Source organism: Vidua macroura, chromosome 7, assembly GCF_024509145.1.
Source record: "Vidua macroura isolate BioBank_ID:100142 chromosome 7, ASM2450914v1, whole genome shotgun sequence".
In the NCBI taxonomy this organism is placed as follows: domain Eukaryota; kingdom Metazoa; phylum Chordata; class Aves; order Passeriformes; family Viduidae; genus Vidua; species Vidua macroura.
Window position 1 is genome coordinate 9,170,346 of NC_071577.1, and position 230,678 is coordinate 9,401,023.

At 38.2% G+C, this 230,678-nt stretch overlaps 2 protein-coding genes and 1 long non-coding RNA gene across 10 annotated transcripts; 1 reads left to right on the forward strand and 2 right to left on the reverse strand.

Moving 5' to 3' along the window:
• Positions 1-530: 530 nt before the first annotated feature.
• Positions 531-63,561, reverse strand: CALCRL (calcitonin receptor like receptor). Of its 4 annotated transcripts, none has more exons than XM_053981848.1 (13): positions 63,484-63,561; positions 30,823-30,908; positions 29,635-29,779; positions 28,054-28,164; positions 27,036-27,142; positions 24,564-24,655; positions 19,315-19,441; positions 17,772-17,925; positions 16,543-16,603; positions 16,362-16,428; positions 10,804-11,022; positions 10,397-10,438; positions 531-4,604 (listed from the first exon to the last, which is right to left on the reverse strand). In XM_053981848.1, the coding sequence occupies exons 2-13, from the start codon at positions 30,871-30,873 to the stop codon at positions 4,383-4,385; spliced, it is 1,398 nt and encodes a 465-aa protein (XP_053837823.1). In that variant the 5' UTR covers positions 30,874-30,908; positions 63,484-63,561; the 3' UTR covers positions 531-4,382. The 4 variants fall into 4 exon arrangements, with proteins under 4 accessions (XP_053837823.1, XP_053837822.1, XP_053837826.1 ...); XM_053981847.1 differs by having other exon boundaries at positions 27,030-27,142; XM_053981849.1 differs by lacking the exon at positions 531-4,604 and adding an exon at positions 7,111-7,169 and having other exon boundaries at positions 27,030-27,142.
• On the forward strand, positions 47,391-48,796 carry LOC128809687 (uncharacterized). Of its 2 annotated transcripts, XR_008437823.1 has the most exons (4): positions 47,391-47,453; positions 47,729-47,776; positions 47,868-47,972; positions 48,726-48,796. It is a non-coding gene; the product is annotated as an uncharacterized LOC128809687 (long non-coding RNA). The 2 variants fall into 2 exon arrangements; XR_008437822.1 differs by lacking the exon at positions 48,726-48,796 and having other exon boundaries at positions 47,868-48,234.
• Positions 63,562-69,123: 5,562 nt separating the features above from the next.
• TFPI (tissue factor pathway inhibitor) lies at positions 69,124-129,534 on the reverse strand. 4 transcript variants are annotated; one of them, XM_053982741.1, is made up of 11 exons: positions 129,425-129,534; positions 102,359-102,429; positions 96,200-96,288; positions 93,635-93,754; positions 86,135-86,335; positions 80,839-80,877; positions 77,336-77,512; positions 76,105-76,269; positions 75,557-75,649; positions 69,784-69,966; positions 69,124-69,420 (listed from the first exon to the last, which is right to left on the reverse strand). In XM_053982741.1, the coding sequence occupies exons 1-11, from the start codon at positions 129,476-129,478 to the stop codon at positions 69,308-69,310; spliced, it is 1,305 nt and encodes a 434-aa protein (XP_053838716.1). In that variant the 5' UTR covers positions 129,479-129,534; the 3' UTR covers positions 69,124-69,307. The 4 variants fall into 4 exon arrangements, with proteins under 4 accessions (XP_053838716.1, XP_053838717.1, XP_053838718.1 ...); XM_053982742.1 differs by lacking the exons at positions 102,359-102,429; positions 129,425-129,534 and adding an exon at positions 100,963-101,185 and having other exon boundaries at positions 96,241-96,288; XM_053982743.1 differs by lacking the exons at positions 96,200-96,288; positions 102,359-102,429 and having other exon boundaries at positions 129,425-129,442.
• Between the last annotated feature and the right edge of the window lie 101,144 nt (positions 129,535-230,678).

The following is a 230,678-nucleotide window of genomic DNA, read 5'->3' on the forward strand; positions in this document are numbered from 1 at the left end:
AATGTTTTAAGGAGCAGCTTTTGGATTTGGGGGATTTGATTTATTTCTTCTCTACAGTTACTTGCATAACAGTATAGAGTAATTGTTAAATGGACCAGTTTAAACTCTGTACATACAGAGAATCAGTAAGTGGGAGTATGGGAAGAGAACTGAAGGAACAGACACAACTTAGAGTCTGTTACAATTTCTACTGCCTGACATTTGGTCCTAGGAACTGAAGAGCAAAAAACCTACCTGCAATTACAAGCTGCTGCTTAGAAGCCATGAAGAGAGGCAGGAGATTGTGCATTTTTTGGATGGCTATTAGCACACTTTAACTACGGGTTAACAGGCAGACTGTAGTATTAACACCGAGTATTTAAGAGCCCCTGGGGGGGGGGTTAAATATTTGTTGGGGTTTTACTTGACCTCAGGTATGCTTATCCACCTCCACTGATGGGATGAAGAAGATGGATACACTCAATTTAGTCTCTTTAGAACTAACTAACTCTGCTGTTAGTTCCTGATGAAACAGACATTTTGGCTTAATGTAAGTAAATATTAACTTTTTATTAAAAGGTGGATTCAGAAGACAAGAAGTAGGAATACCAAACTTTCAGGTAAATAATTTTATGTCCAGTCATCTCATATTATCTGTACAAACTTCCTCCAGAAATTCAGCACTCTAGTATTAAATACAAGTATTGAAAAACACTTAAAACCAGAATAATTGTTAGTAACTCTATGTAATTACTTTCTCCCTGGGTTAATATTTAACTATCACAGAGTTAAGACATCTGTGAAAGCCAATTTAGATCAGCTTTGTTACATTACAGCACAAGAGAGATGAATAAATGGAGTAATATTTTATTGATCAGAAACAATACTTTTCTCGGCAATTAAAATGCATGATTCATATGAACAAGGTGAAAACCAAACGACCAAAAAAATAGCTTCACATTTTTTCCATTTTCTTCTTAGTGTAAGCAATAAATACAATGCCATAACTTCTATTAATCTTATTTACATAGTACAATAAATGAATGTTGCCTGGTTGCCAGCCCAAATGTTTCTTGACATCAAAAGGAATAAGTGTTGCAGCATTTCTACAGCCAAATACTCTTGTAGATCACCACCATGAAAAACTGAATAACAAAAATGCCAACATGAAACAACCAACTGAGGGACCCTGCAATGCAGCCATTTATTAATTGAAGACAGTAGCATTAAAAACAGATATTTTCTCTCATTGAATCATAACATGCTGGTGTTACAGATAACAAATACAACTATTGCTGTAGCCTCTGTAGATTGATACAATAAATCCTCACTACATAATAATAAAAAAAAGGAAACAGCAAATAATAACAGGTAATAAACAAATAATAATCTGCATGTTCAAAGGAATCTCGCAGCCCCACCAAAAGAGAGTTTACTTCCATCCCAGAGAATACAGCTATGGACTACAACAATCTGTAAAGTAGAAGAAAGCCATGAGAAATCAGCATAAGAAATTGATTTTAACTTACGGTGACCGAAAAACATTTTAAGAAGCAGACTCTTAGCTATGTAGAAACTGAAAAAAGGTGAGGTAGGAAGACAAAATAAGGAATTGGTATTTTCCAATGCAAATTAGAAAGCAGATTATCTAACCTCAGCAGGAGAAGGGAAATATAGCTCTGCTATACATGTGACCCTTCACAGCCAGAAATATTTTCTTGCACGTCCAGCTGGCTGTGTTTCTTTTCCAAAGTGAAGATGGGCAGGTGTGTGCCTAGAAGGAAGCTGTGATTGTCCACCTAGAAGTAGGGTAATTTCTGTATAAAAACAATTTTCCCTCCTAAGTTACAATTACATGTTTCTCTAATAGAAATATATATTAAATGACAAAACCTGTAGCCTGTTAAATTTGAACTGCCTCTCTGAGAATGAAGCTTAATTAAAGTCTAATACTGTATCACACTCTAAACCAACATCTATGTGTTAATTACAACAACAATCCACCAGGTACCATGAAATAATTCTCTAATAATATGCCATAAATGGTTTACAGCACACTTAAATGGACAGACACCTGTCTGGGCTTTGAGTCTCAGTGGTACCTGCAGATTGTGCAAAGGGAACTCAAGACAGATTTATACCAGCTGATGATCTGGTCCCACAAATATAAAGCTGCTACACTGGAGCAGGGATTTTCTGCACCACTGATATCTTCAGAACATTGCACAAATGTTAAGTAACACTACAAAGATCAGCCAGCAGAGTTGTAAATAACCTCTAGTCATGTTGTAGCAGACATTGTTACTGTCACTCTTAAAATTTAAGAGACTGTAACATCTTATTGCCAGATCTCACACTACTCTACACAATCCAACTGATTCTTCAAATCATCCCCATCAGCTGACCAGACAGCCCTGCAGAAGAGGAGAAATCTTCATTGTGCATCCTAGCTGAGATTCTCTATTGTGAAACTGTATCATTAATAAAGCACTTCCTATGTTCACTCTCCAGACATGAGAGCTGTAAAGTAACACTAAATAAAGGTGCAAGTGGCAGGACCTTGCTACATCCTCCCAATGTTTTCTTTTTAAGTACAAAGTATGAAACACCTTATGAAGTCACAAAGTAATAAACACTACTGAAGCGTAGAGAAAAGCGACTGACAAAAATGTTTAAATGTCAAAGTCAAGGTGGCTTGTATACAACAATTTTCTAAGCAAAATTATTTCAAACTGGTCTCAGAAAGAACTGTCTTCCAATTTTTTGACTGGACTACATGCATCAGTAATATGTTCATTAGCAAAGCAGTCTGTCACAGTTCCAGCATCTACTTCTTGTTCTGCCTAATTTTGGTTTTTTCCTATTTCAAGTAGACTTATCTGCAAACGAAATGTATACAATTTTTTCTTACATTTTTAATTTTCAGTGAACTCACCTTGTTTCATGCCCTCATTCTTGAGCATTTTTGTCTTTTCACTTAAGAAAACTACTGTTTCTTTAAAGCGTAAAGATTTAAGAAAAATACAAATTTCTGTAAAGACATTTTCTCAAGACCTTCCTGACAACCTCCTAGTTTTCAGTGAGACCTTTATGCACCAGCAGAACCAAAGGAACAACATATAAAGTACTGTTCTTAGCTAATTAACTGAGACAGAGATTCAGAATCAACCAATCCAAAATAATATTGAAATTTGCAATCCATAAAGTTTTGAAACTTTATAATACAAAACTTATACTGGATTTTCCAAATAATGAGAATTACTAATATTAGTTTGCTTGATTGGTCTGAGTCTCATATACTGGCTTTAAAGGTAGTATATCATGTGCACTGTGTTCAGTCTTGCATGCTTACATCAGACAACAAAAACAGCCACAAAACTTTGCCCCAAGAATGAAGGAATAAGTTATCAAGAGTATGGCCAGGGAAATACATAAAAGTAAAATCAGAACGATGCTACCATGAATAAATACATGATCTTCTCCAGGTGAGTGAATTCCTTCAGCACACAGTGAACTTCCACCAGTTGCAGTTACTAGAGCGTCTGGAAGGACTTACAGTGACCCAGGTGACTCCTTTGCTCTCTGGAAATGAGGCCTCATCAGTCTTGTGTTTGTTAAATCCAGAAGAAAACTTCCATACAATTCAGGAGAAGGAGACACTGCTGAATATCCTGAAATAGCTTCAATAGAACTGCTCAAATCTTGGTGCAAGATAGTACACTGCAGTACAGAAGTACATGAAGGCTCACACTGGAAGTGGTGTCTGTGCTTGGTGTAAAACAGTGGGAAGAAAACAAACTGGCCAAACCAAAGCAAAACATCAATCTCTTTAACCAAAAGAGCAGTATCTATCTTTGAATCTGTTACTTCAGCCTACCTGTCAGGCTTTTTTGACAGCCAAATGAATGCTGGACCAAAAAAAGGACCTGGAAAACTTCTGGTTATTGCACCTATTTAAACCATTTTGCTTTGTTCTATTTTAAGTTGAATTAAGACAACAGTGTATGGTATTTACACTCTAAGATTCTATAGGCAAATGAAGTGGCTTCAACACAGCACAGTCTTATACAAACTTCCAAGAAAATAAGAAATCCTTCATTGATTCCCTTTGTACAAAAATTTGCCAACTTTGTCTACACAGTAGAAACTGAAGAGGCAAAGTTTGTATCCTTATATAAATGCACATACATATATAGATATATATGTACAGATGTCCATACTGTATAGATACACAAACACACGACTACATGCATGTGTGTTTACACACGCACACACACGCACGAGAAACACCTTGGTTTAGTTTGCATCATCCAGGAGAATAACATTTCCCAAGGTAGGCAAGATCTTCTGGCCATGAAGTCACTGAATCAGCCGTGGATTGGCACGGGGCAGGGGGCAGCCCCTCAGCCATAGAGTTTCTCAGTCTTGAGTGCCACGCTGTCCATGTCGTGGTAGCCCTTGCCGTTGAGGTGCTCGCCGGCGCAGTCGTGGCCGTAGCCGTAGCCCTGCACGTCGCTGATGGTGGACACGGTGTAGGAGGCCGTGCGCATGGCGTCCGAGTGGCTGAAGCTGTGCTCAAACTGGATCTTGTACTGGTTCCAGTGCCTCCTCAGGACAGCCTGCACCTGTGCCCCCAGACAAAGCAAAGTGCACGTCAACCTCAGCTCAAGGCCTCCGTTCGTTGTTGTTTGTCTCTTCGCTCTTTGTCTCGGCAAATGGGCCAGTAAGCTCAGAAATCCTGGACAAGGATACCCACCTACCTGCCATTTAGCACTTGAATTATTCACCGCTTAGGTAAGCATTATTTTTCAGCAAATGTCGTGTGAAGTAATGGCATTTTACAATTGTAGTGCACTAGCTGCTCAGAAAAAGCACAGGTTACAGGAGGAACAGCAGCCACACAATTTTCTGCTTCCTCCCCTGTGAACTGCAGTCCAGTGCAGGACAGACCAGAAACAGAGGTGGAAAAGGTAATTTCTGTTCGTCCTTATTTTCAAAAGGCCACATCCTCAACAGCTGTAAATCCATTTACTCTCAGCAAACCATAATTTATATTTGCTATGCTTTTGGCACAAGTCAGTCTTTCCCAATTTCTGGCCATACCTTAAGCAAATGACTAGAAGGACAAATTCCCGAACTCATTTCTACCAGAGTTAAAAATAAAGCTGATAAAATAGCTGAACATTGGTTTACATGTCTCCACTGAAAGGATGTGATGTTTGTCATGGCCTTCCTCCCCTCCAATATGGTTAAACACCTGTGCAGAGTGGAGCGAGGAAGTGTCACATTCATGAAATTCACACAGAATTAGTCTTTCAGGGCACATGCCAAGGGGGGAATGCTAACAATGGTAATAGCTCCTGTTGTTGCTTTTTCAGACATTTTTCTATGTTAAAAAAACTGCCTACAGGTCGTGAATATTTAATTTCCTTTTCAGCCAAACTTTGTACAGAAAGCAGTCCTAACTGCTAACCAGTGAACAGGGACTGCCCCAGTTAATTGTTTATATTATGGGTAAATATTTTTAGGATTTTCCATATGTCTTCTGGGTTTATGTTTGCTTTCCATTTCCCTCACACAATGGCTCCTTTTATCTAATTTTACTCTGGCTTTAATAATGAAAAATAAAAATAAATGCAAGAAAAGGGATGTAGCTTTTAGGCTTCCTGCAGTCTAGTATCAGAAATCTCTGCTTAAAGGAGAACTTCATATTTCTCAAATCCTTTACAAGGAAATGTTAGACAGTAAGGAAAAAGGTATCAACCAATTAACATAACAAAATAGCATTTTAGGGCAAAGGAAGTGTTCTCTTACTGTTCACAAAAACTTTCTAATCCACTCTAAACATCTAAACACAAATCTTCAAGCACTGAGAAATCAATTATCTTAATAATTTTGAGTTTCAGATCTTATTGCTTTTCATATAAAAATTCTGTATTTCCTCAGAGTCTAAAGGCTGAGTTCTTGTTTCAACATGGGAAGTTTTTGATTAATTATTATATGCATTGCATAGAACCTTAGAATAGAGCCAATACAGAACTTTAAGTCTCTGCACAATTTGATTCCACCTCCAGTAATCTATCATAAAGCCAAGACAAGGACCATATTCAAAATTCCAGCTTTTCCAAGAGGGAAGCTTGGAATTTAGTTTGGAATCAATCAATCTGTGTTCATCACTAAGCTATGTGCTATTTGTTCTCCTTTCACAGTCAGTTACTTCAGTAAGCTCAGAGTTTGAACATAGACACACATGCAAAAAATTACACATTGAGCAATTTTCACTTTAGACAAGACAGGCTGGAGGTGGGGAAAATGCCAGCAACTGGAACTAAATGGCTTAACAAGGTCAAAGAAGTCTCTTGGCAGAGCTGGGAGATTAACTAGGCTTGCCAAATTACACACTCCACTCCCCTCCCACACTTCTCCTGATTCCTTCAGTAACAATTATTCTTCTTATTTTTGCTTGTTAATAACATTTGTTAACTGATCCTAAAGGATTCCATGGCTCCTGAGAGTCACCAGCATCCCTGCAAGACAAGTGTCTTGGGGCTACTGCCAGGGAAAAGCAGTCCAGCTGCTCCATGCCAGGACAGAGAGCTATAAAAAGGGTTTCCTGTACGGGCAAAGAGCATTTCCTCTCTGCCTGCCCCAGTGCCCATCACGCTCTCTCCATGCATTTCTAACTGAGCCACGTATTCCTGGCATTCTTCCCAAAGCCTCTCGATTACTGCTGAATCAGGACTGCACCCCTGCCCTGCTGTGTGTCTGTTCTTGTAGGGTCTTACATCCTTTCATCTATTGTGAGTGTCTTTCACTCTTCTCTAACCTTCCAATCATTTATAGAAAAAGATGGGAAAATTCAATTACACTCTGTTTAACAATACGTGTGTCTGCCCACAAAGTGAGAACAGAACTTTTACTGCCTTCTCCTCTCACTTTGAACAGTGGCATGGAGCTGTAAATTCAGCTCAGGAGGGGTAGAACTTTGTAACTTTGTTACAAGAAAGGATGTTAAAGAAAGCATTGAATGAAAAATATTGTAATAATATAATTGTGTTTCTCAGTCATTAACAGAGATACTGATTCCAGCTGGAAAAAAATCATTATTTCTCACCTTGTAACTTAATAATGGCTGGATTTGATGAGTTTGCAGGAAGGACTCCTTCCAGTCAGCCCTATAACACTGGTAGCTTGATGTTGGATATTAGACAAATTAAACAGCTCAGTAGCCAACCAGGAGGAAAAAAACAAACAAAAAAAAAAAAAAAAAACAACCAAACCACAACACAGCCTCATCCATCTCAACTATTATACAACAGATTGTATAACCTTGCAAACCTGAGACTATGATCTTCATGGCAACATTTCTGAGGAGCAGTGAAATGAAGGAAAAAAAGCAAAGAAACCCCACAAGGCTTACACAGATCATGTAGGTCATTATAACACCTACTATTAAAATTTCAACAGGAATCTTCCTACTGATTTATCAGAGATCTGGGACAAGCTTCTCCTCTGACCACAGCCTGTATGACCCCAAAAGCCACGCTAGCCCATCTGAAGCTGGCAAACCTGATGTGTTGAGAGCATCTTACTCTGTGGGCTGCTGGCCCAGAGTAAGAGCAGACTGTGAGTGTCCTTGGGGAAGCCCTGGCACAGAGCATCCAAGCTGAAGGGCTTGCACATCCGCCCTGTCTGGAGGAGCTTTGTGACCAGCAGCTGCAGTGCCTGTAAGAACTGGATTTGACAGGCCATCCCTGGCTGCTCTGCTCAGCAAACTGGAGATGTTCCTTGGCTACAGTCAGCAGCACATACCAGCTATTTTTCTTACATTTCTTAATTCATCTTCACTGAAGTTCTATCCTAGCAGATCACTTTTGTTCACTTTTTGGCCAGAAGTATTTTGCTCAAACAGGATTAGGCTCCTGATATTTGGTGCAGAACACACTAAAATGTACAGTAAAAGGCTAAGACTTGGAAAGAAATTAGTGCTTTTAGCATTTTTTAATTGCTAATACCCCTGGCCTGCAGCCCCACTTGCTGGGGCCAGAACCTTTTAGGAGAAAAATGAAAGACATTTTTTCTGTGCTGACATTTTTCCCTACCTACATTCTCCCCTTGCATTTCCTTACTGATACAGTTGTTTATAAAGCACTAAGTCCTTTCTTGAGCAAGGTGTACTGAAAATCATTTTGAAAAAAGTATAGTGGTCACTGAAACACTGAACACAAAAGTGGTCTAAAAAGGATAAATTTCCACTCTCTAGAGAGCAAATACAGACATGTATCTTTAACTAAGTCAAGGTCTGTGGTCTAAAAGTTGAACTCCTAAATTAATAAATGTTAAAATACCTACATTCTCCTTTAAATATTATTCTGCCAGTAGATATTCAAGCAGTGATTCACTTATTAGGATTTGTATGAGTTGGAAGAGCTCATCTTTTACCACTGATGAGCCCATGGTGAATTTAGGGGATGACTCAGGTTTGGTTTTTCTTACACAGCAGAAAAGGATATGTTAAAAAATACGAATTTGTAACAATGAAATATTAACATATACAGGAATAGATTTCAAAATCAATCATAATTTAAAATTAAAAGCAGCCTTGGAAGAGGCACAAGGATGAAGACAGAACTGAGCAGTGGACAATATTGTTTCATAAAAACTGCAGAAATTTTCAGGTTTTCCACCCCTCCTCCTTAATTTTCCACTGGAGCAGAACAAACTGATTTTTTCATAATACCTGTTTTTAGAAGGCATTCTGAACTATACTATGGCATTGTAAAGGCATCCTGAGCTTTCTGCACTGTAGAAGGGAAAGAATGTGTGAAATGTCAATGCAGAGTGAGGGCAAGTGATCAGATCCAATCCAGAGCACTTAATGATCTTCATGCTTTGAACTACATGTATGAGCAGGGACTTGAACCTGCATCTACCCTATGGCAAAATCAGATCAAGGCCCCTGCCCCAGACCCACTGAACCCAGAGAAAGCCTATCTTCATCTTTTCTGGCTCCCTGGCAAAACACCAGTAGAACTGAGACATTTGGGTGGGGGGACACACAACAAGACACAGAAATAAACTTTCAAAGCCCATGGTAGTTTCATTGCAATTCTGTCAGCTTTGGACTTGGGAAGAGAAGGAAGGGCAATTTACACTAATGAATTCTAGCATTAGTGAAATATTTACCTTTGAGTAAAAATTACTGCCCAGTAACACTATAGAAACACACTGGCACAATTTTAGAACATCTAATAAAAAACCCTAAGGGTTCACTCTTAGGAAAACATCTGGTTACTCCCAAATTTCTGCTTACAGCCTAAACTGTAACCACACTAAATGGAGAACAAATGAGCAAACAGATGTGTAGGAATAAGTATAGCATTTTATTTGTTCCTCTGCCAAAAATGTTGGCAAATTACCAGTTAGTTTTTTGGTGGGGGTAGTTTTGTTCATTTGTTTTGGGGTTGCTGGGGTTTTTTTGCAAGCAAGAGGAACATTAACCATTTTAGACATATTTTTTTTGCCTTCCTACTACTCTGATCTCTGGCACTAAGCCTCTGGAAGTGTACTCGCTACAGCCTGAGGCAAGAGTTTCTACATGAAAGTAGAATGTGCACTCTGAAAGTCATCCTGTGCACTCCAGGGATCTTGACCTAGCCAAGATAACAGCGAAGCTTGTTAGCTTCAACAGGATCAATACTATCTATTACTGAAACCTGGTACAATCCTCTCATGTCAGAATAAGGTCTTGTCCTTGGAACTGGCTGATCGTGGTACCTTAAACATGCACTTGTGACCCACACAAATTCCTGCCCCAAGCGCACCAAGCTGTTAAGGTCTGACTGTTGGAATGGTTCTTTTCGCTTCTGCTAAAAAACACTTTTCCAAATCTCAGCCTAAAATTTTCTCAGAGAGCCTCATAAAACAATCCCGGACTCATAGTGACCATCTAATTCCAGCCATACCCCAGCCCAGCAATGTGTGTGCAGTGTGGTCCTGTTCCTGCTACAGAAGGATCAAGCAGTGAGTCTCCAGGATAACATCCTGTACAGCTTCCAACACAGACAAATAAACCTTCTGGATGTTGAATTGCTTTTCAGTGTGATGATATTTATCTAGACTTTATAGCAAAGTGACAACTCTCTTCAATTTCTTAATCAAGACAAACGTGTATAGCTCAGCACCCAAGAATCAGTCCTAACACACTTAATGGTGCCATGAATGATGGCATACTCCTTTCCAAGCTCTGCTCTTGGCATCCTGATACTTTGTTTTCTTCTTTTAATTTAGACAAATTTAGACATAAAATTAAAAAAAAAGAAAAAAATACCACCTCCTTAATTGCTGAAACAAAAACATAAAAAACATATAAAAAAAAGAAAAATTATTATAGATATAGTTAAAGTTGTTACTCTACCTCACCATTGAAGAAGCAGAAAATTGTAGCCACCAGCAGACCCTGTAAAATAAAACCAAAGATTCTGCTTTAATTCATATGCATATAGGCTATTTCAGGTGTGAGATAATTAAAGGTTTCTGATAAAATTCAGATATAGATAGCACAGAGAATGCAGGACAAATCTAAACACGATGAATTATTTCTAAAAACAGATCACTAAAACTATGGGGCCAGCTTTCTGCCACGATGTTTCTTTCCTTTGATAATTGGAAGGTAAGCAAATGAAAATCCAACATACTGAGAAATCAAAGCCTACTGGATGAAGATCTTTAAAAACTGCAATAACAGGACCATTTCTCTTTTATTTGATTGCCATGTCAACTGCTCTGAGCTCAGGTGAGTCAGGGCTGTGTGCTGCTCCCCACCTGGTAGTGCATGAGGATGTGCATCACGTAGTCGTACACCTCCTCGGCGATCTGGCCCTCGGGTCGCCATGGGAACAGCACAAACTCGATGCCAAGGAGAGGGACAAGAATCAGGGTGGCTCTCACTGCTTTCATGTACAGGTTGGACTCAGCCTTGTGGGTGTCTTTCAGCTTGGTTATGAGAACGCGAACGATGTTCAGCAGGAAGAAAAGGTTCACCTGTCGGAAAAGGAAAGGACACTGAGAAGGAGGTCTGAAAAATTAATTCCACATGCTGATTTGTGAGACTGGAAACCAGACAACAAAAACTCACACTGCTTGTGTAATCTACACAAGAGATATCAGATAAACATCTTTGAAAACACCTTTAAGTAACTGAGATGTGGGTCTAACTTCCAGTATCCACACCATTCCTTGAACTCTCTAAGCAAAGTACCTGCCAGTGGTAAACAACCCACACACCTTTCTCTCTGCTGCCAGAAACAGTGCATGGGTGAAGGATTGATTCTTTTCAAGTTGGTCAAGAGAGAGGATGATGCTTTTCCCTCCTTGTATTCAAATACGGTTCCTCAAAAAGTTACTTTTTATTTTTCAAACATGAATTTGGTAAACTTATAGAGAAGATGAAATAAGAATAATTTAAAAAACCCAGCAAAATGCTGCTACAAGGAACTGTATATTCCTCTAGACAAACAGTGGATTTGGCATTCTTACACTAGCCAGTGGTTGGATCTTGTATTCTTTCAGCAGAGCTGCCAATGGGGCAAGCACTGAGATGATGCTCCATGTCATTCCCTTGCACTACTGAACTTGTTTATTTCCATAATTACTAAGGCTTTTTATTGGTTAGAAATGGTCGATTTCTGTTCCTTCAGTTTGACCAGGAAAAAATCCCAAACTGTCATTGTGAGCAAGCACAAAACTGATACACTCACACAGGTATGTGTATGGACACACACACACACCCCCCCAGGGATGAAGAACCAGAGCAACAGCAGCCCTAGGGATGATCCCACCCCACCTTCACGTCCCGTGCAGCCCCTGGTGGAAGCTGCAGGCAGATGAGACCCTGAGAGCTCAGCCAGTCCATGCCCTTATCCCAGGCACAGAGACAGGACAGAGGTGCTCTGGGGAGCTGCCATGGAAGGGACAGACACAGCCTCTGCTCCTGTCTCTGCTTCCAGAGGATTGTCTGCCCTAGCTAACAACCAGAGACAGAAGGAGGGTAGGGGAAGAAGCTGGCAGACAGACAGACAAATCCCTTCTAAAACACCTCAGAATTCCTGGTCTAGGAGGAGGCTCTGTCTTGCTGTAGCACAGGTGCAAGCAGGGGAAGCATTTCAGACCATGGGTGTCATTCTGTCTCCACAGCCCTGGCAGAATTCCTTCTGTCAGTTCAGGCTTTCAGAATAAATAGCTGTGTGCTATTGCAGCAACATGGCCCTTTACAGACATGTGATGTTATTTATATTCTACTTACATGCTATTTAAGTCATGCTAACAGGAAGCTGTTTTACATAGGAAACTACTGCATGAAGTTCTCCTGGAAGCCTCCAGCTACCTTTAAGGTTTGTTTAAACAGCCAAGGTCTTCTGATTCTTTCTCAGGGGATTTATTTAGATTTTATGTAGCCCACGATCCCTATCCAACTTCCTATAGTTTGTGCAGACAATAAGTCCTTCCTCCATTTCTAAATTTAATCCTTCTCAAATCTACTTGTTCAACATTAACATGTCTCAAACACTGAGTTTTCTATCCTCTCATGTTTTAGTAGCATGGCCAATTCCTATAAAACTGTCCTTAAGTGCTAATTGAAGATGAAAGTTGCAGCAGCCAGGCATAAATAGCAGCACCCAATGAGCTGGTTCTTTTACAATATGCATAGAGTTTTTCTATTTTTTTCACCCACGAAAACTAAAATGCACAAAATTAAGCATGCAAAGAGTTTGCAAATAGCAAAAAGGGCAAACAGAAAGCTGGAGGAGGCAAAGCAGAGGGCAGAGCTGAGTAGAACAGGATGAGTGTCAGTACAAATATGTAGCACCAATTTTTGAAGAATATCTCTTCTGTCAGAAAATAAGAGCGAGATCAGGATGAAATGAATTCTTAATTAAAGTGATGAAAACAGGTCCTGGTTTTAAGCAAGGTGCTGAGTAGATTTTTACGTTTAAACAGAAGTAGGGCAGTGAAACTCCTCGCATGCACATTATCATCATATTGACTGCGATGGTTTGGAAAAGCCCAAAGGAGCTCTGTTGTGCTATCTGCACAGTGAACAGAGAGTGAAATAGCAACAGCCCCACAGTGACCTGAAAACTCAACAGGGCAACTGAGCAAAAACAGAAACAAAGGCAGAGAAGGCAATCCTAGACAAAAAAAAAAGCGTTGGTGCCTATACTGGAAACTCAGGAGCATTTAGGTTCTGGCTTGACAGAGGCAGTGAACTGAAGCTGAGTTCCTAAGTCAACAGGGGCTGCAGTTTTTGAAGTAAACTCTCCTCATGTCCCTGATATTTCTACTTTTCTCCATGCTGAGTTTGCACTAAGTAAGTATAGTATTCCTTCTAGGTTTAAATTCTGTTTCAGTTCTTCCTTAGGATGATATAAACAGACCATTGTCACTCGAGGCACTCAGACATTTTTAGATATGAGTTGGTAGCCACTGCCTGGCTTTTAATGCAGTTGTTCAGCTCCATATCTTTGCCTCCTTGGACACTACTGAGCATTCAACTTCTAAACTCCTGGCACTGAGTTCAGCTCAAAGTCATTAAACGCAAGGACATAAAGACAAAGTGGGGAGCAACTGAACTTCTTCTAGCACACCTTCATTTCACTCAGAACTTGCATCTGTAATGGTCTGTCAGACTGCAACACCAATACATAACATTATTACAGGGAGAGGAATATCCCTGTGACAATATTTATATAAAAACTGGCATAGTTAGATAATCCAGAAGCATCCAAAAAAACCACAGGAGCACTGGCACATTGTAGTCTACATGGAAATCACTACTGCTTTCACTGAAGTGCAAACCAATCCCTTTACCCTTCCCCCCTCAATTTTGATCAACATTTGTCTAGCATGCAAACTAACATCACCCTCTACTGTCTCATTCCCCCTCCGTTTCTTTAATTGTGATTGCTTAGGCAGACAGTTGTAATTTAATGGTCAGTTGAAGACAATTCCAATCAAAGTGCAACCTATGTCTGCTCCTGTTTCTTTGGCATAAGAGCTGACCACAGTTACGTAACAACAGGGACCATAAAAGCAGCGTTGTTTTTAACTTTATGTAATTGTAGGATTTTCAGTGGTGTACAAGAGTTAAATTCCCATTGGTTTCTGCCAATTCTCCCTGGCACCCACTTGACAGTCCCCTTCACGTTCTGTTCTTTGAGATCTGTTCCTGCAAATAGAAACAGTGTCTTCCCCCTCGTTATCTAATTTGCAGTTTAATGTTGTTGCTTAAATGTCTACTAAAGCAGGTCATGCTTAGTAAAGTGTGGAAATTGTATCTGGCAAGCAAGCTGCTTAAGCAAATGAAGGTTCTGTTCACAAAGCCCAAACACATGCATTTAATCTAATATCTTTAGCCCTGCCTTGTCTTTTCTGAATTGAAAAAAGTATCTTTTTTTTTTTGTTTGTTTCCAGAAAGGAAAGTAACTCCTTTAAAGTACTTTCACATCACAGGCATGATGTACAGTTTAATCTGTTATTGCTGCATGATTTTCAAATAAAGTCACTTATTGTACTGACTCAAGAAAAATACAAGAGAAACACTTTTAGTTGGGTCATGAAAAATATAGGAATATCAGGTGAACAAAGTTGTGAATTGCAGAGAGGATGGACAAAGACTGCCCAGACCAACCCCACAGAGATGATTATTATGCCTCCAGTAAAATCAAAGAACATTCTCAATGTGGCCTTGAATAGAAACAAGACTTTGTCATTTGGGATGGATCCAGAGCATTTGAATCCCACAGGAGGTCTGGCCACTTGCAGTGTGATTTTGTGGAGGCCACTGCTTAGAAGGATAAAAAATGACCTTACATCCTAAAATGAGGTCATTTCATAGAAGATAGTACAGTCTCATAGCTTTTACACAAATTTTTACATTGCTATTTAAAGCAAATTCTAATAAAAATTATAATTCAGCTTGGAAGAGCTTTACTTAAGTGACATATCTGTGGAGACACCAGAACAATGGAAGCAACAACCCACCAAAAAAAAAAAATCCCTATACTTTTCTGTGAAAACAGGGTTTCATCTGTGTGAAGCAGAGAGAATTAAAACTGAAAGGATTTAGAACTAGGTTGAAGTTTACAGATTAGAGCACAGCAGATCCTCATATGAACAGATACAGCAGACCTGTCTGACAGGACAAGAGATTACCAGCAATAATTCACACCCCAAGGGTCACAGCTCTCCATAACTTCATGGGCATTGCTCTGGCTGCCCACACAGAGGGGCTCAGATGTGTCATGGTATCATTACAGTCTTCAAAATTTATGTTCACTATTTAATTTCACTGTGAATGAAAAAGGGAGTCACAATAATTCCAGGATTTATACAATGGTCTTCTGAGAGAATTCTCTACACACAGGATGCCCTCCACAGGTATTCATTAACAAGTTAACAGAAGAGCAAAGTGTAGATCAGAAGCTGAAATTATTTCCATAAAGTTAGGAAGGAATTTCCATAAAGGTTTTTATTCCTAATCAACTGCCTTTTGTGACCTGAAAAGCAGGGAGAAAAGTCAGCAGCCACAGACCCAGCAGTTTGGCCAGATCAGCTCGAGGTTTCTGCTGCAATAAAACAAATGACTGTCATACACAGTCAGGGCTAATCACATATGCAATGCCTCTATGCTAATTATGTTCATTATGTAGATAGTTGTTTAAGTGCACACCTATTTCTATTTAGCAACAATATACTGCCTGAATTTCATAGGATAAATCCAGTCATAATGCAACTGACATACAAGATTGATTTTTATGCAGCAATGTCCTCAGTTACTCATCACAGGTGCTGGCAGAACCATTTGCACTGGCTCTCTCACAATCACCTGCTGTGATTTCTCTCCATCCCATATTCCCACCCACAGTCAGTCCTGGCATCCAAACCCCCTCTCCCTGAACCTCAGACAGTCTGGTGGCTGCTTGGCCATAGCACAGTGACACAATGAGGCTTCCAGCAGGGTCCACCTGGCAATTAGTCTGGGCATGAGAGGCATTCTCAGCTAAAGGAAGGATTTTCAATTCCCCTCCAGTACTCCAGGTAAGGTTTAGTCCTTCCTTGTTGCTAGGATTTAAGTGGAATGATAGCCAACATTGCAAACCCTGAGTTTCTCAAAGGACCAGAGGCACAGATCCTTAACAAAGCCAAGACTTCTTGCATCTTATGTGTCTGAGGCACCTGCTGGGTTAAGCAGCAGACTCACAAGTGACAGTGACCTCTAAATGTTAGCTTAAGGCTCTTACCTTTGTAAGCTCATCAAGAGCAGCCAGAAAAAAAAAAAAAAAAAAAACAAGAAAATAAAATACTATTTGAAAAATGCTTACCAAGAGAGCAGCACAAATAGGGCCATGGATGATGTAAAGCAGATGAGTATCAGAGCTGATCCAACAACTACAGAAAACAAACAGGAAAAGAAAAAAAAAAGGCATTTATTAGCTTCAGTTATTTTTTTTTTTACCTTAAAGAAAATATAAAAGTTTTGTAAAGCAAGCTGAAGCTCCTTACTTGTCATTATAATATAAGCTTCTTGCAACAGCATGTATGCAGGCAGGGATCAGTGGAAAACCTGTGGAGAAAAAAGCCAGTGTTTTCTTCATTAGTAAAACCTGGTTAATAACTAAGCAAACTTGCATATCTTGCAGGAATCTTCTGTATTTCCACCTCACCCAAACTATATACCTGCAGAGAAAATAAACTAACACGGACCAATTTAAACTTTATTTTCTTAGATTTCTTTCGGAGGGCTGTGTGAAACCTTATCCCCACTGACTTGCCAAGAAGTCCACAGCAACACACAGGAAAGGCAAAGCAACTTTTCACTTTTTAGAATGTAACAAGTGATCTTCATTAACACAGATGCTTTTCAGGCTGCCATCTGCAGTAACAGCAATGAGGAAAGGAATATTAAAATGGTGGTTGCATGTGTGAGCATGTTCTCACTGGTATGAGGAGAAAGTATCTTGCTGTATTTAGAAAACAACTTTGAAATCAGACTCAGGAAATCAAGCCAAATGAAAAAAATTAAAAAGAAAAAGCAAATTAGTCATCTGGGGCCCTTGACACTCTGGTGGTGCCTGACCTTCAGGAGCTGCTGAGCACCTGCGACCTTCCAGCCACGCCTCAGCTGAGCCTGCAGTGGGACAGTGACCCAGGTATGAGTGTGCCAATGCAGGGAGGCTGCCAGAGCCTTCCCTCTCACTTTGTGAATAAGCCCTTGTGCATTATCTGAAGTGAGCAGGCTTGCCTTGTTGTTTTTGATACCGATATTACTTGAGCTCTTCGGTTACAGCTATTCTGTGTTTGCTTAGTGAACAATACAGGTCAAATGGAAGTGCTGGAAAAATAAATCCTCGGCCATCTCTAACTCAGTTCTGACCCTCCACCCTCAGCACAGGCGAGACTTCTCTGAAAACAAACATTCATTCCTGAATAAACATCTTTGAGGTGAGGAACAATGAATAATTACTTCATAAGGTCTTTTTTATAATAGGAGACTATTTTCTCTATACAAAGGAGGAATCACTTCCTGACTCCAGAAATGCATAATCTCTCTGTCGGCAGAGGTGCACACAACTTCCTACGTTAATATTTCTAAGCTTGTTCAAACACTGCAGACAAAGAATTGGGGTGTGCCATGGCCACCCAAAGCTACAGCTCAGAGAGGCAAAGGTATGGATGTTTGAAGGAGGAAGAGGCTGCATTGACCTGAAAATACACAAGGTGAAATCACATACCCCAGCCAAGAAGGTAATACCACATCAAGTGCTGCTTCTCAGCAAAAACAGCCACCACAATCAGTGTGTGCAGGTAAATGCCTTCACACAGCATCCAAAAGTAGTTGCAACCCATCAGGTACAGGTAGATGAACTGTGACACTTTGCAACTAACCTACAGGAAAAAAAAAAAAAAAAAAAAAAGCAGAGTATAACAAATTTTTAATTTGCAGAAATCTCAGAGCTATATTTGCAAAGTGGAAAAAAATACCACTCGAATTAATGGTTATTCTGTTTTCCACTAAAATTACATATTTATTTACTTTGTAAAATAGAATTTTCATGATATTACAATCCCCTACTTTATGGTGACATAAAATTCATAACTGAGTCTGGATTTCTATTATTCAAACACGAGGACCCTGAGATCCTCCAGAGTGACAGAATGCTGTTATGATATTTTGCCTTATTGCAAACCTTGCCACGTTTAACCACTCCAAATCCTTAAATTATCTAATAGTAACCCCACAGGAAATGTACTTTGATGTGAGTAATCCCCTCTCAGTTTTCCCCATCACAACATATAAATACCTCAGAGAACAATTCACGTTTTTAAAATGCTTGTAATACTTCCAGTTTTAACCTACTCAGAACTGCACATAGGGACCAAGAGCTTGCAGTAGGTTCTGGAGGAGCCTGGCATTTATTTGTATTTAGCTTAATTCAAAATATATTCTACAGTTCAAATGCTATAATATAATCTATTGGGAAACCTAAAACTTGGGGTTGTGAACAAGGATCAACAGCTAACTTGCAGATTTGATCACATTAAATCCTTTTTTTCCATCCTTCCAATATTACTGCCTTTTTGATTGTTCTATTTCTGCCACTTGGCTTAAAACAAAACCCAATATTGTTTTACCATTGTCTGCTACCTGACTCACTTGATGATGATTATTAGCAGCTATCTCAGGTATGTTTTCCAGCACATTGATGATTGCTTCTATAGGAGAAAAGGAAATTATCTTTTTACTCGATTCAGCTTCTGGGGTTTTTACCCTAACTTCCACAGAATTAAGATTTATCTTCCATGTCTAAACAATAAAGCCAGAGCTAGGGATTTGTTTATGTACTTCATCTTTAGAATACTAAGTTGCAAAAATAAATTGTTGTTTTAACTGAAGATGGCCAAGTTAAACTAGAAGACAGATCCAAAACACCTTGCAAAACCTTTTTTCCTGCCCTTCCTTGGTGAATTCAGCTGTCAGCCTCCCTGACACCATCTACATTAGGCTTTCCTGCAGTTGTTTTGGGGCAAAAGCCATCCTGTGGAGCTGGGAAAAGGCATTCAGTAAGCTCAGTCTCACTTTTCCTATTTCACAGCCTGCAAAGTGCAGTGTCCCAGGCACTGCGAGACATCTGCTGCGCCCCACGGCCACGGCGCCGGGAACGCTGCGCCCTCGCTGCACGCAGCATTTCATCAGCTCTGCACTCCCACCTCTGCTGCAGCACTCCAGCCATGCACCTACAAACAGACAGGGCTGCCAAACAGACTTTCACTTACTGGGTTAGTTGCAACTAATTCCTGGTTGTTGGCAACGGCCGTCAGTGAAATTATTGTTACAACAGAGTTGCAAACAAAAGAGAAAAACAGATTTTTATGCAGGGTAATCCTTTGGCAACTCAAGCTCCTGGAAAAGAGAAACAAGAACAAATGAGTACATGGGAGGACAACTATGTGTACTTGGGGACAACTCTGACATTTGGAAATGCTAGAGCTCTTGATTTTACTAACAAGTCCTACATCAACCCTTTCTTCGGGTCCAGAGCAAATTTAATACAGCAAAAGGAAGAAAGAAAGTACATTTAGATCCAATATGCTTAATGTGAAGGACCTGCTTTGAAGTGGCCATCTGAAAATTATTTAAATGCTGATAATAATTTTCAGAAGATTTACTGTTTTTTTTTTTTTTTGTTAGTACCTGAAGAATTTCCCAATTACCTGTCACATCTGTGCTTCATGAAGCTGTCTTACCCTGCTACCATTTACCCAAATCTGTTCAGATCTTTTGAGGATAATTTCTGTTACTCATATCCTTGTCATTTTCTTTCCTTCAGCCCAAAGCTAGAGAAATTTCTAAATAAGCAAAATAATGCAAATCTCCCCCTGACTTTTGTGTATAACTAAGTTATAAACAATTTATAGGACATAATTATAAAATCCCTAAAGAACTGTATTTGTGTTAATGTCTATGGTTTGCTTTTAATCTTGCAATAAAATTAAAGAGAGAATATATTTGGAAGGGCTTAAAAAAAAAACCCAGAAATTCAACTATATCACAGAATGTTGAACTTAGGTGCAGCAACTTTCTGGTTTTCTACCTTTCTAGAGGAAACAGGAATAACTTAGTGTAATCAAGGAGGAGGGACTGCTTCTCATTCAAGTTTTTCCAGTGAACTCCTGGGTTCCTCCAGAAGCAGCATTGACTGAAGCCTCTGCTGCAGAGTGCCCACACCTGCCTGTCTCCAAGTTCATGGCCAGAGAGATGCAGTGCAGCTGGTTGACACTTGGGAATGACCAACTGGGGGAGAAAATCTACCACTCACACACATGCCACTGAAAGAAATCAGAAACACATTCAAAAGGGCAGCAGATGACATGTCTAAACTGTCACCCAAGAGAAAAATAAATAAATCAAGTTTTCTGGCCTCTTCAAGTAGCATGCCTGGAAGAAAAGGTAAAGGAGGCACATTGGTGATTCATTTTTAATTTGAGAAGATAGAAGGGAGACCTTTACATTTTTTTCAGAGAAATGCAGATATGGAATCTTCACAAAGGCTGGAGGAATATATTGAAAAGTGCTGTCAGATGAAACAACAATCAAGGTGACTCAAATAAAGGACAGCCCCATAAGCATGGCCATAGGGCAGATGCTGGCTGCATCCTTTGCAGCTCTCACAAGGGCAGTGTGCAAAGCACCCACAGATGCCTGCACTGAGCTCACAGTACTCACTGTGCAAGCCCTGAGACAGTCTGAGCCCATGGCACTAAAAACAGGGGAAGGAAAAGGAACCCCCTCTAGAAACCAGTGCTGCCATTTAACAGGGACCTACAGGAAACTTTGGTTGCCATGTGTCATTTGGCTGAAGAAAACACAAAAGTCTCCAAAATATGGAAAACAGGGTTGCACATGAATTTGAGGAAAAAATATATTCCATAAGGCTCTTTAAGATTTTATTTGAGTCTTGTTTTAATGCCCCAAAAGGATAAAATTCAATTATTGTAATATGCAGGGTCTTACATTCTTGGAAAATCTATTTTTCTATGTTTTTTTTTTTTTTTTTTTCCCTGTATGCTTTATATATGAAAAGAGAGACAATGCTAGATTCCAGCGAAGGGCTTTGTGTAAACAAGTCCTGAAAAACTCTGGAATTCTGTCTGCTTATTGTTAAGACTCAAGGCTCAGGCAAGGAAGAGCACGTACAGCTAATGGGGCCATCTCTCCGGGTCATCCCGCAGCTGTTCCTGTTGAATATTCAAACACACCCATCCCCACCCACCTCCACCCATGCATGAAAGGATTGAAAGGATCACCGGACAAGAAACAGAAAGCAAGACTGATGACATTTAAAAACTAAGACTGTTTTTGGTAATAAAAAGATTTTTCCTAAGCTTCCCCACCCTCTCTCTTCTGTTATCCTTCCTATAGTTCTTTTTTCTGACTGTTTTTCTTAATGACATAATATCCTTTAATCACTTAATTCTCATGTTTATGATCTAAGTACATTTGAATGACCAATCCTTCAATTAAACCATATGTAGTAAAATAAAAACAGACTTCCTACTAAATTACCTATTTCCCTTCTTTTTTTTTTTTTTTTTTTTGACTCCTGTATATCTTGGGAATTAGGAAAAAATTAATTTCTCCAAAAGAAAAAAGGGTGACATTTTCAAAAGCCCCTAAGTGGGTTTGAGATCTCAGTTTTTAAGATATTTCAGTACTGAACAACTCAAGCGGTGAGATCCAGGTAAGCGCCTAGGGGGAATGATCTGTTCAGATGACATTAACTGAGTGATTTAGGTAGCTCTGTCTCCATAACAATCCAATTATCAGTGCTTTGCCCACTCTCTCTTTAACACAGTGCTGCTCTCCTCTGTGAATTCTGTGAATGCTGTCACGGGATTTGATGTGACACTTGATCAACAACTCCTTTGTTTCAGGTGGGTTTAATTGGTTTTTTTTTTTGGCTGCTTTGGTTTTTGTTGGGAGGGGTGGGGGCATCTTTGAAACTGTAGCTGCCCTTTAGTGATCCTAAATCACTGCTTTTTAAAGTATTCTCTTGCCTCATTTTTCATTCTTTATGAAAACCATACAATTATTTTAACACTTGCATCACGTGCATGATCTCGAGCATGTAACAATGAGAAAGCAGAGACACTGCAAGAAGTTACTTTTATGTCTCACAGATGAGTTTTCAGAGACATTCAGAGTTCCAAGTTTACAACCAATTTCTGTTAAACCAAGAACTCCAATGCACTTGGGGAACACAAGTCACAAGCTGGACGAGTATTTCCAAGGAGAAAATTTTCTGAAGAAAAAACAAAATTTAAAATGCAAACACAAAATGCAGAAAAATTTTAGTCTTAAAAATTAATTCAAATCCCAAACAGTTGATATATCCTTTGGGGGAAAGTTCCAAATTTCTAGTCAAATTTAAAGATATCCTAATGATCAGGAATCCAGCAAATGTTGACTGGAAACTGTCAGTTGATTTACAGATTAAATGTTTTGGAAATGACAAATTCAAAGACACCCCCTACAATAGAAAAAAAAAAAAAAATGTCCACCTGTTAAAGCTATGAATAATTATCCAAGCCTTAGCTGATACATAATACATCCTGGTATTAATCTAGGTCCTTAAATACCCTTCTGCTACTAAAAATACTTTAGAGGAACTGTACATCCCAAGAGAACAGCTTGCAGAGGACTTTCTTTAGCTTCCTTTGAATTTTGTAATTTCCTTTTATATCCCAACATACCCACAGTCTAGAAAATGTGGTTTGTGGCTCTGGATTCATTCCATGCGGTTCTCTGAGGAAGGATGATCCTGCTCCCAGAGAAGAAAATCCCTGGATGGTCAGACAAACATGACACAGGATGGCAGCACAGCAGATCACCTGCTTTTGCAGTAAGTGCCACAAGCAAAGATGAAATTACTTTGGCTTTCATATTATGGTATAGAAAAATCATGCTTGACTCTCTGTGAACTTAGAAAATCATATCCTACTCCGAATCTTTTTCTTTTCCCCTGTGTTAAAGCATTTTCCCTGTCACATTAGATAATTAGTCTTCTAAAATTTGTGATGTTTATTGCAACAGTACTGACCATTTTTTATGCAAAATCAAAGTTCTTATAAGGACTCAGAGCCATTTCACACATTGAGTTTGTGGAATGAAAGTGAATTTGGAAAGGAGAAGCACTGTTTTTACAGATCATACAAAAATAAATTGATTAAAAAACAATTATATGTGTTTTCCTCATGAAATGAGATCAGAAAAAGCTGAAATGTCATCTTGGATTTTCAAAGGAAAGGCTATAAAGCTGAAACACTCCTGTTTGTTGGGGATTTGCAGAAATGCTGTGGAAGCCTGGGGCAATAATGCACAGCTAAAGTGGAAGCACTGCTTTCAGAACATGTAACTAAAAATAACTTTTTTTTTTTTTTAATCAGCTATCAGCTGCCTCCACCTAATCAAAGTCCACAGCATGAGAAAAGCAGCATCCACTGGCAGTGTCTCTGCTATTGCTATTTAAATGTCAGGAGGAAATGGAGGCTGGAGTGAGGCAGCAGGGTACAGGAGCAGGAGAGTGTGAGGAGCAGATGTGCAGTGCCAAGGAGAAGGTGTTTATGAAATGATTAAAGCAGGCTGACAAGGGCAGCCCAGTCTGGGCACGGCAGCAGCTGGCACAGGGAACAACTTGTCTTTCTCAGCTCTGCCCATGTGGCCACACTCCTGGGTTCACCTTTCCACCAGGCCTCAGCAGCTTCTTAGAGGAACAAGAAAAGAAAATGGAAGGAGCCTTTCATAGGGAAGCAAAGAAAGTTCACCAAATATGAAGTAATAGGACTAATTTTAAAAGGCCTGTATATTATATTATATTATGAGCTGTTGGGAAAGCGGTCATACACTGCCCAAACTTCCTTTCAAGAAGGTGACATAATTGTTAGTCAGCAGATGACAAGCCTGTCATACACAATACTGTGAATCAAAAAATGGGATTATTTTTACTATTTCCATTTCTACTGTAGCTCTTAGCCTTACTTCCCTTACAGTTGTCATATTTTTTGAGCACCACTTTGGAGTGTTACTGTACCTATCAAATGTCACCACTATTTTGGTTTTCACTTGATCTTTAGCTCAGCTGATGCTTGGCATAACCCAGAATCATAGAACATCCGGACTTGGAAGAGACCCACCAGGATCACTGGGTCCAATTCCAAGTATCCATACTGTAATTTATCACTAAAAAAATCCCCAAAACTCACAAACCCAAAACGAACAAACATTTTCCCATTTCCTACTTTCAATATATTCTACAGGTTTTGGGTTGCAGGCTTTTGATTTTAGATTTCTGAGAAAAGAAACCTCCATTTTTGTTACAATATAAAGTCCAATGGCAAACCTACATACTGGCTTTCTTCACCTTCCTGCTCCATCTAATTTTATTTGGATGGCTAGTATTCCAAAGCACTGAAACCAGGATTGTGGCAACCACTGGGATTTGATGAAGGATTTTAAATGTACTTACTTAAAATAAAAGAATATGCCAAGAGAAATCAGAAGGGATGCAATTGAAAGTCCGTGTCCGATGATGGCCAAGTAATACAAGTTCAGAGCAGTCTGCAACACAAAAACAAAGCCAAGTGATTCAGACAGAGCTACTGCTGATAAATCATGTATTTATACCTCTCTACTTGCAGTTAAAGTGACTATAATACTAATAAGGGAAAAAAAAAAAAAAAAAACAAAACCAAAACCATTTCAGGTAATGATGGAACAAATCCAGAATCCTGCCAAATAACATCCTACTAAAATCTCTCTCCATAGGAAACACAGCAGATTAATTGAACTAATCACTAAAATTCACCTCTTACCAGTTAAAACACCAAGTTTCCAATATACAGTGCTATGTTGTTTTTTTTTTTCTGAGTATTTATCTAAGTCTGCCTGTTTAAGTTCCTGTACTGGGTGCATTGCTGTCTGAGGCTTGATTCCTCTCTTAACACAGCTCCTAAGTAAAGCATGTGCTTCCTGTATGAATTGATGTAATTTTTTCCCCACAGATTTTTTTCTCAGCATTTAAAGATACTTCCTTCAAAGTGAGCTATGATTATGGTACTGGAAATTCAATTTTTATTGAAAATTTCAGGAAGGGCATGAAAAAAAATTGACAATTACTCAAAAATAGTGAAGACTATTACGTTAAATAGTCAAATTATGTTTCAATATTATATTATGTTAAATAAGCCTACTGCCAATTATGTAATTATGAAAATCTGGGTAGATACAAAAGGCAAAAAAAAAAAGGAACTGGTGATTTAGTATTTGGATATGTTCATGTTATCATTAATTCTGGTAGCTAATATATTAATTAACTGATTAGTTTTATCAGAAAGTAACAAATCTTTTCTTTCAGTCATGGAATCTGTCTTGCAAAAAAACCCTTGCTGCATTAAATGTAAGGTTATCATTTGGCACACAAGGAAATGAAGATTTTCAGGTTGAACTTTATACTCTCACAATAAAGCACAACTATTTGGGTTCCATAGGGAGAGTTAGAGCAAACATCCAAATGCTTACATACTGCAAACTCTGTGTATCCCCTGAACTTATAATTCCAAGTTAGGGCAGAGTAATTGCAGCTTGCTATATATGCTGACTTTCGAGATTAAAAAAAAAAAGATTAGAAGATTACAGGTAGAGCTTTAAGTAGGTTGCAAGATGACACAAAGGGAACTCGATGTGTGCTAGAAATTTTCAAATTACAATTATTTTTTAAATGAGATAGCTTCCTTAAAAAAAAAAAAAACAACAAACATCAATGCAATAGGTATAAATGGAACTTATTGTGAAATTTGGAAAACAAAAAATTTGTGAGTGAGAAAAATCAAGCATTACCCGAAAATGCTAAAACCTGAGATGTATAAATGACAACAGGCATTCTATGAGAGGTCCATATCCTGTTATCACCCCCTCACTCAGTGGCCAGCCTAGGCAGAGGTGCATTTTAAGGATTTAGAGATTGCTCCGCAATTTAGAACAGGCACCAAAGCGTGGTACAGCAGGGAGCACTGCTGAGGGCAGCAGCAATGAGAATTACCAATGCACAAGAGCCCCAGTCACTGTGCAGGGTCCCACCCACCTTCCAGGCACAGTGAGGAGACAATGCTGCGGAGCATAACAACACACAAGTGCAGCAAGGCTTTCCTTGGAGCTGTTATTCCGTTCAATGGCTTCAGATTTGTGACAGAGTTGAAATATGCTGGCAAAACAGCCTGAAGGAAACTACCTCATTATTAATAAAGAGGGATTGTCATAGATCTGCTCCTTTCTGAATAATATCCTCCATTCCCAGCCAAATATTCGCAAGAACCAAGGAATTATGGCAATTCTGCTAATAGAATTAAACTGCCATAAGCAAAATCAAAGTCTCATGCTTTGAGAAAAAGCAATAATAAAATGCCTTATCATCTGTAACCATCTTTTGCCCAATATGATTTTTAGGTAAGGCATTCAAAAGTGATGGTTGCAGGCAGTTAGAAACTCTATTACAGGTTAGATTTCTTGACACAGTCTGCTACTACTGAGCCCTTTAACATGAGGTCCAAATTAATTTACATCCTGTCCTGGTCTGTGGTTTGTATTCCTGGTTCTTGGGAATTTACAGTCTCAATTTACTGGTTGTTCCCAGGACTGATTGTTTCATGAACGTAAAGAATATTAGTGGACACAGAGCTGGGGAACAGGGCAAAATATGCAATTTTGCCCATTGTATCCTCACATATCCAAAAGTAACTCTAAGAAGTCATTTAGAGATTTTGTTTTTCTTTTTTTAAATCTTTTAATAGATGGGCATGTTCAAGATAAACTGAAGTCTATAAAAATAGCATCTATACCCACACAAGTACAGAGCCTACTTTTTATATATAGAAACGTGTAAAGATTCTGAGGTCAGTTTCTTGACATGGGTACCATGCACCCTTTCCTCTCCTACCTTCACCTTTTCATGTGTATAGATATTGCACTGGGTATAGTTTGTCCAGGTCCTGTTGCTTTCTGGGTGTCTGAACCAATTCCCATTTGGATCACAGATCTTCGTAACTTTTTCTGAATCAAAGTTGACGGAATGAAAAACAATAGAAGAAAAGTGAAAGAAAAACACAACAGTCAGCACTGAAATTCTCTTTCCTCATGCCAAGTATTTAATAAAGACTGGCAAACAATTGACAGCTTTATTAATATGACTAGAGAGACTTTGCTTGTTACTATGAATTCTGAGAAACTTGAGGCCGTTGCTTTTGCTTGGCAAGGGCAACCGATGATGTGATTTTCCTTAAGAAAACAAATAGATCTTCCCTCTCCAATCCATTAAGTATCAAAATACATTGAACTAACTCTTAGAGAACTACCAGATGAAGTGACAAGAATATTTAAATGTCTTGCTTAACAACCAAGATGGAAACTGAAGCCTAACATCCTACCACTATAAATTAGTATTGGACAGGCAGGAAAACATAAATAGCAAAACTGCTCAAGAACCAAACTGGAAAATTGCTGGAAACACAATGATTTCCATCATCAAATAGAGGCATGAAAGACCCTAGGAAATACAAAGAAATCCATGACATTTTCCACATGCTCAACAAAGCTTAGCCCACAGAAACAGAAAAGTATTAAAAGTGGGAGACACTTTGTCAACTTCAACTGTTAAATTAAGGCAAAGGAGTAAGTCATATTTCTGCTTGTCTGTCAGAAAAGCTGACCACTAAGAGGAAAAAAGTGTGACCTAACTTCAATTCCTGCTCCCTAATCTACAGAATTCCTCAGGGACACATTTCAGAAAAGAAAACAAGTAGCTTGTCAGTTTTCTATGTGATAAAAGGAAAATGCAAATAATGAGTCTTGAGTTTGTGAAATCCTGAAGCACTGATGACTTGAGTGAGGCAAACAAGAGACATCAAGCCCCCAGACTCTCATTTCAGTGAGAAATACATTGATGTAGAAGTCAATGCACTCACCTGATGGGTTGAAATCCTGAAAGTAGTCTGGACAACGCTGCACCGACACGGTTCCGGCAGCAACATCACTCCAGCACAACCAGCCATCCCAGGTCCTGTTGCAGTAAGGACCTGCAAACAGAGAGAGACCTGGGAATAAAATAACTCTTGCTTCACAAGAGTCTTTCAAAGGGAAGATGTGGGACTGGGTAAGGTAGGTTTGCAGCAATGGAGAGAAAAAGAGAAAAGATTTAGCAGTGGTTGATTAAAACTTCACTTAACAGAGATAGTTCCTTATACATACATTTCTTTGAACACATTTCAAAATCTTTTCTCCTTCACCTTGAAATGGCCTACATCTACAACTGGCAAACCTCAGGTGTAGAACATGGTGGGCAAAAACCCCTAAATCAATTCATACTCAATAATGTACCTTAGCAAAGACCCTCACTCTTTCAAAGATGGCTTTACTGAATTTATTTATATTTTGGATGTACACCAAGCCTGTACATGTGTCTGCCTGTTTGTAGAAAACACGGTGGTATCCCAGAAGCCATGAGAAAGCCTGGCTGGGAGGCAGCCACAGCTGCTCTGCCTCAGGCTGGGCTGAGCCTGCAGCAGCCACTGTGTACAAACACTTTCCTAATTGCCCCAGGAACAGGGAATCCAGTGTCCCTCAAGAGCCTGTTCCAATGCCTCATTGCTCACACACATTTCAACATCTAAATAAACCTCCCTTGAGAGTGAGCTGGCATTTTACAAACAGCTTCTTTCCCAAAAGGCACGCAGAATGACTGTGTGCCTCACTACAAATTTGAAGATGTTTTTATTATCTCACTTCAGTTTTCTTTTAAAGGCTGATTAATGTCCCCATTTCAAAGGCTGCAGCTCTCAAACTAATAATTCCTCCTCATCTGAAGATTTACCAATTTGTGCAGATCCTTCTGAAGCTGTGAGGCCCCCTTATGCTGTAGGCATGAGCTTACACTGCCATATTTGTAGCCATTCTTGACCTCCACGCACTCCAAAGAATCATTTCAGAAGATAAAAATGTCTTTGTAGAAGAACACCATCACCTTTCCTTGCCTCAAAAGCCACTCAGCATTTCCAGAAGCTACCAAGTGAATACAGCAACAGGTGGAGTGGCTGAGGTCAGCTCTGAGTGACTTATCAGGAAAAGCAGTAATGACACCAGCACAACCCTCAGAGCAGGGAAACTCTGTGAACTGAGATAATTAAAATGTTTAAAGGCAGATGTGACCAGGCAAACAGAGGTATAAAAAGAGCACGAAATGAAATAAGGTGATAAGATTAATTAGTCATGATTTTTTAATGTAGATATCTACTTCAATTGACATTTTCTTATTTCATCAGAAAGAAAAGCATTGTATTATATCTGAAGTGGTGCTATGGGCAGACAGTATAACATATTACTTCATGCATCCCAAAGTGATGCTTATAAAAATTGGGAAAATAATGTTAAACCTGAAAAATAATTGCTAGCAAGATAAGAAATTAATATAATTAAAGGACCCTGAATTACTGCAATAATATCTGTTGACCACTTGCATTAGTAAAACCTCATGAGAAAGCAACTTCTACCTTCTTTCTTGTGAACAGGGTCTTGCATAATCTTCTGGTAGCATTCATACTGTGCTGTCATGATTTTATTCCGTGTAACACTCAGCTGGGCAAAGTCCATTGTGGAGTTCTGGTGTCCCTCAGCTGGAGAAGCAGTGGCAAAAAACTGAGAGAAAAAACCACTTATTTTAGCAAATCACAAGTACAAGCTCCAACATAAACTTTTTCAACATCAATCTTTTCAAATATTGTACTTTAAATATTATTTTACTGAAAGAGAGTGATCTTTAAATCTTATTACTGGCAATATGAGTATATGTTTTTCTGGCAATTCTTACTACTGAAGATAAGATGTTGACAAACATCTTCAGTAAAGGAGATTTAAACTTCTCCTGAATGAGCATGGGTTAGGAGCAATTGGCAAGATTTGTAAATAAGAATGGCAACATGCACAGAAAGCACTGAGACAGTCAGAACCATATGAACAGCTTTTGTAAAACCCAGTGAAATATAGCAAAGTTTAGTCTAAAAGACATTTCAGTCAGGCCTAAAGTGATCCTTTAAGAAAAAAGACCTTCCGTATATTTTATGCACTGAAGCATTTAGCTTGTCTAGACTTATTTGGTTTCTCTGTAATCTGGTGAACCATAAAGTCAACCCTCAGAAAAGAGAATGTTATTCAAAAGACAAGACATCCACTTTGATAGTTATTAAAATTGAAAATTAAAACATCTTAGGAAAGTTGACCTTGACCAAAACCTGAACCTTTCAAGTGCATTTTTAATAGTAATTAAATATTCTAAGGGAAGCTACTAAGCTTCACAGAAAAACAAAGCTGCAGATTGAAATACTGTACCACTATTGTACAAGGGATGAAATTAAAATTTCTGAGGATGCCTCTGGATCTCAGTTAGTTGTCTCCTCCTCCTCTTCCTGGGGTCTGCAGGGTACTGCCTCTGTGTCACTTGTCCACTGGTACTGTTCTGAGCCAGCAGAGAATATGCTGGATTCAGTAGAGGTAAAAACTATTTCTGTTCCTTTGCCAAAGGAGTTTAACAGATAACAGAATATAGATAAAGATCCTCTTGTGCAGAAGCTACATTTGAACACAAGATGAGCTCTTTCTGTGCTTCCATATTAATAATTTCTGTGGTACTCTCTACAGGGTTGGTAAAACTGGAAGTGATTTTAAAAATTCATAAGACTCACCATAGTAACCAATAAGAAGAGCAGCAAAAATGTGATCCAGATTTTTGTCATTTTTGTATCTTATGTTGTAGCTGAATGAACTCAAACTGCAAGAGAAAAAAAAAAAAAAAGGAAAGAAATTTAGGAATTAATGAAAACCAACACTGATACAAGAGTTCCGTATTTTAGTTCTGAACTAAAATAAACTGATGGAGGTGCTCTTTGTTTCTATTCACACACCGTGATGCCATGTGAAATACACAGGGATGCACCGAAACAAGGCACTCAGTTCCTCAGCACTGAGCTCCAGCAGCAGAGTTTTCCTGCTCTGCTGCCTCCACTGCCTCAACCAACAGCTTCAGAGGGTTTGTACCCTGGTACCAACCCCACAGCAAACAGCCCCAGACACAAATTGCACTCTGGCCATCTCTGCCTTTGGGAGACCACAGCAAACTGCAGGTCAGTTCCTTCAAATACACTCAGACTTTCAAACACACACATTTATTTCCCCTTTTATTCAGATCTCCTGATATTTAATTTTGCCATTTCTGGAATAACTGACCTAGTGAGAAGCCACTTCATCCTGAACTTCCAGCTTTGCAAGGATGATAGCAATGCAAGAATTCATTGTGAGCTGTAAGATAGTTTGTGTATCTGCAGAAGCTGTAGTTTCTTTATCTGTCATTGGAAGAAAACACAAATATCCAAGCCAGCTATGACCATCTTACAGGTGCAGACTCTTCTTGGAATTGATTCTTGAAGTGAAAAATTCACCCAAAGCATAAAATATACACAATTATTTATGAAGCACGTAGACCATTTATCTAGTGTAACCCTGCTGTGACAGCTGCCTCTAAAAGAAGGAAAATGTCAAAGAGTTTTATCTTTTAATATTTCAGTGTCCTGAGGTATCCTCAGAAGATCACAAAGCTGAGAACCTGGAACTGAGGTAAGAGCTTTTCTTCTGATTGCATTGTGGCAAAAGACCTCTGCATACTCAGTTTTGTTATTACAACTAAACCACATTTCAAAAATCCAAAGATCTCACTGCAGCAGCATTAATGAAGCTATTTTCAGCTAAAATAAAAGCAGTAACATGTGCATGAGTTGAGCTCCCGGGTACAGATGAATTCACTCCAGCTCTCACACTGTTATTTAAGACACAATCTTTGCAGACCCAAAATCCTCACCCAGCTCAGAGAGCCCACTGGCAGAGAATCCAGAGGGCTGTGGGTGCTGTGCCACACACAAACCTGCATCCTGACCCAAGCCACCTTCCCCCTCACATCACCCCTGCTCTCGTCTCTGGAAGTTTTCTTTTCCAGCAGTGATGTGCTGTGAGAGAATGGGGGATGACAAACAACTGGCTGTACATTGGCAGGCAGAGATTATGGCACAAAAACCTCCTTTCACCCCTGTCCCAGCCACAAAAAGCAAACATTCAACATCAAACTTTTCTGCTTTTATGCTGAGACTGGGTCCTCCTTATACAGCTATAGTACAATAAACAGCTTCTTGTAGGACATATTAACTACTAAATATGAAATCACTGCTGCAAAGACAAGAAATATATTATAAAATCAGCTGTGCAGGTTTAACCCCGACTCAAGTTGTATCCATAACCTTCCTTCCATTTTTACCAGTGGCATGCAATCCTGTAACAGTGCTGCAAATTGCACAGGTGAGGCTCTGAAATTCAAATCTGAAGGATCTTAAAACACTTACAGGAAGACCAAGTGAAATATATCCTTGGTTTGAGCTACTAATTGCCTGGAAAATCCACATGATAAGAACTAAAGTGAATAGATAACTTTAAAGACCTTGATCTGCTAGCTAAAGAAAAATTTAAATATCTTTGTGCAGTGACTAAAGCTTGACTAAAACCATATATCTAAAATATATCTAAATTAACAGAAGGGCAATATGAGCTCAATTCTGCATGACAACTGGGGGCAAGTGTGATTAATTCAAACTTATCACATGTTTCATTCATTTACAGCTGTGTCTGTTTTCCTAGGGGGAAAAACCCCAACCTTCTAAGGAAATCGGAATTAATAACTTACTGTAAAGTAATTCAATAATATTTTCTCTCCCAAGTATGACAAAGCACATCTGTGCAGGGTTAAAACCCACAAATGATGCACACAGGACAAGCTAAGAGATGAATCAAGTAGTACATAGCAACCACAATTTAGTGTATGTTTTTCTATACATGTATACAAGAGTTCAAAATAATTTTCTCTGCAATAGTTCCAAAAATCCTTATGCTAACACAAACATTGGATGAAAAATTTAAAATGCATGTTTGTATATTGCTCTCACTTAGCCTTGTTTATTTTAATTTATCTAGAAGATACAACATCATATAAACAAAGGCAGAAATTATCTGCTTTGATTCAGAGTCCAAGTTTATTTCTGTTTCACAATATCAAAAGTCATCCCTTAGCTCAGTTCCTGTAATGATCCAACTCTTTTCATGCCTAGTAGTTTTGTAGACATTTCCTATCAACTGCTCCAGTATCTGCTGCTAAATTATTAAGTCTTCCCAGGAGATAAAATGTTAAGTCAAGCCTATAATGCACTCTATACTTTCCACTCCTTTCTCTCAGTTGCTAACATATAGAGAGAAACAAACCCCAACCACTGCCTTTTTCTAAACATCATTATGGACTTAATTACAAAATGCAGGATGAAGGTCATTCAGATACCTCTTTGGACTGCAGGAAAGCATTTCTTGCATCACTACATGAATTCATTCACTCAATATTTATTCCACTTAGTCTGGACAAGACCTTTCCAAGGAAAATTAAGAACTTTCTTAGGGATGGACAGCAATATATTCCACTGACTGAGGCAGCAAGCCAGCACTGCTAAGAAAGTCAGGCTGCTGTTATTAATCATCTGCTCTGATGAGATACAAACCAAAACTAATTCTCTGGAAGTTCTTTCCCTCTCAGAGCTGGGAGGTATTAGGCACACAAGAAATTAATAGTGAAAAGAGACCATTCTTAGGTTTCCTTACATAATGATGCTTCCCAAGTTGTTCTGCTATTGTAAATCTAACAAGTCCATCACGGGGCCGAGAAAAGAACTGTATTGGATTGAGATTGATCTGAGTGTCTTGAATTAATCCCTTGACTCCACTCTGTGACAGTGGAAATCTGCACTAATGCCAGTAGGGCTGGGATTTCCATGGCAGGTATTGACTGAAACAGAGGTGGTACAGACAGCAGTCTTCTGGCTGAAGTATTTTCCCACTAAAAGGGAACATCAGAGAGAAAAGAATGGGGAATTGTAACAGTAGATCAGACCTTCCAGATCTTTGAAATATCATTTTTATTTCTGGTGCATGTTTGTGCATTTAGTGAAGACTGGGATAACAAAACAAAACAACAACAAAAAAAGAGCTGCCAGTAATGATACTCCCAAGACCTACACTGTGTTTGTCACTGATAGCAGTGACACCTACTGAAGAACGAGGAATTAAAAAGGAACTGCAAGCTGGACTTAGCTAAAATAGTCACTGGTATAGCTTTAACAGATGTTCCCATTTCTCTTCCTCCTGCTTTCTCTACAGAGCCATCCTGCCTCATCAGCTGTTTCTACTTTTAACTTTCCCCCATCCTCCCTGGAGTAAGCGGCACCCTTGCTGAGCTCCAGACACTTCCCCTTTCAACCATACAGTAAAAGGGTTAAAAAAAGCAGTCATTAAAAAGGAAAAAAAAAATCATTTTTTGAACTTGAAAACCACATTTTGTAAAAAACAAAAAACACAGGCAGCTTCCACTTCAAGCAGTTCTCAAATCTGACTTCAAGTGAGAATGCAACTCTGTGGGAGTGGGACAGGAGGGAGAGCCTACTTGTGGCACTGCAAGCCCATCCATAAATGCCCAAACATTTTTCACTAGTTGGTAATCTTTAATTTGCCCAGAAGCCAACAAAACAACCATTCCCAATAACAACAAAGAGAAAGCCACAAAACTTGTGCAGTGTAAATTATATACCTGGCAGTGTGCTGTAACCTTGTAACACTGGACTTAAACATGTTTGCATACAGATACATCCCATACAGAACCTTCATCTGAAAATGGGGTCAGAATGGGTATTTTCTTGACACTTTGCTACTTCTAGTTCTTTTTTGAGGGAGGCATACAACTTGAAGTATTTAAAACCTCAGACAGTGTTTGGCTTTTTCAGCCCAACATAAAGGCAAAACCAACAAGTTGGAAAATGCCCAATACTTTTCAAAGTATCCCTAATTTGAATTTCTGTTCAAACTGCACTGGTAATAAAAAACTCCCCCAAACCAGCAAAACTAGTAGCCTCGAATGGAATGACAGACAGAGCCTCCACCTGTATCTTCACTCACATAAACTTTCTGGGAAACACTACTCTGACTAAAAGGGCTTCCACACTTACATTAGAGAACAATGCAAGGCAGTTTGGAAATCTTCCTATTTGGGTAATCTGCCTTTTTTCTGAGGGAATCACTTCTGCCAGGATTTGAACAAACTGCTCAATGGTATCCCATAATTACTCACAGCTCTATGTGTGGGAATTACTCCATTCTCCTGATAATTATGGAGCTTGAAAGTAAAGGTACATAGAATACAGCATTGTCTCTCATAAAACACAAACATTCTCTCTCTACCTTTCCTTCCTGCAGTTTCTCCTAGGAAGAAGTTGTGGCACAATGGCATTTACTGTCTTCTTGAGGATTAAAAGAAATAGAGGCAGACAGTGGCATATCCCAATTTATCCCTGAGTTATTCCACAGCACCTTCCTTGTGCAGGTGGTAGTTCAGCTCAGTAGGAGAAAGTCCTTGCTGTTTAACTCCTGGGCCATGTGCTGTGCTGGTGTCATGGTACAGGACTGTGCAAGTAGGAAATTTGGACTGGCTCACTGGGATGTTTCACATCTTGTATTCTCTTTATTAGCACACTTTTTGCTTTTGTTTTTGCATCGCTCTGGCTGCATGTCAGAGGCCTCGCAGAGACTGCAGAACCATCTGCATATGAGATTACACAGATTAAATTACTCCTGGGTGCTTCTTCCCATGAATAGCTTTTGGCAACCATTCAGATAAGTTTTGTCACCTGCACCCAACAGAAATTACTAGCAGTAATTGGCAACACTTGTGGCCAGTTCCAATAACACCTAAAGTTGCAAGAACCTATGACAGAGTGATAGTGGTGTTAGTTTTCCTCTATTTTCTAACATTCTTTGAGCAGTTCACAGGTGTGGATGATATTGCAAGTTATTCTGAGGAGGCCCAGTTAAAATCCAAACTAATAAAAAGAAAAAAACTGAGCAAAAAGTGCCACCACAACAAAGCTCTCCAAATAAGATTTTGGAGGAGGGAATGTCTACAAAGTTCTTCTCCTGGCATATTCTGCAATTTCTGCCCTTGGTTTTGGATCTTTAAAACAGGATTTCCCATGATAAAAATGGGAAAAGTATTTTCTCCTTGATTTTACATTGAAAGGTCTTCTCTTGGCCCTTTTGCTTTCCATTCTATCCCTACAAATTGTGAAGGCTCTGTCCCTCCTTGTCCAATATGATGAACTTCCTACTGACTTCAGGACACAGGAAGCCAGCAGTACAGATGGTGCAATTCCACGTGGAAGCATGGCAAGGACTCAGTGAGGGTCATAGTTACAAGTCAGCAGGGTATCTAACCCTGCCAAAGAAATGCAGCATAGGAATTTTAAAAATATGGAAGCAAAGTAAAATTATTTGTCTCTCCTGAGGAACTAGTTGTTAAAGGAAGGCAAGAGAGATTCTGGCAAAATGAAATCTTTACCAAGAGACTGCTGAGGCTTTACTGTCAAGAGATGCAACTGTGATTTCCAACAGTTTATAGTTCTTAATGCCTCCAGAGTTTCCAGTGAGTGCTATTTGACTACTATTGTGTAAGCACACTGTTATGCTTATTTTACAAGCTTAACCCTTTTCACCCCATAGCCCAAACCCAGCTGTATCTTGATGCCTAAAATCCAACAGCATAGCTACATATGCTGCCAGGCATAACTCACCGTGTCCACTTCAGAGTTCTGTGAGCCACAGCACCAAAATTCCAGAGCAATCACTCAGGCACAAAGCAACTTTGAAGAGAGGCTGCTCTCCTGAACGAAATTAGCTGTAAAAACCCACTATTAAACATCCAAGAAACAGCTATTAACAGAAAGGAAGATGGTGGCAGACTAGTGAATGATTAAATTCTAATAGCTGATGGATCAAGATGATTTAGTTTTGGTACTTCCCTTTAAAAAAAAAAATTAAAACTGTATTATATTCCTGTTATAGTAATTTTAAAAATGGGTTGAAGGATATCCAAGTAAACTTCCTTGAAATTTTACTTCTTCCAAAACAACTGCTGTGATGTGCCATGGATGTTCCAATTAACATGCTGTTTTAAATAAAAGGGAATAAAAGTTCATTAGTTCTTTTCCATGGATTTCATGCTCTTAACAAGTTGGAGAGCTCCTGCCTTGTTACTAGGTATAGAACTGTAGTTTCCTAGATACATTTATATGTGGATGATACTCTTAGCCACAGGATTTAATTTTAGGTAGTCCTGGCAGGAGCAGAGATGCACTCAGTGAGCCTCATGGTCTCTTTCAAGTTCAGAAATCCTACAATATATGTGAAAAATACAATATAGTCCTCCAAAGAAAATTTCTCCACCTTCCAGCAAAATTACTTCTGTTTTGAATTAAAGCAAAGACAGTATGAATTTATGAATTCATCAAACAGACCTTAGGACTTGTGTAACACCCCTTGTTGAGATGCTGAAGCGGGTTTTTTTCCCAGCCACTGCTGTTTAAAAGCTGCAGAGCGTACTGCTGCTCTGTGTGCCTCTTTCAGGCAGTGCTTTTTTAATTTGAATGACTCCGTTTGATGCTGTTTACCAAGCAATGATCCAAAAGACATCCAAAGGTTTCTTTGTGAAAATGTTTATGACATGAAGTAATTTTCTCAACTGGCTGAGTTTTAGAAGTTTTTTGTTATTTCTTCATTGACACATGCTAATTTTACAAGAACAGTATTTCCACAGTTCAAAGACTTTTCTCAAGGTCAGAACAAGGCAATGGGAAAATGGGTTAAGCAAAATGTACCAGGACTTTTGGTTTTTTTTCAGTTTACCGCTCAGGCTTTTTCTCATTGGCCCCAGCCCAGTTTGGCAGCACAGCATATCCTATGAAACTTACAGGTTTTACACCAGTTTCCTGTAGATTCACATTTAGAATCTAAATTTAGATTTTTAGAATTTAAAAGTGTGACTTTAGAATTTAGAAGTGTGAATATTTATGCACAAATATACTGTTATTCAGTTCTAAATAAAGCGATAAAGTTTCAAAATCTGATTTTTTAATGTAATTGTTAATTTTCAGGTGGATAGTGGCACAGCAGCAGCTCAGAGCAGGATGGGGAGGGAGCAGGTGGCCAGGAAAGGGAACTGCTTTTGCCAGGATAAACAAAGTGCTGGTGCAGCCACTGCATCAGAAGCGGTGTCCCAACTTTGGGTTCACCTTTGGTCAATGACTTGACCAGAACAAAGTGTAGCAATAAACTCTTCATGGAAATGTCAGAAGCACTATGGTCTTCTGATTTTGTGCTTTTCTTTCTTTTACTTAAAAAGAACCCCAAATAACAACAACCAAACAAAACCCCAAAACTCAGGACAGAGAACTAAAATATCCCCAAGGCAGCTTTCACTGGCAATCATTTTAGTCTGGCTAAGGATGTAATTTCAGATGGAAAGTTCATGCCAAATATTTGCATTTTCTTTCATTAGATATTTCTGATGCATTTACAAGTCCAAAAATATTCAGGTAAATTTAAGGCAGCTTTAGAAAAAATCAGTTTGGTGTACTTATTTAAAACAAAATAAACCACCAGCTACTTCAAAGCCTTTACCAGGTCAACCTAAGTCGCCACAGTTCAGAACATTTCCTCTTAAATTTAAAATTTCACATGCCAGAAGTCAAAAGTGCAAGGTCTGGAATATTTCACCCTTTGAATATTAGACAATACATGTTATACTGTGCTAAATTATCAAAACTACTAATCCATCCTGAAGAAAAGCCAAGAACAAGCAGCAGCCAAAACCAACCTTTTGCATTCTAGTGGTCTGCAGCTTGCCTCTTTTGCTTTAATTAGCTACAGATATTCCCCATCTTTCCTATGTTTTTGCATCTGCTGCATTACTAAAATGGCACTTTAAGAGCAAATGGTTTAAGCTGGGCTCACACAGGGCTGTGAAGAAGCCTCTGAGACCCAAGAAAGTTAAACCACAGGTAGTTATCTCAACAGTATGGAAGGAAATGACCTTATGCATTTTTTTCTATACCTGCATATTGGTATATGCACCTGTTGAGGTCCCTACAGACAGAGGGCCTGTGCTCAGAGCAGGGGAGGAGGGCAAAGCCTTGGGAATGACCTCCAATGGAAGCAAATCATGGACGCACACACTCAAAGGCCAGACTAAGAACACAAAAACATCAAAGCTTTTCTCTTTATATTCATAACCAGAGCCTTCCTTTTTATCATATCTACAGGGAGCTGTCTCTCCCTTTCTCTCCACAGACTAGCTGCAGGAATCATCTTAAGGCAGCCATAAAGTAGGCAGTGATAGAAGGTTTTCCCATCCTCTGCCCACATTTCCTTCCGAGATATTGCCAAAGCAAATGGTATTTTGCATTAACATTATTTTCTGTCAATCTGAGTTAACATAAGCTTTGCCAAACTGAGGGAAGTACTACCCATGGTTGTTTCCAAGTCTTCTAAATGGGAATTACCTTCAGCTCCATCCCCACACTGCCACACCCACAGGAATATCGACATAAGCAAAACTCTGACACCAGTGGAAACATCCAGGAGAAGGAAACACTTTGCTAGAGATGTTGTCAGTTTAAAAGTCAATTACAGGATCAGAGCAATTAAATAACCAGCTTAACAAAATGAGATCGTTGGAAAAGATGCAAACTGCTACCCAGTGGCTGCAGTAACCCCTCTCAGTATTCCTCATTCTGCTCTGGACACAAAGGGCAAAAAGTAACTAAAAATAACTGGCACCAGTATAAATAAACTTGAAAGTCTCAGCTTGTTTTGTTACATACAATCCCCCAAAGGACACTTATGACTGTTTGGAGAGGCAATGCCATTTTCAACCACCTAGAACATATTTGAGTGTTGATCTTTATGAACGATCATTGTCAATGTGCACTTACTTTTAAAAGAGTAATTTCTTTTTTACCTGAGCTCAGTCTTTTAGTCTAAGTAGAAATCTTTAGCACTAACTGAAATAATACATTTTCTATATCTTTTCTCAAATACCATTTAGGCAAAATTTCTTACACCTGAAATTGCATATAATCCTTACCTGAAAGTAAGAAGCTAAGCCTTTTCTAATTTTCAAATTAGTCCAGCAATTGCATCTTGAAGCCTTAATAATTTACATTTTGAGATGCTAGAGAGTAACAATGCTGAAAACTGGACAGACACAAGTCTATATACTTCAGCTGACACCCTGCTCCATTTTCACACTGTTAACAGAGTGGTGATCCTGTGCCACTGAAAAAATCCTGCTTGCAGAGCTTCTGCTGCCGTGAAAAGTTCGACCTAGCAGGAGCAGTGGCTGGGGGAGCTGACAAAAGTGGCTGGCACGCAGTCTGAAAGCCACACACACATCTGAGGGGCAGCACAGCCCACGCTGCCGTGCCCAGAGCCACGGGCAGTGCCACATCCCTCACTTGTGCACGCTGGCTCTCCTCGGGCACATCTCTGCTGCACAGAGCAGCAGAGCAGAGCCCAGCATCCCACAGCAGCACACAAACCCCTCTGCTCCCTGCGAGGCAGAGCTGTCACAGGCAGTGCCAGCTGCAATCTGTAGGAAGCAGTGTGAATGTTTCCATGAATTCAGTTGAAGATCATATGCTCAGGGTGTGGCCGTGGGAAAGACCAGTGTATCTTACACACGGTCCCTAAAGTCCAATTAGTGTTCCTTTAATTGCAAACAGACTTTTCCATATCCTTTTGCAGCATTCTGCCCTCTCTTACCTGAATGAAAACCAAAATAAAATACTATGGACGTTAAAAACCTTACATAAATCAGACACAAAAACCTCCGCCTTGATAAACTGGAGTCTCACTTGGACAAGAAGATGAAATACTACATATCAAATGTAATAAAACATTACAAGCACTCTAGCTACAGCAGAGGAATGTGCATCAAGCGCAGCTATTCTGGTCATGAATTGCATACAAATTTTATTTGCACATAAATTTATACATTTAAGCACATTTTCTCCCCTCCAGATGTAATATTAACAATAATATAAAAGACAGGAAATGTGATGGAAAATCTCAGTTTTAAGCTTGTCTAAATTGCAAGCAAATGAAAATTTTCCCTGCAAGCATGGAAAATATTATATGGCTTTAAATAGGTGCCCATATTTTCTGCATACTCACATCCTGCATTTATTTTCCTTGAGAAAAATAAACCTCACAGAATCCTCAGACTGATTTCACACTCCAGAAAAAAAATCCTTGGCAGAAACAAAGTGCATGGAATTTGATGGGAAGCTTTTATAAGGATGTCTACCCAAATTAAGTTAAAAAAGAATCATTTGAGTTTCTACTTGTATAGAGCAGATCCTGCCATTCTTAAGTCAGTGTTTCAGATACCAGTGCAGAACTCACAGGCATTAGTTTGACTTTGATACACAGCTTGGACATCAAACTTGCAGGCACTACTTCCCTCAGACTGAGGTACCAAACTCACTAAGAAATGCACTTGGCATGCATTTTTAATTTTTTCCCCCATACTCTTTAACTTAATAAGACACCTCAAAGGCTCATCCATTTCATGCACCTGCAGAAACTCTGGACTTGCACCCCTCATCTGCGACCCTCTCAAAGCTGCATTTGTGTATCTTGTTCCACAGAGCATGTGAAAATTCAAATTCATCTTGCTGAGAATTTCTGTTCACAGCTGCTTGCTTGGCAAAGATTTGGTTGGGGAGGGAAGGGAGGGAGGGAGGGAGGAGGGAGAGACAATTTTCCAAGCAATGGGGAAAAACAGTACAGAACTTTCATCATCAATGGCCTTGACACTGGTGGTGCCAACGGAAAGAACATCGCCCAAGTGACTCCATGCAAGGGAACCATTCACAAATAAAAAATCTCCTGCATTTATTTCTATCATGGTAGCTTATGCCAAGCTTCCTTTGGTGAAATCCAGATTTCTCCTGCATTGGCTTCCTCCTGCTGTTGATAGAGCAGGATATTTGCTGAAACAAGCAGGTGATGAATGAGATATTCTGAATTAATCAGCATATATGCTGGAGAGAGAATTGTGTTCTCTTATGAAACTCTAAGAACAACTGGCTGTGTTTTTCCAAAGGAGCTAACAGACATAAGATTTCTGTACTAAATTCTAACTGGATGCAAGTCTTGCTGGCAGGTGAATTTCATAACAGATACATCTCTTACTGACCCTGTCAGTGATTTTATGGAAGCAAAAATGCCTGGCAATTGATACAGGCCTACACCACACCAAGAACAGGGAACGTTTCATGAGGAAACTTCTCCTTGCCATAAGTCCTCCAGGATTCCAAAAGACATGCAAATTTGCAGGAATAAAGCCTGGTTGGTTTCCTCCACAACCAGTAAATATATTTCCCTTTCTCAAAAGAGCATTAGAAAACAAGTACTGACCAAGTCTATTTTATAACCGCTCAATGAGGAGCATAGTGTACGGAAATCACAAAAACATTTTTATTCTTGGTGTTCCCTTGTGATATCCCAAGCCTTTACTGACTGTGCAGTGCCAAACACTTCCTGCACATCATTCCAAAGCTAGTGGCATTTTAGTGATGGCATTAGTTATTCCATATATCATATAAATGTTTTATAGATCAGGAAGAAAAGTACTTTTGGCTTTGTCTAAGCCAAGAATAGATTAGATAAAAACCCTGATCAAGAAGGACACTGAAAACTTTATGTGTATTTGGGTTTTCTATCCTAAAAGACATAATTTCCCTAATATTAATTCAGTAAGATATTGAGATTTCAGAAAGCACCATTTGCAACCACCAGAATAAGTAAATCCACTCTCATGTCATTGCCACATGACAACTTCTATCTTTGTATTCATTGTTGATCCTCAGGCTGCTTACAAAGCTTTGAAGAACAGAAAGAGATTTTTGATGAGTGTTTTTAAGGAACAGAGAACTTTAAATCCAGAGTGGCCATCACCCAGGGATCTGAACTCTGAACCCCACTTGGCTGGTGATCTCTGAGGGTCAGACATTACATGAAATATGACATCTGTTGGAAATCAGACTACCAAACTGATGGGAAGTTCAGTCTAATCCAAATGTGGGAGCCAAGTCAGCTACTGAAAATACATAATGCTATCAAATGCAGAATCGTTCCCCTGTGAAGAAAATGGTTTCAGTTCTAGCAAGAAAAAAATAAAAAATAGCCCTTCAATGCAGTTTTTCCTGTAAAGTCATGGAGAAGCACCAAAAAAAGAATACAAAGGAAAGACAAGAGCAAGAGAATTTAAAAAAAACTGATCCTAAATCAAAGAGTTGGCAGTCAGTTGATATATTCAGTAAGGGCTTTGTGAAAGAAGTTTTAAGGCATGTGTGGCTCTTACAGACATATCCATTGTGGGTGGTATTTTAACCAGCTTCATGTCTGACAGACAGTCTGTGGAATATAAATAAATTTCAGCTTCTAATACAGATATAATTCTCCTGCTCTGTAGGAGTGAATACCAGTGAGAAAGTGCAGCCTGTTTAGGATCAATCCACTTGGATTTACAGTTTTTGAGAAGACTACAAAAACTGACAGTTTTGAAGGCCATAAGTAATAAAACCTTTAATGTGCTGAAGAAAAAAAAAGGAAAGAATTTAAGCAATTTGCCCACCACCACTTTGCACATTGTGTCACAACTGAGGTTTAAATATCCATTCAGCAATTAGCAATGGATTTATCATTCATTTCTGTTGGGATTGTCATCAGAAGGACTGCAAATAGAGAGTAAAAATCCTTGGCTTAAGAGAAAACCCAAAGAAATGAATATTCAGGAAAATATAAACCAATGTTTCTGCTAGTAAATTACCAGTAATTTATCATCTACAGCAGTATTTCACCTGGAGTTGGACTTCCCAGCCTCTGAGATGGTCTCAGGACAAAATCCCCTTCTAAGGCTATGGTTTGGATATTAATGCCTCTCACTAGGGACACCTGAGCTTAAAGGAAAATCTCCCACAAGGAACTCCTAGTGCTAAGTGCTACTCAAGTGAGACAATCTACCTGAACATTCTCTTGGCTCCTAAGAAACATGAAGGAGACTCTTCCCATGCTGAGAAGGAGCCAGGAGCTAAGGTGAACTCCTGCCTTCAGCTCTATCCCCTTCAAATCTCTTGCCACCCATTCCAAGCACTCACCCCATCAAATGGAGACTGAATTGCATTTAGCAGCACTGTGGATGTCAGTTTTCTTAGCCACTTCAATAAATGACTTACAGGCTCTGTCCCAATAACCAAACTGATACAGCTTCCCATCACGTTCTGCCTGCAGTTCCCCGCTGGAAGCTGGAGATTACCTGCTTGGTGTAATGAAACTTGAGTGCCACATCCCACTAGGTAACAGTCCCCTGCAATAGACAGGCTTTGATAAAGGTGACCAAAATGTCTCATTCTGGTACTCTGTTAATCAATCACATTTGATTTTCCTGATTCCTTCATTACTCCCATAAAGACCTAAGAGGAACTGGAAATCTCTTTTACACATAATCACAAAGCAATCACAGCTCTTAAGCAGGCCATCCTAACAGAGGACAAGAATGTTAAGGAAGGACAGGAACCATGAGAAAATTACTTGTCAGAGAGTGTACTCCTACACAAAAATGTGAAAAACACTACAATGTAAAATAGACTACAACTTACCTTACAATAGCATGCATAATATGTTAGTGCTAGGTATCCATTTAGCACCACAGCACATTCACAATCCTGATAATTACCAGTAGTGAGGAAAAGTTTAAAAATCTGCAGATGTAAGAGTCAAGCCTTCACTTAGATTTTGAAACATTCAAACTAAAAGTGATTTTGAACAACTCTACGGTCCTTTTAGTTGGGGAAACGTATTCACAGTGGTCAAAGTACACCAAGGAATTCTCAAATCTCTGCACTCCAAACAAAGCAAAGGAAGTGAATGGGTGTTAGCTTCAGAAGCTAACTTGAGCTTTTTAAGTACCAGCACCATCAACTATTTTGCTTTCCAAAAAATACCCCAGAGACACCCAAAACACATGCTGGTGCGCTGGAAATGGACCTGCCCAGCTAATCAGGACCATCCTTTTTATTTTTAATTGACCTTTTACAGTAGCAAAAGGTGAACAACACATACAAATATTGCAGAAAGCACAAACCCATTAGAAATAAACCTCTGTCTCCCATTTTGCTTTCTCCAATCTGCTAGTGGGGCAATCAGTCTCTAGTAGAGTCTCCACTCAGACCATGGTTGCACTCAGCTGTAGCTGCACACATCTTGCCAATGCTGCTCCTCACCTGTGTGGGTCAGGAGATAGATCAAGACCAAAGACTAAATTCCCTGCCTGTCACAGAGCTCCCCGTGCCCTCTGAGATGCCCTGAGGGTGTAGGAGACACTTGCCAAACCTGGCCATGATGGATCTGCTGCATCCTGATGGACTGAGCCAGGCCTAGTGGGCTGCCCAGGAAGCAGCAGGTGCCTGAGTGCTGGGTCATCCCATCCCACCCCAAACATGGAACACTACAAACCCTTCCCCTGTTAGTGGCTTCCCTATAAACAGCTGAGCTGAAGGAACAGGAATAATAAAAAAGAAAGAAAAAAGAAGGAGCCCCTCCTAACCAAACCCACACAAAAAAATAAAAAATCAAAACTAAAATTTGATGAAGAATAAAAAAACACACAGTACATTTGCATTCTGTTCAGTTTCACTGAAGTCACTGAATCATTACATGCCCAGAGCAGAATCAAACAACTCAGAAACAAAGGTCCTGAGAAAAGGGGGTCACACAAACTGGGCCATCTCCAAGGACTGCAAATAAAGGGCACGTTGCTAAGTACAACTTTTAGAGAAACCCCAACCAGAGCCAGGAGAGCAGGACAAACATTTTTGGTGAGCTCCCACCACAGATCTGACAGCTCACCTCAGGAGGGCTGTCAGCATCCAGAACGTGGCAAACACGACTGGAGCAGTTTTGCAGTGACTGCAGTGTCCCAGTCCCCAGGACAGATGAGCACTGGGGCTGCCTTGCCTTTGTCCTGTTTACACAGCCCCTTTTGGCAGGAAACAGCTCCTCCCAGGGCTGAAGGGACCAAAAGAGTCAAGTGATCTTGAAGTACAGAGAGGAGGTGGAGGAAAGGGTGGTATTCTTTCCCATCAAAGATCATTTTTACTTAAATACCATTCTCTGTTGAGCTTAGACTCTTGTTTCTGAGGCTGTAATTGACACTGATGAGCTTTGCCAAGCAGCCCTAAAAACCAGCAGCTCTGAAGGTATAACCTTACAGAGGCAGTACAGGATCACCCTTCTCTGCTTCCCAAGGGAGCTCAAAGCAATGTATCTTTGTAGAGACAATATTTGACAAAGAGATTTGTATACTCAAGAGGAAATGCTATTCTGCACTGAAATAAGACCAGGCTGTGAAGCTAGATAGTCCCTTGAACAATTATTAAGTCCTCTCAAGTATTTTCACCACATCTGGAAGAGCTGAAAAGCCCAAACAGAACAAACACTATAAATAAAAAAATAAATAGATAGATAACTTAAGAAAGAAATAAAGTGCATCCGCATTGCTCTGTGAGGTCCAAGTTTTGCTCAAGGTCTCTTCCATGGGCTTTTTGGTGACTGTTCAGCTGGAAATGAAGGGCCCAAGAGATTTTTGTGAAAGCAGAAAGGGATATCCTGAATCCCAGCCACCAGCCCAACAATGCAGTTTCCAACAGCCAGGACTCATGGAGCCTTCTTGTAATTCCACTAACCTATTAAAAATGTTCTGTTTATGAAACATACTACACTTTCAGCAATAGGTTCCTACTCTATAAAAATCAAACTATGACTTTTAATTACTTCTTATTTCTCAATATATTCAGGTAGTGAACTTTGAAAGGTACACTGTGTAATTCTAATATATTTATTGGGAAAAACAATTTGCACAATTTAGGCTGTGGAAAGTCTATTTCTAACTTCAATTTCATTTTTATTTGACTTCTGACCACTGTAACTTGAAATTTTCTTTATGACAATAAAAGCTAGGCTTCAAGGCAAAAAAAAAAAAAATTCCAAACCCAAAACAAAATTCAAACAAAACAAAAACCCCACCCAGTCTGTATTAAACTCTCATTGAAGACCTGTGCATCTCCTGCTGTTTTCTACCATAAAATAGCTCAAATGCATTTCTCTCAGCAACATCCTCTCTCCTGCAGGACTGTGACATCGGTGGAGATGATCACTGTGGGACTGGATTCCTTTCTTGGCAAAAGTGGTTATGACGTACTTGCTGCTACATCCCAAGGTTTGTCAGCATTCCTTGTCCTAGCTGGATCTAAACCCCAGAGGGACAACTGAGGAATTACTGCAGAAAGTCAGTATCTGAGCTGTGGATTTCAGAATTAGCTGCATTTATGTCCAAAATGCTTCAATAACTTCTGCATTATTACACATTACTTCCTATTTGTACTGAAGCTCATAAAAGTAAGAAAGCAGAACTGCCCAAATTATAAAACTCTAAAATTTCTAAAGGAAAATCTTTATACTCTTAAGACAAATTTATGTCCCATGCAACAGTTAAAGAGCTACAAACTGTTTAAAACTTGAAATTCTCTAAGTTCTCTCATTTTTTGGTTAATTTGAATTAAGGTATTTTAATTTAGCTGCAAAGACAGGCTTGTTGAGACAACTACAAATGTGAGTCTTCACACACTTCTCATTCTCCCTGTGCTACTTCTCACAGCTTGATGGCACACTGGGAACTGACTGCTCCATGTCATTTCTGCAGGGTTACTCCCCTGAAGTGCCTCCTGCCTTGTCAGCCCTCCCTGCCCAGAAGAAACCCAGGTGTGATCCTGGCTCTTCCCTGATAACCTTCTTCATGACAGAAACTGTGATTATATTTCATTTATTCTTTCCATACTTCATTGGCCTTCACACATTACAAAACACAGTCACTGAAGTGTGACTAACTTATTGAGGGCATCAAAAATTATTAAAATGCACAAGGCTTGATGCTGACATTATTAATCCAATTTCTTGTGGATGAAGGAAGAAGCAAAATTTGAGTAAGTGGTGAGCATTCATCCTGCCCTCATAACCCAATGGTCTTTGTGCACAGTTCCTCACCATTCCTGGAGAAGTGAAGTTGTACTCCTAGCAAATGCTTAGGGGGAAAATAATAATTTTGTCACTCTGACAAAATTTTGTCACTTTGACAAAATCTGATTCTGTTTGAGCCACAAGTTTAGTAACCTAAAAAAGAAAGTTAGGGAGTAGTTGTTGATCAAGGCTTCAAACAAAACACAAGCGTGCCTTCCTTTCTGTGCTAATTCTAGGAGGAGAAGGAAGTCAACACAATTAATGGCTGATAATTATAAAAATACTGTGTTACTTTATATAGTGCAGTATATAGCTTTCATAAACACTAAAGATGTTACAATCAACTCCTTTCAGTCAAGTCTGGATAATATTACATACTATCTTTGTTAGCTAAATGTATAGTTAGACTAAAAATATGCAAGTCTCAGAGTACTAAGTAGTTCCCAAGACCATTAAGGAGAAATTACTTTTTCTGTAAACAAGTCATTGAAAAAATAAATTCAGTTTCTTAAGGTGTCATATATATTTTTTTTTTCCATTTCAGGAAGCACCACGCACAGGGTATATACAGAAATTAAAAGGAGGATACTAAAGCTCACTGGTCTATATCTGATTCAAGATGGGAAATCCTATGTCCTGAGTATAAAGGTTCAAATTCAATTACACCTGTGAAACAACATTAAGTAGTCTAAAATAAATGAAAAGCATGAATTGCATTATGAAAATATAATATCCTGACCCCTGAAATATTCTGATCCCTGAAAACAACATGTCACTGCTAACAAATCAAAAACATCTGTTTCCACAACATTAATTGGTCTTAAGAGCAATTTGTTGTGGAGACAAACTTTTAAAAACTTAAGAAAAAAAAAAAATCATCAGGACAGGACAGAAGGTAACAGTGGGGAAAAGAGCTCAATCCCAGTATCTGGAAACAAACTGGCACATCTTCTTCAGCTCACTGGAAACCTGGCACATTTGTCAGTTTACAACATTCTCCAGCTACGGCTGCAAGGTACAAATATGTACAGGACATGGTATGAACATAGGGTATGATGATATACAGACCCCCTCGGAACCGTTCAAGCCTGAAAATTTCTGGTCCTTGTGTTATAAAAGTTACCTAATAACCACTTAAAATTTGTAAAAGCTGAACTACTTAGGTGCAATAGCCAGGAGCCAACTCACAAATTAGGAGCAGAGGAAAACAAAATCATGTTTATCAGCAAATACAACCATCTTTGACTTGAGACCAGATAATTAGTAGCAAGTCCTCTCTGACCTGACTTATTTTGGACACACGTGGTTTCCATATGCTGTTTCTACTGTTGCAGATCTGCACATTAGGACTCAAAAATTCTGTACAAATTTATAGTAGGTGGGGTGAGACAGCCCTGAGGCTGATGCCCAAAGACTGGGAATTGATGAGCAAATTCAGTTCCTCAAATAAGAAACTGCACAGCTGGATAAGCCAAGTAGCCTTTTGTATATTTAATGTTCTTCCAAGCCCCATCATATTATGAACAGAGTACACAGAGGCACAATAATTTATCTAATAAGAGCAATTTGAAACTAAGCTTACTAATGTTTGCTGAATTAAGGCTGATAAGATGCTGCTACTACAGGTCTCAGTGCAAAAACACTTATCAGTTTACCAAAAGCTGGATTTTCCCCCTCAGAAGTGAATATATTTTCCTGTCTCTTACCCAATCCAGGAATCTCATTAACACTTCTTCATGAGCCACTGCAACAGTATACAGCTACTAGAAAAATACTTTTTTTTTTCCCCAGCAAAAGACCTGCAAGTAAATAATGATAAATTCTAAAGAGCACCCTAAACCACTCTGTAGCCACAAGTTATGCTGACCAACGCTTTCCCCCCCTCACATTCATCACATAGATAAAGGCTTTCCTCCTAAAAGGCTAATTAATTTAAACTTATCAGATTATCAAACTTCATTTAAGGAGAATATGGATGCTCATAAATAAATAAAATTTAAACCACATATATCTTATTAGTTTACCTATTACATAGGAACCATAAATAGGAGTCACCACTGGAAAATATCTATTTGTCCACATAGGTAATGTATGGCAAATGTGTTTTTCATTGAATGATTATGTTTACTGATTTATATCAGTGAAACATGACAAACATTTCCAGTGAGCTCAATCCTACTTCCCTGAGAAGAAAACAAAAACAAGGAGCAGCACCAGCTGCTTGGCAGGACTGTGCTGGAATGATAACATGGTCTCAGGGTGCTGCTCTTGCTCAGGCCATGGAATTAATTACTGGTGAGTAATTAACTCAGCCACAGCACTGACAGTTGCTTCACCTTGCCCAGCAAACAGCCTGTTTTGCTCATGGTGCTCGCTGCCTCCACGCAGAGCTTCTCCAGAATTAGTTCTGCATGCACTGCACATCTCGAGCAGTATTAGACCTAAGGAGTGGACCATGTCAAACTATGAAATATGTACCTCTGGAAAAGATTTGTGGACAAGGACAATTTGATATACCACTAGCATAAAGCTCTGTACTATATCTACCTGAAACTAAGTAATAAAACCCATTTTGTTTAATAATATCCACCCACTAATTTCAGTGAATTTTCATTAGAGATCCAGTTCTAATTAGAAAATTAGTATGAACTGGTTCTATAGTTCATTCTGCAAAACTTTCATCACCCTCCAACTTAACTGACTCTTGTTCATAAAAAGATGACACTTATTTCTGAGAGAAGGGAAAATTATCAATCTGAATTAAAAAAAAAAACCCCTAAACATTAACAAGGGAAGGGGACAAAGAAACAAGATAAAATTATACAAAAGTCCTTTTATATAAAGTAACAAAGGAAGAATAGCAACCAAAAAAAAAAAAAATTTCAACTCGAAGGCCAAAAAAGTAAACCAACAAAACCACACACCCAACAAAGCCACACCACATCAAAGAAACTCAACCACAAGCTCTGCTGTAACTGTGTGATTGTGTAGATTTCTACACTTCCTTGGATAATGGTCCAGATTTGTTGGAAATCTGGATAGGACTCTCATGAGAACAGGCTTTCTGATGATATTTTAGATACTCCCAGGTTATAAGTCTGCCAGAAAGAATTGAAGAGCAGCCTTTTTTCCATAGAAGTTTTGTATTTGGATTCCAACTACAGCAAAAGAGGAGCAACTGCAGAGATGTGTAAACTTAGAGAGGGATCAGTCACAAAACTTTCCATTTTCCTGACCAGTGCACAATATGGCACAGCCTGAATTTTGGGAAAGATGCAAGAGAACTCAAATTTCATCCAACTCACTTCAACCTTTTCTAGTTTTGGAAAAAGTATTAATTGGTGCTATTGAAAATAAACGCCTGACAGGAGTCACAGCGCTATTCAGTTTGTTACCAAATGGTTTTCTAATGAAGACCAAGGATTTCTGTCTTGAGCACTGCGTTGTGGGCTGAACAGGAAGGATTCCTGCAGCTTACAGATATGGCTGGTAAGTAAAACAGGATGTTACAAAGATTACCTTCCTCACACAAAACAAGGAAAATATTGAAATCGTTGGAAGACTGTGAAAAGGGATCTTCCATCAGCAGCAACAACAACACGCTCGCTGCATTTTGGAAGGGAAAAAAAGCCAAGGTAACAACTGATTTTCTGTTACTCCTTAATGCTGGCAACAAAACTAGAGGCAATTTCATTCCTGAAAACAATAACATAACCACAATTTCCACATATATATCTTGCACTTCTTTGCAAAAGATGCAACTTGGAAACAGGTGTTCTAAAAACTGCACTCTCGTCCAGTCAAGACAAAATAAGTTAAAAGCTCTTCTGGGAGAGGAGGTTCCTGGCTCAAACACCTTTTGTGTTATTGACATAGGTTTGCTTCTATGTTTTGTTTGATTACAACATATACTCTCTGGTTTTATGGGGAGAGAACAGTAAGTTCCTCCAGAGGGTTGCAGAAAAGTGAAAATCCTTTATCTAGATATTTGTGGATACAGACTGCTTTGGAAATGCAGCTTTGTAAAGTCCAAGACACTTGGAGCATAGGAAAAGGAATCAAGACACATTTGGTTATTACACAGAGATTCTAGCAGATGAAGAGTCAATAGGATCTGAGGAACACAAAGCAGAATGAAAAGAATTACTTCCATCTCTTGGGGTATTTACCTTTTCAGGTGGGGAAAAAGGTCTAGATACTGGCAAATTCCCAGGAGCAGCACTGGTTTGTCTTTGAAAGCTCAGGTTCTGCAAAGTGGGGCAGGAAGGGCAGCTGAATCTCTTCAAACAGAGAAGCTCCTAGATAAGTTGGTGCCCTTCCTGCTAAGCCAAAAGGGCCCCAAACCCACAGAATCCATATGACCCATGACATCATCAAACACTGGAAGTTGTTAACCAAATGCCCAATGTCAGGAAACAACTATCTGTCTGTGACAAACTGAGTTCTTCCCTCCCTATAGGGCTGGAACTAATTTATTTTCTATCAAAGTTTGCTTACAACCTTTCCCTCTTTTCTCTCATCCAAAGAGAAGCATTTTCAGCAATCACTTGCAGGTTATTCCTCTGGAAACCCAAAAGGAATTGGTTTTAATTTGCTTTGTGGTCCCATTACTGGGATGATAGTCACCAATAAAACTAGTGCCCTTCGAAATGGTCACCCTCTAGGAAAACCCAGGTGATGTATAAAATCATCACCTGTAATCCTTTTGCTCAATGCTCTGAGTATTTAAATATTTGCTTTAAAAAGTTACCAATGGATTCTGGAAATCCACGTGTATTTCTTGGAGCTTTTAAAGTTCAATAAAACTGCCTGCATTCATCCACACAGGATCACGTGGTTTTAGGAGGAACACCTTAACTACTGCGCTGCAGTTAATTGAGACAAAAGTACTGTTGATTTGCATTAATTAGTTTCTTTATTTTTACAGTAAGCAGTACACATGGCCCTTCCCATACCAAGTGATACATCAATTCCTTTTTAAACAGATACAAGTAACAAGATGTGGTAAATAACTACTGAACACCCTCTGTAGCTCACCTCTCAAAAGTAGGAGTGCTGTGGGCACAGTGCACAAGAAATTTTCAGCATCACATACTTACTCTTCAGTATTTCCTGCTCATCCCTAGCTTTTTACCCCTCTCATTTTTAACTGCTTTTAAATTGGTGCTGGATTTGCAAACCTTTGACCTTGCTTCGTGCTCTAAGCATCATCCATACAGCCTAAGTGTGCTCCTTGTAACTTGAAGGATTTTGTGGGATGGAAGACTCAAAAGGCATCAGAGAGCTGAGGAAAAACGACTGGCCTCTAATGAGCCATTTGTCAAACTGGACAAAAGCTGTGCAGCTTATAAAAGTTTTCAAGGAGCAATTCAACCTCACCCACTGTCACCTCGTGTCTGTGGATCTGTCCCTTGCTCTGTGACACTCACAGGAACATCCCTGCTGTGGCCAGCTCGCGTGCAAAGGAGGCAGCCACAGCCACGCCGAGGCATCCTCAGCTGCCAGACTTCCCCTCTCAGCCCTGCTAACCTCAGTCCTGACCTACAGTACCCTCAGTTTTCCATTCCTTAGCCGCTCTTACGCAAATATAGCCCAGGATTCCAAATTGGGCTGTGTTTATTCCAGGAACACAAAGACAACCGCTTGCACATCTAAGAAAATGACGTGTCTTGATAAAGAATTGAAACACTTTCATACAATGCCGAAAACAAACACAGTTTTCATCAGCATCCCAAATCCCTGTGAACCAGTTTCTAGTCTATTCTACTAATTCCTGGATCTTTACACCAAATTCATGTCTTCCCAAATTTGACTGAATCCTCCCTTGCTTGAACTCCTTATTTCACCTTAGCTGGAAACCTACTCCAATGTTTGCAACTGCGCCCATTAGCAGGTGTCTTTCAGGCAGAAAGTTAATCCAACTGCACACAGAAACAGCTCACAATTGTTGCTTCAACTGGTTGCTTCATCTTTGCCTTTTAAATAAAACTGAACATTTGGATTCCAACTGTTGCAAACCATGGAAAATATCTTATATGTCAAAAAGCACCACTGCAAATAAGCTGCTTTCTTTTCAAAATTCAAAAGTAACATATTTTTCTTTTAAATGATCTAACTAAATTTTCCAATACAACAGCCCCATCACCAGAATCTGTGATTTCATTTTGCTAAGTACATTAAGGCTAATTTGCAGTTTGACAGTGAAAATCTTCCTGACTTTTTCTTGTGTGTCATTACCAATGATGATAAATAAATATCCAGTACTTAAAAAATCCATACATTCATTATAAATATTGAAAAGCAGCTTTCCACAGGGCTATTAGAAAAAAAACTTCATTTCATCAAATTGACCTTTGCTAGAATATGAGCTGTTCATAGCCTTACAACACCAATTAGTAATAGGGTGCTGACAAATAAAACAAGCTGGTAAGTATGAATCTTGTTCATAACAAGATTGCCCAAGAAAATATACTGTAATGACCCTGTCTGAACATCCTGTAAGAGCCCATTGTTCCTCTCTATTACTGTCATTCAGCAATTTTTTTTTAATAGCGGATGCGTGGCAGCAGAGGAACCAACGCAACGTGGGACTGCACGTGCACAAACCCTGCCCCATCCTGGAGGTGAGCAGACAGCCCTGGCACCCCTGGGCTGCTCACTGGATGTGGAGATCTGCACAACCACCCCACATCTCTGCACAACTCCAGTGAGACAAATAAAAATATTCAGCTGTAAGTGCCTTAATGGTTTGTAAACTGAGAAGAGAGCAGAATCCTTTTACCTGTCAAGGGCAAATTACGGGAACAACAGGAATGAATAGTGGAAAAATCACAGGCTTAAATTCTGAGAGATCGTGAAGCCTTTTAGACTTGGTGGAAGAAATAGGAGGTATCCTTCTGTTCCATAGATGAAGAGAATGAAGATCTTCCATGTGTGACAATTGGGTATTTCACCTGCTCTCTGTATGAGGAAAGATGAGCTAACTTAGCACTGCAGTGACTGACACCTTAACTAGACCACAGACTGGAACCCAGCGTCTGGTTTTGCTATCTAATTAAAATGCTGAATAGACAACTGATTCCATAACCATTCTGTGCATTCATGTCACAGACAAGGAGTGGTTTCTCTCTGTTTATCGAAGTCTGACTGACCACTGGACACCTGATTGAGCCTTGTCCTGCAGTAAGAGTCATGCTAAAGGCAACATCATTCCATTTACTGATTCTTTCAGTTCACTTTCCTACTGGAACAACATTTTAAGGTTCAGACTTTTTTTTTTTTCTTTGTACATTTGTTATTCCTTCCATCACTTTGTCTTCCTTGCTACCAGGCTTCATTGTTTTACTGTTAATTAGTACTCAAGGAAGGAGGAGTTGGACAATGTCTGGCTTAAAATCTGTAAATGTTTAAAAATATAAAAGCTCAGAATTCTGTGAAACACAAGGGATAAAGAAATTGTAAAAATAAAACAAACCAAACCTCTGGCTTAACAATTTCCACATTCCTGTATGGTACAAAGCTATTTTTGAACACTTTGGTTTGGCACACGTGAATTCCCTGAGGAAGCTGAGTTATCACCCATAACTCTGTCGTGCCAGTTTGTCTTCATTGGACAATCTAAACTTCTCTGCCCTTGCCTACGCTGACTTAGAAAGGTTAATGGTTCAAAGGTTATTGGTCCCTAAAATCTGCTTTGAACCAGGGCTCTTTTGGTGCTGTTGTACCCTGGAGGTGGCAGCAGCCACTGCCCTGCTCCGGTGCCCCAGTGCCCCCGCAAAGACAGCACAAGTATTTTGCCAGCCTTCCAACAAACCCTGAATTACTGCCATGTCCTTCACTGGGCTGTAATGTGACTCTAGGAAAAGCTTAGCATGTCAGCAGACTATTTTATCCCTGCAGCCCTAAATAAAAAGTGTCCAGTTAAACTACATTGTCTGAATTCTTCCTCTGGATTGCATGCACAGCTTGCAGAAGAGGGATCCTCTGTAGAGAAAGAGCTCTACCTGTGCAAGTTCTTCTGAAAGAGCTGAGGGAGAAAAAGCAAAAGAAAACCTAGCCCCAGCAGCTATCCCAGTGGATCATGCTGAAAGGTTAGAAACATCTGAGTGATTTTCCTAGGTACTCTCAAAATGCTGGTATAGCATTTTGGCTCTGAAGGACTGAAGCTCTGAAAGGACCACCACTTCTATAATCAACCAATAATGACACTTTAAAGAGTAGAAGATGGATCAAGATCACCTCCTTTAGTCAGAAATTAAGAATTTCCAGAATGAGAAACTAAAAATAATTTCAAATGAATACAACTGTACTCCAGACAATATTGCTTGAGCTTCCAATTGTAACCATTACTCCTGTTGTAGATAAAACCTACACTGTGATAGCAAATAAATATGAAATAAAAATCTGTTTTCCCTGGTGTGTAATCTGTGGTGATGTTAATTGCACTTAGGACATAACGCACAGAAAATTACATCTGATATAATCTTTCACATCTTCCTTAGGGAAAAACAATGGAGGGTGAGATCCTTGGGTTCTGTAGGACAAGGAGAAGACTGCAATAGCAGAGTTTGGGATGGGAATTCTTACTCTTATTTGCATATTGGTTTCTAAAGTTCTTCTTTTCTAGGACTATAATTTCTTGTTTGTTTTCAGCAGAAAAGCTTTCATTTCCTGATGCACATATACAATTAACAGATTAAAACCATTTTTTTAAATCCCTCTTCACCCCCTTCTTCTAAAACTGGAGAGGAAAAATAAAATACACCACCAAAAAACCAAACCAAAACAAAGGAAAAAAAACAAACCCTCCCCCACAAGCCTCACATTACGCTGGCATTAACAAAACCACAAGAAAGGCAGCAGCTCAGTTCAGTGTTTAAGTGCCTACTTAGCATGTGCTTTTTTCCCAGCTGCTGCCAGCCACACACAAACCCAGCGCAGTCCTGGTGGCCCTCCACGCATTTTAATGCAATAAACAACACATTTAATAAAGAATGAAGAATGTGCAGTGGTAGCCATGCAGAGAGTACTTGAATAGCACTCAGGAAAGAGCCTTAATTTGGCTTTCCTGAACTTGTGGAAGCTAACTTTTTGCCCAGTACCCACTAAACCAATGTTAAAGAGGTTCCCCATGCCGATGGTACGGTACACACGCTCTGCAAGGACGATGGCTCTGAAGTTCAACACGGTCATTTATGGAAAGGGTTCCCACCCCCACCTTCCCCTTCCAAGAAACTGGACGTGTGAAGACAGACATTTCTTTGAGAGGAAGGATAAGGCAGAGGTTAATTTCATCTGCATGAGCCAGCATAGGATAAGCTGTTGGAAATATTGTCAAGCCACATTCTTAATGCCTGGCAGAGTGACTCACTCAGAGTCATCACAGGAAAGGAAGTTGAATAGAATCAAAAACGGAACAGGATGAGGCTTAAACAGGAGAAAGAAGTGAGAGAAAGGAAACTGGATTGTTTAAAGTAGGCAGAGGTTACAAGTTCTAGAATGAGATTATTTTTAAAATACACATATAAAATATATATCTGTAAAAATATATATGCAAATGTAAAAATACATTAATGTATGCATGTATTTATGAAAAAAGCTTCTTTCCATTTCAAGAATTTCATTGTATTTGTGGATTGCCTTCCAGAGATGCCTGCTGAGGTATTTGTTTCTGTTTAAGGTGGAATTAACATGGTCTGGGAAATAAACAATTCCCACTAGAAACCCACAAATTTTTAACGATCACATTCCTATTCCAGACAATATGAATCTCTCAGAATATGGAGTGCCACACACATGTAAAAATCCACCACAATACAACATTACTACATCATTCCCTAAAGAAACACTAAGCCATAAACCAGTCACGTTTTTTTCCCCACACCAAAAAATTCATCATTGACTTTTACTTGAAACTCCGTGCCACATGGCAAAGTCTCTCCTCTCCAAACTTTTTTTACTGTGAGAGCTGGGATGATCAGCCACCTCACATATCAATTTCAGATATGTCAAACACAAACAGTATGCAGACTGTCTCAATATGTAAGTCACTTGCAGAAGCACATCCTTGACTTCATCAAAACTGAAAACACATTACTTGTGCAAAAGAATGTTCACCACCAAAAAGAACATTTTTGGTCCTCAAAGAAGATGACAAAAACATTTTCTTTTTTATATCATCAAGACAATATTGAACTGAGTCACAGCTCTCTACGTTTCAGACATGTCACCTGTGGGTACAAGCTCTGACTGCTCTTTTTCATGTTCAAGGGGACACACAGAAAGATGAATACACCAATTAAATCATATAACTAAAAAAATCCCACAAATTTCAGACTTAAGGAGGCATGTCTGGTCAAAAATTATTCTGGAAAAATGTATTAAGATAAATACTTCTAAATTCTCCTAAAAAAGCTTATCTCTGTTTGTGTAATATTTCTTATTTAATCCCCAGAGTGACACCTGCTGGATTCCACTAACTGAAACTAAAGGGCAGATATTGCCATTATACAGAATATCTCGAGATAATAATTGCAAAATCATGCCATTTTAATAATGAAAGGCTGCAGAGTAGAATACTTTCCCTCCATTTAGGGTACTAAATAAACACATAGATGCAACCACAGAAGAAGGAGGTATAATGCCTAAAGGTCTTACTCATTTCTGGAAAGTACATTTTTAAATTTCTATCTAGGAAGGATTCTAGGGCATAACATTTGGTGACAAATTAATATAATTTCTGAAAATATTAATATGGAAAAAAAATACTTTAAAATCCTATAACAAATTAGTTCGGGTATAACAAATATGTTCTCAGTAAAGTTCTCATTGCTTTACTTTAATGAAACTCTAAAACTCTACCAAAATTGGTAGTATTGGGATAACATAAAATTTATGAAAATTGATTGGCAAGAATTTACCAATGTAATGGGGGAGGAAAAAAGTAAGGAGAAAATCTAAATGGTAATTCAAAGAGGGATGCTTTGTGCCCATACAAACACTCAAGACAGTGCAGTTCTCAAGCTGAAAATATCAAAGAATAGGTGGAAAAGATGCTGCAGTTTTTAGGAACATAAGCCTAAACACAGCTGATGGTAAACAACAGTGTATGAGGTAGGTATAGGTGCTTTGAGCATAGTAATCAAAAGAAAAAAAATTACTCATTTCTTTGGTTGGCTCCTTGTTCATGGTATTACGTGGGAAGTCAGAGTAGTATGGGCTTCATTAAACAAAATCATCACTAATTTTTGGGGGATATTTTTTCAAATGTAGCCTCCATGACCCAGACATAAACCCAGAAATATAACATTGTTTTGTTTTCTAAAATCCAGTTAGAATGGTCAGCTACAACTTAAAAATGGCCAAAACTGCCAGAAAAGGCTTGAGTGACACCTAGGATATACTAAAGGTAACAGCCTCAGGCACACAAGAGTCTGATTTCTTTTCTTGAAGGAAGAACATGGCTTCTCTCATAGAAAATCTTTTTTGGTGCATTACAATGAGCTAAGTGAATTTCAAATGCATGTTTCAAAAGAAAAGCAACTCAAAATAGATCACTTTAAGACAGCATATACTGCAGAAATGATTGAAAGTGTTTGCACTGAGCTAGGGCAGAAAAAGGATGACTTTGCTGGGAAAATGTAAACAGTATAAACAAACTTGGGAGACTGAAGCATGAGAGACAACTGTTAAAACAAAACTTCCAAAATGTGAAAGTTTAGCCTTTGAGCTCTGTCCAGATTCTAAAATAGAACAGAAAGTGTTGCTAAAGAGAAATAGTCTAATGGAACCCAATTTCATAAGATCTTTTGTTTTACCACACTGGCTGTGGAATTCTCCATTAAGGTAACAGGTAAAAAAAAGGCTATTTTCTGCTGCTCTTTGTGCAAGTTTTTTATACTGAAAACATCAGAAATGCCAACATGAATACATAAAGTAAAAAAAGGGGTTGTGTCCACATACAGAAATCTTTCTCTGTTTTGTTTCAAACATTAGAAAGATGCGGCATTCAGATATATGCAGTTCAGAATATTAGCACGTCTGATTCCCAGTTTTGCAAACAAAGGATAAGGTTAATTTCCTTTGAAAGTTTCTTTGTAAACTTAGGTTCTCTCTTTAGTTGCTACATTGGCAATAATGGAAATCAGCATGAAATGGACCTGCACACGTTGTATGTAGAAATAATATACTAAATATATTATTATATGTCTAAGACACATAAACACATATAAAACCAAACTTATTTTATTGCCTAAAAGTTATTTGTTCACCAGCTCACATCTGTTTTGATAGTAGCAATATTCATTCCTTCCTCGACACAGCAGTACCAAGGATATAGTTAATTCCAGAGCTCTGACAATTTGCTACACCAATCACTTAAAATACTTCCCAGGGACAGAGCAGTTCCACGAGCAAGTAAAGGCTGTTTTCAATAAGTGCAAAGCCTGGCTGAGGAAACTGCTGCACATGAAACTCAAAGACAGAGCTGCCCAGGCTTGCAGAGCAGAGGTGGCCAGGGCACCGAGGTAAGGCAAATACAGTGTGTGCCACAGGGGTGGCAGCTGGTCAGAAGCACCAAAGGGATTTTGGTACCAAATCAAGAACACCACAAACACATTGGCAACAGATGGGAACAACTTCTTAAGGAGAAATCCTGCTTTGTTTTCCTAACTGTAGACTTGGACTCTCACTGGACAACTTCCCTCAATGGCTTTGATAGCTGATGTTCAACATTTACTCTAGCAGTGACTAGATGCACTTCTTTTAAATATCACTGAATACATGTTATTATTAAAAACATATCAGCATAAAACACACCATTTCTTCCAAATGAGCACAGTCCCACTTTATTTGCATGATTGCATGGTTTCATGGACTTCTGTGGGTCCAATCCTACCCAGCTCCTGCACAAGCCAGGAATGCTACTGGAGACAGATGATTACCTCAAATGCACAGAATATAAAAGCAAGTTAGTAGTTATATGAGTGTCAAAGGAAATTTGTTAGTGTGCTTTCTTCCCTCAGTTTTGTTCTCAATTTTATCCTGGTCTATAATCTGAACTGCAATACCCAGACAGCCCATGGAACAATCCTGTATTCCCAGAGTAAGTCCCTTTACTGACCCAGGTAAGGCATTAGTCACCCAGTGAGACACTTGCAGATCAGTTTTTCAACCGATCACATGCATGATCTGTTTGTCAGATCATGTTTTTCAACTGAAGTGCTCAAAAATTACAGAAATTACCAAAAAAAAAAAAACCCAGCTGACAATAGACAGCAGAATGTAAAGTGCCTGGATGGATGACCATCTATGTATAATTCCTTCAACAGAAAAATACCCATATTTAGGAATGTGTTGCCCTTTGACAGTGAGTGGAAAAGTTCCCACTGGCTCTCAGCAGGTCAGGATTTCAACAGTTGTGTTGTATCAAGAAAAGCCTATTGAAAGGGACAAGTACTACATCTCTTAATGCAGATAAAGACTCCAACTGATCAGAAATTCAGTGTGCAGTAACATTTGAAGTTGAAAGGACACACATAATGCAGTTCTTGAACCTGCAATCTATCTTAGATATCCAGGTACTTTGTTTTGTCCAGTAAAAAGTGCAGTCACACCTTCCTACATCAATGCCCTGACTGTCTTTGCTTAACCTCCAAACAACGTAGATTCTGACATCCAGCCTGCAAACATGCACATGCCTGGCACATCTTCTGTGGGCAGACCCACTTCAACCTACACCAGTTGCTTGTGAAGAACAAAAAATAAGAATCTAAATCATTTAGCTGGTATACTTCTAAAGACAGTTGTTCCCACTGCACTGATCATTTAACATAAACACCTTTTATGTGAAGTGCCATCTCCATTGACTTAGTGTCATCAAGTGCCTTCTGTGCAGAAGATTTCCAAAGCTGGATAAAGACTTTGGGATTGCTCCTATATGCAGTGAAATAATGAGAGTTTAATCAAACTAGAGAAGAAAATACTGTGCTAATACAAATCACTATTTTTAATTAAGAATTTCAGGAAGTACCACAGCATGTGTACTGTAAAAGAAAACACATCTGCTTTCAGATGTAGTCTTACATTAATCTAGAGTGTCTCCTTCCCAGGCACGAGAGGACCTCAGATTCAAAGCACATCCCTGAAGAGGTTTCAGCTGTTAGAAGCATTATTAGTGCAAAGGAATGACAAGATCCCCAGCAGGCACAGTAAGACTGGGAAGACTGCATTGGTGCAATTGTAAGAGCAGCAAAGTCCATCCCCAAGGTACCTGGCGTAAGTTTATTAATGCAAAGAGGAAAAAAAACCCCTCAGTTCTTTTTATAATTATTTAATACTCTTCCCATATAAACTCTATGGATAACCGAAGGATTCATTGTAGATCAAATCCAGGTGTGATCTATAGCCTAACAAGATTTATTTTCCTGGTTCTATGGCTCCCTTGCTTACTCACACGAGCAAATGACTAGAATTCCCAATCTCAGCACTGCAACCGCATTTGTAAAACCAGAGGGTATCACATCAGTTTTGGAAAGCTTAAGGAGCGTCAAGACTTTTAACTGCCTCTCAGCTGGCACTTGAAGGCACGGCATCACACACCTGCCACCGTTCAGTAGTTTCTCGAGGAAAGGAAAAGTGAGCATTTAGCTGTCAATAAATCAGCTCGGTGCTTGCGGTTAAAAACCTCAAACACTAACACGCCGGCACGCGTGCAGCCTTCAAAGCAACCCAACTTTTCCTCAAGCAAACAGAAAGCCCAAACAAAACAGTAGCTTTATCTTTTAAGTTGTGTAATTACAACACAAAACCTAATTATGAAACAACTCAAGTATGACCTCTTTCTGGTAGAATAAGTTTAGAGAAATACTCAGTAAGCACACCTACACCACTTTATCACCTAATTCAGCCTCTATTGAAAGAGCTGCAGTTGTACTGAATTAGTCTTACGGACCCTTTTCAAGCCAATGAGTGTCTAATTCTCTCCAGATGCCAAGACAGAAATTTGGTTAGTTAATATTAGAGGTTTCAGGCAGAATCCTTTAAAGCGCTACTTTGGGAATTTTATCTCTTTATCTATCCTACCAAGCACAGACGATAACAACACCAGTTATAAAATCAGCTCAACACCTCGCTCACTAAAAATAAACGAAGGTTTTCCTCGCAGGCTGTGTCGGCGCAGATCCCGCATCCCACGCCGGGGTTAAAGGCAGAGCAGGCACACCCGCGTTACTACCGCTGCGCTCGGGTGGCACCGAGCCGCTGCCCGCGGCTAAAACAATGAAACCGCCCGCAGCGGCACTCACCACGCCGAGCCCTCGCTTTCAGAGAACGCCTTCAGCTGGAGCTGCGCGGAGCTGCCTCGCCCAGTGCCTCGGTGCCAGCTGCGAGCGGCGGGAGCGCGGTGCCCGGGGGTGTAATCCAGAGCCCGCGGCTGTCCCGGCGGAGCGGCGCTGCTGCGGGAGCGCCGGGAGCGTGTCCGCGGGCAGCGCGGAGCGGCGGCAGCAGCAGCCAAGCATCCGAGCTTCCTGTTACATCACCCGACCCCGCCTGCGGCCGCCCTAAGTTACTTTTCTCTCCCGAACGGCATGTCCCGGGGAAGCCGGGCTCCCGCGGCATTCCAGCCCCGGCGCTGCCATCTGCTCCCGGCCAGCGCAGCCTGTGCCCGCACCTGGCCCCAGCGCGGCTCCGCTCGCCCGCCCGGGCTCACCGCCCGAGCTCTGAACCCGCTCGCGAAACACTCACTCGCTGCTCTGCTGCTGAGGAGGGGACCACGGGACCTGTCCTTTCTGTATTGAGCCGCTGAGATTCGTCCTCCTCCTCCAACTAGACCCATAGAAACAGATTGGTTTGGACCTTTATTCAGAGACAAAGAGCACGCGAGAGCTGCATTCCTCCTCAGTATGCCTGACCTGACCCACCACCTCTGCCAGCGGCTGCGTGACATCCCATACCGTAAGGGCTGAAAAGCTCTGCACAGAAATACCTTTATTTCTCAGATGTAAAGCAGCTGCAAAGGTCAGATTCAAATTTTCAATTACAATCGGGCACATAATTTACGGTGCCACTATTTTTTTCTTGGATACAAAACAAAGTATTAAAGAAATAAGTCTTTGAAGTATCAAGAGTAGAAAAAAAAGCAACAGGAACATTGTTACTGCTGATCTCTGTGCTTTTTCTAAACACTGGTGATTTGAAAGCACAAGTATGAATGGTTTGAAAACTGCCATGACAGAGGACAAAACAAAATGAATAGCAGTCTTCCTACTAGCTTCAAATAATATTGTACCAGAAACTAGAAAATAAATTTATACAATCAATTCCCTGTACTATGGAGAGAATCTGTGCCCTCTAAACCAATAGCCAGTTACTGTATGCACAGGAAAACACTATGCTGAACAAATGGGGAGTTCATGGAGCATCAAACTCACATTATAGGAACACCTGTAACACCAGTACTCCTTAGGGAACACTGCAAGAGCCCCCAAAAGTCACATTCTCACAGGGTTTTATCAAAATTATACCACTGAATTTGCTCATAAAACAACATAAAACATTCTGCTTGTTTCTTGCTACCTGTCACTTGCCCACTTTTTTTTTTTTTCCTTTTTTTTTTCTTTTTTTTTTCTTTTTTCCCAGCAGAATCATTTGTGGAACACACTGTGAACTGAATGAAGGAATTTACCTGGGCACTGAAAACATTTTCCTCAAGAAGGAAAACACCAAGGAACAAAAAGCTAAGGGGAAATCCCCCATAAAACAAGCAAAAAACTTCAAACAAAACCCAGCCCAAATTCAGGGTCAGGAAAAATTGGACGAGGAAAAAGAAGGCCAGGAATACTTTGAATCCAGATGGCTCCTAGACAATATGATTTGTGAAATCCCCCTCCAGGGTTACCAAAAAAGCAGACTTGGATAGTCATTTGGCACACGTGAGAACTGGTACTTCTAGGATCTCTCATCAACAGGAGAATGTTTGAGTTTTCTAATCAGTGAAGAACTAAGGACTGGCACTCTGAACCTCTAGGCAATGTAAACACATATAAACTGGGGATTAGATCTAATTCTGAACAGTGATGGAAATTAACTTCTCTAAAAGAAGTGGTGTCATCTCAGGTACAGGAATTCCATCAGGAGTAAGCCTGGTAGCATTGCTTTAAACCAATTAGGTCTAGGTTGTAGATTGCAACAGCATACATTACACACTCTAGTTTAGAGAATAATCCATGTATTCCAGCCAAGCTCACAGCTCCAAGACAGGCACCTGAATTAGCTAGACATGTATTACACAGGCCATGCTTCATTTGACTTGTCAAAGTCAGTGGAGTTTTGTGTGAGCATTTTTGCTTGTGGGTGTTTTTGTTTTTTTTTTTCCACTTGGTTGCCTGCTCTGGGGAGTTTTGCAGTTTATTTTTACAAAGTTTTATATTCTACTGATTTAGATAACATTAAAACTTACTTACCCGTACCCTACAGATACCCGAGACCCCTCCGCTGGTGCAGTTTGCACTTGTGAGAGCGGTGGCTCCCCTGCATCTCCCCGTCCCCTGGCTGCGAGGAGCGTAAATCACACCCGTACAGGTGCCCTGCTTGCCGACAGCTAAGGAGGGAGCAGTTCAAGAGGACCTAAATCTGCAAACCTACCTGCAGTGGCACCAAAGAAGGCTTAAAGGCGAGGAAAGAAGGTAAATCCAGTGAAATCCACTTTTTCCAGCAGAGCCATCCCGCCCGGTGCTCGCTGCGCCGCCGGCGCCCTCTCGCGGCCGCCCGGGGCATAAACGCAGGCGCGGAAGCTTCGCACAAGGGTTTACCCCCTTAATTAATTCGGGAATTAATTAATTCGGGAATTAATTAATTAGCCTGTGTGAACACCCCCTAACCACACGTGCACAACTCTGCTTTACATGAACCCCGCTTGGAGACACCATTGAAAACAAGTTTCACTAAGTTTCAGAAGGTAGAAGCTGGAAATACGCTAAAAATATTAATAAAAAAACTATCAGCTTTGAGAAACTAAGGGGATTGGAGATGCAGGGAGAAATGCTGGCACAAGTGAACTAGAAATAAAACTGAAGCAGGAGGTAGAAAATAAAAATGAGAAAAAGGAGGGCATACCAGTAAAATGTGAGGGGGAAAAAAAGAATGAACAAAAGGACACTAAATTATTTCTCAAAGATATTTTGATATAATTTTTGTGGATTAAGAGCACCTACCAAGTTATTGCAGATCAGATGATACATGGAAACTCATCAAAACCTCTGTGAAACTGCTTCAGCTTGTTGGCTGTTATCATACAGCATGGGAGAAATTTCACAGCGCTCTGCATTTCCCCTCCAAAGCAACTGGAGAAAATTCTGGAATGAAATGACTGGATGAATGGACTCTAGTCAAGTGGAACTGTACAGTCACTGTAGCACCTTAGCACAGCCTCATGTTCTGACTGCTTCACCAGTCTGGCACCTGATCCATACCTTTTCCTGTGTTGTGCCTCAATTATGCCCTTGCTCATCCTTCAGTTGTATTTGGGAACTGCATAGATCTTTTTTTCTTATTGGATTTGAATGTTCTGCAGCTATGGGAGGTACAGAAGCAAAAAGAAATGAATGAAGCAGAAGGGCACAAAAGAATCTTCTTGTTATGTTGAAGATCATATCACATTGCAGTTTGGACTTTTTATGGGAAAAAATAGCTCTGTGTACTGTTGGGCTAAACAAAAACAGCTGGATAGCTGGTGTGGTGGCCAAACTGCACACACAGCTGAGAGCAGCCTGCACTCTCTGATCAAATCTTGATTATAATCAGGTCTTTACAGTCTGTGACACTGCAGTCTTGATTCTCATTGCACCAAGTAAAAAGCCTGACAGATGAATCACTATGAAATGTTTCCTTAGTCAGTTGAAACAGAGGTACTCTTGAGATGCTAGCTGTACAAATTCCCTTCTGTCTCAACAATGACACAACAGAGACCTCACTGGATCCCTTAATTGCTGTTATTACAAAATGTACTACAGCAGCACAAGGAGTTTCTCCAGTACAATGTAAGTGGGGTAGGAGAGGATGGGAGAGTACCTGTCAGTCCTATCCTAGCTACAGAGTCCTGGAGGAGTCTCACAGTCCTGGGAGCAGCTGATCCCTCTCAGTGAGGAGACCCTGTTAGTTTGCAGTAGAGCTCAGAGAGGAGGAAGCTTATAAAATGGAGAGCAGCCACACAGCCAGGCTTCTGCTGGGACAGAAAGGATGTTTTTTTTTTCCCTAGATCTTTTTTTCCCATGTGGGTTTTGTAGGTGTTGAATCGAGGCAGCCAGGGACAAGTTGCTGGAACAAGAGGGAGCCTGAAGGAGAGACACTGTTTGGAAATGACACAGGAATCACAAGACAATCTGCATACAAATTCATCTTTTCTTTCCTATCCTCTTATATCTATTGTCTCATTTCAGAACATTCTGTTTTAGAAAGTTCATAATTCTAGTTTGTAATCTAATCAATCTCACAAAGCTTACAAATCCTTTTCAATGTTCTTGGTGGGACAGCTTAATGAGTTCCCTTGTCTTTACATGAAAGCCCTAGATGTTTTAGTTTAATGCAGTCACTTCAGCTCTGCCTCCCTTTGAGGAACATCATGTAATCTAGCAATTATGTAAGTTTTAATACTGGCAGCCCATGGGAAATTTTTACGAACAAGAGTGGAAAATCAGATGTTTTTACTGGCTTGACCATAAAATGCAGATAAAGGGAGGTGCAGACATTTGTGCCCTCGCCTGCATCCCTAGCCAGGCAGACACAGGCAGTGTCAGTGCAGAAGCAGAGTAACCATGGCATAAGTGCAAATCCTGACCCTCCCACCCCAAATGTGCCTAAATCCACTCGCCCTGGGGAGGCCACATGAACTGCTGTGCTCAGGCAGGTGCCATGGGACAAGTCTGGGAGCAGTTTAATTAATGGGTTCTCCACTTATCTGCAGTGAGGGATTCCAGCTGGTCTGAGTATTTACCCTACTGCTCTGCTCCTGTGCAGGGCACACCTACAGACTCGACTCCTGGTGCATGAAGAACAGGAAAACCTGGAGAGAAAGGGCAGAGTGATGAACCAGAACAGGAAGATACCACATTGAAACTGAGACCAGGAGACAAAATGCACCAAATTAATTCTGTGCATAGCAGCCTGTGGAGTTTATAGGTTCCCTGGCAGAACTGCACTTGTCTGATTGATGTGGTTATTGCAGTGGTAGCCTGTGGTGCTCATTCATTTTACATGACAAGCTCTACATAAGTGCTCTCTGCTGTACACTCCTGTTCCTTGAGAAACTTTCAAATCAGAATTAATGCATCGTAGATTGAAAGAGCCGTGAAAGGACTTAAGCACCCGAAAAGAGATTTGGTTAAAATTTCAGTCTAGAGATCTGATTTTACTTATCCCCTCATTCTGGTATTTAGAATGCATAATTTTTTACAATTTCAGAGGTAAAGTTTAGCCATGAGTCTAGATCAGTAGCAAGGATAAAAATCAATGACCCCAACACATACAATTATAAATCTTTCCACAGATTTGCCACTCTCCCTCACACTTTCACAGTTTTAACACTCCCTTTATGGATTTTTGTGAGTTAATTCTGATTTCATATTCATTTTACAGTACTGTAATTATATGCTCTTCAATGGAGTTAAATCTAGGCCTGCATAACCTAAAATAAATCTAATTAAAAGAAATCTAGTTCCTATTTCCTTTTTATAGCAATACACCTATCTTTTAATTGATGATTGAAACAATCACGCTTCACTAGTGATTATTCTTTCACAAGTATTAAGCTTTCTTTAGTACAAAAACAGAATTAAAAAAGAATAATGGCGTAAGGAATTAAATTTGAATCTTCTCTGCATTTTAACTATTCACTCACACCATTTGTTGTCCTGCTGCAGCTCTGACAATTATATACAAGCAAACTGCAATTTAAAAGCCTTTAGCAAAGTAAAAGGTACTGTTTATTAACATGATTGAGGAATACATAAAAAAATATAAGCAGCTTAGTAATATATAATCAAAATAATCAGTACAGTAAATATATTTTAATGGTGTACACTGAAGGTTTTCATTCACAAGTGAAGAGCAGTTTACGTCACATTTCCATAAAAATCAAAGTTGCATTATTTCAGGGATGATTTCCATGCCCAGAGCCTTTACTGGCTGTTTCTTTCTTTTTTTCTTGATTTTTATTAATCTTCTTTCACCTTTTTTCTTGTTGAATCCTAAAGGTAAAATTAACAAAGTAAGATTAGAAGACATCCAAGATTATCAGAAACAAGAGACAAGGCTCATTTCCGTTAATCTAAAAAAAAAAAAGAAAAGAAAAAAACATTGTCTTACCTAAAATCTTCATATGCCTGACCAATGCCAAGTTGTCTTTTTGCTGTTCTTTTACACTGCACTTACTGTCCCTCCTTCTCTGCCTAGCTCTGTGTCTCTCCCGATTTTCATTTTCATTTTTCTGAGACTTTCAACTCTTACATTTGATCAGGCCAATCCTCACTACCAAAAGTGGCAAGAGAATGTTTTGACCCACACAATATTTACCTCTTAACGATAGCCGGGGGCAGTATCACTTCCCATACCTTTCTTACAGATCCTCAAACACGACTTTCTGGAGACGAAATTATTCTCATTCCCACCACAACCGCTGTAGCTAAATGGGTGACACCTTCCAGTCGAGAAGTTGTAGAAAAATCTTAATTCTTTGGCTCTGCAAAGCCCTCTGTCCATGGGGGTCATGCACAAAGAAGGGATAGGAGGGGGTTCTGGAAGTATCAAGAAAAACAAGGTGAGACAACACTGCAGCCTTTCAGTTTTAGGTGAATATTATTTGAAATTTTTGCTGGCAAATTTAATTCTGCTCTCCTGAAAATCCAAGATACTTGGCATAAGCATCTTTTTATTATTACAGAAAAAAAAAAAAAAAAAGCAGAGTAAAATGTCATTCTGTCTTTGGATTTCCAGCAAATGCTTACCTGAAAGCTATACCTTTACCTGTGTTACTGATAAAATTGCCATTTCTGCCATAGGTGAGAGCACACAAGTTCATTTTGAGGGGTTTCAAGTGAAGCACTTGTAGAAAGTGATGTGAAATGAATTAAACGTGGATAGCTTTAAAAATATGGTAAATATTTCTAATAATTAATGGAGTGAATAGCTGCTAGACATTCTGAAAACAAGGAGAAGGCAAAAGTACCCAGCATTTCCAATGTAAGATTCAATACCTCAGTGCTCATTTTGTTGAATGACTACAGAAAACTTGACCTAAGTAACAGGGTCTGTCAGCAGCCATTCAGCAGCTCTAAAACAAGAGCCTGTAACTTGCAGAATAAAAAAAGGACTGAATGTGAAGAAGAAGTGCACAAATTAATGGAGATGCTGGTGTGTTAGTGCTGCTGGCAGGATTTTACCATTCCAAGGAGAGGCTGATGGTTTGCTCCTTCAGGGTCGCTGCAAGTGAGATCTGAAACACTGGAGGATGAACCCGAGGTAGCCAAAGGACCTGGGCACTGGAAATAGTTCAAGAAGCAAATCCATGCCAGAATTCCCAAACCTGGAAGAACTCCATCATCCACCACCCAAGAGTGACTAATATACAAATGGGAACTGGTAAAATTGCTGCACAGGCTGCAAGAAGCTGAACGGGAGCCATTATATCACCAGTTATGTGAAAATCCAAAGAACACCATATTTCCTCAGGAAGCTGCAAAGCTGAGGTAGCTGCATGCATAAATGCAATAAATGAATGCATAAATGCAATAAATGAATGAATAAATGCACATGTGAAGCCAGTCAGATGGAACTCTTGAAGATACAAAGCCACACAAGAGGAGTTCGGTGGAAAAACAAAGTAAAAATTTGAGGAAATCATTTGGGTTACAGCAAAGCTGAAGACATCCTGTGGTCACAAAAGTGGGAAGCAGATGAGTTGCTGAAAGTGAGAAGTTATGCATTAAAACCTGGGCAATTCAGGAGGCTGACAAAATATCCAAAAAGCACGTGCTACGTCTTAGGTGTCTTACATATGGTACAGCTGCTAAAAAAAAGGCTAATCTGAAACGTATAATAGCTGATCTGGTGTGAAAAAGTATGAAAAACTGCTGGGAAAGAAAGAGAATGGTGTGTTAGCAACATCATACTATTAAAAAAAAAAAAAATTTCAGAACCGAGTAACGAGTTGCTTTTTCAAGATAGACTAAGTTAGTTTCAAGTTATAAAATGAGAACCTCTTAACTTCTTTTCATAATTGCATGACTAAATTTCACTCTGGGTTCAGAGTAGAAGCCCAAAATGTGATAAAATCTTTATTAAACCTACTGGTTTTTATTATGAAAATGGTAGTTCAATTAATTAAGGCAATGCTTTTGGTACTGCTGTGAGAACTCTTGAGCCTGGAACTAATTTCATCTCTCTCTAGCCGGAGAGGATGTTAGTTTTCAAAGCATATGTTCAGCATAGCATACCTATTTTAACCTGCCAATTTCTGAACCTACAAAGAACAGAGCAGAAAGGCTTGCCAGTGAGCAAAGGGCCAAACAGCACAGGCGTGTTAATTATAACAGAGAATTCAAATATACACTTTGTAATGTCAATTACTTATCTGGCATGTAGAATTCTCCAGGGAGTCCACAGTCCCCTCCTGAAGGAGTTCTCACAATGACTGCAAGATTTGGGGGAACCATGGAGCCAGCGATGAGGTAAACAGGGACTGCCTGTGTACGTACAGCGCACCACAGAGAGAGCCAGGTGCTACTCAGAATCCCTCTTGCATTCTTCCCAAAAACTGTTATTCCTTATATCACTGTCAGATAAATGCCCTAAATACCAAGCACTGTTCCTTTTTTATCTTCAAAATACCTGCATGTTCTTCACTCACAGAAGCAACCAGCCTGTGAAGAAAATCTCTTAATTTTGCCACCTAGAGCCATTTTTTTTTTCCAACAAAACCGTATTTTAAAATAAAAACTAAATAACCTATCATAATTTCCTCTATGCTGAAGATCATAAAAATTATAAATTTATTTGAATGCACTGATGACTAAAAGACTTGACTTCTTTTAGGTAAGCAGAAAACATTCCCTGTGTCATGCCCAGCATGTCTATTGGCAGGACAATGTGAAAGCCTGTGAGGCAGTGTGTAAACAATGTCACCAGGACATTACAGCAGGTGAGCTGTCTCTGTTCAGCTCCAGTTCCTAGTGCTGTATGTATGAATGTGATGGAACAGAAAATTGAGCTGTTATACCTGTTCTTGAGTTTCTCTCCCAAATGTTTCCATTTTACAACCCCATTTTTCTTAGAGTTGTTGAAAAGTTTTCTCTCCTGCTTTTTTTATCAAGAAAAAAAAAAAAAGAAAATGAAAGAAGCAAAAGTCCCACAAGCTGCAAAACCACATAAAAAAGAAGAGGTACACATTGTATGGTTTAAGATTCAATTTCTATAATACAGCCCTTTCTTGAGTCCCATCCCCCTGAGGTATAAAGAGATGACGTGATCATAACCTCAGAATCTCTGAAAAATGCACATCCAGATACAGACTCACATTTATCAGAAATAATACCAACTCTGCATTGCAGCAATAATCTTTTACCCCTCTTGCTTTGCAGGGCTTGTGTGACAACAGACTGCTAATTATTCACACTAGAAAACAAGTTTGAAATTATCTTGGGAGGAAAGGGAATGCAGTGAGCATTATTTCTCCCAAAACACGAGTGTGTGACATTCATGAAGCTTCAGGTTTATTGCCAGATTTTCAATATGTGCAGACTTCAGCTCCTCATTTCTGGTTGCAGCAAAGCAAAAATAAAAATCTTCAAGTGGACAAGCTATTACAAAAATAATGAGTCATCTGCACTTGACAGTAATCCACAGATATAAATTGGTGCAGATCCATTAAAGCAAATAGAACTGTGCCAATTTATATCAGCAAAAGATGACCCTCACTCTGTACTCACAGGACCTGCATCCTTGTGCTATTCTGAATTCACTGAGCTGAAAATTGACTTTTAATCCTGTCTCCCACTCAAATGTCACAAATCAAATGTAGGTATAGCGCTTGCAATTTTCTACCATAGATCACACAAAATGAAAGCTTTGATTCTTAGCCTCACTCTTTCTTAGTTTGCACAGAGAAAAAGTTATTATAGATGTTTCAGCAGAGTGAGGCCAGAACAATCCTCAATCTCTGCAGAAAGTTCATTGCTGAGAGTGCTACAAACTTCATGTCTGTATCCATGGTTTGCTTTATTTGGCCATAGAACAGTTTAATCTTCTGAAGATCAAGAACTACACTGTAAATCTAAAACCCTGATATTGTTACAGAGTTACACATACCAACAAAGCTTTTTTTTTTCTTAAAATCAAGATGAAATAGCATGTCAATTGTGAGGTGAGGTATTCTATAAGAGACAACTGCTTGTAATTTTTTTTTCATGTTTTAATGTAAATTAACTAAATTATATTTAATTTTTAAAAGGTCTTTGAAAAAGATACATAGCCAGGCCAATATACATAGCAAATAGATATTACAATGGCAGATCAATTTGCCTGTGCTTGAGGAGAAGGACATCAGCTACTCCATCCCAAATAGTTCACCCTGATCCTCACCTCCTATGTCAAGTCAAATTCTTGTCCCTCACAGAAAGCTACAGACAGTAACCCTGCATGTTTGTGTGACATGTCTCTGCCCTGGAGCTTCACTTTATAGCTGCACCTCTAGAAACAGCAGCAATGGAGACAATGTTCTCCATGTCTCTGTGGAGAATTCAGCTGTCAGCTTTGGCCTTCCTCTCTAGTGGGATTGCACAAAGCACCTGATTTTAGCCCGTTCCAGCAGCCTGAAGGGTACAAGCTGATGAAGAGAATAGGAGCTGCATGAGGCAGACAAGTGCAAGACAGAGGTCACACAATTAGGAAGAACCTGTTGGGTCTTCAGACTTTCCACTGAAATTCCCTGGTCCTTCCACGGCTGTGCTTCTCACCCAACCCATTCTGCTACACTGACTCCTTGTTCCATCAATCTTCAGTTCTCTTTCTCTCACCCTCAAAGTCTGCTGTGCAGGAATATTCCCTATTGCTGACACAATCAAATCCCCTTCCATTTCCTCTGAGAAAACATGGTGAAGCATGCTCCTTTCCTGGTATAAATTTGCTGTTTGGAAGGTTCAGGCATTCATACTATGACTAAAAACCTTCAGAGAATGTGCATGCCCCTTAATGCCCCTAGACTTATTACCAGACCTGATGTAATTCACAGAGTTTTCAGTAAAATAGGCTGCCAAAAGCTTTACTGTTTTCTATTCATTCATTTAAAAAACAGAGTGCATTGATGCTTTGCATGTGGTAAACAAACACAACTGTACAGAAACTTACATCAAACCAGCGGTGCCTGTAGATTACAGTGCAGGAAAAAAACAGGGTACAACACACATTCATGCTTTATTAGACACTCCACTCTAAGCAAAGAGCACAGGAATGCCACCTACACACCTGTTAGCTCACAGAACATATAAACTGCAAAAACCTTAGCGAGTCTCTATGCCATCACTCAGTCCTCAAAAGTACAAGCAAGTGCAAATGCAAAAAACCAACATAAATACTTGGTGACAGTGCTCAGGCTCTTTCCAACTGTTTGTTGCTTCCTCTTGCACAACTGTGGATCATAAAAATGACACGCTTCAAATTCAATCACCCTGTACAGTGTGAGCAAGCACCAGCCATCTACAGTGGACAGTGTCCACTGCTGGTACTGTTAAAGCCTAGCCCTCCTCAGCAAAGGTCCAGAGTCCCATCTGCATTGTAACACATAGGGCAAAAACACCTTGGAGCAACATTTTAAATTAATTAAATTTAAATTAATTAAATTAATTAAAGCGTTTAAAATTAATTCATACTCACTGTGATTATACTCAACCCAAAACTGATTTTAATATGGTCCCAGTGAAAATAAAAACATTATGGTATTAAATATATTATACTATGCTATGTTCTAACATCCAAGTGTCTTTCTCTTTTAGTGGGTGAAAAGAATTAAAATCACTTGCCTATTAGAGCCTCAGAAAAATATTAATTTTGACTGAAAGAATTATGCGCCACTGCTTTTGCTCTTTGTATTAATCAGGCCTTTAGGAAGTGCACACTTTTAACAGAGAGGAGTCAGTCTTCCACTTGCTGATATTTATGAAAGATCCATAAGTTGTGACGTATTTCTTTGCTTTAGATTTCTCTGCTTATCAAATTCTTTGGCAAACATGAAAGCCCATTCTTTGGTCTCAGGTATGTCAGAAAATGGGTTGAAAAGGAAATGCAATCCATATAAAAGACTGAGAGCTAAGAACTGCAGAAGCCAATTCTTACCAAAAAAAATAGGGAACTGGTTGGGCTCCTCCTTTGGGGAACTGCTGTTCAGGGTGTTGGACTTGTCATTTGGAGCAGCTGGCAACAAATTAACTAAAAGAAAAAGAGACAGCTGGTGTGAAACAGTCAAGGGTGTAGGCACATCCAAGCTCTGGAAATCAGCTGTGATTGGCCCTGCTCAAACCCACTACTGATGCCAATTGCCAAGCAGCATCTCTAAGGCCCCAAGGCTCAGCAAACTCAGGTTGCTGAAACAACTTTGCAATGGGATCCTTTTTCTTCCTTAATTTTACTGATGTAAAATTTAGATCGTACAGAGTTTGGTAAGGTTATTTTTATACTGCCAGCGGACATTCTAACCTTTGCAATTGTAAGACTTTTTCAAAATGAGTATTGCTGGCAAGAAAGTGGCTCTGAAGCTACTTTTAATGTTAATGACTTCCCTGTGCTCAGGTATTTCCAGTGACATACAAATAAATGGGGAAAATCAATGGCCAAACCAAGGAGCACCAAAGGGTTGATTATAAACAGCAAAAGCAAATTCTTACCAAAAATCCCAGGAGACTGGCTGGGTTCTTCTGCTGGGGAACTGCTGCTCACAGTGCTGGGATGTTCTCCTGCTGGGGAACTGCTGCTCACAGTGCTGGGATGTTCTCCTGCTGGGGAACTGCTGCTCACAGTGCTGGGATGCTCTTCAACTGGCAATAAATTTGCTAAATTAAAAAAAAAAGAAAAAAAAAGGAAGTGAAAACTTTTAAGAAAAAAAAACAAACAAAAATTGGTATCAATGATTCAATATCTCAAAAGTAAAACTTTTGATTTATTTAGACTGTGGCAATAGCCCCTAACCGTCTCTTCTTGGGTGTCCATGCAAATTTACCTAAAGGTACTATTTTAGACTAAAGTAATGAAAAAGAATATTCTGCAGCTTTTAGTCCAGAAGCTAAAAGTGGAATTACAGCCCAGGAAGAAATGCTTCAGCAAAAGTAGGAAAAATGCACATGGATCTATATTTATAATAATAATAATAATGAAAAAAACCTTTAAAAAGAAGCATAGTGGGTCTTTTCTACTCTAAGTGTGAATAAGCTCGAGTTCCCCTTGCCAAAATGACAGCTTATGAAACAGTGCTGGAAAAAGGCCCACTAGAGAAAAGCAAGATAAAAAGGTCTGGAGGCTCTCGATGGGAAAATGTATTCACATTATGAATAAAATGAGGCACTTGGTGAAGGGAGTTCTGAAGGTTACTGCATCCTGATGTTGAATAATTTGTTGGGATGAGCAGGACAAGGAAGCAAATGACTGGTCTGTGGTCAGTCTGAGTGGCTTTGGTAGCCTAAGCTGCACGGCCAAGTCATTCCCAATTGCGAGTGGGAAGCTAGCAATACACAGTGAGTTAAAAATTCCTGTATGGGCACCTCTTGTCATTACAAGACTTGGTTTGAAAGGAGTATATGCAGACCTCTGGGTTAAAAACATACAGAAGGGGTCTATGGTATTATAAAGCCAAACAAATGACAGATTTTAGAGTAGCTGTCATGAGAAAAGTAAAAATGTAGGAGGCCTGTAATATTCCTTAAATAGTACCTGCCAATTTTTTACTCCATACTTTACATTTTGGTACTTTTATTTAAAAATATGTATAATTACTATAAATTTCATATATAAATTACTGCTGCCTCAGGGCACCCTAAATTGCCTTATTTCCATGCAAATACCTTCAAAACACACCACTTTTTATACAAGAGTAAAGCTAAGTGATTAAAAACATCAACTCACAGTTGTCTTGGCAGGTAGTCTGGCACTCCTCCAAACTCCTGAAGTTGTTCTGGTTTCCTAGGCACCCACCATACTTGAATGCCTCACACAGTTTTGTCTCTTTGTTGTAGAAGTACCTGGTAAAATACCCTCGGCAGACCCCCGGCTCTTGGGCGTGGAAGCAGAAGTCAGGCTGTCCTAGGAACAATGTTAAATGATGAACAGGGTTTATCATTTAGTTTTCATATGAGATGATGGTCTTAATTGAAGAAAAAAACTAAAATGCATCCCAAGACAACAACAGAACTGGAGGAGGTTTACAAAATAAACTTGTGACTTTGGGCTAAAAGCCAACTATAAAATTACTGGGTTTTTTTGTGCTGTTTTTGTTCAATATTTAATTATAATATTATTCAATTAAATAATTATATGAATAAATTATTAAACACAATATTATAATTAGTAAATATAATTATAATAATGAAATATATTATATTTTAATTATAGTAATTATTTAATTTACTTTGTTCTATGTTTAATTATTTATATTTACATTGGAACATTATAGGGATATTTATTGCTCTGTTCAAGTAGCCACTAAACTACATCTTGAGAAATGCCAACTAATGAGTCCTTTAAAATTCCAAAACATTGACATTCTAAGTAGAAAAATAGTTTTTATTCTGATTTAAAAGAAGACCTGAACCTCAGCTGGATCACTTGCACTAAAGTACACATCCTTGTTATTTATGTTTCACTCAATGTTAACACAAAGCAATGCTCAAATAGAAGAAAAAAGGAAGGAGTTTTAAAATAGAACAGAAAACAAATCTAGCAGTGCAGTTTGTCTAGGGCAGTTTATCCTTGTAAAAGGGTACTGGAAACAGGGAGACAGAGCAGCTATTCTACAATATTTCAGTCCCAGTTCTGAGTTTGCAATCAGTAACTACAATATCAACCAAGGAAAAGTTAACAAATGAATATTGCATAATTTGACTGAATATCACAGCATGATATCACATCCTTTGGCAGGGAAGAAAAACACACAGTCATATGACAATCCCCAAAAGTCAACTTCTCACCATATTCAGTTTTTGCTTAAAATAGTTTGCTTAAAATCATGGTAACAATAATGAATATATGTGAAGGATTTCTCAGATTCTTGCTAATAGATATTTTGAAACATGATTCTTGTCTGAGCTGACTTGCTGAGAAAAATCTACTTAACCATCATATAGGAAAATCCTATCAGGTGTAACATATAAAGGCCTTGCTTAGCTGTGAAAATTCATAAAATATTGAGACTAAAATGGTGTGTAGCCAGCTGTCATTAAAAAAAATGGATATAGAATAATTACTTTGAAATGCCTAAGATTTTAGAAGTAGGTTATCAACTTGCAAAGAAGTTAATCCTGTAACACCTATTTTAGGTATGTACATATTCAAATTCGTTGCTAGAACAAGATGATTTTTAAAGGCTGTTGATGCACATGTTGAATTTCTACAAAATATTATAATAGCTCATAACAAGTGTTTTTCTAAGAATTAATTGGCAATACATTGCATTTCAATTTTTATAATACTTCATGAACAGCAAAAATTAATTTTCAGAGCCCACATGCAAAACGAAATCACTAAAATATTCTTGAATAAAGCAACCAAATCAACTCTTTTCAGCATTCCTGAATGGCTTAAGTTTGATTCTTCATTACAAATTTCATTCTCTGCCAGTAAGTGTAATCCACAGTTCAGGTGCTTCACCTCTCTCATTATGCAAAGGCAGCACATGTTGATGTGCACAGATTCAGAAAGCTAAGCCCACACAGAGAAATAAATATGAGAAATACGTGCAAGGCACGTGCTGTGCTTTCAGCTGAAAACAGAGGTGAGACAGGTGCCTAGACAGTGAGCAGCAAGGCTCCACCAGGAGTATCTGTTCCATCAGCTAGGAGCTCATAGACAACGGGAGCTACAGAAAAAATTCTCTCATCAAACATTGCACAAGAGCATGAAATAACACAAAGGGATTATTAGATAGACATTAACTGAAAAAGGAAGGCAAATAAGGGTATGCAAAGTAGGCTACAGGACTATGACTGATTCTTAAAAACAGATGTCTTTAATTTAGAATATTCTTATGTTAAAATAGTTCTTGCAGGTTCTTGGAAATGAAATTAAGTCCAAACTAGCTGAGCTCACAGCTAACTTTTATAGCCACTTTTGAAGAGAGAGCTCATGAAGGCAATATAATCCTAACCATACAAACCAGTACTATACTTCTAAATGCCACATCTTTCTCCAAGGACTCAATATTCAAGACTACATTAGTGGAAACAACAGTACATGTGCAATAAGGCTGATGACAGCCATGGGCTGAATTTTACAGGATGCGTTCTGGTTTGTCATTAAAAGCAGGGAATTAGGGTCAGCCCTTAAAGGAAGCAGTGCCAAAGTCTGCAGTGTGTGTGGAAAATCAACCTTAGTAGCTTCCACATATAATCACAATTTTTTTTAACACATTAAGAATAGAAAAGCCAGTAGAAAACAGGAAAAGAAGACCATCATCTCATATGAAAATATCCCAAATACCATTCTGTAAAGATAGGTGATTTGATTATAGTCTATTTCAAAATGTACATGCAAATGCTTACATTTCTGCAAATTACTAAATGCACACCCATTCAGAAAGTCCCAAGTGGAAGGAGAAATGAAGGAGAGTAAGCAGAAAAAGAGGAGCTGACTTGTGAAAAAGTGTACTCAAGTCTGTGTTTGTAGAGCTCTGGCTGCCCACAGTGGGCCCCGTCCAGGCGAGTCTCCAATGTGCAAAAGGGAAGGGTAGAGTAAGTCTTCACAAGCTCCAGTCTGAGTGTTAAAGTGAAATATCCTTGTTAGGAACATCAGTTTTCTCAACAGACCACCAGTGTTCCAAGTAAGGGACTCCCAGTACTTTAGCACTGGCTATTTTGGAAGTCTGGGGTATCAGGAATTTAAAGTTCTGTTTCAAGCCTGTCCCTTCAGGAATGGGAAGCTTGCTCCCTTGTTTGATTTGCAATTAGGGCATCTGCCCTAACATCTGGTAGCTCCTCCACAGACAATGCATAGAGAGTTCTGCTTCGGAGCAGTTTTTCCTACTTTTCCAAAAGTAAAAAGGCATTAGTGCAAAGCATTTAGCTTGTTCTCAAAATACACTGTAAGAGCTCCCCGTCATGGCTAATTATACCATGCTTGGATCTCTGCCGAGTCCCTCTTTTTACTGAAGAAAGAGAAAAGAATCATGATGTATTTATTTTCATTTTGTGCAGAAGAGGTTGCAGCTACCATCTTCAGTGACCACAACTGACCTCAAATTCTTTGATGAAGACAGAAGATTTGGACTAAGAACTCACTTTAATCTGACATTCCTGTTTCTGTTAGAAGATAATTTATGTATTGTTCTGAGCTAATAAAATAAAATAAATCCCTTTTTTAGAAGGGAAGAATCTTAGAAGTAGAAGAATCTTAGATTATGATATAAATATAATTACCTTTCTTAATTTTTGCTAACGCCATCTTCTGAGGAAATTCTGCAAGATAAATAAAAGTAAAAGTATTTAGCAAAAGCAGATATGTTAAGTCTGGCCTGTGATACCAGTGTGTTTTGCAGTGACAGCGAGCACTGAGAAGCAAGAAAACATAATCTCTTCCTTTCCTTCTTCTCTTTATTTGAGAAGTAGTGCAAAAGCTCATTGCAGAGAACTGAAGTATCATTTCCTTTGTATAGGAAGACCTGCTGTACTGGAAACTTGACAATACAGCAAGTACTGAAATAAAATTATGCTGATTTAGAACTGAACAGGGAAAAAACTCCTCTTGCTACTGCATCCAGGATCCTGTATCATGCAATCTCACTCCTCAAAAGAGGAGTAATTAACAGACTAAGAACCTGACTGCTGTAGCTACTAATACTGCTCATAGCTTTGGAGCTGGCTGAGGGAGACAGTAGGACTTCCCTCATCCTACCCAGTTCCCTTTGCTCTGCCATCCAGGGCCTGAGTGAAACTTTCCTCATGCAGTTAATGATATTAAAGCCACTTTGGCCAAATATCTCCAGGTATCCCAGGGGCTGTAGATGAAAACTTGGTCTGCGTGGTTCTCTCTGTGCACGACCTGCAGCAAAGTTGTTATTGTCATTTTTAATGCAGGAGTCTGGGTTTTATTGTATCAGCTCAAGAAACTGGGTATCTTAATTCAACCCCAAATTCCTTTTTAGGGATTGAAAACAAACCTTCTTCTCCTTGTAGGAGACAGTCTAATGGTAAAACTGCAAAGGAGTCCAAGGGCAGAGCAGATCATCCAATGTCTGAGAAAGGCTGACAGTATTTGGACAGCTGAGAGAAAGGTGGCTAGCAGCCTCTGGACTCTGCCATAGTCACCTTATTTGCATTGCTTCATAATTCTTGTTTTGTACTTCACTGCCCTTTTGTATCATATTTCTACCCTAGTTTTCTCTGGAAACCTGCTGATGTTGTATTTTCAAAGCAGATCTATTAGGTAGAAATTCTGTCATGACACATTTTTCCTTCCACCTCTGGGACAAGGCAGCTGTTACCCTTTAAAAAATACTAAAGACATGGCACGCACTTCAGAGTGATGTAGCATTTCTTTGAACAGATTTCCAGTTTTTCCTGTTAGTAGGAGGCTTGGCCCTCAGCATTTAAACCCATGACCTAAACACGGACACGCACATCAGGCTGTTTCACTAATCTCACTCAGCTGTCCCCTTCAGGGCAAAATCAGCAATCATACTTTGGCATATGATCTCTACTCTTCTGGCAGAGAAAAGGAAAATTTTATTGTGAGTTTTTACAGGCCTAGAATATTTTAATCTTACTACCATGTCAACAGTGTTTTTGCTTCTGGTTTCAGTCAAAAATCCAAATCCACATCTGAATTGTTTTCTTTTTTGTAAACAAAGTGTATTTCTTAGTAGATCCACTTTAAATAGACATTAGAATTGCCATCGTGACCAGAACCATTTATCAGCAGGTATTTTCCCATAGTAGCAAGCTTAACTAGCCTAAAATTGATATTCACTGCCTTGAAAATTAAGGTCTTTGTGCAAGTGATGACATTTGTGACTATACTCATATCCAGTAAATGGAGCCTATAGGCAAATTTGTCTTAGAAAGTACTTTTTCATTCCCTGAAGTTGCGAGTATTGGGCACAAGAAACAAAAAATACAGCTGATTTCTAGGAAGCTTGATTCAGAAGTAACCATCTTGTCTCAGAGAGCCAGCCTGCAGCTGGGCTCTCTGAACTCTGTTGTACTGATGTCAGTCAGTTCTGCCTGGTGGCTTATTGATTCCAAGAGTTAACAAGTTATCCTGATCTGGCAATTCACTCATGCTGCCTCATTCATTCTTGTATTTGTGCTGAATATTGAAAATCAAAAACTTTGACCAGTCACATTATTTCTTCTGAATTTTTGCATACATTAGATAGCTGCCCTTGACCTTATATTTATCAATACTGGTCTTCACATTCTTCAAAGTGATAATTTAGCATTTCAGATTTTTTTTTATTTCTAAGCACTTCTGTGTCACTCATACTCTCTCTTCAGACTCATTTCTATGGTCACTAAATAGCAATCTCCTACAGTAATAAATACTGCAAATATAAGTAAGATGGATACAAGTACATACTGCAAGACTGTACAGACTGAGTTAGATTTAACAAAAATTCACATAATTATGCAGGGTTTTGCTGTATTATGTTAGCAAAAGGGATTAATTTAAGGGTTTACTTTGCTTTATGCCTGATAGTCTGCAGCACACTGTACGTAACACCAAATCATTTTATCTGTATTCAGAGAATACAGAGATCTTGAGCCTTTGTTTTTCCTCTTCCTACAAGCAGATCCAGCCCTTGGAGAGTCTTGGATCACTGTTATTCATACACAGAAAAGTGTTCATGAGCTGAGTACCAAGATGTAGACACAAAGCCAGTTCTCATTTTAAATAACTTTCAGTTTTATACTACAGAGTTATGCCAAATATATGCCATACAGTACAGGACTTGGTCTAGAAGATCTGTTTCAGATCCAACATATGTGTCAAAATCAAAGTAACACTGGGTCCCTTCCAACTCAGCTTGTTCTGTGAAAACAGCAACATCAGATGGAAGAAATAATGTGATAAATTGTCACTCATGACACCTGTTATGACTTTTGGACACTTAATTCCAAATTCTGCATCTATCAGCCCAGCCTTTTCCCTTTTATTCCTCTGTCTTAGCCTTTAAACTGAAATTGAGGGCAAACACTCCAAATTTCCTGTGACAGGAAGTGTCAAGTTTTGGATGAGATACTGGCAGGTGCAAATAACCCCACTCCAAACATGGTGAAGATGCTGTGGGTCCTGCTGAAACCCCAAACCAAATACTAGCTGGAAACCACCAAGAGCCAGCCTGGTGTCAGACAAAGAGCTAATTCACATCCTGGACTCCAGGTCTTTCTGAAACTGAGTGCTATTCAAGGAAACAATAATTTTCAATTTTTTATCTTGAAGGACTCTACTCTTTAAACTTGGTGGAGTCATAACTAGAAACAGATTAATCATCTGTAATTAATTCCTTCACTGTTTGATTTTCTGCCCAGAAATGAGATCTGCTCCCATACAATAGTCTGTAAGGAAGATTTTTAAAACCTACGACTTGAATTCTATCTTACTTTGGTATTTTTTTAAAACTCAGGTATGATTAATCAAAGGCACAAATAGTATAGTTTGGGGAAGGAACAGTGTTGTAAACAGCTTTTATCCTTACCAATTGCTAAAATACCAAATACAGGCAAATGAGCACCAAAATAGTAATCTGCACTTCTGGAAGTATCCGACTTCAACATAAAAAGAAATCCATTAGTATAAAGGTTCTTCCCCTTTAGAGCCACTTCAGGAAGAGTTTGCTTAAGATCTGTTTCAGATCCAAGTAGGACAGAGGTTCCTGAGCTTTGTGTCTGCTTGCATGTAGGGCAAAATGTTTTTCTTCATGTCATCCCTTTTCCTTTTCTTTTTTTTTTTTTTAAGTTTAAATGCTAGATTGTTATTTAGTATTTAAAGAATTGTGATTTCCACATACTGTTTTTTTGATGGGATGACATTTTAATAATTAATACTATTTTAATATCATTACCACTGTGTTTAGCCATGTATTGCACCTGAAAACAGAGCAAGGCTATGACTGATTCTTGCCACTTCTTCCCTGGAGCACCTCTGGTCTCTGAGGCTTATTAGTAAATCTGTCCAGAAACCATCAAAAGGTAAGATTCAAATTAATCCTTAGAGTAGAATGCACTGGAAAATTGTCAAAGTCAAAACTGTTACTCCATTTTTTAAGTGGATGACAAGTTCTTAGTGAAACTTTGTAATGTTTTTCTTTTTTTCCATCCTGATAGAGATAGCTTTATAAGCATGCAGTTGTTTAAAAGCAAAACCTAACTGAACAGAAATTATGGTGGCACCAGCAGATCAGAAAAATAGATCTGAAAGGTAAATAATATCTGGAGTTAATAAGTGGTGAGTAAATAAAATGCGTGCAGCCTCCTCTTTGGAAAGACCAAAGGCATTGAAACTAGGTATGCTTTCAAGGAACATGGAAATGGCTTATTAACATTTGCAGATTGTTAAGATTAGAGGCATTAAAACTAACAAACACTCTTGAAATGTTACTTTGGGTAATGTGTAACCAGATCCAGCCAGTATTGTAACACTGGGTTGGGAAACAGGCATTTTGATTTCTAAGTAAATTTAGCAGTAAGATGCAGTGTAATTTTGATCAGGAAATACAGATGTGTTGAGAAACAGAATGTAACAGATTTAAAGCCTGATCTAAACACTATGTAGACATTAATTCTGGAAGGGACAGAAAAAAAAATTAGGTAAGAGAAATTTACATTTGTTGCCAGACAAAACCTGATGCTATAAATTACCTTGTCACATATGAAGTCAGCTTTGGCCAGAAAACCCAAATAGGAGCTTCTGAAATCAATTTTCTAATCTGAAATTTCTTGGAAGTATTTTTTGTAACCTATAAGAACTTGCTGTGCTTACAAGCAGCCTTTGCTAATCCTAGAAGATACAAGTCTTCTAATTTTCATCCAGTTGTATGAGGAATTTGTACAATGTTAAAAACCTTAATTAAAAGCTTGAATTTTAATAGCAAAACCAGCATTCACAAGGCACTTGGTGCACATTGTGCTGTGTATCATATGTTAGATCTCATTTTCTTCTTTCCAATGATTAACTTAGGAGGTTTCAATAAAACAAAGCTGGAAAATGGCCATAACTGACATTTTTAATGAGAATTATCTACTACTGTAGTAACAATTATGCTGAAACAGAGAAGATGGCCAAATTTTTTGATACCTTCTATCAGCTTCTCAAGTAAAGGACAAACCTGGGATCAAAACTTGGGTTAGACATTCTGAAAGCAATAAAGAACATCTTTGCTACCCACCAGGTTAGCCCAGTCTCAAAATCAATTTCACTTAGGAACTCATCCAAAACAGGGCCCTAGCTGGAAAATAATATTCCTTGCATTGGTGGCTCTATTCCACAGGTACACTACAAAACCCACCCATCTTTCCAAATCCTGAATGTCTGCTTGCACCATGTAAAATAATTCTGATGACTAAAACCTACTTGGGAATATAATTAGAGGAATCCTATTTCTGTAATAGTAGGAACTGAAGAGGGCTTCTACTTCCCAAATTCAAGTGGTTTGTGAATGAGAAATAACAGATGCAAATGAAGAATTGGTAGGAGGGTGAGGGGATGGGTACTGGCCTTTTGCCACACACTTCTCCTGGCATTCCTCCAGCGTTAGGAAGTTGTTCTCATTGCCGTGGCATCCACCATATTCAAATACTTCACACTTGCGGCTTTTGATGTTGAAGAAGTAGCGGATGTGAATGGCTTTGCACGGACCGTCGTCTGCTTTCATGGCACAGAACGAGTGCACGAGCTTCAGTGGTGGCAAACCAGCACCTGGAACACAGAGGAGAAGCAGAATAGCTGAGTTAGTTTGCTGCATAGTGTAACTCCCCAGTGAGATTGCTTGTGTGTTCTGCTAGAGAGGCACTGCACAACATCTGTCTGCAAAGCTCCGAGCACGCTGAACAGATGGAAAAAGGAAAACATCATCTGCGTCGGAACACAAATTCCATTCGATCGGTTCAGATGTGTGGCTTCAATTTTCCACCAAAACAGCTCACAGTATAAACTTCAACTCCTCATCACAAACCTCTAAACAGTTGTGGAGTGTGGCTTAGTCGCACGAGCTGGGGTGCAATGCTGAATAACAAAAACACACAAAGACACAAAGACCACCAGGGCAGAAAGGTTTCCTTGGGCTCTATTCCATGCACTGCTCCCAGAGAACTTGGCTCGTAAAGGATCTGCCAGGGAACAGTGTAGGATGGCCAGAGCCCTGCAGAGGGCATCCCTCTCCTGTCAGATGGCACTTCATGGGTACACAAACCCTGCTGGCACCGCTGACAGGCACCAGACTCCTTTTCCTTTCATCTCACCGTTCTTGCATTACAGCTTTCAACAGCAGACAACTAGAAAGTCAAGGCAAAACAAAACTGAATGTTTTCAAATGGTGTCCTTTCTGTCTTTCAATATATATTTGGTCAGGGAATGTTGTGTATAAATTGTCATATGCATTGTGAAGAACCCTAGCAAGTTTCACCTGGTCAATGTCCATAAGGAAATTCTGACTAGCAGTCCAGTTCCTGATACTGTTCCCTTATAAATATATGGTTTTCTATATTTTTCTGTTTTGCTTTTCCAAGGCAGTATTTTACCCTAGAGGGTTTTGAAAGCTCTACAGAGCTTGTGTGCTTGCCATAGGAAGCAGAAGAACAGACCTAAAGTTTTTCATTCATTCTCCTACAGCTAATCAGAACACTGATATCTCAGAACATATATGCAAACATATCTATCTGTGCTCTTTGCAGTGGCCCAGGAAGAACACAAAAAAAAAGGAAGAGGAGAGGAGTTTGTATGATCATGTAATCATTATAGATTTCTACTATTACTAGTTTGTTTCCAGTATTAATTAAAAGAAGGCTTATGATATGGTGAAAAGGGAACTTGTGCACTTACTACCCACCTGCTCTGTGGAGATCTAATTTTAGCATCTAAAATTTACCTTATTATGCAATCTTTGAATTAAATTCTAAGAGCTGAGATAAATCCTCAGAAGCACTGAGGTCCATGGAAGTTTACTGGTTTTATTCAATTTGATTATAACTATCAAACTTACAGAAAATAAACAAATTTCAGCACTAAAATCTTTTCAAGAATAGTATTTAAGCCCTTGAAAAACTAACAACCTCTATTACATGATTACTAGCAACAGAACAATTGTAGCACACAATCAGATCCTCCAGAAGTGGACCATTTGGTGTTAAAATACATATAAAAAGGACTCAATTAATAGAATTTAAGTTCTATGTAAATATTCAGTCCCCAAAATAGTTTGTGACTTATGCAATATTGGTGAAAATACATTTTCAGATTTTGAAGCTGGGTATAATAGATTTGAAAATATCTGAATACTGTACAATAGGAAATATTGATGAAATAAAATTATTAATTATAACAGGTGTTAGATTTGGTAAACTTGCTGTGAAGCTCAGCTTGCCAAACAAGATTGCAGAACATTTTTTCTTTCCAGTTTCATTAGCTGGGTCTTCCTGAGTCCACAAAGATTTTATATTTAGTAGTCACAATAAATGCCAGGTTGGACTTCAAAGGTTCTAAAGTTCTCCAAAAGGCTTGAGAATCCTTTGGAAGGGACTTAAAAAGGCTCAACTTAAAAAGCTGAGAGGATACTGCATTGCAAAATGAAATTTTGGATTTCCCCTGCTCAGTACCAGGGAAAAATACCTTCAAAACACCAAAGTTTTCATAAGTTATCAAGTCACTCCCAAAATGCTAAAATCAAACACTCAGAGCTCCACAGAAACCAATCCAACTCAGATGTGTTGGGGTGAGGGCTGGCAGCTGGTTTATGAACACGTCATTTTCTTGGCACCTGAGAAATGAGATCCCCTCTGTGACCTCTGCCAGTGGCCCAGTTCAGCCTACAAGAGGTTGTGAAAACTTACCAGTGGTTTCTTAAGCACTGAAATTTCAGACACACAGTTATGTCTGCTCGTTTTCTTGCTGCATTGCACCACCCCAATGTGGTGGGCTATCCAAACAAAACCAGTATGCAAGCATTGTTACAAAAATACACCAAGAGGAGGAACAAATGGCTTAGCAGAGTTCATCCTGGGAACTTTCTGGTCTCCACTCCTAGCCCACTTCCCATCAGAACCACAGAACAAAATCATTGTTTTGGTTACCTCCTAAGGCCTTTCCCCTGCAGTCACAGGGATGCTGTTAACCACCGTCAGATGTCCTGACATCTGCTGAGAACATAATGACTAACCGTGTCACACTTCTTGGCAATCTCTCAGTTCCCTAGGAATGCTAGAAAGCTGCCATAGTTTGAGTAAAATCTGTACCCTGTCAAACCCCCAGGGGCCAAACCCTCCAACTCCAAACAGTAACCAAGTGACTCTGAAGAAAGAGGTCTCCACGGGATTCGTCGGAACTGAATCATTCTTCTGTCTGGAAACAGTGAAAGAATTCTTCCCCATTATTTTACACCTGGGAACACTTAACTCGCACAGATGATATAAAATTAGCTTTCCTTCTTAGATTAGAGCAGCAGATGAGAGGGCAAGCAGGAGTAGATCAGCACAGACACACATCTGCCTGTACTCGTTTCACTTGTGGAATATACCTTGACAAAATTAATTCTTAGTGTAAGGGCTCATCCTCTGCTCTTGAACTCTGGGACAGAGTGTTATTACATTTTAGGTGCTGTGTGAAAAGCACAGGATAGGACATTTAGTGAGGATGTGGAAATTCCTCAGCAAAAACAGAGGAAGATAACACTGGAACACTCATCCAAGTGAAGTAAAACTCCAAGCAATCTGAAGCAGTCAGTTCTAGGATTTCACTACTCTCCTTGTAAAACAGCCCCTTTTTTTTTTGGTAATATACTGCCTGAATATTCTTTATTATATACTAAATAATATTTATTTCCTTCATGCATAGAGAAAATAATTTAAACCCATACATATACACACATGGTAAATCAGTTTCAATTTTCCAATTCACCATTCGCAGCTTGCAATTCAAGGCTGCTGCAGGAGAGAAAGTTGTTTTTCTATACTCTCAACCTTGATTTTGGGCTCTCCAAGTTGCTTCCTTGGCTGCTTGAAGCCTTGATGGTGCAGCAGCTGCCCTGCACTCACTGCATCACTTCAGTAGCCCAAACCTCTGTCTACTTTCTTTTTATGGGAAAATTTTGTCTCCTCTTAATTATCTCCATACTAAATAAACTCCTTTCTTCCCATCTTTTTATTGGCCTTGCTTTCTAATCCTCTCATAATTCTTATTTGGATGATTCCTATTGGTCTGTATTTATGATAAAATGTGCTGTGGAGAATTAAATATAATCCCCTATCTGACGCATTACTAGTGGCAAATAGAGTGCAATAATCATCCTTTGGTTTTTTCCCTTAATCCAACACAAAATCACTTGCCTTTGTTTTTAAAACAACATTGAACTAATTTTGTAATGCTCTGTAACTTCCATTGACTTTCCAGCAAATAGAACCTTGTTATAGAGATACTTCAACATTAATTTTCTATCTTGTATTTATGATTGCATTAATTCTCCTCCTTAAGTATAGCACATTGCATTTGTCATTTTAAAAAATTAATTTAACCCCTCATGTTAGATCTGATTCTGTTGGATATTTATTACTCATCCAATTTAGACATCTGGTCCAAATATATGAAGAATTCCTGAATAATTGTAGGACTGTATTAGCCTAGACCAAGAGCATTTTGTTGTAAATACATTAAATAATGATTACAGCTGGTGTTCACTGTCAGACAGAAGTCACTACTTCCCATACTAAAACTGAAAGAAAACCGCAGCAAAATCTCCTCTCCCTTTTTTCCTCCTCCTCCCCAACTTTTTAATGTAATGACTTCCTTACATCAGCTGTATGAGCCCTAAACATCATTGCTGTGTTCTAACAGTCACTGCACTCCCCAGTCTGTGTTAAGACCAAAGTAATGATCAAAAAAGCCCATGAAACGGCTGACAATGACAATGAGCTCATTGCAGGAATTTTTTTGTCACTACTTTCTTCCTCCAGTCCTTCAGCCTTCCTGCTTTTTGCAGCTGCCCAACAAGATGGGGCCAAGACTGTCCCTATACAGCACAGCCATTCTCACTTTTGTTGTCACTCTGGTGGCAGCTTTTGCCGCTCAAGGGGACACTTTGGACACCACTCCTCATTTCAGTGCAGTCATTTCTGCCCTGGAAGAGGCAGTTTTTCCTCTAATAAGCTGCAGCCAGCCCTGATGCAGCCCTGAGCACACGGGCTGTGGGTGATCCAGGCAAGGCTCTGTTATCACTTCACCAGAAAGCAGTGCAGTATTACAAAAGCAGGAGAGGTGAATAACGTCTCTCATCCTCTTACATTAGTACAAGTGAAAACAATGCCTTTCCTCTGGATGTAGGCATAACAAAAGACTCTAATTTGGCTTTCAGACTCTTGTGGATAATCTGCAGGATAAAAATACCTCCTTTTAATTAGAAAATGAACTGATTTCTATACTAGACACGCAGCACAATAAATATGAAAGGTAAGTGTGTTATGGAGGAGGTGCTTTTCAGAACAGGGAGATATAAATTGGGAGAATAAAGACCACGTATATTTCTGAATATTTATGCAAAAATACTTTGTTTTAGTTTGCTTAGGTTATGTGTTCTTAACTTTATGAGAATTTCCATGGTTATCCTTAATTATAAAGATATGCTGCCATCTTTGCAGCCTTCCTGGGCAATGTCTCCCTTTGATAAGTGGTATCAATACTAAGCACCTTGTCACTAATGAATAGCTGTTTCTTTTCTCTCCATCTTTGTCAATTTGACAGCTTTCCACCCACACACTGTTCAGTGCTCTTCCTACCCTGTGTTTCCTACATTTTTTTATAGGCGGGCACATTTATTCTTGGCAAGCTTTCACATATGAATAAAAAGCAATTCAATTTGTGAGTCATTTTCTTCAGGCTTTGGAGCATCAGCTAAAGTGCTGCCTACCACATAAGGGATTAATGAACCATATACATAACCTGGTTATTTTTATACCTTTCATTGTTTTATTACACTTATCTATTGATGGAAAAATGACAGATTTTGCTGGAAGGGAACAAATGAAAAATATTTCTATTACATTGGGCTTGACCCTGCAATCTTGATTATTACTGTAATTAAAATAGACAAAATCCCACCTCTTAAATTCACAAAGCACTTGTACTCAATGTGATCCAAAAATATGACATTAAAAATAATGGATGCACACAATTAATTTTATACTTTAATACCTGAAATTTATGGGATGCTGGGGTAAAATGTCATTGCTTTATAATCATCTAACTTCAAAAATAAATGTTATCAATGATATTGCAGCCCACAAAAACGTCAACATTTAAACTCTGAGTCCAGAAGGCAAATCTTGAGAAACCACAAATAAAATTTTAATTGACAACAATCTAAATATTTAGTTGAAACAGTATAGCAAAAGCTTTTTTATTGTAAACACTGCAACTGAGTCCTCAGTAGTCACAAAACCAAGATCCTAGTTTAATATCTAAGCCCCACATCTGATAGGATTTTACTTCAGAATTAAAGCCAGAAGTTCAGAAATGTTTCTCATACTAAATCAGTTAGTGGTCATATAATCCTAAGTAACCAGCTGCAAAATAACCAGTGAAAAAATAATCCTCAGCAAAATGACTATTTAATTTCCTTGAGATTATTTACTTATTTTCTTTTATAAACAAAGCAAATAGAGGAAAAAATTAAGCCAGCGGATTTCTTGTTATGGTGACAAAGTGTGCAAGCTGATTTGGCCTTCATGACCTGCAAGCTTGGCTAAGAATTTATACAGCATTAAGAGTTGTGGGGCAAAGATAAATGTGACTTTGCTCTCAAACAAAAAAGGGAATTTTTGTACTTCAGAGTTTAAAAGAAACAAGTTCATTCTGAATGAACCAGTCTTTACTACACAGCCATTCTAGTCATACACTTAACCTGGAACATCACATATTTTAAATTGTAGTGACTAATTGTGACATGGTCCTATCTTAGTGTAGCCATGACTGTGCACAGCTACTCTTTCTGCCTCAAAGAACACTGGTGCAAAAGTCTGATAGAGAGTAATAATCTGGATGGAAATAGGAGAAAAGATAACAAAAAAGCTGCACTTTCATTTGCACTTCAAAATCAGACTTGTCAAACAAAAGCATCCACTTCAGAGTCCTCTGCAGCTTAGGGAAGTGATCACAGTTTCAAGTCATTTCCTCAAAGGAAAAAGGAACATTTTAGTGTGGCCCCAGCAGTGTATTTTTCCCTCATCTTTCTCAAAATTGTTTGTGAAGAAATTGAAATACCCTTCACAATGATATATAGTCTAGAATTCTGACAGATCTTAATTTCAGTGAAGTAAACAATGATCTTACCATGGTGAAAAATCAAGAACATCCCCATTTCTAAAATTCACACTGCTTTTCTAACAAAAATTTTCAACTGGTGAGTTTTTAGTCATAGAATTGTAGAATATCCTGAGTTGGAAGGGATTAACAAGGATCAAGTCCAACTCCTTTACCTATTCAGTGATATCAAATCACTTGGGCAATACAAAGATCTTTGTTAAGGCCCAGGAAAGCTACCAGGACAGCAATTGTATCATCTTTAAATCCAACTTTGCAAATTAACTGTGACTCAAGAGATCTGTGACATCTACAATGGTATTAATCATATGCTTTTTCTGGGTGAGGAAATAAAGCCTGAGCTAACCAGTTCTATGTTTCCTTGCCTGAACATTGAACGTTTCCATGCTCCTAAAGCAGAGCTTTAAAGGTATCATCTTGATACCTAACCCAGTGTTTGATTAGGATTAGATGTTCCAAGTAGCTTGGTAAACAGAAGCTCCAGCAGAAGGCAATTTTGCTAAAGCTTGATAATTCTAAGCATCTCTCTCTTCGTTAGAGGCCATTTTTAGCTCAGTCTCAATTTCCAAATTTTCCCACAAAAGTTCTCAAGCACAGAATTACATTTGCAGTGCATTTTAACATAGTGGGCTTTGGTGTTTGAGTGTTTGGCTTTTGTTGGTTGAATTTTAGGTGTTTTCTAGGATCTCTTACCCACAGCATGCTCTTCTTTGCTGCCATCCAGCTCAGCAGTTGCGTGCCCGGCGATACAGAAGAACAGCAAGATAAAGGGTGGAGGTAAGGCATGTCCCTCTTTTCTTCCCTTCATCTTCCCTGTATGACAAAAATGAGAATTGACAAACTCAGTCAGGTTCCTAGAGCATTCTGCAGAAGTCATTAGTGGGGCAGAGCACAGCCCTGTGGGCAGGCACACTAACTGGGAGCTTTGCAGAGAATGTGAGCTCCTTTAGTGTCATCTTCTTGTAAGCACAATGAAACACAAGACAAGCTGGGCACCTCCACACTTGGGCCAGCTCCAACAGGAGCAGTGCAGGCTGTGTACAGCATCTCTGCCTTGCTGCAGTGTCTCCTGAGCAAACACAACCTCCCAGATCTTCCTGCTGACCTTCCCAGGAGGTCACACAGGCCCAGAACATTGGGTCAGGCTTGGGTGGAGGTGGGATGAGTGGGGTGAAGGATTTGGTAATAAAATGCTTAAATTCTTCTGTAGTTCAATTCTATATTCTTATTCTTAAAGGAAGAACGAAATCCCAGATCAAAGTGTACTTGGCACTGGTTTTTCAATTAAAACCCAAACCCTCCAGAAAAAGTCCAGGTTTTCTGACTGGATGTTCAACTGCCCAGTAACAGAACTTTAAAGCTGTAAGCCTCTTATCATATTGGTATAATTTTTTTAAACATTCTGATACTTTTATTGTTGTATTTGTATGGAGTGAAAAATTTAAAATACTTCATCTATGATATTTGTCTAAGTAAAATGTCAAATGCACACATTAGTGAAAAACTATAATGAGAAAAATAGCAAAATAGGAAATGTTTCAATTTTAAATAGGTCATGTTTAACTGTCTCATTATTTCAGCCACATTCTGAAAGCTTCTGAGAGTAAATAAAGCCTTTTCCTCCATAAGGATTCTAGCTTAGGACAGCCAGGCATCAGTCCAGCATTAATATTCTACATTATTGTGTTATTCATGTATATTTCATACAGACAATTCCTTAGGAACTGGCATTCTACTGCTCCCAAACTCCCCACCTTTTAATGAGACATTCTATGACAGACTACAAGAATTTTACTTGACAAAGGAGATCAAAGGTCTGCGGGTAATAATTGGCACTGATTTATTTACTGATTTAATTAACCACTTTCATTTAGTGCCATTAGCTTCCCTCAGGCTGAAATACAGGTAGCCAAGGCAGACCACAAGCAATTAAGGAAACTCCCAATTACAGATCCTTACTACCTGGCCTTATAATCAAGCCTTTTTCCTCCTGACACCCAAAACAAAAATAGAAGCAAGATCTCAATGTGTTTTTTGCCAAAACTAGGAAAGTATAAAACTCAGTGTCTTGTCTATGAAGCTTGCAGCCTTTGGAGATAGGACTTTTATTTGTTTTTTTTTAACCTAGCAATCTCTTCAACACCAATTTCTATAGTTCCCTGAATGTTTAGTCACAAACTTTTTTTTTTTTTTCCTCCAGTGTGGTATTTATCTCTAACATGCTAACTGGAAAAAGAAAAATAAAACTAGTGTTTCCCATAGTAGCCAAAAAAAGACAACCTTGAAAAAGGCCTAAAGTGATATTGCAATGCCCGTAAAAGTGACTCATTCATGCTGACAGCCCAGGAAACGGAAACACACACACAAAAAGGCAGATGATATAATTAAGTAGAGGGATTAATAGCAAAAGGTAGGATCTGCATAGCCAGAGGTCCATTTTAGCACAGCCTAAAATTAAAGATTAAGAGGTTCAACTAGACTATAACAACTAGATCATAAGACTTCTGATATAAAAGCAGCCCTTCTTCAGTTCACTATGGTTCAGAGGCATTGTCTTTGCCCTGGGATATCTTGCACTGCCTACTAGGACTTGTGTGACAAAGGTTTCATTAGTCTTATCTGCAGCATTGTCTCCCAGCTGGCAGAGTCAGTGATCCCTTAAAAATTATTTTATTACATGTACTGGTTTGGAGCTGTTTTCTCATTCCCTCAGCTGTAAATATGAAGAATGGAGTGAGCAGGAATTCCATCACCTCTGTTCTGATGGTGATACCTGAGTCAGTGTTGAGCTGTCAATTAAAGTGATTTCCACCAGAACCTTGTGCTGTCACAGCAGCTTTTTTAAGTTCAGGCAGTGCACTGTGAATCATGAGCATGCAAACATTACTGACTGAAAGGAAAAGCTATGGAAATCCCACCCCCCCCATTCCAAATTATCTCCCTTTTTCTGTGCCCTGCTGTAGCAGCTCTCATAGTCTGTGTCAGCCCTGGGACCAGGGACTCCATCTGCTTCCTCCAGGAACTTCAAATTCCCTTTTGTCATGAAAGAGAATTTTGGTTGGTTACCTACCTTTCACCATTTGTTGTAAATGCTTTGCTGCTGCACTATTCCAGTCTCTGAAATTACCTAATGAGAACTGGAAAGTGAAGTGAAAACTGGGAACTATGGAGAAAATTTGAAAAAACTAATGTTTTTATTAGCTTTTATGCTGAAAAGTTGTATAACCTGATGTCACTGTTTCAGATTTAAATTCCCACCTTGTTTCTGCTTTGTCACTGTTTCAGATATAAATTCCCACCTTGTTTCTGCTTTTATGAAGGTTGTGAATGCTGCTTTCCAACCACACCTGGTAAAAGAATTGAAAAGAAAAACCTTGTCATATTTTGAAATGGAAATATAAAAAAAAAGTTTATTAATAAACCCAGCACAAGAACTCCCTTCTTTCTTATATGCCTGTAGACCTCTTGCCTTTTCATTATCCTTGTTAACTTCTTTCACTCTCACTTCAAAACTGTCTTCCATTTCCCCAGCTTAGGTCCAGGACCTATTTTTTCCCTTCTGCTGGTCTGTTCATATCTGGCACTAGGTACTTCTGCCATCCTGTCTCCATCCAACTTCTCTTGTGACACAGCTCCAGACTCTAAATTCCTCCTCCACTGAGTTCTCCTTCTTGCCTGGCTCAGTCAGGAGTCCCATCCATGGTATCCATGACCCAAGAGCTAAGAACTGCATCTAATCAGGTAGGCAGAGCTGTAGTGACAGTAAGCCTTGGCTACAGAAACTTGCAAACAATTTTCCTAACTCCCTGACCAAGCAGCGCAGAGCACCTGATGCAACAGTCAAAGTGAATTATAACTTCTGAAATTAAGACTGATTTATTAAAATAACTGCATTTTTTACAGGACCACTGGGTTTGCCTACAGCAAATCACATAACTAGTTAATTTCCATTTTGATATAACTTTCAACAGGGAAAAGAAATCTTTTGCTCCTACCAAAATATTTTTACATGTGGGCTAAAGCAAATAACTTGTTTACATAATTTCATAAATCTTAATAAACAAAAAACACCCACTACACTCAGGCCTGAACTGCTCAGACAGAAACTACCCATTGGTAGCAAAAATATTGGCCATCTGATCTTATTTTCAAACAGGGAATGCTTTCAGTATCCTAATAAAAACCACTCCAGAGCACAAGATCCACTAGCAACGCAAACAAGCAGCAACATTACTTACATCTAAGCACTATAAAGTGTCTAACCTGTTTTTTTCCCTAGCAGTTTGGACTGGAAAAGTCAAGTCCATATGTTATGGACATATAGAATTGAATTTAGATATCAATTAACTTAGCACAACCTGTTTTTCTAGTGGGGAGAGTAATTTCAGCACTATATTATATATGCATGTAACCCAGTGGTGTGTAATTTCCCATTTGAACACACTGTGGAAGCATGACTACTCAATCTGAAACTGAAAACACCACAGGCAGGCACAGGAGGAAACTACTGCCACAGTGATGCCTCTTGTGACTGGTTTTGGTCATACCCATTCACCTTTTGTCACCTCACCATCACATCAATCACATTTTCACACAGGTTCAAAATGCAAATTTCCCTGCTCTGTCAGGCAAGTTTAGCTCACCTGGTCAATCTTCCCAGCTGGGGACACCACAGCCACTTTTCCTGCAGTGGATGTGACTGTCACACAGGTTAGAAATGCTGGAACTGCCTTCAGTGGGAATCACCCAGGATTCAGACTGCCTCAGATTATCACCCTACAGCCACTTTAAACCAACATGAAATAACAATGCCATAGAAAAAGAAGGATTGTATTGCCTTCATCTCCCACAGTGCCAGCTCCTCTGGACATAGAGCAAATGCCAACATGCTTTCTTGAAGTTCATAAAAACAATACCAATTTCCTTTACATAAAATCTGTATTTCTAACTTACTTGCTGCAACTGCTCTTTTCAATGTAGTTACACTAAAATTAGTTCTCTTGGAATGCTTTATTTTCTAAAGGAAGGTTAAATTTTCTGAAAGAAATTTGAACTTTCTTGTGGTCCAACTTATACCCTGGGGGTAAAAAGCCTAGTTTTATTTTCTCACTAAAGTGTAAATCTAATTACCTGATTCAGAACTTCACTCAGTTACTCATAAGGGAAGGTGGCAGCAATACTAAAGATGGAAATAAACAGCTGTATTAACAGCACAGGAAGTAATTAAAAAACCGAACACAGAGTTGTGAGAGAAAATGAAAAGGATTAAAATAAATCTATTTTGCTCTGAAGTAACTATGAGGGGAAAGGAATTCTACAATTCTCCATATGGTTTTGCTTCATTCTGTCCCCAGGGGCACTCTGCCCCCATTGTAAAGTTAAAATGGTTTCATAAGACAAACATACAGAAGTGAGTAATTTATCCTTGTTTTTCAAGACAGTTTTCCTGGTTTTGCTGTGAAGAGCAACTTCAGCTAGGTAAGAGCCCATCAGCCCCTCCTGACTCTCTAGAGAGAAAATCTGACTGTTCAGAATGCAGCCCAATCAAACAACACCAGTAACTACTGGAACTTGACAGATTTTAAACCCTTTGCTCCAAAACTGAGATATGACGGTCATGTAAACCTCAGTGCTGTAAGTTCTACTGATATTCTTTTTTTTTAATTTTAAAATTTATTTTCTTCTTCCTATACAAATGCTTTGAGTCCTTCTGGCAGACATTCTCAGAATGAACTGAATGCACACCAACAAAATGATGACAGTAAAAAAGCACTTAAAGCAGATACCAACTTATCTTACAAAGCAAGCTAAAATTACTGCCAGAATCACCTTTTTTAAAGTAAATGTAGATATTAAAGCAACTTTCTAGAATGTGAAAGACTTTGTAACAGTTTTCTTTTTCCAGAGGAGATTTAACTTTTCAGAAAGAAACCTAATCCCACGGATACATCAGTGGGAAAAGTCTGTGTTCTGTGCCCTAAAAGTGATCCAAGATGCACAGAATCAGAATAGCATAAAGGATATCAGTGCCCCTATGCTGGTGAACACCTGGGTACCAGTGTCTGTTTCTGTTTATTCACTTGGAAGAGTTATTTGAGAAACAAGCAGTCCTTGCAGGTAGAACTGGAGCTGAGTAATTCTCCTTCTCTAACTGTGGATGTGGACATGTTCTGAGAGTCTGCTGGGTTGCTCCTTATTTTACACCCTTGCTTTTGTTTCCAAGATCACTTTTCCTTCCATTTCTTAAAATTTTCTCTTCCCAGAAAACTGGGGACTTTTAGAATGTTGTCCCTCACTTCCCTATAGATCTAAAATAGACACCAAAGAGTCAAATTTTTACCACTGGGCTTTCAAGATTACTCTCCAATGAGATTAGGGATAGATAAACTCAATGCCATTAAATATCTATCTGTCCTGAGTTAGAAACATAAAACTATACTTCAGCATTTAGAATATTACTAGATGAATAACAATTAAGTTTTCATGAGCAATATTAGTAAATGTGGGCACTGCACTAAAAAACTAAATGCACCTTAAATGTCAGGTGGCTACACCAGAGAGCTGAAATGCTTTAAAACTCAAAATTACAAACTATGCAATGCACAGTGTGAGGACAAACACACAGATTACTGAAAGGCAATTTAGAGGGCACTCGGTGACTCTCGGCATAAAAGCCATAAAATATTCAAATAAATGAATTCATCAAACAATTGGTCACGTGGCTGCTTTTTAATGCCCCATTTCACATGAGGCATTATTTGACAGGAGAAAAGGTCCGAGCAGGATGTGCTTTAATCGCCTTTACCTCCTCAGCATTGTTCTGTGCACACTACACATAAAATAAACTTGATTATAATTCTCAAATTCAGCTTAAACAATAATTCATAGGAATCTGCTGTGGATACAGATATTTGCTGCCTTCACAGACAATAATAAATGTCTCCTGGTGAAATTAAATAATGGGCAGAAGGCTCCAAAGGTCAAAGGCTGACAGCTTTGCCCAAGTAGGTGCCTAGCAATTCCTCCAGCACGCCCTTGCTGTCCCTATCTGCACTGACAGCTGCACTTCCTGTCTCTGTGTCTGCCCATAAGACACTCAGGAAGGAAGGTTTATATCTTTACATGTTTCCCATGACACTTTCATGGCTAATTCCTGGAGCACTGAGTCAGACTGACCATCCACACGCTCCTCCCCCAATACAAATTGCTATTTTTCTCCCTACCTCTAATTTCCCATTGTTATGAGCTTTTCCCTCATTTAAATTGCAATTTTTTAAACATATTAGCCAATTCTAGGAATATTTTAAAATACAGGCTAGTATCACTTCTTTGTTTTACACGGTTACTAAAAATGAAGTTTACATCAATTATTCTAAGTAAAATATTACAAAAGTCACGAAAAATATTCTGGTTTTTTGGGGTGCAGCATGTGTTTGTTACACTGATACGACTGGATGCCTCATTCACTAGTTTCTTGTAAATTTCAAATATACTGTGCGTGAAATCGGTTTATCCTTAACAGCTTAATTTGATTCTCCTAAAATCTTCCTGTATGTCTCAAAATATTGATTGCTTCAGATACTAGTTGTCTCAGACTGATTTGAAACAGCCTGCCAGAGCACTCTGCTTGAATCAAGCCTCTTGGATCCACTGCAGTGGAGAAATTGCTTCAAAAAAGCAAGAGCTTTTCTTCAAACTCAAGCTATTGATCAGAATGAGCTTATTCAGCTTTAGGATAGCTTCCTTTCCAAGAACTGACTTACAGTTTAAAATACCTGCGACTGAGACTATGGCAACCAAATGTTGGTTGTATTAATCTTGCAAGTATAGCCGTTGTCCTGCTGTTTCATATCTACAGAGGAAAAGAAGTCTCGCCCTTTTTGCAGCACTCTTTGCTGGACTTTGAGCCTAAACATCTGACTACTGCATCTAAAGAAAAGCCACCAGTTGATACTGCATTCGGCAGCTAAAGGAAAAATAATTACTCAGTTAAAACCGAAAGTCTGTTGCAAAGTACTCACCAAACTCCTAGCAACAGCTCTTGAAGAAAGAGGGAATTCCTGAATCAGAGCTGAATGCGATCCTCCCCTACTAATCCACGTTGGAGGGGTGTGGTGTAAAAGCTCCAAAGGCAGGGCTGCAACCTGATCTGGCTGTCGCGGGTCCTGCCTGCGGATTGCTCCGCTCAGGCTGCGGCTTTCACTCGGGCTCGCTCTGGGCACGAGTCAGAGATCCCCGGCAGCGGCGGGAACGCTTCCTGCTGGAAGTTCTCATCCGCCCGGGGCTTGGAGCAGCTGCTCGCCAAACAGCACGAGTTAAATGAAGGACACCTTTACAGAGCGAGGGACTGTGACATAGTTTAGTCGCTGTACCTGGCAGGTCTGACGCGGCCCGTGAGGATGCCCTGTTGTTCCTTGCAAGTTTAAGGGATGCGGTGTGATGGACTGGAGCGTTTTGTTCTTTTTCTGCTCTCTTTAAACGAAGCCACGCTGCTCACCCGGCTCTCTGGAGCTGTTCACAGAGGCTTTTCTGCCTTGCAGCTACAACATCCCATCTACTTAAACATCGCACCAGTATGTGCTGAAACTCGAGCTCAGCGTCATTAAGAGTACCATGGCTGATGACAGGGATGGGCACCCTCAGAGACCTTGTAACTCGTGCACGTAGAGACATGTCCAGAAGCTGTCTTGGACACATAGGATGGGAATTGTCCAGATAAGGAATTAAGCAGTAAGAGAAACAAATAACAGCTGAAGCACAATAACTTACACAGTCAGCAGCTGTAACTCACTGTAATTATTTCTAGGCAAAAACAAACAGGTAGTTAAATCACTTCCATTGAATGTTATGTTCGGCTGTTCATCACCATCCTGAAACAGACTGGCAGTTTGTCCTGGCCAGTTAATGGATTAACTATCTCTGACACAAACAGAAGGGCTCCTGGCAGCTCCTTAGATCTCCTGGCTGTTGTTCCCGACTGTAAAAATGTCTGTAATACTTTTCAGAACAAAGTCAGTAGTCAGCTGAGTCTACTTACTATTAACTGGGTCAATAATCAGATGGATTAACTGTCCTGAAATGGACTAGAAGCACTCGCAAAGTAAAGGGACAGCTCCAATGCTGGGGGCCAGGTTCTGCCGTGCAGTTACTAATTACCAGCTCAGATAAAGCAAGAGGCAAGTCAGCTACAGAGGTCAGTGAAAAGGAAATGGGCAGTCTGTCATTTGTGACACACCACAGCAAATTAAAAACACTGTGTTAAGAATTAATGTCTATCAGTGCTATCCATAAATCTATTTGAGGGTCACAAGAAAGACAGTGCAAAGCAGATGCACTAAAATTACACCATGACTTAAAGAAATGTCTGTACATTTACAATAGAAACAAAACTCAATAGATTTCAAAAAATGTACATACTTCTCCACTTTGATAATGTACCTAGATGGATGAGCAAGGATCTGTGTCGATAGTCTCAAACCTGCTCCACCCTACAAGCAATTTACAAAGAAAGTCACTTTGGTTTTAGTTGTACTGGGTGCTAATGGTCTGAGTTTACAAGTCCATGCAAATTTACTTCAAATCTAGGGACTGGGCCTGGCCATAATTTCAAGTGGATTTTTTTGTTTCTGAGATTTTTTTATATGAACACCTACAAAAATAATTTTTATAGTTGGTGTCAATGTGTTCACATCAGTCTTTTTCTCACAAGATCTTACTCAGGTAACTCAAAGGAATTCTGAAAGCTATAGTCCACAGAGACGTGAAAAAATAAAAGGGAAAAACTACAGTTTAAAACACATTTGACATCTTATTGTCAAATAAGGGGAGAAAAACATATAAAGAAAAGAACTTTAAAGAACATATAAGAGAATGAAACCCTTATTTTGATTAATAGTAAGATTAAGAAATCTTTGGTAAATAATAAAATGGGATGAGAGTAAAAATGCCACCATGTGCTTGAGGAACACATACTCAAAAGAAAAATTCAAAAAAGCTATTTCATTTTCAGATAAACAGTTTTGCTTTCTATTCTGTTGATGCCTCTCCAGCTCCTCCTAATTTAGTTGCCAGAAATTGATTTAGTTGTCCTCTTTATTAAGTTTGTATTATAACTACAACATAAAAGGCTTCAGTTGAAACTGGAACCAGTCTTTGAAGATGAAAACAAAACTGATTTGAACCTTTAGTGTGATCAGAGAGTTCCATTCAGCTCTGGCCTGGCCTAGACAATCACACTAATCTCTGGCCTGCCCTGCTGATAACTCTTGTCTGTCCACAGTGGAAAACATCCCTACCTGAGGAGGGTAGGGATCAGCAGATACATTTTAGCTCGAGTAAACTAAAACTGAGGTGCCATAAAAAAAGATTATTTGTACATACTGGCAGTACTCAGTACCTGGCTCTCAAGAGTCCAAAGCTGAGGTGATTAGAATTTAGTCTTCTGAAAGTGCATAGATTTATTCCCAACAAATTGGGAGAGCAGGGAATTAAAAAATGAAAGTCTGTGTAAGAGGTCAGCATCATTACAAGCCTGATGAACAAACAGACACTGCTTAAAAAGGCACACTGCCAGCTACCCTCTGACCACAGAAAACATCCTTTACGCCCTGATGTCAGCTGGGAGCTCTCACAATGAAGCTGCTTCTGGTAACAGCCTCATTTTTTCCAAGAGCCAAAACAGGAGACAATGTGCAATCCCAGGAAACCCCTAGCCTGGAGCTCTGTCTTGGCTGCTGGCCTGCACAAGGTAGGCAAGGATTACAATACTAATGGTAAAAGTCTTGGCATCTACAAAATGCTTACAACACAGATTAAAAACACCTGACTCTTCCTTGAGACCCAGCAGTGGCTTCAGGCCAGGATCTCCATCCTTCTCTCCACCATGTAGTCCCTGTACTACACAGCCTACATTTCTACCACAGCGTGGCAAGCTGGTTTTACGCTGACAACTCTGTTAGTGCCAGCAGGACATCAGGAAATGGAAGGTAAGAGCTAATAACTACCCTAAAAGCTGCAGAGGACTGGGGCAGGGTCACTGCCCCCTGCAATGTCTGTCACCAGTTTGGGTTGGTGCTCATGCTGACTGAAAGGGAGAGAAGGAAAGACAATGAAGTACAAATTCAAATTTTCCTAACCTGTACATTTTTATTCGTATATGGTGCATGAGTTTTTAGGAGAATATGTTATACTTGACCATAGCCCTAAGTTTATGCTGTTATATATATATGTAGCATACATATACACATATATGTAATTCCTGTATATGCAGAAATTAAAATGATGATCAAATATCCAATCTGTACCAGGATAGAGATAAAGCAATACAAAATTTTAAGCTTTGTTTGTGCATATATAATACAATTAATATTTTAAGCGCTGTCGTTTCTGAAGCAAGATTCACTATGTCACACAGCAGGGAAAGGCTTACATACACAAAGGCTTACATAAGCTGTTCCTCAAGCAGCTGTTCCTCGGTGAGGGTGGGACATTGCTCGAGCTTTAGCACCACAGCCTGTGATGTCTTGTTGCCCTCTAGCGATGCCACTTGATTTTCCCACTGCTTAGATCTTTACAAATTTCCTCAGAGCAGAGAGCTGTCTCCCTCCAACAAACTGAATCATAACTTAATACTCCTACTGGTGCTCGAATGGGGCAGGACAGCACGGGTATTTCTGAATCCTCATAAGGAGTAAGGAACCAGAGATCAAACTGGCAGGAGAACCACCGCCAGCACAGCTGGCTCAGCCCAGTGAGCCTGGAGGCACAGCTGAGGCAGTCACTGTCACCACAGCCACACAAAACCCTAGCTAGGTTCTAAAAGAGGAACATAGAGAAAGAAAGAAGAACATAGCTTAATTTCCTTTTAGTATTAGAGTTTTACAAATGGCTCTATGACTGGTTTGTACTTGTTTCATTATAGTGGTCTCTGTAGTATTTAATATTTCAATGCCAACTTAAAGCACGTGAACAGAAGTGAAAGATTTTCCTTGGTGAAAGCAACATCAGAATCCAGCAGCTGTCACTTGAAGAGCTGTCTCTCTGATGCACTCCTCTCTCCCCTCTTATTATTTCTTTCCTGTAACTTTCTGATCTTATTTTAAAACCACAGCTATCTCAATGGTTTTCTAAAGACTGAAACTGAAATGAACATAGAAGGTGACTATTTTTCCTGAAAGTAGTTGAGATGAGGCAGCTCTGAAAATTCAGGCTTTGTTTCTGTCCTCACTCCAAAGTAGTAATAACTAAGTAACACATACCATTACTAATGGAAATGTAGTATTTAAACATTGTTAAAAGATATTTTAAACATCTAAATATTTAATATTTAAAAGGGAGAATCTTCAACACTTAACACCCAAATTTATTTTTGCTGCGTTTTTTTTCTTGGGGTTTTGTTCTTTGAAAGTCAAATTTTTAACAGGGCTATCAAAGGTAAGTTGGGTAAGAGGACTATCCTAATGTGCTTTCTTCACGGGTGAGAAGGGGAAAGCAACTGAGTGGTGGATGAGAGGAAAGTGATTATCAGATCAACTTATTACTAGCTGAAAATCTTCCCAAGCTGAGCTACCCAGCCTGTTTGAGCAGCAGCAAGGAATGCATTCAGCATCTGCCTTTCTGATTTCTAAGAACAGTTGTCTTATGGTGAGCAATCAGTTCTCCTGAAATTAAACTTCTGCTTTGCCCAGCAGAAGTACAGAGGTTCTGCAGTCAGCTGGTGCTGCTGTTCTTTTTCCTGAAAGAAGTTGAGCCTTTAAAATTTTCCCTCCATCAAATCCAGGGCTTAAAAAAAAAGAAATCACCAAAAAGGCTCTCCTGTTATTAGGCAGAACACTTCGTCATCTTGTACCCTATAGAAACCCAGTATTAGCATATCACCAGCACATGACATTCCCTGTGTCGATACCAGATGAAGCAGGGGTTAAATAGCCAGCATATTTTATTATCTGAATGTTGTTTAGAACAAGAGGGGAGAAACAATGCAACCCTAAGGTTTTGATTTCTCTTATTTTCCTGTATCACAATCAAACTACTGCCTCTTGCCAGAGGACAGATGTGACAAACTTTGACAAATTTCTTGTTTCCATCTGGAAATTCTTTTAATTCATTTTTCTGTGCATTTCTTTTTGCTTATCACCTTACGTAACGCATATGCTTCTTCTTAACTCATCAATTTCTTAAGAGTAAAACATGGACAGCTTGGAGCATGCTTTGAAGCTGAAATCCTTAAAAATTATTTCCCATTACTATCTTTTTTTAAAAGCCCAGAGATAAGCTACTTCTGTAGTTCAATTACAGGAATCAAAGTACAGCAGATATCATGTGACATTTGGAATAATGTGGAGATTTCAAGACTCGTATCCAAAAATAAAAAATGGATAACTAAGGAAGTAGATGGTCAGGTCAGAATCAAATGCCACTAATTTTTAGAGCCAGCAGCTTTTTGAAGTATGAATGTCATTAAACCTCACAATATCTTCAACCAAAACAGAGAAAGGAATGTCTTATGTAAAGGACAGTAAGCATTTTATTACCTTCCCTACAAAAGGCAGGTTTCTTATTTCTTTTTGGTCTTTTTATTTCATTCATTTGAAAAATTGAAAGAACATTCCATCATACAGCTGCATTTAGATCTGAGGTAGATCATATCTGCAGCAAAATAGAGTAGAAGCATTGCCTACTGAATTCTGTTTTGTTAAATAATAGAAAGGGGGTGTGTGTAGGCTCATGGAACAAATTGCCTCACTGGACAAAGCACTTTTTTTAAAATAATATATTCCTTACTTGGCTCAGCAAATGCTTATTTCTGAAACAGGATTAATTCAATGCATCATTTGTCATGATTACCTATTTATCATGCTGTTCATTCTCCCGTGGCATTTCTAATTATCCTCTTAATGAGTCCAGTGTTGCACTAAAAGTCTTAGCAAACAAACGTCCCTTTCCATCCACGTCCTTTAGTGCTCATTCCAAATGCAGCCCGAGCCCAGGGCTGGCTGCCTTAGTCACTGGATGTCACTGTTGCTGCACTGAGAGCCTCGGTGTTTTATGTGCAAACAGCAGCTACACTCGTGTTTATTCCTTCATTATTGTTATTATTATTGGTCTGCATTCCTGCTCAGGCTGCAGTCAGTGTGAGTTTTTATCATAAGTTAAATATTTATAAGTATTCAGGCCTGTGGATAATTTCTGCTTTCAGGGGAAAATATTCCATTAAACTTTTAAAACTCTTTCCTTTTTAATTTAAGTGTGCCCATTTTTATTTCCGCCGCTCTGGTAAGAGATTTATTTCTGAATATCTTTTTATATATGCACAGTATACATATTTCTGCCATTACTTATATACATACACACACCATACCGGAATAATATACTTATTTATGAATACATATGCACATATGAAATTGATATAATATTTCCTTAATAATTCAAAAACAGTTTCTGGTAGGTTCACATAAGCTGTAAATTTAAATGATTGACTATTGCAATATCTAAAATACCTATCCCTCGCTTTAACAAAACTGAGACAAGGCTAAATAGTGCAAGAAACACAGCTCTACATTCTCAGAATGTTGAAAATTGACTAATTTAAGCATGCATATAAGCAGCTTACATTGTCAGAGACTTCTTACATGGGTTTTTCCAACCCCCCTTGAAATGGATTCTAGCAGCACCAAAATCATCAATTAGAAGTATACTCTGACTGTAATATTCAGCTGTTTCTAACTCTTGGCTAAATGCAACAAATTGAAATTAAATGGAGTGTGCTTTTAGGTAGAAAACCACAAAACAAGCAGAACTTCCCATTCATTGGACTTTCTACTGATTTCTCAGAAAGCTGTGAGCACACCTGTATTTTATCTTGGCATAAGATGAATAGAAGTGAAAGCTATTTTCTTTTTAGGGGATGTGGCTGAGAGGCTCTAGTTACAGTTGCTCCTCCAGACTGCACCCAGGCCACCTTCTGTGTCATTTTGGGCTTTGCACTATGCCAGTTTCCCCCAGGCTGAGCCTCCCTCTGTGGTGTGGCTGGTGAATAAATCAGGTGCAGGAGATGCACAAGCCGTGCCATAAGGAGCAGCAGCAGGAGTCCCACAGTACACTCTCAGGAAGGTATTTTAAGGGTTTCAGTAAGTGAAGGAGGTGGCAGCTGAGGACACCACCATGTGCTGCCAGCTCTGGGGAGCCTGAGCAGCCCGTGAGAGGCTTTTCCTGGCAGACAGGGCTGGACCCAGCCCCAGGTGCCACAGGGCCAGACCTGCTGCCTTGTGCTCCCCCCAGCCCCACTGTGGGTACCCCGGAGCCAGGAGTGCCTCCCAGGACCTCTGCCCACTTGTCATTTCTGCTCCATCACCTCCTGGCTGCTCATGCTCCAGACACAGGAAGGCAACCCAGGCACACAAGCAGGAAACCTGTTTTCCAATCTGCTAAAATCCAAAATAAAGCATTACCAACAACTACTGTGATAAAGGCCTGCACTTCCTGGGGCTGGCTGCTGCCTCTCCAGACCACTGACTTGCAGTCTTTCCATTTGGAGAAGAAAAGGCTTCTCTAGGAATCACAGAGACAGCAAAAGCCTTTGGGAAACACCACCTAAACTTTGGCTCTTATCAGTTGCTATCCAGTATCTAAGACAGCATCTCTAAGCAAAACAAACACTTCAAGTGTGTTCAGAAGAAGTCATTAGACAGCTAAACCCAGCCAGTTGTTCCTGTTACAGTTCCTGTAGTGCACATGCTCACCAGGGAACAGATATTTTTTCTGTTGGTTTTATTAGTTTTTATGCAGATGGGGGCAACAGAGGTGTTTTAAAAGATTTTATTCCATTATCAGTCTCGATGAATAGTGAGTCACAAGAGATATAAAACTCAATGCCATTCTATCAGAAGCTAACTTATTTCTTGGTTGCAATATTTTATAAATGTTTTTTAGCCTATTAGCTTTTGCCACACAATGCTGCTATTATTAAATAATGGCATAAATAATTTACTTCCTAAATCAACACACCTTACCTCAATATTTAAATACAAATATACCAAACTGCATAAACTTTCTATCAAGCTTTAAAAATTCTTTGCAAATCCATTTCTCAGAGCTTACAACTCTCAGAACAATTGTCTGCCCCTTACCAAGTTCCTGCCCTCCAAGAAACTGAAAACAATTTGTGTTTCACAGGTGACAGAGCACTGATCCATCTTCAGCAAAGCTCACGTTGCCTAGCAGTGAGGACAAGATTTTTATTCTTTTAGTATTTAATATTACTTTTCTGGTAATAGAAAATAAGAAATAATGAGATTAGACACACGGAAGAAGACTAAACAATAGATTGCATTTCAAAAAAGGGAGAAGTACTAGATTAGAAATGAATGAAAAAATCTTGTTTGAAGTCCCAAACTAATCAATCAAGAGAAGCCTGTGCCAAACATGGAATACTCTGTACACTGTGCCACTGAAACTCATGACATGGTAAAAGTGTGACACAGGTCCTGTCAGACTGCCCTTTCCAACTCATTAGGCAAGAGCTGCCTTAAGTGACTGATATCCATCAAATTAGTCAGTGGTAAAATCATTTGCTCCTTTTTTCAGAAGCAAAATTACTGCAAGGAAGATGCTGGATTCAAAACATCTCTTCCGTGCAACTGTTTCATGGCAAACACCCCAAACAATAACAAACCAAAACAGATCCTTGGCAAGATCACCTCTCTCAGGAGACAGAAAATGGAAGATAATGCCTTCCACAGGAGTTTTCCATTTTGGCTCGATGGTTTCAAAACAAAGAGTAAACATCCAGAATGCTGAGCAGCCAAAGTCTCTCAAGTGTGTGCCTAACTCTACACATGCAAGTGATAACTCTGTAATAAGGCAGTGCTTTTGAAAGGAGAACAACACAACAGGTTGCTGCAGAGAAATTTCCTGATGCTGCATTCATGCAGCAAGTTCAGACACGTTGGTCTGCTCAGTAACTGGATGAATGAAGCAATTTAAAGTATCCACAGCAGTTCTCTAGCAGAAATGAGTTAATGGTGGCTCGCGTGCAAGATTGACTCAGGGTTACCAGAGGACAAGTCAGAAAGGAATCTGAGAAGTCTGTGGAGGACTGAGAGCAATGCAATAATCCTGCTTTGCTCACTAGAAAGGAACCCAGTATTTAAAGGTGTTTCCTGGGTGCTAAGTACATCCTTAGTAAAGCAGAGTTTAACAGGACTGTTCAGAATGCTTACAAAAGCTATATTCACAACATATGGACAACTGTGTGGCTTTTGTGGGAAAATCCAAACAGTTACAGTAAAATCCTAGTTTGCTGAGTGGCAAATTTTTAACTGGCAAGAATCTCTCCCTGAAAATATTCTCATCACATTTCCTGAATTAGCCTGTTTTAATCAGAAAACAGGCAGTGAAGGACGATTTTTCATAAAGCTTGTGTGCTATTGGTAAAAGAAGATTAAGAATTACTCAATATTTTTCTTTGATCCTCTGGAATCTATTTCTAGCACTATACAAATCTCTACTAGATTCTGGCAGAAGCCTGCCAGTTTATTTGATTTCTTTCCAGCCTGGGAGATAGCTGGGGTGATATATTTTGCTTACTTACACCACAGGGTACAAAAATTTGCCCAGAGCTAAGATGCTGTAATACACACACCCTGCTCTAATGCACGGATAACTCTTCTAACAGACACATGTAAATTTCTTTGACAGAATAACCCTCACAAAAACAACTTAAAATTGCTGGCACTTATGTTTCAAAGAAGCTTTTAATACAAGCTACTTGCAGTAAATCAAACACAGAAACAGTTTCTTCTCAACAGCTAAACACATGCTGAACACAGATTTTTTTATGATTGGAGTGCTGTGTTAGACCATATTCAATTAAAGATGTTGAAATATTCCCCCCCCCAACAGATTTTGTTCCTCCAATTCTATATTTAAAAGTTTGTTGCTTGTTAGAGAAATAGCTGGTATATAGATACAAGATACCTGCTCATGGGGGCTTTTCATCTTAACATATTCACATATAATTTGACCAAATTAATTTTTCCTTTAAATGCTTCATAATAATAATAATAACAACAACAAAAATAATAAAATAGAAACAGCAGCTTACTTTGATAGATGCAAAAGAAAGCATGTAACTAATAGATGGATTTAAATAGTTCCAATTTTAAATATTTTGAGGCACAACTACAATAGATAGGTCCATCCTTCCCCTCCCACCCTGCAGTTCTGGAATACACTGGCACAGATTCCAGCCAGGAATGAAAACTAAGAGAAGAGCTATATATGCAGAAAGACAGATTGTGATTACCAGCTTCCTTTAAGAAGGCTCTGCTCATTCACTTGTTTAGTTCTTCCTTCCAGTTTTATTTTACAATGAACTGTAATAGCATGCAGAACATTTCCTACTTGGTCAGGACAGAGGATGCCAAATTTTGAGAGCAAATAATTTCACAAGTGTGACAAATGGCAAGCTTCTCTTTTATTTTTGTTTCCTTACTACTGAACTGACAAAAATAGAAGTGTGGAAGCTTTGTAAGCAAGAGAGACTTGAGCAGATTATGGACGCAGACTAGGGTTGGAATTGTTCATACACCAAAATGCAAGGAGAAAATGAAGTTTTTCAGGACTTGTTCCACAGAATATGAAGTGATGTGTACAGGCAAAAGTATTTTTAAATTTCAGGATGTTTTCTTCATTTCTATTACTGTAGTGCAGGGAACAGAAGATGGGGTCAAGCATAATAAGAAAGCAAAGCTGAGTATTTTTGAGTTATCAGTTGCTCATGAGAAAAAAAAAATTAAATTATTCACAAGAACATATACTATAATAATTAACTATTTTCAACATGGGCATCTTGGACTTTACTATGCAATTTTCTTTCTTACACAATGACCATTGGTCAAATTAGTGCTATCGATCAGGATACAAATTTGGGCTTTTTTGGTTGGGTTTTATGGTTTAGTGTGCTTTTTTTCTATATTATGTCAATGTTTTAGAAATAAATTAAGAACACAGGCATTATCACTGTTTTGTTCCATTTAAAACAAACATCTTATGGGTTTCTGAACTTTGCTTTTTGGATACAAACTGTAAGCAGGTGGACAGGCCAGCTGGAAAGCAGAAGGAAAAGAAAATAACAGAAAGAAGTTTTAATTGCTCAAAGCAAGAGACACTTATTTAAAGATGAATCCCTGTGGCAGTTTTGTAAGTATTTCTGGGGAAAAAAAATCATGATAAAATAGGTCTTCCTTCAGTAAAGAGCATTTTTCTGAAACTAAAGTGCTTTTTGCAAAACATAGATGATTCACATCATTGAAAGAAGGTCCTTTGATTTTTAAAGAGAATACTCGTTTTTCTCACCAAAATATTCTCAACTACCAATACTTTTCTCACAAGAGACAACAGCAAATTTTTATCCCAAATAGCTGTGTGAATAATGAGCTACCAGTTCTTTCTGCTTATGAAATTAAGGAGTGCTGATTAACCAATTAAGTGATCTATTGTCAAGACCTGCCATGGCTGTAAGACATATTGAGGCTCAAAACACCAAACATGAAAAGAGTTTCTTGGTGACTTATTACTGCTCTTTTGTGAAAAGAGTTAAACTTCACAATATTCCATTTGATTACTCGCTACTGATTCCTCAGGATCATTTGGGACTTCGGTGTAGTTTTTACTACTATTAAAGAGGGAAGATGGTATTTCTTCCTTCCTTGTGTCCAGCCACTCCTGTGCCTGTGAAATCCAAGGAAGTACCTTCAGCTCTGCAATAACCAGCAGGGCTGTGCAGAGCACACCCAGCCTGGAGCTCTCCCCCAGCTCACAGATGGACCTTTATGTTTTATGCCAATGCCTGTGATGTGTCTGCAAAGAACTTTTTATATCCAAACCCCTTGGAAGCAGACAGCCTACTCAGTGTAGCTTTATCAGCCCCAAGACAATCCACACATCTGAGGTTAAACAGTACAATATGTTACTGGATGAAAATAGGATTGGTGATTTGTTTACCCACTGTGTGATATATGAAGATTGTTTTGTTCACATGCTTGGATTTTCTAAAACATAATGATTCAAACAAACAGACAAAAAACAAACCCACAAAAACACCCCTTAACAAATAAAACCCCCAAAACACCAACTGACAACTGTTTTTCTCACATATAGGTGATACAGAAAATATTTTCTGTTTGTGGTACCAAGCAATGGCTGTGGAGAAAAAAGTCAATCCTCCACCGAGTCTGTTTTGGTACAGTAAAGAACCACACTAATTCTCTGGTATTACAGTGGCTACTTGTGAGAACATCTCTTTGCCTCCAAAATAAGCAGACTTTATTTAAAGTGGAAAGCTGAATAATTACCTCTACACAGTTGGAGATACTCCAACATCCTCTGGCACATCTGCAAGTGTTTGGCTCTGGCAGATTTTGGAAGTCCACTGCTCAGAAAAGCAGTTTAACCACTAGAGGGGGAGGAAGCATTCCCAAGGGTTCAGCTGTGTCACTGCACGGCCAGGATGTGATGCATTACAGTTTTGTAGTACATGCTCATTAATTTCCATTTTTTCACTCGCTTATTCTATATCTTCTTGGAATTACACATGAAATTACAGAGGTGTTTCAGAGCTGGACCATACAGAAACCTGTGAGGTTCAACTTCCCTGTGCACAAGGGGCTCCTATTAATCTCAAAGCCTAAAGTACGCAGAAGCTCTAGCCAGGATTTAGAACACAATTTTTTTTTTGGTGGGATGACAAATAACACAAGCCAATAAGAAACTATGCTTTACTTATTGCTGTTGGTATAAGCTTTAAGGCCTTGAAAATAAAAACCAGAACCTGAAAACTGGGTATCTTAGCAGACCTCAGTAGTAAAGAATTCACAGATTTGCTCTGCTTGGAGTTCTGGAGCACTCAAAAATATATTGACTGCTTTAAAAAGCTTCCCAGGGAAACTTCTGTATCTCTTTAGAAATACAGCAGTTACTCTTTTGGTCAATATCACCACAAAACGATATAAAAAATTATCTCTCAGCCCTAAATTTGTCTCTGCACTAGTGTTGTTATTATTATTTGTTATTAAAGTCATTGCAATACAGTTAAGGCTTTCTACACAGAGCAGTTTCCTATCTGAACAAATGCTTCTGATTAGAAAGACTTCATTTTTGGAATCTGCCACAAGAAAACATGAAGCACACATCATGACTGATTACAAAATGATGCCAAATTATCTCATAGCTCTTTAAAGCCCACACAAACACACGAAGTCCCCACATATGGAACATCCACTAGGTCTGTTCAATCACTTAAATCACTTCAAAAATAAAAGAATTACTCTAACAGTAGGGAATCCTACTGTACAGAATAAAAGAGTTTTTTCCCAGCATATTTTTAGTCAAATTCCTCTTCCAAAATGGCAATTTAAATCCAAGACAACAGAAAGAAAATTCTAAATGAATGGTGCAGCTAATGGAGATACAACTCCTTTTTGTCTTGCAGGATCAATCCACAGGTCACCTCTCAACTTGCCTGCACATCTGGTGGCTGACAAAGGCTTTATTGTTCCAATTAGAGAGAACCATCTTGGTAGAATGACCCTTTTCTAACTGTTCCTACCCATAGTTTCAGATCTAAAGGAGATGAAGAAATAAATACCTGAATGAAGGTATCTTTTTTATTTTGTATGAGGTGTCTGCTCATCCACAGCTGCTAGATTAAAAGCAGAAAACCTGCCCCAAAATGTATATGTACGGCATAACTTATTTTTTTAGGATAAGAACGAGCTAAAAGATTTCAAACTATTGCTACAAAAGAAGGTCAATGATGGTTTGAATTCATGCTCCTTCCAACTCACTACTGAAACATAAGAGGGGATTAAGGAATAAGTTTTCCTACTTGCTAAGTACTCAACCTCTTCCTGCCCAGTCACTGTAATTTTTTTACTAGTTTTTCTTTTGTTTATTTGGTCAGATTTCTAAGTCTGAGTTATAGCCATAAAAGTTCTTCATTTGGAGGTAAATCAGGTTATACAAAGAGTAAATTTCCAGAAAAGACACATCTCTACAGACAATCTTAGCAAAAAGAAATACTATAACTGAAAAAAAAAATCTGTGTCTGCAGCAGTCTATTTTAAGAAGCAACAAATTAATTGAATCATTTAATTAGAATCCATTTTCATTTCTTGATGTTTCTTATTTTCAAAATGAGCTATTTAAGCATTCCATGCTTCCAGGGATAATGCAGGGGCTTTCAGAAACTATGTATCAATTTAGGACTCTTGAATACAAGACCTAATTAAGATTAACTTCTGTAAGATACAGTTATTTAACAAGCTATAGAACAAGTTATCCTATCTGTTAATACAATATAAAGTTCTATAAAACAAAATAAATCAGAGAGAGAAAATAAGAAAAGAAAATAACCATTGATAAGAGGGTAAATAGAAATTATAGCCTCTGGGGAATTAAGAAGTTAACCCTTCAAGCATTATCTGCTGCTGTGAAAGTACAGAACAGACCTATAGTGCATGAACAGGACTTGAAAGTAAGGCTTTCAATCAGTGTGAAATATGCAAATTGAAGTAATTATTAAGCAATTTTATTCATAGACAAAATGTGATGCAAATGGACCTAAGCCCAAGGCAAGGCAGCTCAGCTCTGCTGCTGTGCAGAGAGGGTGAGCCCTTGCACTGCTTTCAGCACCCTTGATTAGAAAAACCCATTTGGTGGCCAAGCAGTGAAGTCACTTTGAGCCCCACAGCTCTCAAGCCAAGGAAGAAGGAAGCTCACAGTGACAGAGTTCTGGAGAACTGCAGCACAGCTTCAGGAAATTTTCTTTTTCATTGGACCAGTATGTTATACACTTCCACAAGCTCCCCAAGGTTATAAAACACACATTCTATGCCAGAAACACAGAGCAGAGAAGCGGGGCCATTGCCCCCAACTGGCTTTTCTTACAAAGCATGTTTTGAACAACGTGCTCACACTGCTGGCTGGTTGTCAAGAGCCACATTCTTCACACACAACCACACTAAAAGGTGATTGCTCCTTGCTGTTGTCTTTAGCTCCTTGCATAATGTAAGTAAAAATACTGGAAACTTCAGTAGACATTACATTTATGAAGCAATGTCTCTCTGGTTCTTGCTTGTCACTATAAATGAGAGCAAACTCCTCTAATCAGTGTTGTAGCAGCTTTGTTGGCTGAAAACCAGCTTACTTCTCTCTGACATTAAAATTGTGCATGTTTTAATTGTTAGGCATTTCATTATAGATAACAAGCCCCAGTGACCCTCAAAGAGTGATTAGATGCACTGATCTATTAAAAATAAACAAAGCCACAAAAAGCAAGGGCTGCCAATCCCGCTTTTAGATTTTTCATGTTTTTATGTTTCTTCCTTTCTCCATTGTTTCTTCAACACCTTCCCAATGCAAAAGATCATGTAGCAATATTTACAGCAGAATTTTTTTGTCCAAAGGCAAATATAAAGCACAATACAAGAAAAGTATCTGTACAATTGTAAAGATATCTTCAGAAACAAATGGTATCTCTGTTATAGGAAGCTGCAGGGACAGCTATTATCACTAAATATCACTTCTTACAAAACACAAAGTTCTGCCAGTGAGGTTTCCTCATATCATCTGGCACCAGTCTTGTTCACTGTCGTAAAAGGGACAATTCCTTCTATGTTCCTGACAATTTCCCTTTCAGCTGCCTGCAGTGCTTGACTAGGAAGAACAAACCCTTCTGTCCTCTTTTTTGCAACCATTAGAGACAGAGAACTTAAAAGTCTCCTTAGTTAATATTCCCCACAGTTTCTATGAAAATGCATAATGCACTTAAATATGCCACGTGCTTGAATTGGTGCCAGCGGAGCACCAATCCCTGTCATAGATTTAATTTCAGAACAGATCATACAGTACATTTAACTGATTTGACTGGAGCTCATCAGTAAGTAACACCAACACTCCCTAAGAGGTGAGGACAGTGCAGCACTAATGCTTTACAACAGTTTAAGAGTCAACTGTAAGCCAATGGCACAAGAAAACACTTGGGCAGCCACAGCTGGAATTTTTTGAGGAGAGTGGGAGGTTTTGCATTTGACCATGATAATTCTGACTGTTGAGGCAGTAGTTTTTCATTAAGACTTCCAAAATCACAAAAAAATAAAGTTCTAAAAGTCTAAACAAATACAGAATCTATAGCTTAGAGATAAAAATATGCCTGTAAATTAACCTGGAATATTTGGAACCGGAATAAAGGTACTTCTTCAGGAAATTCAAAGCCTGTCAGAAATCTAGAAAAAAATCTTCCAGCTCACATCAATGCAATGTACTATTTGGATAGTTTGCTTTTTGTCCTTATACAGAGTTCAGCTGAAAAGTTCCTGGTTACAAAGTTTTAACCTTTGAAGTTTCAGTTTGTGTGTCTGCAATGTAATTTCCATACTAAAATGCTAGTAATGTCAGTGTTTACTTGCACTGTCACTGGAACTTGGAATTTAAATCAAGAGGAAAAAAGTGAAGCTTTTATTTTCAACTAAAAACCTTGGGAAGTTATTTCTTTAAAAGCCATTTGAGTTACTTTTTTCATTTTTGCTCAGACAAATCAGCAGGAAGATCCTACTTGATCCAAATACCTCTCATAATTTGGCAATGGTACAACAGGACCTAAGCATGGGAAGGAAAAATGACATTTTGAAAACAAAAGTAATAATTCTAACCCCTAAGATGAGAAGGTCCAGAGATGCACAGTTCCCTTGGAACACATTTGGTGCCTCACCCACCAAATCCAGCTTGGAAGGAAGGAAAGACAGTCCTAAGCCCAGGAAGCAACTGCAAGTGGGAAGAGCACTGAAGGCTGCACATTAAAGGAGAGGATTTGTTCTTAGAACTCTCTACTGTTATGCAAAATCTTTGATTTAAAGACTTGAGAGAACAAGGATAGCCCGATACACGTTCACAAATACACCTGATAATCCTCACCACATGCATCTTATTCCTAAAAGGAATATGCTGCTCTTGATCCCCAAAAGAGCTGGCTTGCTATGAATCCAGCTATCAGCAATTTCTTCCCAAGCTCTTGGAGGAGCACAAAGACAACAAAATTTTGTTTTAGAATGAAAATTCTTTAATTTCTCTTAGTTATTCACTCATTTCCTCCTCAGACAATGTCCAGTTGCTAATTAACTTTGCCAGGAGTGATGTGAGGGCCACTGTCTAAAGCCTAATAGTTTTTCAAATCAATCTGCCAAATATATATCACAGAGCCAGAGAAGTGTGCTATCTTCAAAATAGCATAACTAGGCCATTTTGCTGCATTTTCTCTACATGCAGAAGTAAAAGTACCTCAAAGTCCAGCTGCTCAACCAGCAGTACAGCCTGAACTAGGAATTTTGGACTAACTCAATTTAATAAGGTCCCAAATAATGTCTCCTGAGTGGCTACCCTGTGATGGAGTGAATTCTGCTCCACAGTTAATTGGCAAAATGCAGCTGATATCCCACACAACCAAACAGTCTAACTTATTGTCAGATATTTTACCTGGACTGGAATGAGGTATAAAGAGTTATTAAGAATCTCAGCTAAAGGAAGACAAATGTATTCATGTCTTTTGCAACTTTCACTTTGTAGCAGATTCCATAGAAGCACAAAAAAAGGAAATCTATAAAGATTAAAACTGCATAGTGATTACAGATTTGCCAGTAGAAATCTGAAGTTATTAAACTGCTATATTGTAAGATGCCATATTCTATAAACATTCCTACTTTGACTTCAGCTACTGCAGTATATCTTAATGCAAGTACAGTTAAAGGGCTTACTGCAAAAAGAAATAAAGCCTCTAAAAATTTAGAAGAAGAAATATGAAAAAGAAACTTGCACGTTCTTTATGTATCAAGATGAAAGCTTTGTACAGCTGCTCTGCACTAATCTTATTAATGCTTTTCTTTATAAAAATAGTCTTTCTCAAACTTCTCTCTGCAAGGCTATTAAATCATGTCTATATTATTGATTAACAACCCCCTAAACTGATTAACAACCCCCTAAAATGTTGTATATGGATTTGGAAAGCAAGACATCCTGTAAGTGTGGGTAGGCTGTACAAATAGTGATGATTTACCATGAAACAGCTTTCAATCACAAAATATCAATCAAATAAAGCTTAATTTTCCCTAGGAATATATCAGTGGAAAGCTACAAATAAAAATCTATGCAGAAAGCCAGAACCTGAAGACATATGCCAGAAGTGCCAGTATCATTTAGGGCTAATGACTTAAAAGAAAAAATGGTCTCAGGAAAGCACTCTTCTTGCTAGTCTCCTTTTCATTTTGCCCTTTTTATCGGGTGACTTATAAAGTGGCAACATGAAAAGTCTGGGCTCTCACTGCCACAGCAGGATAAAATTCTGAAACTGTTTAAAAAACATGAAAAATCATTAAATATAAAACCCACCTCAGTAATTAGATAAAAATCCACAAGCTGTTATTGCTTATACAACACTCAAGAGTCTTTACTCCTTTCAAGCCTTCTTATGAACTTGTAGTTCAGCTCCAGGAAATTATAATCTATCCAAAGTTCCAAGTGCTTTCTCCAGTAAGGTAGTTCATTATTTCAAAGGATGATTTGTCTGCAGCAACAACCATAGCTCTCTGGCATGGGCCACACTTACTGCATAAAGCTGTAGCAGGAGAAAGTGTATCAAGGACCTGAGGCTTCCTCTTTCTTCAGCATTACATAATATTACTAAAACCATGTGAGACATTTTCCATATTTGGGGCTTTTTTATAATTAGATTTCTAGCATTAGGTGATGAACAGGCTTTAGAAGTCACTAGGAGTTGCAACAAAGCTACTGAAAATCAGGTGTCCTTCTGCCTCCCTCTCTGCCTGAATTTACTGGTAGGACTTCAAAATGTAGAAATCCAGGTATGACTATAGAGATAAAAATGGAAATTGCCAAAGCAGATGAAGTCAGCAGGACAAATATCTCTTGACCAACTTTGGGTGAAAGACTGGCATCAGTTACAAACGACAGAGTCACACTACATGACAGAAATATGAGATTTAATAGCAAAAAAGTGAACAGTACTTAAACTGAAATGGAAGCTGAATGAGTGCATGTCTCTAAAAAGTTAATCACTTTGTAATAACAGTGTCCTTTCACATCCTGCCTGCCTAAGCCTAAGGCTAGAGTGGGAAAAGGGAAAAAATATCATTCTAAGATGGAAAAGAATGGGAACTGCCACAGAAAACATAGTGCAGCCAACTCCTGCCCCTTTGGGCAGGTGTCTGACATGGACAGGCAAGAGCTGCTGTCAGCCATGGAGCAGAGTTAGTGTGACCATGGAATGGGGACACAAAAACATGAGACAGGTTGCCTTCTGCAGCTGAAGGCTGGCTCACTCCACCGATTTCCTTCACTTTCCTGCCGCAGCATTTTCCACATTTGCCTGGTCAGCTTTTGTGTCCTTACTCCTTACACAATCTCTACAACTCGTGCGATCTGAGCTTCTCCTGCTGGACAAGACAATGCTCAGAGCACATTTAAATCCAGCTACTGCTTCTTCTCAGTTTGAAGCCAGCTGTGCTAGAGACCTTCCTTTTCTGATACACATATAGATCAGGAGAACCAAAATTGCTGCCCTGTCAGCAGAACCTCTGCTTGCAGCATGGTACCTGCAGGTAATGCCTTAACCAGATACAGAGTGCTTTGTGGTCCACACACTTCTCTGCCCTTTTTTTTTTTTTTAAGTGTTTTCTCTGAATGACCTTAGTAACTTCTATAATTTTGTTTTACTTGGAAATAAAATTTGTCATCCTTTTATGTCTGAGGGTGTACTTACAATCTTCTCTGACATGAAACAGCAAAGGAAAATCCTCTAGTGACTCTCTAAACCACACTCATTCAATATGTTTTTGCTCTGCTCTTTGTAATCTCTGTCTAAACTGAATGAACTTATCTTTCTGGTTTTTTTTAGGGAAATATTTTCCTCCTTAATCTTATTGATTTTCCACTTGTACCCTACCTGATTGACAGTAAATAAACTGGGCACTGTATTTAAGGCAGTGCATGCCTTTAGTGAAAGTACAATGCAAACATCATAACAATTTTATGACATTCTTTCACCACTGCAATATAAAATAATTATGTCTGGCCATCTTATTTTCTTGATAAGATCTTCTTAGAACTTTTCATCAGTACTTTGCCACAACTACTGTTTTCTTCTACCTTATTTTCACACAAAGCAACCTTGAAGAATTACTTGGGATGGGTTAATACAATTTTAAACCTTAATTGAAATATTAATATACTTAGAACATTCTCTCTTGGGGCTTGAGGCTCACAGCAAAATTGTTTTATCAAGAAAACAAACCCAAAAATTTATGCAGATTTTGTTACCTCAGTTATATACCAGGTATCTTCAAAGCACACAACGTAAAAAAATCAATTATAATACAGCATTACAATCTATAAATGAAGAGGTGACCTAATGACTTTCTTAGGTAGAAGCAATAGACATTATTAAAAATCAGCAATGACTGCAGTATCAAAAAATACATAAAGATGGCCCATTGCTCACTTAAAAGCATTCAATACTGTAGCTGGAAATAATTGGAAGTTATTCCAAAATAAACCTGTCTGTCCTATACCAGCCCTTGCACAAAAAGAATCTGAAAATTTACTTAATTTAACTTTTTTTTTGATGCGGGCAAAGAAGGATTAAAACATTGAGACACTGGACAGAAGAAACCAATCCCTGAACTTGGCATAAAGGAGACCTAATATCCCTTCCTGTCCTTTCAATTCCTTTGCAGCCTTCTCTCTCTGTGCAGTTCATTCCCAGAACACAGGCCCACTCTATTTTCTCTCTTCACTCCAGCAAAGCTGCTTTTCTATAAAAGTCTGACAGACTTGTAAAACAAGGGTATCCCCATCACCCTTAAAATAAGACAGATCAAGGAAGGGCCTGACTTTAGAAACTTTTCCACTGAACTTGGAACTATATAGCACAGAAAGAAGTCACTGCAGTCTGGCTTTGCTGTTCTGTAGAGTTATGAAGAGTTTCAATGGCTCATAAGAGAAATACTGCTTTTTAACTGCTCCTCTCATTTTGGAAGCAGTTGTGTTTATGCTGAAACCTGCTCCACTGGAAAACAAATTATTTCAAACCAATAAACAGCACAAAAGTAGCAAAACAAGTAGTCTTTGTCAAGTTTCATTAAGGCATTTCTATCTGCTGATACAAAACCAGATATGATTTCTGCTTATATCTTGGCTAGAGAAATGTGCTGCATGAGAAGCAGACTACCAGGAAGGCTCATTTCCTTGAAGAGCTGGGCACGAGGTCTGCTGCATCTATTTCCCTGTGAAAATTGAGTCTTTTTTGTAGTAGTTGGTGCTGAAAAACAATAACTTGCAGTGCCTTTCCCATAAAGCTGGTTTCAATTTCAATAAATCCAATTTTGCCCTACTAACAGAGACCAAAATGAAAATCTAGTAGTAATGCAAGAGCTGCTTTTTTTGTTTGTCTGCAGAATAATGTTCTTGAATGGGGTAATATCCAGCTTCCAGAGTAGCAGATGACCTACAATATATGTCCAATTGTTATCACCCAGAATTTTGTTTATCCTTCTTTATGCCCATCCACCTTCATACAAAAATTCTTCTTTTTGACTGATTGTTTTAGGATAAACAGTGTCTCTCCCACCTGAATTTCCTTACTTACTACCTTAAGGTCTTTGTTTAAATCCCTTACTCATTTAAATCACACACTTGTTGCACTGGATCTTTCTGGGTGAAAGGAGATATATATTACCAGAGTTTGGCAGCCTTATGACTTTTTCTGTGTAAAAAGTAGTTTCCATGAGGCAAGCATAATTTCACCTTTAGCTTTTTCAGTAAAAAAAACAAAAAGAAAAGAAAAAGTTTAATTTTGTTTGATGGAGCTCATTGTTTTAAGAGTTGTGTTTAATTTTGCAGGGATTTTGTTTTTGTTTGTTTCCTTGTTTTTCTTAATATTTAGGTGACCAGTGCTACTACTGACATCTGTCCAGAACGAGTTAGAAAAAACAAATAAATTTCTTGATTATTTGTGTGTGGTCAAACCAAAAAAGAACTGACAGAAGAGGCTGGGGATGACAAGGAAACGGCTCAGTCTATATTTTTTATGCAGATGGGTAGAAAAATTTAGTCAACAACAATTTCACCTTCAGGAATACAAGCTGGAAAGCCCAAAGTAAACTCAGAGGCCACCCCTGCTGCATTTATCAGTAAACCCAAAGGCACAGGCCTTCACTCTGTAAACTGAATTGCACCTGCAGCTGTTATTAGCCAGTTATGCAGAAAAATGTACAGACACAGCAAGCAATACCTCTCTACAGCAAAAGAGAAAATTACAGCTCATGCAATAAATACTCTCCATTTAAGCAGAACTACTTGCCCTGCACTTATTTGCTCACACTGTTGACAAAATAACAAGAAAAACTCCACTCTTTTCAGCCTCCTGTCCACAAAGGGATTGACAGTTTCTTCCATCTGGCCCCGTTCGGCACAGCTTACTCCATGTAAATATAAATAACAAGAGGAAGAGGGAACTGCCTGCAATGGGCTGGAGTACAGGATTTCCAAATGCTGTGCAGGAGGCATTACTGAGCTATATTTGCCATCCATTCTAGCTCTCACATGTTTAGGCTGTGTTTAAACTCTGGCAGTGCAGCAATGATTACTGGATGAACATAAATCCATTAGTATTCCTAGCCTGGAAAACCCAGGCAGTCCCAGAAGAGCCCTTAACACATTTCTTCCTCTTGAATAAATCCAGTGCAAGGGTCAACAACTCTGAAGAGAGAGCCTGCATGCCATATACTCTGCTATTGAATTTTTGTTGCAATATTAAAATTGCAGCACAGCATAATTCCCAAAGATTCACTGAAGCAAAGTGTAAGATGTTGCCACTTTTCCCTCCAATCAGATATTTTCCCCTCCAGGACAATACAACATTTGTTCCTGTTGAACAGTTTTTACCTTAGCCCTAGCAACATATTTTAAGGCTTCATGTTTAAGCATATGTTTTGTATGGCTTATCTGAGACATTCTGGCTTACAATTAAAAAAAAAAACAAAACAAAACACCCTTAACAAAACAAAAAGCCCACTGCACAAAAAAAAACCCCATAAAACCTAACAAAAGCCCTTTGTTTAAGGTATATGTAAATTTAAGGTACTGCATAAAATATGAACATGAAATTCAGTGGGCACTGGCATAACGGGAAACTTTGCATTCAGAGATCTCACACATTTGTGACTTCTGAGGTATTTTTTCCTAGGAAAACCAGGCAACCTGAGTAAGAACTCCAGTTATATCTCAGATCTTCTCTCTTTCAAAAGGCCAGTAATTTTGCCACTCTTTCCCTATTCAAAAACATGAACCATTCCACGTAAAGGACACATTGGATCAAAAAATGTACCAGGTACTTATAAATCTTAACCATGTTTGAATAAGTTTAAGGGTGAAGGCAGATTCTGTGGATTTAATCAATAAAAACGCTTACTGAAGTATGGAAAACCCACCTGTGAATCCAGGGAAAATTTGACATTATTAAAACCCTTCTATTTTTCTCCCAATCCTTTGTTACAGTAAGAGGCCAAACCTGCAAAACTTGCACTGTTTGTGAAAAGTGCATCTCATGAAGATGCCTGTCATGCTCTCTTGATCATGCAGTTTCATACTAAATATTCCTTCAATAAAACAAATTTGATGTTATAGCATATTTCATATATATATATTACATAGCATGTTACTACATTTTTGAACCAAGGTGAAAGATAAAAATTGTTTGTAAGAGCAGCTGTGCAGTTGTAAAACCAACCTCGCTTTCAATTAATGCGGAACCCATTTGTGAATCCTGTCATGGATCTAAACAGATTTCCTTTAAATACCTATAGGTGGTGCTGAAATACAACTGTTCCTTAAAAAAGCAACACTCACAAAGTAACTGTAGCACAGCTACCCACTAAAATGGGTTTTACTCCTGGCTGTGCAGATTTACTCCAGGGAAACACAGCTGAATCACAATTTGAGTGCATTACTGGTGTTTTCCTCAGGTACTTATCAGAACAGATTTCCCTCACATGGTCATGATGCCTTATAGCCAAAGACTGCAGTTGCAAAAAATGAGGCTATTTTTTAAAATCAATAGAAATACCCAATAAAAACAACAGGGCCTATGAACACATAGCTGGCCTGACCATGGCATAACTAGAAAGGAAAAGAAACACGAACATGTTTGGCCAAGAATTTCCCTTTCAGGTTCACCCTGATAATCAAACATTTTGCCATTCAGTATAAATAAAAACAATGAAGCTACTAATAGTTGTCTGGGCATTAGCCCAGTTTGCTGAAATGAAGCAGAACTAACTGGCTTCTCCACAAACATATAGTGGAAAAGAAAAATAAAATTTGCCAGGCATAATTAACATGTGGTAACATGATAATCAGTGCCAGATGAACCCATACTTTCTGGTTTTAAAAAATACACAGTAATTCCACACTGGTGCTTATTTATAGAGAAACTGAAGTGCTAATGATTACAAACATAGTTTATGGTAAAATTCATAGCTTGAGCCATTTCCTGTAATGCTAAAACTCAACAATTTCCAAATTATATTCAGCCTTATAAAATATGAATATTGAGGAAACAAGTTACAGTAACAAAATAAATGTATTTCTATAACTTTTAAAATATAAATAGTGCACAGAAAAAATGTGGCATCAAAAATTTGTATAAATAACTAAATGTTTACAAAGTTTTTGAACAAAGATTCATGCACATCACATAAAACAAGTGAATGACATGAAGCATGAAAGTTAAGAAACAACTTAGTCCCTGAATACATCTGTGTATTTTAAGCCAAAACATGCAGAACACCAAACTGCCTCTCCTTCACCTTGCACCATAAACTGCAAGCCACAGAAGTGACCTTTTCCTCTGTTCATTATAAAACCACAAAACACAGAAAACTACGCTCAGCCCTCAATTTTTCTCTCAGCAAGAGAAAAAAAAAAAGACAATACATTAAGTTCCTAAAAGAATGGAGAAAATTCTGAAATCAGTATGAAAATGGATATATATTTATTCTTGCTTTCCTTTAGTTGCCAATTTAAGCTACTTTCAGAAAACAAAAAAATAGCTTGCATGGGAAGTAGCGGTGTACATCACCACAAGATGTACATCATCCTTTCTCTCAGTATATTCTGTTGATTAAGATGTAATCCATTTTTTCTTTTTCCCCCCACCATCTTTCAGGCATTCCAGCTAATTTGGAAGTTTAAACCCAGTGTAGGATGACTCGGATGCAGTAAAGCAGTGCAGCACACACAGGCAGGTTGAAAATAAGGTATGAAATCCACAGAGACCATTCTGCTGCTTCACAGCTAAGGCAGACTCTTGCTCTAGACACACGAGGATATTATCATGACCTTCAGGCCTAATTTTTAAAAATGAAAATATAAAAAAATATCTTTTGTCCAGGCTATCTCATTTGAAGTTTCAAGTCTGCACAGGATGAGCAACTCAGTTATTTCCTTTGGAAAATCCTGGCCTATATTGTCCACCTCTCCTTGGAGTTCTTTTTGAATTAGAGGACATTGTTAGTCTTCAAATTTGCTTCCCAATGTCTTACCAGACTTGGGTCATATATTTTAGTAGGAAAAATTGGATTACAAATTGGTATTCCTAGGGAAAATGAATTCCTGTTAAAAACAAGAGAAGCAACGCTTGCCATCTGTTTTCTGATCTTTGGCAGACTTCTATAAACATAGAACTGAGTCTAAATCTGATTTAAGTTGTTTAAAGAAGCTACAAAAAAGTGGAATTCCTTGGAATAAAAGTAGTTTTAATCTCCCCCAGCAAAAGGCAGGCAGCATAAATCAGACATTGTGGTTAATGCTTAAAATTATACTTAATTATATCTCTATTAAGTAGTTTGATTACACAGGGAGTATTTAAGCAAACCTTACCTTTAGCTAACACCTAATTCTCAAAGTTGCAAGACCTCATCTGCCACTATAAAAACCTTTAAAAACAAACACCTGTGTTTTAAGTACAATTGCAGGTGAAAATGACCAGCAAAATTGCCTTTCTCACCTTCTTGTTCCCTCTTGCATAGTAACCACCCCAGTGGTTTTTGAGGTTTTTTTCCTCCCTTATTGCTTTCAGAAATATTATGGAACTCTCATCTACCTCTTCTGCACACCCCCACACTCCGGAGTCACTACATGACTCTGATCAGCAATAAAAACTAGTCCTACTCCTCCCATCAGCCCTCCTGCTACTCCACCTACACATGGGCTGCTTATAGACATCAGCTGCTCAATCAAAGAATCTCTACCAGCTGGTACAAATAGCTCTCTAAACATGAGACAACCACTGTGTACTTACCACAAAAGACCACACTAACTAAGAGATGTGAGTGTTGTGCCATTTTTTAACCCAAGTTCACCCTGCCTCACAATGTTATTGATGGCATGGGAGTTGAACTCTTATTACTAAGGCAGGGGAACACCAAACTGACTGCAAGAAAAACAAGCCACATTTCTAGGAGAGGCTGCTAGACAATGAATCCTCTTAAGCTATTCTACTAAGTCATTACAGAGCAAAGTAGATACTGTTCACTACAGAACAATTTCACCAAATTTAAAAGTGGAATTTATTAAGTTACAACCCAGACAGATTTTACTCCCATCCAATGTGTTAGTCTCAGACTAAAGTTTGAACTCTTCTGAAACTAACTTACTAGCCACAGTCCTGCCTCTTGATGGCAAGACAGCACAGCACAGAAGTAGAAAAATGGCAAAAATTGAAGTAGTCATATTAATTAGCATGACATTTTCTTAAAATACACCTAAAATTCTGCTCTCCAACTGTAACATAACTACTTTTCTTGAATAATGTAACTGTTGGTGAACAAATAACTCTTTCCAATGCTCATATGCACTTTCTCTGAAAAGCCTTGGAAAGATTATTGTCACAAAAAATGCCAAATCTGAGCAAGACAAAAAAATATAGCCAGATAAAAGCTGCTAAAAAGCCATACATTTTTTTCTTTCTACTCTAGAAATCCATGTTTTAGTCAGTTTGGCCAATTTTGGTGCCTAATTCTACAGAGCACTAGCATCCTAACTGAGTAAAATTACATCGAGGGAGAGCAAAAGAAAGGATCAGTCTATATACTTAGGCCTCTGGGTTGGTCAGAAGTGATTAAGTTAATATTTATCAATTTATGTGTATTTTTACAGTGGGGGAAAAATAAGTAAAGACAAAGGAGCAGCCACTACGCAATCCTTATCCTCCAACAACTTTGTCCAGCACAACTCATGAGAACTCTGCTAAAATAATTTATCATTATCTAATCGTTTGATCATCAGTAACCACAAACAACAGGAGAAAGTTTAAGCAGCAGTGACTTTCACAGGCCAGATTGGAGAGAGTGGGATTTTCATGGTCTGTCTTGGAAACTGAACAGGAAAGAAAATCCTGAGCCTTAAACACACCGTCTCATCAATATTCTATGAATGGTTTTGCTTCCACTCTTGGAAAATAATAAATGATTCGTTCTATTCTAATGATTAACTGCATGCAAGGCACAATTCTGTTAAATACACTCAGTATTCACAGCTAGCCCTTCAGGACTAGGTAGAGAATAAAACTGCCCCTTATATTGCATCTGATGGTATAACTGAAATTTTCATTCATTCTATCATTTCCCATTGACCCAGGCTGAGGTCAGACTGCTGCAGCACTGTGCTTATGAATACAAAAGTTATTTTATTTACTAGAAAGGCTCCCCAAAGCCTATCTAAGGCTGTTAAGCTGTTCAAATATTCATGTGGTTTATTTTTTTTTTTATTGTAGCGACACCTAGACAAAAAGGTATTCTCATACTCAAAAGAGAAGCATTTTTTTCTTACCTTCAAGGAGTTTACTCAGCAGTTTACCTACATGGCAAACAGATGCTACTACCCTAATTTATTCATAACGCACTGTGATGGTATCTAGAGAAGCACAGAGCAGACTTGTGTGGCTTCTACCATCCCTTATCTCTGCTGCAATTCATACATTGTAATTGCAGAAGCTTTGCAATACCCAAGGAGTACTTTGGGATGCTGGCAGCTACTAATGAAAACATCTCTTTCCTCTTCCTCCTGCCTCAGAGAAGCTAATAGCTTTCATGAGGTACAAAGCAGAACAAAAACATTGTTTCTGTAATCACTTCATTAATAACTTATTCCAAACCACACACAGTTCTGCTTTCTCTCCTATCAGGATGCAGCAGACACTACAATTCCAAATTACTCATGAATTTGATTAGTTACTACCCTCATCAGCTAAACCACTGAACACAGTTAGCAAAGTCTGTCACAGTGGAAAAAGGGCAGTGTAAGTTGCAGCCAGCATTTGCAGTATTTCAGAAAGCCACATTTCCATGCAAACCTGACCTGAAAACAGGCACAGCACATCCCATTCCTGTGGTTTCCATAGGCTTTTCCCATCGGCTGTGGCTGCTCCAGCAGCTCCTCCACCAGCACGTGTTGAGCAACGAGCAGCACTGGGCAAAGACAACAAATAAAGACATATGAGTAAATTATTAATTTTCCCACATCCTTAGTAAAAAGCTGATGGCAAGAGTGGTGAATCACCCTTTGGCCCTGCTCACCTGGAAGGGAGATTGCTGGACTGTGAGCCACCTTCATTCCTAACTTAAACTAAGGAAAAAAAGAAAAAAGCCCAACAAGCTGCCAAAATACCCAAACCCACACAAAGAACACAGACCGAACCTGTTCACGGGGAGTTAAGCACAGCAGCTCCCACAGAACCCCTCTTTAGAGCCGGCTGTGGGACTAATGGGCAGCGCTCCCACTCCTCCTGCCTTATAAACCCTGCGCGCAGCTCACCTGCAATTAATTACCGCAATTAATGACCGCAATTAGCCCGGGGCGGGAGCGCAGCCCCGGCTCCGGCCGGCCCAGCGCTGCCTTCATTAGGGAAGAAGGCTGGGACAGATCCCGTCCCTGAGGGAGCCAGGGGCGGCTGCGGCTCCGTAGCCTCCATCCCCGGGCACACCGGCACTGCCTTGCCTGGAGGGCGTGATGGTCCTCAAATCACAGGAATACGGAAAAAAAAAAAAAAAAAAAAAAAAAAAGGAAAAGAAGCCAGAGGCCTCTTTCTCAAGGGATTAAGGGTCACTTTTGAAAGAATCAAGGTTTCAAAGATCAGCATAAACCTGTTTTGAAACACGTGGAAAAGAGGTTTTACACAGAATAAGAGAGCAAAGACTACGGTTGCAGTCACCCTGCTCTCGATGTGGCTCGGTGTGACTTTTCCTGACGTTACTGCTTTCACCTGAGTGTCTGAGCCATAATTATCTCACCGGACAAGACACCAGCACCCCAATCAGCACAGCCCATGCCCCTGACCGTGCCACAGCACAAACTGCCCCTCGCAAACACGACTCAGGTGACACCACTTAGCACAGTGGGCTGCAGCCCCCCACTGCCTGATAAACAACTGGTGTTACTGGTACAAGTGCTCTGATGATTGGATTTTGTACATTTCTTGGGGCTTCAATAACATCTCATTATGTTCATAGTTGCACTCAGTTTGATTCCACTATGTAGGTGGAATTCTCACAACGTGCTCTGGACGTTCGTACTGTTCAAGCACGTTCTGATGCAGGCCAGCTCTGATTAGAAGCAGATTGGAGGAACTACATTCCAGAAGTAGTTAAATACCATTCAGTAGAAGTAATTTCATCCAGTTCTTGAACTACATGTTTCAAATCCCTTTAGCACTTATTGCTTCCTCCATTTTTAACAGTGACCCTGGGCTTGATTATTTCTCCTGCCTGTGCAGGGTGATTCCCAGAATATTGGTGATGACATGAATGAGACAATTGCCTTGCTCACTCCCTTGTCTGTTTTTATCCTACATCCTCTTGTCCAGTCAACAAAAAAAAAGATAACATTCACGGGTTCCTTGATCTTGAGCAAAGGCTTGATTTCCATATTCACAAATAGAAATATTTTCAGCTTGTTGAGAAGATTCTGGTGGGAAGCTGTGGTTTACCTCCAGAAGCAGAGTTTGGGTGCAGCACTGAGGTATGTCAGCGAGAAGAGCTGAAGGGTTTGGGTTTCCACAGCAGAGTCCAGAAGAGTTTGCAGTGAGCAGAATGGTTTGAGCAGGAGGAGCTGAGGTGGTACTACTGTGTTTGGGCAGGAAACAATGAATTATTCACAAAAGCATTTGGGTGACAGCTGTATGTAATAGACATAAAGAGTGTGTCAGCTGATTCACTGGGCAAAAAGGGCTGAAGAATCAGGTGAGAAATCCAACTACTCCTTTGGGTGAAGGAGTAGCACGAAGCAGAGAGCCCTTGAAGGAAGAGCAGTATGTGGAGAAGCAAAAAGCTGAGGAAAATCCTTACTGGAAAGTTGAAAAAAGATGAAGGTTAGTGTGTGAGAGGGTAGGTCAAAGCTGGTAAATATATAAAGCAGGAGACAGGGTGAAGATCACAGTAGGAAATGCCAAAATCGCTTTCTTGGCCACTGACAGGTGCTCTGGGTGCTAAGTAAAATTCACTAGAGCTGAGTCATGGGCTATACCTCATGGCTTGACACAGGTTAGAAAAAAATAGAAATAGCATTACACAAAGGAAAGAAAACAATCTTCACAGACTTTTCAAGACCACCAGGGAACAAGAGTTTTGAATTACACTTAGAAAAGTAGTAATTCCTAAAAAATTGAGAAAGTAAGTCTTAAGCCCCCAGCTTAAACCTTTTTATTATTTTGTACCCTTACAGCACAAGAACAAATATGGGACTGGGACTGAGACTAAGAGACAATTTTCAAGAAAACAGAACAAAAAAGTAGAAAGGAGGTCGGTATTCAGGAGTCCTTTGAAGGACAGAGCAGTGTGGAGAGCTTTGTCAGACAAGGGGAGAGATGCCTCCTTTTTGTGCCTTGGTTTTGGTTGTTTTAATGAGCAGGATAGAAGGAAGACTCTGGAAGGATGGAAGAAATTAATTCCTATTTTTCCTTCTGGTACCACCACTTCCCCAGTCCTAGAAAATTTGCTCAGAAGATGAAGTCCTGCCCTGGGGTCTCTGCAGCTGCTCCCAAGGGTGAAGGAATGGAAAACACTTTATAAGCAATAAGACAAATATCTTGGTGGTAATAATCATATGTTCAAAAAACAAAAACAAAAAAAAAACAAAAAAAAAAAACAAAAAAAAAAAAACACCAAAAAAAAAAAAAATTCAAGCAAGTGTTTCTGGCAGTAATGCACTGGTATAATGGATTCCTGATTTATTTACCATACCTGCTACTCACTTTCAGCTCTAGCAAGACTCAATATTCCTTCACACACAGATTCCATACAAATTCTCCTCACAGGGACCACATTCATAACTAGTATTTGTTTACAGTCATATTATAGAGATGTGAGTAAAATACATTATGGTATTCTTCATAAAGCCTGTAGGCCACATAAAACAAGTATAACTCTCAGTCGTGTCACTTCCCATAACTCAGGCTCTGAAAAGCATGACAAGATTCATCAATTCTTGTTAGTCCCAGTATTAAATAATGTATGAACATATGAATAAACAAAACAAAGAAAAATCCAGGTTGGTTTTGTACATGCAAAGTACACAGAGTCCTAAGAGCTTTATTATTTTATTTTCTTTATAAAATCTTACTCAGTGTATGCTCACTCTGTTTTCCTGATGGAAACCAGTGGCATAATGTAACTATTTTCAGCCTGGCCAGCAGTTTATTGAAAATTATGTTACCAACCTGGATTTACACTCAGTGTAATCCTCCTGTTTAATTTGAAGGTATTTTTCCTGTGTTTTTTAAACATCTACAAAGAAATGCAAGGAAGACTATTAATGATATCTGCAGTAGCAAGGGAGTTGCCAACACTTTCCTTTCTTCAAATCCAATTGCAAGTTTGAGTCCATAGTCTTAACATTCTGCTTCTTAAAAACTGGTGGGTATCTTGAGAGGTATCCAACAAATCCCTAAGTGGTATTACAACCAGGAAAGATTATCAGCCTCCAGCATTTTGAGCTGGAGCATAACAGTCATTTTGTTTCCATTAGATAGAAGACATATCACAGAACCAAATTGTTTAAAAGCCACTAAACTCAATCAGCCCACACACTATTCCAAATCTGAAAAATCTATGTAGTGTCATGCTAATGAAATGTGCCTTAATGCTGATATCTTTGTAGAAACACTACTGTGCAAATAAAGGTAAAAGAATGCTGTAGTGGGACCCAGACCGGTATTAAAATGTAAGGGCTATTTACTAATAATACATGGAAAAGACTGAGGATTTTTAATAAATATTTAATAATAAAAAGACTGAGGATTTTTAATAAATAATTTTTTAATGTATTTATTCTCTTCTATATGCACAGAGCTCACCATCAGAATGGCTTGATCAGAGTATAATGGAAATAAATACGTTTGTATCTTTATTAATTCAGCAAGCATTTCCTAATTAAGTGATACTGTCACTAAGCTGTCTGATTTTGCTGTGTTTGCTGGTTTTAGTTTCACACAAAGAATTAGAAATACAAGTGATCTCTTTCATATTCCTTCTCAGCATTGTTTGAATATTACTGCTTTTACTCTGAGAATGTCATCTCTTTGAAGAGAATGCTTGTGCCATCCATATATTTCACTGGGAGAAAGATGAGTTAATGTTATTGTAAAATTACTTGGCATGTGCTGTAAAAACAAGATCATCTAATTTTGTGATAAATACAATCTACAAGAGGGAAGAGATAGAACTGTCTATTTTCATATCATGTTTTCAAACAGTAATGAAAACAATATTAAAGATGCTAGATTTGCAGTTTTAAGGAACAGAACTGCTCTGTCTGTGAAGATGATGGAGGGGGAGACCCACCCTGTTTTCACAGTACTCCTCATTTTTGTCCAATTAATTTCATAGGAACTATTGATAAGCCTTTAATTCTTATTACTCTCCTGTATAATTAGACTATCTATATGAAGGATGAAATTACAGTTGTTGCAGAATTATTCACCAAGTCATCTCCCCAGAATTTTTTATGAGTTCTTGAGATACACAATTGCTTCATTCAAAATAATTGCTCGCTTTTTTTACCCTTTCATTTTCCTTGACTTTATTAGGTGATGCTCAGATTGAAGGAGGGCACTTCCTAAGGGCTCATCCCACCAGCTGACCAGTTCTCTTCCTTTATTGTTTTTTTCTGAAATACCCCCCCACACACACAGAGGAAGCCCTGTAAATGCTGATTTTATGTTTCTTGGGTCCATACAAAACCCTTTGAGATAGCATGGAACTAGGAGTAGCTGATGGTGACAGAGCTTAGGAAAATTTGCATTAAAAGTTTGCTGTGCATTGGTAAGCTCATGAAAACATTATCTTCTGTAGAGTTTTAATCCAAGATTGAATGACAATCTATTAGGGTACATATTTTGAATAACTTTTTAAATACCATAATGCTGGTATAACTTGAAATGCTTAAGTAACTTTCTGACAGCAGCAGAGATGTGCAGTACAATGAGTACAAATTGATATAGCTTTGAGTTTATTTGGTCAGAAAAAAACACCATGTGAAAGTTTCATTTTCTAAAGTGATTATCAGTTACTAAATAACTATTTGAAGGGAATAATTTGAAACTAAGACAAATGCATAGCTCAAATTTGTGCAAAATTGTTTATCTGGTGTAACCTGAATTCTGCCTAGACTGAAGTAAACCTGTATTTATGCTGCATGAAAACAGCACTAGCCATCTCCCTGTCCACAATCAGAAGATAAAAATGATCTTTTATGGCCCCCTCCAATGACCATAATTCGAGATCAATGGAAAGTTCCTCTTTTGTTGTAATGGAAAACTGTTTACTTCAAAACAAAAGTCAAGAAAAGGAATTATTATATTCTGTTTCTAGTGATAGGTAATGCAATGAGAAAATCATTATTGTGGTACTTAGGATGACATCACAAACTTATTAACCAAGATCATAAATATTTTGTGTAGTTAAGACAGACACTTCCTGCATTTTGGTTTCTTTTTGACACAATGACAATAATTTAAACTTCCTAATTTTGTACTGTATTATTTGAATAACCAAATTAAATATTCTATTATGAAAAATAAGAGTAATAACATAGAGACTGTTATATCTGCTTTAAATTTACAGAGGATATGATGAATTCAGATACTGTGGCTACCCTAAGAGAGAGACTTTTCCTCATCTTCCATGAAATCATATTGTCAAAGGCACTTCCTGCTCCTAGCCCAGTGAATGAAGACACTTTGCTCAACTGCTCCTAACCTTGAATATTTCAATTGATTGTGTATTGGTTGAAATACTTTTAATAAAAACAAAACACTCCATTGTGTATTAAATTCTGTCCAGTTCACATTTGACTAGAAGTGAGCACAGTGACATGGAACAAAAAGTGTGTGGAGTAAAAAGACTGACTTAGTGATAAGAAGCATCACATGAGAGCCAGGTTAGACAAGAAAGGAAATATATCTATGCATCAATTTTCTCTATTTATTAGAGCATGCATCTGTGTTCTATAACAGAACTAAAATTGGAGGTAGGGGAAGAGAAGTAAAGCATGTTATTAGACAAAGTCCCCAGTTCTACTAAGGCTAATTTTAGGGTTTTCAGGAGCTTCTTCACTTCTTAAAGTTCACCTTAATATTTTCTCTCTGTTAACCTCTTCCCAGAACAAATGTTTTTATGGACTTCCTGATAGTACCAGCAATCATTTATCCTGGCACAGGGACAAAGGAACAGTAGATATTGTAGTGGTTTCCATTGCCATAACCACCTGCTCCCTATCTTTGTTGGCAATGACTAATTAAAAACAACAAAAAAGGAAAACACTGACTCAAACTAGAGAGTTTCCATTTTTAAAGTATTTTGCCTTCAATTCAGCAGTAACAGAACCTCTCCCTGTGTGGAGATCAATGCATTAATAGAAAGAAAAGAAAAAAGAACAAGAAAAAGTTCAATAATTTGTGGTTCTTGCTACCACTTTGTTGTCCCAGCTTGTGCTATATACAAACAGGTCAAGCACTGCTTGTTATTTCTTCTTGTATTAAAGCACAGCAAGTTCTCTTCAACAGGGCTTGCAATTTCTGGGACTCTTCTCCACTTACAAGTGAACTGTTTTGATAATAAGACAAAGAATATAACCGAATTAAGAGCAGGAAATAAACACAGTAGAATGATGTTCTACACAAGGAAACCCTGATACAAAAATCATATTTATTGTAATTATAAGGAATATGTAGTTACCTGTTTCTTAATTTGCTATCCATAATGAAAACAACTTCAGAATTTTTTTCTTATGGGATAGGTAGCCAAAGCAGATTCACCCCCCATGAACAGATTCAAAAGTAAAGTGACCCTCTACTGCTTAAAGAGAAGAAATATCCAGTCAGAATAAAAATTATAGAACTTTTTTTAGATCAATGTGAAGGAAAAACTAGAATTTACCAAATTCTAGTTTACCGGAGTCTATTTCAACAAGACATGACTGATACTATCAGATGAGAATACAATAACAAAACAAACAACCTTTTCCCCTTTAAAAATAGTTTCTTCTCAAGTACTCACATTTTTGCAAAATTCAATCCAAAATGAATTCTTCTAAAGTATCTATAAGCATTTAATGAGCATCTGTAGGACAACCCCTTTAGTATCTTGATGGAAACCACATAGTTGAAAACTCTGATTGTGCACCAACAGCTCCTCTCTCAAGCCACTCATTCTTTTACCTTTATTATGTTGAAACTGTCTGGAAAAATCATTCATTTCTAGACCACCATTTGCCCTGTGACTGCATATATCCAATACAAGATGATTCCCCAGATAGGCAAATGACAGGCTTTTTTTGGTAACAGACCTAAAAGCCTCAACTCTCTGCTTCACCTCTGGCTCCAGTCTCTCCAGGTCACCAAAGACTTAATATTCTTCATTGTTATGCAAAAATTTTCATCGAGCAAGAATGTGATCAAAGCATCTTCGCTGCTTTTGAAGTGGATGCAGGGAATGGTTATGTGATGATTAGTATGATTTATCTTTGAGAAATTATTTCAGATTAGGAAAGGAAAAGGCAATTGCTACTGAGGCAGTCACTTGGAAGTCACAAAGAAAACAAAATGTAACAGGGTTTGGGTTTTTTCATGCTTTAATCTTTTATGGCTCAATTACTAAACCTGTGCTCCCAAGGAGCTCTCATTACCTGAGAGCAATAAATTTCTCTAAGTAGAGGTAACACACAGTGTACCAAATCAAAACACCCTTGGTCAAAGACATATGCTGAGCCTCCAGCACTACTTTCCATAAGAGTTTTCCTTGCTTTGTTCCAGCATTTTCCTGAAACTGGTTAATTCATCTCTTGAGAGCTGAAGACTTGAAAACATTTTAGCAATGGTAGTCCTGATAATGCCTTGTTCCAGTTTAAGCCCAAATACAAAACACCACAGAAAGAAAATACACAGAATATCAGAGAAATACAAAATGTTCTTACTGCTATTATTGTACTGTTTGTTTCCCATTGTTACCTCACTAAAATATGCAAAGCTTAGCAGTACAGAAACAGTTACATAGAAGGCAAAGCAGCTAAACAGTAGATACTAAGGAATTTTACTCTTTAGCATCCTAGTTACTAAAGAAAAAAAAATTTTTTTTGGTCTCTAGAAACCATTCCTTAACATTTAGATTATAACTGATCTCTTTCATACATGAGACTGTTTCCAGAAAGATTTAAGCAACTGGGGAGTCATTTCAATTCAATGACTTTATACATTATATACCTCTCCCCTCCCATTCCTTTGTCTACCAGCACCAGCAGCTCAAGGAATGTATATTTTCATTTCTTTCAGTATCTCTATTTGTAAAGAATGGCATTTATTTCAGAAACTACTTACCGATAAAACTGAGGTAGCTCAACCAAAATAATGCTGGATATGAACACAGGCACAGGTCTGACAGCAACAAATAATTCAGGTCCGAGTTTCACTTAAAAATAAAAATTGAAATACAGTTCAGTTTAATGAATGGCTCATTAATGATTGTGAGATCTGTATGTCCCATTTTGCCACTAATTTATTGAATTATCGTAGCTGAATTGCTTTCAATTTTACTGCTGCTGTTTACCCATCTTTTTCTCCTCTTTCTCATTCTCATTTATTTAAGACTACAAAGGCTCTTAATGTGGCGTAGCCTGAGTTCTCAAAGCTATAAAACTTCCAGTTACACTTTAGTACTGTAATAATTTTTTTGAGAAAAAGAAAGTAATTTAAATGAATTTCAATTTTCCCTCTCAGTTGTCTCAGTGATCTTTTTGACTCCCGACTGATTTATTCTTGGGCCAAAATATTGGGTTTGTATCTGTGACGTGAACTGAATTTGGTTACTAATAAAAATAATTTAAATGAACACTTTAAAAACCAAATCAGTTCACTGACACAGCATAAAATACCACATTCCAGTCTCAACAACTATTTTGCCTTTCTAGATACATTCTCTACTTGTATTAGAATATTGTAGTTCTCATTTTCTATCTCAAACTTTTACATAACCTTCTCAAGGAGTGCTAAATTTTGTTAGTTTCACCACGAGTTTCATCTGAGATGTAAATAAGGTATAAATAAAGTGATCAAGGTATCAGAAAAATTGCCACTATTATATTTCCAAATAAGTTATATGTGATAATCAGACAGATGTTCTTATTTTTCAGGAATTCTGACCAGAAAATTCCCCAGGGTGTTGGGAGGTAATAGGTTGTGTCACTCATAAGGGCATATAAGATCCATATGACTATACAATTTTTATCATGCATGGGTCACTTTTTCCCTAATTCTCTTCTCCAGTCCCTCCCCCCACATTATTAACTTAATGTTTATTATTCTAAAACATAGGTTAACAATAATGGACAGTCCTGCTGGGCATCATGGCATGAGGACATTGCTGCTCTTAATCTATAATTACAGTGTAAGTAGCAGAATGAGGCATTCTGCTGACATTTCTTCCTCATTCTGAAAATCACTGATTTAGAGCTACTTAAGGTAATGATGCTAATGGTCATTCTTGGTGTGATTCATATTTCTCTTAGAAGGTTTTTTTTAAAATTATTTTTTTAGTTTCAGTGTTTCCTCATTTATGATTGGAAGGAGAAAATCTCTGATAACCAGAGCCAGTGGAACTAAACTTCATGCTCACAAGCAAAAGTAGAATATTAAATTCAAATGATTTTGCCTTGGACAACATACAGGGCAAAGTATTCTGGTTTTCATTACACTGCTCCTTTAAACTTACTTTTTTGTAAACTCATGTAGCACCTGGTGCAATACACATTTGGCCTTATAAAATATTAATCACAGAACTTAGCTTTTGCACAATGATACTGATGAATGCAAACTAAGATCAAATGTGATCATTCATCAGCTGTGTAAAATTCTGTTAACTGATTTACCTGAATAAAAAGTTAAGAATCTGAAGACCAACTGGTTCAGTTTTAATAGAAGAACACAAAAAATGATAACATAATGTCTCAAGGTACTATTTCCTGTACTTGGCACGCATACATTTTGGAAGGACAGAATGATTTCTGTCTGTGTATCACAACATGATTCACTGCCGAACTTCCTGACAACTACTGCTAATCATTTTATTGCAAAAAAATAACTCCCTGTCATTTAAAAACTTTTTTTAGATTTCACTTGCACCCTAATGGAGATCTAAAAAGTTAATTGCTTTAGTAATTGCAGCCTTGATCAATAGGAAAAAAATTAAATCTGTCAAGTACAAATGTTTTTCTTTATTATACACCAAATTAAGTCATCTTGATGTTCTGGAATGTGTCAGTCTTTTATTGCAAAGAAGAAACTAATGAAGTAGGTTTGCTTGTGGCTTTCAGATAGCAATTATACTGAAGTATTTAATGTATCTCAGCAATTATTTTCAGTTCTTCAAAGTTAACTATCATTTTTTTCTGTGAAATACTGCATCACAACATGAAAGAGGGGAGAATTTGAAATTAGAATATGCTCTTTATTATTATCTTCAATCATAAGACTATCACCTTTTATGATTAAAAAAAAAATAAAAAGACTAAAAGTTGGGGCTTTTTCCAGAGATCTCTGGACATCACTGACAAAGGTCTAAGAAAACAATTTTGAGGCAGTAGTGTGAAAGAGAACAAATGAAACATTTAAGATGAACACTAGGAATGTTTTACTAATACTGAGATCTGCTAAATTCTGAAGAGTCTCCCTGAAGAAAAGCTTGCAGCCCATTCAACAGAAACTGATAGAAAATCCACACTTGATAGCACATCACAACAAACAAGTCAATATTGAATGAAATGATGAAAATGCATCAGTGTTGTGTTTTTAAATATCTGAGAAAGTGGAGAAATAAGTAGCCACTTGTGGCACACATCAGAGTTTCAAGGATGGATGCAGCAGAGTGATCTGCATATCCAGAAACATTCACTGCTCCAAAATACTCCTGTGCTGGAAGACAAGAAAGTCTCAATATAATTGATCCCAGCATAGCTTCCATAATTTTGTTTTGAAGAATCATTTCAGATGAATGATTTCAACAATCATTACATTGGATATTTTGTAATACAATCTGTACTGCAAAATTTTATCTTTCAGTAAGTATACACAGCCATTAACTTCACTCAGCTATTATACTATATTCTTTAATGTTCTATTTTCTGTAACAGAAATTTTCATTAAAGTTTGATAAAAAACTTGAATTACCAAACTACCTAAGTGACATTGGATGTAAATGTAAATTAGAAAAAAATAGAAAATTGTAAATTGCCAATCTGTGTCAATTAACTTCTACTTAAAAGAAAAGACAGAGGGTCAACTTAAAATGACCCTTTCAAGAAAGTGAGTGTCATTTCATGTAGAGCCATAAGAAGTGCATGAAAAATACACACAATACAATATTATTGTGCTTAAGGGAAGACAGCCCTCTAACATGAACAATTATTTCTCTGGTAGTGATTTTCATTGACCCTGAGGGATGGTTTTCTTTTAATTGCACCTAATGAGCTGGCTAGACTATCAGTTCTCTCATTTCCACACAAATTAGCTCTTGCATAACTAGAATACTGAGGGGATGAGAGAGAGCAGAAAACAGCTCCAATTTCCACATCACCAGAGCTATCAGAAAAATGCCAGCACTTCCATTTAGGAAAGCTTTTTTAAAAAGTGGAATTCTACTGTCAAATAGTACAAAGCCACTTCAATGGATAATATCTCATGAGCACATTCCCAGATTTGTATGAAAAGAAAAAAAAAAGAAATAAAAGGAAAGGTGAATGCATTTAGAATCATTTTAGATGCATTTCTATGTTGCTAGGTGATATTTTACTGCCACTTCAAAGGAAGGCATTTTAATCATTGTCCCATCCCAGGGTTAATAACACAGAACCATATCCTCACATGACGATGGTTGCTCTTACTCCAGTGAAACTGTTTCAAAGAGGACCAGCAGAAGATCTGATTCTGCTTGAAAATCCCTCAGAAGTCAGTGAGCCAGCACTACGACTATTAGTTGAGATAGAGAGTTAAAAAGCTTGCCTTGAATCATTCAGAAAATGTGAGTAGTCATGGTTTGAATCCAAGTAATTTAGAATCTTGCATCAGCATCAGTGGCATCAACTTTAAGAGCTACCACTTTGCATAAAGATCAAGCAAAATCCTAATGACTGAAGAACAAGCCAAAAGTTCACACTGATCTCTCTTTGTTTTCCTGGAGAGTAAACTTAAACCATAATGAAAACCATGAAAATCCTGTAAGCACATGAATTCACACACCAAAAACTTCCTGAAAGACAAGATTCACAGAGACAGTCCTCTCCACATCCCTTCTTGTGAAGGATTTCAGCTATGCATAGCAGATCTTTTTTTGGCTGCTCCAACAGTGGCTTTGATGAGACAGAGCCTGTGGAAGAGATGGATCCTGTGCAACGACAACTGTCTTGTTGTTTTAGTCAAAGGCTTGAGCATGGTGTGTTGGGTGAGTCTTGGAAAGAATCTGAAAATCTCTGTTCCTGTGCATTTTAATTTCTGCTCTTGTGCCTAAACTCCTCTAAGATGAAGAAAGCCTGTAGATGATGAAAGCCATTTGTGCCAGTCTGCAAATTAACATCACTTGTTACAGCTTTGCTTTTGGTTAGGTGTCCCTTGACTCTACCTCTTCTATAATGTTCTATGGCTTTTCAAGAGGTTGTTTTTACCCAAGTACCACTCAGCTGACTCAACTTCATATCCACTAAAGTGTGTGTTATCAGATGCTCTAATGTTAAGGACACTGCAAAAGTGGTGTTGTCAAGTAATTACATTTCAAGTAATTGTCTCTCTCACTATCGTATCTTCTAGAAATGAAGAGAAAGAACATCAGAAATTCTGTTTATTATATTAAAATACTTTTTTCCCCCCAATCAGCATAAACAAATGTATGTATAGACTCAGGGGAGTAATTCTTGTTAGGTCACCAAAACCTTTCTCTTTTAATTGGTGTCATATGAAGACAAAATTTTGCATCAGTTGCCCGCTGTTCATCCAAAGCAAGTGTAACAACAATTAAAACATGCAATTTCCCCAAGCGTGGGATTTATATATAAAGATTACATTTAGCTCTGGACTTGGGAACAGCCTTTTTAGTGTTTTAGAATTGCATCTGCAACTATTAAGAGACTTGGAGGTTTACATTCAACTTTTAAATCATGCACTTATACTGCAAAATAACCTCTATTTCTAGGATTTGCTTGATCCCTTTCAAATTTGGTTTTGTCTACTTTACAGTGTCTTTCTGCAAATAAGGATATAAAACCTCCTATACTTGAATTAGACACACAGTTCCTTCCTCTATTTGATCATATAATCTTGTTTTTCTTAGAACCAGTGAAACAGAAAGCCCTGATCACAACTTTTGACTAAAAACACTCCTCTATGCAGCAGCTATCAGTCACCAGTTCTGTGCAAAGAATTATTGTAAGGGCTTCTTGCAAATTCACCTATCCCTGCTAACTGTTTATGGAAAATTGCAGATTTTTAATGAAGGTGATTCAAGCTTTAAAGAAAATGAGTGCATTTATTCAGGTATATTTACTAGCTAATGAAACAAATGGAAAAACATGTTAAAGTGATTGTATGTATGAAACACTGCACTAGAAAATAACAGAGGTCTCACTCTGTTTGAAGCTGATTTATCAGACAAAATACCCTCCACTGGCATAAGCAGAGATAAAATGGGATCAAACTGCATCTCTTCAACTTACCAGCTTTTAGAAAAAGTGGTGACATGAAGCTGCCTGTCACGGAGATGATGAAACTTTCTGATTTCTGTACAAAAAGTGTAATATATGGTGGAGAAAGTGAGCATGAATTCTTTGCAGGACACAAGCCAGATTACACTGCTGAAGAATGGTGTCCCTGTTGCCTTGGCTAGTGACCCATGACAGTGACATCACTGCCTGCTTTGGGCATGATAATGCCATATAAATCTTGCCTTGTAATTTTCTTCATTTATGATGGAAAGCAGAAAAGTGAAAAATAAGATCTGTCCTAATTCAATAATGTATGCAGTGCACTGCTTTGAATAGTATTCACCTGAGATATGACATTCAATAGATGAAATTTTTGATACAGGAGGATACATTTCCTGCCTTGGACAAACTTCAGCTCAATCATTCTCAGCCTATCAGAGATAGTGGCCTTGCAAGCTGGCATTCTTTGATGCATGCTCTCCTTCTGTAAATAAATCTGGCCCTTCAGAGTTTAATTACATGCCCTGTGTCAGACATCTTTCATCGTGCTCATTTATGTCTGGCAGTAGCAGTGCTGCTGCACAGCACATCTGTGTGGGGCCAGGCAGCTCCTTTCTGAACAGGAATCCTGAATGTTTGGGTACTGCCACGGCAGAGGTCTGTTGTGAGCAGTTATGCCTCTCCTCTTCGAACATTTTCCAAGCACCTTCACTTCAGGCACACTTACAGAAAAGCTCTTATGTGAGATGCAAGCTCTGCAGTTCAAGCAAATTGTGATTTATTGCCCCCAGCTGTCCCCTACAGGAACTCAAAAAGATTGAATACAGACACCCTCAAGAGGCTGTCATTGACTCCCCAGGAAAGGGTTAACTTCACTGGTCTCATGAAACTTGGCAGCTGACAGAAGACTCAAGAGGGAGGATGGACCTTGGTCTCTCCTTCTTTTAATTAAAATATAAAAGTCACAGAATATCTTCCCTTCCTTTAAAAGACTTATCAAATTCATGAAAATATGATTCTCCCATGCATTCTAAAGTGTCTTTCTTTACAGCTCTTTCATTCATCCACATCTGAGCAAAATGTACTTATTAAAAATCACGCTGTCTAAAATACCTCATATAGCTCAGAACTGCAGAACAGGGTCCATCTGAAGAGGTACATTTCTCAGAGCTGAACACACTATTGATGCTTTTGCAAAAGACACAAAAGAAATTAAATTTCAGTTACTGAGAGACTGGAATTGATCAATATCATATATAATTATACTTTCAAAACAAAAATAGGAAGAAAGTGCACCTTTGATATTGGAGTTTGGGCTTCAAAAGGGCTTATAATTAACAATGGAATTTTCTTTAAAAGTTGGTGTTATCTGCCACAGAAAACAGGCATAGTAGATTAGGAAGCCTGCTAGCTCAACACTAGCTCTGAAACCAGATGGACCTCCCCAGGTAAAGATCTGTGTTGTTAAAGACCACCAGACTCCAGTTGTTTAGATCTCCCATTAGCTGGATTCATAATGTGTCTTGGGGTTTTTTGCATCTGTAAGGGAAGTAAGAGCTGTTTTCTATTCACCTGCTTATCCTTCTATTGCTAAAAGAACCCCCATGCATGAAATCCAGACTTAATTAAAATTAATTTAAATTGTAATTTAGACCTGTGGGTGCTGTTCCACAGTATTTCTGCTTATTCATCCCCCTACAGGCATGGCCTTGATCATGAAATACACAGAGGAACACTGAGAAATTCACTGGTGAGGAAAACTTGCAGTACTTCATTGGTAAGGTTACCCCATGCCACAGCTCATTTCTGCAAGCCAAGCCTTGCTGTCTGTGATTATGAAAAAAGAGGCTTTCAATTTGTAAGCAGTGCCATTTCCTTCAGCAGCTCCCAAGAGCAGCACTGTGTCGAGGTAAGGTAAAGCTCCTCCAGTGGTTTCAGGTCATCTCAGCTGCTTTTGGAAGGGTAGAAGATGAATTTTGTCACACCCACTAGAACAAAAAGAACGGTTTCTCATGCTTTTCAGCCTTTTGTTAGAGATTAATCCATGCAAGTAACGGAGAGAGAGAAACAAAATCTGAATCCCACAGTGAGAAAGAGATTTGTGAGGGAGCTAAAAGTAATCTCCACATTAAAGTTGCTGGCCCATTTTTATACACAGAGCCAATGTAAAAAGGCAGCTTCAGGAAGCATTGGAAGTTAAGGATGGTTCAGGCCTATCTACAGTTTTGCCTTTTCAAGGTATGACTTAATATTTTTGAATATCAAGTATTTGATATTCAAGTTTGAATATCAAGTTTGTTATCAATATCAATGAATGAATATCAATGAATATCAAGTTATCAATATTCAAGTTTGAATATCAAGGGTTTTTTTGAAGATATATTTAATCACTTAGAATTTTGTCTGATTCTAGGCAGGTAAACTCCACTAAAGCTGCTGCTGGCACACAGATGCACACTTGTTGAATGGGAAGGCTTTCCATGAGTTTCCTGACTTGGTTTCAAGTGCTGTTGTAAGAATTTACCTTGATCATAAATCTTCTTTCCCTGATGGGAAGGGGTGGTAGGAATCTGGTGGAATACCCACCCTAGGGGGTCTTGAACTTGGAGAAAATAGTAAGAGGTCTGTGATATGCAGAAATATTTTCAAAATATTTTGAAGCATGCTACTTGATAGCACAATTTTTTACTTCTTCTGTCTCAAGCAGGTCAACAGCTAATTTTTATTGCCAATGGGTATCCAAAAGGACATCTGGTGTGCTCAGGAGCCAGTGCAATCAGAAAGTGCTCTCCAAAGAGAGATGATCACTGTCTCCTCCTGTGATATGGAAAGGTAAATTGGAACAATTGTTTTCTGCTACTTTTCAAAAATCACATATTTTCCAGCAGGCTGTTAAAAGTATGATTTAAGACATCAGCATTTTGTAAGGATTCAGCCTGAGAATTAAAATATATATTACTTAATACCCAGTTTATGCATTGAGGCAGTGTTGTAAAAGATTAGCCAAAGAGGATTGAAAAGAGGTTAATTTACTACACACACAGCTTGGATTACTAACAATAAATATGATTGATGAGGACTGGCTCATAAAGAAGCAGAGCTGCAGTCAGCATGGACCTTGTGAAGTAACTCTCAGTCTCTCCCAAGGGGGAGTTCTGTCCTACTTCAGCCAAGTGGACTTTGAAAACTTTATGATAAAAGTCTTCCCTGCACTGACTTAATTTTTCTCCACATATTCTTGTTTCAGATCACATAGATGTTTTTAAAAAAAAAAACAAAAAACGGAAACAACTTTTAAAACACAGTCGAATGATTCATTAAGGTTCGTACATTCATTTTTAAATCCACCTCTATTTCTTGAGAGCACTGAACTACAAAGGTTGTAATGAGGCAATAATCTGTATGAAAGTGATAAGAAATCTAGATCTCCATGGCCTCCACAGACTACTTCACACTCTAGAAGTTAGTGCTGACCTCTTAAAATAAGTTGGAAGCTTTTCTAAAAATTGTTACAATTCAAGAATCTTTTCTTTTGAATCAACATCACGTTCTTTTGAACTTGTGATTTATTTGTGCCAAGCAAAGCAATTCTCCTGTAATAACTCTTCACACACACACAGCCCCAGTTACTATTAGCAGAAAAATTTAAAATAGAAACAGAGTACCATCAGAAGGGATCACAGACCAAGCACCAGATGCTTAATTAAAAATAATTAGGAGGATAAAACCAAATAATTGTATTAAAAATAATTAAAATACTATTATCAGGATAATTACTGGTTTATATCTGTACTACATTAAATTATGCATTTTAGATGCGGGTTGGTACCTCCACTCTATTTGAAGTCTTTCTGGTTTTGCTAATTTTAGGTGCTAATACTTGGGATGTTTTGCAAGCACTTGCAGAATGTGCTCCACGGGTAAAGAGATACTAATTAAATTGGTTGGTTTGGTACAGTTAATACAGAATTGCACAACTCATTAGATGCTCAGTAATTGTATTTCACTTTATTTCTTTAGTGTTTTCTGAAGTGTCTGATTTGAAATAATGTTATTGACCCCTGAATCATGACTGCATTACCTGCACTAAAAACAGATTAAATGCAAACATAGCACAAAACTTCCCAGACTACTGAAGTCAGACACCAAGGCAGTATACTTTTGTTTTCCCTCTAACATTGGTTCAGACTTTAAGGTAAAGAGATGAAAACAAAACATAACAAAAGGTTGAAGAGACATCAATATTTCTCTGTCAGTCCTCAGAACTCAGCTCTGGCAATGGGCTTGGCATGAAAACAGATTGAGAAAAGAAAATACAGTGCTTACCAACACTACACGGGTCTCTGTAGAGCAAGCAAGGATGCAGGCAGAATGTGGTGAATAAATACAGAAACATGAGTTTACCTATAAGCAGTTGTTCTTACAAGTTAAGATTACACCTAATTTAAAGCTGAGCAAGGATAAAAATTGATTTTCTGTAAACAGAAACAAATGTGAAGCTGAATGAAGCTGGATGAAGTATCCCCTTGCGAAAACTAGGGAAAAAAACATTGGCTACTATTATATGTTCCAGACAACAACCTTCAAAGAGGTCAGGCAGGAAAATCCAGGGATCTGGCTCTTGAGAAAATCACAAGATTTTATAAAAATGGATTTTAACAATCACTCAATTCAATGCAGGACATAGAAGAAAAAACATAATAAAAAATGTGAAAGACCAGCTTTCACACTAGAGGACGAGGATTTGCGGTGAAGCTTTTACAGCCTGTTTCTCAAAGGAGAACACACTGTGTACAGTGAGACTGAACTATATTGCTGAGAGACTATGAAAATGAAATTCTAGCGCTGCAAATGGAGCTGCCTGTGTCATGGTTTTTCCTGTCACTGGTAGGGATTTCAGGAGCTGCTGTTCAAGCTGAAACCCACAAACACAGCACAGCTGGAACAGAAGAGAACCACAGAATGTTCTGAGTTGGAAGGACACCCAAGGACAATCAAGTGCGATCCTTAAATTGGCCCATTCACAGGGATCACACCCACAATCTTGGTGTTAAATGGCATCATGCTTTAACCAACTGAGCTAATCTCAGGGCCAGACTCTGGTGGAGATGTGTATGGGACAGGTAAGTAACTGTCCCATTTGAGGGGCACAGAGAAGTATTTTAGAGCAGTATTTATAGGGATTAGTTTGTGCAAACTATCTGCATTGTCTTGGGCTACCGGAAAAATTTGTATAGAGCTAAAGAGCTGGAAGCCTGAGAAAATCCCTAAGTCATCAGGTTCATCTGCAGCACACAAGTGCTGAAATACTGCACTCAACTGGCCCATCAGCACCACCATGCAGCTCTCCTTTTTGCAGTTTTATTTATTTTAAGGAGCCAGAGGTGAGTTTGCCTAGTTATACTGCAGTCTGTGTCATTTCAGAGGAGACTTGTTTCTACTCTGCCTTAAGAGCTGCAAAACCTTAAAAAATATAAATACCTTATACTACGGAGAGTTATGGCATCTATCTGAACTGCTGACAGAACATACAAAGCATGCATAAAAACTCTTCAAGAAGGGAAACAGACTCCTGAGAAATATTCAGGAAACTGGCTGGCCAGAGAAGCTGTGGCTGCTCCATTCCTGGAAGTGTTCAAGGCCAGGTTGGAGAGGCTTGGAACAACCTGGGACAGCAGAAAGTGTCCCTGCCCTTGGCAGGGGCTGGGAACTGGAAGGGCTTTAAGGTCCTTTCCAAGCCAAGTCATTCCATGCTTCTGTAAAACAAGGCAGATTGGTGGCTAGAATAAAAACACAACCAATTCACCCATGTACCAAAAGAGCAACAGCTTTCCTAATAGACTTCTATTATTTCTGCAAATATGTCAGCCCGGGATATCCTGAATGAGTTCAAACAAGTACATAAGCAGACACAGCATTTATTCCAGTTCTCTGAAAATAGTACCACAGCTTCAATAAGAAATGTAACATTTAAGTCAAGAGTCAGAGAACAGTATTTACACATGGTTAACAAGAGAAAACCAGTCCAAAAGGAAACAAACAAACAAAAAAATCCATCAAATTCACAAGGGAGAATTTCCTTTGACTAACATGAAAGTGGGACAAGTAAAATATAAGAAAAAATACCCCAATGTGGTGGTTTTATTCTTTCCTGTGATTGTGAAAACAGCCTTTTCAGGAGGTTGAAAAAGTCTGTGTTCACACTGCCTGTCTGAAGGGCAAAGTTTGATGTGTGGGCAGCTCTCACTTTTCAAGCTGAACTTTTCCCATGGAGTTAGTGAGAACACATGCCCAAGAACACAGAACAACGTAAAAGATTAGGGCTTGCACATGAATTCAAAATTAGGAAAAATAAAAAAAATGTAAATAATTTTAATTTTTTGACCTACAGAACATGTGCAAACAGTCATACACAGAAAACAAACTAGTCAAAGTATATAAAATTGCTAAGATACAAAAAGTTAATTTATGATTCAAAAAAGATATCTTAGGATAGAAAAGCTGCTTAATTTCAGCCTGCTATTCACCTCCCAGTGCCCAAACTGAAAAACATAGATGTATATAGGAAAAATAGGTTGTTTTAAATGTATTTAAATGCAAACAAAACATACATTCCAAAGGAAATGCCAGAATCCCTGGTATGACCCTCCCAGTCCCAAAACGCCCTGTGAGACAACCCCTTTTTCCTCCCATAAGCCATATGACTGTTTTAATTGTTGATCCTTCAAGTTATTTGGGAAAATGACACATTTTGTCTTGGTTCTGAAAAAAAAAAACCTTGAGCCATTAATATACAAAGATTAAAATATCTTCTTTTTAAATTCAAATTGTACAATTGCAGATTCAGCCCTGTGCTGTGAGCCAGCAAATCTCTCGCTGAAGTGCCTACATTTTTTGATCACAAAATATAGACAGAATTATGCCCACAATGCTTTTGGAATGACTTTAAAAACTTTCTGCATGTAATAAATGAGAATTCCCATCTTTCTGTTTACACTGATCTATTTTTTTTCTCACTTCCCTCATTAAATAAGACGACTATGCAGGCAAGTTGGATGATGTATTGCTGCACTTAAGCTTTCAAAATCCTTTAGCAATATTTTTGTTTCTTCAGTTTTTAAGAGCAAATTTTTCTTCCAGATATGTGTTAACATCTTTTCCACAGGTCATATTCTTGTGATGGTGGCAAAATGTTTTTGCTATAGAGCATAAGTTTATGGAAGTTTTTTTTGCTTTGGAAATTTTCAATGCCCACGTACAACAACAGTTTGTGACACCAGTACAAGTTGCTTACTGGAAATTCTGTGTGTAACTGTGCCAGATATTGTGAAACCAATAATTTGAAAGTACATGTATCCATTAGTTTAAAAATAACCTTTGAGTTTGGGCTACCACACTTATATTCCATGCAGTTTTCCAAATAAATAGCAGTCTTTCCACACAGCACTTTAAACAGAAGGTATGAGTAAAACTATAAAGTGGGCACAATAAAAAATAATGGAGTTATTGACCAAATTTCAAGCTGGAAAATGAGACTATTTGTAAATAAAGTGCACAAAGCTGTCCTTTTTTTACCTTGGATGAACTCAAGCATAAGTCCCCTTTTCTGCAACTTTGAGAGCTGAGAAAAATCTCTGAGGCAAGTACTTTATAATAGTAAAATCCTCCATCAAAACCTTCTTTTTGAATAACCTCTTGGCATGTTCCTGTGTTGTAGTCACTCCTTGTCTGCTGAGTCTCAATTTTCTGAACAATAACTGAGGTTTCTCAAACAGCTCAGAAAACTGAAAGTGAGAGGAGAATTTAATTTAATGTCCCTGTCATCACACTGGATCAGAAGAGCCTCATGGAGAAATAATACATAGCTCTCACTTCAGTTTCTATACCATAACTCCAAGTCTCTGAGGGCTGTGAAAATCCAGCAGGGACCCGAAACTGGCAGGTGTCATATTTAATGTATGTGCAGTCACATTCCAAACAAATAACTACACTCCAGGAACAAGCTAATAATTCTTCTGAGTAAAAGAACGCAGACATGTACTTTGAACTGCAGAAGAGATATTCCTTAAAAAGACTGTCTATAGAGGCCACCCCTTCCTGGTGGTTCAGATATTCAACCTTTCTATAAAATCATCAATCTTGATTTTACTGGGAACTCAGAGTCATACCAAGGGCAAGACTCTGCTGATTTTGCTGTAAACAGAACTAATCATCCAAAATTTTCAATTAATTCAGCTGTGTTGAGGGCAATTTCTGCTTCAGCAGTCTGATGAATTCAGCAAGCCAGAGAATCTGGGGCTGCTGCAAGGCCAGCGTGAAAACAACAGAGCCAGTTTGCACAGTTTGGATCTTGGACTCAACCAGAACTACAGCTGCCTATCAAGGGCTACATAGCAGCTAAAGGACACTGTGGGGGATACCCTACCACAATAAACAAACCAAAAATATTTGTTCCCTGAAAGGTACCCAGGATCCCCTTTCTCTGTGGCCTTACTGCCTGTGTCCATTCTGTTGCAATACCTGGAGAAGTGGCAAACCCCAGGCGGATGTGATCAAATCTCCACTCTGTGAGATGGGTTCCAAAGCTGCAGGAAATCTCAGGGTTGATTGCCAACCCTGGAAGACAGTAATTTTTTTTTTTTTTCTAATAGCTTAAGGTACACTGAAAGCTTTTATAGCTGAGCTATACCAAGAAAACAGTAAAACTATAACATTTATTACCAAACCAGGTGAGAGTAATTCTTCATGTATTAAAAGACACATTCTATCTCTCCATGACAAGGTTACAAAAATTCTATAACATCTTAGTATTGATTAGTTAAGTCAAATAAAGTAATTTTAAAATTTGTTCTGTTACATTTAAGATATAGCCTTACATATAACCATTCCCATCTTATGGTTCTAAGGATTGTTTCTTACATGTAGAGTACAAATAGTACTTCTGAAACAAAACATTGCCAAAGTCTAAGGCTCAGTGCTTTCAGACTGATTTTCAGTGGTGTTCAACACATGACACTTTCACTATAATTGGTGTAAGCATAGGACAAATGAATCAGATCGTTAAATCTCGCTGGTTATAATCTAGGAAAATTCTTATCTGCTTCACCTAAGAAGAGAATTATCAGTTTCCTGTTCTTTCTGTTTCTTTTAAAGGACATTGAGATGCTACTGATAATTCTGGTACAGAGAAAGGAATAAGCATATTGGTATTTATTCCAGCAAATCAATATACCTGGTATCTATGTATTGTCTGTAGATTTACCAGTTTAATTTTACCTTCTTAAGTAATTGTTTTACTTTTGTGCTTAGATATGATGCTGTGAAACAAAGTTGTATCTGTGAATTTACTCAGTGAATCAAGGTCCTCTATATTAATTTTTCTTGGCTAATTCACAGTGAGGATACAGCATTCCTTTACTGACAGATGATATTATTAAATATTTAGCTCACACAGTAGATAATTGGAGTGTTTCTGTTGTAAGTATTAATTTACTCATGCTGGTGATTCATGCTGATTTTCTTATCCACATGAGAAAAACTGTAGCTAAATCCACACTTTAAGCCATAGGAATCAGCAGCTGAATCAGAAGATAGAAATTGCCATCTAACCCACACAGTGGCAGAGAGATGGAACACAGGCACCTAAACAATTCATCACATTAGCTTTGTCCACAATTTAAATTTTTTTGCAATTTCTTCTTAGGATGCACAGTACATTGTTGGACTGTATCATGCTATTTCCCTTTTCAAATTCTATCTCTAAAAAGAATAGTGTATTACTTAAATCTAAAGTTAACTTAGGCTTTTTAAATGGAAGTTGTTAGGGTACTGATTTATAATTCTGTATATGACTGGTGTTTCATCTAACCTGTGATGCTTGGAACATGGATAAACTGGCAAAGGCTTCCTGTGCTATTAATCCATGGCAAAATAAGGTTATTGCCTAGAGGAAGACACTAGTCTAATAATATGCAAATTCTTAAATGAGCTGGTTTCCATTAATATTGTGTAATAAACCAAACTCAAATTCTCCTACTTCAATTCACATTTACTCAGTCCCTTTAGAGTCCCGTGCTATAGACTGAATGCAGCTTGGAGAGCTGTGTCTAAGCAGTATTAGAAAATGGAATGGATTTTAGTTCCATGAAGACACAACCCAAAAGCCTCAGCATGGTCTCATGCTCTCTATGGTATGGATGGATATGTGTGTTGGATCCCTGGAATCTACATCCCATTCCCACCCCTCAGCATAGTGCCTTTTTTCCTGTTCAACTGGAATAAATGCAGCAAGTAAAATAAATACCACAAGAACACTTCGGCCATCTTTTTCTTTATAGTCGGAGTGTAAATCTTTATCTGTTCAGAATATTGTTTTGAAAACTGAAGGCATCACAGATTATGCAGGTGCCATAGAACCTCTGCAAGGGCTGATAGCTCATGACAATGGGAGCAAAGTCTCTTCACTTGACACACATTTTCATGGTGGTTGAACAGGCAGCTGCAGTTTCAGGATTTGTTCAATTTTCATGGTATTTTATCAGGGAAGAATAGCAATACTACATGTTCATTAATAGATTTAATCATTTTTCCTACCTCTCCATGTTTGCAGAAAATATTTATATTTGAATTACTTGGATACAGTTTCCACTAAACACTAGGCTGGCACGAGGACTGTGGCAACCTCCCACACGAGTAAAAGAATTGTGGAATTGCACAGACTGACTCGTGGGTGTGAAGCAGAATCAGGAAAACACAAACCAAAAATTTTCCTAGGATTCTTCTAAATGGATAATGCCCCTACAACTTGACTATTTATAAGTTGTCTGTATTTGACTTGGAAGTTTCCCTGATACCCTCTTGCTTTTCAGATGCTAGAAATAGTAATCCTGTATAAATGACTGAGTGAAAACTTGACTTGAGAGATTACTTTACACAGAGATCCTGTGAGTACCTTGTCAGATGTCTCTCTGTACACACATGGTATAAAAAATGAACTCCTGTTTCCCCACATTCCCCCCTCTGTCGAACAGATATCAAGTCAATATTCATCTGGGTTTCTTTCAGAGGCTAACAAAAACCAAAACCTGTTTTAATTGTTTGGTTATCTGCCCTGTGGATGGTTTCTTCATCCTTTTCACACACATTCTGGGGTCATGTCTTATGAATGCTGCTAATCAACACAGCTACCAGCTGCCACTTTGGTTTCATCAGCAAGCTGATATTCTGGGTTGGGGTAATCTTGTTCATGTATTGATCTTTCTCTTGAAGCTAACACTCTTCTATCAAACAATCATGAACCTGATGGTTCACATTTAAACAGCTGCAGAGTCATTAATTAAAAAGTAATGCATGGTAGTAATTTAAAATATGTGCTTGAATATTTATGTTCCTCTCTGAACTAGAAAGTGAGTATACAGCACTCATTAATGGAGATTTAATTTAATTTGTCAATTTTTTTGAGTTAAACTCCACTAGATTAAAAACCAACAGTAAACAAGGAAAGAAACAGCTGCAGCTACAGCTGCTGCTTTGTAGCCATTTCAGTTTGGCTCTCCCCAACATGTACGTGTAACTTATAAATTACATCAAAAGACAAATTAAAAAAATGAGAAGTTGGGCGAGTGTGGAGGAGGAAGAGAGAGAGATAGTGCTTAGCAGGACATGAATTTCTTACCAATAAATTGTCATTTGAAAACCAGCAGGTGACAATGTAATAAAAATTGTGTAGAGAGCTGAAATGAATACAAGTGCCAGGAATATGCTGGAAGTGTCCGGGAGTTCTGCTCTGCAGTGGGTCTGCTTGACAACCATTGCTCTGCAGCAGGCATGAACTATTCAGCAAGATTAAATATTTAGCTGTGCATCACCATATCTCAGTCCTGGGCCCTTGTGAGCCCAGCTTTTAGCAAACTGACAGTTCTGAGGCAATACCATGGGGCCATTAATTGCCATCGTGGTGGTGGCCCCAGCACAACCAGAACCTTGCACTGTGCAGCAGAATGTTTGCAGAGGTGTTGTGGTTGGCAGAGTTGGGCTCTCTTTGAACTGTGTTACCACTGAGCACAGTTAGAAATGAAACACCACATATTTAGAAAAAAGGAGTATGAAGAGCGATGTGGTTTAAGGTCAATTGAAAATGTTTCACTGCAGTGGCTCATGCTGAAGCCTCTCAGACAAACAAGCAGCAGCTCAAAGCAAATAGAATGGTTAAATGAACAGCTCTGGAATGAGAGCCTGAGAGAAGCATTAATGTGCTGGAGACACAGCACTCTCCACGTGTTTAATGTCATGTATGCCCAATACAATATGCCAAGGTACCAACAAATCAAGCATTTGGGTACCATGAAGTCTCTAAGCAGAGAATTGTGTACTATCAGACAGCTAAAAACCCTTTTGATTTGTTCTAAGTAGTAAAATCTTAATTTCTGAGAGGAACAAAATCCACAAGTCTCTTTAAAACAGAAAAGTTGTAATGCAAAACTGAAGGAAAATCAGTGTTTGTAAGATCAAGTGTAAAAAAGAAGAGATATAGTCAAGAAAATATTCCCTTGGTTTCCTCTCAGTAAAGCTTCCTACAAAAAATGTGAGATTTAATCATAAAATAAGGGAAGAAAATTAGAAAATACTGCCTACAATAAATAAAGCAGTCAGCTGTGTTCAGTTTGAAAAGCCTGACTTGCTCTTGGCTCTGTAGTACAAGTGTGTTAATTGTTCCCTTTGGAGAGGAAGTTTTTGCATCTTTTGCACTACAGTTGTTCTACAAATCCCCAGCAAACTACTTTTATTTTTCATACTTGTTAAACTGACATGGGGATCCAAAAAAAAAAAAAAATCTAATTATTGCAGCAATTAATAATTGTAGATAGTTCTACAGAAGCACAGCTCTGAGAACTACAACTCCCTCTGTGCTGAAGAAAAATATATGAGTATGGTCTGGAAAATTAAAATAATTTTAATAACTAAAGAGTTACAGTAGTAAAATGTAGAACAATGTTCTACAGTTGCAAACCATAAGAACAAGTCATAAATGTAACTATATTAAGGCCCTATTTCTTTTTTAGCCTAAGATAGTTTAAAAGACATGGAGGGAGAAGGTATACATGAAATAATGCATTATTTAGGTCATGAATTCCTTTCTACAGATTTGTATGCTGATGATATTGGACAGTAGAGTCAATCTCAGCAGAAGAATGCAGGTCAAGTATTTTGCCATGAGATTCATACTTTTTAATTTTCTGCCCAATCTACAATCCATGCAGTCTTGTATCATCAGCTTCCAGTAATTCTCGTTTCATCCTTTACCTCAGTCTTTAAGTTTTCTTTCCTGGAGTTTTTGTTATATTATTACAGGTTTTAATAAACCAGACCAATAACTTCCTACCTCAGTATATTTGTTAGCTACTTGTTATCTAATACTATATCCAGTTTGATAGATTTATTTAATTTTTTTTTTTCAAAGAGCAGTTTCATTGCGGTTTCAGTATTCTGGAATGGAAATTGTCTATCTCCTCTTCATCCTTATTATGACACTTAATTTCCGTTTTTTTTTTTGAGATATGCTTATTTTCATTTCAGCAGTTATCCTGCCTCCATCCTCGTGCTCCTCGTTATCACCCTGGCTGGAAACTGACTTAATGTATTCCTTTAGTCCAGGCACAGTATCTTGATCAGCTCCAATCTCACCTTTATTGTCCAAACATGAACTCACCATTTTATTTTATGACCAAACTATCATTTAATCAGTTTTAATTTCCCTCCTAAAATATAATTGTGTTTTTCTCTTGACAGTTATTGCTTAGGTCTGATAGTTCCTCAACCTTTAAGATCCAGCTTTCTATGGTATACATCTTCCTCTGTGGGCTGCTTGTAATTTTCCTTATATCCTTTCTGAGACAGTAATTCTTCCATTTATCACTGCACTTTGCCCCTCAGGGAAAGTTCCCTTCAGGCAAAGTTACTTTCCCTTCATTGCCTTCCCCCTCCCTTCTGGAATACAATACAAAATGTGTTATTTTCAGTGCTATGCTCCCACCACAAATATTTGCCATGAGTCACTCATAGCAGTTGTAAAATCCCTCTAAGTTTCTTGACTGGACAACTGAATAATTTTAAAATAGAAAATGTAGAAATATGTAAAGTCTACTCCCTGAAATAATAACCAAACAAAAATAAAAGAATGATTCCCCTATATCATCCATCACACAAAAAATTATCATAACTCAGACAACATATATTTTTTAAAGAATACAGAGGAATAAAACATCCAGCAGTGAATTAACAATTCTGGGCTACATTTGGAAGGTTCAGTAATGAAAACTCTTTTGTTAAATAATGTTTTCCATTTTTGCAAACATGATTTCCCTTAAATTTTTCACTTTGTAACAAAACACTATTCAGATGAAAGTTACTATAATGCTACTATGACTTCTGAAAAGAAAATAACTTTCAAGGACAGGAATTTATCAATAGATAAGTATAGATGCTTGTAGACCTTTCTTTTCCCAACTGTGCCAGCTCAAATTGTATCTTCAGACTAAACAGCTCCTCTTTCTGCCTGCATCAGGATAAAGACTGAATTGCACCTGGAAAGTTTTCCAAGTGTTCCATGAGAATTGTTGTATTTTATATTAAATAGAAAATTCTCTTTCAGAGAGCAATCCCTGTGTAGGAGCTGTATACTTATGGTGTCCATTAAGGAACACAAACAGCATCTATTGCATGTAAAATTAATAAAAAACCATTTTTTTTGCCATGACCTACAGTGGAAGAGTCTCCTGACTAGGTCAGGATATTCTCAGTCATAAACACTCTCCAAACCTACACCTTCAAAGCTCCACCTTTGTTATTTCACACTGGAGGAGTGCCTGTGCCCTTCCTTCCAACACGGGGCCAAGAGCTCTGAACCATCATGCACCCAATGCGGCAGCCAACTGTTATTCCTGGCTGAAATCCTGTATTCTGCTTCCTCCAAATATCCCTCAGCTATTTTAATGTAACAGGCAGTTTATCTTAAAATTGAACCAGCATTAGCTTCTGCACAGAAGGTGCCATTTCAGTTTGAACTGATGGTCCTTCTGGTGAGTGTTGCTTGATTAAATTCCCGAGAGAAATTCAGCCAGGATGCACAAGAAATTTCACTGCGAGAAGATCTGGAGTAAGAGAAGTTTTTGTGAACATAACTGAATTTAGATTTTACTGCAAGCACTTCTAGGTCCTAGACCTCATTTCATAGCAGATCTTCAGTATTTATTTCAGTTTTATCTGAGTACAAAACCTTGACTAGCACAGCAGGGGAAAAGGTTGTTCAGGTTATTTGTCCATTACCATTTTTAACATTACGTTTGTGACTTACATGCAATTCTGCACCACTAGACAAAATATTGCCCATACATTTTTAAAATAAACAGCAAAGGAAAGACCTAAATAAATATCAGAGGAAATGTCCTAAATAAATATCCAAGGACACTACCTAAATAAATACCATACGAGTCAATACAGGAGAATTCTGTGAATTTCCTTAAAGGTCCATCATGCCGAACAATGACCCCCTAGGAATTGTAAGCTCTACTGATCTCAAACCAAAATACAACACTGCCTCCTCCCTCCATCCTTGTCACTGTTCCAATAGAGAAACCTGTTCTTTAGATTATGCCTTTCTGAAAAACTCCTCTTCAAGGTGCACTGTTAGGGTGAGATGCCTTTACTAAGGAGTTAACACCACGGAAAATCAGATTAAATAAACCCTCAGAGATGTACCTACAATTGCTTTTGTTTCTTAGAGTTTGCAATCTTGCATTGTTAAATGAACACCCCAAAATAAAACTAACTAGAAACAGAGATCAGCTTTCTATTATTATATTATCTTTAAAGAAAGGATCACCAGAAAGAGAAGTGGGGAATTACATAGCAGTGACTTCTAAGCTGTTGCAAATTTCACCTTTGAGAAATCAGAATCTCCCTAAGCTTTTAATTATTAATAAAGAGACACCAACCAGGCAAAATGCCTGCAGCCTTGCTGCTGCCTTAAGCACCCCACACCTGTTCAGCACACCTTTGCACCTGACCTGCTAATTTCAGCCACAACATATTTAGAAATTGTGCTAGAAAGAGAATCCCAGCGTGTTCTTCTCCTATTTATCAGAAACAAATGCACCATTGGCTGGTCTTGAAATAAGATTTCATTTTCCAGATCTTACCCATTTTAAAAGAAGTCTAACAAAATGCTGCACAGTGAGCCTCAGATCAGATAGACTCTGCAGTAATGTTTATATATGGAAATATCCCGTGCAGTCTGTAATACATTTTCTGATTTTTGAGAATAGTTTTTTCCAACAGCCCTTCTGGAAAATTTAATTTTAGAATGGCACACTGAGAAATCCATACCCCATCACATAATACTGTCCTCAACGTGTACTGGAACACACACACACACACATATATACATTATATATGTGCATGTGTGTATTTCCACATATTTTCTAATATTCATAATGTATATTTATTTATATTTTTCTGATTATTTGGAGAGAAATGTTCTTTTCCAGGAAGCTTGCACAAAAGAAACAAAACTTTAAAACCTGAAGTTCCCCTTCAAAAGATGTTTGTTTCTTAGAACAGATATTCCCAAAGTAGTTTTAGTTATCTTAGCATTTATAGATGCTTTATACACTAATTAGGTAGAAAAATCAGAACTTACTTGGCTCATGATTTACTTGCTCATCAATCTGACAACATCCACAGAGGAGGCTTGCAGTGGAGAACACAAGAGCACCACAACAATGAAAAATCCTGCTGGATTAGTTCATTTAATGCATATCAGCAGTTTAAATTAAGCTAACTGACCTTACACAAAACTAAGCCACATTTACTACCTGTTAAATGAATTTGTCAGCTTCTGCTGGAGATCCTGAGCCATAACCTGAACCCAAGGAAGGAAAGCACAAGATAGAAACATTCTAAATCCAGGTTTTGAATGTTTGTATAGTCACTCTTTCTCTTACAAATCACCTGCTCCCTCCATCCTACCCCCAAACCTCATTAAGCTGCAGGTAAGAACTTCCCCACTATCAGAAGTTTGATGTCGCTATTGGACATGAAGTACACAAATACTTGGTAAGTTCAAAGGCCAAAAAAGAGTGTTTTATTTGAGCATCTGATATTTATAGAATTCCAGAGGTGACAGTGGATTGGAGGATGGAATTGCCACCTCTCCAGCCACACTGGTCAAACCAACAGTCCATCAATTCTCTCCTCCCACAAAGAATGCAAAGCAATCATTATTTACATGAACAGTGTGTGAGAACTCCAGTAGAAATATGTAAATAGATCAGAAGCCTGAAAAAGTTTTACGAGAACTTTAAGACTTTCAAAAGACCTATAAAAGAAAACTTAACACTTTGAAAAGTCAGGGTAACAGTTCTTGTCACTTTAAACCAGGTACTTTTCCTAACAACTAAATCCTGAAACATGATTTATTCCATTAAAGATGTTATGATCACAGGAAGGGCTGATTTAAAAGCTCACTACAGAATGAAGCTTCAGCAATATCTGTATTTTGACAGCTCTCTCACTGGTGGTATGGTTGGGAATTGTGACCTAGAGGAAATGTTTCAGAAAGTCTTCAGGATCATAGAGCACAAGAATTAAATCTCCAGCTGGTGTTGCCAACTAAGGGTTTTTATCCATTCCAAGTACTGAAAATATATCCTTTTAATAAGAAACAGATATAAAGCCTTCAACACTAAGGACTGTCAGTTAAGGAGAAATTTACATGGAACACTTGTTTTCACCATATAACTCATGAATAAAAGAAGAGCAGAATGACTAACATGTTCAATCAATATTATAATAAACAGGGGTCAGTTAGAGAGGTTTTGGCTGTTAGTTTCAAACATTTCTTCTCTCAAATAAAGACCCTCCTAGTGACAGCATATTCAATGCCAAATGTCTAAACAGAAACATCCCATAAAGATTGCCTTGCTTTTCAAAGCTGTTGTTTTTTGCTTTAAAATATACTGCAGCTCACATACCATAACATCTTTTCTTCACAATATTACACATATTTAAAATTAATTTTAACATTTTAATTTTTTCCTGAAATATATAGATTTATTTTTAAATCCCATACAAACTACATTAAAATCCATTGACAATCCAGAATTAAGCATTCATATATATGGAATTCTAAAATGCCTGTATATGGTCTCTATAAAATCTGATTTCATGGAATCTTTGGGATAATGAATACAGTAACATCCTTCAAATAAGAAGTTATGAATACAACTAATGGTGCTTTTATGGAACTAAGCTTGACACTACTTAAATCAGAATTACATGTTTATTTCAGCATTTGAATTTTCTATTGTTTCTTCCTTTCTTGAGAGCATTATCATCTCAAAGCTAGAATACTATGGAAAAAAGAAATCCAATTTAGACACTGCGCCCTTGAAGTTAGATTATCATTCCATTCAGGGTGGTTAGTTTTCCATTAGCAAATGCAAAGATAATGAAACTGAAGAAATGCAAAAGTGGAGCCCATAAATAAACACCAATTTCCTCTTTAATTCTTGAAGATATCTCCAGGAGTACATAATGATTTTCAGGTTTTAATTCCTACAAAGTATATCCAAAGAATAACATTCTCTCAACCACATTGACATAACAGATTTTCACTCCATACCAACTGTTACAGCTCCACTGACAACACAAATGTTTATATGGGGCACTCAAGAGTCTTAAAATGGAAAAACACTGAATTTCATTGCCCCTCTCCTACAGCCTGACCTTCAGTCAGTTTGCAGAGGCACCAACATGATATAATCCACAATACCATATGCTGCTTTATTCCTTAGTTTATGATTAAGTTACACTTTTGAAAGCTGAAAAGGATTTTGATATAGATATGCCACTGTTCCTGCTTCTGAAATTCAAGCATTTCCCTTTTAGACTCTTCTGGTCTTTCCATTCTATTCCAGTGTCTACTTCAACATTTTTAGCAAGGTGACTGTTTCCTGAGGACCTTAACAGAAGACATTTCCTGCTCATATTTGGATGAATAGTTCATTAATATTCCTGTGCCCTTCACAGAAAGTTGTTTTTATATTCTAATCATCTTTTCAGAGGCCAAAAACATAAACCAGGTCATTATGAGTTAATTCAAATCAATGTCCAATGATTTTCTAATTTTCATTTCACACTTGATAGCCTAAGTGGCAGCTTTTGGCAACAGTTCCAATGAAATATTCTTATCAGATATTTTGGGAAGTTTTTTCATCCTTCTGAAGCCATGCCTAATCAAGAGGGCAGCAGCATAAACATACACCATTTAATAGGAAAATGCCTGGAAGTTGGAACTGTCTTAAATTTAAACATCTCTAAAGCTTCTCTAGGATTTATGCTGAGTAAATGCAGGGCAGAAAAATGTAAATAAAGATTCAGGCTTAAATTGAATTTGGAGCATACTTTCAGTTCTGTTTACTTGCAGGATGTGTTAAGGACCAACACCACCAAGGAAAAAAAGGGATGCATTTATGGCTTATGTAGTACAGACCATACAAGGAATGTAGAACTCTAAGTTTTGGTGTGTACTGAAAAGAATTGTTCTTGTGGGTTTGGAATTAGTGCTTGAAGAAAGGATTAGTGCACTCTGACACTATAGGATTTTATTTTATTTCTGTTAAATTGGGCAGTAAAACCTCCCTTCCTAAAGGATTTTAGTGATTAATGAGTACCATAGTCTTCAAAGAAGCATGCATTACTCTGTTCTATTTGGAAAGAATAAAATTCTATTCTGGTGGTGTTTTTCCTCTGCAATCCTTATATATAAAGGATATCTAACTACACCTTTCTTGATTTTAGTTTACAAAATAATGGTTGACTGAAAAAATGTACATTTTTGAGGTATACTTGACCTTTATCTCCAGATTTAGCATATTTTTTCAGTTTGCTTGTGGGGGTTGGTTGGTTGGTCGGTCATCCTCTTGATGATGCATAAACCCTGTACTCTCAGATGGAGAATTTTAAACCCAGTGTTGTTTTCAATGTTTAGACAACTTCTGCTAATCTAAAAGGTTGTTACAATTCTCTGAAGGCTGTACTGAAATTTCTTGGCTAGTTCAAATATAACTCAACTCACTCCTTTATATATTCCTTATTTTACAACACTCCTACCCAAGTCACTTCTAAAACAAAGGAAAAAACTTTGTTTTCATGAATCCTACCCTTACACTTCTGGGCTAACCTCTAATTATTCAATTATGTCTATCATTCCTAATCGGTTTCAGACTCACCTGATTAAAAATGGTGGATTGGGATGGTTTGGATCTGAGGCTCCTTGGGGATTTTATTTTTCCTGAACAACAGGGGGGGATTCTGTTGTATATAGAAATCATCATGTTATTCCAAGGAGACAAATTTATGATTTATTACATAATGAGACCCAAGTAAGCAATTCATATAAATTTAATTACTGCTTACAAGCATAACATGAATCAGAACATTGGTTTCATATTATTCTGTTGCTTGATTTTTTTCCTGTTTAAACACCTATTACATTATATTAAATTTTGGACTCTTGTGGGATGAAGTTACACTAAGGCTCTACAAAATTATTTTACTACCACTTTTACATTTTGTGGATTTTTTCCAGTTTCATTTGTTTCTTTTAGTCTAACACTCCGTACTTTTTAGATTGCTGTACTCTAACTACGACCATGTCACTTTGGAAACAAAGAGGTTTCTATGTTTATAAAATTTTGAATCTTTCCTTTATTCTGTGTAATTCTTTCTTTTCTGCTGTTTGAAATCTTGGAAATGAGATCTCATTATTAATTACTAATTAATTTCAACATTAATCTGAAAAATACTTTGAGAAGTGCTTCACTGACTCATATGGATCTCTCGTGGTATAGCCCCAAGGGCAGATATATAAATGAACAATATTAATGTGAAGGTTATTTGATGCAAAAGTTTGGACACAACTGTAGCAAATGTTATGTATTAATACTCTACTGCTCAGATTTGAATTCAAGATCAGAAGCAGAAGAACTGAAAGATCACTTGAGAAGGCTTCAAGATGAAAGTACATAGCTGTCAAAAAAAATACCCCCAATTCTGCTTAACATCCAATTCCACCTCCTTCTCCCCCCATCATTCTAAAACTAAGAAACCAGTGTGCAATGATGAATTAACCCTGAATTATCCCTGTGGAATTCTATTTGGAAAACGTGGAGTAGCAGCAGGTTATGCTTTGGCCCTTCTCTAAAGAGTGTAATGCTTTGTAAAGTGTAGTTTACTCTGAAGTTGTGTTTTGGTTCTGGTCACTGATACATGTGTAAAGACCAGCATATAAATCAGGATCATAACATCACCAGTCCAGGTCTCAATCCTGAACATATTTTAAGCAAAAAAATTTCCAATTCCCCCTTTCCTCCCTAGCCAATTTACATAACCCATCCATTAGCAAGTCAAGACTTTAGAGAAATATTGTTTTCAGCAAAAGTATTTGAATGAAGAGAGAGTTTTGGAGGATTTTTGCAAACAGAGTACAGATAACATAAAAATGAGAGAAATCAACTTTCTAAATGTGATCACTCCCTATGATTAAATTCTCTCCATATATGTGCTTCAGCAATTTTTTTCTTTTGATTTACAGACACACTTGACATGTCTTGGTATGCTCTGTAACCAAATAAACTACATCGTGGACTTTCTCATTTTTACATAAAGCAGCTATTCCTAGTTCCTCTAAAGCATTTATATTTAATTTAAAGCCTAGCACAGAGTTTCTAAGTGCATATTCCTGATTTCAGAGGGATGCATGAAGCCATACATACCTCAGAACACACTCTGCTTTAATTTAGACAGCTTTTGCTTATGTATCATATCCAATAGTGATGTTCGGGGAAAAAAAAAATACTCACAAAAGAATAAGGTACTTTAGAAACAATGGGAACCAAGAGAGATAAAAATAAATCATAGATTTACCCTTTTAAGATATAGACACGAAGCTTTATGGTTAATAAAGCACTATCATGTCTTTGAAAACAACTGTGTTAAATTAATGAAACATACATTTCTCTGCACATGACATATGAAGAGGAAGTTTCTCTACAGTGTAAAGGTTCTTCTGTCTGCTGCCTTATGTTAACTGTGTTGTGGATTCTTTAAATAAGAGGTGGGGGTTTGGGTTCCATTAGACTTCCCTGTAAATGATAAGGCTGCAGCACAACAGTGGGCATTTAGGCCTCAAGAGATCAGTATTTCCATCAAGGAGATTCCAAGTAAACAGTGCATTCACAAGGGATTTATTTTTTGTGAAAAACATTTTGCAATAATTTTGTGTACATAGAAGCTGTAACTATTTGAAGATTTTTCATTATAAAACCTCTGAAGTCTCTTTCGTGCCTCTAGAATGTGAAAAGTCCACACTTTTCTTGTGCTCTGTGGATAAGGAATTTTCAGGAGTGCTCTGTGCTTATTTTCTCCCAGGCTGAGGAACCAGATGGCTTTGATCTACTTCTTTATAAAAATTTCAATTCTCTGCTGCTTATTGCTCATTAGGTTTAGTATGGCAAAACTAGTACCATGAACCAGTACTGAAATGAGGAATTGCTTGAGAATACTCTGCAGACTGTGGAAAGATTCTTACTGCTGTGCTGCTAAAAAATTAATTTGATTCTTCATTAATTATAAGTGAACACATATCTTCTTTTAAACTGACAATACAATAAAATGCTGTTTGGGATGAATAACAGCAAAATACTGAATTTTTAAAAAACCTCTCCTGAGAGTACTGTAGGAGGGAATGTAAACCGTGATGGAAGTGCCATATGGTGAGCTCTTAGTGCCAACATTAACTGAATCCCCCAAAGCAGCATTTTGCTCTTAAACAATAGGGAGAAAAATACCTGCTTGTATGGAGAAAGAAAAGCCATCACCAATTCATGTCAGAACCGATCTCAGCAGAAGTTATCTATAGTGATATCAAACCTTCTTTTCTAAGGAAACTATCCTTGAAAGCACTTTCTGTCCTGAGCATGAGGTCTGGACAGATGCTGTGTGGCAGTGAAGGATTTCAATCCTGCAGTCTCTGGTGCTTTTGCCTTGCCTCTAGCCCTTGCTGCTCCACTGCTTTCTCTCCCCTAGCTAAGGAAACAGCGCCTCAGCAACTCTTCCAGAGGGCTCCCCCGGGCTCTGACCCTGCCATTTCCCTCTCTTTATCATGGGCATGTTCTGCAAGGTCAGAAGTAAAGACACGCTCATCCTCTCCCTTGCAGCACCACGAGTATGAGATCCCTAGAAGAAAGAGCATCAGTTATATCTGTGCCTATTATGGGAAGCACTGATGTCCTGGAATGCATCACGTGCTCCACAGAAACTTCCACATCCCACTACAACACTCCACTCTGTAATACGTGTCCTCTGCAAATATCTGCCTGCAAAACAAGAGAGTTAGTCATCCCCCATTAAGCCTAACTGAGCAGAACAAGGTCCCTCTGAGCCTTTCTGGACACGCAAGAAATTCAAATTATTCTGTGAAGGCCTGACCTTGCTGTCCCATTGAGCTATACAGAAGAATTTTGTTGACTCCAGAGGAGTTTTATCCAGCTCTTGATAAAATAATTTCTTTCAAAATGCACCTGTTTTAGGTACTATCCTTAAATACATCTGCTACTGGGAACACTGAACCAAAAAATACTTGTAGCATTTCTTAAGCCTCAAGGTGGGCAAGTGCATTTAATTTTCCCCATGACAAAGTGAAATTCACCAGAACATCTTCAGCATTTTCAAGAGATGGGGCAACACAGTACTGCTACCTTAAGTGAGAGCTCCCTGCAAAATTAATGTTTGCTTCACATACATCAAGAAAAGAATCTCTCTTTCTAATTTTTTCCAAATCAAAAGACTATGAAGTACAGAAATTTTAAGTCTTTTTAAAAAGAAAATTATTCTACTGCTATATTATCCCTGTCTGATTTGTAATGAGAAAGTTATGCAATGAAAAACTTAAAATATACATTATAGGATGATTTATACTTATGTGTTATAAGAACGTTTGTTTCACAGAGAAAATGAAGACAGTGCCATCTGCACCAAAAAGCAGGACACCAAAAAGGAGCCTATTGGGCACACATTCAACTCACACTAGACACTAATAAACAGCTCACAGATTCATATATTTTAATCAACCAGAAAAATATTGGCTATTCCTTACTAGAGGATTTCTTCATACAATTTTTTCAGCTTTGTATGCATGATGAAAATGTGGAGAAATATACCAAAAAGAGAAATATTTCTCTTTAAAATAATCTTTTCTGGAGGAGAGGGGAAGACAGATTTCTTGAATAATGGAAAAACAAAGCAAAACAAGCCTTACAAATGTTTTCAGAACTATTTTCTTTAGCTTAAAAGGTATTGAAATAAGGTTTAATTTGGATACCCAGTATCAAGCTTCATGAGTGCAATAAACTGGAATGTTAAATAGCTTGAGAAAAGCCACTCCAATGATATTTCTGTTTTGACCTGAGGCTGAGACAGAAACTAGATCGAATTAGGCTATTGAACTGGATATTTCAGAGTTTTAAAGGAGTGTTGGTTTGGCATAAGGGGATCCTGTATTACAGGAAGTGTTTCATGCATCTGTATTCATTCTCAATTTTTTTTTCTGTATAATGCATCTGTCTTCTTAATACAAAGTCAGCCCTGGGAATGCCTGGAGACCTAGGAAATGAAATAAATTTCATTTTACTCAGAACAAGTAATTAAGAAGAGAGAAGGGTTTAGAAAACCTACTATTGTGGGAGGGGTCAAGAAAAGTAATATCCTAAATATAAGAATCTTTTTGCCATTCACCAGACATTTGTGAGCTTGTGTCTTTAACAAATATTGATCTTTCCTTTCACATAAACAGAAACCATTAGGCTAAATTAATTTTTTTTCTCTCCAGATTTCTTCCTTGTTTTGATGTGGGCATTCTCCATACAGAGCCTGTTCAAAAGGAAATTTTCAGTTTCACGGTCTCAGGGGTCTGTGACAGATGAACAGAGCCAGCCTCAGGGCAGATAGCTCTTCTCTCACAGTGCAAACAGCTGGGAAGGCAGGGTTTTCCAAACAGTGTCTCAAAACTCATCTGGGAGGAGAGAATTCAAGCAGCATTACAAAGGAAAACAATATAAATAAAAAGCAGGAACAATTGAAAGCAGTGACTCAGCTCCCTGGGCTAGGGCAGGGCATTGCCCTAGGTGCAGAAGAGGGTGCAGTTTCTCCTTTGTGGCTCTCTCCCTGAGCCAGGAGCTGCTGATTTCTGTTACCTGCTGCTGGTTTTCTAGGGATTTTCTAGTTCAGGGGACTGTGTGCATTGTGGTAGCCAGGAATTACACCTGGTTTTGATGCTACCGCACTAAAACCAGTGATGTCCTGACTAAATGCTGCAGGGAGACGTGTAAACCAAGATCTGGACTTTTGCAAATTGTGTGAAATCCTAGTGGAAAGAACGAGTGGTGTGGCCAGAAGGGCAGTACCAAAGGCAGGAACTGTTCTGCTTTTGGTGGATGCAGAAGAGGACAGAGCTCAGTGGTCTCAGTGAAGTCCCTGGACTTTCACAGCCCCTCGTCCTGTCCCTGTTTGTACAGCCACCAAACCTGCCTGCTCAGCCTTGTGGGCTCTCTGTCGAGTAAGAAGAAAAGCTGATTTCTGAGGCAATCAGAGACCAGCATTTTTGCTTGTGCTGGGTAATATTAGGGAGTCTGTTTGTCCACATGAGCCAGGAACAGAAGGAATAAGTCAGCCAAAATCAGAACAGAAAATTAGGAGTATGAGAGAATTGATCCTGGAGGAAAATGAGGAGGAACAGAACTTACCTGGCTGGAAAAGGGAATTTTGTTTTTTACTCATTTCTGATATATGTTTTCTTTTCAGAATTCATAACTCACATAAGCTTTGAGGGAAGGATAAATAGAGACAATGCTTGGAAACCAAAACTGAGAAAAGATTTCTGTAAACTCCTTAGCTGGAAACTACTGGGTATAGGACCACTATAATCTGAACAGAATTACACAAGCTTGTTTCTTTTAGGAAAATAAGCTGCAATTCATAATAATTTCCAAATGCAATGAAATCAATCGGGTACCCACCTTACAATATTTTAGGTTTTTTGCCACTGAGAATAATAGGCTACCAGTTATTAGGATTGTTTTTCTTTTTCTGTGTACAGAGTAAGTGATGAATACATTCTCATATTAGACTGCTCCACATTCTCATTGAAGTTATAGAAAAAATAAGATTTACAAAACTGACACTGGTACAAGATAACCAAGAGTTTTGTGTAAAAGATGTTTCTTCATGACCTGTTTTTCACTTTGTGCATGCATTCAGGTATACGTAGCAGCACTTAAGCCTCAGACTCATATTTATTTTTGATTACTTTGATACAGCTCTGAATATTACAGACCTGCTGGATAAGAAATTGCAAATACTTGTCAAACCCCAGTGATTTAATCAGGAAGGAAGTTCAGTCTCTGAATCAAGTGTATGACTATAAACAAAGTCTCTTCTTGATTTTAATGATGAGAAATAAATAAGTTCCTCTTCAGCTTGTACGAGCTTATACTGTATATTACCTTTCTCTAAACTATACCTTGTGGTTGAGCAGGGAAGATTTTGGCCCAGTGTCCTTTTTCAGTTTTTTGAGTTTAAATCAAATCCCTTCAGCCTTTCAGTAATAGAAATGAAACAAAATATTTTAGGAAATAGTTCTTTAATTTTTGTCTATCAATAGCAAAACATTATGAAGAAAAAAGAAAGCATTTGAAACTCAAATTTCCATCAATGGGAACTGCTCAGAATTTCAAAACAAGGAGAAAAAAGTGGAGAAAACCACTGGGAGCTGCAAGTTTGTGATAAATACTGAAATACCAAATCAAATTTCTATCTAATTGTGCTAAATTCATTGTGTCACTCTAGAAGCAAACTCTATATCCTGTTTCCCTGACACTGCAGTCAGTGGTTAAACACAAGAACAAGTTCAGACTGAAAGCAATTTAAAAAGTGAAGTTCATTTGTCTTGTAAAATGCAAAGTTCAGTTCTCATAATTCAAATGGCTTCAGACAGTGCTGGTGCCTTGTGCTTTCTGCAGGCCAGGAACAGATTTAAAAGATTCTGTGGGCTGACTCTATTAATCATAACTTCTGAAGAAATTGAAAACATGCGCTTGAATATTCTGCTGCGATTCCCTGCATTCATTCTTCTGACAATTGTTTTTCTTGAGAAACCATTTATAAAGCTCTAATTATTCACAGTTCCATTTATTGAGTCTGGGGCTCTGCAAGAGATAGAGCTTTTTATCATTTCATGATAACCATTGCACCATTTCATCAGGCATTGCTCAAAAAGCAGAAGAGCCCTCTGCTCACAAAGACAGGAACTAAATGTTCTTGACCCTGAAATACCTAATATAAATTGAGAGCTGCTACAAAATACTATCTAAATACTCCAAGGAAAGCTCTGTATACCGTTTCTTTTTGTCCTACTCAGATCCTATTGATCCTATTGTCAATCCTGTTAACACGGAGAAGAGTTTGGAGCCCACCCACCTGCTCAGTTTTTGCAGCAATTCATCAGTGAAAACATATTTCAGTGTATCAGAGGCTTCAAGTATCATAACACTGTGGTCTGAACATGATAACTGTGACTAAGGAAAGCCTTTGCTTACACTGACTGGGGCAGGAAAAGGTATTCAGCCCCAGAGAGCTCCTGCAAATCCCTCCAGAGTGCAGAAAGTCATCAGGACTCCTACAGCAACATTTCCATAGGGTGAAGCATTTACCTCAAGAGCTTGAGAGCCCCTCTGTCACAATGCTGTGCCCTCACTGACATGTATTAAAATAGCATACAATACCACCTATTGTCATAAAAATAATTTATTATTAAGCTAAAGGCTCTGCTGAGTGCCTTCAGGCTATCTTCAGCATACTTTTACAAGGAATTTCTAAAGTAATGTATATGCAAGAAATGCTCTCGAGATACAAAAGCATAAGAAAGCAAAGAGCACCTCTTTACCTCAGCTCAACACTGAGGCAGAGCACCCAGACCTTTGGGCTCAGCACACTCTCAGAGGCCAGGAGGTTTGAGTACCACCAGTGGGTACAGGAGACAAGTCCCCTTTACTCTGGAACAGAGCTTTCATCCCAAATGTTCTGCTCTTCCTTCATCAGTGTCTTCTTCAAAAGCAGGGTTCAAAAATGTCTACTTTGGAAGAAAGGAGATGAGCCTTCAAGTAAGGGAGTGTTGCCAGAGATGGGGGGTAAATATCCCCCCCCTCTTGCTAGTGGAGTGGAGGTGAAATCTCAGCAGGGCACTGGCTTTCAAACCCCTCTGTATCCTTGCAGAGGGAGCTCCCAGGGTCCTCCTTGGGGCAGACACCTGGCCCCCGGGGATCCCATCCTGGGCTGCTCTCCCTCCACTGGGCCCTATGCAAGAAACTGGGGTGGGACAGACTGTGTTAAGGAGACTTCTTACTCATCCCATTTCATTAAGGTCATTTTTGTACACTGACAAATTATCATTATGTAATTTGGATGCATTAACTTTTGGCTATAGCTTCAGTGTCTCTGAAATGGAATGGCTACTGTGCTATATATGAAGGGACTATTAACTCAGATTAAAGAGCCAATTTGGCAGGTATAGCACATACACAGGATGAATTTTTATTCTGAGGCTTGAGCAACACAGCAAATGCTCACTTGGCCAAAGGTGAATCCTGTCAGATGACATCATGTCAGATAGCACTAAACAGCAATTGAATGTTCTGTGACAATGCTTAGCCACACTTGCATAGCAGCAGAAAGTCATCACAAACGGGAACGAGGTGAAGTTGTCTGAGTGTGAGCAGGTGTCCTGGAGTGTAATTAGCGCTTCACAGCCCTTTTGTTCCTTCAGACTAATCTGCCTAGAATTAGCAACTTGTACTGGCACACTGCAGCTGATAGGCCCCCTGCACCTGCCACACCTATCAACCCCGGATCATTCTCAGCTTTGGGACAGCTTCTTTCCTCTCTAGCTGACAAGTTAGGCTGAATTTTCTAATGGTTTCTGCTTTTCACATTTTTAAATAATTTGTGATACACATCGCATCCCATTTCCCCTAACATTCTTTTTAACCTATTTTGAAAGAGAGCAATCAAAGCCTCTCGTACCAAATGTAGTTGAACATTCAAGATCTTGAACAGAGGGAGAGGAACAAAAAATAAATCTCAGTTTATGGTCTAAATCAAGTTTTCCATCTAGACTCAATTCTTTTCCCATTTCAACCTTTATGTGAAAAGAAATAAGACTCATTTTGAAACATTTAAAGAGAGAGGCATGGACCTCTGGATATTTTTTTCCTGGATTCAACTCTGATAAGCCTATTACATATTACCAAGCTCAGTCAAAACACAATTCCAATACACCTTTTAAAGCTACAGACTATGTCCTTTGATCTAAATCTCTAGGTTAAAGTGCCTTAGAGATAATATTTAAGCTTTTGTTAACATCCTGCTAACACAGTTCCCCAGGGGAAAAAAAAACAAAAAAACAAACAAAAAGCAAACGAAAACATAAAACACAGACCAAAGAAGAAATGATTAGTAAATTTGCTTTAGTAAGCATCAATCTATTTTTCAAGAGGAAAAAAAAATATAAGTTCTACTACAAGAGATCTGTCAGGGAAGGAAGAGTTTTTCTCTATCACAGAAGGAGTTAGCAATGAGATTAAATTTAGAAATACAGAGTAGTGTTTTAAAGCTAATATTGTGTAGGAAAAACAAGATTTGAAAAATTACAGAAAGGAGATATTAGAGCTACCAAAAATAAAATGACAACAAAAGTCACCAGGAACACCTAGCAAATGCACTCATCAGATTTCTGTCAATAAGGCTAGTGCTCAAAATATAAATATTGCTTCAATTTGTTCATGCCAAAATGTCTTGGTATTATTTTTTGCTTCTGTTTAAATTTAACTCACTGGTAAAGAAGATAGTGAAGAGCTGGCTGTTTTCTCTTGTGCTGTGACCACAGCTTTGCTTAGAGTGGATTTGTCACGAGCTGTTGGGGATGTCAGAGCAAACCCTCCCGCTGCCACAGCGGGATGTGGTGCCAAGCTGAACCCGCTGGGCTTGAGAAATGGAAAGCAGACTTAAATCTGCTCAGTTCCATTGAGAAACTGGGCAAAGCAGCTCTGCTCAGTCTGTACAGACTACAGGGTTTATCCCACTCAATGAACTTCCCTTTTCTGAGGTTACATTTCTCTGGGAGCAGATACCTGGTAGTTGTTAAACCTTGAGTTGCACACAGGAAAACAACTGAAATCCATCTCATAAAAGAGAAGGAAAATCACCTACTACTTTCAAGTAGCTATAAACCAGTGTGTGTTAGCAACTCACTAAGCCATTAAATAAACTTGTTCCCAGGCTTGAATTCCCCAAGGTCCCATTTAAAAGAAATTAGGAGCTTTTTATATGCAGAAAACTCTAAAGTGCATACTAAAATAATGTCTCAAAAATTATATAAATTCAGAAGCGGTTGGTTGACTAAAACAGCTTTGCCAGCAATGTGTTTATAAATGTATTGGTTGTTATTAGGAAGTACTAGAGCTATTACAAAAGTATACAAATGCATTAATAAATCATAGCAATTACACAGCATTTTACATCTTTACAATGCCATGCAGAAGTGTAGAACACAAATACATTTCATTATTAGACTTTTATTGTTTAGTTAGATGCTTTCCTCCCATCTTTGTGGCAAGCTTCACAACTGGATAGTCCCTCAGACTCATTCTCCTTTTTCCAGCTCACTTTAAGCCACTTAATTAAATAGAAAAGGCATTTTCAGGCCAGGGCAGAAGTTTCTTTATAAAATAGGAAATCAGAAATCAACTGATTCAAAATCAGAAATCAACTTCAGGTTGAAAAATTATTAAATTTCCATTTGAGAAACAAAAAATCCCCCAGACCTCTTCTACTAATGCCTAGACTAAGCTCCTTCAAAATTATTTTCAAGTAAATCTTTGTGCTCCTGACATTCAAAGAGCAGCTTTTTTACTATAACTCTTCTGAAGTATTCCATTTAACACACAGAATTGAAAAAATATGAGAAGGTGTCTATTGACAAGAAAGATAAATTACACTGTTTAGCCTTCATTTACAACAGACATTCTCTCAGACAGAGGAATAGTAGGGGTTACAGTCACTCAAGAAATATTTTTTCTGTGAATGGATTTTTCAGAGAATGTTAGGTCCATACAAGCACATTCTGGGACATATGAGCCTTGTCTTGTCCATGTTCTTAACCATGTAAACAAAACTTGTTTTGAAATTATTTTACATGAAAAATCATCAGTTTCTCAGAAACTAATAGGAATCAAAGAACCCTTGATTCCATCTAGATGAGACATTTGGATTCGGCTCCATATGGGATTGCTCAATGGCACCAAAGAAGAAGAGAGAGCATAAACCTGGAGGAAAGCTCACTGAGGTTCTCAACCAGCTCGAGACAGAATAGGGTCAGAGCAGAGACCTCTGACAAAATGAATCTGGCTAAGAAAGTAGGAAACCTCCTAAGGGATCAGCATGAACAAACCTAACCAAATAAGGGGTCATCTTCACCACTCTTTTGCTCTTTCCAATGCAAATTCTTGGCAAACAAAACAATACAAATCCAAATAGAATAATTTAAGAACAGCTGTGATGTGTTTTTTTTTTTTTTTTTTTTTTTTTTTACCTAGACTACAAGATGAAAGAGAAAGGCTCTTTAGTATAAAGAATAACCAATATGAGATGAAATGCTGACAACAGAGATTTTCATACTCAATGGAAAAAACCATACATATGCTGTAAGTCTCACTGCAATTTAAGTAGTTTGACTGTACCCTCTGGATTTGTAACTGTGATTGTGGAAGTAGCTGCAAATTTCACAACTAGCTGCCTTGGCATCTAAGGATGAAAATGTTTGGGTTTGGTTGTTTTTTTTTTTTTACATCAGAACTTCTTTGTGTACAGCCCACACAGGCCCATCAGCATATGAAATGTAACATGTAAAATAAACCTCCACAAACTAAAACACTGGGATAGCCTTATTTACATATCACCACCACCCCTCTTTTCCTCAGAAAACTCTGAGAGATACCGAAAGATAGACCAAAATAGCTACAAGCTTGAACTTGATACAAATTTCATCAGAACTGAGAATTCATTCTATTCCATGAAATAAGATTCCTGCTGAGTGTAATGGCATCATTTCAAACAACGTGAGAAAATAGTATTCCATCTCCCATTTTATTGTAAATTGCCCACATGTAGAACCAGATTATATTCTCACAAAGAGACCCCTATCTAGAGCAATCTTTTTTAAATTTGTGAAGAGTATACTGGAGGATTGGAAACTTCTCAGCTATACAGAACTCCCTTAAAACCTCTCCTGAGATTCTAGACATAGACTACAGATGCTCTCCCTTTTTTTTTTTTTTATGTGTTTGATCAGTTTGGCTTTGATGACCCAAATGCTACAAAGCTTCCTGTCACATGCTGGTAACAGCAGAAGTGGTTTTGAATAGAGAAATATATCTTTGCACAGCCACAGCAGCACCCAAGGTTTTTAAAATGATTGTAGGTATTTTCCCCCTAAGGCAGTAGGAGCTTATGGGTAATATCCCTCGCCTTCCCCATCTCTGACCCAACAGCAGACATTTGCAGTACTCCACTCATCTGAGTCCAAACATGAAGAAAACAAACCAATTCCTTCAGATGGTAATTGCTAATATAATCGATCCCATCATCCTTTTTATCTCATGGAAAAATACACTGAATAAGCCTCATGCCATTACTACAAAGTGCCCGAGTTCATAATTGTCACATAACAAATTCCCTTTCCTGCTTCTAGCTATGGGGTATCTACCTATTGCAATTTAAGTGAACTTACTCTGCCTGTCTGCTGCCACATCAATCTTCCAGATAAATTGCACTTTTGCTTAATTTGAAGAACTCGACTGATACCAGGTGCTAGGGTAAGGAAGGCTTCTTCATTCTAAAGGGACAAAATTGTCTGAGAAATTGTGAAAGACACTAGAAAATAAATGCAATCAAAAAAGTGAAGTGGAAGGTGGGGTAGGAGGAAGACTGAAAATAAAGGATGATGGAAAACCACATAAGGACAAGAGGACTGAAAAAGAGACCCAGAACTACTTACATCAATGCTTAGCCTGTGAGAACGCATCTCAGTGCTTCTCTAAATGACTTGCTCCCCAGGGATTCTCAGTTCCTGCCCAGGGACCTGTGCAGAGATTTTCTGACACTTTTCTATGCAGTCTTTCTTTTCCAAGTGCTACCTGCTCAAGGCTTCATATTTTCACATTTCCAAGCTTCCGCTTAGGTGCACACATTTGAAGAAGGTTAAAGGGAGAAGAAATCACTATCAAATAATGAAATTACAAAGCCTACATCTCTAAGGTGACAGGTCATGCTTTGCTGAACACCAAATATGCTTACATGGCAGATGCTTTCAGCTCATACTAGAATCTACTTGCTTTAGTTTTAGCCATACCAGACCACAGCTACTTATTTTTGGAATGGTTAGGCAGATAATGTGGCTGACAAGCTGAATATTAATCTAGACAATTAAATGACAAATATGATGGGAACGTGCAAGTCTGAGTTGATATGTCTCAGGCTGTGTTTTTCTGATTTTAGAATGAATGCCCTAAGCTGAATAAACAATTTATATCTGCACTATTCCCAATCAGAGACATCAAAACTCATTAATCCTTGTTAAGTAAAAAGAACACTTCCTGTCAATTCCTTGCTTGTGTTGGAAAGCAAGTACAGCAAAAGCATTATTCAGCATCCATGCACCTGTGCAATAGACTATAGTAGGAATTCTACTGCCTCTTACAAAAGGCAGTGACTTACAGGACAACTGAGGTCGAGGAAAAAACATACAGAGAAAAACATTAAAAGGTCCTTTGGAAGACATTGGGTATTTTTTTTCCTGCTTAGACTTTTAATAAATTCTTATCTTGTTCATATTATCACAATAATTGGTAACCTATATACCATTCTTGATTCATGCAGTAGTGTTTTTTAACTCAAGCACACGCAGCATACATGTTTTATCTGATAAACTTTATGCTGAATAATTGGACTGATGTTGGCCCCAATCCAGAGCTTTTCCTTGATCTTCCTGAATCCTGCTTCTTTTATATTTAATTTAGCATAAAGTCTAGCACTGCATCTCAGCTGTCAGCAGCAAGTAAGAGCTGCACAACAGAACAAGACAACCCCTTCACCCACCTGTGTGACAGCTCCTGGTGCCAGGTTAAAGCAGCTTTTGCAGCACTGCCTGACAGTGCAGGGAGAGCTTAGGTGGAACAAACTGCTCCGCTCCAAGCTGGAATAGGAGAGTATTGACAGCCTGTACAAAACAAGGAGCAGGCTTAGTGTCTCAGTGGCTCTGTGAGTGCTGTGTCAGCACTCCCACACAGAGCACCCACACAGCTTCTCACAGCCAAATCACTTCATTGGGACTTAAAGAAGGAAGAGACACTCAGAAGATCGGTAATATTTAATAATGTGAGCAATGGCTTTCAGAAGCCAGTACTTAGTGGTATTTTAGCCTGAGTTTCTGATTAATTTTGTGTTATTCCATCACCTCCTCTGACCTCATTTTTGACCACAGCAAAGTGCAAAATATTAAAAATTACAAATTATGTGGGAAAGCAAGTAACACTGGCTCATGTTTGGACGTCAATTAAATTGAACATGGAGACACCAGAATTACACGTCTCTTTCATCAGTACCATTCTGCTGAGAAAGAAGTGAAAAGAAGTTTTCTGACAAAGGATTCCATGAAGCCAACAGAAACAGTAGTGCACATTCAACCCCAAAGAACATTTAAGAGAGAAGAAAACCTGAAGTGTCAATAAACTTTACTTTGAAATTACAAGCTTATCTACTGGTATTTCAACTAATTTGTTTTCCATAGCAAAAGCATATATGATGGAAGCTGTCTCAAAAAGCACATCCATGGAGACAGTGAGCAGAGCAGCTCACTCGACTGCAGCGAGGCAGCCCTGGGAGCAGCAGAGACTTGTCACTGCTTGCAGGGAGAGCTGAAAGCCACTTGGCCACAGATGGTAGTGCACAAAAAGAGCAGCAGTGCTCTTGTCACCTCTGGGAGCAGCCCAAAGTGTGCCCAGACTCACTCCCAGCAGCTCAGCTGGCAGGTAGACCCTGAGGTTTGTTCGTGTCTGTACAATGCAGATATTCAATCCCAAATTGAGAATAATTGGATTAAAGCTAAATTGAATTTGGAATGTATGTGTATTCCTTCTATTGCCAGAAGGAATTACCAAGGCACTCATGCAGACTACTGCTCTACTAATTGCTATGACATTGTCCAATAACTGAAGGTAAAAACATTAGTAATGTTGATAAGAAGCATACAAACCACTTGAGATTTAACTCAAATAGCAGTCTAAATCTCTTACTATTGTGTAATTTCTTTTTGTTTAGATTTTTTCTTTTCATAGAATATGCTCATTAATGTTCACAAGGTTTACAGTCAAGGTTTATAAACTTATTTTCTCAGTTTCAACTTCTGATTTTTATTGCTTCATTTCATTAAAAAAGTGACCTTTTTTCTATCACAAAAGATAAGAACTGGGAAATACAAGAAAATATATAGAAAATAAAAAGGGTTATTTCAATCTGTCATGAACAATTCTAGTAAAAGCCTAAATTTTATTGTAAAAAAATTTTTAAAGCACTTTAATGTGTTTAAGTGGCTAATGGATGCAGAGGTGAACAACCAATGCAGTGCTTCTCAAGCAAAATGAGGCACTTACAAGGAAAGAATTTTTGCAATAGAAAGACGATTACTTTTTTATGACCTCCTTGGAGCAATAAGGTTACTCTAACAATCTTGAACACAAAAACCACTTGTTTTATCCTTTATTCCCTACTGAACTTAATTTGCTACATTCTGCCTTAAAGTAACTAAAGAGGAAGGAATTTCACATGCAAGCTTTCAAGCAAATTACTTGTTCTGTAAAAAGAAATGTTCATAATGTCAGTAGTAAACATCTTGGTTCATAAAAGCTTTCCAGGTCTCTACTTTTCAGTAAAAAGCAGTTGGAATTATAGGAAACTTCTGAAAATTCAGATTTTCCATAGTACTTTGCAGTGAAGTATGCATTATTATCTATTATGCATTTGTGCTGCATACATCTTTGATATAAAACCAAATAATGTGTATATATATATACATATGTTCCTTCTCTTCCTGCATTCATATTTTTGACAGAAGATGAATGACCTCTTTCTTTCTAGTTTAATCTTTTATTTTTAATATTAAAGAAAATACATTAAAAATTGTGGTTGCATCTATTATTGGCTGTTTTCCTCCCTGTGAGATAGAAAATCATTGACACTCACATCTGGAGTGTCACAGGATGAAATTAAAGCCTCATACTGAAAAAAACACAGGGAATTCACTTTTCCACCCATCCAGTTGAAAAGATTTTTCAATGAAATAAATTATTAGAAATAGAGATTTTGGAATATGGATAATTTCTAGTCGATTTCCAGCAAGAAATAGGAAACATACTATAAGATATTGAGAAAAAACTGTGGGTTTAGCTCTCTAATATCTAATTCTCTTGAATTAGACCCCCTAAAACTGCTCTATTCAGAATGTTTTCTTCAGTTTTGAATGACAAAGAAAAGAAAGTTATTCCATTGCTATAACTGAGGACAAAACCTTGTCCTCTAAACATTTGTGCTTATAAATATGCTAATCTTGCTATCATTTTGCCTTAAAAGGCAGCAGCCTTTCCTTCACAGCTCCTGACACACTTTGATGTGCTGCCCATTTAACTGGTTTAGATGATATTTTAAACCAGAATTTAAGAGCATCAGACAACACTGTCACTGTCTTCAAAAAGAAGCTGTTGTTGCTGTAACCAAAGTTTAATAACCATGTGGGAGGGAGATGAGTTCAAAGCAGAGATGGGAAACCTGGGACCACAGTAACATCTGGTGCCTTTTCCACAGGTTATGGGAGTTAAATTGCACAGGGCTTGGGAGAAACGATTCTATTTGCTTCAATATCCAAAGATAATGCAAGCCACAGAAGATGACAGGAAGGTCAGGGATCCTGATAAATCAGGTATTTAGAACAGTCTATCTCTTTTTACAGTACCCATCAAAAACTTACCAGAGCTCTCAGGCAGAAAAAGAAGACCTTTTTTCAAGTGCAAGGACCACTTGCACTAAATACCCCTGAAAAGCAGATTTATTCCAGCATGAATATTTACAGCTTCTGGCTGTCTGAAAGCAATCAGTTTTAAGAAGAGATAAATACATCTTCGGCTTAGTAAATGATATGGCTGGGAAGTTTTATATTTCTTCAGTGAGAACCAGATCCAGGGACTAATGGGGAGAATGACATCCTTTCCACTGAGTTCAGGGAATTTTGGATTAGGCTCTTGATTTAAGTTATTATTTTTTATTTTAAAATAACATCCAGTATTTAGAATTTTTCCATGGTACTTGGTAAGTATGATTCAAATGTATCACAGGAAAATCAGTCCCCTCCCTTTAGAGATAATGGCTAAAAAACTCCAAACACCTTTTTTCAAGTTACGCCCCTGTTACCAAAAGCAATCAAAAAAACAAATTTTGTTAACTCAGATTACTCAAACCCAGATTTGCATCTTTATCTTTGTTTCTAAAGAGAGAAAATAATAACATTTGGTGCTTTCTATTTCTCTCTATTGTTCCTTCTCTCCTCTCCTACTAAAGCAAGTCAGAATTTATAAGAAAAGCAGATAATACAGTGAAAAGAGATAAGTTCTTCATATTTCTCTCACTCTCAGGTTGGAGGGTTTATTATTTTCATACAGCCTCCTCCCCCATTTGTGGGCTTCTCATAGAGGGACAAACATTCAGCCTCAGGCTCTCAAACAGGCCTCAAGAGGAGGAGTGATTCTCAGATTTGTTCCTTTCTCCCAGTGGACAAAAGCCTTTTTATTTTTCTGATCATTCTTTATAGCAGTACTTGCATAACATTGCATTTTTGTCTCACTGTCTGTCAGCTAGCACCAAGAAGTATCCTGCTTTTTTCCTGCCACTTCTAAAGCCAAATGGATTAAGCTCAGCCTCTCCAAATTAGCCCTTCAAACCTTCTTGGTTGATTCTTCTCTTTCTAAGCTTCCATCTACAGGGAAATTTCACCTTTGGGAACTTAGTCCAGCTGACTGAGCCAAGCATTCTTCATCATTAATTTACATTTCTGTTTCTGATTAAAAAACCATCACAGAACTCAGGTCTTCATAGGATGAATCCTCCCTCAAGCCCCAGAGCACTGAATGCCACATGTTTTAATCACATCCTGACACTAACAGTCCTTTGAGGTGCATTTTACTGGGGAACTAAAACCTGGTTAATTGTCTAGGTCTGATTACAACTCTGGACTAGGACCTTCACTTATGAAATACTTGTCTAGAGGGAAACCTTTTCAGATTTGAAAATATTGTTAAAAATAGAATTTTAACAATTTTCTAAAAACCTTAGAACTACATTTTCATAAATAATGTTGTTACAATATAAGAGCCACAGTATAAAGAGCTTGAGAAATGGATCCTTCCCAATTCCTCTTTTTTTACCATTTTCAGTCACCTGAGACTTCAGAACTGTTTGAAAATAAATTTCATATTTTCTTATTGTTGCCCAAACTGCTATCTAGAATTAGAAAAAAATAATTTGCCACATAACAATAAATCTAGATCTATTTTTTTCCTATTTCATAGACATTTAATAGCAAAAGCTCACAGAGAAGAACACCTTCTGTGGCTTCCCTACATGAGGGAGGTTTAGGTTGGTTATTGGAAAAGTTCTTCACCCAGAGGGTGGCTAGGGACTAGACAGGCTGCCCGGGGAAGTGGTCATGGCACCAAGCCCAACAGAGTTCCACAAACATCTGGCAGTGCTCAGGGACAGGGTGCCATCCCTGGGGTGTCCTGTGCAGGGCCAGGAGTTGGACTCGATGACCCTTGTGGGTCCTTTCCCACCCAGCACAACACAGTAAATAAATTACAAACAAAATGAAATAAAATGAAACCATCACATTAAATTCTTCAGGATGCTATCGTGGTTTCAAATACCCAGAAGTTATAAAAAAACAACAGCATTTTTTCTCATTATAATACCACAAATGCCACATAAAAGTTTATATTAGTCCTCTGGTGCAGGCATGGGAAAGGAAGCACTTTATTATAGATGCAGTTCTTACTGCTCACAAAGGCCACATTCCATGCCAGGGCTGGGAGCTGGATGGCAGGGCAGTCAAGGATTTATTCTCACACATTCAATAGTTTGTACACAACGTGATTAATAAGGTACAAGGAGGACTGATGTACATCCAAATGGGTATCTACTTTAGTTTTTGCTTCTTCCTATTTTCAAACCAAAAAGTAACATAGGTTTAAAGTAATTTTAATTGAAGACTTTTGTTTGTTTATTTAAAAGTTAAATGAATTAGAATTTAGGTTTCTTTCACTTTTCTTTACAGCTTCAGTTCACAAACAGCATTGCCACTTGGAATTCCTGCAGTAATCCGTGAAGACTGTAACAGAAAGGGCAAAATAGGAGCTAAGAGAAATTGGCTTTAACCCTAATTTAATCAATGGCTCATTCAATGAAACACCACCAAGACAACTCCAGCTCAGCTGGAAAAAAGGGTTCACCAAACAGAGCTAGCCTGGGGAATTTCTCACTACAGAAAAAGGGTTACAGAAATATATGGTGAACGAGAGAAATTTTTTAAATGAAAAGACTGCAAGGCAGTTTTCAGACTAAGCCAGGATTTATTCATGTGTTTCAAGTATGCTACTGTACAAGAATGGCTGCAGATTCTCTGTCCTTACTGTGTTCCTTGTTGTTATCCTTAAATTTGATCTTGCATTGAACAATGTAAGGCATGACAGTGACCAAAGGCATCAGGATGCTTCAAGGACAGACTTTATGGAAATACAGGGAGATAACTTGTAATAAATTTTATTCACACCACTGTACATGCTTTACATTTTTTCCAGTCACCAATTTCCATTCACACAGCCCTGGCTGTAGGGAGAAGCAAAACCCTGTGACCAAACTCCTTGTTTTCTAAATATGAATGGCACTTTGTCATGGACTTGTGAAACCACAGCTGTGACTAATTTCTCTACTTTCTTTTTTGCTCATTGTGCAGAAATCCATTTGATTCCTGACACTTAAGAACGTAGTAAATGGTAAGAAATGTTCCTCCATTTTGTGTTACACCCATCACATGAGCCCACTCCTACAAGGATGAATCACTGCATTCACTGCAGTTCAAACACTCACAGCACTTCCATCCAGACTGTCCAAAGCATGGCAGCTCTATTTGTGTGTTAACCAGAAGCCAGCATGGCCAGGATAGGTATGTATTGGACTTCCCCTAGACCATGACTTTTAATCATTTGGAAATGATCTTTTCACTGTCTTTTCCAAGCATTCTCAGCCAGCTGATACTACACTGGCATTTTGCCTTCTCATGATGCCATATGCCAGTTTCTGGAGACCATCATGCAAATGACAAGAATTTAAATATTTTGTTACATCCTAAAAGCTCTAAGTGCCTTCTGTATGGCACTGTCATACAACTGCCAGCTTGGCTGCCAGCTTGTTCTTGTTGATTTAGGAAGTTAGAAAAAAAAAGTAAAAACATGGAAGCTAAAGAATCAGAATGATAACAAGTAAAATGAGATTATTACAATGACTGAAATTGCAATGTAATACAACTTTTTGTCCATCACAGGCAGAGAAGGATTTAACCTTGAAAAATAAGTGAACACTTACACAGAAAACAAAGGTTTCTATATTTACAAGGGCTGAAATCATACCATAGTCAAATAAAACACAAAACTATTTTTCACAAAATCTCAGAAGTCTATCCACAATCCTATTTTGATAGTCCAAACTATTCCAAAAACTTTTAAGATAGTACAGTTTCAGGAGTTTCTCTCCCCTGCCCCTGTCCAATATTAAAAACCTAAGTTGTTGGGTTTTTTCTTTAATAATTAAATATCTATGTAACTAAATATTAAAATTAAGATCCATTCACAGTTCTTATCCTGACCCTCAAATACATTTAGCTACACATGAGGAAAAAAAATCCAGCTTGTCTAGTACGGCAATGAATATCATAATGGAAATTGTATATAAAAGAAGAAAAAAAAAAAAAAAAAAAACATGAAATAAAGAAAATCCAAATCTCAGCACAGCTGATCCTACAGTGGACAGTAACAGAGGAAGCCATCAGGAATTTTATCCTGCTAAATGCCAGCATATTTCACTCACTTGTACCTACAAACACCAGGCCTATGCTAAAGCAGCAAGCAAAGCATGGAATATGACAATTGATCATACCTAGAGCAGCAAATTCAGAGTAGTGACTCTGCCCTGTGATTCACTCCTGCAGAACACATATTACCCACTTTTAAAACAGCGGCAGTAGGGATATATCAAATCATTCACCCAAGGCCTCTTTGAACACTCTGTGACCATTTCTGAGGGGGAAAAAAGCAAACCCCCCTGAGTGACCTGGCCCCAGGTCACTGCTCCCAGGCATCCCACACAAGGGGGTGCTTCAGGTGAAATGGATTGGATCCATTTGTTAAATAATATCCTAAAGGCAGCAATGTCAGGGAGGTAAAGGGTTCTTTTAAAAAGAAAGTTGCATAGTAAGCCCAAGACTTTTATGAAATGGGATTTTAAGCTCTACTGAAAATGTATCTGCTGTCCTAAAACCAAAACATAAATGGAGGAATTCCTATGGGCTGTTTCCTGATCCCAGATTTGCTCTAACAGTTCATCTCCCTGAAAGGCTCTTAGAGCAGCAGTGAGGGCAAAGCAGCTCTCTCTACATATTGACTCTGGGATAATGATACAAATTCAGCTGATAAATGGTAACACTTAACTTGCTATTGTCTGCATCCACAGGAGGCTTATATCTCTGAATATCTGCAGTAAATCACCATTTTAATTGGGGCACTGCTTCACATTCATCTTGGTGGTTACTTTTGAGTTTTCATTTTTTTTAATAAGCCCCTCATTTTGCAGCTAAACAGACAAATCATTGTTCACTAATATCAAGAAGCAGGTCACTGTAATTGACCTGACATGAAAATAGGAGGGAAATACCCTGACTTCATTTGAAATTACACTGTTGATCCTGAGATACTATTCACTCCTTGTCCTTGTGAAGTTCCTGTCGTGTTCTTGGGAGCAGCTGGCATTATTTCATAGTTTAGTTACTTTATTAGGTGCTTCCAAGCATCAATTGGTGAAGATATAGGTACAACTACACAATTCTGCCAACTCTTCAAAAACTATTTTCTAAATAAGTAAGAAAAATCACAAGTGTGTGACCCCATCCTTTTCAAAGCAAGTAAGCAAACAAAGACTAATAATAAACATTTGTGTGATATGGTAATAGGGATAGGATGTTAAGCATTAAAAATTCAGTTATCTTGATACTCTGATATCAGCAGCTATCTAATCAAAGAAATCAGATTACTCACCCTGCTGAATTCTGTAAGTGTTACTTCTTGTCTGGCTAACATGGCTCAGCAGAATAGATAAAGCAAGGTTTGTATCAGACTCAAATATTTCTAAGTCTCAGTCATTGAGGTGTTAAGGTCAGCTCCAGTGACTCTGTGTTTTGATTCCATAAGTGTCATAGTATAGACTGTGTGGCAACAGTTCAATCCCAGATTGCCACTGAAGCAATGACAGTATAAAATTCATTTATGACTGAAGAAGAGTAGAGATGCCAAGTGCCCATTTAGCACATTTATTATTCAAAAAACCGGTGGTGTCTATTCTGTGATTGAATACATTTCCTTAAGTGGCCTGACTATTGGAGGGAATTGAATTTTAATTACTTTCTGATAGAAGATTATGAAACTTATTTAGGCACAGAACTTAAGTATATGGTTTAATATTTCCCTTTCACTGAGGAAAGCAATTAAAAGAGAACTGAGGAATACTTTCCAAACTGTCTACCCATTTCAGGAATCTCAATTTGAGTTACCAGGATAGTGTATCCTGAAGGAACTTGAACCTTTGTACCAAAATCCAGCAAATAATACCTGAAGCATAAATAGCTGTTGCCTAGGTTAGAGTGACCAAGCCTAAAGTTAAAAAAGAGCTGTTAGGCACCAACTGATACTATGACTTTCTAAGATGAAAAATGCCAGCTGAATTCAGGGTAACTGAATGCAGCTGGAAACTATTGTTTAGTCAGGTTAAATAACTCTGCAGTCATAGGACAGGAACCCAGTGTGTTGCAATTCATTAGTCACATTGCAAAATAATTGATTCCACACAATTCCATTTCTAACAATGGAACAGTTTGAGGGTGAGGATATTCACCTTTTGGAACAAATAGAAGGCAGACTGTGCTCCAGCACACTAAAGAGGTTAGAGAGTGAATAATAATTACAGAGAACTGAAAGAGCCTGAAAATATTTTCTCTGAACTCTTTTAGGTGTAAACAGAAAACCAGGGTTGGGGTTTTAAAATGATCAGCAAGGGCAGCAATTACTTGTTTTTCCCCAGTGGCTGGAGTAGTTTAAGAGCTCTTTTTGAGATGCAAGCCTGTGCAGAACTCTGTCCTTAGTCCAAGAGACTCAGAGCTGAAATCCTTCATTTTCTAGTATTTTCCTAAATAGTAACTTAGAGGACTGAGCACCAGTCCTCATCACTAAGGGGTTTCCATTCCTCATCACAGGTGTGAAATCAAGAAAGAAAATCATTCCATCTGCATCCCTTAGCAAATACATAGCCAGAGGATAAAAATCCTGAATAAAGTGAAATCCTTCAGCAAGAGAATTCACATAACCAACCAGACACTTGTCATGTCACACTGAAATTTTACCAGTGAGGACAATATCCAGTTCTATGAAGTAGCACCAAAATCTTTATTGACTGTCCAACTATGAGTCCCTGGAGCCATTCATGCTTTATTTCTGTCCACTATGCTTATTTCAAAAAATACCTCCTTTTGGAACAAAGTCAATCTGTAAATAACAACATTATGCAGATTGTTAAAAGTGCATTGCTTTATGAGTTCCTGTTGGGTTTTCTAAACTGCAGTGAACAGAATTGTCTTGGGAATTATGGATTAATATGTGTATTTAGCTTCTGACGCCTTCATTAAACTTGGTAACAGCAGCACATGCTAGCTTTTCATTTCAACAACTTGTTACAGTAATTTTCCTGATTTATTTTGCTAACTGTGTCTTCAGATGTTGACTCAGACCATTTTCTCTTTTCATTACCAAACACAACAAGGAAAGAGAAATAATACAAAAATAGAATGCTATGCTGTTAAGATAGTTCCATCACAGAAAACATTCCTGATGAATTATTTTCTACCTCATTTCTGCTATCAAAACATAATCAACAATGTAGCTTAGTTTCAAAGGACCAAACCTAAAGTTTCAGAGGCTGAGGGGCTCTTTGCCTCCATGTTTTGCTTTTTGCATTATATCGAGAACAGAAAGTCCTGACCCTGAAGAGCTCAGCTGTACCTACCTACAGATACACTTCTGAATGCAGTACATATTGCAAAATTTTATCATGTATCAGAAAAAGCCAGCTCTATTTCTCATACCAAATTACTTCACCACAAAATTATGTTTCAGATTAAAAAAAAGTCATTATCTTTGGGCAATGACATCTTCCATAGCTGAATTGTGTCTCTCCTACAAAATTGAGCTGCTTCAGAGTCAGGATTACACAGAGGCAGAAGTGGATAAAACACTGCTCCTGGCAAAATAGTCAGTGGAACAGTCATGCCTCTAGTCTGGCTGCAGGAACAGGAGGAAAATGCCAAGTGAATATGTCCAGTAGATAAAAGTCCATGTGTTACCAGTGTTTCAAAATGCATAATTATGTGAACTTATGCATTTCTGGCAAGTTGAAACAGCTGTTGCTGAAAAAAAAAATTCATCATGTGTAATAACAGAGGGAAAGCTGAAAGTTAAAAACTCACTGTTCAGCTAGGTGAAGTTCATTGCTGGTACACTGCAGTCATGCAGTTACACTTCAGGAGTGTAAGACAAAAACATTAACTCTATGCTAATGTACAAAAGGCATGGAGAAAAATTCCTAATGCTTGCAGTTTTCCAGGGTATTAAAAACTAAAACAATATCAAAAGTTTATTTATGAAAACTAAACCGAATTATTTTTATAAGGTAAATATATTTAATTTTAAACTTGTTCTTAAAATGTTGTGGCTTTAGAATATGAGGTGAAATATTGATAGAAGTACAATCTACCTAAGACTTAAAGGCACTGGGGAGGGCTCTCACTTGCAGAATGCCAGGGAGACATTTGGGAAGGAGTTCAAAACCTGCCACCACCTAAAAGAGATGTCTGGGTGCTTGGTTACTAAAGAATATTAGCCATAGAGGGACAGCTGTTGGATAAGTTTGCTCTCACCTATTAGACATCAAAACACCTTAGCTTCAGCCTGCTAACATGACTTAAATCTGGATGGACTTTGAATTAGAATGAAACGTTTACATAAAGAAATATTGTGATCATATCTAGTTTATAGCCTTCTAACAGAAAAAAAGAACTAAGAAACATCCTCAGAACTGTAAGAAAAAGAAGTATTCTCGCAGCACATTCTGAAAACTTCCATGCAGAAACTGTCCCATTGTTCCACCAGTCTGACATATCTGTTCATTTGCAGGTAATGATTTCTCACAAGAAATATGTTTCAGCATTTAAACATAGGGAGAGTTTTGGGAATTTTATTTAATTTTTCATACAGCAAATCATGGCTGTGATGTGTACCTAAAACCATAAAAGAATAGAATTGAGGAGGATGGAAGGAGGGGGTCATATTTTATAATCTATAGCACATCTATAGACCATCCAAATACAAAATTGGTTTTGAGATAAAGAAAGCAGAAAAAAAAGATTGTATATGATGATTCATAATGGTAATGTAAAACTATAGACTCCACTAATGTGATCTGGATGAGATTTACACAATATCTTTATTTAAAGAAGAGAAACAGAAGTTGGTTCTGCAGTCTTCCTCAAGTACTTCTCAAGTAAGGCAGCTCAGGGGTGAAAGGGTTTTGTTCTAGCCTTGGGCCACTCAAAGTTCTTGCAATCAACTGATGACTCAGGGCTCTGCAAAGGAGCCCAGGAGCCCCAGCCCTGAGGCTGATGAGCAGGACCTGCCTGCACACAGCAGACATCCAGAGTGAATCCAAAGGCAGCAGGGGCTCAGGAGCTGCCACCTGTGTGGTCTGGGGACACTAAATCCCGTGAGCTGGCACACAGGTCACCTGGGCTGCAGTGTAACTGTGTACAAGGGTGGCACTGATTCTCCAGCCACTGGCAGGAGCCGCTGCTGTGTTCCAGCTTCCACTGGTGGCACACTCAGTGTCAGCAGGCTCTGAAAGCAGATTCCTGTCCTGCACCAGAATGGCACCAATCTTTGGGAACAAGGTCACAGTGAAGTTAAATGCCAGATTTAACCACCCATCTTAAAATTGTTCAGTTAAGAAATTGCTTTATTTTAGCTCCTTGCTGACTTTCATAAGAACTGGAAGGACTCATGAAAGATGAAAATGTGCAGACATGAATAAGAGACTGGTTGTGTTTGTTACAGCTGAGAATTTATCATGGTACACTAGGATAATTTCATCTGCAAAGAATATTGACAGAGACTTCCACAGAATTAATATTTCAAATCATTTCCTTGTTCCATCAGCACTTCTCTGCATTTGCCACTCTTCCACATTTAATGTAGTAGTGTCAGTCTGTAGGAAAAGCTGCAGCTAATTTGTCTAGTGACCCTAATGAATGAAACAAATTATTCTATTTACTTGAGCAGCGTTCTGATTCAACAGCAATTTTCTCAGCACAGCAATTTCACTGCAGTTCCAGTGCAGAGAAATATTTTCAGCCAATGTTTAGTCATTCTCACAAGTGTTATTAAACACTGTTAGTCATACACCAGCCATCCGTATCTTAAAGCACTCCAATCTTGTATTAAGAACTGAGTATGTTATGGGGAAAGTCAGGGAAAAAATAGCAGAAAATATTACTGATAATTCCAAGTCAGTCTATAAACTGAGTAAGATTCCATAGGGTTCACTTTATATTACTTGAAATAAAATGTTAAGACTACTGCCCATTGTTTATATTTGACATTTGAGTATTTTCTGCAGCGATGTGCAGATAACACTCATTTGTCCAAAATCGTATCATTACAAAACAAGACAAAGAATTAATGAATAAAAGCCTTAATATTTCACTTTGTTTATCATCATGGAAGTAGGAACATCATTGCTAGGTCAGAAATTATCTATAGGGCAACACATTTGTGAGATAGATTTAATTGTATAACCAAGTTAAAGGATAAATTCAAGGTTAACTGTTTGAAAGTCCTCATTAGAAAGAGTTTGTGGTGAATAGGTATCATAAAGTCACTGTTAGAAATTTTTTGTTGTTGTTTTTGTGGTGAACTAGATTTCTGATATTGTTGGGTACCTCTCTCATAATTCAGCATTTGACTGTGCTCTCTGCAATCTGATTAAGGCTTAAAAATTTAAGAATGATTAATGATTCGGATGGAAATTTATACTTAACAAACCCCATCTCTTTCACAAGCTGGTTACTTGTATAAAACCTTTACATGCATAACTTTGTTCCAATTTTAATATATAGGCTTTTTTTTTTCTCCCAGTGTTTTTTAAACTACTAACCAGAGGCTGAAATAAACATAGCTTAAATGGTGTTTTAAAAACACCCCTGTGCTTAGAATGCAATAAAATTTTCCCCAAATTAAATTAAAACAACATCTCATATGCAAGTATAGTCATGTGCACGCAGCGTGTATAAAAACAGAAAAAAAGGCTTTTTCCAAGATATCACTGCTGCTAAGATACAACTCAGTAGCTGAAGCATGCAGTGCTTTTGTGAAACCTTATTCTCTCCCACACTTCAGCCCTGGCTTTCCACATCCCTTCAGGCTACACAAAAACACCACCATAATTCAGAGAGATGACACTCTAAAAAACACTGTTATGATTCCTACTGTTAGTTTGTCACTTTAATCATCTGACACCAAATTCTAGTGCCAACCTGGACTTTGAGCATGTGTGAATAGCTGAAAATTACTTGTGGGATGGGGGAATATGAGCAACAAGTTAGGGGAAATTCCAATTTCATCTACTTCTAAATGACAGGTATTTGCAAGGTTGGCCTTGAGGGTGTATTCATCTCCTTTTAGACATACTGACTAGCATCACAGACCACTGCCAACGTTTGTTACTGGACAAAAGACTATCATTTAAAGCTTTACATACTGCTGAAATTGTAGTTTCTGCCTCATCATTGTTTGACAACTCTGACAGAGGTTTTACAGAGGGCTTTGAAATCAAGCTTTCAATGAATTGGTCATGTCATATATACAGATGGATCCCTGAGAGATGGCAAACACACAGCAGTCCCCTAACACATGAACATATCTAAACTCAGGAACCTCAAAGTATTAGTAGTTGTTTAATACAACCCTGATGTTAATTATTAAGCAGTCCCAATGGCAAAACAATACTTTCCTACTAAAATAGCTGTAACATTTACTCTGAAAGCATTTGCACATGCAGAAATCAATTGTATACACCAATATGTTCTTCAGGTTCATACCTGGAGTAACCATAAAATATCGTTTGCAAGGTGTTGTTAGAGATCACTTGCTACTGCTAAGATCCAGCTCCAGACCCACTCGTGTGACGTGACCACTTCAGGGCAGCTGGTCACAAGGGGAGACAAGGGGCTCGACATGCAGATCCTGCAAATCCTTTAAACTTTTGATGCAAAAGACATGCAACAAAAATCTCCAGAGAGACAACACCCCCTTAAACAGTTTTATCCCATTAAATTTTGGGGCTAGAGTCAGATGATGGCATTTTGGGAATTAGGCAGTGAAGACCCTCTTTAGGAATCTCTGTTTAGGGCAGACATTTGGAGCAGAATTTATTTATCCTTTCCTGCTATTTACAAATAAAAACACTTGCATTTTGGAATTCTGAAACTTTCTCTCATTCTTCTAAGAATATGTTAAAGCCCCTCTAATAAAAGATAATTGAAAATCTATCAACTCACTAACCAATTTCTTCTAACTACTTGGAATCAATGTTACTGTCATTTTTCTTTAAAGGTTTAAGAGCGCGACTAAGTCTGGGGAATAACACAGCAATGCTACTAAAGTGCTTCAGTTTGAAAGAGTTATGGAAACTCCATCCAATATTATTGATAGCAATATGACAATTAATTTGAACAGCAGAGAGTAATCCAATTTGTGCTCTAAAGGAAAACTATTTGCATCATACAGAAATACACTCACTTAAAATAACTGATGCCAGGAGAATGTAAAATTAAGCTATTCTAATATATTACTGGTATATCACACCATTTAATGAGATTTACTATCAGATTTTCCTCCCAGAATGCTAAGTCAGATGTTGGTATAGGCACTTTGCTCATATCTTATTTATACATACTATTTGACACTAAGTAATTAATTTCACTTTCTTCACCCAGACACCAACTTTGAAAGATCCTTTTCCAGGAACCTCAGTTATTGCCATTCTCAACAAAGGCAGCTAATATAAACAGAATTAAACATTTATTTGTATTTGATTTCATTTATTCTATATTTCTGGTTTTTGGTACACTGTAATACATATTTAAATATGTCAGATTAAGTGAAAAATATGAGAGGTTGACTGCATCACAGCCACTGGAAAACACTTAATTGTTTTTTCCCTTTCTTATTAAAGTACGCTTTATGTAGCACAAATCACTAAACTTTTTATTTGCTTTAGTAAATCTTCAACCACAAACATTTAGAAAATAACTTATAAATGGAAAGGTGAGCTTGATTACCTTATATATATATGAGAATGAAGCATTGCAAATCTTGTGCAACTCTACAGCACAGAAGAAGCTCTTGTGTAAATGCAAGCTCTTCACCTAGAAAGCACAGGAGAAAGCAACAAAATAAAAAAGATTTTGTAGTTCAGCTTTACAGTTTTAAGTGACTACATTTAAATAGTTCCAAAGTTCTGTCACAGCACTGTTGTCTGCTGAGCCTTGACCACAAACAGCTGTGACCAACATTAGGGCTCCAAGTGAAAAAATGTTGGAGAGCTTCTTTTAAAATCAGCTTAGAAATTAAGGACTCGTATCAGAAGCAACAGCCAGCATAACAATGGCTATTAACTATTCATAGGAAAGAATAAAAAACAGATGTTTTCAATCAAGTGCCTGTTAACCATTTCAGAAAAGGTTTATGTGGTAATTATGGCAAATACCCAGAATTCTTCTCTTAGTCTGATATCAATTTCTCTACCAGAATGTTCAGGACAGGAACAGGTGTGAACTTCCTGCTATGTTGTATATTAAAAAGTCAGCAAACCTGGTAAAAAGAACCCAATGCATTGAAAAGTATATTTTTTTGGTCCATATGCATTCATTTCCTTCACCTATTGACTTGCAATTAAAGAAAATAACTTTGTGATTTTTTTTCCCCTAAGGGAAGATTCATTTTCTTGTAATTCCCCACATAGTTAGAGGGGGTAAAATATATTTTTCAACCAAAGAACCTATTTTTAGTTCCAGGGCTTGCAGAGCTGACTTGCAATATTTTTAAAGTTGCCCATGTGACATTTTCCATTTTGGACATTTAGATCTAGTGAATTCTGTAAACACACCTTTCATATTTTTTCTTTCTAATCATACCCATCGTAGACTGTGCTTCCGTAGTTTTTAATTATTTTAAGGATTATGGAAAATTCTGTTCTTGGCTTTTCTAATTTATTTCTATTACCTAAAACAGTTTAATTGGGAAAATGTTAATTTGGTATTCAGTTTGTCCCAGATGGAGTCTCTCATTTTACCTGTTGTTGTTTCCTCACCAACGTGTTCTCCTCTGCAAGGATGGACTGCTCAAGCTGATCACTGACTCTGTGAAAGCTGCTGACTGCACACTCCTGGAGCTCCCTGTCACTAAGGAAAGGGTCCAGGCTTCCAAACCTATAAAATTTTCTTAGGTAACCACAAGAACATGCCAGCAAAGTACTTCGCCACTTTGCAGATGCAAGAACTGAAACAAAAGTTGAAATACTTGATGTAAAGTCACAATAACAGACTATAAAAATATTTATATCCAAACCAGCTTTTAAATCTAGTCAACTAACTGGATTTCATAATGTCAAATGTTGAATTTATAATTAGTAAATATGTTCTGTGATATGTTCAAGATGGGAAATAATGTGCACTGAGCCCATGGGAGTTCCCCCACTGCTTCACCCAGTTCTTCATAATCCAGCAGTTGAAGATTCTAATGTATATCTGACTATTTTTTCATTATTTCATCTTCTCTCCTCATGATCCTAATCTGGTGCCCACTGAATTCAAAAGAACCAGATCAATGGCTTCACAGGGTTTTCAATCAGCTGCAGGACTGAGATAAGGCTTGTTTCACAGAGCAGGCAAATGTCAGAGCAGGGAGAGAGGCAGCAGCACCCCCAGCCCTGGCAGCCCTGCAGGGGAGGAGGTGTGCATGGGCTGTCTGAGGGGTCGTGCTGCCTTCAGCCCTTCCCAAGGTGAGCCAAATGCAAGTGCTCTCCTGCCCATCCCTAACTGCCCTCCAGCAGGGCTCCTCCAGGCTCTGTCTGCCTCCAGAGGAAGGAAATCAGCCTTTGTAAGGCTGACCGAGAACAGAGGCTAGATGGAGCTAAAGAATAAAGCAGGGATTTATTAAAATCCTTGGGCAGCAACAAGAGCCCAGCCAGGGCCACACCCAAGATGAACCAAAATGGTCACAAAATGGACAACTGGTCATGGGGTCTCTCACTTTTATAAGTCCTGCTCCATTTGCATATTGGAGTTACTTGTGCAATTACAGCTTTAGGTTATGAAGTCCCATCCTTCTTGTTTTTCTCTCTTCAGTCCACGTTGTTTGTGCTCTTGGGCCTGAGATTTGGATCATTGTCCTTGGTCCCCAGCTGGAGAAAGAATTGTTTTGTCTCCCTACTCTGTGAAGAGAGCTCACCATCCCTAATATGAAGCTCAGACCCTCACACTAAAGCAGCACAGAATGTGAAAAATATGAAAGCTAAAACTTGAGGCATCAGAAACATTGCTCTGTATTTTGTACACAGCCTTACCCTCGTTAGAGTATTTTGCACCATTTTAAACTCCTCACAGCACTTTTAACAACTGCTCTTCAGTGCCTGCTATAAGGAGTAATCCTAATGGCACTTGTAAGAATATCACATGTCAAATATTATCCTTTGCACAGCAGCCTTTTATCATAGCTGGGAGAAAATATAGCAAGACAATGACATTAAAACCAAAATATTAGATTGAAAGAGCTACTTCATTCACCCAGGAATAACATCCTAATGCTGTATATATGTACAGTGTATAATTAAATGAGTATTTTACCTAATTATTTAGTCATCAAAGTGCAGACCTTAATATATAAAGAAAAATCAGAACTGGATGTCTTCTCCCCCAGAGTGCTAAGCAAAAGAGCAGTTGTCATACATATTCATATAGTTGAGAATAGGCACTTCTTGCAGTTCAAAACTGGAAACTTTCCTTTCTTGCACTTTGGGCTCACAGCTGAGATAAATAATCTGCATGGAAACAGAAACCACTGTTTGCTATCTTGAAAGATCTATCCATTTCAAAAAGGAAAAGTTGGTGGCATGACAGCAAAGAAACCCAAACAATCACCCCCTAATGATGTACTTTAACATAAATCACAGATTTTAAAAAGGATTTTGATAGCTAAGGTTAAACTCTCAGGCTTGATTCCAAAATTACAGAAATTTATTGAATAGATTGATAAATAGCACTAGAATCTATAACCCTAAGGACAATGAGCTTTTTGAAATATCAAAAGAAATCTAATTCAGTGTGTGTTTGATTGTCTTTCAATAGAAATCACTGAAGTTCAGTTTGGAACCATAAATACTGAAATATATGCAAGCTAATTGCACAATATTTGTGTTCAAAACTTCTTTTAGAAATGAGAAATCTTGTACATTTTCATGCTTTACAACATGATTCAAATTCAATTCTACCATAGCACTGTCCTTTATTGGTTTAAATTTTTTCTTGGAGAAGACTGATAATTGCTATTAACTAAACATTTAAAGAAATGCAAACCCTTATTAAAATTTAGTCAAAATTGAAGCTTCAATTCACATTTCTTTCACAATTACTTAACTGATCTCAGTGGAGCTCCCTAAATTTACAATGTTTAATTAAGATTAATTCTAGACTCCAACTGGTACAAAACGTACAGTCTAGAGAGAAACAAAAAGTTTCTATTTGTCTGACAGAGAGAGCATAGAAAACTACTCACACTCTGCTTGCTCTTGGATTTGATCCTTGTTCTTCACTCATCAAAGAGAGACTTCCTCTAAAGGCAGGGGATAAAGCTCCTTCCTCACTGAGGTCAGTGAAACCACAGTTTTTCATAGAATGCTTCTCTCTCAACTGATGAAGTCCTTGGGCAGCACAAAGCTAAAAAAGGAATAATCAGTTTCAACTGCATCTTTACTGCTTTTGGTCCAGAACTAAATGCAAAAACATTTTACAAAAGCACTGAGTTCCACTGTAAAATTAAGTAGTAAGGTTTATTCTGGCCTAAGTCAAAAGCAGAATAAATTGCTCATGGTAGACAGGCCTGTGGCACTGTTTATTCTGGAACCTTCCTAACATCCATGGCCTTTAACATGACCTGGTGCTTTTCATTGATCATACACAACTGGGTTAAATTTTTGCTAATTCCCCTTGATAAAAAATCTCTGGTAACTTAAGGGTTATTCCATAGTCTCTTTGAATTTAATTAAAAACATTTCTTGGAGTGATCTAACACATTCCATCTCCTAGCAACTGAATTAACAATTACTTAAGTAACTTAAAAGACTGTCCCTAAGGCCATAACTAGGACAGGGGAAAACATTGATATTCTGCAGTGCCACCCAGGAACTCTTGGTCCTTTCCCTCATGGTGACATTCCTGCAAGGGCAGTACCTGGCACAGTGACTTCCTGGCGTGTTCACAGCGCCGGAAATAACGCGACAGGATTGCTCTGCACTCGTTCCTTGGCTGCAGCTGTGACAAAGGGGCTGCAAATGAGGCCACAAGGACAAACAGCACTACTTCACCTCACAGAAAAACTTCTCATGCTTCCCTGCATAATGTCCTGTTTGCCTCAGGAGTGAGCCAGGCTCTTTGCAAAACACAGCATCACTGAGTACAGCTGAAAGATTTGTTGACTTGGGAAGGAACAGCTGTGGTCATTACCCAGGTGTTACTGCTTAGGCACACCCAGGCAAACAGAGCAAGAGAACCAAAAGCTGGAAAATTTCAAGTATAGCCTGTACTATTGATAGTGTAATTAAAGCAGCAGTACAGGAAACTGAGGCACAAATTACCCGAGTCCCTTAAATTGCCATCATTAGACACTCCAGAAAAGAAACTTGATTAAGCTCAAGGACATAAAAGGGTATATTCTACAAAGACCACCTAAACCTCATTGACATAATATCTCATTCCACATACTGCACACAAGAAACAAAGCATCAATAATCTCTAATCCACACAAAGGACTCATTGTGAAAGCACTTTTAGGCAAACTAGTTTGACAAAACCAGGCTGCATAGTCAACTTTTTTCAAAGCCATGTAGGAGATATGGATTTTCATTTCTATTCAGATAAATGTACTAAGCTTATTGAAGTTTTGCTTAACTGGGAAAAGAAATCACATCCACCTGCTACAAGATGGAACATAATGTCAGACAACAGAAGGGCAATAAAAAGACACAGCATCAGAAGAGGCAGACAAGATCTGGGTGACAAAACCACCACTTACAGTATTTCCTCCCTCAGACCAATGCTATAGCTATTCTACACACCCTAAATTAGGCAATAAGATGTTTGACCTTGACAAGAATTAGCTAGAGCACAGAGCAACGTTTCGTGGAATAAAAATTTACAGCAACAGCCTGAGACATGGTTCAGAAAGGGGGCCCTGGCAGGCAGTCCCAAGGGTGCAGCAGTACTCAGCGCCAGCAGGGAGGTGATGTGGCAGAAACTGGGAAATGTCACAGTAGAAAATGTAAAAGTTAATTAAAAAAAGGTTGGATTACTCTGTCTGCCAGTACACCAAATCCATGCCTGCTCTCATGAAGTAGTCTTTAAAGTGAACTCCAGCCTGAGCCAGATTTGGTAGATTTCAGTCTCCCCGTGCAAGAGGCAACAAATAGTGCTGCAAAATAGGATAGTGGTAGTGGAGAGAGATGAAAACCCAACTTCCCAGCCTACCCCTCAGGGCTACCAAAATGCAGCAGCTTCAAAGAGCTACTCTCCCCTGAAACTCCAAAATCAGCAGGGCCAAAGTAAGACTGGGAGTGGTGCAAACTCCACAACCAGACTATTTAGAGCCCAAATGAAATAGGCACAGGGATCACTTGGAGGAAGCCCTTCCACGTTGAAGATTTAAAAAGGATGAGCAAATAGAACCCTCAGGCTACCTCTGCCTTTGATGCTGAGCAAAGAGTGGCATGCATGAATTTGTGATGTATTTGCCCTTGTTTCTTATTGAAGTTTCTTAATGATAACAGTATATTTCAGCCTCCATCTGTTAGAAGAATGCTGATCATTTTTGTATTTATTTCCTAAATTGAATCCAGAAGTTGTGAAAGATGCAAGATTGATTTCACCGTGCTTGCCAGCTGCTGAAAAGACAGCAGGACTTCAGCCAACCCAGAGGACTAATTCCACTGCTTATTACTGCAGATAAACACCCAGAGCAGAGCCCTCTGCTCTCCCAGCCATAAGTCAATCACAAGAGTCAGAAGGCAGTTTGCTCTTTGCTGGACTAATAGCCTGGCAATTATAAGCACACTTCATTTCTTGCTAGACATCCCATTTTTTTTTCCATGAATGCACCTTGTACAGAGTGCAGCCCAGCAGCTTTCACATCTTCATTTCCATTCCTAGGAAGGCAAACAGGAATCCTTGCAGAGGTGCTAGGTTTCAAAGTATTTTTCCATAGGGAAACCTGCCCATCACTGCCTGTGTGCACATCTTTCTATCATAATTTTTAATGGGCTGCATCAGCTCTACCTGCTTTTCTGCACCTGATTAACTGCTTTACAGACTATGGCACCTTAATAACCACAGAAAATGAAATATAGCCAGTGCACAGCCATGATGGAATGCACAGCTTGATATTTTAGTGACATGGATGTCTTCTGAGTGAACCTTGAAAAAATGCAAAGGCTTTAGAATGATGTCTCCCAGAAATATTTATCTAAGAGGGTAAAAACCAGCAATTTTGTTACACCAAGGGCTTTCCAGGGCATCACTTTTATTTACAGGGCAGTCCATGACCCAAGTAGATTGTTTCTAAATAAGTCACATCACAACAATCATGAATTTAAATATAAAATCTGGCAACCAGGCAAGATTTCTTCAACAATCTTAATGGTGTCTTTAAGCCTCAGGTGTCTGCAAAGTTCAGTTTTTATTTTAATGGAGTCTGTGAAAAACTTTTGCAGATTCAACAAAACTGGAAAAAAATATACTTTAGACAAGTGGGAGATATGGAATGACCAGAGACATAAAAGTCAAATAATTCAGTATAAAAAACATGTTACAAGAAGTCATGTGTAGAGATAATAATCTGAAAATATATAAATAATGCAAAGGTATTTCGATATTTTAGGCATATAGATAGTATAAATAGGATCTTCTGAACAATCCTAAAAAGCATCAATAGATATTTTTGCCAGGTAAAAACTTCAATTTCTCTACTTACACTTTCTTTTCTTTCTCTGTTTAATATCCAAACCTTTGTTAATTTGAGTTTTATAGCCAGACTTCTCCCCTTTTTTCTTCTTCAAGACTTTTGCATTTCAGTGAACCAGCTAACCTGATATTTCATGCACTGTGGGCTGTCAGGCAAGAAACTGAACTTTTTTGTCTACTTCAGTCACATAATCTAGGTCAGTGGCTCAAGACCCAAAGAAACATTACAGGTGCTCTATTTTTTCCATCTCACTCCACTATATAAAACTGAAAGCATAGTAAATTCTGATTTACGAGCTGAGAAATGGCACGTACCAATTATCTCTCCAAACACAGACAGCAAAGCACTGATGGCCCCAAATTAAATCTCAGCCATCCACCAGAGGCAGCAGCATGGGAAAGCACAAAGCATAGCTTGGGCAGTGACAGGGGTCACTAGAAACACAGCCTAACAACTACAATTAACAAACTTTATTTGCTTCTGCCACCCTTGAAAATGCCTATTTCCAGGTGGTTTCTTCCCTCTGTTAACTAGCAGGGGTTAGCATACCTGCAGATACATATCCATTGATGCTCCCCCCCAATCTATTTATTTCTGCATTTCAGTAAACTCAACAAGCTGAACTCTTTTACTCCTACGGTAGTAAAGAGATTAGATACTTCACCCAAAAGGAAGCTTTCCTTCCTTTTGAAGAAAAAAAAAAAAAAAAAAAAAAGGCAAATCAGATTCTGATTTCATTTGAGAGAGTCAACTGAACTGTTGACTCTACAGCTGTAAAAATGATGCCATCTAGTTCTGTTCCATCCAGAGGGCTCCCAAAAACATTGTGAGAACTCAGCCTTGCAGAATGAATAAAGAGAATGGAGCTCCAGGTCTTAGACCTTCAGGATACTGCAACCACTAAGAATTACACTCAGTCCCCAGGCCTGACTGCTCAGAAGTTCAGGAAGCTGCTGTAAAGGACAGGTGGGTTATTACAGGTAAACATTTTGGTAAGATGAGGCTAGGCTAAGCACTTTTGTTGCCAATGCCAGCCAGAATTGTCACTGCACTCATGAATCCTGGATGCAAACAGTCTTGAAACAACAGAACACAGAGGAACTCCCTAAAACAGAAGCTTAAATAGCTCAGGAACAGCAAAACAGATATTATAACTATGCTAGCAGCGTGAAATGTTATAAATAACTTCAGTTTTTTAGACAGAAATATTGCTTGCCTACAGCAGTTACACAAGTCATGGCTGCAGTTTCAGCTGCAGAAGTCTTTGTATTCTTTTATTGATTTTAAAATTGCCTGCCACATACCCTAGAAAAAATAATTTGTAGCCTACTGTACTATGGATAAACAAGTATGAGTAGTCCCATGGACAAATAAATGCATTTGTACCCAACCTTTCTTCTCCTCTTTGCCTCCTGTTTTCCTGTTTGGTAGTAATGTGATGATGATGCTACACAACACCTGGATATCTTGTTCTGATTTGATCAGTCTCCCTAGCTAAATTCAAAACCAAGGGAAGGAATTTGCTTGTTCATTTTGCTGAGCAACAGGGAAAGGGCAAACCTCCTCCAAGCAGAAATTAAACTTTGCAACTCATAATTAAATGTCTGCAGAGACAGTCTTAGCAACAAAAAGACTCAACTTATAAAAAAGCTTTCTGCTTGTAGGTATCACAGCAGTTTGATTGGACAGATTTTACACCTTTCTTTTCACTCTAAAGTAGTAAGTTTTAATTACCAATTATTTATTGGCTTGGAGCAGCCTATACAAGCTGTGGCAAAACACCATTCTCATAATTTGTTTTACAAACATTCATTTTCACTTCAAGTAGCACTTATTTGAAAGTGCATCTTCAAAACTGAATTGTGTTTTCCAATACTGAAAGGTAACACAGTTATATTAAGGAAAATTCATAAGCAAGCATGCTGTTACTGTGTGAATGTCAATAGGTCTTTGTTCGAATTCCTATCTCAACTTTAATTACTTATATATGAGGGGAGGTGTATATACACACACACAGCATTTTCTGAGTATCCCATTCCCCATTCCAGCTGGAGTTTGATTGAAAACTCATTTCTCAGGTCAACTTCAAGTTAGTAAAATATTCAAGCTAACCAGGTCTGCTAGAAATCTCATTTATCCACAAAAATTAAAAACATCTTCCTGAATTAGGACCCAAGTTTCTAGTCTACAAGCACAATCTAATGCAAAGCTGATTTTCAAAGGATGTATGCTTATCAAGACATCTTTGCAGTGGGTAGCTAAATAGGTTTTTGCCATCTTTCATATAAAAACGTTATTTTAATTATGAATTATCTTCTGATTTAACATTTTCCTTTAATTGGCAAATATTTGTAGCAATTAACTCCTCCAGACTGTCTCAGTGTGAGTCATGTCTTCCCTTGAGGATTTAACAATTACATAACTCTGCTTATCCATACCACCACATATAACACCTGGATGTCAAGTTGCTGGAAGTGTTTCTATCCTTATAAATAATGCAGTATCCTAATGCTGCTAATTATGACATGTACATAATTTACTGCTCCCTAGAGGCAACAGAAATTTCTCTCTTCTACAGAAGGCATAATATTAGTTTTTCAAGTGGCAATTTTGAGGAGAATTATCTCAGAGCAGGAAGGTGGCTGGAATTCTTGTCTTCCTGCTTATGAATAGAGTGGGAATTTTCAGTAACTGTCTGATTTAGAACAATATTCAAACCCCTGCTCCTAAGTAAACATTAGAGCTTCCAAGAGCATCAGTTTGCAAAGAATTTTCAAGGGCATGTATGGCAATTTCTGCTTTTGACACCCCGAATTCACCAAGAGAATTTTAGCAGAATAAAACATAATGATTATGTTCAGATTTTTTGGTTTTGAATCTTGTTTTTCCTTTTTAGTAGTCCAAAAATTGGTGTACATTGAATCAGATCTGTGGAGATACTTCAAAGATCTGGATGACAAGTTAAGTTTAGCAGATTCATTACATGACAAAAAAAGTTTAATTAACATAACAGGCTCGTGTTGGTATTATGCAGTTTGAAAGGAGTAGACACAGTAAATTGCAAGGAATTAGCAGTTTAAGATTTTCATTAACTGGTAACAAACTGGGGCATGTTTAGTTTTCAATATGCAACCTGAGAAACGTGAAAATACTCTGATTCTTGATAAATAACTGTTTAACTTATTTCTCATCCACTACAAAAGGCTTCAAGTCATTACTCACTCTTGCAAACCCTGACTGTATATTGCCTATGTGCTCTTTATTAAGAGGCTTCATCTTGTTTCCTTTGTTTCCTGGGAATGTGGGAGTTTTCATGGGTAACCAGTCTGACTGCAAAGCTGAACTGTTATCACCATGTTAAAATTGATCTGTAAAAATCCCCAGTGCATTAGAAAATCTGCTCTCACAAGATTCATCACAGCCTCTTTGTTGGGCTTTCCCCATTCCAGCATCAAATCATGTTTGAGCATACAGACAGCATTTAACACATTTGCTGTTTTGAGGGGAATTTAGCTTTCAGTAGGAAGAAAACTCCATGCAGAAGTGTGTCTGAACTCAGTAGCAAGTGACCAACAGAGACCCCAAGCACACATCAAGCTGGGTTTGCTTGCTCTACTTTATCCTGCTGAACACAAAGTTCTTGTTTAATTTCAGCAATGCATATTCATGTTATTTCAACAACTTGACCTTTATCCTCTTATTATAGGATGATATGATATTTAGTGTTGGCAGTTAAATCCTAAAATAAACTCTAATTTTTAAAATTTTACATGAATACCTAATCTAAAAATGATAATATAAAATTTTCTAGAATCCAAGTAGGCACATTTCCAGTAAGCTAATATGAGTCTAACACTTCGTTGGTGAGAAAATCTACTGCACTAAAAAATTCTGCAAGTATTTCATGCCAGCTTTTCCTTACAGAAAGGTGAGAAACCAAGAAAAAGAACTGCTTGAAATGAAATTAATTAAAAAAAAAAAAAAGGTTTACAAAAGTCTTTTTTTCCCCTCAGCAAATTACTATCACCTCCTCTGAACCCTGGGAGTTGTTCTTTGAATATATGCTTTCTTTTGGAAAATGTCACTGCTATTGAATTCCTGCTGCAGCTAAATGGTAGTATTTTCACCGAATTTGTCTAATTTTCTCAGTTTACCAGAAAAATCTGACTTTCCCCCTTTATTTCCTGAGAATTTCATCAATTTAGTCTTTTAGGAATGGGTCTGGGGAGGTAACAGAGAGGTAAAGTGAGTATGACACAAAGATAGTCACCAAACCTTTTTAAACAAAGCTATCTAATACATTTACTGAAAAATAAATGGCTTTTAAAGAGTTTTACAGCATATATCTCACAATATTTGCAGTTCTAAACATCCAAAAAAGATGGCATTTCATCTTAGTTAAGCTGCTTTTATATATGTAATGACATTTCTCTGAAGGTTGATGGGTTTAGCAGCCAATTGTTTCTCATCGATAACTCTTACAAAACATGCTCTTTTTATGTGAAGTCTTCTTCCAAGTTCCAAGCTAAGAATTCTCAGTTTTAGTCAGATTTTCTGTATAAAAAGTAGTGAAAGCACTCTTACCACACCCTCTACATATTTAAGCTTTCTGTATCTTCCAAGCCACAGAGTGGGGATTTATTAAACTCAAATACTGTGTTTCCCCAATGTGAAATCCACAGGGTGATCCCCCTCTGGTCAATTTTTGCTACTGATTTCTCCAAGAGAACTACATTTCAAACACCAGGTAAGCTCTTTAGGCAGCAATTAAACTGAAGGTATTAAAGACTTAAATAAAAATTCCTCTGTTTCTTGCTCAAAAGATCTATAGGACACTTAGCTTATTTCTGACAGTATCATGGTGATGCCATTAGGCACAAAACACAGCAAAAATGGGAGGGAGCTCACCTTTGGTCCAAACAAAATTATCTCATAAAGTTTAAAATCAAAATTAATGCACTAATCACTTATGGCTCATAGGTATAGAGACCTTGAAGCAACCTCAATAAAGAAATTTTGAAGACAGCCTTAATTGTAAAATGTGTCAAGAAGAAATTTTTGGAGCAATAAGAAAGGTCAAGACAATTAATTTTACTGGATTTTTCTCACTGATTGTTTTTAGACAGAAATAAAGTGATTCAGCGCACCAACGTTGCTGTTTGTACATCCTTTCATATACCAAGAGATCACAAGTTGCTTATGAAAAGGAATCTTTAGAGCAATTCATTTAGAATTATCATCTACCACGAGCATAACTGTCCAATTGGACAGGTTTTACCACTGCTTCAATTAAATCTCCTTTCCCCATGCTAAATGCAATCAATGTCAATCAATTATTGTGCCACAGCAGAGTCAGGAGACTGAGGCAAACTGGCTCAGGCTAAGGAAGCTGCGTCTTCATTTCTGGGATTAGTACAGCACCACTCCAAGTCCTCTCCTGGCAGATCATTTATAAGTATTTCTCTTTGCAAATATATTCCCAGCTTGTTCAGGGAAATTGATTTTAAACTAAATAATTACTTCAGACAAAGTCACAGATTTCTCCACTCTGACTGATAGAGAGAGGCAGCTGAACGGGAGGCATTAATAAATTTGTGAACTACTTTGAACAAATTACACATATTGTTACAGGAAGATTTACAGCAATAGCAGATCTAATTAAGTGCTTCATAAAGCAAAACATGAGGCAGATGTCAAACTGACAAATCAGGTTTTGTTAGGTGTTATTCCGATGAGTTTTTACTCTGTTAAGAAATATTTTCACCCTACATGACAATATTGAGCTATCCCATGGTCTCTAACATTTGAGCAAGATGAAGTCTGTAAATCTCTCGTTTTGCAATTCTGTTGTTGAGTGAATTGAAGTTCAGTTAAACATAATTCTTAACTCGGAAGTAATATCAGATAATGGTGCTGTTTATGTTTCAGCTGGTCCTACTCCATGCATAGACATGATAGCTGTCTTTTCTAAAAGCAGAATAATATCTATGGAGTATATTTATAAGCAAAATCTTTTACCTAGAAGTAAAGAGAAAAGTCAGAGAATACATCAATGGCTAGAAACATGTTTTTATAATTATTTTATGAGTGAACAGGTCAGCATTTTCACATCTCTAGGATTTACCATATTTTAATAGTATATAATTTCATATATTTATAAAATATTTCGATGTGCATTCCTTTACCATGGAGAGGATCAAAAAGGAATCACAAACTTATTTTCAAAGCTGAATGTCTCTTTGCAACTTGAGCAGCACTCAGGACACAGGACAGACCCAGACAAAATAAATAAAGGAAAGAATCTGCAGCTCATGTGAGCCTCCAACTCTTAGACTGTTTTGTAATCTTTGCACACCACTGAAAGAAGGACACAGGTAAACTAGACTTGGATAATCAAACAAAGAAAATTTTGGAGAGGCTAATTAAGGTCTTAACTGAAATAAGATTGTTTGTTTATGTGATAGCAAAACTGTGGCTTGATAGCCATCCACAAAAGCCTGCAGCATGTAAAGATATATTAGGAGAAGATTTCAACAAGTGCCTTAGGAGGGGATGAATTGGAATAAAGTAATGAACTAAGAAAACAGAAAATATGTTATGAGAATAAGAAAAGATATGACTACAAATCCTTCAGAATAACTTTCTCACCTAGAAAGACTTAATTTTTCAGTGCTGGAGAGCTGAGTTCACCTGGAAAGGTAACCTATTCCTTTCTAGCTCAATGGCAAACCTAAGGAATATCTATTTCTGAGGTTACTTACTGGTAAAGTCAGCATTGCACTTACTTTGCATTACCTTTATAATGTGTCTCCCACTGAGAGTCAGTGATTTTCCATTCAGGAAAACCTTCAAAGAGAGTACCCGAGAAAATGACTGCTGGCTCAGGAACAAGAAAAATATTAAACGGATTTCATGATCCAAATGATATTGTAGGAACAAGAGTTTGCATTCAGGGTAAAGATGCCTTGTAAAAGAACAAAGTCAATAGGACTATAAGCCCATACCCTGCCCATCTCACCATTGATTTGGAGCAGCCACAGAGAGAAAAGGAAGATTCTGAAAGCATCACAAAAGCAGAAGTCAGCAGATCTTGCAAAGACAAATATAAGTTTTAAGTAGAACACCACTGATCTGTATAATTGATTTTTCTGCCAGCATCTGCATATCCCAAAGGGCAGCCCAATCATGAAAGGAAAAAGCATGCTAAATAAAGCAAAGATCGAGTTGGGTGCTGAACCTCTGCCTTGTAATGGGGAAATGAAGCCCAGACACCTTGTTCTATCAAAAGTAGGTAAGGAAAAGAAAAAGTTGATGTTTTCATCATTAACATGTTCACTCTGTAGAACAGCACAGCAGCCCCAGTGCGCTGCTGATCAAGACTCCAGTCAGGCTAGAAATGCTTGGGCAATGTCAGTGAGGCTGGAGTCACCTTTCTGTGCCAAGAGCAACAGCCAGGCTTGTCCCAGGGGATCATCCCTCCAGCTGCTGGCTTCCCTTTCAGTGCAAAGTGCAGCTCCATGCACTGGGAGCCTGCTTCAGGCCATGGAGAGACCCTGACTTTCCACAGAGCCTGCATAATGCATGCAAATCAGTACCTGCATTAATCAGAAGTAATTACGTGGTGTAAATGAAACCAAGGCTCTAGCAGCTGAACTGCCACATGGGTGAATGTCCTGTCAGGCTCTCTGTCACCTGTGCTGGTCACACTGGGCTGTGTGGGCAGGGTAACCACTCACAGCTTGCATGGCTGCAGCTATTTCCAGCCACCATTAGCAGTGCACACACAGCGGATGGAAATTCAGCCTTATGTTTCCATTCTGTTACCTACATTGAAGCTTTATAGGGCTGCAAATAAGGGGAAACTGAGACTTGGATCAGAAAGTGCAATGAATAAAACCATGTTTCATATGTCAGCTTACTCTGGATCACCTCTGTTTTGCTTGCAGGTTGTGGTAGAGTATGTGTCTTTTCTGCCCCATTTCATCTTTACTCTAAAGGCATAAAATAGGAAGCAGGTCCACATAGTTTTACCTGGGCAAACTGTGGGCTTTTTCACCTTGCAGTGTGTACTCAGCTGGGCTGGAGTGGAAAAGCTGCCACTGCATGCATCACAGCTGCAATGGGGCCCAGGTCAGGAGGGTTGCAATTGAGCTTTGTGTTACTCAATGGCATTTTGGGGCTCCAATTTCAAAAAAATAAAAGGCTGCTTATCTTGCACAGTTGTGATTCCTATTGCCTCATGTCTTCTACTGTCTGCATGAAGGTGAATGAATGGAAAATTTTGGGGCTGAACATAATCTACAGACATACTAGAGCTCTGCCACTAGAAATCTGAAGGTCGTACAGAGATCCACACAAGCTCCCTTACATGTGCTTATCAAGTTATTTAACCAAGCAAAGGCCATTTCCCCTAATTTTAAAACAGAGAAGCATTTTTTTTAATTTGTATTCCAAGCTGGATCAAGCTAAAAATATTTTATTGAAAGTGATTTATTGGACAAAAATCAGGATTCTAGCTAGATAAAGGCATAAAACATGAACTTTACTGTAAAGACAATAAGCCATTTAAAATTCTTACTCCACAGAATTCAGTAACATTCAGAAGGATTGAAAAAGATTTAGGCTCACTCATTACTTTGACTTCTGGCCTAAGAAATTCTGACTCCATAGTTCAACAAATTAGGTTAATGAAAAGTAATTCCAACGAGTTTTGAATCAAATCTATTCTAACAGAAGGCACAAAAAACTCTATATGAGTGGCATAGGAATTTTAAGCAAAGAGAAGTACTGTGGTCTAATATTGGAAGCCACAGTCCAGGACATGGTCCCTAAAAGAAAAAAAAAACAACTTTACTCATTTAAAAAAACAAAAAAAAACAAACCCACAAACATCTCCTCTAGACATCAGGACATTTTGTTTTGTGTTTTTTACTACATATTATGAAATTTAGATGAAATACATTCCCTAATTTTTGACCAGGGTGCAAAATAATTTTTCAAATTATTCATTACTTTCCTACAGTCTTTTACCTCATGACCTTACAGGATTCAGTCTCCCACGGGTAAACAAGTATAAAAATAATTTATTCCTCTGATGCTTCCACACCTTTACAAAATGCCTAGAAGGCAGCAAAGAAACTCAGCTCCTTGTGCTGACTTCTCATAAAGCATCCCAGGTTATTTCTGTCTATTGTGCAGTTATTGTTTCTATTTTACTCTGAAGAATAAGAAAAAACCTTTTAATTTCACCTCAGAAAGCATTAGAGCCACTTGTTCTAAATCTGTAAGATTTTGCTGTCGCTGGTAAAGAGTTATAAGGCTTCAATAGCATCACTCCTCCCCTGATTCTGAAGGTGTCAGATCTGCTGTGCCTTACAAAATCAAGGGAAAGAAAATCTGGAAGTGACAGTCTGCACTGAAACCAGATGATAACTCTTAGCAGCACATATTCCCTGCTCAAAAAGAATTTTGCAGGGCTTGTCATAAAGATCTTCAGAAGACTTTATTGTTGTTGATGCTCATTTGGAAACCAGGACTGAATTCCAGATAAGAACTTCACAGCACAGCAGCTCCAGGTTTCCTGAAATCAAATGTTCAGTGGGAGGAGGCAGCTCACATTAAGTGACTTATGAAGAGGCAAATGTTAATCTCATTTTACCCATCTTTTCACTCAGGAAATTATTTCTCTTTTGGCAATTGGCGGTGCCAAAGAGATATGGATGACTAATGATGAAGGTCATTTGCTGAACATTGTTCCTTTTTGAAGGAGACTGTCATTTCTCAGCTGCCGTGGACAAAATTAGGAAATTTTGTACAGGAGGCAGAATTTTAAGAAACAATGGATTTTTCTTTTTATAAAGGTAGTTCCTTATTTTTAGTCTGTAATTGCAAATGTACAGTCACAAACATTTCCACAAACTTGAATAAAAGCACAGGTAATAAATTAACACTTAATAACTTAACTGTCATTGGTTTAATTCTACAGTTATATTGATTTATGTGGTGAAAGCACCTCAGTCTATTTTACTTCTTTCTTGATAAGAAAGGAAGTTTTATATAGGTATCAAATTATCATTAATAAAATCGTTCTAGGGAAATTTTTGCAGCTGTGTCCTCATATAAAATTGCAGTTGTAGTTCAGTGAACTCTAATCATTCTAATTACCTCAGTTAGAAACTGGTTGGAAAAGACAATTTGCCTACAGTCAAAGAATTAAGTATGACAAATCTAAGGTAGAATTAGTACCTCCAATGTTGTAGTTAACCCCCAGCCAGCCTCTAAGCCCCACACCCTGCCCTGACAGGGCAGGGGAGACAATTAGAAGGGTAAAAGCAAGAAAACTCATGGGTTGAGGTAAGAACAGCTTAATAATTGAAACAATAATTAAGAAAAAAAACAAAAAAACAACAAAAACCCAAACCAACAAAATTTAATGAAAAGAGAAAATACAAAGACAGAAATAAAATCCAAGAAAGGCAAGTGATGCAAATAAAAACCAATTATTTGACTGAGAGCAGCAGCCCACGTTCCCCACAGTTTATACACTGAGCATGAAGCCTGATGGTCTGGCATGTCCCTGAGGTCAGCTGGGCTCAGCTGTCCAGCTGTGTCCCCTCCCAGCTCCTCGTGCACTTCCAGGCTCCTTGCTGGGCTGAGGAGCAGAGAGGGCCTTGACTGTGCAATCCCTGCTCAGCAATAACCCAAACATTGCTGCACTGTCAAAACTGTTTCCAGCATAACTGCAAACCACAGCCCCACACCAGCTACTGTGAAGAAAATTAACTATTTCAGCCAAAATCAGCATAGCAAATCAGTTTATTCTTTACTAAGAGGCGCTGCAACTTTTGAAAGGTAGCACTGTGCCTTTACAACCAGGCACAGAGACTCAGAGAAGAAAAGGCTTAGACATTCTATTTGATTTAAAGCTTCATTTTTGTTAATGGCATGCTCTTCACAGATACTTGATAGGAAGCTTTTTTTGCAAATTGCAAAGTGTACAGTACATAAAAAGAGATTTCCATTGTAATCATGCAACAGTCTCACACAGTTAAAATTATTTTTTTCAAATAAGAATGCTGTGAAAGATGTTTTAAATCAGCCTATTACAGCTGCTAGACATGGTGTACCACAGGTTGTCACCTTCCCAGCTCAAAGGGAGAGACTGACATAGCACTTGGGGACTCTGACCTGGGCTCCAGAGGGCAGAGCACTCCCCAAAGCCCTGTAAGTGCAGCTTTTCCAGGCATGTGCCTGTGCTCAGAACGCCAGTGATTCCTTTGGCCCCAGCTTCCCCACACATTTTTGTTTGCAGTGCACAGACACAGTGCTGGCTCTGCATGGCTGTGTGCACACAGTGTGCACATGGCTGGGACCCCTATCCCAAACAGGCCACAGCTGTTTCTTCTCTGCCTCATCCAACACAAAATGGAAAAGAAAAAAAAAAAAAAAAAATCAGACTTAAGTGGTTTTGATCATAAAGCAGCTATGCATCACAACTATGATGAAAACAATCTGGTTTTCACTTGTTTCAGTATTTACTCGGAAAATAAAGTACAACAAAAAGAGCTGTGAATCAATTCAGTCTCAATTTATGGTTACACACTGTCCTTTTCCCAGAATGGATTGCACTGCTATAAGCTAACCCAGGAGCACATAAAATAATCACAGCTCTATTTGCCATGGCTTATACACTTCTGTGGAACTATTGAAGTAGCTACATACTATCCCACAGGAAAGACATTATCAAAATGCCTCAGAAGAAAGCAGATTTCTGTGTTAAGGCTGCTGTGATTTATCTGTAACCATTCACTGAGAAGATTCCTCATATTTTATCACTGTGAAATGGAAAAATACCTTTTGAGTCTATGCAACACCTTTAAATTTCCCAAATACTGAAACAAAGCCATCAACACAAATTTTTTCAACCATTGCATGCCAGAAGAAAATTTTAAAAATACTGATTTATTTAAAAAGTAAATAATTTTGTACTGTCCTGATACAGTTAAATCAACAGATCATACGTAAGATGGTTCATAACATTTAGTATTAAATGTAATAAAGAATCAATATTTTAATACAATTACCTTTTTCTACAAATATACTCTGAAATATCTGTTTAACAATGTAATATCATCAGTGTTCATTAAATAAACTTCAAAGTGAAAAATAACCACTTTGGCTATTTGAAAAACCCCATAGTTTGTGCATGGCCAGTGATTCAGAAAGAAATCCTGTGTGTATAGATAACCATCAAGTAACTCTACAGAGCTGGGATTTCAGGCTGAGAGAATAAAGGAAACAAAGAAAAATGTGGAACATGGAGTCTCCCAACTTGTTTTGGTACCCATTTCCAGATCCCTGTTTCTTAAATACAGAATATTTGCTTGGAACATTCTAGCTTCCACCTGGATTTTAAGATTAATTTTCTCTTTCATCATCATCTGGAGTTCAAAATCCTGACAACTCACCCTGTAATTAACAATTGGATCTAGCTTGCCTTGTGCTCTTTTGCTTTGCTGAATTGACAGCTTTTGAACCAGCTCTGCAGAGTAGCTCGAGGCTGTAGGGTAGAGAACACAGACAAAGAAAAAGTAACAGAATTAGCAAAACAGGAATAGGGTGGGAGAAATAGAGTAGTGGTAGTGAGAGCATGGGAGAAAGATAAAAGAGCTGTTCCACCAAATAAGGTGGCTGCTAGTTCCACTTTGTTTCACAGTAGAAGACAGAAAGCACTTTGTGGTGCTGATGTCCACAAGTGAATTTAAAATGAGCGATGAAGCATCCTCCTCCACAGAAGTCACAAATTCTGCTCATCCCTGAAATAGCTACATTGCTATTCCTAGAAGTGCTCTAAGTAGTAAAGTGCAAGTTTGAAAGAAGCAGCTTGGTGAATATTTTGATGAGGGGGGACTAGGAAAATTGAATGCTATGAACTACAGCAGCTAATTCCAATTTCAGCTAGATCCTAGCTCTCATTAGAATACAAACTGACAAAATAATTTGGTGCTGCTTTGAGACATTGAGATTAAGGCTGAGAGTGTTAAAATGGCTGGAGTACCCTAGCAGTAAAATTTACAATTAAATCTAAAGCAAGATTTGGGGGGGGGGGGGGGGGCGGGTGGGGAGGAGGAGGGGAAATCCCTTTTACTTTGGAAAAAGACAGAAAAACATCTCAGAGCAGAAATGGTTTCAGTGATATCCCCTCAAATGAGCAAGAAAGGAGCTGATAACACTCTTAATTCAGTATTTCACTCTATGGTGACCCACCACACACCACAGTCCCTGCTAGGGAATTCTACCAGGGAATTTTAATTGGCACCAAGGCCAGAGTGCTGCCTGGAGCAAGTCACCACAAAATATCTCATTTCATAACTCTTAATATTAACTTATTAGACAGAAATAGTTGAATTTTTTTTTTTTTTTGCTAAATAATTACTGTTCAGACGTACAATATCTGAAGAAATAGTTTATGTTTACACTTCCTTTCCTGGGTATAAATCTTGGTGGAAATATCACCAAGCAAAGCAATGGAGGGGGTCACTGGTGGTGCCCAGGCAGACACTGAGGTGTGGCACAGGAGCCCCATCTGAGGCAGAGAACAAACCATTTTCAGCTCTTGCTGAAGGTCTCAGGTCCATGCTCACAACCAAATATTCTCCTTGTATTTACACTGTCTCTATTGACAGCATCCTTGTATCTTAACTAAGTTTTAAACCATATCTTTCACATTAAAGCCATAACAAAGCATTTTGACTTTTAGAAGTATTTACATTTAAAGAAAGCTCTTGGCTATTTTGTTCAGGTTCTGCTTACTTTCAAACATTTCAATATCACTCCTGACATAAAACAAGACTTAACATCTGAAGCAGACATTTCTTCTGGATTGTTTGCAAAGATTTGTAGATCAAAGTAAACCATAATGTTAAAGCATAACATTTATTTGGTGAAAGCGTGACAGAACTGACACGTAAAACTTAATTGCACATTTAGTTGCAAAACTTAATTGCACATTAACAATAAACATTCCCTTTAGTTGTGCTCAATCCAATAATTCACTTTAATGGTCCAGTCATTAATAGCAATGCCAGCTGAATCATTAAAGGCAGAAGATGGACGTAAAGGACACACCAGCATGGGCTTTGTTGGAGGTGCTGTGACAGCAAAGAGCACAGAACCTACAGAATCAGCATTACACAGAGCAGCTCTGCCAGGGACTGACCTGCACAGTCTGCATTTAATGGCCTGTGTTTTGCTTCTGGGGACAGTCTCATCCACACGCCCTGTGTGACTGAGCCTCACTGCAGGCAAACTTGGCAATTTTCAAAGGAGCAGTAGGAAGGTGGTAAGGAGCACAATAAGGAAACCGCAAGCAGGCAAAACCTTGCTGCGATTCAGAGCAGTCTCTGAAACTTTTTTCACTTTATTTGTTAAACATCTGTCTAGTTCTGTTGTTATTATACTGTACCACCAACTTAAATTTATCTCTGTGAGATTTTAAACAGCACCTGGAATGCCTCATGATATGTTAGCAGCAAGAAGGGAATTCATTTGACATTTTCAACTTTTCCTTACGGGATATTACAAGGAAAAGTGAACAAACAAACAAAAAAACCCAATCAAACAAAAAAAAGGAGTACTTAAAATTCTCATGTTAAAGTTCAAGAAATTAACACAGTTCATCATTAATACAGAATCATAAAGCAAGTACATAATAACATAATCAAGAACATTGTGTTGTATAACTTCAACTCTAGGTAAAAAGTCTAGTTAAGAATGAAGATTTTATTCTACTTATGCCAGATATGTTGTTTATATGAGCAAAGGCACATAAAGGAAGACAACCTACCCAGCTTCAAGAAGCCAAATGGACTATCACACCCTTTGTGATCTTTTCTCTGAGAGAAAAATTGAAGTGTATCAACAAAAATCACTGTTTTCAAAACCCAGAATATAATCAATGGCTTTTTGGGCACTGTTTTTGGCTTTTTAGGGTTTTTTGGGTTTTTTTTTTTTGGTGTGTTTTTGTTTTGTTTTGTTTTTTGGTTTTCTGTTTGTTTGTTTTTTTAATTGTTGCCCCTTTACCTCTGAGTTACAAGAACTCTTTCCAATTCCAAAAATGCAGAAAAACAAATCAGCCTGGCTGCTGTAGTCAAAGCCACACAAAGAACAGATTCAGAAAGTCTTTAGATGAGCAAGAGAAAGCAACACATTTATTGATCAAAAGAGGGCCAGTGGAACAAAGGTGCACACGATGTCTAGTTAATAATAGGATAACTAGTAACTATAAAAGAATGAATACTGGCCCCAAAAGCCTCAGCTTTGGGCTGGGTTACGGCACAGCTCACTCCATGGAAACCAGGTTAAAAAATTAAAGATTTTGGTCTAAATTCCAATATTATTCAGTGACAATACCAACAAAAGCTTAACTGTTCCTCTCATGCCTGGTGGTGGTTTGAGTTCTGCAGAAACTTTGAGAAGGCAATGTAACAGCACAAGCTTTGGTGACACATTTCAACACATTTGCTGAACTTCAGGCAAAATCCCAGAAATTAACCTCATTAATGAAGAGTGCTGCAAGGTTCACAAGTGAAGCAAGAGCCTCCAGAGCACAGATCTAGGGCTCCAATAGTCTTGAAGATCAGTGTGGAAAAATCTACTTATCTGTTTAAAAAGCCCTCTACAATACTGATGGCCTCCACTGCCAGAGCCCTTAACCTGCATCAGCAATTACAAATGATAATAAAGGATAAGAACCCATCTTCTGGAATAACATATACAGAGTTTGTATGAGAATAATTAGATATTCTATTTATATCATCTTGCAGTTTCAAACCATGCAAAGTACCTTCCAGGAGTAGGATTTATCATCTACCTGCACTGGTCTTTGAAAGGAGAGGTAAAAGGACTTTTCTTCCTTCTAAAGACCACAGCACCTGAAGGAGAACTGCAGCTGAGAGAGCCTTAGGCAGAGAACCAGAGAGGAATGATTCTGTAGGGTGCTGGATTGCTTACACAGTTGTATTAACAATGACAAGTTGACAAACCCACACTAACATTGCATTGGGTATTCATTGTTTGTTCAAGCTAGAGCCCAGCTCCTGCAAAAAACAACCCAGAAACATTACAAACACCGAGCTCAGACAAATTACATCAATTCCCCTTGTGGGGAACACAATACTTGTAGCCATCAATACCGACTGCAATGCTGGAAGCTCTGTAAATCTTCTCTGCCCTTCCTTATCCCTCACACTAATTAATCTCAGTGGGATTTTGTAAATCGGTGAGTACAGTAACTGTAAAATTGCATTTAACAACCGTTTCCAAACTGGCACATGTGATAGCCCCAGCCACTGCAATTTAAGAAACCCCAATCGCATTAAGAAGTGCTCAATGCAAAGTGATGGCATGAGGATGTCACACCATGGAAACCAAGCCTCTTCAGATCACAGAGTGGCTCTGTGTAATGGGGATGGGGGTAAGGGAAATTGTTTGGGGTTTTTTTTGGTTAGTGGGGTGTTTTTCTTGACAGATCTCCTTTCAAGCAGGTGTTCAATGTTTCCTCCTGAAATAGGGCAGAGTATTACACCTGTACTACAGCAGGACTGTGGAACAGAAGAGGAAGAGTGATAATAGATGGACATGTAATGCCCATGATTTGGGGGTTTGTAACTGACCTAATTTAAAAATTATTTTCATTTTTTAATAAACTTTGCCTCAAATTACTGTCACCAGAGGCATTATCTCATTTTAGGGAGAATTCTTATGACCACAGCTAGAGGAAGCGTTAGTTAGGCAATCACCTTACATTATTTAAATTACAGCACAAACAACATCAATACATAAGCAAACATATATAATTTAAATATTTGTACAGGAAAAGAAACATAAAATCATGTTCCAGCTTTTTTAGAGCACACTTAACCAAATACTTAACCAAATATATTATCTTTTGGTTGAAATTCCTGTTAATAAAGTAAGAGACTTTTTTCAGCATCCATATTACTTCAGAACAGGTGTTGGATCATGCAAGTTTATCACCATAAAATATGGTACAGTCATATCTGCAGCAGGAAAAAATGGAGAAGGAAAAAATCTAAAAGAACTCAGTGCAAAAAAAACAGAAACACAGGGGCAGATATCGATGAATTGCATAAAAATTACCTTTTCCAGTTTCCTCACCTTAAAATTTGACTTTGGAGAATACTGTATAGTTGCAAATCATACATAAAGTTAAACACAGAGGCAGGGAGTCTCAGGAGTCTGTAAATTACTAGCAGTGAACAAAAAAGCAGACTATAGCGGGATTCTCCTCAGGCATAATCTTAATTTTGCTAACATTTTAAATGACAGTTTGAATTATCACTTTAGAGCTTCAGCTTGGGCTATAATAAAGGCTAATGAATTTTTGTCATCCTCATACGTGTGTGTCATAACTTCAGTATCTCTGCATAGATTAACAAATAAATATTGGCAGAACATGAACATAAAAACTATTTACAAAAACCTACAAAGTCAGTTTTAAATAATGAAACAAAAAAAAAATCTTCAAATAGATTTAAAAAGGAGGTCAAAATAGGCAGAGTTCATAAACATTAACATTATATGGCATGACCTTGATTTCATTTCAATCCGAATTGTCTCAATGAAAATTGAGAAAACACTTTGGTCAGCAACAATTTAATACCAACTATTTGCTTTCATTTGTAACTTGAAATATATTTGGGTAGAGTCAAACACATATATATTGAAATCAGAGCTTCTGAAATACTGCGAAATCGAGCTTTTGATTTAAAGCGCTTTAAAAGCACTTTACCAGCCCCAGCTCTGCCTGAGTAGTTCTGCCAGTGCTGACAAGCAGCATGGATGGCACCTATGTAAAACCTAAGCAACAATTCTGGTATTTTATGTAATCAAAATGGTGATATTTATAAAAACATAAATACTGAGCTTCACAGTTAAGCATCTTCTTTCCTTCTGTTACTGTGGGATTTACAGTGGCCCAGAGGAGTAAGGTGGTCTTTGTCTGGGAGGAATGTTGGATTTGGTTTTGCAACACCAGCCTTCAAATCTTTATACTGCAATTTATACTTGCAACAGAAGCCAAGGAAAAAGATAGCAATGCTTTGCAGCAGCTTGTTTCACTGATTTAACTGACTTTTACATATGTTTTAATAGCAAAGACAAAAATATTAACCACTTAAAGCTCTTGATACACACACATCTAGATCCCTATCGTTATGATTGTTATTCTGCCAGGTTCTCACATTCCTGCTGCATTTTTGTTTATAGAGAGGCCAAGTCTCCTCTGACTCAGGTTTGTAGTTGCATGGCAAAGAACTCTTGTATTATAGGTCTTTATAGTAAGACAGAGATCCCCTCCTGTGCTTCATATCATAATTCTCTTACACTACATAGAGCTCTCAGTACCTTATCTACTTCAATTACAATGTCAGAATGCAATTTTATTTGGTCTTGTGATTATATTAGTGTCATTTAAATTAGCATCTGCTTGCAGTTACCCCAGATTGAAATCACTGAATGACAGTAGTATTTTTGCTTTCTTTGTATAGGAAACAAGAATGACTGGCAGGGCTGTTTCACCATGACAAGCTTTACTGCTTTTCCATGTTTCAGACTTCATACCCATAATACAATGGGCAAGATAAGGCAAAACTGATTTAAATTCATGCATGCTATAATTACACAGTTCTCTGTCCAAAGAGCCTTATTCCAAGTGATACAGCATGAATAAAATCCCATGCAAGAAGTATTTGAATAGATAATGCAACATGGTTCTATGGAGGGATTTCTACAGATTTTTTCCCCATCCACCTCTCCTATATCTTCTGTGAAAGTCACAATCCTGGATTTTGGGCAGTACAATTCAATGGAAAAGTCAGAATATTGCACAAATCAGCTCTCCATCACACAGCCTGATCCTAGCAATAAAGCCAACTAACTACTCCCAGGTACAGTATTTGAGGAAGAGAGCTGCACATTTATTGTCCACTGGAACAACACTGGTAATTAGCTGAATCACAGTGCTACACACCATGAAAACCCATCCACTTCAAAATCTAATTTTACCAGGCCACAGGAAAGCCAACTCGGTCAATAGTGATGCACATGAGTTATAAGGTGTGTAATTAATTTTTTGTTCATGGCTATAAATCTTCTGCTTTTGAATAATTGACTCTTGTCAGTGGGACAAATGACAGATATGCTTGTGACAAAAACTGTAAATTAAAGATGCAAAATCTCCACCAGCAACTCAAACGTTCTTTCAAATTTGTCCAATTTATGCATTTTCAAAACCATTTAATATAATTTTGTAATCAATGGTATTTGTCTAAATTCCTCTATAGACAAAGCTATGCTAAAAAGTATTTCTTCTCCACTTCATCTTCCCAAGCCATCACACATCATTTCTATTGCTCTCCTGAGTTCCCTTACACTGTCTTCACCAATATAAAACAAATGGAAATAAGCCACATCAAAATCTATACTTAGTCCACTGAAGTAATAAATAGTCTTTACATTCTTCTGGATGTTTTTTCATTATGCCTGCTGTTGGGGACAATCTTTGTCATACAAATTTATGAGCACATTAGGTATAATAATTCTGTTTTGTATTTTATCTCTGCAGAAACACTATTAGGAGCTGTTCTCATCATCTGAGTGCAATAAAACAGTTATGCATTTAACACATCTTATTTGCCTATGAATAGCTTTTAGCAAGATAACCACAGGCTCCTTTTCATCAGCATATTAACATTTAATGCGTGTTTGGACTCTGGGCCTGTGTGTTTGTTTTAAAGCAAGATTATGACATTAAGATTTGTGAAGAACTCTCCTTTGGAGTCAGGAGGGAGTAGTTAAAACATAAGATTGTGTCAGTCAGAGCCTTACCTGAGTTTCCTTTTTCTGCAAGACATTCACTGAAAGACCTAAAACAGGTGGTGCCTGCTCCCACACTTGCTCTGAAGAAAGTAATTTCTAAAGTTCAAGGGAAATATTTGCATGTGCAAGCATCACTAATAGTATCCTAAAAGTGTTTTTTTCTAATTTCAGTCAAGGTGAAACAGGAGCAAAGACCTGCTGTTTACAACTTAAAACCAGGTTAACTTTAAACTGGGTTCTTTAGCCTGGAGGAAGGAGATGAAGAGTCCAAGCTGGCAGATCTAGGTTAGCAGTCTTCTGCAGGAGCTGCCTGTTAAAACAGGAGCAAGGTGTGTTCTCCCACTGACACCGCTGTTGGCAGATGCATGTGCTCACAGGGGAAGTAGATTTAGCCCAAAAACTAAGTGTGCAGCAAGTAACACTAGGATAAATATATGCAACAGTACCCAGTTCTAGAGGGACACCAGCAGCCAACGTATTCTCAAGATAGCAAAGCATTTACATGCTGAGATTTACTACCAGTGTTAAGCATTTCCAAGAAATGCAAGTTGACTTGAGGCACACAGCTTAGCTCCATTTCAGAGGAAGGCAGTATAGCTGGAAAACTGCAGGTGGTTCAGTGTAAATCGACTTCAATTCAAGCATTTTTGCAAATACTGACTGCATTCCTTTTTCATGGGCAATCACAGCTGCTACCAATTTATTGTGCAGAGTATACATAGACATGAAGCTAATTTTTTGCTGAAAACAGTCTCGGGGCAATACTATAGAAAATATGGAATGGATATTAGTAAATAGTATAAACTTTGGGAACATTGACTAAGTTAGGCCTAAGCAGTCTCATAACAGAACTTCTGACAGGCTAGCTATTTTCTGTACCTGAGATAGTGCTACAACATCAGCTAAAAAGAACATTTCAGATGGATAAATGAGACTTGAAAATAAATTCAGTCATAACCAAACTAATTTTTTCTAATGTTGCCTTCCAAATATTTAATATGCACTGCCTGTTCCAGTCATAAAAATTAGAAAGTTTAACTTCATTAAGGTAAAGCTACAACTGTTTGCAAACAGACAGTAATTATGGACCTGTCAAACAAAAATGATTTGAATAGAAGGGAACTACTCAGCCTTTCTAATCCTAATTTTGGTAGGCAAGCACAACATCTCATTACAAAACATCACATCAGTAAACTTATGACCACAGAAAAACAGCTGAATACATTAGGGCAATTGAAAACAATTCCATTCAAATAAAATTTTAAGTGCAAATCTGGACCTGCAGACGTGAGAATTTAAACATGGGTGATATGCAATCCTATTCATTTCCTCTAATTTTTTTTTTTCATATGTCTATACTGATTAAAACGAGTATTTGCTGAAATGGCTGCACTAGAACATTAATTACCAGCAATGGAACAAGCACAAAATCCTATTCTGATTTGTCACATCTTTGAATGCCAAATTTTCCTATGAAATTACTGTAGAAATTTAAAAAATTATCAGGGAAAGGCAGTAGACAAATATTTGTTTTCACAAGTAATGGATTTAATGCTTTTTTTCCTTCTATTTAAAAAGACCTTGAGTTCTTCATTAATAACAGTTACATTTAAGAAAATAAACTCATTCCTCAAATGTGCATTTCTAGTCTAATAGCAGAAGCCAATATCCTGAATAATATTACATGAACATTTCCATTATCAGCTCAAGCTGACTGAAAAAATGAATGCCTATTTCCAAGTTCAGTGTGCTCCCCTTGTCTTCCTACAACCCCTCTTCTGTAACCCAAAGATTTCAGCGTTTCCCCTCCAGAGCCTGCCCAGCAGCAGGTCAATGAATGCAGACAGGGAGGTTTTTTTCCTTGCTGGAGAGCTCTGATCACCTGCAGGAACAAGAGACCTGAGACTGCCAGAGCCTGAGCCCTGCAGCTGCCAGAGCTGCTCTGCACGAGGATATCTGACCCCCATGATCAGCCCTCAGTATCCTGATACTTTTCCTCCAATTTTACTAGATCTTAGGTAATGGATTCTATTGATGAATGACTCCTCTATTTATTTGAATACTAACCTCTTAATCACTCTGAGCTCAGCTCAAGTTGTAAAGTGCCTCCAAAGACATTCTATATATTGCAGAAAGACATTTAGTTTCTCATAGAAGGTCTAAATAAAATTTTGATTTATACAGCTGAATTGAGTAACAAAATTCCATGCAGAAGTAAAGCTATTTGCTGTACTTCTGATACAAAAGTGTTTTCTACTGAATAGTCTACAGCAGCTATGTGAATTACAACTTCTATTAATTCACCTTAACTAATTTTTCATTTACATCAAAGCCCTGTCTTTTTTTTTTGTACTGTTCCCAGAAATGGGAGAAAATGAGATAATCAGTCTTGAGCTACTAGTGGTAAAATTAATATCCTCCTTGCACATATATTTCTTAATAGCTTTTTTTATTCTGCAATGATATAAAATATTTTAGTTTCACTGCACTTCTCAATTTTATTACTGATGCCCTGAAAAGCTGTTTTTTCTGTGAAAACCAACCTTTGTATAAAAAAAATCTACCAATATGCCCTTGCTGTTTGCTGACCCCATCTTTTCTCCTTCAGCCATGTAAGTTGAAGGATATGTTTTCATTTTGTTTCCTTTAACCTGTTTCTAAAGACCCTAATTTTGCTTTTCCTATCTTTATGAGAAGTCTGATGATGCTCGCTCCCAAACAATGAAATGATGTTGTATGTGCTAAACTTGTCAAAGGACTAAATAATTTTTTAAAATCTGTAAGCACTGGAAGTTTAGGCTTCATGTAGCAATGTGCCAAGCACTTTACATGCAGCAGACAGCAAGACACCTGACTTGTTACTATTTTTCATGTTCTTTGATTTTTTTTGAAAATTAGGACCAAAACTGTATCCATCTTTTACTGCCTCTGGTAGCTTTGGATGTGCCAAGGAGCTGCAGAGCTTTCTGACAGTGACTGATGGGAGTGCTGAGCACCTCTGACAGTCAGACCATGCACCTATTACTTTTCTGTTGTTTTTCTTGCCACAGAGTGTTTTTATGGCTTTCATCTTTGCACACCTCATCTCTTCATAGTTTAATGATGCATTTCCTATATTTCTCATGAGAGTTCAAGTTCCACATTCAATCTCTTCCCATTTTGTCTTCAAACTTCTCTGACTAGAGGTTCTTCCTTATGGATTTTCCTACATTCTTACAAAATACAGCTTCTACAGAAAATATTTCTCATGTTTAGAGTTATGAGTTGCAGCAGTTGAATTAGAGGCAACCTGTTCCAACCAATAAAAATTCCAGACCCCAACAGACTGGTAAAACTCTCTCCCTGCAAGCTCAGGTCCCAGGGCTGCCTGCCTGCCTCTGCAGATTGAAGACAGCTCACTATGAGCTCCTTCAAGGGGAGCTGCACCAACTCTGTCACTCCAGACAAACTAGACTTGCTAGTACTGCACACCTCCTGGGCAAAGAGAAAATTCACTGAGTAATTCCTCTTTCACACTTTCCAGGCAGCTTCAAGAGGACAAATATTTGCTGGAATTAAAGATTCGAGAACTGCAGCAATGCTGAAGGGATGGGAAGAGACAGACAGCCAAAAGCAGGCACGAGCAGCAACAGGCAAAGGTTCACCCAAACCACAGGACTTCACTGCTCTCTGTGTGTGATGAATCCACGCCTGCTGCTGCAGTCAAAACTGCAGGGTCTGCCTAAAAACTGAGTTTCTGCATTGAAACAGTTCAAGATATTTATGCACAGCCCCCCTGTTCTTCTCTCAGTAGAAATGCAGGAGCCAATATTAGTACCTTTTAATGTAATGAGCTAAACAAGTGCTTAAAAACTTTGCCTTTGAGAAAGGTTTGCTACAAAATAAAGTCACATTTTCAGCCATTATGAACACTGATAGAGAAATCAACCTTCTTTATATGCCAAGGGCCTCGTTATTAAGAGATAAAAGGAGGAAGCATTATAAAAATGGCATGAACAATTTCAAAGATTGGGAATCACATAGATGATGGCTGAAATGGAGTTAAATTGACACAAAACAAGCATCTTCCCAACAGGACCATTCCAATCACATCATGTCCTGAAAACATCAAACTGAATGCAGCTGAGAAGTGAGAAAATGACAGCAGCATATTCAGAGTTTAAATCCAATTTTTCCACATGAGGTGAAACTAAACCAGGAATAAAATGAAGTCATGGTTGAAAGAGGTAATTTGTAAAGCAACATTATTGCTGGTGCATTCAAAGTTGATTTTTTTCCTTCTGTAAAAAACTAAAATATGCCAAATTGTTAAGTAACGAGTTAAATACATGTAAATTCATCTGAAGTAATCTTTTAATTAACATTTTGACAATAGGTGCTGCAACATGAAAGAATTATGACAGAGCCAGGTACCTCCTGTGTCTCTGTACTTGCTCCAAGCCTTTGTTGAATACCTGCCACATGGTCTTGCTGCAGTGCTGAAGCCATAAGGATTAAAAATGCAGAAATAGTAACTGTAGAGCAAGTTTCATTCAGGCTGAGGATGAAAGCTTGATCACACCAAACACTCCAGAGTAATGGAAATGAGTCCAGCACTGTTACCTACTGACTCCACACATGCTATGCTGGCAACAAGGCACACAACTCTTGTGCTGCAGGTGTGATTTCATGGAGGTAATTGGGAAGGTGTTAGGTTACATTGAAAGAAATTCAATAAAATGCTTCTCAGCACAGAGGTTGCACAAATCAGCAACCCCATTATGGGTATCAATCAGCAAACAACCTGGAGATCCTACAAACAATTACTGCTATTAACCTTTGCAGTAGCCAAACAAAACAGCACATGGTGAAATGCTTTGAAGCAGTGCTGATGTACATCTTTCAAGGCATTCTTCGATATTTTACTCAGCTTCTTCAAATTAAAAGAATGCTTATTGAGGTCAGCCATCTCAAAATCAAAGTTACCCAGAACACTGTCCTAATGCCATAGAAGACATATGTATGATGTAGAAGGCTTTATTTGCCCCTAACTTCAGAAAAAGACCTATACTTTTAGCATCCTGTTAGTGCATTTGAAGAAATTACAAGTTCCACACTTATTTGGGTTGGAAAAGCTGAGCAACTGATAAGAATCTGTTTAGTTTGATATTCTTGACACCTGTTCAGTATTTTAGAGGACACAATGTATTACTAAGTATGTCATTAAAGCTCATGGAATAATCAATATCAGAGTGATAAAGCCAAATCACCCTGGGCTTCTAGAAAAACATTTGATCATAAAAATGAAACTTACAAAACAATTTGTTCTCTGAGACCAAACACAAAGCTATGTCATAGAACACAGAACCCAAAAGACTAAGAGATCAGATTTTGACTATGTAACAAAAGTTATCCAAATTTGCTAGATTGTTGCAGGGAAAAAAAAAAAACAAAAAAAAAAAAAAAAAAAAAAAAACCCTAGGAAATGGCCTGGAACTTGAGAAGGAAGGACAAAACTAGAACAGGAAGAGGAAAACAAAGGTACTGCAAACATCTCACTGAAAAGTTAAAGTGCTTCCTCCTGTATACTATTTTTGGAAGGGGCAAAGATGAGAAGATTATTAACATCATATCGAAGTGAATAAACATGTATCCTACATCGAGACAAAGTGCCTGATCTGAAGAGCACTTGTGCTGATTAACTCCTGTGTATAACTGAAACCAAGTGACAGCATTCTCCAGTCAGTGTCAATGAAACTGGGAAGGGAAAACTGCAGGCAATTGAGGTAATTAATCCTGGAATAAATCTGTTCATAGGCAATCCAAAGTGAGTAACTTTTCAGCTCTACTTTACACTGGTTGTCATGTAAGTAAATGGAAAAGTAATAGACATGAATTAAACATTTTCATTTCACAGTGCTAAGCATTCACCCATCACCCATGAAGCTCATTCCTCATCCCTTGGGCACCAATTGCGGCAGTGCCTGCTTAATAAATGAGCACCAATTATTCAGAATTATGAAGAAATGTACTCAGCATGTACTCCCCTCTTTCACGTACATCCAAGAGTGCAGAGCAACAGTCTGGCATTCAAAATATCAAAGCACAGGCAATCACAACAAATAAATTAACTTAAAGAAACAACAGTGCTACTAACTATCCTTAGGACTGATTACACTGGGTTCTTTTTAAGAAACAATCTCAGAGCTAGAAAAAATATCTGTAGAAACTGTGTTTTACAAAGATCAATGAAATTATTGCTGCTCCAATGAGTAACTTTCCATAAAACATGCAAACATGCATATGTCATCTATTTTTCAGACAACTGTTATACCAAACTACAAAATCAGTATTTGGAATTATTTCTTGTTATACCTTTGATACTATTTCTTTGCACTACTCAAAATGAAAACAGTTTCAATACTAAGATCCAACTAATAGGATAACTATACTCAACACCATCTGGTAAGTATCACAATATCCCCAACACCACTGAACCTCCCCAGCACACTCTGCATAGCAAAAAGATGTTGAAAAGATGATAAAATGTTGACTCGGGAATGTTTTTCAATGAAGAGAACCTCTTGGCTTCTACTAGTTTTTGATTCAGCTCTACTAGTTTTTAGTTCAAGCTTCCCCTCCGTTTTTTATTTCTGGATAATTTCCCACAATGAGCTTATAATGTTCTTAATTTAAATACTCAATATTTGCTGATCATTTGGCTAATCCACACGAAGACTGAAAAAACTTCCAGTTTTAAAATAGTCTACATTGAATCAAATCAACCAGACATCTTTCTAAGCAGTAAATACAGATGATATTCATCTGGTAAGCTATTACTCATTCCTGTAAGGAATACTTTTGTCTCAAGTAATTTTGAAAGGAGCGTTAATTCTGGGGTCAAATAAGCAATTCAAATTCTCTCTCTTCTGTTTTTCTCCCTAAGAGTTTGCCATTTTGCAAATGGAAAGGTTAATTCACACATATGCTAATGCACTATGCAGGAATTGATCTAACAAAACCCATCCGAGCCAGTTTACAGTAATTTACAATCTCAGATTCCAGAGCATCTAGTTATTACTCTCTTATAAAGCAGTAACTAAATCTGAAGCAGAAAGTTCCTGAATCATAAATCTCTGGAATTTACCAAAGTTTCCTCTAGAAAGACTGGAAATTATTCTTTGCTTTTCTCCTCCAAACATCTGTTGCTGGCCCTTGTCAGAGAAAGGATATTGAGCAAAATAGACCCAGCAGGACTCTCACCACGTTATTTGTCATTCAGATTGATTTCTCATCACTTCTTTAATATTAGTTTTCATTTAATTTTAAATATCCGCACATAACCCAAGTTGTGAAAGACAAATTTCACTTTTACAATGACAATATTTTTGCTTTTGATGCCTTTTTCTGTTAATGCAGTGAATTTGCACAAACATAGAAATCTAAGTTCAAAACAAAAACTAGCCAAAATGCCTCATTAAAGACACTATCACTACTCAAATTTTATCTGATTTCCCTCTGAAGAGACACTTATCTCACAACTAATCAAAGGTGTTGGCACAATTTAATGATGCTTTCTCATTCAATTGAATATCTCCAGAGTTTCTTCAATCACAGAGGACTTTTAAAATTTTTAAACAGGTCTTCATTTTCAATCATTCTATCCCTTCCTGAATTCATTCACCTTTTCTCACTTTTTCACTTTTTGTTTTTGAGCTGTCCCTACTCCTAACAAACATTTTCAAATCAGCTTCTCCTGAGCAGATCTCCAGAAGATTGTTGGGTATTTAAACCACACAGCCCTTTCCTGAAAAACCAGGGTGTTATACATCCATTAATCAAAGAGCTGACACAGTACCACCACAGTACCACCTCTGGGAGGCTTTTGAGCTCTGAACTGTAGCATTTCTATAGCATAAGAATCGTGCAGCTACACTGCTACCATGGCCTGCAGGGGTTTGGTCAGAATTGATTTGACCACAACTACAAATGCTGACATTATTTTGTAGTGCTAATTTAAGAAACATTTTATGGACTGGACAAAAGAATAAACAGTACTACTTTGTATATTTTATATCTGGACACTCTTACAATTTGCCTGCTTGAGAATACAAAAAAAAAAAAAAAAACAAAACAGCAATATCATTCAGATCAGAGTGCTATTTTCTAAGGTAATTAATAAATCCATGTGGACATCTGACAACAATTACAGGCAGCTAAAAATGATGGCATATAAAGGGAAATCTTCACACATGTCACAGCAAATAATGCCATTTGCTGTTTTCCTGTAGCACACTGCTGTGCCCCATATGGTATAATGGCACACAACTGTTCTGTTGCTTTCCTTACATTCCTTTCTTATTCCCACTCCTAAGTTTTCCTATTTTTATCTGACCAGGAGTTGCATTAGCACCCTGAACATAAAGTGCCACAAGCAAACAAGGATTTTTCATGCAGCAAATGCCCAAATACTCAGAAACTTACAGTTTTTAATGTTTTAAATTCAGAGAAGCATTCATCTGGAATTTAAATTCAACTGGAAACATTTTCAAAGTCAAAAGCTTCCAAAACACAATACTTTCTCATTTAGGCATCTCTTCATAGGACTGCTGAGGAGGCTCATCAGACAACAGGCTACACTGTAAATCCTATTGCTCTCAAGAGTACTGCAGTTCCATCACTAGTTTAGATGTCTCTTACACTGAGTAAAATTAGCATTTAAAATACACACACAGGGAGTATTTTCTGAAAACTAATAGTCAGATTAAGGCTTTGTCTCGGTCTGCATTTCCATGTTTTACTGATGAAGCTGCACCTGCTCAATTCAAATCACATATACTGCTCAGCAGGTTTTGACTTCATCAGAATTTCTGATATAGACAATTTCCCTACAGAAGTGTTATTTTGCCTGATTAGTATTTGGGATGTTCTGATGACATTTGCTCCATCTACACTAGAGGGATAAGAGGGTTTGGTTCCAATTGCATCTGCAGCCATAGTTGCCTACATAAAATGGTCCAGCCTGAGCTCATCATTGATCTGGCTCATAAAAAGTAATTAAGTGGTTCATGAGTCCTTCCCAACCCATCTAGGATTTGTGCTGAGTTCCAGACAGGTAAACACAGGGCCAGACAATTTAAATTTAAGAAAAAATGCAGTGAAATTGCTACTGCATCATTCAAAACCTGCTGTTGGAGCTTGCCAGCAGATATCCTGCATTGTGTCTACAACACACTCCAGCTGCACTTCCTGTAGTGCAGACAGGGTTGTGTAAACAGCTCCTATAGCACAGGACATATTCCAGAACAGGGATAAAATTACCCTGTAGGAGCCACAGCATCTACTGGCTCAAAAATGACACAGGTGTTACACAGCTGGTACAGCACAAGGCACAGTGAGCCTGCTGCTCTCACACCTTCCACAGTGTCTGCTAAATTCCAGCACACATCTCCTTTCCCTATCAGATTCCTGACAAGAGACCATAAGATAAAAGTGACCCTGGGCAATTTTATTGACTTGTGGATTTGTATTCCTGTGACAATATTGTGCTAAGTGGCATCTTTATATTAATTTTTAATTTGATCTTTCTGAATATGAATTAGAATTACTTCCTTCTCTTAATCATGTCTCTTTTGGCCAGTGCAAAACCAGAAATTACCAGGGGGTGGGGTGGGGAGGGCAACAGGAGGTTGAGTGAAATGCAGCAACATGAAGCATTCTGCAAAATCTCAGAAGTGTGAATCGATTCATACAATACCCTGATGAGCAAGAGACATGTTATCCCATTTTATGGGAGTCTGAGACACAATTTAAGTGACTTGCCTAAAGCCAGAACTGACAGATTGGGGATTAGAAGTCCTGTCTACCATTCTTTTCCATTTACTATTCTGACTTATAACTGCAAAAGGGAGGCATAGCCTTACTCAAGAAATAGTATTAAAGAGAAACCTAAAGAAATTCTAGTGTGAGACTATAGCATAAGTTTTACCTTGCAGAAGAGGATCAAAAACGTTTAAGCATCAGCTTAGATTTTGACAGTTAAATTTTTGTGTTTTTTTGCAAAATGATGCAAAACAAAACCTCTGTCAAATACCTAAGTTCAGTGTAAAAATCAGACTTAAATTTTTATAGCGCGATGTGAAACATAAGACATCACTGAAAGACTAGAAAACTGTGTGTAAAATGGAAATTTGGTTAGATTTTAAAAGTTCTGAGAAGGCAGTGTTGGATATTTCTTGAAGCTGGTACTCCCTGCATCACTCAGCACTTGTTGTTTGCTATTGGCAATGTAACTCTTACCTGATGATAGTAGAGAAAACAAGCATGCAAGTGCCTGAAAAGACTGTATCTGAGTTTCTTCGAACCATGATCAGGAAAAGCAGTGAAATCTATTTTTAGCAGGGCATCTATTTTTTACCTATGCTATTTTGTAGTGCCTTTTTATAATTTCTAAGTCATCTTCAAATAAGTGAATCATTCAGTTTCAGAATATAGTAATTTTTCCCAAGCTCCCATAAAAT

Excerpts from the sequence above, each read along its gene's own strand:
- CALCRL (XM_053981847.1), bottom strand. The coding sequence starts at position 30,873 with ATGACAAAAATCTGGATCACATTTTTGCTGCTCTTCTTATTGGTTACT. Across the intron at positions 16,604-17,771 it reads GTATTACCTTCTTGGCTGGG|GTTTTCCACTGATCCCTGCC; the intron begins GTATGTGATTTC and ends TTTTCTCCACAG. Across the intron at positions 11,023-16,361 it reads CTATTTGTGCTGCTCTCTTG|GTGAACCTTTTCTTCCTGCT; the intron begins GTAAGCATTTTT and ends CTTTTCCGACAG.
- TFPI (XM_053982741.1), bottom strand. The coding sequence starts at position 129,478 with ATGGGAAAAGCCTATGGAAACCACAGGAATGGGATGTGCTGTGCCTGT. Across the intron at positions 102,430-129,424 it reads TGTGCTGTGCCTGTTTTCAG|GGTGGAGCAGGTTTGAGACT; the intron begins GTCAGGTTTGCA and ends AATTGCTTGTAG. Across the intron at positions 96,289-102,358 it reads TACATTATCAAAGTGGAGAA|GTGTGGTTGGAAAGCAGCAT; the intron begins GTATGTACATTT and ends TTCTTTTACCAG.